A 222,798-nucleotide genomic window follows, 5' to 3' on the forward strand; every position below is an offset into this window, starting at 1 on the left:
TCGCAGTCACACAGCTCCAAGGGCCTGGAGGTTGCGGGTTCGATTCCCGCTCCGGGTGACTGTCTGTGAGGAGTTGGTGTGGTAGGTGGATTGGTGACTCAAAGTGTCCGTAGGTGTGAATGTGTGTGTGTGTGTGTGTTGCCCTGTGAAGGACTGGCGCCCCCTCCAGGGTGTATTCCTGCCTTGTGCCCAATGATTCCAGGTAGGCTCTGGACCCACCGCGACCCTGAATTGGATAAGCGCTTACAGATAATGAATGAATGAATGTTTGCGATGCATTTCAGGTGTTTACTAAGTTCAGCCTGGAACTGGAACGGTGGCATTATTGAAAACATTATAGGAAATGAATCATTTAATGTAATATAGATCTTATAGTGCCGTACTTTGCAAAGTTTAACAACGTACATTAACGTTCAGACTTAGTTTAATCTTAATTAGAGCACTTTAGTATTTAGTAGTATCTCCTATCCCCGTGTGAAATAAAAAGGTTGAATTTCAAGTGGCTTCTCATAATTCTAGCGTATTTTTTGAGTTCATATCTTCGCCTGTCATTGCGAGTCTCACCGTGTGCACTAGGTAGGGAACAGGGAAGTGTAAGTGGTTTTGGGACTTGGTGCTCGAGTCGTCACGGTTCCCACAGTGCTTTGCTGCTCTCCGACATCGAACATGGCGTCGAAGGCATCAGGTAATAAAGAACGTTATTGTTAAATGTTTTGGATATACCATGGTATGAGGAGTGTATGATTGTGGTGGTGTTGTTTGTGTGTGTGCTGTATATTCTCTCAGTCCATGTTCAGAATGTGTGTGTGTCCCGTTGTCTCTCTCCTTGGACATTAGCCCCGTGTCCTCTACGATCCGTCCCCTGTAGGAGCAGCGTCCCTGACGGACACGGAGCGTTTCAGATTCGTCAGTCGGTGGAGTTTATCCTGTAACATATGGGTTCACGAAATATTTGGGATTTACCGCAGTATAAGATTGAAATCCGATACTCATAACTGTATACTGCCTTATCAGTCTGTCCGAGCACCGCTCCACCATTAGAAGTGTGTTTATCAGTGTAGCCTGTGTAGTGTGGCAATGTGCAGTTTTGGACACAGCCGTCGTATTACAACGTTTCCCACTGAAAGTGACTTCCTCGGATCTCTGTCTTCTATCTGTCTGTCTTTCTAATTCTCAGTCTGATTATCATCAACTTTCTCTGTATCCTTTTCTGTTAAGTTCTCATTCTTTCTTCCCCCACACTAACCTTTTTTTCTCCAGATGTTTGTTTAACTTCTTCTGTTAATTAAAATGTACACATATTTGAGCCTGGCCATCTTGTTAGCAATTGTTTTGTATGCTTGTTTCAATCAAGCCTCCCAGTGAGGTACATCCTAAGTGTTGAGAAGTTACTATAGTGCAGGGTTGCTGTAAGAGCATGCTAACATTAATGCCAGTGTATTCTGCTGAAGGTCAGTTGCATCCTAGTATAAGTGAATGGCTAAAAGAAAAAAGTTAGGATGTCCCTTTTGCCCACATACTCTCTGTGACACATGGTTGATGTTCTAATAGGTTTTCTTCTTTTAGTTTTGCACTGGGGCATGCTTTACTGTATAGTTCTTATGTGTGCCACATTTTGCTCTCTATATGAAACATTATCTTTGCTTTCTTCTCCCAGCAGTGGCAAGCAGCAGGCTTTTTCTGGGCTTTAAGAAGTGGTACTACAATGCATGTGGATTTAACAAGCTTGGTCAGTAAAATTTACTTTTCTATAAAAACAAATAAGTAAATAAAAGTGTTAAGTTGTTTTTACATTCTGTCATATATAGATGAGGTTTTTAACCTTTGACCCCTGTCACATGATTCTAAACCGTACAGGTCTAATGCGAGATGACACTATCTATGAGAACATGGATGTGAAAGAGGCTATTCGTCGCCTTCCAGAGCCAGTCTACAATGATCGCATGTTTCGCGTCAAGCGAGCCCTTGACCTGTCCATGAAGCAACAGATTCTGCCAAAGGACCAATGGACAAAATTAGAGGAGGTAAGGATGCACTCAGTATCTCTAGAATAATTTTGTAAATTCATCCATTCATGGTTTGTAACCGGTTATTCGCTTCAGGGTCATGGTGGGTCCGGAGCCTACCCAGAGATGATTTGTAAATGATTTATTTTAATGTTCTGCTCTTTTTTTTTTGGTCCATGCTATTTATGACTACAGTGTTAGTGTGATTTCATTTTATTTTAAGGAATTGTGTGTAGCATATTCTCAAATGACATTTTTTCATATTTGCATAGACGACTTAGCCTGTGGAACAATATTGTCACATGACTGAAAATTGCTTCCCCCTTGTCCACCTTGTAGGATGTACCTTACCTTACACCCTACCTAAAGGAGGTTATCCGTGAAAGACAAGAGAGGGAAGAATGGCAGAAGAAATAGAATACACAGGAGGAGGAGAAAACCACCTGCTCTTTGGTGTAGTGTCTTGTATTTAAGATAATGTTTATGAATTGTGAAGCCCCTGTACTTATTAAATTTTTTCTTTCAAATACCTTTCTCTGTGTTTTTTTCTGTATAAGTTTTTAACATAAACATTAAAATAAATATTTTTTTAAATTAAATCTTTATTTCAGGGAGCTACACTTCACTAACACTTCATGTCAATGCTTTAAAGATATTAAAGATATATTTATATACAATTTACTTACAAACAAACAGTTGCTATCAAAAAATGTCCATTGTTTAATGCAATTCAGTTAAAGTAGTTTATATAAATGTCATAAAATGTAGCTTTTAAACATTTTTAGAAATCTAGAATAATTTTTATTAGTTGTGTTCACAATCATGATATAAGTCCATTTGAAACCTTAAAATTCAGTGCTATTTTGCAGTTAGAAATGTAACAGAAGCTTTGTATAGGCTTAATGGCAGTTCCTCTGTTTATATTATATTAAAATCACAAATGTGGCTTTTGGTTATTTTTTGAGACTTGTGAGCACTAGAAATAACACCATACAAATAGTACACCATGAAAATTATTGTTACTATTTTGTTTTTATAGGTTCACACATAAAATGTTAAAAGTTCCACACATTCACTGCTTCATATTTTCTTCTCTCCGTTCAGTGACATTTGTTACAGTCTCTATGAAGTTTCCTATGACATTATTAAAGGAGTGCAGCATGGAAACCCCAAGCTCGTTACTTGTCTCGTGGATGTCAGGATCATAGATGCCCAAAAGTGGTGTGCATACTTCAATATAGCTTTTGCCAGCTCTTTCCAGGATTCCTACCAGTTCTCTCCTGGCTTGGTGGAACTTCTCTTGATCATACTTCTGCAGTGTGGAATCATCCAGAGGGTATGTTGCATCTTCAGAATAACAGTCTCTGGGCACAGGCAGCTCTATATACCTGATAAGAGTAGTATGTTCTATGAAACAAATCATTTAATCATTTACATACTTCATATCAAATAATAGTTACTGTTTTCTTAATTAATAAGAAAAATAAGTAAATATAATGGATATGGACCTGTTTTGAAGGTAAAAAGCATAGAATACTGCCCCTTAAGAACAGACAGAGGTGGATTTACTAGCTGTATGTTTTACCTCAGTGCTAAGTAGCCTTGTGCCAGCATGTTGAAGAGGTGGCGGAGGGCAGGAGTTGTCAGTGGGTTCCCCAAGATCTTCAGCTCCTGTAGGCCATGGCATGGAGCTAGAGCATGAATCAGGAGATCCAGATTCTCATCAGCCAGGCCACACTCCTCCAAGCCCAGACTTGTGAGAGTGGCCGAACAGCGATGCAGCAGCTTGCAGAAGGTATTGGGAAAGAGCTCAGCCACCTCATGGCCACTCAGGTCCAGCTTTATTAGGAATTCACTGTGCAGGCTGTTAGCCAGGTAGGCCATGTCCACTGGGCTTAGGCAGCAATTAGCCAGTTCTATACACTGCAGTGGAGTGTTCAAAGGACTGGTACAATGGAAAGATAAGAGTTTCCTTAGGAAAATAATACATAATCAAGGCACATTAATTAATGGAATAAGAACATTTTATTTTTTCCTTGGTATGACCCTCAGACTAGTTCACAAGACCATGAGCTTTTCTTCCTTCTAAAAGCATTTTGAATGGTGTTTGCAAATCTCTTTCATATACAGGTGCATCTCAATAAATTAGAATATCATCAAAAAGTTAATTCATCTCAGTATTTCAGTTCAAAAAGTGAAACTCATAGATTCATTACAAACAGAAAATTAGAATATTATATAAGGCCAGTTTAGAAAATGATTTTTAATGCAGAAATGTTTGCCTACTGAAAAGAATGTACAGTATATGCACTCAATACTTGGTCAGGGATCCTTTTGTATGAATTACTGCATCAATGCGGTGTGGCGTGGGCGCGATCACTCTGTGACACTGCTGAGGTGTTATGTAGGCCCAGGTTGCTTTGATAGTGGCCTTCAGCTCGTCTGCATTGTTGGGTCTGGTGTCTCTCATCTTCTTGTTGACAATGCCCCATAGATTCTCTATGGAGTTTAGGTCAGGCGAGAGTGGTGGCCAATCAAACACAGTGATACTGTGGTTATTACTTTTGGCAGTGTGGACAGGTGCTAAGTCCTGTTGGAAATCCACATCTCCATAAAGCTTGTCATCAGAGGGTGCATGAAGTGCTCTACAATTTCCTCGTAGACAGCTGCATTGACTTTGGACTTGACAAAACACAGTGGACCAACACCAGCAGATGACATGGCTCCCCAAATCATCACTGATTGTAGAAACTTCACACTAGACTCCAGCAGCTTGGATTGTGTGCCTCTCCACTCTTCCTCCAGACTCTGGGACCTTGATTTCCAAATGAAATGCAAAATTTACTTTAATCTAAAATCAAGACTTTGGACACTGAGCATTAGTCCAGTCCTTTTTCTCCTTGGCCCAGGTAAGACACTTCTGGTGTTGTCTCTGGGTCATGAGTGGCTTGACACAAGGAATGTGACAGTAGGACTCCAGCAGTCCACTCCTTGTGAATCCCAGCAAAATTTTTGAATGACCTTTTCTTGACACTGCTTTCAAGGCTGTGGTTGTCCCTGTTGCTTGTGCACCTTTTTCTACCACACTTTTCCTTCCACTCACCTTTCCATTAATGTGCCTGGATACAGCAGGAGGGTGTCAATGACATCTGTCAAGTCAGCAGTATTCCCCATGATCGTGTAGCCTACTGAACCAGACTAAGGGACCATTTTAAAGGCTTAGGAAACATTTGCAGGTATTTTTCTGAGATAATGACTTTTGGGTGTAATTCATAATCATCAACATTAAAAGAAATAAACGCTTGAAATAGAACTTTCTGTTTGTAATATCTATATATGAGTTTCACTTTCTTAATTGAATTTCTGAAATTAACTTTTTTAAAGAAACTTTTTGATGATATTCTTATTTGTTGAGATGCACCTGTATATTTAACCATTTTCTGTTTCTTCACATGCTGTATTTTGACTGTTATTTTAAGAGGCAACTACTAAGCTGTTTGTACATAGACTTGGCCACCAGGGATGTGATCTGGCCTACTTGTAGCTTTGGCATGGAGCAGCTGTCACATTCTAGCAGCCAGGGAGAATAAACAGAATATTGTCCTATCCCAAATCAGTGATCAAGGTGACACGCCACATGCTATCTTTAAAAGTAGGAAAAAACTACACAGACTAATTCATTACTGACTGCATAAATAGTCTTGTTTACAGATGCCTCTACAGCTACAGTGTTAGCATTAAACTGGGCCTATGTCAAAGCCTGTTTCCAACGCACTTTTATTTCCCTTTGTGAAATGTCTAGTTTCCTGGACACTGTGATTTCACAGGCACTGTGTTTTCTTTTTGTCCTTTTGGAAATCACCCTATATTCCTAGGATCCTGTATATTCAGATTGAAATTCTGTTTTATTTCACTTGTTTTTGAAGGATGAACATGTGTATGTGTTCACAATGCTGGAAACTTGAAAAGAGGATTGTAACACTCTCCACTCACAACAGCTTTAACTGCAGAGTTAATACCATTAAATAAATACTAGATAACATATGATATGTTTACACCTGAATTTAGGGACTGAATTATTAAAGGATCACAGTGGAAATAATGCAACAGCCTTCACTATTGTGTGATGCTTCCACTGTTGGAGAAAACAAGACCCCCTGAATTGCAGCACACTTGCACCAGCACACACAATCAAGGGGTGAGGCTGCAAGTGTAAATAATGGGACACAATTTAAGTTCTCATGGCTCCATTGCTTAGCAAGACAAGTTCCTCAAGTTTCCAAAGGAACCGTAGGTACATTACACCTATGCATTCATGCATGTGCACTACTCCAAAGATTGTATAGGACACACTGCTAAAGTGCATTAACTATTTCATTAATTGAAGGACATTGGTACTCCGTACGTTTAAAAGACAGTGTCTCATTCCAGTTTAAAAGTTTGATTAACAATAATTATAGCCTTCATTTTTTCGTACCCACCTCAGAAGTTTGCGCAAGTGTCCTGTGAGTGTTGAGAAGCCTAGGTAGAGCTCCCTCAGCTCCTTCATCTTACTCATGAGCTCTCCCAGCAGCCCCAGTTGGCCCTGGTCTTGTGGGCCCAGCCTGCGAATGTCCAGTGCCTGTGCAGGCAGAGTGAGGGAGCGCAGCTGGGGGAACTGCAACTGTGAGAACATCACCTCCAGGTGTGGTGCCTCTAGCCGCACATTGTGCACAACCTCCAGCTTCTGCAAACCCTGGGGCTCAGCCAACCGCAGCAGGTAGAAGAGGTTCTTAAGGGGCAGAGAGTCCACACGCAGGCCCATGCAGCGCACTTTCAATGGACAGTGGTTTAACAGGAGGAGAGCTTGAGACACTGTTTCATAGTTGCGTCCAGTCACAAAAGCCTCAAGCCTGACATCCACCTGCAGCTCAAAAGCAGATGCTGCTGACTGACCAGCCTGCATGGCCACCAGGGTTTCATAACACATGCGAGTGAGTAGGTCAGTGCGTGCCCAGCGGCCCAGTGTGCGTCTGCAGGGGCAGACCTGGCACTGAACGTCCTGCAGGCCCGTCAGATCAACTACACGCAGGACTTTGGCATAGGTTGTGGGAGCATGGAGTATGTAGTCCCTCAGACCGGTCAGCACGGCTGTGAGACAGAGTCTGCAGGTGCTGGAGGTGAGGTCAGTCTCACAGTCCACTGTCTTACCCAGCAGTCTGCGCAGGCTGAGTTCTGTTAGAGGCCACACAGCAACCAGGTCATGGAGCACCACTGCTGCTTCCTGCAGGTAACAGGCTTTAAACAGGATAGGGTACAAGTCGTAAGACAGACAACTAAGGTTCTTACTGGCAGTTGGGCCACTTAGAACAAAGCCTTCAGCTGCTAAGAACTTCAAGCTCTTCATGCCTCTTCTCAAGCCACACAAATTCTTCTACCAAAGTTCTTCAGAAAGGTGTCGGCCCTTTGGTGAAGTTACTGAAAGTTGTTGTTTCAGCCTTCGTCGTGAAGGCACGCATGTGAGCATGGGATGTGTGGATCTGCGTGCTAGAGTCTGAGTGTGAGGAGGTGGTAGCTGAGAAGGGTTTATTTTTAGAAGCAGCTGTCTCGTGACCTCAGGCAGAACCTGGCTCTTTAGCAGTTCAGTTTAGACATTTGACTAGCAGTTAGACTTTTAGACAGGAAGCAACACCTCTAACATGTCTGGGCTTATAAAATGATAAACACATACAGAGCGATCTTAGTACGTACTGAAACGTGAAAGCATTACCAGAATTTAGGAAAACATGTCCCACAATGAGCAATTAATGATATACCTGTTAATATGAAAGCCCATAAAAGTTGGATGTTAGTTTGATATCTTGTAAAAATGCCTACACCTCTCCTACACTGCCATTTTTCTCTATATAAATACAGACAGTGTTTAAATAAAGATAAAAATACTGCTTTATTTAAGGTTTTGTTACACTAACGCTGGTTTGGATGTATTCTTAAGATTTGAATAACAGCTAGGTTAGCAGTAAAGACTGGTTAAAACCGCAGGAATATACATTCTTCATATACATTTGTAGAAAACATGAACTGATTTAACATTCATTGAAACCAGTGAGACTGCTGTATGTAACAATGTTGGTTGCTTACAAATTTCCCTTTTTATACATGATTTACAGTGATATATTGAGTTGAAATACTCTAGATCAGAATATCTGCTGTCAGTATTATATTTGTAATTACATCATAAAATTTATTCAAACGCAGATTCCTGGAAAAGCTCTGTGCAAAAGTTACACAAGTCAATGTTATATTTTTCTGTCACTGTAATGCACAAATACACATTTTCAATATACAATTCTCACATATATTGTAAAAAACGAGTGGTTATTTAATAGAAAATCCTGAGAAAATTGTAATCAGTCTTTTGGGCTTTTAAGTAAAGAGTATTGGACTTAAACAGCGGTAGCACAATGACTACATTTTCCTAATATTGGGATTAGAATAGCAACAGCAATAGATTAGAAAATGTACCATCCTGAAATATTCCATGTACAAGCACATGGTGGCAGTAAAAGTCCATGTTAAACAACTGTGGTTTCAGATTAGCATGTTATGAACAAAATCTTTTCATACATTAATATATTTAGGGCATGAACTGCTGCATTCATATTTAGATAGATCAGTAATATGTTAATAATTTTATACATTTATAATTCCTTCATATGACACAAGTACAATTCATTATTTTACAAGGAGGAAAAGCAGGTTCTGGGCTTTGGAGAAAGTTTCCACATTGTGCAGATCAGGCTCAAATCAAACCCAATTGATTTCTCTCTCTTAAAAAGAAAGCAGTCAAGATGAGTAATAGTGGTGGTGATGGTGGTGATGATGATGTTCATGAAGGTGATGATGCTCATGCCGCTGAGCTACAGGAACCAACCCTGCAGGAGAAGTGCTTGTTCCAGGCTGCAGATCCCAATCCGGGCTGGGATGGGGCATCGAGTGTGAGAGTACATCTCTGGGCCTGATACGGACTCGTTTATTGTGGCTGTGCTGGGAGGGTTGTTGCTGCAGAGGGGGGTTGCTCCAGCTCACAGGCTGAGGGCTATGCAGTTTGCTGGGTTTACCCGTGGCCCCACTGGCCCCCATGGACTTGCTGCGGCTCCGGAGAGACCTAAGGAAAGAGATTCCACGACCACTGGACTTTCCTGGACTCCAGCTGTCTGTCTGAGGACGGCGAAGATGGACCAAGTGAACCCCATGATTCAGGCTCTCTTGACACTGATCCTCATTAGACTGAAGGGTGTTATCTAAAATTGGTGGAGATGGGTGTGAAGAAGAAGAATCACTCAGAAAGTTACCTCACAAAATTTTTCTTCAATTGTTCCAATATATTCCCATATATACAGAACCATCAATAAGAAAGCCAGGTCATATATCTACAGGGTAATCAAGCAGAGCTTAACAAGTTAAGAATCAGGTATGTGGACTCTACTGCTATGCTAAGTAAGCATATCCTCACTGTTACAAAAAGGGTTGTATTCTAAAGATTTCTTTTCTAAATTATTGATCCATAAGTCAAGAACATGACATACAAAATAAAGGTATGGTAGTGGAGCCAACAGTAAGGTCATTCTGGTACCTGCTTCAAATTTGGAAGTGTAGTTCTCAATCCCAGCCAGGTCTAAATAGTGGTTCCTGCGCTCTGTGTTCTCATCCACACGATAGAGCTTCCTCTCTAAATTGCCTGCAGGATCAGAAGTCTGTCCTCTGTCAGGGTCAAAAACAAAAGAAGAGTTGACAAAGTGCTTTTTTCATCACGCTATTCATGTTCCTTGGGTTTATTTTACTTGACTGTAGTATGTTGTTCTGAACTAATCAACTTTATATTTAATAAAAAATTAAAGCATTTCACCTGATTTTTGATAAATCTGATCCTAACCTTTGCCATTTTATATATTTGTACTTAAAAACAGTGTATTTATCAATTTAATGTCTTGAAGAAAAATAAACATTTTCAGTTTTCTTCATGGTGTTAACCATAATGAGGCTTCATCATTTAAATAGCTTTCTCCTGCATTCTGACGAACCGTATACAGCATGCTCCATAAATACAGGTGGACTATACTATTTGTAAAACTACAAATGGCTCCTCTATGGTCAGTGGAGCAGAGAGGATGGACAGTGAGTGTAGAACTGGTGTATGCTCCATGCATTATATTTAAATAAACTACTTGGTTGAGAATAAACTGGTTAACAGATGCCGTTAGTTGGTTAAGCTCAATTAGAGAGTGTGCATGGTTTCATGACTTGTTACTTAAAGTATGCACTGACCTGAGGTGTGAGGGATGGTTCTCCTCCAGCTGCTCACGCTTTTTCAGTGAATGCCTAAGATCTCGATCTGCAGCAGATTTTATAACCAGGTCAATCATATATATATATAATATATATCATAAATATATTAATTATTTATGTAACACCTTTATGTCAATAGGAATAAAAAAATCATGCAGTGACCCTTTTTACTGTGATATATTTCCATATCCCCACTGTTTCAGGAGCTGAATGTTTTGAAATAAGTGATAGTTGGGACTGGGAGTATAAGGAGTGAGGTACATGAATTATATTGTTGCTTAATATTATTTTCTTGCTTGCTTCTGCAGTGATGTAAATAAATTCTTTGAGGCATAAGGAAGATTACATTTTAATAATAAATCTTGCTGAAAAGAATCAATAACAAACTAATAATACATAATATTCATTTCAAGTTCAATTTGATTATATGTGCTACACTGAAAAACCTATGTACACTGAGATACAAAATACAACCAATGAAAAAAGAGAAAGATAAGACAGAAAAGAATACAAAATCTGAATATGAGGTGACATTAATAATGAGATACACTTAAAGGCAATGTCTACAACTATGGGGAAATGCTGATCTATGTTTTTTTTTTTTTTTTTTTATACGTACAGACGTTCAGAATGGGAAAAAATTAACGTGGAACTGTGTGCTTGAGGCGTAAATATCTTCAGATATCTTGTCTGATATCTGAAGGTGGCTAAAGTTTAACTGGTCTGTACATTTTTATTCAATGTTTAAATTACCACAGAAACTCATTTGTTACTCGAGTTGTTTAGTTTTGTAGTACTTTCGTTCTGTTTGCTTTCGTGCATTAAGCGCTCTCCAAAAGTTTCCTCCACAGCAAAAATAGGTCAATATTACCCACCTATGGAGAAGAAATAGAGCAATATCCTCATCTTGGTTCATGCTTTTCAAAGTTTGCAGTTCTATTCGTTGTTTAAAAACCTCCAGATGCTGTTTCTCTTCTGTGAGCAGAGAGAGAAACCCTAGCATACCGGACAGAAACGCTTTGTTTGTTTATTTTATTTATTCATTTATTTTATATTTACAGACACTGGGGCTTCATAAACACATTAGACCTGCAAACCAAATAAAAAGCTTTTTTTTAATAAAATAGTGAACATCTACTTTAAATGGAGTTTATTATTTTTTATTGCATGTATTATGCATATCAAACATTTTATTTTTTTCCATGTAGATAATTACCCAACTTAGCTCTGTAGGAATTTTTAAAAATTAATTTCCCCTTAAGCAACAGGGAGATCACTATTTTGATTTGATACCTTTGTCATTCACATTTTAATCTTACAATAGATTTGTCCATAGCTCAGTATATTGTTCCATACAGAAAATGCAAGGTGGGAACACTTGAGATTAAACACACCTCTCCTGTTGCAACTGGTTGAGGGCGTGACAGTCAGTTTCACACGTAGAGTTTTGCCGTTACTGAGTGCAGAATTCTTGACTGATGCCTCCACCACCTCACAGATTGTATGCATGAGGCTAGACATATCCTGTTCATAAACACACACAGTCTGAGACACTGTGGATCTTATCAAATTTATGCAGAAAAAAGGCAATGTAGCCTTTACCTCTTTAGTCACTCTGCCACTATTGTCAAAGTCATATAATGTAAACACCCACTCTTGTCGATTTTCATCCATCACAGATGTGTTACATTGCATGTCCTATTACAAATATGACAAGAAAATAAAATACCAAACAATGGTTGCTGTTATTCATTTAATGATCAGTGGCATAAAATTCAGATTATAAACCTCTTGAAGTTATGCATTTACCTCACTTTTCCCACTCCTCCTTGGGGTACCTTCATTTTCTAATGAAAGAGTGTGCTTGTGACTTTGGTGATCAGTTGCTCTCTCTGGTGGCAGGATTACTGTAAGGTCAAAGAGGTTAAATGTATACCAATAACAACAACAACAACAAACAAACGTGTTCCAAAAGCCCAATTAATGCCTTAAGGTTTAAATCTACATTCACTCTTCCCTGTTACTCAGTGTTGAGGGAATACATCGTCATTCTCACTGTCACTCACACTGTTATATGTCAGCACAAGCCAGTGGAAAAGATCCCCAAATTTATCTTGCATAATTTCAGCATTGGAGGAAATACATCCTTCATGACTTTATCTTGTGCCAGTGTCTGGCAACACTACAAAACTTCCTTAGCTTACCCTCCAGAGGGCAGTCATGATCCAAGAAGTGGTCATCCTTTTGTTCTACATCATATGTATCCTGAAGAAAAAAGTGAGGCAACAGAAAGAGGAAGCAAATAAAAGAACAGGATGAGCAAAGCCTTGAAACTATTCAGGGAAAGCAAACGTCTTCGACACCAGCCAGCCTATGTGGCAGAGGTGTTTGGATGAGAAAAGTAAGTCTGAACATCTGTAAAAATATGTCAAAGTATAGGTCATTGGCTACAGTTCTAGCCAAAGTATGCCAAAATGCAAACTGAACATATCTCAAGAACAATGCACACAGAAAACACACATCTTTGCCAAACTTATTTACATAAGTTAACAGGTCATTTCTTGGCGGTGGAGAGAATGAAACAAGATAAAACTTGATGTTTAATGAGGTCTGGAACATACATGATAGACACAAAACACACGATTCTCTTAGCTTACAATCAGCTATGAAGAAGTGTGTGTGTGTGTGTGTGTTGGGGGGGTGGACTTCATTCTTTACACTCCTGTGGTCTTGAGCACAATTGTTTCCAGACGTTTTGCACTGTTGATTTTAGTTGGAGGAAGTCGAGCGGCCTACAGTGCAAAACAGCTTGCCATCTTTGCTAATCTCTATCATAATTCACTCCATGTGCTGTTTAACCAGCACACAAGGGGATTCAAATTCCCTTTGGTCATCTCAGGGCTGAAAGATGACTCTTGAAGTAGTGTTATACAACACTGAGTGTGTGGTCTAGATACATGAAAGAAGGGCTGACCTGTCCATTACTGAACACAAGGGCCACATCAAGTGTTTCTGGGTTGGCTTGGTTGTTGAGTTTGTGGTCATGTAATAAAAGGCATGAAAGAAATCATAATAAATTCCTCAAGCTGTTTAGGAAAGACATCAGTTTCTCTTGTCTTCTAGACTAAACTGGAATTTGCTTCTAAGTCTTAAAAAAATTGCTGGTAGTAAGCTATTTAATATCATTCTAAGTTTTAAAAACATGCAGTTTTCAATCCAAATTCATGGATTATAGTGACAAATTTATAAATTATACGTACAGTAAAACACACACACACACACACACACACACACACACACACACACACAATCCCAATCAGCTGTAAAGATCACCACAGGCAAAGTACACATTGTTATTCTACCATGAATACCTACATGTTTTTAATGAACTTATTTGCTGCTGTTCTAAACTATCAGTGCATGCTCATTTAAATTATGAGGCATTGCAGCAGATACAATTCATCAACTAATACAAAATATGTAAAGTCAAGTAATGTTTTAGTATGTCCAACATTCACTTTAAGAGGCCAGTAATAGGAATATAGACAAGGGACAGGGTGGGGGAAGGGTAGGGATGAAAGAGAGATTATAACACAGAACTAGTCTTGCCAGTCTTTGCATCAGACCACGCCATAAAACTACATTCATTAAGCCACATACACACCAGGAAACGGTAACAAAACTAGCAATCTCATTTAAACTGAAATGTGCATAACATATGTTCTACATACATACATACACACACACACACAACTGCTTTGGAAGCAACTTCTAAAAAGAGAAGTACCAATGACCTGTGAAAACATCTGTCAAACATCTGAACTGCATCCACGTTGCCTCCCTTTTAAAATAATTATATAAATAAATAAATGAATAAAATAATTTTTACTTTACAAGACACGTATAAAGACATCAAGAACATAAAGCATTCATTACTCCGACAAGCAAAAACATGGTTGCAGTAGCAGCAGCTTTAGCTTTTTAATGTTATAAATATTAACACAAAAAGACCTTTGTCTCCAGCAAAATCACCAAGTCAAAAATGTAATACTTTTAAGAAGATAATAAGAATGACTCTTTTTAAAAATATCATTCTGACTATTTTTCTGCCTGTTATACATTGACATTTTTATTGCAAGTGTAGGAACAATTAAATCACCAAGCTATTGATGCATCAGGGTAAAGAGTGTCTGAATATAAACGGAACAGGAGAACAAAGCCCTGGTGCGGATGAGTGTGATGAGTGACCGGCCTTTCTGTCAGTGATTTCTCCCATCATCACAGCCAAGCCTTGGCCACGCTCTGCCTGCTCCTGGGCCTTTCATGTGAGCTCATGTTACAAGAGCAAGGGGGGCCTTTTCCTGCCCTGAGCTAAGTGTCGCGGGGCTGGCTGCCCCCCACCCAGGACTGCTTCTCCCCCACCACCCACCCTCACGGCTCTCTCGCAGTCATGGGAACAGTGGCCTGCTTTGTTCCCTCTCACTTCCTGTCACCAAACACCTGGATTGGAGCCTTATTACATGACAAGAAAGAAGAAATAATAATAATAAAAAAAATCCTGCCATGTCATTGCATCACCACTAAGTCAGGCAGGTTATGCTACGGTCAGTGCCGGAGCTACTGTAGTTGCACTTATGCTGAGATTAGAATCACTTGATTTTATCTTCTATGGTCATGCACTAAACCACCACAACCCCAACAGTGCTCTGCTTGCCATGTTCAGGCAAGTACGAGAGATAAACACAAATTGCCTTAAGGTCCTCAGTATATCTATTTCCCTCAATCCACTACTCAAAAAAAGATTTGATTAGACAAAACCTTGAATTACAGTCAAAATTCAAACAAAAGTTAAAGCTTTTGAGACTCTTTGTAGTTCACTGCATATTAAGCCTAAGCATGACATTGTGGTTTATGCCAGCATTCTCCAGGTCTGTCAAAGCAAACAGGTTTGCTGATGAATGGAGTCTTTGTTATTGCATTTAGTGAGTGTCTGCACTTCAACTATGAGTCAGATTTCTTTATGAAAGTGTTGAGGGGTGGCTTCAGAGCCCTGCAGTCCTGTAGAGAAAACGAATTTGACACTAATCTTTTATCTTGTATGTGTGTATGTATTACAATTTTCCATAAACCAAACAACATATTCCATATTATAAAGATTTTAAATAGTAGTCTCTAGTGGTAAACACCTATTTACCTTTTATAAATATTTGTTTGTACTCAGAGATCAGTGGCCACCCCTGTGGCTCTTGATGTAAGGCAAACATGTGTTACATGATGGCAGTGATACTTTAAGCCTGTTGCTTATTATTATTTTTTTTTAACTGGTCAAATAAACATGTTATGGTCACCTCCAGGCTTTCTCCCAGGCAGACAGAGTCATGGCTGAGTGACCGCGGCACACGCTACCCTCCCCCTGGCCTTTGATGTGAGGCTGGTAGCAGAAAAAGGGTGAAAGAGGGGATTCTTCCAGTTTCTCAGAGCAAACACTAGATGCTTTGAGCCTAGTGGCCTGGCCCCTAATAGTGTCCAGGGCTTTATGATCCAAGCTACAGGATGCTGACACAAAAGGGCAGTGTTATAATTAGAACCAGAGCACACACTAACCATTTCTACTCATCTCATGTAGATCATGAGATGTAGATAATTTGCAGGAAAATGTGCTGTATATAGCAAAATTGGGATGAACGTGTACTTCTAGTATTTGGGTAATTTATTACAAAATTAACCTCACTGCACCGCTGCTAAAATTTGTGCTATTTAATAAAATTGTAATAAACTATGTATTAGGCTGTTAACTGATCCTTAAAAAAACATAAGCTTCAGAGTGAATTTCAAAGAGGAAGTAGTAGTACGTTTCAGCATGATATTTGCTGAGTTAATTTGTAGTGCAGTTTTATTGGGTGTAGTCCTACTCTGTTATTGCTGCTGTTTTAAACCTGTTTTCTTGTAGAACAGTCTTAGACATTAACTGGTTAAACTCAACTCTAAAATATGACATTGATACATATGTTCTACCACAGATATCACCTCAATCACAGATATTCAATTGCACTTCTTTTAACTTTTTTTTTATACACTGCTCTGCTGGTTTTGTCCTGTTTTCTCACATTCCTCATAGTTTAAATTCCAGTTGTATAATCTATACTTGTTACAGGAAGCACAACCTGTACTACTATCATAGGATGGTCATTGTATTCACTGTAAAATACTTTACCAACAGTCCGTTAAAGAATGCAGAATTATACATTTGCTTTGTGATGACAATGCTAAGATTTTAGGAAAACAAAAATGCCATCCTATGTTTTAACACCAAAGCATCTTCTTTGGTACCAGTATTGACAGGCAAAACTGTATACATCATTTTATCATATTCTATTTAATTCTTTCCTATTCTATTCGCATCAGCCATGGTTCAAGTGACTCAATACATGTAAAAATCACCAACAGCAAAACAACAAATTAGACATTTAATGAGATGAGTTGAGTCACAAAAAAAATCCTCACTAACCCCAGGCCTCTCATCCCATCTCCCCCAGTCCACCCATCTAGATTTCTTAAGTAGTCTCCCACAAACCTTCATCATGCCACTCCTCCCACTAACTACACCTCCTTCTTCCTCTTCCAACCACTTCCCCCCATTTTCCCAGGACAGCCCCTCTCTGTTTTCAAAAACAGTACCAGATGTGCGGTGGGGTTGTGCTCAAAGACCCTGCTCCTCTGGCTGTCAGCCATATGCATTTCACACTGTGATGAAGGTTCCAGGCTCTACTCAGAGAATGAGAGAGAAAGTGAGAGGAAAAAGCCCCTTCCCAAAGACCATTAAACATCTTAGCTTGTCTGCATATAGTTAAGTGCAGATGGTAATGAGTTTAGGCTGGGAAGCTGAAGTTGGACTGAAAACAGTATCTGATTCATTAGTGGAAATTTTCTAAGCTTCATGTAGTATTCAGTCTTAAAAAAGCAGTTAAACTTCTCCCAAAAAAAAAAAAAAAAAGACTCGAAAGGCTCATTCGTGTCTTATGGGACACATTGGGGAAATCTTGGAAGCTTAATTTGAGCAGAATGCTGCAAGACCACCCAATCACTTACTGTGGTAAACGAGGGCAACCAACAAAATGATAGCCTTTAAGAACAATTTCTTGTGTAACCCCAAGAAAATTGTACCAGTCTGTGGCCTTGGGTTCTACACACCATTCAGAAAGGAGACAGATTCAGTCAACTTACAAAAAAAAGCTTAAATACCAGAGCTCAATGATAAGAGTGGTACATACACACACACACATGCTAAACTCTACTTTGGACCTTGATTTGGATATATCACATTCCTGAAATCTTTCAATAGCTTGTGGAGCAGAGGAAAACTTTTTCATGAGTAAAATATATTGTGACATACTGAATATACCGCACATATACTGTGATGAGTGTGATGGAGTTACAGCTTTTGAGTAATTAAAAAAAAAAACAATAATATTTCTCTTAGGACAGGAAATGTTTAATTCCAGTTTAAGCTGTATCTGTCACCCCAGACGGACATCTAAGCTTTCATTCTTACATTTAGAACAAACAAACGCATGCTTGTGTATCTCTGAGTGTGGGTGTGTATGTGTAGCACAAGTTGCACTATGTGTAAAAAGTTTTCTGTGAATTATCGATGACCCTCACAAAGGCAAGAGCACAGAAGCAGGTGTATATTCATTTAATAAGGACATATTCCATAAAAACCTAAATACTGATCATCATAATACAGCAAAATACATCACGTGGGGCAGTGCCTACCTGCTTGTCTCTGATGGTGTCCAACTCTCTGCGGCAGATAAACGGACTCGTTGAAAATGTGCCACCTTAAAAAAATAATAAAATGTAAAAAACTGGAAAAACCACCTGAGCATCAAGGTACATCTACCACAAACTTAATGCACTTTACTGTAACTGTTTAACGTACCCTCTGGACTCTCCCTGCGTTTACAAGCTAAAAGACAAACAAAAAAATGAAAATGGTTTAATATAAGGAACATAAAACCTCTTCATAGTTCAAAAGTCATGTGTATGTTTTTCATATTCGACATATTCTCGGCACAACCACAAAAACACTTACCATGTTTCGACTGAAACGTTCCCATGTTACCACTTTTTAATCCAGGTATTTTGTTACTGAATTATCCTCTTAGGAAAAGCTGAGAGACTCTCTTTGCCTTGACTGGCAGAAGAGGACTGAAAGGACCACATTGCTTTTAAATTGATCCATGTGCTCCAGGAATATTGCAGAGTGAATTGTTGCTGAAGCCCTCGGCTAATCTTTATCTCTGAGGGAAAAAAACGAGAGCCGAAGGTTGCGCGTGCGCTTTATTTTCTTTTCATACCCGTATTCTGACAAGCCCCGCCTCCCTCCTCAGGCCTGGCCAATGCCCGCGCAACACAAGGAGACCTTACAAACTAATGTCAACCGTTTTTACAATCAGATAATCTATTAACGTCCTGACCACCTCCAATAAAGACATCCTCCAGTGGAAATAAAGATTTTTACACCGTTAACACGTCTCTGTGGTCTTTATTTTATTCTAGAAGACGTCACTGGCCAAATTAAAGTGCTGGAAAACTGTTGGTAATTTCCCTTTCAGTAAATTTACCCCCAAATCTACACAGTTCGACATGTATTGCTACTTAGAAAAACAAGAGAAAATGTACCCCTCCAGTGAAAATCAAGTTTGTAACCACGTTAACGTGCCCATTTTGTGTTGTATATACACTAGAAAAGCATTTTTGCTTTAAAATATTTGTGATGCCCCCTCCAGGGTGTTTTCCACCTTGCGTGCAGTGATTCCGGGTGGGCTCCGGACCCACCACGACCCTAAAACTGATAAGCGGTTACAGACAATGAATGAATGATCCTCCTTCACTTGCAAGGCAAGCTGAAGGCATTCTATGGACAAATTGAATATTCATAGAGCCATGCATATTTAATGAAGGCAAATTTGCAGAGTTTGCATCTAGGCCACATAAAATATGAGGGTTATTATCAATCTATCTACCTATCTATCAATTTATTTATAAATATCTTCTAAGTATACATACTGGAACACACTAATCCTAGTACAATAATCTTATCGCATACCTACAACAGGCACCTTAACATTATTAAATCACATGTTTCAAAATGCATACGTTATACAACTCTTAGTCAAGGCAGGTGGAATTATTAAATGATCCTGAAGATCTGACATTCTTACTACAAAACTAGAATACTCAAGAGTTTTATTACAAAACTGCTTTGCAACATTTTAGCAATTAATGAGACTTAATGAAACAATTTTCTCTTAAAAAATTAAATTATTAACAATATAGCAATACCTCTTAGAATGTGTGAAGCCCAATCTAACAATGGTTGTTTAAACCTGGAAAGAGTCAGTCTCTGCTATGACGATACCACTGGACAGAATTTATCAGTAAAATTTTAAACCATGATGTAGAGGCGTGGATAAGAATATGTCCATGATACACCATCACAGGGAGATCGTTGGAGCATGCTAATGCACAGTAAGCTGCAGTTCTTATAACTTGTGTAAGTACTGTGTACACATCAGTCGAATGGGCAGACTCTTGTGACACCAATAATGCAAATCAGTACTCTAAAATGTACGACTACTGAATTAAAAAAAAAAAAATTATTCCATACATGAGATCACTTCTTCGCAAAAAAAAAAAAAAAAATTAAAAAAAAAAAAAAACAACTGTGGTGCCACAAAGCCTGAAGAGCTTGTTGTCCCTTTCAGAACAAGACCAAATTTGAGTCTTTCCGCCAATCCAGTGAGGGAGGCGGCCTCACTCTACAGCCAATCAGGGAAAGCACCCTTTTTCCAACTTAAGGCCTTAAAGGGGAAGAGCACTGGGTTGGGTTTGTATCAGAATAAATCTAGGTGAGTCAGAATTTTTACCTGTTTAGTGAGGGTAAAAAGACATTTGGAGAGGTGCATGAGATTAGTCAAGGAAGGTAAAAAATTGTGATAAAATATTTTTGCCATATCGCCCACCCCTACCATGATGTGCATTTATTTTTAACAAAGTTATTGTTATGAAATACCTAGTGCTAACACCTGAATTTGTTATATTTTTTGTATTACAGCTATTTTCAGCATGGCTGCTCCCTGTGTATAACACCACCTCCCTGGATCCTTAAAACGTTAATTCTGGGAGTATTCCAGAATTATGCATTTTAATGTGTATGCACTGTTTTATGTTTGCACTAGCTTTGCACTAGTTGCACTTTAATGTTGTGTATTGTTTTATGTTTTATGTCTTTTGCACTTTAATGTGTGTGCACTGTTTTATGTTTGCACTAGTTGCACTTTAATGTGTATTGTTTTATGTAGCACCTTGGTCCTGGAGGAACGCTATTTCGTTTCACTGTGTATTGTAAACACTGTATACTGCTGAAATGACAATAAACTTCTTGAACTTGAACTATTCAAAGATTTTTTTCATGTAAGATGTATTTTATAGAACAAAACATAGAAAAAGATCACTTATATTAAAATCTGCTGTTCCTGTAAACCCAGGCATTAATTTTTTAACCTTATTAATGAAACGTAGTTACACAAGAATGTTCCTTTTGAGAAAAAAAAAAAAAACTAAATCCATAACAGTACAGAGGGTACAGTTACTACACCATAATTCTGTTAAATAGAACATTGGTAATGCAGGTCCAGGATTGAATTAAGGAAGCATGGAAGAATGGACAGACAGACAAGGGGGTGAAAAGATTGTGGAATAGATTAAAGAATTAAAGGTTGGAGTTATAGACGTACATGTGATAAGTATAATAATTGTGTAACAAGATCACTCATTTTGCTCTGTGGAATGCAGTCAGGGACAAAAGAAGGGTGAATAAAAATTGGAACATAATGAGGGATACAAGCATTTGAATGTGATCCTTAACTTCGGTCCTGCAGACCAATCAATGCTATGTTGTTTTGTATATTCCCCACACCAGTATCAAAGAGACATAAAACAAATAAGTGGACATTAAGTGCCATTCCCTCATTTCTCTGCTCTTGTTTTCACATGGGTCCCTTGTTTTTTCTGCTCTTGTTGTGTTTCACGGTTTAATCCCTTTCTTGTGCTTCTGCATAAAAGCATGTGAGCGGAGATAATCGTATAGAGGGGAGGTACAATTCACTTTCTGATATCAGGTGGCTGATTAAAACAGGACCAGATCAGAATAGTTGCTGAATGTCATGTTTACTGACCTAAATAGCGGAAGTCTTCAAAGCCAGGATTTTACAACGGGTGGCCGGTATGACACTATACCAGACAGGTGCATTAGCAGTTGTAGCTATAGTGTAATACCAGCTAGCCAGTTTACTATCAAAGTCTGGAACCTGCATTCAAGGTCTCTCTGCCCAAATGTATGTACACATATACTGAAAAATGTGTCCCCTTAAAGATCAAGGTGAACAGTAAAGTACACCATCAGGCAAATGGAAATATCAGGAGAATAACACCCATCTGCAATTGTACACAGATAGCCTAGCCAAGATAGGTGAAGCCTTGATATATGCCTCTTCCCAGCACAACTCGAATGTGATATTATACAGATGTATTGTGTATAAATGTATTACAGTTTCATTCCTTATCTTGATTGCATGTGCAAATATGATGGAAGTAGGTTCTTCAGGGATTAATATTTTAGAAGAACTGGTGGTATATCTTGGCAAATAAAAAATAAATAAATAAATTTTTGAGAAATACAACCAATTCTCTTAAACAAACAATTTATTGGTAAGAAATACAGACAACTCTCTATGGTGATTTTCATTTCCAAAATGCTTTACATACTTTACAAGATTTACAAATGTTAGTTTTAATCTTAAAATCCTTAGAAGTGCTGTGAGCCATGTTAAAAACAAGTATGATGTCGTTAAGAACACACTGATCTTCGTGGACTGCACTCTTTTGATAATAAGTGTTGTACCAAGAATCAGATCAATTATTTTATCATGCTTAGTGTACAGCACCTGACAATGAGGATTCCACAATGCTCCAGAACATGATGCTGTTATCTGCCTAGATGGGTGATAGTTTAATTTGGGTTTTTTCTGTCCTTTCAATTCAACATTTTTTAATCTTCGTCTTGAGTTATTAAAGTCAACTTAGTTAACTGCAGCTAACAGTTTCTTTAATTGTAACAGCAGGTGTAGGTCCAATATGGGTCCAAATATAGCCTTTCTCAGGACGAATGGGTATTGTTGGAAAAGGACAACTTCTTGACTTAAAATACTCTGATGGAGCATGGCAGACAAACTCAAGATATTCCATTTTTCTTGGCAAATCCTCTTCTGGACCTGGGCAGTTAAAAACATCTGTTAGTCATATTTAAGCATGTCCATTTTTATATAATAGCAAAAACTAAATATTAACTTACCAACTATGTAAGTACCAGGGTCAAATTGATCCCTTGGACTGGACTGGGTAGGAATTAGCCAGGTTAACGCAGCACTCTTTTCGCAGTACTGATCTTGAACAAATCCACGGATCTGTGCAAAATACGGTTTGCCATCCTCTTCATCTATTACCTTTATTACATCTCCTATTTGAAAATAAACACCCTGATGAAGATGAAAAATTATGTTAAGTCGAGTGGAACAAGAATGTCTCTTCTGAATTTTCATAATAAATGCAGACAAAGGCCAACCTTGTAGAAAATTGACTCTGAAGTGATGATTGTGGACACAGATTCCGGAGCTTTGATAGGCTGAAGAGTCAATAAAATACCATCAGCTAATATGGTTAAGACTGAAGGGCATTACATCTGTAAAAACACAAATTCATTCTATATGTAAATACATACATTTTTTAGTTTGAAAATGTGACGTCTTCCCTTTCCTTTAGTTGATACTTTCTTCTCAGATGCAGGCGCCTTGTACTTGGTACTTCTCAGTCGTGCGGACCGTCTGTGGATCTCTTGCTTAGACTATAAGCAAACATCAAAGATGTTACAATTTTTTTTTAGACATTTTTAGGGTTTGTGTCTTGTTCAATTTTCAGGTCAATACTCAGTTTGACTTTAGGCAGTTCTTGGGTTACGCAAACTGAGTTGTCAAAGAATTATGCAATATAAAATATTGCAAATCATTAATTAGAAAAAGGAGTATTTACAAGGAGTAAACTTTATACTGGACTATATGGTATCCTGAATACAGGTTCTATAATCAATAACTAGGCTTATTTTCTTTTTTGGAAACGGGTACATAATTCTTTATTCTAACAATGCAAATGAATTGCAAACAACACAAAGACAAAACATTACATTATACAATATGACAACATTTTAAATTTCCCAAATTTGCTAATCTTTTCACAAGCAGACAAGTGAAATATGAAGTCTGCCAGTAGATTAAGTTTAGCTAGCATATGGATGTTTAAACTAGCTATATATTTGACTAGCACACATATGCTACTAGCATGTAAACGGACCATATATATATATATATATATATATATATATATATATATATATATATATATATATATATATATATATATATATATGAGAGAGAGAGAGAGAGAGAGCGAGAATCTAATATGACAGTGTATTAAATGAAACATTACTTTTTAAAATTTTCGAATTTTAAATTGAGGTAGCAACCCTGCTAGGCCTAATCAGAAAATTGAACACTGGCATCATCTAGGGGCCAAAGGTCTTTCTCAAGTAGAATGAGAAAACAATATGGCGACATTGCATGGTAGGTGTGTTGTATTATTACGTATTAAATGGGTACAAATAGTGGTGTAGTTACCATTATTATTTATATTATTTTATACAGGTAATGTTAAATGCCGTGTAGTATCATGTTAACTGGTTATCAGTAATATATGGGAAATACATTTTATACTGCTAATATGCAATATAATGCTGTATAGGAATGCTATTAAAAGTGGCAGAGGGCTATACTATAAGGTTTTGTGTGCCTACGTTCTGGTGCTGCAAGTCTCTGACATGTTAACATTAATACCTTAATGCTATCCTGTATTAATATTGCATTTTAGCAAAATACACATTTAAAACACTTGATGGTCTGTTTCATGACATCCAGGCTCACCGTACTTGTCCATTCTGTAAAAAGTGTGATGAGTACACCCAGGACCACATCTCTAAAAAAACAACTCAAGTATTCTGTTTTTTTTAAAGATGCTAGCAATAGTAAGCAGTCTGTTTCTAATCTGAATTTCTATGTTAATAAAGGTATATTTATTTTGGTAAATGCAGAGGAAATACTAATGGTCAAAATGTTCCTTTGTGATCAGTGTGATTGTCTAATTATTGAGATTAAAAATTAAAAAATGATGTGCTGTTTATGATCTGTTGTTTTTGTAGACTTTTGATGACTTGTACAGCTAAACTAACTGTTCAGTAGTAATTACATAATGTTGAATTCTTTTTTCTGTCAGATCTTTTCACAGTGCCATGTTTTTGTGGACAAGTTAAAGACTTAAAATGATATACGGAAAACGAGTTTACACATATCCTGTTTACATCATGGTTACATCCAGTTACCGTTTACAGCACAAATACACTTTAAATTGCAGTGCCCCCCCCCGTCAAGACTGTTTGCACTGTCTTGTATTGTGTGGATATTGTTTTGTATTTTCTTAACCATGTCTTTTGCACTTTAATGTGTATGCACTGTTTTTTGTTTGCACTAGTTGCACTTTAATGCTGTGTATTGTTTTATGTAGCACCTTGGTCCTGGAGGAACGCTATTTTGTTTCACTGTGTATTGTAAACACTGTATACTGCTGAAATGACAATAAACTTCTTGAAATTGAACTTAAAAAGGAGTCGTTAAATAAACACATGGACTTTATGGTAAAGGAGAAAAAGGGAACTGGACTAATAAGTCTACTTTAATATATAATATTTATTACATACTGGTGTTGGTAAAATTGTACATGATGGTAGTCTGCAGTATATTACTGACACAGCTGCCCTCCCAAAATGAAAATTCAAGATAAAGCCAAGTTAATACCAAGTTGTAATGTTATACAGAAAATACCACATTACATTTTGTAAGGATCATTTCTATATGGGGTTTTATGCCACTCCCGATTCATAGATTCCCGTTCTTAATGGTACAATGTTATACAAATGTTTAAATAGCCTCAGACAAATTCCATGTATTGATAATTTAAAAGAACTTTAAAAAACAACACTAAATATTGCATTAGACTGACAAAAATATTTAGGGGAAATCTGGATTATATGTCAGTAGAATTGGATGTCAGCACATATTATGAGCCTTCATCAGAAAGTCATACCTTGTCTTGGTTGAAACGTCAGCTTTCAAGAATCTGACATGCAGTGTTGTACAATGCTATTAGAGCTTCACGCGCCATAAAGACTTAAATTTTAATTTATCTAGTAGTCCAGTAGTAATGTTGCTCGGCAGCATTGTGGTGTGTTGACGTCTTGAAAGTGGTGGTTTTGAGGAGCATCGTATACCCCTAACTGGGACGAATTTGTAGTTAAATTGTCCATGAACACAGTGACAGTGGACTGTGTGCGAATAAGGGATGCTATGTTTGTAGCATGTCACTTGTTTGGTCCGTTTACATGCTAGTAGCATACGTGTGCTAGTTAAATATATAGCTAGTTTAAACATCCATATGCTAGCTAAACTTAGTCTACTGGCAGTTGTTCAACAATGAAGTGGAGTATATGCCAGTGTCATAAAACGGATGTCAATGTCATCAGCATTTGCGCAAAACAGAGGCATATGCCACTGTCACCAAAAAAAATAAATAAATAGATGCCACTGTCACCCGTACGTAAGGTGCCGATGTCACTGGCATGTGCCAGTGTCACGCGAACGTAAGATACCGATGCCTTTCCATGTTAATACTGCCTCTCCTGACAACAATACATTGATCCAACTCTGATTTAGGCAGCCAATCAGCCATCTTGGTTCTGGGACTAGCCTGCTGATTGGCTCACAAGTACCAAAAAAGACTGCGGCTGAATCGCAAATACCTCCTTACTCACTAAGTAAAGCACTTAATGAATTAGAAGAGTTTGGTTTGCTCAAATAACTGTAGTACATGCTTAAACTTCAGACATGGCTGAATACAACTCATGCTAAGACTTTTGTACTACAGTATGTAAGGACACATTATGTGGTCTCAAATTGATATTTGGTACAGTCACTTTTTTTCTTGGCATCAGTTAGTTATTTCGAGTACTTCTTAAAAATGCACAGCACGGGTAGTTTTAAGCCCAGTCCGTTAAAAGCTTTTTGGAGTCGACGTGCTTTAATATCTACCTGTTTCCCGCCGCCGTTGTTATGCTGGGCAGTGGAGCAGGCCGACAGCCCCGAGCCCCCCGATAGGGTGCCTTTAGAAGTGCAGTTATTACACAGGATTTCGCCCTGGTTTCCCTTCTTCCACATAGACGAGGAGTTGGTCTTGCAGACAGCACAACACGGCTTTAACCCTAGCGGCATCTTCTCTCCACCCCAAAGCGCAGTGCTGCAATTATCCTCAGCGCTAAGAGTTTCGTTGTTACTGCAAAGGGCTGCTCCAGTCCAGCCTTTGGACGTCCGTTTACACCGCCGACAGAAACTGCACCCGCCGGAGACAAAACGTCGCCACACATCAATAGAACCTAAGTCTAAAGTGACCAAATAACCGATTTTAGTAAAAGCGAACAGTAACAATACACAAACCCGTCCTTCATATTCTACTACTAAACACACACACGCCTTTCTTTCTGTTTTCCGCTGTTTTCAAAATAAAAGCCTTATTTCTCCCTGTTTGACAGCAGATGCCAATGTAAATTTATTAAGCAGAAAAATCCACCGCTGTTGCAAAGCTATTAAAGGTCAAAATCTCAGTACGTCATATAGTATACACTAATCTAAAATTAATATGTCAAAAATGTCACAAGATTACAAAGTCAGACTTGATTAATTCACTTAAAGTCTTTTGATCGGTGTAAACATAAACTCTCATTTAAGGGTCGAAACCAGACAGCGAGCACATATCGGTCCACTGGCATAAAAAGGCTGGCACACCACTGACTGTAGACCACTGCTGGTCCACCATCGAACCACTCAGAGCACTGTGCTGTACAGGATATAGCTCATTTATAATCTCCTCAAACAGATTTTAAACTCACAGAGACTTTTATTCTGGAAAACAAACTAATACAAATATTACCAACAACTATGAGAGATATAATAATGAGTATAATCCTGATATAAAATGATTATGCTAAAAATGTTGACACTGTGCTGGATTAAAATTATTTACTAGTCTTACTTATAAAGGATATAAAAAAAAAACCTAATGAAGGAAAATATATAAATTGGACTGTGAAAGGAAAAGTGCTAAAATGTGGCATTTTATCCAAAATTCTGTTTAATCACCAGCGGTCCGCCCAGAAAACGCTGTGCAAAACATTAGTGGACCTCCAAATTTGCCCTCAGTGGAACAACAGTGTCTCCTTGCTATCAGGGAAACTAGAAATGTATCAAATGTAAATTAAAATTCATAGTTTATGTAATGCTTACTGTAAATATTTGTGGGGGAGAGAAAACAGCCTACTGACCTTAAGGGAATAAAGGTCTGGATAGTTTTTCCTGAATTTCTAATTTTTGTAATATTAATTTAGTATTTAAAAATGTATCTGTATCAGTTTGAAACGTGTGCTCCAAATGTAACATACAATTGCACCTTCAAATAATTTTAATATATCTTTTTATATATATATATATATTACTATTTTTAACAAGCTGCATAATTATTTCTACACTAATAACAAAAACACATTGTAACTTCTTGTTATAGTGTTTTATTACATCTCATGACTGGGTGTTTCTCTGTGTCTTATTTAATTTGCATAATAACCTGACGTGATATAAAAATATAAATAAAAAAAAAAAAATAATAAATGTTTTTTAATCAAAAAACTGTAATTTAGGCAGGATTTGCAATTTTGTCATTTCTGAAAGCAGATATTAAGACTGTATCTTACTTTAGAAGCACACATTTTTCTTCCACAATTTGTCAGATTTAACACTGGAATTAAACACATTAAGAGCAGGAGAGTACAAGAGAATAACTATCATCAACCATGGTCTATCATGGCATTCTCTTTAGAATGCAAACCAGGCATTCTGCCATCACATTAAACAAAGTACAGATACTACCAGAGCTACAAATTAAGTAAGCAACCTCAGATTTCACATAAGTCACACACTGAATTCAAGGGCATGTTCCAGTTTTCTCTTAGTCTGCAAATTAACATGGGATATTGATTTCTGAACAGACCACAGCTTGGGGACTACTCATTACAATCAAATTACACTGTGAGCAAACCTCTAAGTAAACATGTTAATAAAGGTTTTATGAATTATAAAAACAAGGGAAACAATGCATCATGACCATTCAAAGTAAATTGTCTGTAATTTGTTATATTTAATTTAACCTGGAGCACTGAAAATGATCACAACAGAAACATACAGATTGCAACTCTCACCTGCAAACCTATAACCCTGTATTACAGAGTAAACACTCCTATCTACATAGGAGCTAGTGTAAAAGATGTCCAAGCAATGACTGAGAATGTTGATAGAAAATGTCTTTGAAAATGCTTTGAATGCAAATGTGGTATTCTGAAAAAAACTAAATTGCAGTTTCTTGTATTTCATTTAATTAATGAATTCTGTATAATGAGAGATGATGTCTTAAAGCTTAAGAAAAGAAAAAAGAAAGAAAAAAACAAATCTGGCAACACACAAATATATAGGGGAAGGATATAAAAAGGCACACCGAATGATACAACTGAATAAGTATATACAGAAGAAAAGCAAGCTTTTCTCTCTCTCAAACCCCTGGCCAGCTTTTCTCATTGAGTTCTAGTGGCCTCTGGTGGAACATTTAGACATGAGTTTAACGCTATACACATTTTTGCATGTCTAGAATAGAGTAATAATGTTTAGCAGTCAACCATATCAGGGAGGATGAGCTTGCGTGTGTGTGTGTGTATGTACCTAGTTCTAGAAATGTAGGCACAAAGTCATCACTAGAACCCCTCCGAGGCACTGTATAGAATGTAGGTTCATATTGGTTGAGGCCAAATTGCCTTTAAACATACTGCCATGTGCTAAGTTAATGCATGAAGCAAAAGAATGATGGTGGGAGAATGAAGTAACTCATGGACTGAGATCATTGCCAGACTTGATTGTGCATCTTATAGTGACACCAGAAACAGATTTCAGTTCAAGTGGATGACAATTCATATTAATGTATGAGCAGATTTTTCTCCTTTTCAAAATAAATAAATAAATAAATAAATTGATGAACAAAGGAGGAGAAACACCATTCACTTTCTTCCATTAATACACTATTAAAGGGGTTATTTATTTATTTTTTTAGAAATGAACCTTTTTTTTGGTACCCACTGTATCTAAAGGGCAACCCTCAAATAAGCTATTTTTTTCTCAGAAGATAGTCTTGATGTATAGTTTCTCAGCATTCCTCATATCATTCTATTTATATTTTTTTCTCACTGCATTCTTAAAAGAATGTTTTTCAACTAAGGGACAGATTGTTTTTCACCCTGGCTGTCTAGAAGTTTAATAAATAAATGCCCATTAAAAATAATTATAATAATTAAAGGGGTGGTCACTATTCTTCTGCCTCATTGCTAATGCACAGCCATGCTGTGGCAGTCACAGCCTTTGGCGCTCTCTACATAGTTAAAAGGTTGCACTCATACAAAATCATCCAGTTTCAAAACAACTAGTATGTGCTCAGTGGAATTAAACAAGGATTTTAAAATTTCAAATATTTTAAAGTTCCACTCAACAAGAAACTCAAGTTCAGCTCATCCTTTCATCTGAAGAATATGTCAAAATTATTGTCCTTAACTGCTACTGAGATAATTTCATTTCTCAAAATGACTTATTATGTAGAATTAAACATTCAACTCTCTCAACACGTGACCATTGAATAGTCAATTATGGTGAGAGAAGCAGAGATAATGACATATATTTTGATAATTCTGACTCACTAAAAATCTTGAGAAAACAAAAATTTCTTAGAACTACTTAGTCACAATTTGAACCAGAAACACATGAATATTTTGAGCTTTCATTCAAAAAGCATGTGCCAAAACAAGATTTATATTTCCAGAGTAGTACGACAGATAAAATGTGCCTGTGCATAAAAGTTTATAGTTAAACTGGCCAAAGTGACAGTAAACCATTGATAAATACCACCCCTTTTAGTAAATCTGTCCCAAATGAGTCTCACACATTTGTATCAAACAATTTCAGCACATTTTTCTGTCCTTAGTACGAGAACAGAAAAGTGTTTACTTAAAGAGCACCCTCCAGTGAAAATCACGTTTTTAACTTTGTCAGCATTTCCATGTTTTTTTTGTTTTGTTTTTTTTTTAAATATTATCTAGAGGATATATTGTGAGTGCAGTAAGCAACCAAAACACCATGGCTGGGCATTTATACTTTGAAACTGCAGTGTTCTAATGACAGTCTCTACTGGGCAAATTCAGTCAACCAGGTTTATTTTTGACATAATCCTAATAAACCAATCCCCTCAAATTGTGGAACAGGGTTCCTGACCTGCAGCAAGCAGCACGACCTGTAACAGAGGCAGGAATTAATTTATATTCATAGGTCCATGTCTAATAAATTAAAGGAACACTAGGTAAAAATTTTTTTCTCCTGGGCCTCCTCATACTGTAATTTATTTGTACAGCACTGTACTGAAATCAATTGGGGGGGGGGGGGGTTTTCTTAAAGGTATATATTGTAGTTTCTGCAGTGCTGAACCTGAAGCAGCAATGACAGATGCTCTGTTCTCCCTATTACTAGTCAGTGTAGCATCACTATGATTTTGAAGCTGCAATTTTAAGGTGCAAGTATTATATAGCGTTCTTTTAAGATGAAGGTGTAGAGTTACAGCTAAGCCACTTTTAGGGCATTAGTGTTTTTTTTATTATTATTAAATATGTGATTTTGATTTACAGAGATAAGAATATTTAGGGACTTCATTGATAACTAGTTGTGGTGGTGGTGGTGGGGTTAAATAACAGAATCCAATGGGCAGGAGCTGAAGCAAGAGATGCAACTCAATAGAGAATAAGTCAAAAAAACTGGAGCATTCTTATAATCAAACACTCCTGGTCCACAGACATGCAATTTTACCGTATGGCACAAAATTCTCTCATATGTCTTTATCAGTAATTATATATATATATATATATATATATATATATATATATATATATATATATATATATATATATATATATATATATATGGCCAAATTAAGAGCATGTCAAGGGGCTGCATTTGCCTCCGTCCTCAAACCAGGTGTTCTTGTTCCTCCCACTCTGAGGAGAGCTCAGTAGGTTGTGGATGAGAATCACAGTCACTCTCATGAGGAGCAGTGCTACCAAGGTCTACACTGTAGTGCAATTCTTCCAAGTCTGTATCTGCCTTGGGCAAATCTGAACCCTCTACACACTCCAGCTCCAAAAGGCTGGGCCTCTCCAGCTCTTCATTATCTTTAATTAGAAAGTGGTAATTTTGTTCTGGCTTTTCAACCTCGGTTTCTTCCTCCTGTGGCTCTGGGGGAAGTTTCAATGCCTCGTCAGAAGCAGGCGCATCAGGGCCAGCGTCCGCAGTGGCTGATGGGATCAGTGCAATGTTCTGGGGGTTCATGTCATGGAACCAGGCCATTATGTTTCCAAGTAAGTTAGCATTGGCAGTAGGGTCTAAGCCTGGGCCATCAGTGTAGGAGTGCAGGTTACTGGGTGTGTATTGGGTGGTGATGTTGCCCAGCCTCATGAGGCTGTCCCCCAGCTCCAACAGCTCAGAGCTGCTAAGTGAAGCACGGGGTAGCTCCACAGGGTGGGGGACAGGCTCTAGTCTGGAAGGCAGAGAGGACCCAATGGCCCCTAGAGAGGCCTCTGCACTGAGCACATCCTGGGGCTCAGAGTCCAAGGCCAGCCCAGACTCCTGCAGGGACAGCTGGATAGCTAGAAGGATGTTTGGGTCATCTTCATCCAATGAGCCAAGAGCCTAATAATAAAAAAAAACAACCTTCTGTTACAACCATTGTAGGTGTTTGTCTTGAAAACAGAAAACTAAGATTATGGGATGGCAATAATTTTATGTATTATATTATATATGAGCTAAGAGTTTCCTTTTAATACCAGCAGAATGATTTTTGAGGGGCCTTGTTCATCAAAAATGCTATAACAATTGATTGATGGCACATGTTCAATATTTTAGGCCCAGTTCTGGCATCAACATGCATCCTGTGTGATCCAATTTTAAATGGCCAGCACAAAATATAGGTGCGCACGGGGTATTATGTGTCTCAAGAATGCATTGTAATCCACCCAAACCCTCCATAGTCAGAGGGTGTCACAGATGCATATGACCACATTATTTTTGTAGTGTCTCAATGCACCTCTGAGCAATATGCACCACCTGTCTTAACCGCATCTCTGCTCCAGCCAGTGTTTGTCAAATAAAAATGTGAAATGATATGTGTGTGTGTCTTGTGGTTGTGATTCTTTCACAAACATTCAATACTTATATTTAATTTAACCTGTATATATTTGAACATTAAAGTGAAAACTTTCTGATGGGTTTTATTATGTTTCTACGACAAAAGCTTGCTGAGTTCTTTAAGTGTTTTCTATTTCTGTTTTATTTCTGTTTAATCTTGCTTGAGGCAGCACCAATTCTGCCATGCCCAACCTCCAGTGGAAATGTGAGAAATCTGATTAAAAGCCATCACAGCAGATACATGGCAGGGGTGGACATCTATGCTTTTTGGCAGTCATTTGTAATCAGATCACTCAAAAAGGAATATTAATGCCATGTGTGAACTGGGCCATAGATATAGTATTTTTAATATTTACAGACATATAGATACATTTAATATTTCATGCATTCTTTTCATTAAAAGCTGTATTGTAATGGAATGGCAAGGGTGAAACTCACTGTGGTGACACCATATCTCCTTGAACCACTTCCTTCTTGAGGGTCTGTGAACATATAAACCAAACTTTCATTTACACACAGCAGAGCAAACCCCTCAACACTTGTTTCGACAATGATTAAAAGCATCTCAGGTGAGGGATAAGGTACCTAAAGTGCTGACGTTGGGATCACTGGGTTCAGGGGTATTGCTGCGGAGACTATGTAAACTGAGCAGGTCTCCTCTCCTCCGCTGCCTGTGCCTTCGTCTGTATTGAAAGTCTGAGTACTCCTAGACCAAGAGAAAACACACACACACACACACACGCACGCACAGAGGTCAGAATCTAAACCTGATTATTACCACTCAAAGAAAGAATTTTCAGTAGGCCACATCAGATCTAACACAGAACAAAATGTGTATAAAGTGGCTGAAGGATTAAATTTAAAAATCTACTAAATTTACATAACAAACCTAAGATTGAAAACATTGTACCGTTGAACAGTTTTAAGGCTATGGTGAAGTCCTTTGAGGCCAGATTACCAATGTGTAGATGTTATAAATAAGATGCATTTATCTCAATATGATTTTGTGTATATTCTTTGTTGCAGCTCTGTGTTTCTAGCCAGGTCTCCCTTGTAAAAGAGATCAGTGATCTCAATGGAGCTAATCTGGTTAAATAAAGGTTAAATATAAAAAAAAAAACAATAAATCCATATTCAGAGAAAAAAAATTACACAACTCTTCAGAATTATTTAATGCTTTTATCTATTTTTGTCCCAATATTCCTATTTTTACTCCTTCACATATTTTTTTTGACTTGCCGCTTGAAACAAGGTATAGTACTTAAAATCTTCCCCCCCTGAATTGTGAAAACATTTCAAGAGCCGGATAAATCAGTTTCTGGCATTACTATAGCAATATAATGCAATATCACAATCACGTCGGCCATTTATCTAAAGCATTAACACTTGAAGTTTGCTCGCAGCTTCAGTTTCACACAAAAATGAAAATAATTTTATGAAGAATTAAATTAATAAAGAACACAAATAAAAAGGACAATTGCTTTGTTACCAGGTTACTAGCCATGCTCTTTAAGCAGCTCTGCCAATCTACAGTGATATCAGAAGAGAGTACAGCAACCTCATTTCTAAATTTTAAGCTAGGTTATTTTAGGGAATCATTTTCCTCCAGAAAAATTCAACAATCATATACTATCACCCATTTCTAACTCTTCTGCGATATGAAGCTGAATTTAGTTCTTAATAATAACCTGATTACAAAAAAAGCCCACCCACAATCCAGTCTTTCCTTAAGGAAAATAAGGAATTTAATACATATTAAGAGCATACACCTGGAGAGTTAATTATAAGAATTTATGTCCACTTTTAAGGCATTATTAACTGGGTCATAACCAAAAGCTATGTAACAACAAATGTCCTTGTTTATTTTGAGGAGGTGACTGGCGAGTACATATCAGGTTCTAAAACTTTATCGTGGAAATACTGGAAATACTGCATATGCTGGATATATGTAATGTTATTTAAATGCATGGAAATAAAACATTTTGTTTTCTTTTTTTCACCAGACTGTAGATGTTTTCTGTGGTACCTGTGACTGGTCTCCTGTATTGTCAAAGTTCTCACTGTGTTCCCTCCCTCCCAGTATTGAGTGATCCCTCAGCATCTTTAGACACAGAATGAGACACAGTGACCTAGTGATGCTAGCAGCAGCACCAAGACGCCTCACACAAAGACACAAGGGTAGCAGTTGCATTTGGGCTGTTTGCATTCCAGTTAGCTTGTGTTAGGACAGCAACAACAGTTAAACAGCGGAAATGATCACAGAGACATAAGCAGTTCTCGCACCTCAGGGGAGGCAAATCCTAGATACTCCCAATCCCATGTTCCACCAGCAAAACTGAAAGAAAAAGGGGTAATATTTTCAGATGACCTATTTTATAAAATAAAATGGTAATTAACACAACTTCTGAATATTCTAATATTCCAGCAAACACTTTAAATAAATCTAAGAACATGACTTTATTGTTGACTATATAAATGTCCAAGAACATCTCTCCTATCTCTCACTTATTTTAAGAGAATGTCAGAAAAAGAATCTTTTAATGATTTCAACTAATGATGAAAAAGCAAAAGACACAGTAGGCAGTGCAAGACATACCTTCGTCTTGGTGCTTCAGGAGAGTCATTTGGTGCCACGCCCCGTGCCACAGAGGCCAGGAATTCTCGTCTCTTCTGCTGGATGAGACATGCAGCACTGATAATCTTATGGCGAGGGGTACGGAGGTAAGGCCTGTTTACCTTCTGGGCAAGATCCTCTGTCACCATCTCCAGGTCAGTCTGTAAACAAGAATTATGCACAATTCTGAAGATCATGGATCAAGTATCATCTAAGTGAAATAAAAATAAAATATTCTTTTTAAAAAACAAACATTAAATATGCTAATTTATGCTCATTTTAATGCACAATATCTGTTAATTATCTGAGTGTGTGTGAATGAGTGTATAACACCCAAACCAATTTACAATTTTGGTACAGTAATGCTTTAACCTCCACATAAACAGGAAAAAAATTAATATAAAATGTACCATAATTTGTGCACAAGCTATACATGTCATTCTGACGGATTAAGGCAAAAACTATACAAAAGAAACACAGACAACTGAAATCTTTTGAACGTATACCTGCATAAGTTCAAATATTTCTTTTTTTGTGCTTTTGGGTTCTAAAAAGAAACCGTAGGGATAAGAGCACTTAAGGATGCGTCGGGTCTTGAGAAGTTCTTGAATCCCATCTTCAATGAACATGGTGTCAGGTGGAGTGCCCTCTCCTGGAGAATAAAAGTATAAATAAACATGGTGTATCTTACAGAGAAGTAGACATAAATATTACAAAATGGGAATGTAAGTAGGTGTATGAGAGGGCCACAGTGCATAGTTGAATGCTATTTGAATCTGACTCACGGCACATGAAGGCTTTACTCAGCTGCTCCATTTTCTCTTTTGCTGTTTTCAGGAGACGCTGTTCCAGCTGGATTAGAAGAATTTGTGATTGACTCTTAATAGTTCCATTATTGACAACTACCTAAATCACACAAGTCTTACACGGCCTGAAATACTCACTTTGTAACTGTGTTCATGGTTCTTGTATCGAGTGTAATAGTGCATAAAGCGGTCGAGTTCTTGAAAGCTCTTATGCTTCTTCTCAGCCTGAGAAGATGGATGAAAACAGTAATGACAATAGTAAATCAGTTACTCTTTTTCTCAGGGTAAAATCTGTCTGTTCATTGTAAAGGTGGTAATTTAATTTTTACCAAGACTTTTTTTTATTGAGCTTACAGGTGCTGGTCATAAAATTAGAATATCATGAAAAAGTTTATTTATTTCAGTAATTCCATTCAGAAAGTTAAACTTGTATATTATACTCATTCATTACACACAGACTGATATATTTCAAGTGTTTATTTCTTTTAATTTGATGATTATAACTGACAACTAATGAAAACCCCAAATTCGGTTTCTCAGAAAATTAGAATATTGTGAAAATGAGCCACACTCTAATCAGCTAATTAACTCAAAACACCTGCAAAAGCCTTTACATGGTCTCTCAGTCTAGTTCCGTAGATCCCACAATCATGGGGCTGACTTGACAGTTGTCCAAAAGACGATCATTGACACCTTACACAAGCAGGGCAAGACACACTAATTTTATGACCAGCACCTGTAGCTTAGTTCCTTTGAAAAGAGCAAAACCAGCCGACAGTGTATTTGTACATAAACAAGTGCCCTCTTAGCAGCAGGCAGTTTGATAAACATTGCATATATAATACCTCCACTGTCATCTCCTTGGACTGCTCCTCCACCAGTTGGATGACCTCATAGCGGGTGCAGCGATAGTAGCCTCCAGTGGAGGAGCTGTGCTTTTTCCACTCCTCAAGACATATCCAGCAGAAGTCATACTTACACTAAAAAAACATTGAAAATTAGAGATAAGTTACTATATTTAGGGTTTAATGAGAACTTGTATTCTGTAGTCATGATAGGCACTGTGACATGGTTAATAATAAATAATACATTTTATTTACTGTGACTCGTGTGATATGCCAAGCCACTAAATGGGTATCAAGAAGAATTGACAAAGATATGTGAAGAACTGTTATTCTAATATTTATCAATTATTATGAAGTTACACGTTTTTAAGAAGCAACAGGGACTGTATTGACTGGACTAAATGATAAAATGACCAGGATGCGTCATCAGAGATTAAGTAAAAACATGCTGAGTTGAAGCACTGGCATCTTTGAGAGCAGTGCCAGAGCCAGTATGTTCCCCTTTGAGGAGGTCTGTTCTAAAAAGCCTCTGAATCCTTCAAATGGGCTCCATGGCCAGAGACTGGCTTTGTATTTCAAAGATGAAGACAGCTTAAAGCCCACAAATACTAATAAACAGCCACCGAAGTTTCTCCTGATCTAGTAAGCAAATCATTTCCAAAAAACTATAGAAGTGCAAACGCCATGGCTTTTGTTTTAAACAAAGAAAGTTAGGCATAACAGCATGATTAAAAGGTGTAAACACAGTGGTTAGTTTTTTTTAAACAAAGAAAACTAAGTATCATGTGTTTCTTCAGCCACTCATAATCATCACTCATAAGGTGGAACAGAAAATTCAAATAAGAAGCTGGCAAATAATGCCAATATTAGCATGTAAACTAACCCATTTAAAGTGAAACCCAATGTGAATAAGACTGTGAAAATAAGTGTGTACATTGTGAATAAGAAGCAAACATCTACCTTCTAAAATATAATGTGAAAGGGAAAAATCAGTAAGAAATATAATATATAATATATAAAATATATCTCACGTAGTAAAATATTTACGGTGGAAATGGAAAGACAAATATGAAGCTGGTAAATACATAAAACATGGGGGGAAGCTTATTCACTTTTTGACTTTCATTAGTGTATGTAAATATTTTAGTGAAAGGACGTACAGTTTCCTGAGTAGATATGTTGATTATATTCTTTGTGCTGAGAATGTGCAAAGTTCTTAAACTTGTCTTAGACTCACTGGCCACCTATATGAGCTTTGCATCTGAGGAGAAAGGGGGAAGGGGGCAGCAGACAAATCTAACCAGTGTTTTGAATTTGTACTGTGGTACATGCGTGATTGCATCTATAAATTTATAAAAATCAATCAGCACTAATCAGCAACTTACTCCATGGGGTATTCCACAAAGAAGGATTTCTCAGTTAGCCAGCTAACAAAAATCTAATGCAAGTTGAGGACTGTCCAATACAGTGGTGTGAAAAGGTTTGGGCACCCCTGGCAATTATCGTGATTTTCCTTTATAGATCATTGTTTTTTTTGGATCAGCAATTTCAGTTAAATATATCATATAGCATACAAACACAGTGATACTTGAGGAGTGAAATGAAGTTTACAGGATTTACACAAAGTATGCAATAATTATTTTAACAAAATTAGGCAGGCGCATCCTTGTCATACATTTAGCACTAATTATTGGAACACAAAATTTGTTTTGTACGCTCATTGACACTTGACCTACATACACAGGTGAATCCAATTACGAGAAAGTGTTAAAGTGGCCAACTGCAAGTTTTTCAACTCTTTGCATCTTCTCTGAAGAGTGGTAACATGGGAGCCTTAAAACAAATCTCAAATCACCTGAAAACAAAGATTGTTCAACATCATGGTTTAGGGGAATGATACAAAAAGCTATCTCAGAGATTTCAGCTGTCAGTTTCCACTGGGAGGAACATAGTGAGGAAATGGAAGACCACTTCTAATTAAGGCCCAAAGTGGCAGGCCAAGAAAAATCTCAGATAAGCAGAGGTGCAGGATGGTGAGAACAGTCATAGTCAACCCACAGATCAGCTCCAAAGACCTACAACAGGAGAGGCTGTATGGGAGAATAATGCAGAAGAAGCCTTTTCTGGTCACACGCCACAGAGTCGCTTGAGGTATGCTAAAGCACATTTGGACAAGCCAGCTTCGTTTAGAAATAAACTAAAATTGAGTTATTTGGACATAAAAAGGGGCGGTATGCATGGCAGAAAAAGAACACAGAATTCCAAGACAAACACTTGCTACCCACAGTAAAACTTGGTGGCAGTTCCATCATGCTGTGGGGCTGTGTGGCCAGTGCAGATACTAGGAATCTTGTTAAAGTTGGTAGTTGCATGGATTCCAGTCAATATCAGCAGATTCTTGAGCAATGTTCAAGTTGAATTGCGCAGGGGCTGGATACTTCAACAAGACAACGACCCTAAACACTGCTCAAAAACTACTAAGACATTCATGCAGAGGAACAAGTACAATGTTCTGAAATAACCATCTCAGTTCCCTGACCTTAATATTATTGAAAATCTGTGGTGTGATTTAAAGCGGGCTATCCATGCTTGGAAACCGTCAAACCCGACTAAACAGGAGATGTTTTGTAAAGAATAATGGTCCAAAATATGTTCAACCTGAATCCAGACTCTCGTTGGTATATAGGAATAGGAAGCTTTTGGAAGTGTTTAGAGGCTGTTATTTCCACAAAAAGAGGATCTACCAAATGTTGATGTAGTTTTCTGTTGGGGTGCCCGAATTTATGCACCTGCCTAATTTTGTTTAAACAATTATTGCACACTTTCTTTAAATCCTATAAACTTCAATTCACTTCTCAAATATCAATGTGTTCATCTGCTATAGGATATATTTAACTGAAATTGCTGATCCAAACCACCAATGATTTATAAAGGAAAATCCTGAAAATTATCAGGGGTGCCCAAAATTTTTTATAGCGCTGTAGGAATCTTCCTCAGCTCTGTTCATATTGAACAGGCTTGACTAAAGGCTTACGTTATCTGGCTAAACTGAGAAATCTTTGTGTAATACCCCCAGCTCTATTACTGCCTCCTAGTTGTAACATCATCAAATTGAATAAAATCATGCATTGTGTAATTATTTATATCCCAATTACTACTATCCCCACTAATACTAATATTACATAAAATTGTATCCTTTAAAAGAAAATAAATAAAAAATTAAATGTAAATCTCATGTTAAGTAAATTAAATAACAATGACGTAACCTGTATGTTTAATCTCTCAGAGGGTGCTTTTTTTTTTTTGTTTAATCATGGTATTCAGATAAATCTTTTACCATGCATCAACAATATACTTATATTTACATTCATTCCCACCAATATGCAGCATGTAATTTATTATCATGTATTTATTTAGCTTATGTTAAATTAGCTGCACAAAAGCTTTACAGCTAAAATTATTTTATAATTGAGGATGACATTAATATTAGTGCTTTGGAGAAAAAATGACCAGGTCATAAGCAGCTTGAGTCTTGATATTTTAAAAGCTGTTAAACAGTGCTAAGAGTGTTCTTGATTCACAGCTGAAAGCAGCAGCATGATCTTTCAAAGGATCTAATCAATGCACTTCACTATGAAATGTCTTCCTGTTTCCAAGCAACAAAAATGTTAGTTTCTCTGCAGGTATTGCAAAGTTACAGGCTTTGCAATATCCAGCAAGGCACAAGTGATCTTCTACTGCAGAGAACTGCTTTTCAAACTTATCCAAACTATATGTCTCAGGGCACCAGCACAACGCTCAGTTTGAAATTACTGGCTTTTACTATAGCATTGTAAAGAGATTCCTGAGTATCCCAAAGATGAGCCGAATTTTACCAAATTATATATTAGGTGCTACTCATATAGCATAGCAAAATAAGTTATAATATACAAATTCAAAAACAGCTGGAAAAACATCCAATTCCATTCAGCCATCATATGATGAAAGCAGCAGCACAGAATTCTCAGTGGACTTTGATATTAATAAGTGCTCTAAGCACATTTAGCTTTCATTTTGCAAGTATTTGCCATCTTTTTTCTCATCAGCAAGTGTGTCCTGTGAATAACTCTTCTCCTTCCCCCATCTCGTTGACTGTCATTCAAAGTCCGAGTCAAGCCATCATTAGGAAAATAACAGGGAGGCATAGGCTTCTACATAATCTTTTATTGAGACACCTGCCTCTGACGTCAAAACAGCTCTTTAGCATCCAACTGACACCGTGTGTAGATGAGATGCTGCCCAGACAATACACAAAAAATACCAGGCCCCAAATAAATAAAAAAAACGCACTGCATATTCTTTATAAGTATTCAAATAACTGGTCTCTGGCAACTGCCAAATGCTTCGGTAATTCAAAGGTATTTAGTTTTTATGGTAGGTGAGAGTGGGGAACAGGAATTCAGAACTTCTCTAATCATTTGAACATGTAATATCTATGAACAATTTAGATAGAATTGGTTGTTAATTCATTGTAAAATGTACTGGATGGTCTCCTTCATGGAGATTTTGGAAAGAGATGCAAAATTACTGATTACTGTAAATTAGTTTATTTGGATTCATTCTAATGTTACTACTCTTCTGGAAAAAAATGGTTTAGTTCTCAATTATATGTAAATACAATTTTCATGACAACAGTTTAATGGTTTCCATGCTGAGATAAAAACAGCAGATTATAGAAACAAAGGCTATATCTACAACAAAAGATTTTGTTAGCTCTCATGCATCTCAAAATGCATATAACAAAGTGATTCTGAGACCTAACTGGTTTACTTAGTTTTACAAAAATTATTCAGACCTTTAATCTCAGCTCTTTGTTTTATTTCATATCCCATGTGTGGGGGTATATATTTTTTAGGTATACTACTGTGGATATAGCTTCAGACATCCAAGTAAAGTAGCAGCAGTGTAGAAGATAAAATCTGAACATAATGACCAGAGTAATAATGTGTTCAAGAGATATCTGTTGACCACTGACCTTGGCACATTGCATGTGATTGCAGCCTTCATTTTTCTGAATAGGCGACTTGCAGTTGGCACAAGGTTTGGAGTTGGTGAGTAACCACAGGCAGTTAGCAGCATCTTCATAAGCTTCACTTACTCCAGCCACTATCCGGGAGGAATCAGATATTAGAAACATGTTTTCTTATATTTATCAACTATGCAGTTACATAAAGAGATGAATTTAAAAGTTACAACCCGTTTGGCTTGCCAGGGATCTATGGATGGTTAGTAAGTGGTAAAAACAGAAACAAGTACAGAAATAATAGTAGAAACAAGTAACAGGAAAACCAGTGCAAGCAAAACAGCTTCTTTTAAACAGGTACAGGAACAGCCAAACGGGTTGCCAAAATCGCCCTTGGCTTGCTCACCTAGGGATTTTCATATCTTTACATTCTTAAAATTTTTACATTTCATGTCAAAACTTTGTTTTACCGGAATTCTGTGAAGCTGCTTTGTGACAACATCAGTTGTAAAAAGCGCCATAAAAATAAATTTGATTTGATTTGACAAGTTACAGCTTGCATATATGGATATTGCATCTAGGATTATGATTGCTGGAGTTATCTGAATATGCTCATACACTCTTCTGGCTTCATCTCTGAGACTTTCTGCAGCCACATTTTCCATGTCTGGCAATCACATGGTTCATGGGCCTCACCAAGACACTCCCTGGAAAGAAAAAATAACAAATAAAAAAGTCATCAACACATTAGCAGAGTAGGTATTTTAAGACAAAGAAACAAAAAGACTGATGGCTAAAATAACTGGTGTGGCACACACCAGCAGAATAGGTGTCCTTTTCCACAGTCCACAGCAGGAGCAGAGAGCAGAGGGAAGCCAAGGGGGTCTGAGGCAGAAGTGCCAGGTCTGGAGAGACGAACTGCTCTCTCACACCTCGCAACTGGGCACCAGCGGATAGCTGGGTTGTTATCCACAAAGGCCTAAAAATACAAAAAAAATGTCCCATTTAAACCACCATAAAATATAATAGCAATACTATTGTTTTCAGATGGACATGAAAATATGTAGGCAAAACTATGAAAGATACAACATATTAATATGCAAAGAGTACCAGAATAAATAGAATGTTTACCAAACTCAAAATTAAACCTGAAAAATAACAGTAAATATATATGGGCAACAGGTAGCGAGTGTATTTTCCTTAAGCTGTAATTTAAGTCCTTTCCTGCAGACATAAATTGTACCTTAATGTCAAACTGCAGGTAGCGCTTATCCATCTCCTTGGAAACAACACTCTCTATGACTTCCACTGGGACCAACTGAAAACAATCATAGGCTGGACAAAAGATATTATGTGCTTCCCCTTCCTGGATTTTAACATTCAAAAACCTGAAACAAAACAGGAAAATCTCAAGCTGGTAATTCACAAACATGTTAAACCCCCTGCTTTGGTTAAATCTGAGAAAAAAAAGACTGCGGTGCTACCAATTTACAAACCTGAACACAGAGATTCTACATGTATGATTTAAACGTAGTAAAGCTTATTTATAAATAAAATGCTTCTGATTTTTAGACACTCACCCTTCCCAGCATGCTCGGCAGAACTCGTGCCCACATGGTATGTCCACAGGCTCTTCAAATACCGAAATAGAGCACATGCAAATTCCACACTAAAAGAGAATTAAAACAAAGAACTGCAATATATGACACATTTTTATTTTACTCTTTTATTACATAATACTTGCACTATATTGAACTACACATTCCTATGTATGCAAAAACAGCTTTGGGAGCATAATAAACAGACTATATCGTTAATGGATGTACAGCTTACTACCAATCCAGCACAAGCAGATGACTGTTAAATGCAAGTGCGCTTCTCTTCCTAGGTTGCAACAAGTGACTCACTGGGGCTAGTCCTTCGTCTGTAGGTGACAAGCTGATCTCATCTGGGGAAGTGAGAGTGGAGCGAGCCGTTCGGGGCGTCCTGGGGGACGGCAGTGTGTCCCAGGCATTATAGCCACTGGGTGGAGGAGTGGGCATCTGGACACCAGAGCGCTGACAGCAGTTCTCTGCATTAGACATCCAAGCTTCCAGAAGCTTCTCTCGGTCCCAATCTGCACATGACAGTGATAGATTGCATAATAAGTTAAAATCCCTAGTGAAAATAATGGAACGACTTCAAAAATGATGTTCAATAAGCTGTTATTTACTTCATAGATAGATAGATAGATATCTCAGATACAACACACAACAATATTTGTTTAATAACTGAATATTCCGGCTTCATAAAATATAACTCAAACAAATTCAACTAAATGAGTTACATGAAGGGCATATTAGTTAAAAAAAAATATGGAAACAAGGAATTAGCAATTTTTTTCTCCTCCTGGGACTCGAATTCTTGGAGAAACTGTCTACACTAATTAAAACATTCTAAAGTGTTGCTTCAAAGTTTGTGAATCCTTTAGAATTGTCCATATTTTTGCTAAATCTTCATCAGATTTTCACACCTAAAAGTCCTAAAAGTAGATAAAGAGAACCAAAATACACAAAACCTATTGAATGAACAAGCTTTTCAGAGGATGATGTTACACTGACCACTTATAAGAAATATCCTTTAAATTTATTTTGTTGGTAAGGCAACAAAGATCCTATAAAAAGCTAATACCATACCATGAGCCCTCAGAAGTGCTTCAGCTGTGAAGAGAGGAGCCTGAAGCATGTCAGCTGTCTCCACTATCAGCATGTCCTTCAGCCGCCGTAGGTCTTGAAGCTTAAGTCCCTCAAATGGCTGCAGAGAAAAGGAGTGAGACATACAGCAGAAAGACAGGGAGGCAATATGCTGAGTTTAATTATGCTTCTGTTTAAAAATGATTGTTTGTGTTCACTATGCTATCATTGGCCTCTAATTGGACGTTCGACTGCTATTTATATCTGTTAATGTGAACAATCTGAACGGAACAAACTTCATCCCCTTCACAGCAAGAGGGAGCAGAAATTAACCCGCATACACTTTCTTTAAAGAAGTGATATTGGCAGGTCACAGCTGCAGAGCAAGGGCAAAAAATAACGGTAAATACACACACACATAAATATTTGACTCTAATTGTAAGGATAGCTCTGCCAAGATATTAAGACATATAAATATTATACTATTACCTTTGGTCTGCCATAAACAGATGCATTTCTGAATGTACTGTATTATTTATTGAGAATAAAATCTGCTCAGTGTAAAAACATTCATTGTTCTGCTTACCTTATCTCTATTCACCACCAGTACCAGAGATTTTTTAAAAAGAAAACTAACTCCTGGGTGGTAAATATAAAAAATCAAAGCACACCTCTCGTCTGTCGAGGGCTGCATACTCTGCCTCTATCTCCTGAGCTCCAGGATCCTGAGAGAAGACCATCTGAGACTCCAGACTGAGGGCCAGCTCCTTATGATGCTGTTTCTCTGCACAGTCACATGGAGTCTGATGTTCTTCATTCTCTACAAACAGGTCTGCATCATTCTTCACCAAAAGCTAAGAAACACAGGGATAATGATCTATCAGTGTCACTTTTACTTTTTATGCGATACTGTACTATCTGGTAAACAAACATGGTCCCTATGCTACTGTTAAGCAGTGATTCCTTCTTTGTAAAATTTGGGGATACCAATGTTTTTAAAATGTCAAACATACATATCATGTTAATCATGGAATAGCCCATTTGCTAGTTTAGACCACACCCATGAAGTATGAAATGGGGATGTGAACGCAGATGACCTGACCCATTAGAAAGGAGAAAGGAGGATAAGATCTGGGAGCAGTATCTGTAAATTTTTGTGTGCTTTATCTTAAAAGGCGCTTTGCATATGTTTTTTTTTTAAATCAGACATATCTGATGCTCCTCAAAATTATTATAGTGTACTGTTATAGTGTAAGGCCACAACAATCTATAGAAAGATTTCTCATTTATACCTCCACACAGCTCTTCATGCCAGCTGCAGCAGCATAGTGCAAGCAAGTGCTCTTCTTATTGTCAGTGGCGTTGACATTGGCACGCTCATACTCGCCCTGGTCAAGCTTGGCCCCCGTCCACCTGAGCATCATCTGTAGGCACTCAGCACGGCGCTGTTCATCCTGCTGTGGGCAGCTGAGTCTTGGCTGCAGAGCACCTTCACCAAACAGGATGTGTGGCCCCATACACAGCGTGTGCAGAGCCGTCTCGTTCTGTACATTGCGCTTGTTGGGGTTGCCATCCTTACAGAACAAAAAGGACCTGAAAGAAAATATAACAAACGAGGAACAGACAGAGCCCCAACTTTTCAGATACCATATAACTAAATAATTGAGGACTTGCAAGAAATAATACAGAATAATACAGACAGCATCATGACATTATATTTCAAACAACTCAAGAACTAAACAAAAAAAATTACAAAAATAATTCCTGTAATCTCAGTTCCTCTAGAAGCTCAGTTGGTTGTGTGAACCTATTGCACGAACCAATATAGCAGCTAGTAGGGCCACTCAGAGAGGTCTCAGGTAAAATGCAAACTATTTAAGAGTAATCAGCAAGAATCCTAGAATGTGTTGCAATATATTCTATGCTTTTTAAACTTAAATAGTTGTAAAAGGATCAGAACTGAGATGTAAGTATTCATATAATTTACCAGTTCTATATAGTAACAATATCGGCTCCCAATTTCAACAATGTTATTCAGAGGAAAAGTTGGCAAGACCACAGATCAGCATTCAAAGAGTTAACCCTCTCAGGAAATGCAGGGCACATCACAGTTATTTTGAAAGGCAGACCAATGCCTCACAGCTCAATATTTCATTATGTGTGAGAGTACATTACGAAGACATAATAACCACATTAACAGAGAGCATGGCATGATGCTCTGGCTAGCTGGAAGTACACACTGCTTCGCAGCTTAAAAGACAGAAACAGATAATAAGCCAAGCTGATATCATTTTCAGGTAAATCGACTTTGGGAATTACGGTATGATTGATAACGGACTCAAATTGGACTCTTGATAGGACTAGGGGCAATTTACAATTTTTTCAGCAATAGGAATGAATGCAGTGCTTGGTTGACTGCAAGGCCGTTCTGTAGAAGTGACTCAGCATTTTGTTCCAGGAAGTCTGGGGTGTAGAGCTGGCACAGGAACTTTATTATTTAATGTAATGTAAAACAAAATGTTAATTCTCTGCATTCACTGCCACGCCTCAGCTCTGGCTACTGAAGCACAGATATTTAGCTAAAGGTAATGACATAAAGCTATACGCCAAATGCACACGTTGCTCATGTGTTTGTTTATGACACTGAGGATCAATTCATTTTAGTGATCACATTCACTAGGTATTTTCTTTATTACAAGTTTCACTTTATGTTAAGTTTTTTCTTATTAACAAGAAAAATAAAACAATTAAAATATGTTTGACTAAAAACTTTCTAAAAAAATGTTAAAACATCCTCTGCAATATAAAAATCACTGCTATAAAATCAACTATCCTTAATATTTAAAAAACTGATGTAGAAAGACACAGTTCTGAAAACATAAAGGACATGCAGGGGAGGAGTATATCCGCTCATGTGGTCAGCTAAAGTCCTCTTTAAGCACCTTGTAGCTCAAAAGGAAAGAGGAGGGACAATGAGTCATAAGTAGCCAGCTGTCTTGGAAGGTAATTACCATACCAGCAATTTTCTCAGGGGGATGTAACCAGCCATTGAACATTTTCCCCACTGAACTGGCTGTAGGCATTAGTTGTAGGCATTTGTTTTCACTGAAAATAAAATCTAAAACAGTGTTGTATTCAGTAGATCCACTACTTCTCTGCACTGCACAAGCATGTGATGGGTTTACTAAACCCTTTCTGTAGCTGTAGACTATGCCTGGTGGGGGTCAGCAGACACACTCAATGGTAATTCTGTCAGTGGAAGCAAATCTCCTTTTCTGTGCTGCTGTGTGTCAGTTAACTTCGTTAGGTTGTCATTTGTCAGCGGTTAACATTTATTCCTTTTCTATAGCTACAGGTAAAGGAAAGACATGATATGTCTGCTTATGTTTCCAATGCCGAATATGAATCTATAAGTTATAGCAGTAATGGTATTATAATAAAAAAATTTGATTTACATTAAGTGCAATCAATCAAATCCAATCGGAATATTCTGAATCAATAATAGTAATAATAATAATATATATATTAAACCACTAAGAAAAATGTATGTAAAATGCATCACTTGCTCTATGCTTGGTGCTACAGTGCTTTAGGGAATATCATCCTAGATTAGGAATGACTCAGCCCTGTTCAAGCACAGGAACTTACCTGATAAGGCGGCTCATGGCATGACGTGAGGCATAGTGCAGTGGCGTGTTGTGCTGGTAGGGTTCCCCATAAGAGGCATTGGGGTCCAGGGCCTCCTTAAACTGGGGATTGTTCTCATAAATATGGCAAGCTAGAGCCTCGTCCCCACTGATCAGTGCCTTGCGGAACTTGGTGGCAGTGTTCCCCATGGCCAGGCCGGTGTGGGACAACACAGAGCGTCCAGCGCCCACACTTGCCCCTCAGCAGTCAGTATAAGAGCACATGCACCACACACTACAGGTCCTGCAAAACCACAATCAGTAAAACTATATTAGTAAATACGTCCATGGTAGAAATGACTGAATCCAGACTAAGACATAAAATCCATCTATGCTATAAAAACCTATGCATTAGAAAGGCATGTACATCAGGACATAAAAGCAGAACTGCATAAACATTTCCGTTCTTCAGACTAATATCCATCCATCCATCCATTATCTGTAACCGCTTATCCAATTTAGGGTCGCGGGGGGTCCAGAGCCTACCTGGAATCATTGGGCGCAAGGCGGGAATACACCCTGGAGGGGACGCCAGTCCTTCACAGGGCAACACAGACACACACACATTCACTCACACACTCACACCTACGGACACTTTCGAGTCTCAGACTAATATGTATATATCAAATAGTCATACTAGGCTTATGAGACACAATCTAGGCAGTGGTCATTTTAGGAAAAAAATATTTGTAATCTGTATATGTGCCTGTTTTCTTGCTCTTTCGAGCTGATTAGGCTTCAAGGAACAAAATGAAAGCCAATGTGCATGCAGGAATTACTTCAATTCATTCAGCTGCAAAGCAACATCCAGATATGACTGTAACTCTTAAATGTTGCAGGAGCACTAGATACACTGGATTTTATTTTATTTTTTTTTTTTTTGGGGGGGGGGGGGGGGGAGAACCACTACAATCAACTGCATAAACATCAGCTGAAAAAAAAGGAACATGAATTTTTTTTTTTTTCTTGCTGAAGCCATTTTCTGCTCTAATAAATCTCCTTAAAAGGACCGTGGGAGACAGAGCAGGCAGAAGCAGCAGGTGCAGCGTCAGGGCTGCAGCATGCCGGGGGAAGCTACACCCTCTGGGTTGATTTTTAGGTCATTCTGTCTACCATGCTTCTGGCCTATCACACTGACATAATTTTCCTCTTGTATACTCAAGGAAAAATGTCTGCTAAGCAAACAGCAGAAAAATGCTAACATTTAAGTAAGATTGGGTGATTTGTATCTACCCTCAAGCTAAATATAACTGCCAATATCATCTGTGCTGATCAATACACAGATAAGGAATACTCATATTTCAGGTGAGCCTTAAGCCCATGCTGAACTAAATGAGCAGCAACGAATGAACAAACACACCATTCTTGTTTCACAACCTCCATTCGTACCATGTCGTTACAGCTACATAAATAATCCCAGACAAGTCCCTGGGTGGGACTTTATTTGCATTCATTTTACACAACAGTTTATGAAATATAACAATGCAGCCTTTGTGTTAAGGTTCACTTTCAAATGCTGTCTGTTTATTTATGTGGATTTTTATGAAATGACCTGGAGACTGTAGACCATTTCCTGGCATTCTGTACAGCTGTAATACACTATTACAACACTCACCAGATACACAAGCAGACAATGAAATATTGAAGAGCCCTTATAACAACACCACTAATACACATCAGTGCAGTTTCTTCAGATAAAATATTTTCTATTAAAAACAGACAAAAGGGACATAATAAATAAATAAATAAATAAATACATAGCATGGCAAGCACACTGCAGTTGCAATATACATCCACACAGACAAGGGAAAAAAGTTTATTACACCCAACACCAAATGGTATATCTCAGCAGAGATGCATGTTATTCCATGTTTTATCTAATTGATCCCATCAGCAAGGAAGAAAATGACAGCTATGCAGTCACCAATCCAGAAATTCCCTGGATCTTTCACAGGACTGCCCTGTAGCCACATAACAATGCATAAAAATAATCCTCATATTTTTTTCAATTAGGAGGAACAGACCACAGAAAAAAATAGCACTGATTTTCCTTTTTATAAAGCTAAGAATATAGTAATACACATTTAATTACATAAGACTTCCTTTATTATAGGTAAAAGGATTGGTTCCTTAGGTTGATGATGTAAGAAACCCTGGATCTCCGGATTTGTGCATTTGAGACTTTCTATAGAACACTGCAGTTCCAAAGCAGAATACAAGGTGTTGACTGCTTATGTCACTCATATCTTATAGTAGGATTTGTAAAAACACCACAGAGACATGTATATAAAAAATTAATAAATAAAATAAAAAATAAATAAAATAAAAACTTGGTTTTCACTGGAGGGCGTCTTAACTAAACTTGCCTTTCACCTTCATCCTTGACAAGATCCTGTTTGCGCTCCTTTACTTTGTAAATTGTTTTCAGTCACAATCCAGCTTCCTCATCACACACAACTGTCTAACCAGTGAGACAATAACACACTCTTTTGGGTATGGACAAAGAAAACTTTACTGGCTCCATTAGAGGAGAGAAGTTTAGCGACTTAACGCAAATAAGAGATTTGCACATAGTTCAACAACGTATTCATGTTTTTTTTCACATCAGAAAATAGCATTTTCCCTTCACTCTTCTAGATACCGTTAAAGCTTACCGAAACAAACGATGTGTCTGTAGACTAGCAGGGTTACTTCAGGTAAACACTAAACTTACCTGGTGCTTATCCCGTTATATATTCTACCCTCAACAGATATTACACCTTATCTAAGGGGAAAAGTAGACTGTGATGTAAGGCGAGGTTAATGTTAGCTCCCTGTTCTCCAGCTTGTTAATCGAATTGTCCATTCCACCTTAAATGTTGTAGCAGTTAACGCTGCGCTATGGCGCCTGTGGCTGTGGCTTTGGCTGGAGAGCAGAGGCTGACTTCAGATGCACCCGGGTATTACCGGCTCATTACCACGCGAAGACCTCCTAGTCTTTTTTTAATTAATCTGCATCGCAGATATCCAAACAACAGCACACACACACACGGGTAAATAGCCGGTGTGCTAGCTAGCCACATACCTCATCCTCGCTGATGTGGCTGGACATCGTGTGGACCACTCAGCTCAGAGCAAACAAAGCAGAAAAATCAGCGCTTCGCCAGAACTGCAGATTTCTTCTATACTGCCATTGTAGTTTACCTATTCTCGACAGATACTGTTCATGCTACCGGTGTGTTTTTTGAGCTAAGTGTATTTCACTGTGCTGTGGCGACGGGGGCAGCGTGTGTGTGTGTTGTGCTGTCTACATCAGGAGGCAGGCTCTGTTTTCATAGGCTTTCCTTTTTGCTTCTTCTTTAACGTTTCAGACACACTGAAAAAGTCTGGAAAGTATAATACTGCCGCCTCCGGACTGGACTGCTAGATATATTGTACCTGTAGTTATAGGTCATTCTATTGGAACAGGATAGTTAAAAAAAAAATATATATATATATATATATATATATATTACAAATGCAGTTTTTTTTCTAGATGAGAGTGTATAATTAACTTTAGGCCAAATACCAGGTTTAGAAAGCACCTTTTCCCTCAAACATGCCTGTTGCTGTTTATACTGGTTGTTAGATTGTGACATCAAAATGGACCCCACATTAGGTCCACATTAAGAGGAAATTTGTGGGCTCTGGAGTAGTGCAGTGGTGTATGTGTTGGCTCGATTCCAGGTGATAATTTAGTTGTCTAAGACTGGAAGGCTTTTCTTATTGGATGGATAGGTTGGTCAATTTAAGAGAAGTCAAAACGGGGCTGGCTAGCCCTGGCGTATGCCAGCTGATGTGATATATCTGGACAGTTTACATTCTCCTCTAAAGAACATGTAGCTCTACTGTGAGACTGCTAAGACCTAGAGAGCTGCCTAGTATGGCCTGAGACACACCAAAAAGGTGTGATGCTAAACTGAAAGTACCACATATGTCAGGAAGAACTATTCAATCTGCAGGAGGAGAAGAACATGCAGGGTTAGAGGAACAAGCAAGTACCTCAGGTTCTATAAACGGCTCACTCCAGCACCATCAGCACAACCACAGTGACACAAACAACAATGACAGCAGTGCAATGTCTCCAGCAATGTGGGCTACAGGACTGGATGCACAGATGGAGGAGAACCAAAATGGATAGTGGAGAAAGACGCACATGGAGGTTTGGCTTTTAAAAGTTAGAAGGAAGTCTATAGGGTGCCTAACAAAAGATGAGGTTTTGGGCTATGAGAGGCTGCAAATTGTCTAGAAAGTTTAGTGTTCAGTTGGTAGAGCTAAAAGAGCCTTGTCTTCCTCGCCTAAAATTAGAATCACTCACAGAAAACGTTATCACTGTATTTAAAGAAGATGGTGAGATGATGAATATTAAATACAATTTTCATTACGTATAAAGTTGTCAAAATAATCCCATCAACTTTAACATATTGGTATTAGTGATGTAGTATTAAATTATCAAATGTCTAATGTTTTTCAAAACACAAGCACAGCTCACTTAAATTTGTTACCATCAGCATAAAGGCCTCAGTCTCAAAGAACTTTAAAAAGATTAAGTTAATAGTTAATGTTTCATGATGATGCCTTGTGTCACAGTTGAATACAGGAAAGAAAACTATAGGAACTACCACTTGACCTCAAACAAAGCCATGTGACATGTTTCAGGAAGCTTTCTCTGCTTAGGCCCAGGTTTTGTCACAAAACTTGATCTATCCTTTGGCATTATTATCAGCGGCTATATAAAGCACATGCTTTTCTATTTCCTCCATCTTCTAATTTGATGTACATTACCAAGAATTTTCAACTGAGGATTTATTTCCTGGGAAGTTATTGTATGTTGATTCTACCGAATGTGAACTGATAACTGCTGTGAACTGGTTTTTATTTCTCCACTTATTCTAATAGACAACCAGAACTGACTAGTTCTCCTAAGGAAAAATATAAGGCATTTCCTTCTACACATTTTGTCATTACAAAGAATTTCTTGTCAGTCAACATGCAACTTGGAGGAATTGCAAGTGTGGTGTACTTAAGATATTTACTCAGAAAACCTGTCATTGGTGTGGTACCCCCAAGGTTCCCTTTAGTTAGTGAACATAACTGTACCACGTACTATTTCAACTGAAGATTTTTATATTTATTTTCATATGCCCAATTTTATTTCCAGGAATTGTGTTCTTTAAATGTACACAGTTCTACAATGAAAGCTTAAAATATTCACCTCTCCTTCTTTAGAAGTAATGTAGCTTAAAAAAAAAAAGAACCTTAAGTTCAACAGATGAATTCTTTAACAATTCAAAGTTTCTTCGCACATACACATCTCTTTAAAAAAAAAAAAAAGGTTCTTTCTGGAACCAAATTCGTGGAATGTAACCAAACACTGTGGAATGTAAATAATTTGAGTGTTTTTTATAATAAGTATTATTAATTTCTGTTCACTGACAGTACAGTAAATAAGTTGCATTCACTAGAAACAGAAGGGGAAATAACCGTGCATGACCATTGTTTTGCTGCGATTTGCATCATTTATTCCACATATTGGTGTCTTGGGAAAATATTGAAAAACTAACTGTCCCTCAGCACACTCAATCAAATAAACAGACAAAGTTGACAGAACACAATCATTTTGAAAAAGAGCACTAATGATAAAACATCAACCAATGACAAAATACAACTCAGGAGGACACAAACTTGGTAAAGTTCACTGTTACACCCAGAGTTTTAATCGGTTTCTGCTCACCAGCCACAGCCTGAGGCCGACACACCCCGAATTCACACAACATTCAAGCCTTGAGACATGTTACATACATGCCTTCAACTAACCAATTAAGTTAACTAATATTAATTAAACATGAAAAACAGGTGCAGGGGTAGATATGCCAGCAGGTTAGCTGTAGCCAAAGGACAGGACCTCAGGAGAAAAGGTCATACAATAAAGTAATACTGAGATAATGCAGTGAGAAGCATCTATAAGGAAAGCGTAAATAAGTAACATTCATGACTTTGCAGTCGGCAACCTCTTGACTAGTTCATTTTAAATTTAAATTGTTGTAAATAGTCAAAAGTACATAACAATTGACCTTGACTCAGACAAACCAAGTCCTTCCTTTTCCAATTCATATACTTAGTCATTGTTCCTAGTAGTTTTTGTTTTAAAGGCGCAAAAAACATGTATTGTACATTGCAGTAGCGATGCTCTTTAACCCTGTAACCCAGACCTTTCACCATTTTAAAATGCAGTAATGAGATTATGCAAAATATAAAACTAATCAAACTGGACACCCTCCAACCCTCTAAAGAAGAATTAAAAACACCACTTAAGCCACAATTAGAGATCTCTAAATACATGTTGATTAATGCTGCCTTAGTTCATAAAGATATATGAACGGTAAACCATCAATAATACAGAAGAATCACAGACACCAAAACATTTGAGTTTTCTATGGAAATCCCTGACTGTGGCTCTAATGCATTGACTTAACAATTGTGAAAAAGAAGAAATGTAGTGGCTAAGTTTGAGATATTCCCGTACATTGATTTTTCAGTTGGTGCCGCCTGGAGTGATGCATACTAACTATATGCAAAATTGAAACTTTTTTGACCGATTTACAATATTCTAAAATTCAGCTGGACATTTACTTTTTAATAGATATGGTATAAAATGATTTAACAATCTTAAAATGCTACGAGTTACTGCATCTGTAAACCAACTATAGGTAAAGAACACTAGGTAAGATTTGATCGTTTTGCTTCTGGGCTCCCACCTACAGATGCAGAGTGTATTTAATTTTTATAGCACTTTTTACACTCCTCAAAAATTCAGTTTCTGCAGTGCTGAGCCCAAAGTAGCAATGACAGAATCTCTGTTTTCCCTTTTACAGGTAAGTGGGGCATCACAGCAATTCTGAAGCTGTATCCTTAATGTAAAAACACTACCTAGTTTTCCTTTAATATACTTAAGTCTTAATAAATATGGCACAACTGTAAGCAGCTTTCCTACTTAAATGAGTTTCCTTGTATATAACATTAAAGACAACTGATTTTAAAGAAAAAAGCATAGTGGAAAAAACGTTCATTTATTTGATTTATTTCAACAGTGTAGTTAGCTTTCATTTCAGTTGTATCTATTCCAAAACAAAATATTTCATTGTAAGCAGGAGCACCCATGCCTGGAGGCAGCATGGCACTCCCCCTTCCTTTTCCTGCAAAAATGGACTGTAAGAGCAGCATGCAGAGCAGTGTGGCATGAGTCACTCCAGACGGCACCAGATACAAGCTCTGATGGACCTCCAGCACCATAGGTCTGTTAGAGCTGCACTGCAACACTGGGAAGTTTTTTGCTGTGTGCTAATGAGCAGTGTAGCAGAGTGATGAACATAATGCCTCTCATAAAGAAAGGCTGGGAGAAAGAGAGCAGAAGATGAAGCTTAGAAAAAAGAAAATCTACAAATGTTAAGATTTTAAAGTTATTGGGAACTTATGAAAAATCAGTAATTCTCCCAAATGTTGCTGGGTAAAACTGGTTGTGTGTTGAGCATTGAACACTGCGTAATGTACAATGCCACAGAATCTCAAATGACCATGTCCATGATGAGTAGAAACTTACAAAGGCATGAGACACCAATGTACGAATGCGTTGCATCTTCACAGTATGTACAGATAGATGCTCATGCCTCTGTGCATGAATGTGCGAGTGCATGTGTGTTTTTGTGTGAGTGGTAGATGTTCATGGCTGTTTCCTGTGGGAGAATGGCAAGTAAGAGGTGAGAGGTCGGTGTCTAAGGGTCACAGTGAGGTCAGATTCGGGGCAACTGTTTCTCAATGAATTCCTTCACAGCAGACATCTCCTGCAAAAAATGTCAGACATAGATCATCAACACCAGTTAGATTATATATAACATATAGATTAGTCTACTACAGAATGTCAGCAACAAAAATATTTAGTCTTTAATTAAAAATATACTGACTTTAAATGATAAAGAGAAAAAAATAGTGTCACCATACACAGGTTAAAACAGTAACAGACAAAGGAAAAAAAAGCTTTATAAAGAGGACTCCTGGAGTTAGTGTTTCAAAAAGAAATAAACTGATTATCTATAATACTGAGCAAAGACAGAATTAGATTTTATCCATGAGGGGGATTATAAAAAAAGATGAAACATCTTGCTTATTATTGGAGTTAAATAAATTGTAAAAAGGAAAGTGGGACTTGTAAAAACAATGTTAGAATATTAGAAAGCTCCAAAAAAGTAAGTACAATGGTCTGGCTACCCCAGCTCACATATAGCACTGTGCAGAAGTTAGGAACCTTAGATAATTATATATATTTAAACTAATGCCTTCTCAATAAGCGTGGTGCTTGTATAAAAATTATATATATATAAATCACAGTAAATACAAAACATGATGTAAAAAATAAATATAAGATTTTTTTTCCCATAAAGTAGTAGGTGTGAGTGAGTTTGAAGAACAATGTTTTGCTCAGATTCTTCTTGATTGCATGAATTTGTTAAATCAACAGCACACATTTAAAATCATTATTCATTAACCAGTAAAACTAGATATTGGATGATAACCTCAAATAATACGGACTGCTACAAAGAAAAAGTTAAACCAACACATTCTCACACACAATATCACACTCACTGGAATAATGTTATTTGGTTTCATTCTAATGTTGAGCATTATTTGTTTGTTTGTTTTTAGTAAATAAACACTTACTGCTCAGATAAATAGCTTTTTAAAGCTTACTCTCCGGTGCCTAAAACTTTTGCACAGTACTGTATATCAACATTATTTAATGTGTAATGTGTCTCAGAATTGTGCATAGTGACAGCACTTGAAATATAATAATATGAAATGTTGTCATTAGTGTTGGGAGGTATAATGGTAATAACGTTTACCGCTATATTTAAAAATGTGAAGGGCATCTCAAAATGAAGGCTCTATTTATGTGTTTTTGGTGGGTAAACAAGGCCAAAAAGTTCATTCATGTGCATTAAAGAGTCATAGGGAGTGTGTTTTGAGCCTCAGTTCACTGGAAAATCATCTGCTGTGCTAAACCACAAGTGGTTGTTAACTGGCCTTCTATGCTTCTAAACAGTGTAGAACCCAACTTGTTTTGCATATTTTTGAAACTTCCTCTAGCGGCTGAAATTTGTTCTTTTGTCATCAACACATTTCTCGGTGTGCATTGCCGGGCTGTGCTAAGCTGAAGCTGCATAGCATACGAAAACCCTTCACGCATGAGGCTCAACCTCACTTCTGTATATCGTGTTAATATTTTAAGATGGTATGAAAAAATGCAGATACCGCCCATCCCTGAATCTTCTATCAATTGAGGTAAGCTGTTTAAAGGGAAAGGTATTTTGAACAACCTGAAGAGACTTACCTGAGGGCAGGAGCTGTGCATGAGGCCTGGGTAGGTGCGGAAGGTGACTTTCTGTGGGTTCACTATGGTCTTAAGCTTTTCAGCTGTCATGGCCCCAAACTGTACTGGAATCATAGGGTCCATCTCTCCATGACACTGCAGAATGTTAATATCCTTGTTTGCACTGCTATTTGCAGCCTGGTGGAGCAGCAGGATAACAGATCACTTGGTCATATACAAAGGTACATTTACTCAAGTGAAAATTAGACTTAACAATATCACAAATATCAGGTCAAACATATGATATCTGCTTAGTCCTCAAACAAGATTTTGCATAGGTAATTTTGACTACCCATTAAATTAAGAATTAGGCAACTGGCAGCAAAGCTCTCATCAGTTTCTGTCCACTCATTTTTAATCTCATCAGATTCATCATGATTAACAGGTTAAGAGAAACACACAAAGACACAGACACAAGTACACAGAGACACCCAAATACCACACCTGTGGGAAGGTCTTGTGAAGGGGTAACCAACAGCTTAAAGCGACAACACCTGCTAGCTGCTGCTGACTGGTAAGAGCAGTGTAGAGGGAAAGAGCTCCACCCTGGAAATTAAACACAAAAAACAAATGTCTGTTATATAATAATGAGAAAAGCATACGCAATATGGTCTTGCGATGTAGGTAAATGTCCACACTAGACTGAAAGTCACAATGTACATTTTTAATATTTAATGGCAGACAAATACTTAATGGGTATCAACAGCTCACCTGAGAAAATCCACCAAGGAGGACGCGATTAGCTGGTATCCCATTTTTCGTCTCATGGTCAATAATGGCCTTGACTGCAGAAAATGCAAAATATGAGTGCTCTGACAAAATTCTGCTTATATCCATAATCCAATATGCTTAATTCCATAATGATATTTTATAAGAAGCTAATTCAGATAGTGTATTTTTACTTAATGCAAATATTGAGTCGTTAAAAATAAGGAAATATATATATATATTCCCATGTCTCATATATCCCTTATAATTTGAGAATTCAACTACATTTATAGTGTAATCAAACATTCAGGTGTTCACCATAGCTTGTATAATATGTTTATACAAATTAAATGCTCTAAGCAGCTCTATACATAAACTTAAGTTTATACTAAACGCCAATTGTGGGCTGTTGAGCTAAAAAGCCCCAAACACTGTGCTTCGTAGCAGTAGAGCTGTGGTCACTAGACTGATTATGATGCCAAACTTACCATTTAACATTAGTATCTGACCGCACTAATGTTCATGTTGCTGAATGCCATTAAGTGCATCTCAATTCAGGAGCTGCATCCTTCGAAGGATGCCTTTGTAGGCCAATTACATCACAGCGACGTGACTAGGCTGTCCCATTTCGGAGGCTGCTTCATATGCAGCCCACAAATGGGTCCTATTGCTGAGAATTGAAGGACGCAACAGGACTGTCCTTCACCAGCTGTAATATCCCAGGATTCATTGCTTGCCGTGGGGATTTCAGAATATGGAGGCATCAGTAGAGGAGGAGAGGAAGGAGAAGTTTATTAACTGCGAGGGAAATGTAGTGTTTATTTATGAATGATCCCTTTTATCTCTCGCTTATCTCCTGTGGTGTTAAACAACACTGGTCTGAGGTATGTACACTCAAGCAGAACACATTAGTTATTATTTCTGAAAAAAAAAATTAATGTTTATAGGAGAGTGCTGTTGACCTCTGTTCAACTCAGAAAGCTATCTTGGTTTCTTATGTAGCCTTTTCCATGATCACTGACTCAAATTATCACTTTATTTAAAAGATTATGTATGTGTATTTTGTGTTACAATTACCAATAAATATAGAAAAATAATTCATTTTAAATTTCTTGCTCAGCCTTTAAGGGCACAAGAGCACGCAGGAGTGAACAGGAGTGGCATTAAGTGACGTTAAGAACAGGAACAACAGCCAAACAGGAAATCCATCATAGAGTACAACATGTCCTTCGAAGGATGCAGCCCCTGAATTAGCATGCACCTATCAAATTCTTACAGAAATATTCCAGTATCTACCATTAAGCCCTCTTTGCACCTAGAAGTGGCTTGTTAATATAACAAAATGGCATAAATAACATATTAATAGCCTTAATGTGTGAAGAAAGTTTAGATAAACAAGTGTCCCGATACTTTGCCATTCATTCATTATCTGTAAGCGCTTATCCAGTTCAGGGTCGCGGTGGGTCCAGAGCCTACCTGGAATCATTGGGCGCAAGGCAGGAATACACCCTGGAGGGGGTGCCAGTCCTTCACGGGGCAACACACACACACACACTCACATCTACGGACACTTTTGAGTCGCCAATCCACCTACCAATGTGTGTTTTTGGACTGTGGGAGGAAACTGGTGCACCCGGAGATACTTTGCCATGTAATATTCAAAACAGTTTAAGTCTGTTGCAGTGCTCAAAGTCTGCAATGTAATGACAGGGATTTTTAATTTTGAATGTGATATTAAACTTAGAAACGTTTGGCTTACCATTCTCTGCCGCTCTCTTAATTCCTGCCTCATCCTCAGGAGAATCTGGGCTGAGACCCATTAAGTCAAACCTAAAAGAAAATGAATTACTTTCACTACTAACATTTAAGTACAGTAATGTACTTTATAAGTAAATATTATTCTAAAATCTTGAGAGAAAAATTAAATATATATAAATTAAAACTTTGAGATTTCTTACCATGAGGGCATGGTCATCTTCATATTGAGTGTTACAGGGATTCTTGGTCTGTAGGCATATGTCAATCAACAATCAATCATTAATCATTAATAAAATCAATGATAACATGACAAAAATAAAATTGGAACAAACGTCAAATAAACATAAAGCACATTTTATCCTTCAAACATGCGTGTTAAATCACTGTTATTCATCTATAGCACTTAATCTAACACACCCTGACAAATAAAATATTGTTCGCTGCTGATTTCTACTAACAATAGAGCTTACACCATCTAAGGCATAATGCACTAAGAATTTTCTTGGAAACAAATACATTTTTTTCTTAACTTCTTAACAGTTTTAAACAATTAACTTAGGATGAGCATGCATTGGAGTTTTAAAAAACAAAAGATTTTCTATGTCATATCTATATGCATAATACCTTTTTGGAACAACTTTATGTACGCATTATCTTATTCAAATAATTCTGTTACTTCTATTATGTATAATTCAGATACTTACGCATGTGGACAGATGTACTTGACATATGGCAGCCTAATAGATGTCATGGCATCAGCCCAACCATGTCTGAAAAAAGAAGCAGATGAATTTATGTGAAAGGTAATGGGACACAAAATTTACAGATTTGCACAAAAGGGACAAATGTGCCAGTGTAAATTTTACATGCTATGCAATAGCTTGAAGAATAGGATTCCACTGTTAGTGATTTTAAGTAAAAGAAGAAATAAGAATCACACACCATTACTGTTTACATATTTGGAACAGAAAACAGGAGTAAGGTTTAATCAGAAAGTAGTTTAAGATATAACAAGTAAATTGAATACATTTTAATATATTTTTCTATACTTCTGAGATATATTTCTAAATCTCAAATTGTGGATACCAAAATCATGAATACTGATTCTTTACTGACATTACAAACTTTTTACAATTATTTTTAAAAAACGTCCTTCTGATATTAAAAACACCTTAAAATATATGGTACAAAAACTCATGCCCAAATTTTGTTGTGAAAAAATGCATGTTCACAAAAAGTATACTGATATATGCTTTTATATGCTCTATATATAATATATAACCTAACATAACCAATCACCTATTTAAATTCTGGAAAACATGAAATTCAGAAAAATGAAAGTTTTCATAAATGGCAGAATTGAAGTGTGTCACTCCTGTACCACAAAAGTACTGAATTTAAATACTCAGCCCTATTAATCAGTACTAATTAATACATTTTTAGAAGTACATTAAACCAATACTACACCTGATTAAAGGGGCAGTAAACCCCATTTGTACACTTAAGCAACACAAGGTATTCAGAACTTACCCTGTGTCACCCAAACCATGAAGGAAGATGACCTATACAAGAAAAGCAAAGTAAACTGTTTATTTTTAGATTCTGTAATATCAAAAATACCTTCAACATTTTCTTGCCAGGCTGGCACAAGTATAGAACTTGTACTGATAGGTGCTGATAAGAAAATGACAATCTTGTTCTACATCCACAGACACAGAGGCATGAACAAATAATTATCTGAAGCAATTTTGCAGCAAATAATTCAGAACGACAGGACAAATACAACAATAAATATTTAACTACCCCACTGCAATGTGACAAAATACTTTTCACCAGTTTTATCATTTGAGAGGTATATTTTGTTCAGTAGCAAAAAGAACAGTGTGTTTTTTTTCTGTCTCTCACCGCAGCAGTCTCTTTCTCCGTTCCAGATACCGTCACAGCCTCGGCGAGCAGCGGCACAGACATGTTGTTGCCACACATACACTGTAAGGGGGATGCTGTCACCAGAGCAATAGAATAGTGTTACAATCTGTCCAGTACAACATCACCAACCGGAACATGCATATAACCTACCTGCAGTTCCACTCACTCAGCAGATCTGGTATTCATTAACCAAGACTAATAGGTCAGTTCCCTGTGTAATTTATGTTGCCATTATGATTCAAAGTAGCTTATCCAACATACAAGACTTTGTAAAGTGCTAATAGGTAAACGCTAATGTATAAACCCTGTAAGTGATCTATTAATTTCACAAGAAGAAGTGGGTCTCGTGGTGCATGTAAAGCCATCATTAACACGGGTTGGTTTATAGACTGGCCGTTCTGGTGGTTTAAGCCAGCACAAGCAGTGAAAGCCATGTTTTGTTTCCATTAGTGAAATATGAGTGTCTGAATTCTACCAATAAAAAGCCTGGGTCTGTTCTTTAATGGCTGAAATAAGAATCACGAGAGTTGCATTTCCTTGAACTCGGGATTCGCTTAACGAGCTAGAAATGACGGGGAAGCATGACATTCCTACATTGAATCTGAATTAAACTACAACTTCTGAAGACAGTAGCACAAACATGACCAGTGTGAAAACGAGCTTCCACTTGACTTCCAAATAACTCAACAGGGTAGAGGCTCTGCGTGTCCTCACTAGTGTTAACAGAGATGACAGCCAAAACAATAACGTGGTGCACAACGGCCGAGCTTTCATCAAAACACCTGTCCCACAGTGACTCTGAAACAGCCAACGAGTTAGTCATCAGTGAAAGTGAAAGACAGGCCACAGAGCTGCCCAATAGGGCAGGAGAACAATAAAACAACAAGACAAGCAGGACTGAGGGGGCGCGGGTTAATGGCTGCCTCGAACAGTGGAATATTTGAAAGGACAGTATGTATCCAGCTTAACGTCGTTGCCGTGTGGTTCGCAGAGAGCATGCGCCAACACCACCGCGACTTCACTAGTCTCCTCAGTACAGAGACACATCCCCGAACACTAGCTTACACACTACTGTCTCTCACCAGCGCTTCAGGGGACCGGCTGCTGTTATTAAAGCTGAACTGACCGTCTGTCTTCTGTGCTCTGAGCCTACTTTTCATTTGCTAACTGGTATTCAAACTGAGAGGAAGAGGGGGCGGACAAGGAAAACAATGGAGGGGGAGGGAGGAGAGAAGAGCCGCTTAGCTCGGTTTTAGCCGGCTAGTGCCATTCAGGATGAGACATTATCAAAGCCGGGGACTGACTCAGATCTCGAAGCGCTTCTTCATCTCACTGAACGACGTTGTTAATCCCGCTCTGTTGCACTGTCTCGCTCTCCTGTGGGAGGCCCTAGTTTGTCGGTTTTCGTGCGGCTAAAGCCCGCTCCCTCTTTAACCACCGCTGCATTAAGCGATGAGCTAACGTTACCTCGGGGCCTACTCTAACCTCCTCTCAGCAACAACCCCAACTCACATTCAGTACGGAAACCGCTCCACAGAACCGCCAAGTAATTGCTGTTTCTGACGGATTAAACTGTTCACTCCAAAACACTGGCCCAAAGCTTTAAATTTCACTCACTCACCGCTCGCTCTCGCAGGTCACAACGGAACTTCCGCTGCTTTCTGCCGGAGAGGGGCGGGCAGCGTGACGTCACAGCCGGAGCCCACCCTTCAAAAAGCAAACACAAATTAAAAAGCCGTACAAAAAATACGTTTCATAAAAGCTTACACACAACATGATGTTACAGACAGCAAGACTGAAATGTAAAGTTCAATAGCTTTACTATCTTTGCATGCATTATCAGATTTATGTGCCAAAATATAGAAAAGTCTATTTAGTAACACTATAAATACATATTGCGTTACATTTAAATACATTTAGTGTTCCATGTTCACTTTAAATCACTGTCTTTGTGGTTTTGTTTAGATCACTGTCACTGGTTTCCCCCCACAACCCAAAAACAACTATTGGCAGTACTGGCTATGCTAAACTGTCCACAGGTCTGTGAACGACTGGAAAAGGGTGTAATGCTCAGCAATGGACCTGTACCCTGTACAGAATGTTTCCCTGCTTAGTGCCTAGTGACTCCAGGTAGGCTCCAGACCCACTGTAAACCTTAAAAATTTGAAGCAATTGCAGATTACAAATGAAGATGGCAAATAAATTAAATATCCAAATTAACTCAGCTATTAAAAACAAGAAAACCTAGTCAGTAAGGAAACAATGACAAATATTTGCCGCACTCAAATACAGAATGTTTAAATTAACAAAGTCCCAAGATGGCTTAAAATATAATTTCAAAATATTATACAGGTAAAAAAAATATTAGAAACACAAGTAAGAGTTATTTCATAAATCATCACTAAAATACATACATAAATAAACGGACACACACTCTTCCATTGCTATTTATTTTTATTTAAAATGTTCCATATTTAATTGCAGGAAATTGTAAGGGTTTCATTCTTTTAAACCATCTTTAAGTCAAATCAATAGTTTTGTTTTCCCATCATAACTGAATGTTGTCAAAATTACAAAGACGCTTTAATTCAAGGAGAGAATAAACGTGTTAACCTCTGAATATTTATTGGCACACAAAGTTTCATTTGAACAACTCTACATGAACAATCGAGATTCCTTCTGAAATGTGTCTCAAGACATATTTTCCCCCAAAATAACCCTATTCATCATGATATGAACTGTGTCTGTGGAGTAATGGCTTCCACTTTATGATCTGCTGGATTTGCTGCAGCCTCATAATTACAGATTGTCACCTCGTGTCTGTAAGCCTGTGAGAGGAAAGTGGACAGAAAAATAGAATGGATTAGCAGATGGACAGCATGGTGGCACAAGTAATGTCACTGTCACACAGCACATGGGGTTGTGAGTTGGAGCCCCTCGTCATGTCACCTTGTGTGAGAAGTTTTGCATTTTTCTCTTCATATCAGTGTGGGTTTCCTCCAGATGCTTCAGGATTTTCCCACAACTTAAAAACACATGCTGGTGGGCGGATCAAATATTCCAAAGCGTTGATATGTGTAACTGTGTGTATGCTGACATTATACATATATATACACACACTCACAGACACAAAAATAACATACTAAACCGCTCACAGACACAAAGTGGGGCACAAACCCACTACCACAGATTTCATAAACTGGGTGACAGTCACACTACCACACCACCACGCCACCCAATGAAATAAGCACGAGAATGTGTCCACATTCCACAAAGAGGACTCTGCTAAATCAAAAAATAAATAACTTAATTAAAAAAATAAATGAATATCTATTTCACATCAGAAAGGGAAATTGTTTAAGAGTGAAACTTTTGAGTATATTGTAGAAACACTCAATCCAGTTAATAATTTGAACTCTAGAATTAGCAGTTTACAACATATTTGCTTTTTTAATATTTTCTTGGATAAAACAACCCAAAAGCTACCACAAGCTGAACTGATGCCATCCTTAAAACGTCCCGCATTTCTCATTCCTCACCTCAGTGTACTCTCCCCGTAGACCAATGTAGTAAACACGAGTTGAGTCAGCCCCAAAATTACGAGAAATATGAATAGATAAGTGCTGTACATTGGAAAAGCGAGCAATCCTGGAAAAAATGTAAAACACATTAGACTCACGTTTGTTATAATTGATATTATGTATACAGAACCGTTTAGTGTTCGGTTCAAAACACTTACTTAGTTGGATACTCAAGTTCAGCTAAAGAGTCCCTGTTCAGACGAAACGCTTGATCTGGCTCTTTGCTTGTATCATCAAAAGACATCTGTGGTATATTCTTGTACCTGCACATTAAAAGACAGATCAAAATACACACCATATGCAGTATCAATTCCCTACAAGGCAGGACATTTCATTAAAATATGCTTACAGTCGCATTTCAGCTGGGTGAGTCCAATCATCTTCCCCAGAAATGATTATCCCTTTCAACTTCACACTTCCAGTGAACCTGGCAAAGAGACCAAGAAACAACAACATTAATAAAAGAAAGCTAAGACATGATGTAGTGGAGTTGAACCATGTTAGCGCAGTACATATATTATACAGAGAAATGTTGCTGTCTTACGGTATGTTGAACAGAAGCTCTTCATCTGCATCACTCTCCACAAACTGAAAAAATAATACAGTAATGTTTATTACAGCAAATACAGTGAATTCATCTGTTTAACTGTTGCATTGGGTCATGTCAAAGGAGGGGTTGCACCTTAAGCACCGTGATTATAGGGAGGCTCTGGACCTGCAGTAACCCTGAAGTGAATAAGCAGTTACAGACAGATAGATGGATGTCATTATCTTAGACCTGCACTGAGTTGAATCCCTGTCGGGAAAATTACACTACATGTAAGCTAGACGTCTGTTTATTCAATGTTATTTAGAGGGATAAAAAAAAAACAGCTGTGCGGCCCTGGACATTTTATATCCCTTTAGATGACGCTTGGAATTTGACCATGTTGATAATGTTACTCCTCTGTTTGTTCCACAACGCAGGACCTCTCAGTTAGTGAGACAACCTAAGCCCAAAGTCAAGCCTGTGCAATAGAAAAAGCACTGATGGACGTTCCTCATCTTTGGGCTGAGGTTATTTAACTAAAATGATAATTATTTCAATAGTTGAAATGTGCACATTTGATTAAGTCTGATAGCTTGTTAACCCTCCCCAAACTCGCCAGTGCAGTGAATCCACAGCGGGACCTGGACACATGAACTCGAGTACCTTTTCCCGGTCTGTGCGTTGATCCCAGGGTTTAAACACGAGTTTACCGTCTCCATCTCTGCTCTCGTTCAGACACTGCAGCTTCTCCGTGTCGATGCGTCTGTACAGTCCGTACTCCAGGCCCCGTTCCGCGGGCTCGTGATCCTCCTCACAACACCCGCCGTGTCCGTGTCCGTGTCCGTGTCCAGACATGGCATGTGTTCTTCTCGAGACTGATCAACTAAACTCAGAATTTTACTAGATCCAACAAATTTACCACCACCACCACTAACAGAGACGGTTCACGAGGGAGTTCAAATCATACACAACAACACAACAAACCAAACTTCACCACACCAACATGACGCAGACCACCCGAAGAACACCGAAACATGGAGAATCCGCGCTTCGGATTGGACACTGTGTGAATCCAGACCAACCAATAGCGACCAGTGTTTTCAGTCCCTTAATTTATGCGTAATTATGGCTCCATCTCAAATGGACTATGTTCCCTACATAGTGTTCTGCGTAAGTAGTGGCAGTGCATTTAATGTACGACAAGAAGTCCCACAACAGAATACAAAGGTATTTCTAATTCGGATGCATTATTTACATGGCGCACTGTATTAATGAGACATTTGAATTTGAGATTTAGCTAATGATTTCCTAAAGTATCCTAATATTTAGTGATTCCTTGCACATAAGTAGCGCGCCATGTACTCAGCTGGAACAATCTTGCTGTTAAAAGTTTATTACCTCGCGTGATTTTAGCAGGATGTCGACCGATTTATTCTTTAATGTAATGGATATCATTTGTCTGATATGGTCTTGGCACAGATGCCTATGTAGAAAGTAAATAGCGAGCGCTTACTTGGTATTGAGACACATCCTGTCAGATCTCCTTGCTGAGATTTGTGTAATGCGCCTCCTAGCGACCATAAAATAACAGACCGAAGGCAACAGTAATAAATATATATATATATATATATATATATATATATTTTTTTTTTTAATTATTTTTATTTTTTAAAACCGGAAATGTTTTGTAATTTTTAGTGACAAAAGTTGAAAATCTTCTTTCTGGTGAAAATGTAAATGCTATTCTATTAAAAAATAATAATAATAATAAATTCCAGTTATTATTATTATAGTTGGTATGTAAACTTCTACCAATTTTACATGTTGAACTGAAAGCCTGATCAAAAATTGCAAATACATGTCGTCTTTGACATCAGGTGAACATCAGGTCATTAATAACAAATTCAACAAACAGAATGCAGGCAAATGTTCATTTTATTAAAAATGTCCATAAAACATTTATTAAAATCTATTAAAAGGACTACGTTTGATCCTCTTCCATTTAGGGCCAAGTTCAGGAAAACAAGGTCCACAGACTGAAAATAAATACAGTCAAGTGGAGGGGCAGGCTTTTGACCACTGACTGATTCCACCCCTCTTTCTCCTCTCGTGTAATTAAGTAAATCACTGCCATACACAATCATACAATTCCTTTCCATCGCTGTAGATTAAATAAAGCTGAGAAAAGTCAAATGCTTGCACTCTCACTATTATGGATAGTTTTTCAAGAGCAAAGTTTCAGAATGCTTTGCTGGCAAAGCAAATTAAATACTTATGGCATAATAACCAGTAATATCCAATGTCCCATCGTAGTGTAATGTACTGTACAGTGTGTGGTTGGTTTTAAAGTTAGAAAATTCCTACATGCCCTGACGAGACTGTTTAGTGTGTGTGTGTGTGTGTGTGTTTATATATATGTTTATCTTTCAGTTTTTCCAGTGATCTGCATGGACACAATTAAAGGCATAAAAACATAAGAGGAGAGGAGAAATTACATTAAAATAAGAAATAACTCTACACCCTTTCAGAACAGGAAAACAGTCTCTGATGTTACTTTATCGTCGAGAAAATCTGTTCTTGAAAGCTTTGATAGTTTTAGCCATCATAGGGGCAATTTCTGAAAACAAAAAGGATAAAAATCAGATAAAGAATACAATAATCACTTTTGATTCAATTTTACACAGTCACAGCCTCCATAATTTTACTGTATTATCATTTGAAAGATTTCAAAACAAACTGAATTAAAATACTGTAATACATGGCATCTTCAAATAAATGTCGGTATCTTTGTTTACTCACTTTTAACCTGTGGTTTGTCTCTGGTTCCCTGGCCAGCACTGCTGCTTGGAGCAGAAAAACGAGAGGATTCAGGAGGACTGCTCTGGGAAGACTGACCACCTTCACTTGACTGAGTGGAGGAGCAGTGAGGCATTGATTGTTTGATTCTGAAACAGATATTATGAAATGCACAAAGTAAAATCATTAAGCAGAGTGCACAGCAACCCATTATATGCTGATTTGTACATGATATTTTAAAACAGCAAAATTCAATTTTTTTCTTGAGCTTTTCTACTACTCCTGGAAATGACATGACAAACATTTTTTGTTGAATAAGCTGAACATTCTCAAACAAAATTATTATATATGGGAATAATTAATTAATTCATTCATTCATTCAATGTCTGTAACTGCTTATCCAGTTCATGGTCGCGGTGGGTCCAGAGCCTACCCAGAATCACTGGGCCCAAGGCAGGAACACACCCCAAAGGGGGTGCCAGTCCTTCACAGGGCAACACAGATACACCCCCATGGACACTTTTGAGTCCCCAATCCACCTACCAACATCTGTTTTTGGAACGTGGGAGGAAACTGATCCGTTATGCTGCAATTTTAAATACAGCTTACATTATGAACACTGGAGCAACATTTATCTTAGATATAACAGAATTATAACAATTAAAAGACATCAATCACTGTGTAGTGTACATGAATACAACCAAGACGTAATGACACGCTGACACTCTACAATAAGCGGTCAAAATTTAGATATTCTTGTTTATAAAAATGATGGACCTTAATCTAAAAGAAAATAATGGGTTGTTTTTTTTAAACATTTCCTCTAATGTGTTCTGGAGAGGCATTAAGTAATATAATGTAATTATCCCTTAAATAAGTTAATTTTGTTTAATGCATGCTTTACAAAGCCAAGTGAAACATCAGATATTCCAACATTTTTCATAGGCATTATCTGTAAAATTATATACACCAGTCACAACAATAACACAATCTCCTTGTTTCTACACTCACTGTCCATTCCCTCAGCTCCACTTTGTTGTTCTTCAATTACAAACTGGAGGCCAACTTTTGCTTATTTTGTCTTTTTCACCCTGCTTTTCATTGTTCATTGGTGGTGGACTGATCTCAGCACTGCAGTGACACCAATGTAGTAGTGGTGTGATGTTAGCATGTGCTGCACTGGTATAAGTGGAGAAGACATTGCAGTGTTGTGGGAAATTTTAAAAACTGTGTTAAAACTCTCTTACACATACCTTCAATGTATTATAGACGTATAGTCAGAGACAGTAGCTTATCTGTTGCTGCATTTTGTGTTGGCCATCCTCCAGTCCTTCAGCAGTGCTCACTGGATGCTGTTGGCTGGATGTTTTTGGTAGGTAGACTATTCTTAGTTTAGCAGTAACACTGAGGTGTTTCAAAACTGATTAACTCATACCAGCACAACACATATTAACACACCACCACATCAGTGTCACTACAGCATTGAGAATGATCCACCATCCAAATAATACCTGCTCTTTGTTCTCTTGGTTTTAGTTCTAATTGTAGAACTACAAAGTGAATGTGTATGTTCAGTGGAGCTGAGCGAATGGACAGTGAGCTTAGAAACAAGGAGACGGTGTTAATATTATGGCGGATCAGTTTATACTTCTACATTTACCGTAAGGAACTTGAAGCCAAAACTACATTCACTCACTTTACTGGAATCGGAGCAGCAGCCATAACACTGGTGCTGGTAGAGCCATTTTTAGTCCCAAACTTCTCCTGCCTCCTCCGGACATCACGAGGGGGCTTAGCAACTGAATTTACATATGCCATCTTTACCTGCCGGCCTGTCAGATTCACATCAGAAATCTCATTTTAACTCACTACAGAAAGTATATGTTCTAATGTCAATGTTTGTTTTATTTAAGTTAGTAAATACCCTTGGGCTTGTTGGCATGAGCAGAGCTGATGTTTTGAGTGAGCAGGCGAAGCCGCTCTTCCCGTTCATCATGTAGACGCAAGTAGAGCTCTCTCCAGGATTCATACTCTTGTGGAGTTTCACGTTTAAAGTCCCGCTGACAGTGCCGCATCCACAATTCATCTGACTCCTCAATGAAATGCTTGAGAGAGTAAAGACATATTTATTGTAACATAGCACAATTAATAAGATTAATGTCACAGTAATAACAAAGCAACTTCCAGGTAAACTTAACAGCCCAGAATATTTTAAATGTTAAGTTTTTGATGGTTGAGTGAGTTTTGTAGGTAAATTATACTCCCCTCAACCTGTCAGAACATCACAGGTAACTAAACCATACTGAAAAATATAGCATCAAACCCAATTATATTCTAAACGAAAGTAGATTTATTTTCCACTAGCTCAGTGATGCTGTGTTGGTTGCCAGACCTTCTCCACCTCTGTAACCACTAAACCAGCAATTAATCTCACCATGAAACCCTTTTCTTCACCTGACTATCTCTGTGAATTTGGCAGTTCACAACCACCTTTTTGTTACTTTACTTTTCTCAGGAGGACATAAGAAAAAAATGAATCTGTTTCCAGATTTCTATGTGGCATTATAGCTCCAACCTGAATAATTATTAAACCTTTTTGTGTTGAATGTTGTCAGATTATATTCAGAGGTAGTACAATTACAGGAAGATTCGGACAGAGGTCCTTCATCAGATGCACAAGCAAAGTGCATCTGAAGCTCTAAACTCTTAAAGCTTAAGATGCACTTGGTTTGCACAGCTGATTTTAATCTTGTTGCTGTTCTGTGCTTAATGATTGATACACTGAGTGAATGTTACTGCACTGTTACTGTGTGTAAGCTCACACCTGGTTAACCTGTTCAATGCGGTATAGCTGTTCTGGAGTACATCTGTCCAGAACCGGCTCCAAAATCTCAAAAGGCACACCACCAACTTCATCAATAGCTGAGGAAGGAACATGACATATTACTACACCAAGTTGTGTTGGGCTCATTTCTTAGAGTAATCATGGAAAATTTAAAGCACTAGACCTTGTTTGAAAATTCTGCTCATAAATGTGTATCTGTAGAAGACTGATAACTATGAAAAAGTTACTCATTCAAATGTCTTATATTTCAGAATGCAACTCACAATCAATATTGTTCTGCAGAACTCTAATACACTGTTCATATAGGGTCATCATCTTGGGCAGGTAAGAAGTCTTAGAGCCAGAGTACACCACCATTTTAGAGTTGAAACGCTGCCCTGTAAATCCAGCATTATGTTCCTCACATGATACAGGAACTGGAGAAACACAGAAGGAAAAGCTGATCAATTACTGAAAAAAAACAAAAACAAAGTAGATATGTTCTGTAGAGTTATTTAATGCTTTTTCTGATATGGGTAACGTCCACCTGTAATAAAAATGTTAAAGCTTTTAGTGACAAAATTCAAACCTTTACGTCTTTGTGGGGACAGTGGGGTAACCTCTATTGAAGGCAGTGGTCTGTAGTTGGGTTGGATGGCTGGCAAAGGGATATCAGGAAGAGTAGGCACCACATCGATGACCTGAGAAAAACAAGAGTGAAAGAAGAGAACCACAGACATTATCAGCCAATAGTAAATAGAAAAAACTATCCTATGTTAAAAGCATTATTCCTTTTCTTGTTTCTTTGGTTGCATTAAACATCTGTAAAGAGTTTAGAAATGAGAAGACTACAATTATTAACCAATTAACATATTATGAAAAGAAACAATAACAAAGCCTCCATAGAGCATTAGATTTATGATCACCAGTGACTAGAGTCTAAGCCATGAGTTATTTGTAGTAGTCCACTCACCTTCCTGCGTTTCTCTGGCATGGTATGTGTAGACACTGATGGAACAGCTGGTTCAGGACGTTTTTTGGTCTTACTGGCTTTCGAGACTGAAGAAGTAATAGTAGCAGCAGGGGCAACAGGATGAGGAGGTCGAGAAAGTTTCTTCTTCTTCTTCTTATTAGGGGAAGGCTCATCATAATTAAGAATAGATTCAAAAGACATAGTGGGAGTCTCATAGGCTTCGTCATCACTCAGTGTGGACTCTGACTTGTCCTTTCTTTCCCGTGGCCTACCTGGAAATACAGGGTTACAGCAGTCGACAACCTCTTTATTGAGAAGCACAGCAATCAGATATTTTCACTGTCTTGAGTATAGTCTAACATCACTGTAATCTATTTGGTGTACTATATTTTTATTAATTGTGTGTATGAACAGTCTTTTATATGCACTGTTCCTCACACTTAACATTAAATATACACTGTAAATCGTGATATTCACTGCATAATAATAAAATATCTAAATTGATTCACTTATGTTCACAACTGAAAACACACCTGAACACTTACCATCACTGATCCCTTTCTTTTCTCGTTTACTTTCATGTGGAACAGCGTGACGACTGTGCTTGGATGTGGTGTATGTAGCACCACCTTTCTGCTCACTTGCAGTATGAGCAGACTGCTTGTGTCTGTCCTGTTCCCTAGAAGAATGAGAACTGTGTTCCCTTGCTGCCTCTCTGTGAAGCTTGTTGTGTTTGATTTCTTTCCAGGGAGGACTAGGCTGCAGACCCTCTGCTGGGCTCTCATACTCCTCTGATTGATACCCCTGTTCTCTGCTGTCCTGGGGGCTGTAGTGCTGTTCAGGGGATTCGTTGTAGGCTTGCTGATATTCTTCTTCATTTTCCTCCTCTATCTCTACAGGTGGAGGCTCAACCGTTGAAGGATCCCTGACATGTTTGTAACTTCTGTTCTCCTCTGTTCGCGAGTGGGAAGAACCCTCTCTTGGGTTGCTCGATCTGCTGTTAATTACAACACATTAACTGTTTTAGCTTTTAAGATTGCAATACATTTACAGTCTGGACTGTAAAGATTTTGTGTTCTGCTGTACAGCCAGGGAACTGAGCTGTTCAAGAGGATGTCCAGTTATGTAAGATTGTAATAAGATTAGGGTGAGATCAGTTTTACCTCTAATCTTACATGTGTATAAGGCATAATACAACTAGAACCTAAAGCTTACAGTCATTTACTTCACACTTGTAGCAAAACTGGAATTGTCCATTTTTAAAGAATTACCACAAAAAATAGTGCAAGATCTCACCTATCTCCAGACTGGGGTACTAGCTTCTTCCACTTGGCCACAAGGCTTTTTGCAGCCTCCCCTGCAATGTCATGTTTACGCAGAGAATTTACAGTCTTCCCAACACCTGTTTCCTGGAAAGACACAAGGTATTTGTTTGTCATTTTGGACGCAAGGTAGAAATATAGACAACTTATAGTAGAGGATCCAATTACTGGAAAACAAAATTAAAGCAAGAGCATGGAGATTGCTTGAACATACCACAAGGATGTCCACGGTCATGGGCAGCTCCCTCAACCTCTTCAGCGTCTTCAGTAGCTGGACACAGGAATGACAAAATGATGACCAGGACAATGACAGATGACTACTACAAAACAGCTTAGCAGCCTTAACAGACTTAGCAATAAAGAGTAAAGATAAATAACATCTCTTAGTTTAATAGAAGTAAGTTCCTCTGTAATGTCGATAGTATGGACGACGACTGTCGTGAGCTAAGGAACATCCTACCCTGCACACGCACACACTCACGGCCTGTTTCTCTGTTATTATCATCTGCGATCATCAAACAAGTCTGTCATTCCACAGCGCTCGATCAAACGGCACAGGGTCAGTGTAGAGGGTTTAAATCGTGGGTAACTTAACAGGTCTACCGCTGAAGTACACAGGACTCTTTCAGTTTGGATCGAGCCCGTGATTCTCGATTGTAAATGAACAGTGAACGATCTCAAGACACTTTTCCGCATCGACTCGAGGATTTGTCCACAGCACAAGATTTAAACATGGACAGTGTTCCATTCTCCGTCCCTACTCTGTATTCTCTGGGGGTTACTGAGCGGCTCGTACCTTGCGAGGCTCCTGATTGTATGAGAGCCGCGACTGTAACTTCTCCACCGATTCCAGTAGATCCTCCGCCATCTTTCAGCTGCTACATAGCGCCGGAAACCGCAGCAAGTCAGCGCTCACTGTGGAACGCTTCACATGGACACGTCCGGAACACACGTCACAGAGCACGTCACTAAGCACGCTGCGAGCACACACACACACACACACAGAGTAAACACAATAAACACACAAAATAAAAACATACATACATTTAAACAGACTACCATTCATTTCGAGACTTACCCTAACCCTTAACGGTGGTCATACATTAACATTAGCCATGAGTATTACTAGCATAAACATTAACCTAATGGTACACTTTAACCATCCCTAGCTAAATCTAACACTTAACATTATATATAAATCTACTTAAATTTGACATTGCTTCTAAACATACTTCACTTTATTTAATATTCTTATTTAGTCTGTAACAAAATAGATAAATATGATGTTAAGCAATATATTCTTGTGACAAATTTTGGAAATGGATGGTTGGTAAATGTTCGTAAACCACTCACAATTGATGCTGATGTAGAAATCTGGCCTTTTTTTGATAGATAGGATGCAGCTGTTCAGTCTCCTTTGAATTATAATTTGTTTCAGGAGAACACAGAGAGAGTAGTTAAACTGAGTATTTGAAAAATGAAGAAACTGCATTTTTGTGCAATACAAAGGGTTCCGTCAGTGTCATATCTGTACTGAAACAAATACAACCCAGCAAACCACTTAAGTATACTCAGTAAGTGACCTACATTAAGAACATGTATATGACGTCAAAACAGGTTCTAAAGTTCTGAGAACCAAAGAACAGAATCCAATGTCATTTTATAATTGAGAAAACTGTCATTAATATTCAGGGTTATAAAAACAGGTTTGTAAACAGAATATTTCTGCATATAATCATCTAATTTAAGTGGACTATTCTTGAAGAATCCGTTCCACTTTTTATCAGTTGCGCTTCTCTCAGTCTCGCTTTCGCCTCCAGAAGTTTTTCGCTTTTGACTTTTGACGGGGGTCGGGATCTAGACAGTCATTGGCTACTTAAGTTAAGCCCCGCCCACCCAGCAGATTCTGTACACCCTAACCCTGACTGCAAAATGACTCTAAGTCTCTGTGAGGAACTGTGCATCATTAAAATACATAATCGTTAATAAATATTTGATATGGCTTAACTGTGTTTACCGGCGTTTTTTAAGATTGGCGCGCTCTCGCTGACGTAGCAGGGTGTGCAGGATCTGATGAGTGGCCGGGGCTTAACATACATATTACACATATAACAACATATTCTGTTTACAAACCTGTTTTTATAACTCTGAATATTATTGACAGTTTTACTCAATTACAACATGACATTTATTGGTTATGGATTCTGTTTTTTATTCCTCAGAAATTTAGAACCTATTTTGACGCCATGCGTGTAATACCATCTAATAACATGTAACACTACACAAACAAAAAAATCAGTTTTGTTGCTTTCATTCAAAACAACACATATTTCCAAAAAAGTTACTTTTTAGGAGAAGGAGAAACTGAAATCGACAATTTTTTTTTCTTAAAAAAAAAAAAATATATATCTATATCTACATATATATATATATATATATATATATATATATATATATATATATATATATATATATATATACACACACACACACACACATAAGGACAAACAGTCACAGCTGTGAGTGTATTCAGTTCAGCATCCTGTAAATACTCTCATGTTGGCATGGTTGTAAAAACTGTGTGGCTAGTCTCTTTTCCATTTCAAGTTTGGGGCAGGGATGCAGGCTGGATGCCGACTATGTTTGGTGGGGAGGGGTGGCTGGCTGTATAAGGAGATAGAGGTCCAGGTGGGGCTGAGGCCTTGGGAGTAATGTTACGGGGTCTTGGCTGGACCTTGCCTGTTTCAAACTCTGAAATCGTCAGTGCTCTGACAGACAGACAGAGGACAGAAGGGTAGAGTAACTCAGGAAAGGAACGGGATTTTGTAAAGAAGTGAAAGAAAGCTGAAAGAGAGAAAAAAGGAGAGAATAGAGTGATAAGACTGCGCGAAATAAGGTAAAGCATTTTCACATCTCCTTAATATATTTGCATGCTTGCTTGTCATTAGTGAGCCAGAGTGCAAGGATGAATAATAATTCATAATAATACATTAATCCTTTTTGGGACCTTGGATGGAACTGGTGTTCAGATAATGGAGAATTACAATTACAATTAGCACTTTTACAATACCACAGTACCTTATCAGCAGTCTAATTTTGCTACATATTTTTTGAAGACTTTCATGTCTTGGCTACAGCAGTTGCACATGAAGGCTTCAGGCCAGCATGCATTAGAGCATAAATCTATATCAAAATCATCTCTCGTAAGACTGGCTAAATTTAAATCTACATGGCATGGACCAAAAACACTGAATGACATGTAGAGGAAAGCTTGTCCCTCCTCCAGTTCTGGCAGCCCACCATGTTTCTCAGCTCTATAAATAACGAACAGAGATAGTGGCAGGAATGCTGTGGCTGAGGCAGGTGGGTCATGTACAGAAACAAAACATGCTCTCAGCTTTAAGATCAACCACTCACAAACACAACAGCTGCCTGAAATCATTCAAGTTACCATCAACTCAAATTTTCATCTCAACTTATCCTCATGCCTCAAGCTAGTTTTTTGCTCCATTTTCCACTCCCAAACCTTCACTGGCTGTCTGCTTAACTCCAACTTACTCCCTAAATATATATTTCATGTGTAGTGGCACTGCTGCCAGACAAGGGCAGGATTCTAACTTATCACATTTCACTAGCCCAACCCTTCATCTAGTAAAACCTCCATGCTGTCTGTACTTCTCATCATACTCCTTAACCCCCTTTCACCTGAGCTGTTTAAAACATTTATTCAATTGTCACACCCAGAGCAGCAAATACATTTTGCGAATATAAACCTTTGATTTATTCATATGTGATCAAATCTTCTGTGCAGTTCTCACCCCATGGTTTAGTCTTTGCTAATTCCATCTAGATATTACTCTTCCTATTACACAGTACTTCCAAGTTTTTCAAATTGCTATCAGTGTAACATCACTGCACAAGGCTGGAGTTAATTAGCTAACCTGATGCTAGATGACAGACATTTTTGTCAGCCAGCAATGATCTCTTGGATGGTACAAGCAGCTATCAATCTTGTAAACTACCACCTATGATTTTTTAATTTATTTTTTTTACATTCAGTGTAAGTTAATGAAACAAAATGTTATCCAGCATTGACCTTTGCCTTATTTATATATACATATTGGTTCCCATGTTTTGCTATAGTTGACTTTGCCATGCAAAATGTTATTCCAACCTTTAAAAATCAATCTTTACAATAGCACATTTATCGTACCAGTTTAGTCACTATATATGTTTAGTAAATAACATTTTTTAATCTTAATTTTATGCTGTGTAAGTATATTACAGCATCAAACACACATGGCCCTAGATTCACTGGAAGTGTGCCATAGACATATCTTTCTAAAATAGACAGTACTAAAGCATGTGTTTCATATATATACTCTTATTCATGCATCAGAGTTATCCAAAGACAAGAGTAATGTATCGTCCCTGTCAAAAGAAAAACTAAGCTAATATCTTCCACTGCTGACGATAAAACATTTTACTTTCAGTCAGAGATCAACATAAAAATATTTAGTTTCAAGTAATTTTTGGAGCATTTCAATTGGTCTACTTTATTTACATAATGTGAAGGATGGCTGCTATTTTTAAAATAATGTAGTAAACTTGACAAAAACTGAGATACATGTGTTTCTTTGGACAACAACAATATGATAATTTCTTAATAAGGAATTCTACACAGTATTACATTTTAGAGAATTGTTGATACAACTGTTGATTTAGTTTTCAGGAACTGATGTTGGATGATTACTTCTGGACCATGAACCTCACTTCACTGCTCCAAAGTCCAGTGCATTGGGGTTTATACAGCTCTAGCTCTTTTGTCATTGGTCCTGGTCACATTAGACTTATGTGTTGGTGCTCCAGAGCATCACATTCTATCGGCAATACTTTTCTAAGAAAACAAATAAAACTGTGTGTGTGTGTGTGTGTGTGTGTGTGTGTGTGCAAACTAAGGCCTATATGAGCAATTATCCCTAGACGCTTTTGGACACAAAGTTAATGTACCTCTTTGACTTTTAAAACTATGCATTCAAGTGTATTCCTTACACTTTATATGCAGACAAATCATTACCTTTTAATGCAGAAGTGATTACCTTAAATCACCTTAATATTTCCTTTGACAATCAATTTTTCTGATATTTTTTTTCAGTGATCTTTCAGAGATTTTTAGTGATGTAAAGGAAAATGGACACCCCCCTGTATCCATGGCAGCAGTTCTAAAGCATATCTGTATTTGTACGACAGATGGGTTTCCACAACAACGGAAGCCTGTGTGCACCTGAATCTGAGAACAGTGATAAAGCTTGGTGTGGAGAATAAGAGAGATGTTGAAAGTGGGGATTCACAGGGGAACATGGGGCAGATGGCGTTGGGAAGGTAATTTAAGCAGTGTGGCCCCAGCAATGCTCTCCTGTGGCTTCAGAATATTTTTAGGTGGTGACTTGATTGCACCTGTGCCTCATACTTTATTTGCGTGTAAGCCTATAGGTGTACACAAACAGTGTTTAGATATGCTTCAGCCCTGTGTGTTCTCCTGTCTTTTTACTTTTTAGTTGAGTTATAACGTGAATGATTTGTGAATGATTGAAAAGTTATTTTTAACACACATCTACATTATATTTAGCTCAAATATACTATAATTAATAATTGATTTTCAAAGTGTGAGTTTACTACATGTTTACAGTATGGAACCATTCACTCATTTCTGATGTAAAATAGTGTACACTTAAGTAACACACTCTCTCTCTGTTTTCTATTTACAATCCAAAATGAGTTTTTCATGTTTTCTGATGTTCCTAAATATAAGAACAAAATATATTTATGAAATGTGAAAAACTGAATGTTTTCAGGAACTGTTTTGCCTCACAGCAGTCTGAGTGTAATCTCTATGGCATGAGTTAAATAAAAAATGCATTTAAGTTAAAAACTAAAACAAACAAAACAAAAAAAAAAAAATCAGGAGTTAGGCAGCATATTATACCCCTTTTTTTGTAGGCCAGGTTTTGGTGACAAAGCCAAGATTTGTAAATATGGTCATCATCATAACAGCAGGAAGTTTCTCTGTAATGATGCACATTTTAGAATGGCATTTACAGATTTACAAAATAATTTACAGAAATTTTAGAAATCACATTTTCCAAATGTTTTGGATCGTAACAGACTCTGGCACTGTGTACCAATAATGTATACCAGTTACCTGTTGCCTGATTTTGAAACTGGAGAATGAAAGATCGAAAGAAGTTCAACTGATTTTAGCAAATAATTTTCAGCACAGATAACTGTAATCGGTCTCTTTTTTTATGTATTTTTAGGTGCTGTGTGCTGACCGCCCACTGACCACCTGGCTGTTTATCCACACCTGTCAGTTCTCCCCTCTCACAAAGCCTCAGTCAATTAATGAGTCATAATTCAGTCACACTGTCCATCTGTCCCTTTTGTCTGTCAGTCAGTCAGTGCTCAGATAACTAAGAAACTGCCAGAAAGAGTCTGTCCATGCAAACCTTAAAATTCTAAAATCTATAGTCTTTAAGCCTAAAAGAAGATCAGGTGATATTTCTACAACCATTAGCCAGTGATTTAGGGATCACTGTGAAGAATAAATAAGCTGATTTGACCACTGATTGTCATCATGGCCCCCAAGAAAAAGTCATCTCGGCCCAAGAAGGCGACCCCAGAGCCAGTGGCAGTAGAGAGTGGGGTGGTGGTTCCTGAGCCAGGAGTTAAGAAACTAGAATTACCTCTAAATGTTGAGCAGATGAATAGGCTCAATGGGATCCCCTTGCCACCCCCTGTGATCCGGCCTGGAGAGAGAGGTTTCGGTCTAGGTGGTGAGCTGACTCGACCCCTGCACGGATCGGCTCTTCTGGAAGAGCTGAGCCGCATGAGGCAGGAGCGATTCCTTACTGACCTGGAGCTGGCCTGCAAGACGAAGGCTTTTGACGTCCACAAGTTGGTCCTGTCCTCTGTCAGCCAGTACCTGCGTGAAGTTCTGGCCAAGGACCCAAGCCTCAAGCGTTTGGAGCTGCCCACCCTATCACCTCTAGGTAAAAGCTTCAGTGTTTCACAGTGCTCAACAATGCAGTCACATAATAACTTTTCCAATAAGTGTGCAATGCCAGTTTGTATAACAGAGTTGATAACACCACTGCTCTCCACACGGCATATTCCAGAGTTCTCAATGCAGAAAAGCACATTAGGGCTATGCAAATTAGAGTCACTGAGCACAGCACTACTAAAGCTACATTGGAATGTAACAACCAATCAGCTCAATACCTCCCTTTTTCTTGAATGGAGGAGGATAACATAACGTAACATAACATAACATAACATAACGTAACGTAAGAAGTAGAGGCCTGCACGTTTGAGATATGGTTGCTGCCTCTGAAAGAGCTACAGAATTGTTATACAATAATGTGCATCATTGCTGTCTCTGAGAAAGCAGATCATTTTTGTGTTTCATTCTGCAGGTTCTTCAGAAGCAGCAATCATAGATCAAGTGTGCAAAATGTGCTTAAGAATATGCTTCATAGGCAGTGAAATTTTATTGTATAACAATCTGCAGCTTCCTCTGAGGGAGTAGTTATAACACAAATGTGCTGGAAAGTACTTCAGATTCTGGCTCAGAGGGAGCAGAGCATTCTGCATCTTCCTCAGAGGCACAGAGTGATATTATCCTCAATAATGTACAAAATACTGACATTTTTTGCAACACTTCTAACAAATTATGAAACAGAGTGTCAAACTAAGTGTATAGAATACTGCAAATTTATTTCTTCCAAAAACATTTCTGGCTGTCAGAGCAGGCAAACCACAAGGGTCCAGCTTTACATTTATGTCATGGTGCTTCCGGTTTTTGGAGTGGTGTTTGAAAATCTCTGCCTAATGCATGTAAACTTGATACCAGCTGAGGGATTTTAAAAATGCCTTGAGGCTTGTTTTCAGTTTCAACAAGCTCTTGCCAACTTCACCTCACTATCAGATGGGCATTTCAACTTTATTACACAAGTGGTTACTCACAGCACATTGGATTATGTAATAGGACTCTAGACTAGGCTAGCCTCATTAAAATAAATATGTAGAATCTGAGCCCATAAAAATAAATCTGAAAAAAGCCAAATATGCTGTGGATATTATATATTTTCTGACAATACAATATTATAGACTTGAAGTGCCCATCTAGACTTACCTGAAAGCAAGTTCCAACACATTACTACCAACGGGTTCAACCTGAAATCTGCATAACAAACATGGTTATGGATGGAATGAATTCGGAATGATTCCTTGGGCTTAATATTCCACATACCTCAGTCAGTTCTCTTCTCTTTACAGGTCTAGCCAATGTGATCACGTTTGCTTATCTGGGCCGTGTACACATGTCCCTGTACACTATTGGCTGTACAGTATCTGCAGCCAGCACTCTGCAGATTCCCCACCTCCTGCAGATGTGCATGGACTTCCTGATGTCCGAGCTGAATGTACACACCTGTGTATATGTGTGGAATATTGGCACAGCCTATGGTCTGGGCCCTGTGCGGGACGCTGCCCGCCGATTTGTACTGGAAAACTTTGCCCAGTTCTCTGAGACGCCCCAGTTCACCCAGCTCACCCTGGAGCAGATCACTGCTTTCCTGCAGGATGACAACCTTCTCTTGCCCTCTGAGGTTACCACCTTCCAGGTCAGACCCCACTGTGCTCACAGGCTTCTGCTACCCCACATATATCTTACAATACTGGACTAAAAAACACCACATGAAAATTCAAAGTAGATTGTAGGAAAAAAGAGAGAAAATTTGAATACAAATGCTTTAAAAATGTAATCAACACTTATATATATTTTTGCTAATACAAATAACAGATATTAATAAGGCAACTAATTTCAGTTTTTGAACAGTAGTGTATGCAGTAGGAAAGTGTACATTAATAGAAAACTATGAGGGGTAGAGAGTGGGGGATTTACAGACCTTATGGAGACTCTATTTATGTACATGACCCAAGGCGGATAGTAGAGTCAATATAAATAGTTGCATACTGTAAATAGAAATAAAAGGGTGTGGGCAGAAAGGGGGTTGTGGGTTTAGAATGCAAAGCACATCAGATTCTCTATATCAAGTATATAAAGAATATAAAGTAGGGCAAATCCACTCTTAATATTAATAAATATATTTAATACTCTTTCACTTCCAGGTGGCTATGAAGTGGCTGGACTTTGACTCAAACAGACAGGCTCATGCTTCTGAGGTTCTGTCTCACATCCGCTTTGAGACCATCCCGGCCAGTGAGCTGGTCAGTGAGATCCAGCCCGTTGCTCGCATGATGCAGGACCCTCAGTGTCACCGCTTATTGGTGGATGCCATGAACTACCATTTGCTGCCATACCAGCAGAACACGGTCCAGTCCCGCCGCACCAAAGTACGGGGCAGTCAGACCACCCTGCTGACCATAGGGGGGCGCCCCTCCCTCACAGAGCGAGCCCTCAGTCGAGACGTAAATCTACACACATCTCTATCACCTGATGTTACATGTCTATTACAATAATAAAAATAAGTAGAATTATTACAAGGGTAATATAATAGAAGTAGAATAGAATAGAAAAGAGTTTGTGTCAAGCTTCCGTTGATTTTTCAAAATGATTTCTATTGGGCTTCCACAGAGCAAAACATTTAATGTATACGGTTTTGAGTATTTTATGTACTAAGTCGTTATATACCTGTTGATTATACTGTTAACTTCCGTTAAGTCATCTGTTCATCTGCTTGAAAACTAAACTACAATGAAAAGGAATGACACATACCATATTTGAATAAACTTAAAGCAATAAATTAGCCGTATGTTAAATTATAGTTCTGAATAGGTAAACACACAGATGAGTAGACCACGATCTTCTTTCATAACATAACATTCTGTCTACAGGTGCTTTGGAGAGACCCTCGTGAGGGAACCGCCACATGGCGCCATCTTTCCCAACTTCCTGCTAAGAGCTTTAACCAGTGTGTTGCGGTGATGGATGGTTTCCTGTATGTGGCAGGAGGAGAGGACCAGAATGATGCTAGAAACCAAGCAAAACATGCTGTCAGCACTCTCTGCAGGTATACCTCTACATACGGCATCACTACATACAGAAAAGTGGCTGCTAGTAAATCAAATTATGTAAAATCAAGCCGGGCATTGCAGAAGTGCAACAGGTAACGTGGCTGTCATACAGCTTCAGGGTGCTGACTCTAGGTCACAGACTTCAATGGGTTTGTGCAGGATTTGGTGTGTTCTCCCTGTGTCTGCAAGCTTTCCTCTCTCAATTCAAAAACACATTAGTCCGTGGACTAGCTATGCTTAAGAGTCCACAGTGTGCTCCTGCCTTGCACCCAGTGATTCTGAGCATGCTCTAGACACACTGTGATCCTAAACAGGATAAAGCAATTGCAGATTTGTTTTAATTAATGATGTAAATCATGTTTACTGCATTTCCTCTGTGAATAAATTGTGCAATTAAATGTACAAAAAAGATGCATTTTTTCTTTAGACAATTAGTAAGTGCCCAAAAATGTATCTTAAATTCAAGGAAAGCTTTTAGGCAAATTGTAAGTGTATACATTTACATTCATCCCACATGCATTGGCCTTGGGATGTTTTATGTCATAGATTATTGTGTTCCACTAAGGACACGAAGAGACATTATTTTTTTACGTTTACAGAGATACATATTGTGGAATACTGACATTTTTAAATTGTGATTCAAAATGAAAGAAAATTAATCATGCTACCCCCACAGATACGACCCTCGCTTCAACACCTGGCTGCACCTGAGCAGCATGCGCCAGCGCCGCACACACTTCAGCCTGGTGGCTACCGGAGGACGACTCTTCGCCATTGGTGGACGTAACACTGATGGACTACTGGCCACCATTGAGAGCTACTTTCCATCCTCCAACAGCTGGCAACTCCGTGCTCCCATGGAGATGCCACGCTGCTGCCATGCCAGTGCTGTGCTGCCGTCAGGTGACATCCTAGTAACTGGAGGCTACATCAGCTGTGCTTACTCACGCTCTGTGGCCTGCTACAGCCTGGAAAGTGACAGCTGGAGTGAACGGCCACAGCTGGAGACACCCCGAGGTTGGCACTGCTCTACTACACTGGGTGGGAAAGTGTATGTAGTTGGCGGTAGTCAGTTGGGCCCAGGTGGAGAGCGAGTGGATGTGCTGACCACTGAGGTTTTCTGTCCAGAGAGTGGCCAGTGGAGCAGGGCTGCCTCCCTGCCCCTGGGAGTGAGCACCGGTGGCCTATCCCCACTGGGTGACCACCTGTATTTACTGGGTGGCTGGAATGAAGCAGGAAAGCGCTACAAAGCAGCGGTCCAGCGCTATGATCCAGGCACCGACACCTGGTCAGCTGCTGAAGATCTGCCTGAGCCCACAGTTGGTGTGTCCTGCTGTGCCTTGGCCTTGCCCCCACGCCACACGTCACGCCGGCACCGCAACACCCCCAGTCACGAAGAACAAGGCAGCATGACTGCATGACAGAAAGAAGGAAGACAGCGAGGAAGAGAAAGAAGGGAATGATTACAAAGGAATAGATTGAGATATCTAGAGAGAGAGTTGACATTAGTGATAGTTAAAAGAAAAGAGAGGTACACACTGGGGCAGAACCAGGTTTAGCTCCTTTATTGCTACATTATCATTATGTATCAAGCTGCTGAAGGGAGTTTAGAGTTAAAGGGCCCACTTACAAACAATGTGAAAATGACAAGTATGCACTCAGTGCTGTGTGTGCTTCCAGTAAATGTATGAGAGGTGTCAGCAAGAGAGCAGGCTCAGCTGTGTTGTGTGTCTGTTTGAGTGTGTGTGGCTGAATGTTAGAATGATTGAGTTTTAGAAATTGAGCCATACAGTCCTTCGCAAAATATCACCTTGGCAGTTCCTAAGAATCAAGGGGTACAATACAAAAAGGTCATTAGTTTATCCCTATAACTTATTTATTAACCTACATATTTATTGTGTGCTATGTATATATTAAGGGATATTTCGCAAAGTAGTCCATCTCAATGACTAAAAAGAGATATGTATTAATATGTATTAACACTGAAACTGAGAGATTTATAATTTATGTACATGTAACACCAAAAGCACTGTTTAGTCAGAGGGAGAATGTCCACCAAACACACACAAGGAGAACATTGACAGTTCTGGCTCTTCCAATATTAAGACTTGAGGGGAAAAAATGCACCAAATGAATCGTAAATGAACCAAAGAAATTTCTAGAAATTGGAACAAATTTAAACACATTATGACAAATACAGTAATAAATATACTGTAAAGCACATGTACGAGGTTTTGCACTCTTTCTTGGTCATTTACACCAAACAGAAACACATTTCAGATGACCCTCTATTGGATTTCTTCAACAAATTGTTAGGCTGACTATGCAGCTAAATTAGACTTTTGGCCTCTGCTGTATGAGCATGATATTTTCTTATTAGAAAGGTCATAAAAATAAAGACCTCAGATATTTGATCATATTCAGCTGTTGACCTTTAGATTGATATCCGAGATCTCACTTTCCCCATCTCTCAGGATACATTCATCACACTGCCTACTCACCTGTGTCTGTGCAGTGGTCACTCTCTGCTGACTCTATGTGTTTGCTCAGGTGGAAGCATTCTCCCAAAGAAATTTCTGAAGAAAGCCAGTGAACATCCTAGAGAGAGAAAGCTGTTCCAGACAGAGAGGGCTATTTAAAATGTGAAATCTTTTAAGTGAAGACAAAAGTAAATGTAGCCATTAACAAGATTATTTGCTTCTTTTCAGTGAGATATTCCTTAATAAGGTGGCCACCAGCTCAAAGTAAAGCAATGTAAAGCAGGAATTGAACAGAGAGGTATTTGTAGGTGTTTCAAAATGGCAGATGATACAAAGGATACCATGTCTCTAGGATTTCACTGAATAAATTAACTGAACTGAAAATAAGTGTCTTCTTATCTTTACACGTCACAGGTGCATTTCTGTCAGTGTCTTTTACTAAATTAAAATACAGACAATAATTTCCCCCTTAAAACACTACTAAACATAGAATGATTAATTCATTCATTGTCTGTAACCACTTATCCAGTTCAGGGTTGCGGTGAGTCAACCCAGAATCACTGGGCGCAAGGCAGAAACACACCCTGGAGGGGGCGACAGTCCTTCACAGGGTGACACACACAAACACACTTTTGAGTCACCAATCCACCTACCAAACGTGTGTTTTTGGACTGTGGGAGGAATCCACATCACCCAGAGGAAACCCACAGAGGCGGGGAGAACTCATTAAACTCCTCACAGTCAGTCACCCCAAATGGGACTTGAACCCAAAACCTCCAGGTCCCTTGAGTTGTGTGACTGCAACACTACCTGCTGCACCACTGTGCCGCCCAGAACGATTCAAACTTTACATAAATCCAAAAGTGTGTACACACAGCTTTCATCCAATCTCCATATACAAGCAGTAATGATAATGTGCAATTATTTGTCATTGTACAAAATACAACGAAACGTGTCTTCTGCATTTAACCCATCTATGGCAATGAAAACACACACACACACACACTAGTACACTAGGGGCTGTCTGGAGCAGTTTCAAATGAGTGTAAGGTCAACATGCCTAATGCTAAGTGAAGGCTTGTGGGATTTAAAGACCCCCTGGATCCGTTGGAGAGGCATTTGTTATTTAAAATGCCTTTGAATGTCAATACTTGACCTCACCAACGTTTTTTTTTGGCAAAATTCAGTAAAACCTCCACATGTTACTGCAGTGAACATTATTGCAGCAAATGGGAAAGAAACGTTTATCTCAAAAGAAACATTGGATGAGCAGGGGTCTACACTAACTGTGGAAACGTCCATTTCAAGGGCATTTCTTCTTCAACATAAGCCAACATGATCTCTTCCATTATTTTGATATATTCAAACTGCCCATGCTGTGGGCCGCTCCGTCATTCTGGCTGTTAGAGCGCCCCTTGCGTCCATTTTGTCATCTTACAGGCAGACATCCTTGAGCACAAGTACAGCAGTACAAGCCTCCAACCTGTAGCTGCATGCCGTCTCATCAGAGAAAACGGTATGAATTATTTTCTCTTCCTCGACTCTCACTATTTGTTACTGGCTGCCCTTTGTAACATACACTCAATAATCTGCATCATAAATGACTGAGTTGATAGTTGTAACCTAGAAACCCAGCGTTATTTAGCCTCTTATTTCGCTCAATGGTCGGGCGCCTATAAAAGATCACTCACTGTTACAGGGGTTGGACAACGAAACTGAAACACCTGGTTTTAGACCACAATAATTAGTTAGTATGGTGTAGGGCCTCCTTTTGCTGCCAATACAGCATCAATTCGTCTTGGGAATGACATATACAAGTCCTGCACAGTGGTCAGAGGGGTTTTAAGCCATTCTTTTTGCAGGATAGTGGCCAGGTCACTACATGATGCTGGTGGAGGAAAACATTTCCTGACTCGCTCCTCCAAAACACCCCAAAGTGGCTCAATAATATTTAGATCTGGTGACTGTGCAGGCCATGGGAGATGTTCAACTTCACTTTCATGTTCATCAAACCAATCTTTCTCCAGTCTTGCTGTGTGTATTGGTGCATTGTCGTCCTGATACACGGCACCGCCTTCAGGACACAATGTTTGAACCATTGGATGCACATGGTCTTACTGGCGCAATGTGCAATTAATGAAGATTGGCCACCAGGCTGCTCCAATTTAGCCATGAAACCTCCCACACTAAAATGAGAGGTGTTTCAGTTTCATTGTCTAACCCGTTTATCCGTCAGTATCTCTCAACTACAACAGGTCCAAAGTCGACAGTTAATGTACCAAATTAAAGCTTAAAGTCATTTTCATCGATTTAATCATTTTATATATAATCCCACTCGATAAATAAGTATTTTTCTATGTTATTGGAAATTGTTATGAAATAGTATTAGTGACAGTACAGATTTTCAGATTTTTCACAGCCATATTTGAGTCAATGTGTACATATCATCCACCAGTCGAACGGGCAGACTCTCAGGATCATGAGGATATACACTAAAATGTAGGACTAAGGAATTAAAGCCGAAAAAATAAGATATTCCAAACTTCAGGTATCTTCCTTCACTAATGACAAAACCTCTTCTCGAATCCTGAAGAGCTCCCACGCAAAGTTAGCATCGCTTACCTTAGATCAAACCTGGGCATTGTACGGCCCCCGGGCCGCATACGGCCCTTTGATTGACTCTGACCGGCCCGTGTAACGTTAATTGGAAATTACAAAATAAACATATTTTCTTATTTTACCTGATGCATGGACTGAAGCTGCATTGCTTTTATTTTGAAGTTGTTTTTTATTTACGTACATGATGACGCAAAACGTATATTGAGGCATGGGCGTGATTTGATCGTTGTCACTAGCAAGTCACAAGACGACTTTAGCCCTCAGAAATGTCTGCTCATGCTAAAAAAGAAAGGTAGATGCCGAATGCAGGGTTTTCAACAAAAATTGGACTGCTAAGTATTTATTTACTGAAGTGAGAGGTAAAGCCGTGTGTTTAGTTTGCGGGGAGCAGATCGCCGTGTTTAAGGACTACAATTTGAGTCGGCATTACGAGACGAAACACGGGGAGAAATACAAGAACGTGACTGATGCTGAAAGGGCGCGGACATCGGAAGCTTTGCCAGCTAAACTGCAAAAGCAGCAAGGCTTTTTTACCAAGCTTCTTTTTTTATTTTTATTTGCATGTTTAGCGTGTTTTTATGATGCCGTTTTAGTGATTAATTGCCTTTCCCATTGTTTTGTGAAATTCGCTTGAATAAATTACATTTTTTGGAAGGCAACCTCATGTTTTCATTGCTTAATTATAACATATACTCTTACCAGCTTGTCAAAACAATGCTATTTACTGCTTTTTACAACGAAGTACAGTTAATATTATGCAGAATTGAGATCAGCCTTTTGGCCGGCCCTCCACAATATTTTCTGTTTCTCATGTGGCCCCATGGAAAAAATAATTGCCCACCCCTGCCTTAGATAGTCCCCTTCAAAACGAGACTAAATCTGAGTCTCTCCGTCAAACCGTTCGTGAGTAATGCTCTTGTTTGTGTCACCGGCCAAAAAAATAGTACACATTTTCAAAAAATGATTAAAATATGATCCCCGTGGAGTCATGTCACACCTACTGCAGCGTAGCGTAGGCGCTCAGCTTTCCACCGACATGTCAATCAAGTCTTTAGACCAATCAGGGGCACAGTTATAGCGATGCGCACCCAAGGAGGAGGGACAAACACACAGCAGAGCGCATATGTTTTCAGCGCCTAACAGACCCAGACACCGCGAGAGAGACTCGAACGGTTCTGTTTGGCAGCCACAAGCTCCACAAACAATAAACAAGTCAATAAACATGTTTCAAACCTTAGATGTCTTTTACTAGTTACATTTCCCCCACTGAGGACATTTAAATGCAGCAGGGGTGTGGGGGAGGTTGCCTTGCTCTACAGCCAATCAGAGTGCAGCTCTCGCCTTTTAACACGTCAGTCATTTAAAGGGACACTGTAGTCGGTGAGAAACAAGTGTAAACATCAGAAATAAACTCAGTAGATCAGAATAAAACACACCATAACTAAGGGTTTTTACTGACGGACAGGAGACTAGTTTCTCATAGAAAGTAAAGAAAAACACTAAGATGTTGACATTAGGTCTAGACAAGGTATATACACTGTATTTTTGCAGTAAAAGTAATTATTTTCCTTATGGAGAGCTTGGAAACTAAAGAGACACTTGGAGAGGCCATCTGTCCACTATCTGCTCCAGCTTCAATAACTTCAATTCAGTATGAGGTATCAACGGCAAATTTTACCTGATGACCCCTGGAGACACAAGTTTAAAAAGGAAAAAGTAATGAGACTCATGAACTCTTCAGTTTATAGCCACTCACATTTTTATTTTTTCAAAAATAAGACAAGCGCCTACATTTTTTTTGTGTGGTTTTCATAAGCTTTTGACCACTTCATATATATTTAAGGATCTCTAAATGGTTTCTTTTACAAATATGAAGGGTTTTCTGTAAAAATAAGTCATGATAATGCGTCTAGTTTATTCACTGCCTGAGGAATGGGAATATTGGCCATCGGCCACTACTGCTGTCTAAAAATCGGCATCGGCCATCAAAAAACCCATATCGGTCAATCACTACTTCAATGTACTGTGGCTTGAATTGAGTGTTTATGGGTCTTCTGACAAATTGTCAATTACACCTCATTGCAAACTGAAAACCACTGGGTGGAGTCGGATCACATCCAACTTTCTTTCTCGGGGGTTAGGGTTAGGTTGAATTGTGAATAACCAGGTTTAGTTTAATCCAATGAAAACACATTGAGGGAGGAGCAGGATCACATGCAGCTCCTCCCTATGGATTTCTGGTTCTGCAGCGCTGGCCTTTAGAACCATTAAGAACAAGCTTGCTCTAATCTGTTTATAGAATGTTGCACCACTTCTCTTTAGGCCAGTTAATGTGTTTGGCAAATTGTAAACTTTTCAACACATCTTGTTTTCAGCAATAGTCCTTTACAAGGGTTTCTTGCAAACAGATTGGGTTCATGTAGGCACCTTCTCATTGTTGTAATACTCATAACTGAAGATCATCTTTGACCTCCCTGGAGCTGATCATTGGATGCTGCTTTGCCATTCTTGTTATTCTATGATCTATGCAGATGGTACTATTTCTTTTTATAAAGTTTTGATTTTTTGTTTATTTATTGCCATTTTTAAGCTTTTGAGAACATTTTAGATGAGCAGCCAATTATTTTCTGCAACTCTTAATGTTTTCCCCTCTCCAATCAACTTCAGTCAAGTCATTTTACTCACTGAGAAAGCACTAAAACTAGAATATAACCAGAGAGCAACACTTGCCCTCTGTTAAATAAGTACCACAATTGACACCTGTTTCTTCACAGAATGAATGACCTCACTAATTGAATTCCATACCTCTATTAATTTGAACAAGCCCCTTTCATTAAATGAGTCAATTACACCCAGTTAGCAGCATGCATGTCATGACTTGATTCCGATGGTTACCCATTACTCGGCTAAAGTCATGTTGTATCATCTTTTCCACCAAAACCAGTAATAAAACAGTGATGTTCAATTGCTATTTTGCACATAACAGTATTTGGCCAGTGGAGTAGTCTAGAAACATTGAAAGAGTTTTTTTTACTCATCCCTTTATTCTTCAGATGGCTAGTTTCTACCCACTTTCTTATAATCTCATTTTTATTGATCTCAAGTAGGTTTCGATTTTTTCAAATATTCAAAACTGAATGACATTAGATTCCCATCTCACAAAAAAATAAAAAATAAATAAAAAAATAAAAAAAATAAAAAGATATTCGGTACCCTAAAAACATAAGGGCTGCAAATATAACTTGTGAGATTTTTCCCCATAGTAATCTCTCAAATATTTATGAGTAAAAGTAAATATGTACAAAATATGTGGATAGAAACCTCATGTTTCAGATTTTACGCACTGGATCCATAAATCACCAGTTACCCCAAGACAAAACCTGACCAATATCTAACCATCCACAAACATTCTTAGAAGCAGTGATAAAATTATTCATTTAAAAAAAAGATGAGACTAAACAAATAGGCTTTTTGTTTTTATTTGTTTTTATAAACAAAATCAATGTGGTCTTCTACTTGCCAGGGAGGATGATTCCATCATACTAAAAGACACAAAGAAAAACGTTATTAACACAACGAGAATAGCTTTACATCCCCCAACTGTATTGTGTTAGACCAAACCTGGGCATTGTACGGCCCTTTGATTGACTCTGACCGGCCCGTGTAACGTTAATTGGAAATTACAAAATAAACATATTTTCTTATTTTACCTGATGCATGGACTGAAGCTGCATTGCTTTTATTTTGAAGTTGATTTTTATTTACGTACATGATGACGCAAAACGTATATTGAGGCATGGGCGTGATTTGATCGTTGTCACTAAGTCACAAGACGACTTTAACCCTCAGAAATGTCTGCTCATGCTAAAAAAAGAAAGGTAGATGCCGAATGCAGAGTTTTCAACAAAAATTGGACTGCTAAGTATTTATTTACTGAAGTGAGAGGTAAAGCCGTGTGTTTAGTTTGCGGGGAGCAGATCGCCGTGTTTAAGGACTACAATTTGAGTCGGCATTACGAGACGAAACACGGGGAGAAATACAAGAACGTGACTGATGCTGAAAGGGCGCGGACATCGGAAGCTTTGCTAGCTAAACTGCAAAAGCAGCAAGGCTTTTTTACCAAGCTTCACACATCCAGGGATGCAGCAACCAAGACCAGCTTTGTGATTTTTAATTGTATTGTGGTTATTTTTATTGGCATGTTTAGCGTGTTTTTATGATGCTGTTTTAGTGATTAATTGCCTTTCCCATTGTTTTGTGAAATTGGCTTGAATAAATTACATTTTTTGGAAGGCAACCTCATGTTTTCATTGCTTAATTATAACATATACTCTTACCAGCTTGTCAAAACAATGCTATTTACTGCTTTTTACAAAGAAGTACAGTTAATATTATGCAGAATTGAGATCAGCTTTTTGGCCGGCCCTCCACAATATTTTCTGTTTCTCATGTGGCCCCATGGAAAAAATAATTGCCCACCCCTGTGTTAGACGATATATGCAGTAGTGTACAATTGTGTAATGACATGATCATGTTTCCTTGCATGACTACATGAATACAGACTCATACACACCTTCTGTTGGAACCAACGCATGGCCTCCTCTTTGCGGATGCGATGCTTGAAGCCAATGCGGCCTCTTTTCCTCTTCTTGTCAGCAATGCTGAAACCAGGTCTGCCCAGAACCTGCAATCAGTGAAGGAACAATGTCCATTAACACACGCTACAAGAGTCTAGCTGCACAATACCACAGCCTACCAGCCAACCCAGTACTGAACCATGAATATAAGCCCATAACACTGGTGTACAATACTGTTTTTTCAAAGACAAATCCTTGTGGTAAGCTCAAATATGAGAGACAGTATGCCACACAAATCTTAAGGTTACATGTGATCAGTTTTATGGTTAATACTGTCTAAAAGTCAAATACTTAATTGTGGTTTATGCCCTAAAAAACTTCCCCTCTAATATCCATTCCATTGTTCCACTGTTAAACACCACAGTACTAGGGCTGCACAATACTAAGAAACCTTCAATATCACACTAGGGAGCATAAGTGACAAAACTCATTTTATTTCATAACCTTTTGAAATGTGTCCATTTCTAAATGTTCCTTTTGTGTCAAACAGCAAAAAGCTGTAAATGTTGAAAACTTATTTAAATCTAAAGGCAAGTGTGGTCACAGCAGTTCAGCACTGCAGTGCTTCTAAAAAGCTTTGTGAATCTCTCTACACTCCTCTCAGCTTTGTGTATTTACTACACCCTTCCATCCCTCCAAAGCTCTGTTCTGAGGGCAGCAGTTGCCTAATGGTTAGAGAAGATTGCTAGTGCAAAACCTGGAGGCGTTGGAAGTGTAACAGCAGCACTGTCCCAAGCCTTGAGTAAGGTGCCTAACCCCTAAATGCTCCTGGGGCACTGAGAAAGGATTGCTGTCACTGCCATAAAGGAGTTAAATACAGATGTTGTACAATGACAAATAATTGCACATTAGTGGCTACAGAGATCTTTTTCTCCATTTCTCCGTAAGACAACATCCAAGTAAATGCAACGCTAGCACCATACATACTATACTCCACGTAAAAGCACAAGTTCTTTGATGTGACAATGTGCACATCACGATGATGATGCTAAAATAATATTGTGCAGCCCTACACAATACCAAGCAAATATACTCACCACGTAGAAGTCCAAGCCGTAGATGCCAATGCTGGGGTCGTACTTGATACCAAGATCGATGTGCTCCTGGATACCAAAGCCAAAGTTTCCACTGTCAGAGAAGTTGTTCTTCCTCAACTCGTATTCTCGCACCTGGATCCAGAAGATCATTAAGGAGCACAGATTAACAATGCCATACAAACATAAAAGACAGCAAAAAAATAAATAAATAAAATAAAACATGCTCTATCGAGAAGAATATATGTTCAAGTATGCCAGTACACAATTAGCAGGTGGAGCAGGTCTAAGTCTACCCTTGAACCAAAGAAGGCATTTTCCCAATATTTTACAAAACTGGACTTTAATTTATGGCATAAGTGTTCTTTTTTATAAGCGTAATATCTGCAAATGTATGTACACAGAATTAATAAAGCAAGTAACATGAACACCACTTAAGTTTATTACTCCAAAAAATGAAATTAAAACTTTCTCCACTTCAACCGCTAAAAACCTCCACTTTGTGGAGTCCAAATATTACATGCTACACAACATCATGTATTGCGTAATTTTGTGAATAACTTCTCAAATTACATTTTTATCTATGATTTTACTGACATTTGATCCATTTACTGTACCCATGTACAAAAATATTTTGTTTTTGGAAGTCTGGAAGTAAAGGTCAGAGTGCAGGAAGCACAAAATATTCTCACCAACAAAAGAGCGGACTGCCGTAAACTTTTGGGAACCGGTGACAGTAAATAAAGATTCCAATGTTTTAAAAGTGACGACAATTACACTGTAGGGTGCTGCTGGACAGTGTTAACCCATAAGCCAACATCTAGGCTTCTTAGTAACTGAAGGCATCCAACTTTACACATCAGTTAGAGAAAATTCTCAACACAGAACTGTCAACAATCTCACCTTCAGTCCCTTCTCGAGAATCTCCTCAGCCTTAGCACCTCGAACAGTGCAGTGGACTGCAATTTTTTCATTCCTACGAATGCCAAATGATCGAACAGTGTAGCGGGCTGAAAAAACAATGAAGATGATTCATTTAACATGTTTGATGCAGTTAAAAAGTGACATTTAATGAAATATCAACCACAACCCACAGTGTTGTGATGCAACACAAGAATGTTACCTTTGGAGAATACGGGAGTCTGGCCTGTGAGCTGTTCCAGCACTTTGGCGGCACGGGTCAACCTGTCACCACTCTCGCCCACGCAGATATTCAGGCACAGTTTGCGGATGCGCAACTCCCTCATGGGATTTTCCTTCTTCTCTCCTTGGTCCTGGAAAAAGAAATACCACCTTAATACGTGACTGAAAGAGCAGCCTATTGCATAAATGGTTTTCTTCATCAAACTAGAACATTGGAAGGTTTCTATATCCCAGTTCTTCACACACCTGTGTAATCCCCTTAAAACTGCATGAACATAGTGAAAGAAAATAATAATGTGCATAACAAGACCAACACTGTTCCTAATTAAAATTGGAAGTGTTGCTGTTTCAAAATAAGCATCTCACAATAGCATAGCCTTTTAGAAATACAACTCCAGCTTAACTCCATTATTCAGAGAGGACTGAAATTCTATCTGAAATTAGTGATTAGTGTGTAGTCCAGCTGTTTCTCTGTTGTGTATTGTTAAATGGTCAGGACCAACCACTGAGCAAATAATATCTGCGTAGTAGATACTTTTGGTTGGACTATTCTCAGTTCTGCGGTGACCCTCAAGTGTCCAAAAACTGAAGCAGCACTGCTGTGTCTGATCCAATCCTACCCATGCCACACTTCATTAGCACAATAGCAATGCTTTTAAAATGGCCCACCACACAAACCATACACACTTCTTGGTAGTCCTGACCACCGTAGAATAGGGTGGAAGTCGGCAAACAAAATAGACAGAAACAGAGTAGTTAAAGTCTGTAATTGCAGTGCTCAGTGAATTAAACGTGGTAACAATTTCATGGTTGATCAGTGTGTATACATACGCTCCCACTGGTTAGTCCAATATTACAGTAACTCTCACCTATAAGCGATGTATTACTAAGGCAGGTAGACTAGTTTACCACACAAACATTTACTTCAATGATTTCTTACAATTATGGGTTTTGGAAAAAAAATAAACCAGACAGCTGTTATCTTTTGTTATTAAACTATTGATGTAAGATCCGTGTCACCCGAATTTTTTTTTAAAAAGTAGGTAAGTGTGTAACATTGGTGCAGGCATATTTAGAGATCGCTGTAACAGAATTTAACATTAAGATTTTTGCTGGAGGACAACTTTGTAATAAATATTACAATCCGAGTAAAAGAAAGAGTCAGCGCGAGTCTCCGAGGCATGTCCGGACATTTCCCCTCGCTCCAAGAGCACCGCGCTACGAAAGCTTCTCTAAAGTTCAACATTTAGAGACCGAAGGCACACGTGGGGAAAACAACCGTATTCACTGAACGAAATCAACTTCACGCAGAGCTGCGCTATTTCAAAACCAGGTTACAACCGCGCTCCCTTCTTTCCGAGGTCAGAAACGCATCATTTCAAGACCAGGATTTTTACTCAATTATCTGCCATCATCAACCAGCATTCCTCACAAATATAAACACGACTCTTCACCTCACACAACGCGTTATCAACAGCCATCAATTCCTCACTTAATTCTCAGGCAGAAAAGCAGATGTTTAAAGATTTTTGTCGCCTATCATTCTGAACTCTGCAGCGTCGGCACTCACCGCCATGTTTGATCACTAGAAGAGGACGAGCCGCTTCCGGCGAACTCTATTTATATGTCTGTGTTCACTCCAAACAGAGACGGAGAGGAACCGCTCTTTGGCTTTGTCGTTCCAACATTTCAGCTGTGCAGGAGCTTTGTGAAATTCATTAAAAAATCTCTCGTTTTATGTACACTTGGTTTATGAAATGCCACATATTCTAGGTCAATGATTTCTATAAACTGTGCTTGATAGTCAAAGTATAAAAATGTGTGTAGTGTGCAGTCACCAGGAATGGGATTGGGAATTAATTGTAAAGTTTCATCCTAAATTTGTTCCTAAAATCCCACCTTCAGTGAAAATATATTTTTCCTTATTTACTGTGTTGTTGTTTTTTTATGCTAAATTACATAATGTATAAACTACAGCAACTTGGCTGCAATTGGTTTTGATACCACAGCATTCCAAGGAGTCTCAAATACAGGATTCAGACAGCCCTGGTTTTTGGCTTCATAAACCTAAAGAAGCAATCCTATCAGATTGGAAGGTGAGCTGCAAGTGGTCTGTAAAGGATCATTAGAAACAGCGTCAATTTCTAAAAAAATGTATTTATTTTTGCATATTGCATTCTGAAAAAAGGCAAATATTAGCATTTCTAAGACATATTTTACCCTTGAAAATAATTTTTAAATGCCATCCCTGGTGCACAAAGAGTGTTTGGGGGTTGAGTACCTTGTTCAAGAGCACTTCAGGTACACACCAAATACATAATCTGCTTGTTCTTGTTCATTAAGTCCTTGTTAGAACATTTAATTAAGAACATGTAGTATGACTGTGTCTCAATCTCCACTGCATTGATCACGCAATAGAATGAATTAGTAATTAATTAATTAATTCATTATCTATAACTGCTTATCCAGTTCAGGGTCATGGTGGGTCCAGAGCCTACCTGGAATCATTGGGTGCCAGTTCATCACAGGGCAACACACACACTCACACATTAACACCTACGGACACTTTTGAGTCACCAATCCACCTAACAATGTGTGTTTTTGGACTGTGGGAGGAAACCGGAGCACCCAGAGGAAACCCATGCGGACACGGGGAGAACACACCAACTCCTCACAGGCAGTCACCCGGAACGGGAATCGAACCCACAACCTCCAGGTCCCTGGAGCTGTGTGACTGCGACACTAGTATATAAATAGATAGATAGATAGATAGATAGATAGATAGATAGATAGATTAGTGTTGCAGTCACTCAGCTACTGGCACCTGGGGTTGAGGGTTTGAGCTCGCTACGTGAGACTGACTGAGAGAAGTTTGGTGTATTCTCCGTGTCCACATGGGTGCTCCAGTTTCCTCCAAAGGTTCAAAGACACACATTGGTAGGTAGATTGATAGATATGTGAGTGAATGTGTGAGTGTTTGTCACCCTGCAAAGGACTGGCACACCCTGTCAGGCAACATTTCTGATTTAATTCTGGGTTGTTGTTTTTTTGTGTGTGTGTGAATACATGTAGTGTGATTCTATTGTGATCACCACACACAGGAGCATGATCAGAAACACACTTCAAAAAAAATTCAGTATCAAAACATACTATCAAGAAATGTATTTTTGATGTCTGTAATTTTAAATACATGTTGCCCTGATTAAAGAACGTTTTTCATACCTAAAATAACACTCATTTGTGTTGTTAGGTAGACTTAATTAATGTCACATAAAGGTTATAATGGCACTTTATAAATAAAAATGGCTAAACAAATTGAGGTGGTGGGGAAAACAACAAATAAATGGTTATGGTTTAATATTGATTTTATTTAATAATGTTTAAAAGCAATTTTTCAAACATGTATTAGCTTTAAAAATAAAATAATAAAAAACATCATGTTTTTTAATCAAATGTTACATGTTTCATGGAATGAAAGCTTATTTATGTAAATTACTTAAAGAGTAGAGCAGGCAACAACTAGAAAATGTGGCAACAACAACAATAATAATAAGCAACCAAATGAATATACTGTTTGAAATTCACAAAAATTGTTTATAACCAGGGTGGCATGGTGCCGCAGCCGGTAGTGTCGCAGTCACACAGCTCCAGGGACCTGGAGGTTCCACTCTGGGTGACTGTCTGTGAGGAGTTGGTGTGTTCTCCCCGTGTCCGCGTGGGTTTCCTCCCACAGTCCAAAAACACACATTGGTAGGTGGATTGGCGACTCAAACTTGTCCGTAGGTGTGAGTGTGTGAGTGAATGTGTGTGTGTGTCTGTGTTGCCCTGTGAAGGACTGGCGCCCCCTCCAGGGTGTATTCCTGCCTTGCACCCAATTATTCCAGGTAGGCTTTGGACCCACCGCGACCCTGAACTGGATAAGTGGTTACTGAATAATGAATCAATGAATGAAAATGTTTATAACCAACAAAAATAAGTATTCCTATCAATTACTAGGAAAGTAATGTAGAGTAAATATGACTGTAAAATCTATGCATAAAGTACACATCCTATGGCCAAAAACACAAAAATGCATGTCAAGGTCAGATAAGTTTTGGTACAAGAGTTTGTTTGATCAGTGACACTTTTATGTTGTTGGGCAGCAAGAGCATCTGTGGAGATTTCTAACTCTGGAGGGGCAGGGGTATAGCAGAGTGCAGGGGCAGATCTTTGCACCTGTAGCAAAGGAAGACCATTTTCCCGCTGGTTCTGCAAGGCATTGGCCAGAAACTGGAGTGAGCGAGCGGGGAAGGCAGTTCGACTGAAGAGATTGTATTTGGGTACAAAGAAGTGTGGAAGTGAGCCAAGCCGTACAGCTTTCTCAAATTCTCCCAAAAGCTTAATAAAGCAGTCAGACAGCTGCCCAGGTGTCCAGAGAGTATCTTCACATCTGGCAGACAGGGTGTGGAAGAAGGCAGTTTTCCCATGGTAGGAACAGAGAGGTTCAAGTTCTTTGGGATAGGTCTTCTTCAAGCCCTCAAACAGACACTTGAGCAGCCGCAAACACAGTTTTCTAAAAATAAAATATGGACAAAATCACAATCAGGTATACAGGGGCATGGAATTGTTGGGGACTTTAATACAAATAATCCACCTTTAAACACTGTAAAAATCTTTTACCATTGCTATATTTAGACAAGAGCATTTTTGTAACTATTTGTCAAGCACAAATTGTTTATGCCAGTAAGGTCAGGAAAATTTCAACAATAACCTTCCTTTTGTAGCAGAACACTAGCAACACTATATATTTGATAAGTACAACAGAAATGTCATGTCACTCATCAGCAAAAAAACCTCAATCCTGACTCTGAGTTTGGAACAGCAAGTGAAATACTGACATCACACACAAACTCTGGTTGAAATGTGCACCTGTTTTCAGGATGAATGGGCTCGAATTTTTCCAGAAAGTCACAAGATTGCCAGAAAAATTGGGTCATAAGGAACTGAGGTAATAATAAGTTACATGACAAGATTGATGCTGTTATTAACCCTAAGATCAACAGAGGGATTTTTTTTTTCAATGTTTATTCTTACCTGCAACATTCGTTTTCTTTACTCTCACAGCACGTCTTCTTGTTTCCGTGGAACCTAATTATTTCTTTTTCAATATGAGAGAATGATATTCTCCAGCTTTCTGTGAAGAAGAATATACATATTTACATTTGCTACCCTACAGCTGTTGTGTTTTATGATGGGCTGATATTTCAGGCCTCAAAATCGACATAGGCTTACCTTTTTCAGCATCTTTGAGGTTCCTTGCTTTTGGTCTTTTTGGGACAAAATAAACAGGTTGGCTAACAAACCTGCGGCGAGCATTCTTCCCAAGCCATTTGTCCACTGGTGGTCCAGCTCGTGCAGCTTCTGGCCAGCCTTGTGGCACCTCTAGGGCAGGTACAATATCTACAGACAGTATTTCTGTCTTTTTGTCTTTGTCCATGAATGCCAAAGTCACAGCAGGAGAATTTATTTTCTTCCTGCACACCATCCAGCGACCTTCTCCAGCAGACACTAAAACAAAAACAAAGTGTCATTAATGCTAGGCACAATAGCACCCCGTGTGGAGCAGTCCCTAAATGTGAGTGAGTATGTAAGAAAGATTCCTATGCTTTAGTGAGTGAGTGAGTTACAAGTCAGTTCCATGAGGTGTGTCCCAGATAAGGTCTTGTCCACAACTTTGATTTTTCTATGCAGGAAAAACAGAGCTTTGGGCGTCAAGCATTAAGAGTATGCGCCATTGTCATTTGTCTGATGTCAGAGTGTACACCACTGGCACTTTTGTTTACATAAGTTAATTATGTGCATGGCAAATGCAACCAAAACAGTGCTAGGTTGTTTTAGGCTTCTGATTGGCTAACATGTCTATGGCTTGAAACATACCTTTCACTCTTCTGTCCCTATAATCTGCATGCTGATTCTAAAGTTATCAGTATTGCTTCAACCTGGACTGTTTCTTGCAATGTGTAAAATACTGGAAAGCCAATAACAATAGAGATGCAATTTGCATATGAAATACACAGTAATTTAAACATTAAATGTTCCTGGATGATTGTGAATGTAGAATAATGTATTAAAGGTCAAGATAGGACTGTTGTAAATATTTTAAATGGCATCAAAATCTACACATTGTTGCTGAACAAATGAAAAATAAATGCTAAATGGTGTCATGTTACAACATCATTGAGATTATATTCATACAAAATGCAAATGAAACCCAGATCATTGAAATGTGACCTTATTGGGGAAAAAAATAAAGTTTTTTCTTGCTGAGAGTGTTTAATGTGACATACACTCTGAGTTTTGCCTGATTTTATACACGTTGGAATAATAAACGTCTAAACAATAAAAGTAAAAAAAAGCAAACCTTGGTAGGTGCTGACAAATTTTTTAATTAATTGGTGTATCTCCTTCATTAATTTAGAGGCTGAGATGGTGAGTTCATCTTCTAAGAGGAAGTGACGTATCTCAGAGCGTGTAGGACGAAAGAGGGCAATAGTGTAGAAAAGCCCTTTGTGTTCCTCCAGTTCTGTCCACTTAATCCGTGGGATTTTAAGCTTCAGCATTATGTCAAACTCATTTGGTTTAGTGATCTGTTGGGAGGAAAAATATATATAGGTTTAGCTTTCCAAAGCAGGATCAAAGCTTATCTTAAAATAAAATCAACCCAGGAGTCATTTGTCACTGAAATTCAGTCCACATATAGGCCTAATCAGTGTCTGAAACTAGCATTCACAAAGTGATTATCACATTTTAATGCTGAATGCTTTAATTAACTGAAGCAGAACAGTGGGAATCTTTAGCTGTGACAGTTTTCATTGAAGCTGTTAGGCTTAGAATATAAACTTAATGCTAGAACATGTTTGATATTATTTGGCTGATGAATACTAAAGTTTCAACAATATTAATCTTGCTAATATTGAGGTTTACCTTCACCAATTCATAGTAGCTCCCTGTATTGAGCTGAGAGATGTCTCTAAAGAAAGGCTGGTCCGTGTTGTCCTTCATGAACTTCTGTAATTCCTTCACCAGATCATTAACCACCTTCACTGCAAGCTGTCGGTCAACCTGCCGCAGGCGTAAGTCTCTACCCTGCTGCCTGATCCACCGGTCAAGCTTAGGGGAGATGGGCAACTCCCCTACTGCGATTTGTTCAGCCCCACCATAATATTAAAAGAGAGAAAACTAAGTGAACACTTAAAATGAGGCAATACTGTGGCACTGGCAAACAAAATATTTGCTGCTATTGCCTTTCATCAAAATACAAACATCACTTCAGATAAAATATATATATATAAAAAAAAGACTTTCAACGATCTTTTATTAAAAGCAGTAAAAATATATCAATTTTTAATCTTATGAATTATATCAATGGTTGTTGAGTTTATTTATTTATTTTATTTATGTTTATAAATAGGGCGGCTCGGTGGCGCAGCAGGTAGTGTCACACAGCTCCAGGGGCCTGGAGGTTGTGGGTTCGATTCCCGCTCCGGGTGACTGTCTGTGAGGAGTTGGTGTGTTCTCCCCGTGTCCGTGTGGGTTTCCTCCGGGTGCTCTGGTTTCCTCCCACAGTCCAAAAACACACGTTGCAGGTGGATTGGCGACTCGAAAGTGTCCGTAGGTATGAGTGTGTGTGTCTGTGTTACCCTGTGAAGGACTGGCGTCCCCTCCAGGGTGTGTTCCCACCTTGCGCCCAATGATTCCAGGTAGGCTCTGGACCCCCCGCGACCCTAAATTGGATAAGCGGTTACAGATAATGGATGGATGGATGTTTATAAATATGCACTCATTTAAACTTGATACCTAAAACACCTCCCTTTAAATAAAGCTAAATAATCATTTGTGTACTAAGGACACATATTTGTTCACGTAATCAATATTTTATACTTTGTAGATTTGTATATTTTATTTTTAAAATATTATCCTTTATACTGGTAATAATCTGGATGGTCTATTTTTTCTCTGACTTGAAGAAAACCACGTCCATTTTCATAAACATTGTGAAAGTTTGTCTTGACAGACCATACTTACACAATACAGTCCTAACTTGCAATAATGGATGCAATGATTTTTACAGTGTTTATTTATAACTGTTATTCCGACATTTTTTGAGAGGGTGGGTTTCTGTCGTGTGTTGAGTTCTATACATTTGTTATGTGCCTTTGCTATTGGAAACATGTTACCACAACAAATATCTTGAGCACGTACCCTGGCCGTGAACCTTTAAAGCATAAAGGTGCGATGCTGAATTGTCCTTCACTAAAGACGTCACATAATGTTGGGACTGTTAAAAACAATCCGTTTTGCTTTTCATGAAACTTGCCAAAGTTTCATTAAAGAATCAGATCGCTGATCAGATACAATTTCACCACCAGCTCACCTTCACATCTGTTCTTCTCCGCGTCTCCATGTTCTGCCGGAGAGTCAGGAGCTTCAACGCTGTCGGCCTTTAATTTCTTCTCAGGCGAGTTTTTCATCCTCTTTGAGGTTCAATCACAGGTAGCAATGTCAAGACATAATTCAAAAACACACGTAAGAAAGGGAAATGCCTGGTTTCATACATTACCCATAATAATACCATACCAACCATGTATCTTCTCGGGTGCGTGCGTGTCCCTGTTGTAGTGTTTCCTTCGTAATGACCAGTAACCTGCACACAGATATTGACTCGTCTAGTTCCACCCTGCAGAGTTTTAATACGCCAAAAACGAAACCTTTCAGGCAGGAACACCGGAAATGATGACGCTTTCATCGATAATAAATCGTGTTGAAAGAACCGCTGTCTTGCATAACCATTTCTTAAAATGTTAAGTTTCAGTGGAAGCAGGTGACATCATTCACAAAATATACAACTGCTACAGCCATTGTGAGCCAGTGTGAATGAAGGTCTATTGTGTAGGTCTATAATGAAGGTCATTATACAAGGTCTATAATGATGGTGAGTTTAAATGAAAGATGTAAATATAAGTTTCATTATTTCACATTCGTTCATCTTCTTTACCCACTTCATGATCAGATTTACAGTGAGACCAGCACCTTCTTCTTAATCATTGGGTGTGTGGCTACCTACTGTGCTCGACCAGGTGTGTAGCATTGGCTGTAATGTTACTGTGCTGCTCACATATTTCACATCTTTCTTCTAATTCCAGCAAAACCTGTCCAGAGCTGTTTAAAACAAGATGTTATCCTGCCATGTAAAATGTAGGTTCAAGGAGTGTTACCAATCCTTTGGTTTTACATATAACCAAACTTTAAAGCAGCCTGAAGCAGTGTGCAATAAATGCATACATAATTTGATGAATCAAACCAGTACTTCCAGAAAAAAATAACAAACTTCCCAAATATCAGCCTCTTATACATGACATAGCAATAATAATTACTTCTTTATTCAGAAGAACAACTTATTTTCTTTTTCAGAATATATTACTGGCAGTCAGGAAAAATCACATTTAAATTTAAGAAAATATAGAGTTTTTTTGTTGACAAGTTTAAAAATCCTACAAAATATCACACCCTTAAATTAGACTTCACACTTTGAATAATATTAATTGATAATAATATATCAAGTCATATCTTACTAAAGAGGAAAATGGAAGCTTTAATTTAACAATAAAATTTTACAGGTTTACAATTTAAAATTCACCATTTCTTAAAAGAAATGGTTTAAAATGTGTATTTTATAAAACATGTATGTTTTGACGCTATGAAACAAACATAATCAGGGGTTTGGAAATAAGAAAGAAATACTAACAACCGTCATTTGTGGTTAATAATAATTTTTATTTTTGCAATTGTTTTCTCCTAATGTGCTTAGAAAAAGACAATTTCCTCCTTTCCTGCGGAAGCATTTACGATGCGTTTTGACAAGCATTAACCAGTCTTTAAGTAGTAAGTTCAGGCTCTGTGAAATTGCAGAACTGGATGCTGTGAGCATGCCTTGCTGTGTGCTTGATGGGGGGGTTCATTTGCCTTTGGCAGCCTTCTGAGCAGACTTAGTCACCTTGCCGCCAGAGGAGGCTTTCTTGTCAACAGCCTTAATGACACCGACAGCAACAGTCTGCCTCATGTCACGCACAGCAAAACGACCTGAAACAGAAACGGAAAAAAAAGATGTTAAGGCACTGGACACTTACTACACACTCGATAATTACAAAGTGAAAAAAGATTGTTTGGAAGTTTTGCAAAAGTTAAAAATTCTACAGAGGTTTTCACAGCCTTTAGAATGACACTCAAAATTGAGCTCAGGTGCATCCTGTTTCCGCTGATCATCCATAAGTTGTTTCTACAACTTTGACTGGAGTCCATCTGTGATAAATCCTGTTGATAGGACATGATTTGGAAAGGCACAAACCTGTTTATATAAGGTCCTAGTTGACAGTACATGTCAGAGCACAAACCATGCCATAAAGTCCAAGGAACTGTCAATAGACCTCAGAGACAGGATTGTATTAAGGCACAAATCTGAGGAAGGGTACAGAAACATTTCTGCAGCAGTGAAGATACTAATGAGCACAGTGGCATCCATCATCTGTGGAAGAATTTTGGAACTAGCAGGACTCTTCCTAGAGCTGGCCAATCTGAGTGACTGAGGTAGAGGGGCCTTAATCAAAGAGGTGACCAAGAACTCGAGGGTCACACTGGCAGAGCTTCAGGGTTACTCTGTGGAAAGAGGAGAACCTTCCAGAAGGACAATCATTTCTGCAGCACTCCATCAATCAGCCTTGTATGGTAGAGTGGCTAGATGGAAGCAACTCCTCACTAAAAGACACATGACAGCCCACTTTAAGTTTGCCAAAATGCAACTGAAGGAGTCTCAGATAATGAGAAACAAAACTCTGGCCTGATGAAAAAAGATTGAAGGCTTTGGTCTGAATGCAGTGTCATGTCTGGAGGAAACCAGGTACCACTCATCACCTGGCCAATATCATCCCTAGAGTGAAGGATGGTGGTGGCAGCATCATGCTGTGGGGATGTATTTTGGCAGCAGGAACTGGTAGACTAGTCAGGGTAGAGGGAATGATGAATGCAGCAATGTACAGAGACAACCTCTGAGAAAATCTTCTCCTGAACGCACTGGACTTCAGCCTGGGGCAAAGGTTCAACTTACAAGAAGACAACAACCCTAAGTACACAGCCAAGATGATACAGAGGAGTTGCTTTGGGACACCTTTGTGAATGTTCTTGAGTGACGCAGCCAGAGCCCAGACTCCAGATATCTCTGGAGAGATCTGAAAATGACCGTGAACCGATGTGAACCGATGTTCCCCATCCAACCATATTGAGCTTGAGAGGTTCTGCAAATAAGAATGGGAGAATCTGCCCAAAAATATGTGTGCCAAGCTTCATACACAAGAATAATTGAGGCTGTAATTGCTGCCCTACCAACAATTGAGCAAATGCTGTGAATACTTAGTGATATGTATATGTGGTATTTTTAATTTTTATATATTTTTTAATAAATTTGAAAAAATTTTAAAAAATTCCAAACAAACTTTTTTTCAATTTGTCATTATAGGTTATTGTGTGTAGAATTATGAGAGGAAAATTAATTTAATCCATTATGGAATAAGGCTGTAACATAAATTAAAATTCAAAAATAAATTCTGAATGCACTGTAGATATCTCATGGTTGACATGAAACATGGTTGGCGTTTTATGGAGTTTAAAACCTGTTCATTTAGGGACTTCAAAGCAGTTTGATTAATCATTGCATGTGATTTGCACTCTTCAAAAACTATAAAGGTGATAATGTATAAAAATTGTTAGTTATATACTGGTGGAACAAGTGAACCAGAGTGTTGAAAAGTAATAAAGATTGTGGCGCAGCAGGTAGTGTTGCAGTCACACAGATCCGGGATCGTAGGGTTGTTGGTTCATGTCCCGCTCCGGATGACTGTGTGTTCTCCCTGTGTCACTCTGGGTTTCCTCTGGGTGCTCTGGTTTCCTCCCATGGTCAAAAAACACATGTTCTTAGGTGGACTAACAACTCAAAAGTGTGTGTGTGTGTGTGTTGCCCTGTGAAGGACTGTGTAGGCTCTGGACCCACTGCATTCCCTTAACTGACACTGGTTACAGACAGTGACTGAATGTTTATAGTGAGATATGAGATATTGTGGCAGACCAGTTCAATCTGGTATACTCACCCAGAGGTGGGTACTGTGCAAAGCTCTCCACACACATGGGCTTCCCAGGGATCATAAGGATAATGGCAGCATCTCCAGACTTGAGGTTCTTGGGGTTGTCCTCAAGCTTCTTACCAGAACGACGGTCGATCTTCTCCTTGAGCTCAGCAAACTTGCAGGCAATGTGAGCTGTGTGGCAATCCAGCACAGGTGCATAGCCCTGAGAGATCTGGCCAGGGTGGTTCAGGATGATGACCTACAGAACAATGTAAAGCATATTCAGTGTTAATTTAAAACCCAGGAAAGTGAAAATATTTTGTCATTTTTACTCTTACAAAATTACCATTAGATTTGTCTGCATTTCTCATAAATTTGTGTCTGTTGCCACAAACAATATACACCAGCAGGTAATAGCTATTCATTCACTGGTCCAGAGCCTACCCGGAATCACTGGGTGCAAGGCAGGAACACACCCTGGAGGGGGTACAAGTCCAGTGCAGGGCAACACAGACTCAGACAGTCACACGTATAGACATTTGAGTAGCTAATTCACCAATCAATGTGTGTTAGACCATGGGAGGAAACCAGAGCACCCAGAGGAAAACAACGCAGACACTGAGAAAACAAGCTCTTCATAGCCAGTCACGCAGAGTGGGGCTCGAGCCCACAACCCCAGGACCTTGCAGCTGGGTGACAGCCACATTATATGTTGCTTCAACGTGCTGCCCAACTAAAGATATATAAATGTACATAAGTATCTCTATTTTATGTTGCCTTCTTTAAATGTCCTTTCCCCTCTTAAAGTCACATTTGTCTAAAATGAATATGATTGTGCACATTACTTTTAAAAAAAACCTGTGAACAATCTGACAATATAAAGAAATTCCCCTATGCCTTACCTGAGCAGTGAAGTTGCCAGCCTCCATTGGTGGGTCATTCTTGCTATCTCCAGCCACGTTACCACGGCGGATTTCCTTTACTGACACGTTCTTTATATTGAAGCCAACATTGTCACCGGGAACAGCTTCTGCAAGAGACTCGTGGTGCATCTCCACAGACTTGACCTCAGTGGTCACATTAACAGGGGCGAAGGTCACAACCATGCCAGGCTTGAGGACACCAGTCTCCACACGGCCCACGGGGACAGTTCCAATACCTGAGACACATACAAAAAAAAATCTGAAATGTAATGTTTGTCTTATTGCTAAATAAAAATGGAGCAATGTGTCAATTAATGGAAAATGAAGATTGAAAGCAAGATATTTTTACCTCCAATCTTGTAGACATCCTGAAGGGGCAGACGCAGGGGTTTATCAGTGGGGCGAGAAGGTGGAAGGATGGAGTCCAGGGCTTCCAAGAGAGTTGTACCAGTGCAGCCACCCTCCTTACGCTCAACCTTCCAGCCCTTGAACCAGCTCATCTATAAAGGGGGGAACATAGTTTTCATTCTGTAATGTTGCTGTACACATGCAATGACCCAAACCTCAATTCTGTATGCTTGTAACTACATAGTGTAAATATGATTAGCATATTACAAATTAGATATTACAATATCATAGTAAATGTTGTATAATAACTCTTAAAATAAATAACTGAGCTCTAAGCCTGTGGTTTAATTGACCAACTTGATTACGAAACAACTAGTATATAGTCAGGTTCTCACATTTGTGCTGGGCTCCAACATGTTGTCTCCGTGCCACCCTGAAATGGGCACAAAAGCAACAGTGGCAGGGTTGTAGCCAATCTTCTTGATGTAAGCACTGACTTCCTTTGTGATCTCCTCAAAACGCTTCTGGCTGTATGGGGGCTCTGTGGAATCCATCTTGTTGACTCCAACGATAAGCTGCTTCACTCCCAGGGTGAAAGCCAGGAGGGCGTGCTCACGGGTCTGTCCGTTCTTAGAGATACCAGCCTCAAACTCACCAACACCAGCAGCCACAATCAGTACAGCACAGTCAGCCTGTAAAGGAAGATCAATATAATTTAATAAAATTAAGTCAGCATTTTAGATCAAACCAGCAATCAAAATTTACCTGTGAAGTGCCAGTGATCATGTTCTTGATGAAGTCTCTGTGTCCAGGGGCATCAATGATGGTGATGTAGTACTTGCTGGTCTCAAATTTCCAGAGAGAAATGTCAATAGTGATACCACGCTCACGCTCAGCCTTCAGTTTGTCCAGCACCCAGGCATACTTGAAGGAGCCCTTGCCCATCTTGTTGCAGAGAAACACATTTAAATTAATTTGATGTAACCCTTATACATTCATAAAAACACAAGTATTACAAAATGTGAGAATGGCTTCTGAACGTCTCCACATAAGTATCCTAATGACAAGAAAATCCCTTAAAGGCAAAATGTCATTTTTCTTGACCAAAATAACTATAATTTTAGAACCCATATCATGGACAACTACATAGATGTATTTATATTCATAATAAAGAGTTTTTCAAATGAGCTACCAATACAATCTAATGAGAACATGGCTTTTTAATATATTTTAAGCTTTGTAGCAAATAGATACCGATAATTGATTAATTTTAATGTTATATTAGAGAGGTTGAAAAACTTCAATTTAATATGAACTGCAGTCATTTCTGTTATGTTAATACACACAAAACCTTGCGTGGGCCTCAGGAGGAAATACATTTCCAGAAATGTATAGGACATGGGATCCTTACACTACGTTGGACTAAACAGCAGGTGTCGCCCCAATTTCAGTGTAAGCGCATACGGGGAGCGAAAGTGTGGCGCTCAGTTAATTCCAGCAGCGTGCCTTTCACATGTTTCTGAGGTTATTAATAGCAGCAGAGTGTGTGAAGGCAACCATACCTCCGCTGCTTCTTTCTCAAACTTCTCAATGGTTCTCTTGTCGATGCCTCCACATTTATAGATCAGGTGTCCAGTGGTAGTGGATTTGCCGGAGTCGACATGGCCAATAACCACGATGTTGATGTGTGTTTTTTCCTTACCCATAGCGTCGATTTACTGTGGAGGAAACATTCATTGCGATTAAATACGTTATTGTACTGATGAGCATGGGTCATAACTAAAATTAAGTGATATAGAAGACAGCAGCTAATTTCAACCAGAAGGTTCTTAGTGAGTGTAGGCACTAAAATGCGGACCATGAGTCACTCGACTCCCCCTCGGCTTTCCATGATCACTCCCTCCCTCCATGATCACTCCGCGCTCTGGTGTAATTCAGACGTTGTGAGTCAACTACGAACACGATTCCAAGTGACTGGTGTCGATTCCACAAAATAATCTTAAATCTACAAGACAAACGAATTCGGCAGAAATACAAACACCAGTAAACATCACTGTTGTAAACAAAGACGTTAACGTCTAGGCGTTAACAACAAAATTAAAACATTGTTTCTTTGTGTTATCTTATATTTTATGCCATAATTCGTTTAAACTGCTGTTGTAGCTTCAAATTGATTCATAAAGCTCAACTTGTCAGGTTACATTTACACAATTGACCTTTATATAAAGTTAAATTAACCGTTTATAATGGGCCGTATACACTGCCCTCTCTTGCTAACTCATTCTGGCTGGTTCGCCAACTCTCCTAAGCCATTTCCTGTGACAAACTTTCCATTCTACTTTTTCCTGAAGTGATAAGTCGACTACCCGTGTTAGAATGACGCATTTCAGTGCCCACAGAACCTGTGAGAAAAGCTCCGTGGAGCTGAGTCGATTCCTCTGGATCCTCTCGTCGTCCATGTTAAGACACCGGAGCCGCTCACCGGCCATGTTGTTTCAGCGCTGCCAGCAACTTTGAGGTTTATTACCGTTTCGCAACGACAAGTGGACGGTAATACAAACTTGATATTAAATTTAAAAAAATTGGAAAGGAACACCACTTCTAAATATGAAAATGTCAATATTAGCGCCAAATTCTTGAGTAATATGCGTGCTTTAGTTGTCCACACCATGTTTAAAACTACCATTTATGGCTAGAGCAGTAAACCTGTTCTCTTGAAACTTACCAAAGAGCTCCAGAGGTCCCCCAGTGTAGCCAGAGAAAAGGAACGAGTCTTGCCCACCGTCCATATTTATAGAGATTCGAATAAAGGGGGTGGGCATGATTGCCCCCGGTGAAACCATAGAGGGGGACCATTGGTAGCTACATGGTGCACTACTGTTGTGATTGGATGATAAACCATCACCATCTGCCATTGATAAGACCACCCAGCCGTAAAGAACTTAACATGCAGCTGTTGAAACATTTGAGTCAGTAACCTTATGAACCTCATTTGCAAATTAAATGGACAATACACAAGGTTTGCAATTTTTAATACCTTTATTAGTTACTCAGCAGCTTCCTTCCAATTTATCTGTGGCAACAGGTGCAAGTTCTAAACCATTTAACTGAAATTAACAACTGAAATAGGCACTGTCAATGAAGCCACAACAGTTATCCAATACTGGATTTCCTTTCCTGCGAAAATTTTTCCGATGGGTTTTAATCAGCATTAACCAGTCCTTGAGAAGAGTGCCCAGGTTTAGAAAAATTCCAGGAGTCAGGGCAGAACACCCCACACCCTTTGGAACAGCCGGAATGAGGAGGATTCACTTGGTTTTGGCAGCCTTCTGTGCAGACTTTGTGACCTTGCCAGCACCAGCAGCCTTCTTCTCAACACTCTTGATGACACCAACAGCAACGGTCTGCCTCATGTCACGCACAGCAAACCGACCTGAAAAGGAAAAATTGTGTACAGGTTAAGTTATGGCTCATTTCTGCTCCATAAACCTTAAGTTGATTAAGCATACTCATGAGACTTACCAAGAGGAGGGTATGTTGAGAAGCTCTCCACACACATGGGCTTGCCAGGGATCATTTCAACAATGGCAGCATCTCCAGACTTGAGGTTCTTGGGGTTGTCCTCAAGCTTCTTACCAGAACGACGGTCGATCTTCTCCTTGAGCTCAGCAAACTTGCAGGCAATGTGAGCTGTGTGGCAATCCAGCACAGGTGCATAGCCCTGAGAGATCTGGCCAGGGTGGTTCAGGATGATGACCTACAAAACACAACAAGTTATTACCTGAATGTCTGGTTGTCTGGATTTGTTGATATAACCACTTTAAACAGGGTAGCTTAAGGTGTGACTGCCATTGTACCTGAGCATTGAAGCTGCCAGCCTCCATTGGTGGGTCATTCTTGCTGTCTCCAGCCACATTACCACGACGGATGTCCTTCACAGACACGTTCTTCACGTTGAAACCAACATTGTCACCAGGTGTAGCCTCTGGAAGAGACTCATGGTGCATCTCAACAGACTTGACCTCAGTGGTCACATTAACAGGGGCGAAGGTCACAACCATGCCAGGCTTGAGGACACCAGTCTCCACACGGCCAACAGGGACAGTTCCAATACCTGAGAGAGGGATGGATTAGTATTTGTATATTTTGCTCAATGATTAGCACTACTTTGTAAGCTTTAAAGAGCAACAACAGCATATGAATAGGAAACATACCTCCAATCTTGTAGACGTCCTGCAGGGGCAGACGGAGGGGCTTGTCAGTTGGTCGGGAAGGAGGCAGGATGGCATCCAGGGCTTCCAGAAGAGTAGTACCGCTAGCATTACCTTCCTTACGCTCAATCTTCCATCCCTTGAACCAGCCCATCTAGAATTTGGAGCAAAGATTAGCCAAGTACCAATGGAGCATGTAAGGATTTTGTTTCAAATAACAGCAAGCAATAAAACTTACGTTAGAGCTGGGCTCCAACATGTTGTCTCCGTGCCACCCAGAAATGGGCACAAAAGCAACAGTGGCAGGGTTGTAGCCAATCTTCTTGATGTAAGCACTGACTTCCTTTGTGATCTCCTCAAAACGAGCCTGGCTGTATGGGGGCTCGGTGGAATCCATCTTGTTGACTCCAACGATAAGCTGCTTCACTCCCAGGGTGAAAGCCAGGAGGGCGTGCTCACGGGTCTGTCCGTTCTTAGAGATACCAGCCTCAAACTCACCAACACCACCAGCAACAATCAGTACAGCACAGTCAGCCTGTAAAGAAGATCAATTAATAAAAGCAATACAAACCATATACATTTTAAAATCAAACCAGCAATCAAAGGTTTTACCTGTGAGGTACCAGTGATCATGTTCTTGATGAAGTCTCTGTGTCCAGGGGCATCAATGATGGTGATGTAGTACTTGCTGGTCTCAAATTTCCAGAGAGCAATGTCAATGGTGATACCACGCTCACGCTCAGCCTTCAGTTTGTCCAGCACCCAGGCATACTTGAAGGAGCCCTTGCCCATCTGAAGAGAGAACAGGGTTAGGCCAGAAGGAAGGGGGAAAGAAAACAAAAAAAATTTGAGTTGGAACCACACTGTATACATTTATCAGTAATCCCTTTGCATTTCAAAGCTACTAAAGGGTAATCCACCATGCTTGGCTTGTTAAAAAAGAAAATCCTTTCTGAAGATTACTGGTCTAGTTCGAACATTGCTTTAAACACATGGCTGAAAACTAGGGAAATTAAAACCAATAAGTAACTAAAATCCATAGTACAGATTCTTCACTGAAAACCTATGGTACAGGAATTCATTAAAAGCGCCATTAGCTTTGTGTGGGGGAGCCCCGCCCCCCCCCCTCCACACCCAGCTGCCGGTACAGGCCCTAAACGCGTGCCTCGGCCGCCATCTTGGCTCTAATGAGTCAGGAGTACGTTACGAATTTAGATAGTGAATTATAAAAGTTGCATAAAGCGCTCACCTCAGCGGCTTCCTTCTCGAACTTCTCGATGGTTCGCTTGTCGATTCCTCCGCATTTGTAGATCAGATGTCCGGTGGTCGTGGACTTCCCAGAGTCGACGTGGCCGATAACCACGATGTTAATGTGGGTCTTTTCCTTTCCCATGATTGCTTAAGTTTCTGTTCAAAACAGACATTTTAGATGTTAACCCAGCCAGTCAATGGTTATTTAACGTAAATATCCCGTTGTCTTCTCAGTAGCCAAGTTTTTTTTTTAACTTCTCGCCGGTTAGGCCTAGACCACGGGCCGGCTACCAGCCAAAGAAGCGACACGTGTTTTAGGGCCACGTAAGATTAAGTTACAGCAAATCGCCAAAGTGTCTGAAATGAATCCATCTCAAACCCAGACATCTGCTTGATGCAGCGTTAGGAGCAGTTGTTTAGAGGCTGAGGCTCTGAACATCTTTAGTCGGGCCCCACACACTTGGCGCCTTTGTTCTTTCTTAGCTCTCTGCTCTCCACATTAACAAGATACAACACCAAAGAAAAAAAACTTAAAGAAACTCAATCTTAAAATAAGCGCCATTTCAAACGTTATTTTATACAACAGAGCATGGTTTTTTTCGGTAGTTTCACCGAGGTATTTTAGTACAACCACACAATTCCAAAAATCACAAAATATGTAAAATTATTTTTTAAAACAACCTAAAAGACAGAATAGATATAAACGAAGGAAAGGGGGAAAGTCAATTGAAAAAACCGCTACTAACCAAATTTCAGAGATAACTCCGCAGCAGCTGCTCCCCTTTAGCCAGGTAACAGAAAGAGGAAGAAAAATGCCTGTGTTGCGGATTTTATATGCTGGGAGGTGGCGGCCTGGCTTCGCTTCAACCCCCCGCTTCCTGTTCTCCACTCCCCCTACTCACACAGCCGCAAATCACACTCAATTCACAGCAAAATCCCCGCCTCGTCACAATGACGTCATCTCTCTCTCTCTCTCTCTCTCTCTCTCTCTCTCTCTCTCTCTGTCTGTGTGTCTGTGTGTTAAGGAAAGTCAAGTTCTGAAACACATTTTACACGGTTAGGTCAGCATCACACTCAGCGGTGAATATGGGGCTAGAGGCCGAGTAAGCTGAGCATCAGAGTTTATGAAGACGATCAAAACATTTATGAGAACTACTGCCAGTTTCGTAATTCTCTTTGATTAAAGCGAGGAAAACTATCTACACCTGGACCGTCGTATGTTAGGCATTTATTATAAAATGTCTAATATCAGATTGTATCTCATGGTGACTCTGATCTTTAGTTTTATTCTTTAGCTTCCATCCCCCTATATAAGACACAGATATTTACGGCGCTCTTGCTTTATTTCAGAGCTTTATAGATGAACTGCCTCTGATCTTTAGTCTATCCACCTTATTTTCGGCGCTCTAAAGGTCTGTCCAAGAATTATTTTAATGTTATTTTCAAAAATATCCAGGATGATTTAGTAGTTCACAAAAAAACGATAAGAGGATTTAAAGACGAACTGATATATAAATAAATGCATCCCTTTAAGATACAAAAAACCTACTAGTGTACTGATAAACTATGCTTTTGCAAATGGTGCTTTGAAGAATCAGATTAATTTACTGTTGTGGGTATAAGAACCATGAGTAACAAACAGAAAACAAATGAACATATATTTGTAATCTTTCTTTCTGTTTTTGTGTGACTCTGGAGGTGTTGTGTTCTTATGAATAATGCCATAACTATTTTTGTGTCATTATGTTTCCAAAGAACAGTGGAATGTTTTTGGGCAATTTAACATGCACAAATCTAGATGCACTCATATATTTTTAAATATAAGCTTTACTAAGACGATATGGAGGCTGGTTGTATTTATTGAATTTATCTGTAAATGTACATTAAACTATTCCTGGAGGTTAGCATAAAGAAAAAATAATTGCAGTCCTTCTGTGAGTGGTTTGTCAGAAAAAGTGCTTTCAGACCCTTTTGTTCTCATTCACTGCATTTAAAAACTGAAGACAATTTACATTAGAAAACTTTGCAGATAGTAGGTGATGAAACACAGTTGTCATCAATAGATCCTCACCCAATTGTCAACCTATTCACATTCAGATTTAACTAGCAAAAAGGGCAGTGGGGGAGGTTGAACTTGATCAGGGAACTCAATTCAGTTAGTTTCTTTGTTTGTGGTTCAACACTCCACATTTAGTATTTTTGGTAGTAAGTAACAATATTAGATTAGGGAGCTTTGGGGCCTCCATCACTGATATAAGAGCCTATTTCAAGCAGCTGGCATCCCTCTTACTCCTCTCAACTCCCTTTTCCTCTCTCACTTCAGGTAACAGATGCTTGGCCAGCACCTGCTACTTTCAGTCAAACAGTAGTGAGTGGTGCAACACATGCAAGCGCTGTAGACTCAGATACAGACAGCAAATGTAGTTGCCTGCATATCCCTACATAAGCAGAGAGGAAAGGACATTGTCGTTGCTAGGCAATAAAAGATAATATATTATTATATAATTATTATTTTGGACAAAGATTTATATAATCACACCATGGTAGTATAATCTCTGAAGTTTACCAGCCTAAAATACATGCATGTAATAAATGCAGGATTTTAACATTGATGTCATTTCAAGTCTAAAATATTCTTTAACAAAAAATCCAATATACTTATTTTAGTAGCTAAAACATGTTTACAAAATCTTAAATATATTTCTTATAATAGGTAAATGTTGGTAAATAAATGAGGAAAGTGTTTTAGTACATTAAATATTATATTTAGTGAAATCTTCATTTGAATACTGTTAAAGGAGGTACTCGTCACCCAACCTGAAGAACCAGATCCTGAATGTATAATTAGGCATTCAGCACACAGCACAGCCCAAACCTGAATGGGAAAACCCAATTTTAAAAATGTATGTTAAACACCACTGTTCCCATAGTAATAACCCAAGTAATAACCCATTACCTTATAAAATCTATAGTATGAAAGACATTGATTTAGAGTTGTGGCATGTGTGAGTATGTTTGTATGTTTGTGTGTGTTTGAGACAGAGAGAGACACTTTGAGCAGTGAAAGAGCAATATGAACACAAAGCACATTAAGCATGGCTCCATATGGTTAAGGACAATATGCTCAATTATATAACAATCAAATATACAAAGTAAAATTAGTCATTTTTCACAAATATATTAGAAGTTTTATTTGTTTGATGTTAAGCGATTCAGAGTTTTATAGCACAATTATTTATATAGTAAAATTAACCAATTGACCAATTTAATCATATAATAAAATGAAATATTACACATGGTTTAAAGTTTAGTGAGATGTAGGAACAGAAAGTTTCCGGTTTGATTTCTCACAACTGGCAGGAAAATGTGAAGGAACAATACTGTTTGTTGCAAAGAGTGGTTGACTGGTGTGATGTGTGTGTGTTTGTTCATTGCTCCTAATAACCAGTGTTTGTTTGCGTGTGTGTTTGTTTACTGTCACGGATTAAATAAAATTTAATGCAACATTGTTCAATGACAATAAAAAGCACACATTTTACAAATAGAATTCTTGGCAAATAATCTGATTGAAATTTACTAAAGTTATGTTTAATGAGATTTGAACAAGTGATTTAAATGTCTAAAAAACTGAAAATGTAAAGTGAAAAAAATATGTTTTTTTATAATTGGAAAAGAGCAGGAATATTTAGATTCAATAATAATTTAGTAATGTTCCAAAAGAAAAGGAATATGTAAAGGATAATTCAACAGATTTTTCAAAGTTTCATTATAATAGTTTACAATGGTGTAAACTTGATAGATCTATATCCAGTGGTTTATATCATTGCTTTTAGATGAAATATAATGAACAGAAACATTTGCAATGAGGAGGCACATCCAGGGCACAGGCATGGTACTGTAAGCAATTTTATATAATTGAAAACTCAAAATACATATTAGTTTACTGGTCAATTTTCATAATTCATAATTGTTTTTAATAAATAATAAATAAGTGCATTACAGGCTTTGGAAATTACACAACATTTCTCTACAATACACATGATCTAAAAAAAAATGTGAAAAAAAAATCTAGTACTACTATTTCCCCCCTGTCCATATGTGAAACCTGTGTTTTGACCTGCAGCTGGAGTTGAAGGTTTATTTTGTTAGTTTACTTCATTAATAAAGTATGTAGGTCATCTATATACTAAAGTAGCCCTGCGGTCACCATGAGTGCCTCATACATAGTGTAAAAAAGTACACCTAAAAGATTTCACGGTATACAGTACCTTGGCATTCTGTAATTATTAGCAGGCACCAATACCATGGTCTCATGTAATATGTGGGGCAGTGAGTCAGGATAAGGAAAGAGTGAAAAAAGCAGGTAGTCATATGGCTGAGACTGATAAGAATATGCCAAAGCAAAGGAGGAGTCCGTGCTGAACTGTACTCTCTGCAAAGAGGTACTCTCTCTCTCTCTGTGTTTTTTTTTTTTCACAGAGCTGAAAGAGAAAGCCTCAAATGGATTTTCTTTTCTTAGATAATTTAGATAAACGAGCATGCAGATATCTACAGGGTTTCATCACATTCACAAACATGTGCTTTCACATTACTCAGCAGGCCCCACCTTTATCCATTGAAGCTGTTGTAACCTTTGTCCCCTACTAGATAGTTTTACCCACACTAAAAACTAGGCCTTCCAACATAGTTTTTGTTTTCTAAACTTGTAGCCTGGCCAAAGTCAAAATGTTAGCATAGGTTGCTTGTGAAATCAAATTAAAATTTCTTTTTGTTAGTTCTATCAGATTATCTTGTGCTTTTTACTTCAGATATTTGGCAGAGCTCGGGGAGGTGCCAGAGCTCTGGATGCATTTCAAGGGCTGGCAGACGTTCAATGTTGAGTCATGCAGTCATGAAAGGAAAAGCCTTATTTCTCTCTAGGTCTCATACAAAATGCATTAATTTATATAACGATATTTATTACAACTGTTCATTTTCCATTTATGAGTATTTATTTTCAAAAATACAAACAGACATTTTGTATTATGTAGAATTTTTTTTTATGTAACATACATTTTAGTTACCTCATTTATGTAAGATTATATTTATAGAATTTATACAATATACAGTCACTGTCCAAATAAAAACACCATTCTAATACAGTAATTTCATATAACAAAATTAAAGTCAGTAATGGAGATATATGTTTTTAATAGGATAGTGAAAATATGGAGGTCTGTCTGAGATATAAAAACTTTAAAATCTGATAAAACCGTAAAAACTATAGCAACCTTGATGATTTGACAGTTAATAAATGAGAGATATATCCTATGGAAAAAATACAAAATGTTAACCCCAAACCAACAAATAATAATAATAATAATAATGAAAATAATAATAATGTTAAAGGGCACAGCATAATCAGAGGTTTTCCCCAATCACATAGAAACCGGGTGTTTACACTTGCAAATTAAATCACACAATCAATTATGCAGTGAGGTGTGATGTTTGAGGGTCAGGGTTCCCGTCTGTCTGAGAATCTGAGAATGCAAAATGGATCTGATTCAAGTGGTAAAAAGGTATTCTTTACCCTTTGCTTTACAAATTCTCTTATGTAAAATAGTCTCTCACCTTCTAAAAATGCCAAACTATCCTAAATTCCAAATAATGACAAAATCAAGGATTGAAATGGATTAACTATTTCCATGATCAAAAATCTACTTAAATTCAATTGATAACAAATAATTGAACTTTACATAAAACCATCCATACAAAATATCGAAGGGAAAAATACACAAAAGTGTATTTTAACTCAGTAATACTGCATGGAGTGACCTGGCTAAAGAAGAAACATTTTAAAGTATTAAAGAAAAAAGCACAATTTAAACAACTTAAGTAATCCTACATTAATCAGTGGGCTGGGCATTTTATAAATAGATACATTTGTAATTGAAACTGACGTTTTTCGCATTTGTAAAAATAAATGTATGTGTATAAATGTGTTTTATAGACTGTCTTTATTTATTTATTTATTTATGTATGTATGTATGTCAGATGAAACACGTGCTTTTCCCGGTGAATTCATATCCGGGGCATTCCCGGTATGACGTGATCGCGTTGATGACGTCTGTAGTCTGACTCTGAGAGGCCGTGAAGGTTTATAAAAAAAATTAATTTATTTGTACAAAACATTTTAAATTACAGCGTAAGAACAGTGTGTACTGTCAAAACGACGAGGGGAGTAAACACGAATTAATCGGAACTGGTTTTGTGTATTGTGACGGCTCTAATTTTCAAGCGCCCTCTGCTGTATTCCCTCTGTCTCTTTCTTTACAACTAAAATGTGTTTGTGTGTGTGAAAAACTTTATTATAATCAGCATCATCTTCCTAATAATATGATAAATGATATATTATTTATTTTTATACATATGAAACCATTCTACATTAATAACAGTTCTGCTGTTTCTGGTCCGCTGGATCCTTCCAGACAAAATCCTCCAATATAGTAGCCTATGTAAACTATAGGGGAAAAAAACATGGGCTTATTTTACAGATACTCAAAGCCTTGTGTTTCTCTGAAATGTGTTTTTATAGTACACTTTACATCAATCATATATAAAAATGTTTTTCTTCTGTTGTTTATTATCTACAAAATAATTATTTTTATATGTCCATTCCTGCTTCCACTGAGCATTCTCACATATTAAAGACCATGTTCATTTTTAATCACAACTGAGAGGAAGAACATTTTTGTCCAAAGAATAAAAATATCCTCACTGCTTCTATAAGAAATAAACAAATATGAGAATAGCATAAATCCTTAATCAAGTTTATATCCTGAGAGATAATAACATACACTCAAATCTGATAAAACTTCTTGTGCTGTCTACTTGCACCATTTAGCAACAAGATGAAAACAACTGATGGCTGAGGTGAATAACTTCGATTACCCTGTTAAAATGGCACTCATCAAGGAGTGGTGTATATTAGACAGCAAGTAAACAGTCAACTCTTGGAGTTGATGATTTGGAAAGAGGAAATATGGTGATTTTAGCTTTAGGATCTGAGTATATTGTTTAAGTCAGAATATTTTAAAAATAGCAGATTTTGTGCAGTGGTTAGTACCTGTCAAAATGTTTGAAGGAAGGACATCCACTACACAATGGGATTGAATTAAAGGCAAACACATTTGGTTATATATTTTAAACAATTAAACATTTATTAATTTATATTTTTCACGAATTTCAATTTGTAAAGACCTATTTTAAAACAATTATCATCTGTTAACAAACTGCAAATTAACCCCCCCCCCCCAAAAATAAAAAAATAAAAATAAATAAAATAAAATAAAAAATAAAAAACTACAGAAACAGAGAAACATAAATTTTACATATAATTTACAGGCAAATTCACAAACGTAAACATTTGGCTTATGCTTCACAACATACAAATAAAAGACAGACTAAAACAGACTGGAGGAGCTATATGTCTGTAAGCTTGTTCAAATATGCCCTAGTACAAATTACAGGTAAAATCTTAAGTGAGCCCATGTGTGAGCCCATGTGTGAATAGAGCTGGTAATGTTCCAGAGAATCCTACTGTATCTTCTGAACGTTGCATGAGCACCACTCCACGTTTAAAATAAATTGAACATTTCCAACTGCGTGAATGTGTCTGATACCACTGTTCACTACATGTGCAAAAGGACAACACTGGAAAATGTCTGGACCTAATTCTGCAGTTATTTTAGAGTTCATATGTGAAAATGGATTCTGACAGTTTTTAAATCGGATCAAACTCAACTAAAAAATTTAGGCTACATGAATGAACTTAATCACAGCCCTTTTTTTGAGTAAGAATATTAACTGCATTTCTGTGATCACGGTAAAGGGCATAAAATGCTCATATATGGTCCCTTAATGAAGTAAGATCAATCATTTAATAAAAAGGAAACATATTTAATTTTTTGAAATGTAATTTAACAACTTTCTATAAACGCTTCTACAAGACTGAATTTACCTAAATATAATTAAAATTATGTTTTATCTACATTGCTCAAAAAAGAATTAAAGGAACACTTAATCATCACTGTTTCACAAGTCAATTAAACTCCAAGTATATAGAAGAGCATAAACCCAGCATCAGCACCTGGATGAGGAAGGCATTGATGCCACTGACTGGACCTCAAGTTCCCCAGACCAAATTAGAATCTCTGAGACACTGTCTCAGTACATTTGACGTTGCCAAGTAATGCCACAGACTATCCAAAAGTTAATGCCCTGATCCAGGTCTTAGAGGAGGTCTCAGATGTTGTTGGAAGCACAAACAGGCATATGGGGACCACACATACACTGAGTTCATTATGAGTTACCTTGCGGAAATTCATGTATGTCTTGGATCAACCTATGATTTCAGGGTTTTTTTACTTAGATTTTTTTGTGAGAAGTTGAATCAAGTCCTTATTAAGTTAATGATTTTGGTTTTCATTGACTGCTGGTACATCATATTGTTCTCAACAAAAACACAATTTATATCAGTAATGATTTTTAATATAAATCTTTTGATCATAAAGACAGTGTGATTTACTCGTTCGATTAGTTTGTTTGAGCAGTGTTTTTAAGAACTTCTATGTTTTTGCTGTCAGAACAAGACATATCTCCAAAATGGTAACTTTACAGTAGAAAAAAACGAAATCTTTAAGTTAGAGGGGTGTTTTTTATATTGGGAATGTCACTTTTTTTTTTTAGAATTTCATAACGGAGATATATAGGTTTTGTAGTAATCACCAGCAATTATACTTTAAAGGCTTGAAACTAAATATTAATAACATAACAGTTGGAAAAAGGCAACATAAATATAATAAGGTTCTTTGAAAGAGCTTGAGGAATTCCATTTTTTCACCTCCATATAAATCATATGAATGTATTTAGAATATATATGTTTTCTGATAAACAAGTAAAAGTGCAAAAGATTAAATCATTTACAATTTGTATTACTTTATAGTTTGTATTACTACAAAAAAAAGGCAATTTAATTTACATTACGCACTTAACAATAAAAATATAATTCATTTTTAAAAATGACTATAACAAAAGTATAAAATGTGTTTTGTTCCCATCACTATGGCCATCTCATGGCCAAAAGTCACATCAAGCCCTTTGTCACAGTTTCTGTGAAAAGACAAACCTTTTATTTCAACTTCAAAAAATTTAAATGCCACAATTATGTGGCACCATTATTTTGGTGCATTTATTTGTTAAAAACTCATATGAAAAGATAAAGTGTCTTTTATAACGGTATTAAAATGGACACAGAGCAGCATAAAAGCAGTATACAGTCCTGTGTATAACAAAGCATTTTGCTATTTCCAGCTTTAAATAGGCTATGTGAACAAAGGCCCACATAGTATCCTGAGTCTCTTCAGCTCACCAGCTTTACATTGCTGAATAGAGCCCTCCATCACAACATGTCTAGTGCCCCCTCTCTGTCTCTGTACCGTCCTCTGTTACTGCCCAGTGCTGGATTTTTCCTGTGCCAAACAGTGTGTATAAAAGGGCTCCAAAAGCACTCACCCCTGCAGACACACAGAATACATTCTTCCATCCCACTAGAGAGTGCTGTTATTGCAGAGAGAAAGCAGAGAGGCAAATAAATCCTTTTCGTTAACATATTTCCAAAATGTTGTGCTTAATGATGAAATTGCCATACAACTTATACAACAGTATCTTACATTTTTAGCAAGATAACCCACTGCAATTGGTGCTAGCACTCCTGGAATGGTCCCAAAAGTGTTGGTGATCCCAAGCAGCATGCCCGCATACCTGATCAAATGAGTTTGAGCAAAGGGGAGGACAATATATGGATAAAGTTTCTTTCAAAACTCAAAGTCATTGACAAATATGTCATTCATAGATAGGGAGGAATATGACTCCTTTTGGTTTTGTAAATCTGATAGCATTTAATAGGCACAACTCTGAATAAATACTGAATAAATATAGTGTGCTTATTAACAAGGGAAGTCTTTGTAGTTTATAGAAGAAAAGCAGTTAAATGTCAACGTCAAAATATATTTGACAGTTGTGAATTACATTCACTCAATTTTATTCTCTGATAGAGTGTATCAGGAGGGAAGGAGAGGGTTGAAAGGAATCTTAGTTTCTATACATCATGATATAAGAAGATTCCATTTTTAATAAAAAAGACATTCCACTTAAAAAAATTATAAAACACAGTTTAATGAAAGAAAGAAAACACAAAATAGATACTTTGGCTCATATTCATGAAACACCTTAGAGTAGGAATGCCAGTGTAGGATCTGTTCCAGTTGGTGAGATCAGGGCAAATAAAAAAGTATCTGATCCTGAAACACTACTACTACTACACTTTGGAGCTCTGTGAATAATGGTCTTTGAGGTACTATTTTAAAGTGAGTATTGATTCTCATAAGGAATTGTCAAGGTCAGAAACAATGATATTTAACAATTAATGTGTCCTTTATGTGAAATATGAAAAGCAGAAATATATTATTGGAATAATTGCATGCTTGTGTGGAGGGCAGCAGAAAGATAAAAGAAGACAGAGATAAGAGAAGAGGACAATATCTGTACCGTGGAGCAATGTCTATCTGGTTTATGAAGACTCCAGCTGAGCTGACTCCTCCAACAGTGGTGGACAGAGTGAGAAATGTTACAGCCAGAACCCCACTACAGCCAGAAAAACTCACAGCAACCAGGAACCCTGCTGGCAGCAGCAAACCTGCATGAACACACAGCCACACTTTCAGACATTCTATATTTACCATATTTTTTTGTGAACAACTGTTGTGTTTTTCTTTCACACCATATGAAAATGTTTGCACAAAATTACCAGCCAAAGATATACAACTCCTCATCCAGTCCTCTCCCTCTTCCTTCTCAAAACCCAACCCCATGTATATCATCACTGTCCAATGAAAACTATTTATCTTTAAAATAGTAAGTTTAAAGAAAAGAAAAAAAAAACATTATTAGCTTTCAATGGAATCAATGTAAAAATATTTTATTCCAAGTAATTTTAAAACATTTCTAATGGTCCATTCATAATGACATTTCACACAATTTGAAAGACAACAGTTTGTTGGGATCAAATGACACAGTAAACAAAATTCCCACAAAAATGGAGATAAACATTTTTCATTGGAGAGTGATGATATTCATTTTAGGATTAAATGAACCAGGCTCAGTTCCCCAATAGCATCTTAATGTTAACATCACCTGATCAACTGATAAAGTGAGTATTCAGTATTATGCTCGCTTTATGATTTCAGAAGCCCCATGATGCTTTGTGGAAACCGGTCCCTGATCACTTTGCAAGGACCACTGACCTACTACAGTAAAGATTTTGCGAACAGCGGTTACACCCAGTAGCTCCCTCTCTAGAAGACTGTCTGCTATAACACCCGAGAGCACCGAAGACAGCCAGGCTCCCATGTATGGCAGGGCTGACAGGAAGGAATTCTACACAGCACACACAAAGAAAACATAAGATTGCAGTAATTAACCTCACATACCAGTCATATTGTCTTTTTATGAGCAACTTAGTCCCATTCATTGTCTGATGCAAAACTTGAATTATATTTTAATATGAATTTAAAATTTAAATATGTTTTATCTAAAATTATTATAATTATAATATCTATAAATGTTGGAATTAGTTGTCAAAAGAAAAGATATAAATACCCAACAGACAAAAATCCTTGCTTCTCCAAACGTTTACACATATTCACTTTGACTGAAGTTTCTCTTTCACTTCAAAATATACATAATTTGTTCATATAATTTAAAAACTTTCTATATGTTCTATATGTAAGTATTTGTACATGTTTTATTTTTCATTTTTTAAAAAAGCTAATATATTTAGATATTTACTCTGTTCAGTCTTTTACATTTTCTAGGTTTATAATTACCTTTGTCTATCTGTAATTCAGTTAAGGGCTATATAAATACAATTTTGATTAAGATGTGATTTCCGTACTCAGTTGTTAAAATACAGCTAGTATATAACCTGGCGTATGTCAAAGTGCAGCACTGTGTCCATGTAGGTCGGTAGTGAGGTCAGCAAAGTGTAATAAGACCAGTTAGAACACATCTGTGTAATGATGATGGCCCAGAGAGGGACAGAGAGTAGCATGGGCAGCAGCGGTACTGACCAACCATGAGAACCCCCCTAAACAAAGAGAGAGAATAAAAAAAAAACATTTTTTTACAATACTTTTTTTTATACATACAAATTATACCAATGGCTGTAGAAATCATGGACAACAAAACATCTCTCAAAAGTGAAGCCAGCACAGGTCTAGTGCATCTGCTGACTTCTGGCAGTATGATGTGTAACTCTGCCAACTTTTCATTTCAACTTAATTAGGGCAGCAATAGCATTCAGATGTTGGCAGAACTTTCAGTTATACATTAAATGGTGGTTCATTTACATAATTGTGTCAATAGAACTTTCCTCTCTATATTAAATATAACAGAAATTACAATATGGCCCTAGTAGAATGATCTGTTCCACCTCAAATGGTTTTCTGTTGCTGCAATGCTTTTTAATCCCACTTTAAGTGAAGCAGGTATAACAATGTGGCCCTGGTAAATTATCCATTTGAAATTAAATGCTACACTGTTTATAGTGGAATATAAAATTCCCATAAACTGAGCAGATGCGATATGAGAAAAAAGTAGTGTAATGAGAATTGTTTTGCAGCTAATAAAAAAATCCAATGTATACAACCAATATGGCTGAGATCTGGGGGGTGGGATTACTTTACTCTACTCTACAGACTCTGTTATTTAATCTAATATGGCAGGCAATGTTGTCTATCAAATACTAAGAAAGAGATATTCTGCCCATGTTTTATACAGTCATTGAAATATACCATCGACAAATTTCATTTTCTAAATATTTTACACAGAATTAGAAATGCCACAGCAGCTGATAAATGTCAACAACAATGTTATTATCAATAATAATGATGATGGTGGCATTGATAATCAGGTGTGATGAATGATCAGAAAATCTCCTTCATATGACCCAACTAGATACACATTATTCCTGAAGGGTGAGGAGACTGAGTGTAAAAAAATGCATCACAGGCCAAAAACACGTTCAAATTTCATTAATAGGCTTTGTGCTATGAACTTATTTACTGAAGATCACTTTATACCTCTGAACCTATAGAGTTGATTATGTATTCTTTTTCTTGGGAACTTATTCTAGGATGCTTGCGAGGTTCATCAGACACCAGGATGAACCACAGTACTGCCCAAAGACACCCAGCGCCCCCTGTTGGGAAAAGGTGAGGACACAATCAGCTCCTTGTCCAGTGACGCTGAAAATGGATTTTAAATGTAGGTGAGCATAATGTAAAGAGTTTTCACTGCACTTCACAAATCTTTATTAAGTCTCAGTTCAGTGAAGAGAGTATGTCCTGTTTTTATCAAGACTTATTAAAGAAGTAATCTGTCAAATTTGCCACCAAAATTAGCAAATAACATTTGTGATGATTATTATTTACTATACTTTTTCTTATAAAGTGCAACTCACATGAGATGAAGAATTAAATTGGATATGATGTCTAGCCCCTTACCACAGCAGTAGAAAACTGCTGGCCAGCCCAAGCTGTGGCAGATGAAGCCGGTGAGAGGGAAAGCAATGAAAGCACCAAAATTGGCCCCAGCTCCAGACAGTGTCATCAGGCGGGCTCTCTCTAATGGAGGAGCCCAGCAAGCCCACATGGCCATCATTGCAGGGAACGTCACTCCCTAAACACAAAGAGTTCAGCCTTTATTTTCTATCCATAAAACTAATATAAAGCCCCTTGGAAACTAAATGTACGTTTTCTTTATAATTAATTTTATCTGGCTCTTCATGGACCACAGTGTAATTGTAAAAATGATTTCTTTTGAATATTTTACCAAGGTCTAATAAATGTCTGCTTTATTTCACCAGTATTGCTCTCCTCTCAATGTAGAATGCGTGGTCCGAAAATGGATAAAGCTCAAATATCATTTATCCTGACCAAGGCTAACATAGCTCCACCCTCTCTTAGAGTTAGAGCAGTCTCACCCTTGGGCCTACTCTTTCTGAGACTGTCATTATGTTGTATATTTATAAATGGGCTGGTAACTCGATCATAGAAAACCAAACCTCACTAAACACTACACATCTATGAAATCACAACCACAAATCAAAGTAAAAAGCTTCTCGGTTTCAAGACTCTGTTTATTACCAAGGTAACATTGACAACGTTTTTTGGAACATGGCTCTCAGTCACGTTTCTAAGAATATTAAGAACATGTCCATATAATTCTCAAAGAGGTCTGATGAGAGCATCTTGTTGAATATATTTTATCATATTTCTGCTTTGTATTTTCTAGTTAAAATTTGCTGAGTGCTCAACATTTTGTTTATATTTAATATACAACAACAAAACCAACAAAAAGAAATATCAGCATAGCAAAATAGTTCTCAGGATCTTAATAGAGGCAAACAAAAATGTGTAGAGTGTTCTGACCTCTCCAAATCCCTCTAAGGCCCGTAGAGCAAACAGCCACTTGGCTCCAAGCTGTGCTGAGAGAGGGGTGAGGAGGGTGAGGGCTGCTGTGCCCAGAACTCCACCTCCAAGGAAAATCTTCCCCCCAAAACGGCCAGCCAGGTAACCCCCAGGAATCTGGGTGAACAGATAACCGAAGAAGAATGCACCAAGCAGCATTCCTTGTGTCTCAGAATCCCATGGATATCTTGGCACCTGGAAATTGATGAATATTGTAATGTACTGGAGTCCTGCTCTGGGTAAATGTCTGTGAGGAGTTTGGTATGATCTCCCCGTGTCCACATGGGTTTCCTCCGGGTGCTCCGGTTTCCTCCCACAGTTCAAAAACACACGTTGGTAGGTGGACTGGCAACTCAAAAGTGTCCATGGGTGTGAGTGTGTAAGTGAATGTATTTGTTGGCCTGTGAAGGACTGGCGCCCCCTTCAGGGTGTATTCCTGCTTTGCGCCCAATGATTCCAGATAGGCTCTGTGGAAATCAGTCCAGAGTTACAGGGGTTGGACAATGAAACTGAAACATTTAGACCACAATCATTTATTAGTATGGTGTAGGGCCTCCTTTTGCGGCCAATACAGCGTCAATTCGTCTGGGGAATGACATATACAAGTCCTGCACATGATATTGGTGCAATGTCATCCTGATACATGGCACCGCCTTGAGGATACAATGTTTGAACCATTAGATGCACATGGTCTTACTGGTGCAATGTGCAATTAATGAAGATTGGCCACCAGTCTGGTCCAATTTAGCCATGAAACCTCCCACACTAAAATGTCAGGTGTTTCAGTTTCATTGTCCAACCCCTGTATGTTTTCTCCATACATTCCATATATCTTCAATAAAGTGTAAATCATTTCTCTTGTGAAGGCACAGAGCACAGCCACAGTAACAAAACAAGACTTTAAGAGACAAACACTCTTTTATAAATATCTGCAAAAATAGAGTGTTAAAATGTTAACAAAATCATTCAAAGTGGTTTAAAAACGTTTTAGAAGCATATATTCAGATATCTCTGGTGTGGTGAAAAGTGCCAGAAGTCAAAATGTCTGCAAGCAAAATAGGTTGTTTAATTTGACATATTTTAGAATCTTAGGGCAAATTTTTTCTAATTAGGCATCAAGTACATTCTTTTACAATATTTTTCAACTAAAATCAGGTAATATTTGAACAGATGTTTTGTTAGAGTCTATTGAGAAATCTTACCCAATCTGGTTGATCCACAGTTTCACTGCTGTTCGAGGTACCGGAGGACGCTGGGCATTCCTTTCCTGCACTATTGTTGGAATTTGACTGTTCACTAGTACCGTTAACCATGGCGACCATGGCAACACTGAGATTGACCCGGAGCCCATACACTACAGCGAAGCCAAAGAACATCAATATGGCCAGATTGCATCGCACAGAGCAGCATTTGGGAGGAACTGTAAAACATTCACATCACATCAACCTCAACATCACATTGTCAGTTTACTCTTGTCTAAGCTAGTGTAATCTTTGACATTCTTAATGAACACAGGACTAATTATATTTTAGCATAGCTATGGTGAATAATCTTTCAACAAATTATCTCCTGTACAAACTTGTCTGAATCAATGCTTTTTGTACAAGACCATGTTTCTGGCACTAGCTCCTTGATTATAGGAGTAGTTTACCAAAATCAAACTAAGATACTTGGGAACTTGGCAAAATGGCACTTTAAATATGGGATTATAAAGGTTGCATAAATCTGTTGTTACAATCCAAATATCTAGCTAATCTTGTGTTTTAAAATAACAGCTTTCTGAAACTCTAAGGCACATTATCTGGTGTTGCCACACAATAGCTTGAAACATGACACCTTGTGATCAGAAAGAAAGTGATTTAGAATATATGATTGGGAAACCCCACAGGGTCACAAGAGTAGGCTGTAGGTATACTGCTCCTGAAATGGGGAAATGAGTGGTGGACATTCCCAGTCAGATATGTAAAAATAATACTTCTGCCAGTAGAGTCTACTTTCCTAAGAACTCAGTTAGTCTTTAACAAACACATTTTAAAATTACAGTCCAATGGTTCTGTATAAGCAGTATGTACTGTCCATTCACAGGATCATGTACAAAAGTGAAATATTCCCTGAATATTCTCTGAACCATGAACATTTTAGCTAAAATACAACAAAATAAATGATCTAACATTTCATTCATACACCAGAATACAGCTCAGCTTACTTACATTTTACTAAACAAAGGCCAGTATAAGTTTAGAGTAAATATTCTATATAAAATTTGATTATACAAATTACAACTTAACTATTTTGATGTTGCAAGTTTTATTCAAGACTGGAGTACAGGGGAAAGCTTCATGATAAAATTAAAAGGAAATCGTGTATGCTGTTTTGGGTTTGATAAATGTCTTCAAATGTGGAAGTGGGATAATGGCCAAAACCAATACATGGTCAAGCAGCTGCTTACAAATGAACTTTGGTTTTTCTTTTTTTTTTTTTCATTCTCTCTCAAATGAAGCACTGTTATGACAGAAGAGCCTTCTTAACACAAACATATTGAAACATATAATAACATAAGCAGCTGGGCAGATTGTAAAGTACCTGATTTTCCAAATGTGTTTTTTCAGCCACTGCATCAAGCTGCTTACAATAATAAGGCTTGAGTACAGATCCATACAAGCAATGTATACTTTGCATCGTCAAGTTAAACTAATTATTAACTGATTTATAAAGTCAACTCAAATTTAGTTTGTCAACTAAATGATTTATTAATTTATTTATTAAATGTAAATTTATTAATGTAAATCTGCTCTATACTACTCTTGCATTGTATATCTGACAGATCTTTAGGATCAGCAAAAAGACATACCGGAGAGATGTTCTGCTTGTTTTTGCAGCAGTGGGGAACTTTCTTCATTCTTCTGGTCCTCCACAGTAGAGTTAATAGAGCAGCCATAATGCACGGCCATAGCAAACGGTCAAGTACACGGAGATAAGTCTGTCTCACCAAACCATCCTGTCCACAAAACCTGCATCAAAACAGTACAATTGACCTGTCTAGCAAGATGACTTCTACAGCAAAGAAAATCAGTTGCAAACTAAACAAACACTACTACATGAACAGACCCTTTAGCTACACTTCAACAATTCCATCTATGCTGTATTCATTTATAAAGCTTTCTTTTGTACACAGCCTATTTAGTTTGTAACTTACTGTATCAGAAAGAATCCAGGTTGATATTTCTTTTGGCTAGGGCTGAACGATACTTCTACTGAATCTCTTTCACTGTGTAAACTGCAAATCAGACAGTCATACTTCCTCCTGAGTAAGGGAAAGAAAACTTGTGGTTGATCTTATGACATAAGTAATCTATAACTAATCCTTACTGAGGTCATTTACACGCTGCACAAACACTGCCAAAGGTTTATAAGACAGTTGAAATATGTGATGACTAAGGCTATTCCAGTATAAATATTTCATACTTATTTATTATACAAAAATATTGCTAAAAATCAAAATATATGTAAACAAGTATCACATATACACCTCTCTGGCTCTTTCAGATCTGTAGATCTGAGACATTAAACAGCTCTGTAATACAGTGGAGCTATATTAATCAATAAGAAGTTGCAGTTTTTCATGAATTACAATGTTTAAAATAAGTTTCAATGCAATCTGTAAATAAAAACCTGCATGTATATGTTGGAGTGAAATAAACTTATCTACAAAAGGGGGGCACTTCAGAAAACCACTGATACAATAAATAAATAAATTATTAAAATATAAAATATCACAGATATTTTCACAGGGACTTTGACACTTTCATTGCGTTAATTTGGCCTCAGTCAAGATTCTGCTGCTTGCATTCTGATTGGTGAGCTGCCTCATTCTATACGTCATGAAAAATAGCAGACACATGATTGGTCCTTTTGCGTGTCAGTCAATTTTCTATTCCTCCTGTACTAGGCAGTTCTGGTAGTAGGCACAGCGAGATTACATTGGCAGTAATAAATTGAGCAACGTTTAAAACACGTCCAGTTCACCGCAGTAAGCAGTTATTGATTTAGGCCAAACGTTGTGAATTGGTCTGGCCCGAGATTACAGGATCTGTCAGATCTCCTCAATGTCGATATACGTACTTCTACCAACGTCTCAACAATCATAAAGTGAGGTTTTGAATGCCGAATACAAAAACGAGTCACCGGGCTCGTTTCACAAAATTGTCAGCTGAGTAGAATATAACACTGTTCTTACCAGAGAAATGTACCGTTTTCTGTAGAAAGCCGATAATATCGGATAAAAGAGGATATCCAGAGTGCTTAGCAGTTCGATCAGTTTTAAAACTGTCGCCAAACCGCACAGAGGTTTCTGTGTTTTTGTTGTTCAAACCGACCGGGTGTTCGTGGACAAATCACTGATTTCCAAGTCATTTGTAATTACAAGAGTATGTATTGATATGATTTGTAGATCGAAACGTTTGCGCAGCGTTGGACTGTCAAATGATGGAGACGCGGCGCGACAGCCTCGGATCTGATCTGTAAACCATTCGGATTTTTTGATGCGCATGTTTTAGAGAAATAACAAACAGATGTGGTTTGTAGCTCTGTGACGATTTACTGCCACTCTGCGGAACCCCGCGTTTGTTTCGGTTCTGTCATGTGACTGTAGCAGCTATTTTATTCAGTAAGTACGTACTGTTATTACATTTACTGCTTGTTATTATTACTATTATTGCTGTTGTCGGTGTTATTGTTATTATATTTACGCTGGTTGTGGATTTACTTACGACATTCACTAAATAACTAGTGTAATGAGTTCTGGTTTCATTTTGATGAAAAAAATACATGAAAGGACTAAGCAAATTCTTTACAGAGAAAGTGGATTTCTTTCATTTAGCTAACAAGATTTGAATTCCCTGTCATGAAACCATGTCACAAGCCATTCTCCTCTGATGAGTAGCAGGGAAGTATGTCTATTTTCTTTCCCTGTTCCTCAGTCCTGCTAAACTCTGTTTTGACCGCTTCCTCCTGTACTATCACATGATGGTTTCTGTTGCCTTCCTGGTGTAAGAGGTGTGGGCGCCCTCGCTGTGTTGTGTTAAATTCTGCAGTAACGCTGTCTGGACAAATCATGGACCCTCGCCTGCTTCTTGGGGTAGGAGCTTTGCTTTTGGCTTCAGGATCAGTTCGAGGCGCCAAAAATGACTCCACACCTCTGGTCCTCTGGCATGGAATGGGTATGTTAAGCCAGATTATTATTTTATTGTCATCGTTTCGTCAGGGGTGTAACGGTGTACGCATTCGCATGTTTGACACGGCATGAGATTTGAGGTCAAGATATGTCTTGATTTTTATGTTGTGTAAATTGTGTTCACGTAGATGTTGTTCTGTACTACACAGAGAAAAAGCTCTGCATTGTCTGCCACAGTTTCACATTTATAACAATCTCCAAAACTTTCATTCATTCATTCATTATCTGTAACCGCTTATCCAGTTCAGGGTCGCGGTGGGTCCAGAGCCTACCTGGAATCATTGGGCGCAAGGCAGGAATACACCCTGGAGGGGGTGCCAGTCCTTCACAGAGCAACACACACTCACACACACACTCATACCTACGGACAGTTTTGAGTCGCCAATCCACCTACCAACATGTGTTTTTGGACTGTGGGAGGAAACCCACACAGACACGGGGAGAACACACCAACTCCTCACAGACAGTCACCCGGAGCAGGACTCGAACCCACAACCTCCAGGTCCTTGGAGCTGTGTGACTGCGACACTACCTGCTGTGCCACCCTCTCCAAAACTTTCAAGCCCATAAACAACGCTGGAAAATGCTAAATCACTGAGTTAAATGTTCGTACCGAGAAGAATTTACAGTGTTTCTACCAAAGATATTCAGAAGGGACCTGGGGGCTTATCCATGATAGTCTTTATTTCAAATGTATATTTTGATATTTTGAATATTGTATTGGGAACTTAACACACTTATGGAATTCACCAATGTCTTCATCTGTTATTTATTTATTTATTTATTTGAAACTCATTTTCAGTATTTCTCTCTGAACAGGGGACAACTGCTGCAATCCTCTGAGCATGGGTGCAATAAAGAAAATGGTGGAAGCAGAAGTGCCTGGTATTTATGTGGTTTCTCTCATGATCGGCAAGACTATAACTCAGGTATAACTATAAGTACTCTAACTCATACTCTAAAGTCATGATTTGTTCTAGGTGTGTACTGCCCTACAACATCAATGCTGTTATAATGCACTTTCTGAAAGATTTTGTCTTATCTCTTGGTTTCAGGACACAGAAAGTGGCTTTTTCATGGACGTTAATGAGCAAGTAGCCTTGGCGTGTGATAAAATAGCTCAGGACCCCAAGCTGAAGATGGGTTACAATGCAATGGGCTTTTCACAGGGAGCACAGTTTCTGTGAGTTCTGGTTCACTGGATTACAAATACAGTGACCCATTCTGTCAAAAATAAGGTGTAAAAACATTGGATATGTATCCTCAGATGTACCACCGTTGTCTTAAATCCACTTTAAAAATGTTACATAATGTAAAATTTGTGTTTTTATTGTAACAGCATTAAATAGGGGAAAAAACACTTGATAAAGTGCGTATGTTATCAACACAAATTTAAAAGCTTGTATTGCAGTAGAGTGTGCTGCAGTTTTGTTCCTCTTTTTCTCCCCTGGTGGATTTGAACTGTTCTCTACCTTAGCAAACATGGTCTTTCCTAGCAACTGATTATCAAGCTCTTAACATGTCAGATAAATGGTTGGAAGCATGGGAAGCTGAAATTGTGCAGATCAATGAGTTCCCAGGACAGCGTCACTGTTATAGAAGGAGTAACATTATCAGCCTCCATCTTCATTTCTGTCTTCAGACGTGCTGTGGCTCAGAGATGCCCAAATCCTCCCATGAAGACCCTGATCTCAGTTGGGGGACAGCATCAAGGTTCTAAAGTTCAGCTTTTATGTTGATTTGTGTATTTAAAATATGTAATTGAAAGATGAGTGGACTACATATTTAACCATTAAAAAAAGAGTCATAATCAGTGATAGGTTTAGTTTATTGGTCACTTTGTGATGCGCGACAGGATGTATATTATTATCATAATAAGTCACATTATGTCATGATTTGTTTTCTGAGCTTATTAGAGGATTCTGTCAGTACTTGAAGAACACAGACTTTGTGGATTTAGTGGATTATCTTTTTAACTACTTGCTTATGTTTATACATTTTCTTCTTATATTCTTTGAATTGTCACATTTCATGTTATTATTTTCTTGATTTGTTTTTTTAAATTTTTTGTAGGAGTGTACGGTCTGCCTCGATGCCCTGGAGAGAGCTCTCATATTTGTGACTGGATCCGGAAAATGCTGAACTCTGGGGCCTACACAGATGCAGTTCAAAAACAGTGAGACAGAACTTTTCTTTGATAGTATAATTATTTTAAAGAGAAGAAATTTTTTTTTTGAAGTAGAAAATATAACGTTGTGTGATGCAATGGTGTGACATTTCTGGCTTAAAGGTCAAATTTAGTGAAATTGAAAATTATTTGTGTGGGTTTACTCCAGGTGCTAGGACTGTGCAAAAGGTGTGACTGTGTTTGTAAGGTGCTCTGTGATTGACTGCTTCCCTATCCAGGGTGTGTTTCTGCCTTGTACCTAGTGATTCTGTGTAGGCTGAGTGAAAGATTGAATGTCAGTTGTTGAGTCCTAAACCAGGAATTGCTGTCACTTGATCAGTAGTTAATAGAGCATAAGAGCAAATGAAACTCTGTCTGGATTTTCTGTCCAGTGTGATGTTTCATATATCAGTCTAATTGAGTTATGTGAATTACAATATATAATTGTCTATATTGTTACTGTTTTTTGGAGGCCAAACATTTGGTGCATCACTTATTATTGGTGAATATTATACACATTGTCTTTTAATCTTTCATTACTCCATCAGTTTGGTGCAGGCACAGTACTGGCACGATCCCCTCAATGATGACTTATACAAACAGCATAGTCTTTTCCTCGCTGATATTAATCAGGAGCGGGTAGGTGGTTTTTTTTCCCCAAACAAATTTTATGGAAATCAGTAAACGTGTCATAAAGCCTACATTTCCTAATCATCTTTAAAAACTCATTTTAAAGGTAGTGAATGAGACTTACAGGAAGAACCTCATGTCCCTGGAGAAGTTTGTCATGGTTAAGTTTCTGCAGGACAGTATCGTGGACCCTGTGGTTTCAGAGGTAATCAGTTCTGTTTTTTGATCTGCTGCATTAAAAGTTGCCTCCAGTAAATGTCTGCTTATGAAACATTCTCCTCTCCCAGTGGTTTGGCTTCTTCAAAACTGGCCAGGCTGAAGAAACTGAAACCTTACAGGAAAGTACTCTGTACAAAGAGGTAAGCAATGTTGATGTTACTTTTTCTAGAGTTTTTCTCATGATTTTTACCAAAATGTCCTACATGCTGTCATACGAAGAGGTTTGTGCAAGTGACATGTTTGTTGAACCTCTAACTGAATGTTAAAATATCCAGAAAACAAAATAAAAGCTTTTAGTTAATACCTTCTATATTTGCACATTTTGTTTTTCAATATATTTAGTTGATAGTATATTAAATGTTCACCAAAACGTGCAAAAGTGTGTTCTCGCTTTAGACAATGTGTTAACGGAAAAAAACAACAAATATCATTTTCCATACAAGGACTGTTCATATTTTCATATGACTGTATTCATCCAATCTACAATATAGACTTTCAAACAGGCAAAAACACAGTAGAATGCAACTAAGAGCTCGTATTTAAGCTTTGTGTTGTGGAAGGTGAATGTGAATCCTTCAGAGTGTGCTGTTTTGCAGGACCGTCTGGGATTGGCCGAAATGGATAAAGCTGGGAAACTGGTGTTTCTTGCCTCAGATGGAGATCACCTACAATTCAATCGCGAGTGGTTCAATGCCAATTTACTTCCCTTCATACGCTAAATGCTCAACATGAATAATGCAATTGGAAAATAGCAATATGCACACTCTCTGCTGCTGCTGCACATTTTTAAACATGTCTTTGAATCTAGTGACATTTACAAATTGATTATGTGCCAGTTCTCTTAGCTGTATTGCACTAGTCTAGTTTTGTTGTACATCCATTAAACAGATTTGGGTTTAAAAATTAACAGATTTTAATGTGATTATTAATAAATGACTAATAAATAAATAAATTAGTTTTTTTTAATAAACTAACATTTAGGAACCTTATTACTTGGTTTTAATTGTTCATTTGTGCCTGTAGGTTGTTGAGCGCCTTCATGGTAAATTATGTAGATATGACATTTTTATATGTATATATTTTTAGGAGGGTCATAGGGTCTCTGTGAAGATGTTATTGCCTCTTCTGTGCCAGTAAAATCAGAGAGAAGGTCATTTGTGGTGATTAAAAATTTGAAAATGTAAACAAATGCATGTCTTATGTAAACTATATTCTATCAGCACACATTAATTATCAAGGTCTATATCTTGCATGTTGTGTCTCAGCAGGTATGCTCTACTTCAGGATCCTATTTAAATTCAAAACCGAACTCAGTGTGTGTAATTAATCTGTCGACTATTTTATGTGGAATTTAGCAATTGTTCCTAATTAAGGAACCCAAACAGACATCACTACTGGTCAAAGGAGTTTATATATAGTAGAGTGGTGACAAAATGTTTGTGGGCACCTGCTCATTCAACAGTTCTTCAGAAATGAAGGATCTTAATTGGTAGTTTTTCCGTTTGGTGGCAGTAATAACTTCCCCTGAGAAAAAGAACTTGTACTAAAACATTTCTCTGAGGATTTGATTGTATTTTTCCACAAGAACATTAGAAGTATGGTCACATACTGATGTTTAGTGACTAGTTTTGGATAACTGCCACCACCCACAAAGTTATTTAATGGTGTTCCATAACTCCAGAGAACGCAATTACACTGCTTCATAGGTCAATCTTAGGGGGATTTGTACCCCTCTAGCCCACACTTTACATTGGGCTTGTTCACCTCCCCTAGTGTTCATAACATACTCATCCTATAGATATCACAAGTGTTGAGTTGAAATCATCTTAAAGCAGCAGGATTCACTAATTATAGTAGGTATCTAAAAACATGTTGAGGTATCATAAAACATTGTTCTTCAAACTCACTCACACTAATTCATAGGAAAAATCTTATTTGTTTTATATTATTTTTTGTATTTATTGTGATTATATATAACTTTAAACAAGCACCACGCTTAAATTGCTTGAAAAGCAATTCGTTTAAATATATATAATTATTTAGATGCCTAAGGCTTCTGCACAGTACTGTGTATGTATAATTTGTTATACTGAGTATTATAATAAAAGACTGACCTATACACATAGAACTACTAAATCTATTTTAAGATGCCTGTTGGGTTGCATTTTACCGGAGCAGGTTTTTCTAGGACACATTTAATCATTCAGTTGTAGCTGTTAATGCCAGCAGTATTTTTACAGCTGCTGCTATACACACACTGTTATGGGAACTTATTTCATGGTTCATCCAACCTGAATAACAAGCCCTTAATGAGTGTGGTCTCTGAGCACACAGTTTAGAACACTCACATTTACATGTACACGTGCTGTTTACAAATGCTGTATAAATAATGCATTCTGTGAAAAGTGCTGTTTCCTGAAAAACAAAGTCTCCCAGTTCATGTATTTTGTATTTAAAAAAAACCTACTACACACTACATAAAATCACTTGTCTCCAAGTTCACTAATTTAAAATAGATATGTTTCCCTACAAGGATTGATTTTTAATGCTTTCACTCAAACATTTATGTTCACAAATATAATCCTTATTCAGCTTAGAGTCCCTACAGCAATTATTACTACTTTAAAGAATGGTAATTACATCTGACCAACCAAAACTTCATGTCAGTCACAAAGACATGAAAAACAGTATCAATTATATTGTTGCTCTCTGCTTAAAAACAAATATCTCCCTTTTCATTAGGAGAGTGACAACATTCTCTTGTGAAATTAGTGGTTTAAAAACTATAAAATGGCTCAACCATCAACATGTGCTTTCTCAACCCCACAACTGCAAGTTAAAACTCAGCAGCATGGAGTCTCAGGACAATACTGCACAGACATAATTTAAATACAAACCTGCATTTTCAACATGGATCTTAAAATTAAAATCTGACTAGGTGTTTTGATTAATTCTCTGCTGTAAAATTCAAAGAGGACACAAACAATCATGGCAAAAATATGTATTGCAACAACTTTAATTATATCTTCCTCCAGTACGAATGAGAAGTATTTTAATTCTTGAAGGAAAAAAAAATACAATTGATTAAAAAAATGAAACTCAACATGGCCTGAGTGCTATGAGAGGAGAAAGCTTTACAGAGTCAGAATGACAGGTCAAAGCCTGTGGAATGGGGCTTATACAAGTTTAATTGTGTGGGGGGGAACAAACAAACAAAATAATAACCCCACCTACTAAATATATATTAACCATCACAGGAGAGACCTCCACAGTTACGCAACCGCTCAGTCTGGCTCCACAAATATAGACAGACCTTCAGCAGTAAGTCCATAACCATATCAACCAAAACATCCACTTAAGAATGAAATGACAAGGATATTTTAAGCATCCGTGTTCTTATGGTACCTTTTGTTCAAATAAATGGTGCTTTAAAAAAATAAAATAAAAAAGCAAAGCTACAGGGAATGTGCTGTGTGCTCTAGAATACAGTGCAAAGGGAAAAAAATTCTTACTCTAAAAATTAACATTATTTTTGCTTCTATGTTATGATTTAAAAAGACTGTGATCCTGCACAAATTCTCCTTTTTACTAGTTAGTCCTCTAATGTGGGAAGATGAGACAACTATTTTATAATACTCTACATTGTCCCCATCAATGGTTGGAGTGGTAGCATCATGGTTGTCTGAGGAAGGGGTTTACGTGTGCTTCAGGACTGAATTGCATATATAGAACCAAAACCACTAGGAATCACTGCCCCCAACCCCAACATCTGCCCCCTGACCATGAAAAGCAAACGAACACAATACATCCAGTCATTAAAAATCTGAAGGAATGAGACAATACAACTAAGGAGTCTTAAATCTTTGCATCTTTTTGGCCATTCACATTTTATTTTCCCAGAACAGGGTGGAATGCTTAGAAAAAAGTAGCAAAACAACTTGATTGTTGGCAATTAGTTTGGAAGTGCTATCTATCAACATCAAATGAAATGAGAAGTTGATCCCTTGCCCCAGGCTGAAGGTCTGTGCCACATAAAGCAAGCAGTCATTGTTGGCTGAAGGAAGGTACAGCCGCAGCTGTGATTTGCTGATAGGGAGTGTAGACAATGTTGGCATTTCAGTCTCTTATGGTTGGCTTGTTGGTCAGTCAGGCAGGTACTGGTTAAGGGGGTGGTTTCACCAATTAGGTGTCACTTTTATCCTGCAATCTCAGTGGCTGTGGTAACCAGCTTCTTACCATCCCACACCGTTTTAAATTGTTCAGGGACTGGGATCTCAGTCTGGGAAAGGAAAAAATTACAATGAATCTTCACATTGTACATTAATATTCATTATACATTTTCCATAATCTCTGTCCTCTCCATCACTTACATATTCGCCATCCTTTCCAGGAACCAGCACATTCATCTCTGAGCTCTTGGCACTGACAATCTCACATGACAGAGAGTCCTTACTCAGGTACACATGGCAGCCATCCGTCTTATTGATGGAGATTGTTGGTACCTTGCCCAAAACCTGCAAACACAGAAGAAATTATGGAAACTACAAAAGACAATGTGCCAGGAAAGCAGAGTGTGTGTGTGTGTGTGTGTGTGTGTGTGTGTGTGTGTGTAACATATCTTTGGAAAGAGCATACAGACCTGGATTTTAACATCCCTGCTGTTGATCACTTCAACAATCCCCACAACATCATCGAACACAAGGCCCAGTTTCTTGCAGTTGTCTGCAAATTAAGTGATCAGCTTCAAGTCAAACTTTTGCCAGATCAAACATAATAAAAGTTGCTTACATTTAACTCTTTCTAACAATAAAAAGAAACCTGAAAGTAGATGTGGCCGTACCTACAGTGATGGAATTGATTTTTCCCTTTACTTGCAGAGTGCTATTGTTGCATTTGAAGGCATAAACCACCTGTTTAAGCTCTGTGTCACTGATCACAAGACCCTGAGCTTTCTCATGATTCTCCTGTTGATTACAACAAACAAACAAAAGGGAATCAGAATAAAAGGAAAATATATAGATATAGTGATTGTTAAAATGAACAGTAGAAGTTCCTGCCTAAATGGCTTTCATACTCACCACTCTCCATTTTTTACCCTCGAGCTCCAACACTGGTGGTAGTGTGCGGGCAGGAGCAGAAGCAGAAGTAGAAGTGGCAGTTGGTCGAGGAGATGTGAAGGGTTTGGGGCCTTGGTGCACAGGACCTGCCCTCAAATTAGGGTTCTTATGGGTCTTCTGGTCATCGGACACATGCTTGAGCCCTTGTGACACAGTATGATTAATTCAGTACATAATTCAATACAGTAACAAAAATACCTTCAATGTTCAAAAAGAGCAACAATTTATTTTAAACTGAAAAATGTTTAAAAAGGTTTAAGAAATATTAACTTACACAACTTTTGCTCTTAATATGTTAAAAACAATTAAATCAAATAAGCTAGAAAATAAATCCAATCTCCAAATATCCAAAAGGATCTGTCTTACAGATGTTACCTTTAGTAATGTCTGCTCCTTTGTTGAGGGAAGCAAACAGAGCATTGCGGCTGTTGGCACCTGAATCTCCACCTGCAGACTGGCTGAGGTCAAGGGGAGGAGGTGGGGGGCCAGGGGGAGGAGGAGGTGCAGCCCCACCACTTGGGGCACTTGGAGCTCCTGAGGCTGAAGCAACAGGACCCTGCATCACAGAGTAATATCACTTTACCCATGCAAGACTTGGAAGGCATATAAATATACAAAGCCAACAGCTAAATAAAATCTTAGGCAGAGTCTAACTCACACTTTTGCTCCACACCAATCCAGTGGTGTGATGCTGCTTGATGTAGTTTTGCAGCTCAGTCCAGATGGACAGATAAGACTTGACCCAGTCCACATGTGTTTTGTCCCTGCACAACAGAAAGAAAACAGATTATAAACAGTTCACAGTCCAAACCATGAGGAAATGAGTAATTATTCATTCATTCATTGTCTATAACCGCTTATCCAGTTCAGGGTCACAGTGGGTCCGGAGCCTACCTGGAATCACTGGTTCAAGGTGAGAACACCAGTCCTTCACAGGGCAACACACTCACACCCATGGATAATTTTTGAGTCGCCAATCCACCTGGCAATGTGTGTTTTTGGACCGTGGGAAGAAACCCACGCGGACACAGGAGAACACACTCCTCACACACAGTTTCTCTGAGCTTTAACCCACAGCCTCAGGATCCTGGAGCTGTGTGACTGGGACACTACCTGCTGCGCCACCATGCCACCCCTGAGTAATCATATGTAATATTAAAAACATGCATTAAACTTACTTTTCCTTGTAATCCTTCAGCACACGATTTGTGTAGAACATTGCAGCATCCTGCATCTCTTTAACATATGGACCTGGCTTAGGGGACTAAAATGGACAGGAGACATTTCAAGTATTCCATTCAGCTTTGCCACCAGCACTACAATTTGAACATTCAGCACTCAATTGTAGAGATGTATAATAATATTAGAATCATATGTTAATTATAATTAAAAACAAAAAACGTAAACATCTGAATCAGCCCATGAATCCCAAATCATGGCATCCCATTTCATTTCCAGCACTGAAGAAAATCAGTGAGGTAAATTTTCTGTCTTATTTGTCATATTTTAACTACCCCCCCCCCCCCAAAAAAAAGTACCAAGCAAGGCAAACTTACCATGGCAACCCAGCCCAGAGCAGGCACACTCTCACTGACGGCTGAGAGATGATTGAATAGTGGAGAGGAGCGGTTCTTCTCCCGAAATGCCTGCACCTGCTCAATCACTTTAGATACTGGAGCCAGCAGAGAGCTCAGGGTGGCCTACACAAGAAGAATAAAAGGAGACTGATGACTGCGAATCAATGTTTTAGTCTGCTCTAATAAACAAGATCAGATGCTGTTAATGCTTTATTTTAAATGGCCAAAAAAATATAGAACACACACACATATATATATATATAAATAAATGAGCTCACATTTCTATACACTCACTGCCCATTCTCTCAGCTCCACTGACAAGACAGGACTTGTATTTAGCACTTTGTATTTCTACAATTAGGGTGTAGTCCATCTGTTGCTGTGAATAATTTTTGGGCACTTTTCACTCAGTTCTTCAATATTTAGAAGACCACCACAGAGCAGGTATGACTATTCTCAGTACTGCAGTGACTATACATATTCTATCTATCTATATAATATCATTACTTACATCAGAAGGCTTCTGGGAACAAGAGGCAGTCACAAGAAGCTGTCGTTGACAAGAAAATCCTTGCTTCACCATTTCAGCCTGAAAACAGAACCAGCATAAGAGTCATATTCCAGAGGAATTGGGGACGTGTGTGTGTAATTAATATATACAACATGGTAGTACATACATGTTTCTGGACATCACCACCTATCTTCTGACTCAGTGTGATGTATTCAGCCACAGAACCAGAGATCACAGCGTCAAAGGCCTCAACGTATGCCGACACAGCTGTAGCAGGAGAGCAGAATGTTAACTGAGTGAAGCGATAGTATACACATGCACTGCAGTCTTTTCTCTTTACAAACAAACTCCTGGACAACCTATGCAGTACAAGAACACTAAATTGGTTTGCAGTAATTAATTGCTAACGAATGAGACTGTACTGTTTTTGAGATACCTCCAGTGTCAGCTGGACCTCTGTCGCCTGACACAGCCTCAAGACGGCTCACAGCCACCTCCAACCGCTGCACCAAACTTGCCAGCTCTGCCATGCCTACATCACAGAGAAAGACACAAACAAAAATTGTTAAAAAGTTTTAGTTTACCAACATCACTAAAGAGAGTAATTCACATACATATAACTAAGAGAGATCAGGTTAAAACTAAGTTTGTAATACGACAAAAAGTTGTAAAGGAATTATGCTGCTACAGGATGCGATTACAACAAATCAAAAAGTATAACTGAACCCAAAATTAAACAAGTTTGATTTACAAACATTGGTTTACAAACAATTTTACCAACTATATAAATACTGCCTTGGAATTGCCATTAGTACATGTCTGCCTAACACATTAAAAAAAATAGCTGAATAAAATAAAATAATAATAATTTAAGAAGTTCACCTCAGTTTGCATCAAACATATGTTAAATCAGTTAAATACCTGATTAAAATCTAAGACTCAGGAGAGGGAAAAAGAACTAACAAACAACAAACAAAAAAGCAACAATAAACCTACATAAAACTTAGTGTCATCCTACATGGTAAAACATGCTGCTGTAGTTCGGAGAGTAGATGCATTATAACCTGCCCCTTGAAAAAAGTGCTTTGTCATGGTATCTTACTTACAGACTATATAAAAACCCTCGATGCTAATTTAGCACTACAAACAATATTTAACATTAATCTATGAACATCATTGATATGCACAATTCAGAAAACTAGTGACCTCACTAAATAGAATAAGGAGCTTCTGAGCTGTACTGAGCCCTCCAATATACAAAGCATACAAACCCTACAGACAGATTATGCAACAGAAACCTGATCCACCAATCCCAGTGGTTGACTCATAACCTCCACCTGAATGACTTTACATTGGGGAGGGAGGGGGGGAAAGAAGAAGAAGAAGGAAAAAAAAAAAAAAAAAAAAAAAAACACACACACACCCACACCCACACCCAGATGCCCCATTAAATCACTTGTTTCCAATTAGAACTCTTGCTATTCCGTGGGGGAAACTAATCCCCAATCACATTAATGCAACTATTATCTGATATTTTATTAACCCAGTACATTCTGAATGTGGCAGGCCTTTTGGAAAAGAGGATGTGCATTGAATAGCCTGTCTGACAGATCATACAGCAGTGGATAGACACAGAATATCGGAATGCCTTGTGCTGTTTTTGCTTACTCTTTTTGTTAGCCACTTACATATACTTAGGCAGAATACATGTAAAAGCCTAAAATGTATATTTTGTTATTGGAACATACATCTTATTTCCATTACACGTTTTCATTGCAAACATATGCATATTCAAATAAGAATAGGCAAACAAGCCCTGGTTACAACCAACAAACAAACTAGAGCACATATCCAGCTCTATCTGCAAGGAGCAGTATTGCAACATTTCACTAAACTTCCTTCTACTTGGGAGCAATGTCATGGCAACGAAAGTTAAAGAGTTGCACACCATTGGCAAATCAGGTGTTGCACTGCTGGTGTCGTTATCAGTGTCATATTTGACATCAAATACTAGTTTGGCCATAATATTTATTTATTTTTGCAGCATTCCTACATCTTAGACAAAGCCGTGGTTGAGGCATGTTAGTCTTTGTGATCCTAAAGCCTGCGTTAGCATACTCTTCTGAAGTAAAACAACCTTTACATGTGTTGGAACCCGGAGGAAACACATGCAGAGACGGAGAGAACACACCAAGCTCCTCACAATAGGTTCAGGAGCGGGACTTGAACCCACAGCCTCCAGGTCCCTGGAGCTGTCTGACTGCGACACTACCTGCTGCTCCACCCAATCTGGTGATCGAGATAACATATAAATAAAAAAACTCACCCGAAAAGTATGTCGGTAGCAGTAGCCTTCAATACTCAGGTCACACCTGAGAAACTAAACTCCGGGTCACACCCGAGAAACTGAGCTCAGGTGATCGTTTTAAAAAGATAGCTACAACTCTCAACCCATGAGAAACTATATGTGAAGTGACATACACACACCGGATAGCAGCTAAACACGAACAGCATCGGGGTGAAAAGGGATTTAAATCAGATATATGAGGAGTGAAGGCGCAGTGCGTTCTGGGCAAAAACAGGTCATTTCTGTTTTCAGCTTTGGGAAATGTAGGCCAGGCCGAATCTCACCCGTCCTTCCCTTCTCCCTCTCAGCAGAACGAACAGAAGGAGTAGAGATACTATCGATGCGTTTATAGGGAAGCTTTATCTAAACCAAGAAGCGTCGAAGCAGTAATTTGTCGAGTTCCCAAGCAGGCTGTTTGTAGACGGTAATAGGATTTAGGGCCATATGAACAATAAGGGAAGATGGCTGTAAACGGAACACTCTCCTCTAAAGATTAAATATAATATAGCTACATTTGCAACTCTAAACCACAGACACGGCCAAGCTGGCAGACAGTTCATTTACAACTCTGAAACTCGCTTCCTGTACGGCTTTCCGCTCTTAAATGGTGTACAGCTATGTAACTGCATTCGTTCCTGCGGCACCATTTAAGGTGGAACCTCAGCTCCGTGCAGGGCCGCTCCTGGTCGGTCTGCACACACAGCTAAATGCAATTTGCAGTCACTCCAACTTCTAGTCGGAAAACCTAAGGTATGCTATGAAGGTGGCGATTCGGTTGCGGGTAACCCGGGCTGGTGAGTGAAGGCCACCCCTTTCCTCTCACTAGCTCGGGTTTTTTCCTCCGCATCCTCGACATCGCGGAGGATTACCGCCATTAAACACACCACATATGAGAGGGAACGTACAGTTTAAGATACATTTACGTTGCATAGCTTACCTTCGCTTTGTGGAAACGCTAGTGCAGACCAACAGGAGCAGTTTTTCTTGCAGTGGGTGTGTTATGGACTGTCTGTTCCGCGTCTCTAATCTAGTCTTCCTGTGTGCCTGACCGCTTCCGCCCTCTCTCTGTCTGCACTCCGCTCCTTATAAGGGGAGAGAGAGAGGGAGCGGGGGAGAGAGAGAGATTGATTGTCTGCCTATTCATATAAAGCGCATGTTTTGATATTTAATACTAGTTTAATGTTGGTTGTAATAAGTTATTATTCACGCCAGTATACAACTCAGAGGAGTTTTTTCGCTGTTTAATATTTCTCTCTGTGTACGTCAGCACAGGGAGCTCCAGGGTGTGGTTTAAATCATTATGCACGGACATGCTATATTTGAGTCATTTTACTAAGCTTAAATACGCTTAATGCATTCAGTAATTGGAATATAACTTGTAATGAAAATGATAGGCATGTATTTAATATAAGTACATTAAATCATTGTTTACTTGTAGAGCCATTTAATGTACTGCTAAATGTTTTAAATTGTTGGGAAATATCGGAACAAACCTAAACATTTAAGATTGATAGAACATTTTTGAACTACATAGTTGCAACAGACTATTCCATACTAGCGCATACTCGTCCAGCACAAATACATAGCCTACATGTTCAGACATGCTCTGGTTCTCAGCATATCCCCTGAGAACAGCTGGAATATCAGAAGCCAAATACTGCAGAAGATTACACCGAATATCTGATGAACCCGATGAGTATATGGAGGCCTAATTGCAAAGTCCCAACCATGACACTAAAAACGACCTATGAAAAGTTATATATAAACCACTTCATGAAACAGGTATAGGTTTATAGGAATTCAAATAATAGCTTGAACATTTAATGGCTGTGCAGACGTCTCAGTTGCTAAAAGCATTCAAAAAAATCTTTCCCTCATGTCAAAAATAATTCTAAACCTAAACATCTAAAGTGTTTGGAAAAAGCTGTGACAGAAATAAAGAGACTACACAATAAGGTTTCTTGTTTTTCATTTAAAGATAATCCAGTTTCTTCTGATTCACACAACACAGGGAATCCTTCATTTAAAAACATTAATATTAAAAGTAGGGGAAAAAACATCCTAAACTTTTCTCTCTGCTCCCATCTGGGCCTGTATCACCATTCATGCATTTGTGACGAAGACATTCAAATTAATATACTTGGGTTAAAAAAAATCAAAACAAAAAAGCAAAACAGGGCTCATTTGGTGTTTCAGTGCTCGCCTTTAAACATCCTGACCTGCGAACCCTCACTTCAGTGAGTCTAGTAAATATTTACTCATTCATATGATGAAATATGAAAAAGGAGTGTCTATCAAATACAGATTACCACAAAAGCCTTTATCAAAGGCATTCAAAAACTGACTAATGAGCATCAGCATGATTCAGAGAACAACCAGCGAGAGCAGACGAGCATTGTTTGTGTAACAAAGTGCAAGAGATCTGTGACAAGCTAAAAAAAAAAATATTAAAATCAGGCAAGACATTAAGTGGTCATCAGAGGTTCAAGCAGTCCATTGAGATGAATGTCCTGTTCAGAATTATTGTTTTCTGTTGTGTCATTTTTGAAGCTGAGGGCCACAAGGGAAATGACGTCCAGTGTTTTTTTTCCAGTGTCAGACAAGCCATTGAAAACACAGTTTTTAAGCGTTAAAATGCTTCTCCTAACCTTCACAAACAAAGCTAAGCAGACTTGACTGTTGTTTGCTGGTGATTTGATTAGCAACATGATTGACAAAGTCTGACACAATTTCCAAAAGTGCCAGAAAAATAAACACTCATACGCAGCCTCATAATGCATGCATTATTTTAAATAAATTATGCACAACACAATCATACAACTTGGCAGATATAGGTGCAGCTATGAGGACAGCACTCTTTGTCTGCACTATTGCCACATGTGTAGGAAAGCTGTCTTGTTTGGAGGTGTACAAGGCAGTGCTTAGATGGGACAGACTACAAAATTGGTAATGTGACTGACTCAGTTATTCTCTAGTTTGTGACTTCTCATTCAGAGAAGAATTTTAATGCTCATATCTTCAATTTTTGCAGGTCAACCCCATTTCTCATATTCTATAACTCCTTCTATGGGAGCTAATACATTCGCATTGACTCTGGGGGTGGATATATCTATGTTACTTATATTGATTTCCTGACATGTTAAAAACAGCAGCTGAGGCATCTTTGCCTTATTCACTGAATCAAACCCATCTTCTGGCTCAGATTAGGCAAAGATTCAGTTTGGGCCAGCAGTAGGAGAGGCTAGCCTTCAGTCTTAAAATGTCTCCTCACAGACATAACTGCAAGTCTTCCCTTGTGTGACATGCCAGCGTGTAGGGTGCAAAATCCATGTGAAATAAAAGTGTCAGTTGCTATAGCAGCTCCTCTTTCTGTTTTTTGGCTCTGTGGGGTCCTTGGCCATTGCGCAGGGACCCATTTTGAGGCCTCAGTAGATGGCCCCGCTCTCTGTCAGTCCAAGGGACACCATCATGGCCATCATCACTGTCCAGGTCTGAGTCTGAGTGCATGAGAGCAGAGGAAGTAGGAGCTGGGACTGGTTTCAGCCGACCTAGGTAAGAGAGTAAACAAAGTCTCAAAAAAATTCTTATGATAGTCTTTTGAATGATGTGTGTATAACTTTAAAATAGTATTTACCTGCTCTAGGTGGATGCAATTCAATGCTATCCTGGTCATCTCCATCAAGCATTTTATAACGACTTTTGCGTCTAGCTTTACTTTTGCGTCTGCAAAAAGAGCAAACAAACAAATCTCAACCCCAGTTTAAAAACAAATTAATCAATAATGCTATATTAGATATTTACATATTCTATTTTCATATGCATTTTATATAAATAGAATTGTGTAAATAAATAATAAAAAAATGCCCTGAATACAGCAAAGAGAAAATAACAGCTTGCGTGTATTTGCCAGGTCAATGAACTGTAACTATGAGAAATATTTTGTAAATGTTTTGTAAAATCCAGAGAAAAGCAATGATGCCCACACGACATGCCAAAATAACAGACAAGTAAACCTTGAGAGTGGGAAAAGGCTTTGCATTCATTCAGTTAGCTTTTAAAAAATATAAAGCACAGGATGTTTGAAAAAGAGCCCCCTTCAGGGTGTACTCCTGCCTTGCGCCCAATGATTCCAAGTAGGCTCTGGACCCACCGCGACCCTGAACTGGATAAGCAGTTACAGATAATGAATGAATGAATGAATGTTTGAAAAAGAGCATATATAAGAGACCAGTGCTTGGTACCTTATATCCATGCCACGCTGTATAATTCAAATTATTCATTCATTCATAGTCTGTAACCGATTGTCTAGTTCAGGGTCGCGGTGGGTCCGGAGCCTACACGGAATCATTCACAGGGTGACATACATACACACATTCACACCTATGGACACTTTTGAGTTGCCAATCCACCTACCAACCTGTGGTTTTAGATACATGGGAGTAAACTGGAGCACCCGGTGGAAACCCATGCGGACACAGGGAGAACACACCTCACAGAACTCCTCACAGTCACCCACAACCTCCAGGTCGCTTGAGCTGTGTAACTGTGACATTAACTGCTGCGCCACCGTGCTGCCCTAATTCAAATTGGTATAACTGAAATTCAATTTTCATTTTGAGCTCAAAAATGACATTTTCCTTTTGCTACTGATATGTTTCATATTCACACTATCAATAGAGTTATGACTACACAGTTACTCCGTTGACATATACTCCTTTACCTTTTGCAACAACACACCAGTCCCCATACGATAGTTGCTATAGCAACCACAATCATGAATGACGCTATAGTCACATATAAAACACTCCATTCTGAAAAAGACAAGAAATCCAAACATAAACACCTCATTAACAAGGACTCATTAATTCATTATATTTATAAAAGGTTGCAGACACCTGATCCAAAGCAGTAAACACAATGCTCTATAAAGTATTACCCTCGTCATTTGTAAAACACACAATAATTCAGCTTTGATAGCACATGACTGTGCTTTATAAATGTGAAAAATTACACTGATCCACTGAAACCACTGTTTAAAAGACTAAACGCTGTCCAAGTCAACAGCTGGTGCTGGACCAGGTAACTTTCAGCTTATTTCTACTGCAAGTTGTTTTATGGAGATGATAAAAGCTGTGTGAACGCTACTTAACAGCAGTGTCTGTGATGGGTGCAACGAAAATAGTTAAATCCAGAAATTAAAGGGTGTGTCCAAAAACCTTTGGACATATATTGTGCTTAAGATCAGCTTGGTATTTATTTGCATTGCTGGTGCTTTAATCATTTGTGTGCTTTGCAATTTCTCACCACAGTTGCTCTCTGCATCCCCCAGCTGGGTTCTGATGAAGTTTTCCATCCAGAAAGGGTGACACACACAGCGCCGAGTAAAGGTGTCACACTCTCCATGACTGGAACAGTTCAGCTGGCAAACTGAACACACAGCACAAAGTTGCCATAAACCAAAATGTGGCACTGATATAATGCCTCTGAATATTATTAATGTTGCATATTAAAGGGTATCAGTACTCACTAACTGTGTCCACTCGTCGGGCTTTGAAGATGAGGAAGTCATTTTTTTGTTTGCGCAGTTTGTTTCGCAGGCTTGTGGCAACACTGTGACCAGACAGAGGCGGCCTCCCTGGCCCTCCTGACACAAGGAATACTAAACGAGTGCTGAAAAACACACACACAAATTCAGAATTGTATTTTGGGTCAAATGATTACCTGTAAAAATGTAATCTGTAAGCTAATAAAAAACATTACTATATTAATGTAACAAACTTGTCCTCCCTGCTTTCTGATTATGTAACAATTGCAAGTATTAGATTACTGCCCGGCTGTGATGTACAGAAATGCTAGAATATAGCCAAGAAATTCTCACCTAATTTACTAATTACTTGATATGCTGCACAATAAGGTAATTTTCCATGTATATAATTTTTCAACATTCATATCTGGCCATTGCTTAAAATAATGTGAGTTTTAAAAAAATATATATATATTTTAAAAATTGTAATGAAACAAAAACTTTTTTTTACAATTATGTAAGAGGCAGTCATGACTTACCTGTGCTCATTAAATGCGCTGATCTCTCGCACAGTGATGTCACTGTCCAGTATACCCAGCAGGACACCCACTTGTCTGAGGAGCATGTCCCTTTGTCTGTGGGACACCTGAGACACTGACACCTCCAGCACCAGCTCCACCAAGTCCCGTGCCCACATATCTGTCACCAAGCAGAGGAACAGTTAAACTGACTTCACACACATACACACACTTACACACACTTACACACACTTACCTGAGCGAACCTCCACAGTGCCTCTGTCAGTACTGATTTGGCCTTTACTGTCTGTCACGGAAAGAGTGAAGACGTACTTTCCTTCCACTAAGTTGCCGAGTAACAGCACTGCCTGGTGGTCAGAGTTATTCAGCACATCCTAACAAATAAAAACCATACAGAATATCCATTTACAAGCAGTAGAGGTACCTGATGTACACAGGTTTCAAAACATGTAAGAGACTGTACAGCAAAGTACACTACTTTTCTACTTTTTTCCTCCACCTCTGAAAGAAAATTCAGTTGACTGTAAACAATACTTCAGACCCAGGTTCAAGTTAAAAAAAGAATAAACGGAAAAGAAAATGCAATTTACTCCATGACTATATCTATTTATATATTTATATGCAAGAACCTGTCATACAGAGTGGTCAAACACGACATAAGTGTTTGAAGGTTCAGAAATTCACTGTTCACCACATCATGCTGAAATGGAAAACTACGAATCAAACTTTAGGTCTTAAGCCTATACTCAGAACTAACTAATTACATTTATAGTAAGGTATAAATATGTAACTATTTTTATCCAAACCATTTTAAATAAACTTGAAAGTATGACAGACCTTCAAAAAATGAAGCAGCCTTACTAGTTATACAGGTTTCATTTTCTGCCACGTTGCTTGTTGACCTTGTTTTCATGCCTTATTTCAACTAGTGTTGCCATTTTCTAATGATCAGAACCATGGCTGAATGTATAATTCCTGGCAGGGCCTTTAGCTTACCCCCGCTGCTGGGCTGCTACCATCTCTGACCCAGAGATAACTGATTCCCCCCTTATCATCAGAGGATCGGGAGCCATCTAAGACTGCTGTTCGGACAGGTAAAGTGACAGGAGGGCTGGACTGCACCTTTGCCACAGGTGGTTGGTCAAGCTCTGAAGTTAGGGAAAAAAAAAAAACATTTTATAACAATGTATGACATGGGGTGCGCACAAATTCCTACTGAGCCATATTATACACGGTCTACGTAGGCAGTTGTCTAAACACTCAGCATTCCAACAAATATCCAGCCATAAAAGAGAGGCTATTGGGACTCTCTATGAAGACAGTGATGATGTGCCTGCGGTTGGGAGTTTGGATATATCTGAAGATTTTGATACAGGTGTGCTGACAAGGATCTCTCCTTAGCCTTTAACTCTATTTTAATCACATTTGAACAGTGTGCTTGTGTAGTGTGTCCATATAGTAATATACAATGCTGTCTATGTAACGATCTCGCAATGAATTCTGACAAGTTAAGAAAATGCATGGATTGTTTGGAAGTGTGAGTCTAGTTAAAGACACAATGACAGTGAGGCATAGGGACAGTCGACCGTGTTGTTGGTTGACTTGAAATTATGTTTGGTACATACCTTCTCGGGCAGTCACAGTGACTGTATCAGAACTCTGTAGATCCCTCTCATCCGTCACGGTCAGCATGAACGTGTATGTTCCCACCTGCAGTCCCATCACCGTAGCAACAGCACTGTCTGCATTCTCTATTCTCACTCCCTCTGGGCCCCTGTATCACCATCACAGGGTAATAATGTCAGTACACAGTGGTGGTTGCTGGACACTGGGCAGGGTTGGGACACATGGGACTCATGGGGTGTGGCTCCATATCTTAATTGTTTTGGGGTTATTTTTGTGAAAATTTGTGTGGTTTGGGGCAGTTAGGGTTGGGTAGGTGGGGTAGAGGGGTAAAAGGTCGAATCCATAACCAAGAAAAAAAAAAAAAATAGAGAGAACTATTAAAAAAAAAATCCATATTCACTCTAATTCCTGTATTCGCATCAATCTAACTTTGTATTAGCATATTTTTCAGTTCCAAAATATTTTCGCTTTAATTTCTGCAGTCAGCAGTGTGTGCATTAGATGGTGGTGGCTCTGGTAAGCTGCAGGGGAAGGGAAAAGTAAAGTGTGTGTGTTTTCGGTGGTGTCTCTGCTGATCCTCACGGCAAGGGGAGAAAAGGGAGAGAACTACAGGGTGAGAAGCAAGCAATGTGCGTGTGTGTCTCTCAGAAGGTGACTGCAGGGCAAGTAGTATGTGTCGCAGACTCCTGCTGACAGTGGGGAATGTAGGATGTACTTGGCTTGTGCATGGATTGATTGATCACTGCCCATATATTACTTACTTGGTCTGTTCCCAGTGGTAGGTGGCTATTCTCTGATCATCAGTACTCTTGCTGCCATCCAGAGTGGTGTGGTCCACAGGAAGTGTCAGTTCTTTATCGGGTCCTGCGTCAGCTACAGGGGGCTTGTTATTCTCTGAGGAGACAAACCAAAGCATGGGCTTCACCATGAATAAATGGGTTCTTTTTTGCATTCTATGAGTGTGTTAACAAAACAGCCACATGATTAATATTTAGCACACTGTGTGGCTGTAGAAGCCATAGTTTAATTGTCTGTGCAGAGGACTAGATAGAGAATAAGGAGCCATTTGTGTAGTAAGGAGTAATGCACAGTGTAATTAGAGATGCTCACCTGGCTGCACAATGACAGTGACCTGAGCTGTGTCCTGCTGTCCAGATGAATCTGTGACAGTGAGCTGGAAAGTATAGTCTCCCTCTTGCATAGCAGACAGCTGCAAAGTAGGGGTCCGTACTCCCTAAATTATAGGCAAGTCTCAGTTTATTTACATGTAGAGAAATACCTTAGAGCAAAACACACCTAAGCCCCATTCAGACAGGATTAGTTTTACATGGGGAGCTGGGGTAATGTAATTTTTTGCACAAGACATCAGTAATATTTATAGTGGATTCGCACTATAAGTACTAATCCTTCACAGAGTTACTATAACCAATATTATAAACTGTTTAATGGTAATGACACACAACAAAGGCTACTAGTATGCACAGCTTGATGTGTCATTCAGCTGCGGAGCTTTTACTTAAACCATATATTTCATCACTAAATGCCTCTTTCAGCTACTCCTTTCTCGAGAAAACACGCAAAAAAGTCCTTTTCTCCTGAATATGACACAATATTACCCCACATTTCAATTTGGACGGGACTAAGTTAACCTGGGGTCATTTTTACTGCTCGTTTTACGGTAGGTAAAAAGCTCAGAAATTTTACAGAAACAGGGGCGTGCACTCCAGAAAAAATGACTGAAATGGTCTATTCTGACGGGTTTAAAACTACTGAGAAAATAATAACTCAGCTAATAATTACTTTAACCCACATCCACAGGTAAAACTAATCCCTTCTGAATAGGGCTTCAGACAGTGTTTTAAGGATTGTAGTTTTCTCACCTAAGTGTCCACAACAAAGATGTATGTTTTTGCCAGTTAATACAAATGTAAATAAATTAATTTGACTACTATTAATGATGTTATTAGTGCTGGTCACAAACGTGCCATATCTGTTGTGTCCTATTAAACATCACATAAATGAATGACATATTTTAAAAGGTGGCCTAAGAGGGTAGTGGTATGAGAGACATTTAAATGCTAAGTCACAAACAACAATAGTATAAGAAACATCTCTTTCTGTTTACCTGCATCTCCACCACCTTGCCCTTACTCTCTGGGCTGAGGGACCATTCATAAGCCAGAGGCTCATGGTCATCTGTGCTCTCGTTGCCATAGAGCGTGATCGAGTTGCGTGGCAGCGTGATGACCTGATTGGGTCCAGCATTGGCTACAGGCCTATAATCCTTTGCCTTGTTGACAGACAGCGTGGCTTGGGTTGAATTCTGAGCCCCATCTGAGTCAGTAACTGTAAGGCTACAATTACACAAGAACAGAACAGTGAAGCAAAGCATAACATTTCAAAGGAAAAAAACAAAAAAAAAGTGAAATATGGAAAAAAGGGGAGATAAGATACCCCTTTTCCACAAGTTAACATAGTTCCCTGACTGCGATATGCTATAGTCAACATTTAAGATAAAGCACCACAAGCACCAAATTCACCCTGTTTATCATGGGTTTGCCATTGTATATTTTCCTCATCATTTTTAGCAAAAATAGGCAACAACCTTTATTCAAACAGCGTATTATTAAGTACATAAGGATTATAACCAATGCTAAAAAGTCATCTGGCAAGATTATTATTTCTATTGGTTGCAAGGACTGATCATTTGATACTAAAATTATATAAGTTATACCCTAGAAAGTATATTTATGGTCACAATTTCTGTTGAAAGATTCCTTATGGACTGACAAACATACATTAGTTTAATGCAAATTATTTTATTTTGAATAATTATATCGGTTCAGTTATATAGGAAAGTGAAGAGGTATCAAAAAGCTGTTGTGTAAATTTCAGGCCTACATTGATGACACTGCAAAACAATTTAAGCACAAATATTAACAGTGGTTGTGCCAAACACAATAAGAGAATTTTAGTTCAGTTATAACTGAATTATATTTAATTTACAGAATTACACAAAAAATGTTTTGTCGGTTACATTCAACAGTTATTTTTAGATTCTTGGATGCCTATACATAATATTATGGTGCGTAAAGCAAAGGATGTGTGAAGTTCCATGCTTATTTATACCTAGAAACAGAAAACATAGGCTGGTGCATTCATATACTGAGTGAAGCATGACATGCAGTCTTCAGTTAACACTTTGGATCTAAAAAGTTTTTTTCACCATTTTTTCTTCTAGTGTTTGATTTTACAATTTGCAGTTACAAGTGTTTATACAGTCATGAAAACATTGTTCTGTACGACAATTTCTGCTAATGGATTCATTTAATACTTGCACATAAAAAAAGAAAAATCTGTGTTTAAATTCCACTAGCAAATGTCTGTTCTGTCTTCCTCCTTGAACAGAAAATGAAATAAGTGAGCTGAAGGGGTGGGTGCTGTGGTGAAGGATTACCTGAAGGTGTAATTGCCTGGGACAAGGCTTGTAAGGGTGAGAATGTCTGTGTCTGCTGAGACCTTTTCCTCTCTGAGTGGCCCCTTCACTTCTTCCCAGTGCCATGCTACTATTTTATCATCATCCGTGCTTTCTGGGAAACACGAAAAAATTTTCTGAGATACTGAATTTGGGGTTTTCATTAATTGTCAGTTATAATCATCAAACTAAAAGAAGTAAACAGTTGAAATATTTCAGTCTGTGTATAATGAATGTGTATAATATACAAGTTTCACCTATTGAATGGAATTACTGAAATAAATCAACTTTTTCATGATATTCTAAAAAGTAAACAGTGTTGTTACACAAAAGTGTCAGTTTCCTGTGAGAGCAGTTTATTGTGTGTGGTTGTATCCTGCAACACAACTCATAACTTCATTACTAATCTTCTGAATTAATTTTAGTTTTAAGACTTGCAACTTTACATCAATGACTGTTTACATGATTGGCATACATTAGAGAAAATTATTCTTTCTGTGTGACAATGACAGACACAAAGATTAGAAGCACTATGGATGCTTTTCTTTTAAAATAGCCATATAACAAATTAGGAGTTGAGAAAATATTTCTTCAACTTTATTCTAAAAACGTCCTTTAAAGCTTTGGTCCTAGCCTATATTATTACTTTGTTGCCTTTATTTTTGATCAAGACAAACAAGCCACAGCTAAAGCAGACAGTTGTGTGAACATAGTCTCAATACCTTGGTTAATCATCAAGCCTATTATCAAATACATGGTCACTTCAGAATATTAATATTACAATATCCTTGTTTCTACATTCATTTTCCTCACTATCCTCTCAGCTCCACTGACCATCCAGGAGCAATTTGGATTTCTACAACTACAATCTGTAGTTCATCTATTGCTCTGCATACTTTGTTCCTCCCTTTCACCATGTTCTTCAATGGCCAGGACCCCACAGACCCACCAGAGAAGGTATGATTTGGCCTTGGATCATTCTCAGTGCTTCAGTGACACTCCTGGTATTTATTCACTTGGACAAGGTGGAAAGTTAGTATGTTGCTGAAGTGCAAACACTTAAAAAGAGCGATATAAACATGTTTTTAGAATAAACTATGACATTTTAGCTTGATCATACCTGCTGCACACGCAGCACAACACTGGACTACCACACCCGTCTTTTAACTGAGACACCCATTGACTCTCCCTCCAATTCTTTCCTATCCACCCTTTAGGACCACTGGTTTCATAGCCCTACCACCTGAGCTTCTTATTTCAGTGCATGCGTTGTTTACTGTACACATATACACCCATGCACATATACTGAAACCATGCAGCAATAATTTACTTTCCTGTGAAAACATGAAGAACAACTTAAAACAAATATAAAATATATCTTAAGTTCTATTTGACAGAAACAACACAGGATCCACAACTTTTAAACCAAACACGTTGATATAAATGTCTGTAAAATGGATTCTGATCAAAGCAAACACTCAGCCTGCTTGCATATATTCAGCCAAGCAAAAACATCCAGCCAAAAACATAGTGTGGACAACTTTCCGGGTCCTGTCTGTGTCTTTCCAACAAAGAAGGTGTGTCTAATAGATTTGACAGTAAGTGGGCACAGTTTTTTAAAACTCCATAAGCAGTGCTGTGTCTGATCCAGTAATATCAATGCTACCCTAACACAGCACCAAGATGTCAGTGTCACTCCAGCACTGAGAATGATCCACCAGCAAAATGCTACCTGCTCTGTGGTGGTCCTGACCATAAAGAACAGAGTGAAAAGGTGCAAAAAAATGCAGAGCAACAGCTGTAAAACGTTCTCTAAATGTTAAATTTCAAAATGCTCCTGTAATGTCAGTGGAGCTGGAAGAATATACACTGTCTGTAGATATAAGGAGATAGTAATAATATTCTGACTCTACAAATTAAAAAGGTCCAGTATCAAGATAGCCTGTTTACTTCTAAGGAAAAAAGAGACTTATGGGCTAGATCTTTCAGCCAGGAAAACGCAGTAGATTACAAAATCACATTTGCAGATAAAACACAACAAATTTAAGCGCAAACAAAAAGCAATTAAAACAATGCATGAATAACAATTAATACTTACGACTGCCATCAATCACAGTGGAGCTGGTTGGCAACGAGATCTCCTGAAACTTTGGTGATACCACAGCAACAGGTGGCTTATTTACTCTTGGTGCTGGAAAGGTGTTTTAAAGAAAAGCCTTGATTAAAATTGACCTTAAGACAATCAAATCAGGAGGAGTGCAATATGCAAATTAACAAAATGTTTGTCAAAACAAACAAAAAATGTGTGTTATGTCTGGATGTCATATAAATATCAAAATCTGTCACTCCTGACAGCCAAACAATTACTACCTGGTTTGACTGTAACATTGACACTGCCTTCTCCGTGTGCACCATCACCATCAACTATTACTTCAAATTCATAGAAACCCACAGTCAGCTGAAAACAAAACAGAAAAAAATGCTAGTCATTTCTTAATTCTTAAGTATTTGGTTGTGTAATGAGAGAGAATGAGGCAGGAGCTAAATGTTTTAAACCTGGCTTAATTTGAGTGTCTTGCTATGTTGTCCTTCCATTTCTCCAACGTATTCTTTGTGATGGGTCTTCAAACGCCAGTCAAAAGCATAGTTAGTCCCTAAAAAAAAAATGTGTATATATATATATATATATATATATATATATATATATATATATATACACACTCAGCCAGTACAGATCTGTCTCCTAAGAAACAAGAGAATCATATTAGGTTAGATTAATGCTACCTGAAGGTGGTGCTGGCACTACAAATGCATTCAATTCTACTTCATTTCGTGGCAGAGTGACCTCCACGTTGTTGCCAGCAGACACCACTAGCTCCCGTATAACTGTGGAAAGAAAAACAGGTTTAACGTGTTTAATAAATCAAATGCTATAACATCAGAACAAATTTGTAGATTAAACATTTTTTTTTATATTTAACCTTGTTTAACCAGGCAAGTCATTAAGAACCACTTCTTATTTACAATGGCAGCCTGGCTAAAGGCAAAGCCTTTTAAGGCACATAACATAAACAGATCTGGGTATACTGGAAAGTCCAGAAATACCGACCGTCTAAAGAACTCCTCTGAATTGTGCCGTCTTTTAAAATGTGGTCATTCCAGTAAGAGCAGGAAATAAATTAGGTTCAATAGTTTAACCCCTTGTTTCCTACCAACTGGAGCTGCCGTTGAGGTGGAAGAATAAGATTGAGGTGCAACTGTTAGTGACTCAGTGCTGCTGTTGGAAGCTGAGTGATCCACAGTGTCTTCTTTTAATGTTGAGTTCTGCCAAGGAGCTGAGGGAGCCACCTCTTCTCTGCTGCCATTGGTGGGTCCATTCATTGTTTTGTTTGCTGTCACTGGCAGGACTACACCAGTGAAAGAAGTTGTCAGATTGGAGTATTGTGTTTTTTGCATATCCTGCAATAAAAATCTGGGTTTAATAATTTCAACAGCAGCAAATAATAGCAACAGCTATAAATTATATGGTATCATGATACAGTAGCAACAATGAAACTTATACTACGATTATTTAGTTCAGCTGTAACTACTGATTGAAAAAACTGTGTGCAGTTAGAATCTCATCCATAATGATAGTAAAGAATGAATCAATAATGAGTTTTATATATATATACACATATATATACACACACACACTACTCATTATATATATATTTATATACATTATAAATATATATATATATATATATATATATATATATATATATATATATATATATATATATATATATATATATATATTTTTTTTTTTTTAACAATTATTTTGCACAATGTTCCTTAAACCTCATAACAAATACCATATTCTCTAAATATTATTAAATAAGACTTTTAAGGAATATAAGGACATATGTACATGAAAATAATATTTATACCTGTGGGAAATGGTTATATTAAAGTCAGGTACTGATATATGTTGGTCTATTTTTAACTGCACTGCAAGGTTAATCTTCAAGCAATTGCTAATAATTTTCATGGCCAACCATTTATTTTTTACTATCCATATAATTGATTTGTTATTGTAGCCATAATGTAATTATGATTGTAAGGAACTGAAGTGTTCGTCCACATATAAAACCCAGTGCATTTGAAATCAAACACCTAAAAGAACTTGGTGTGATTTTTAAATTTCTAAAAAAAAAAAATAAATAAAAAAAAAATAAAATAATAATAATAATACAGCTTGTGGGGAAAATCTCTTTCAGACAGTTTTTAAAATATCCACATATAACACCACATACATGACTGTTGGGTTGTAGGTCTGCTGCCCTGTTTTCTCCAGCAGGTAACGTCTCGCGTCGGCTTCTTATCCTTTTTGCTGTGTTTTTGCTGAGGAGTTGCAGAAGGCCCAGAGACTGGACGTGGGGCTGTGGAAGTGATGTGATGGAACAGCCATCTGAACGGGCACACCTCAGGAGCACACAATACCCCCCCAGACTCCACACTGCACTGCAGGATGGTTCCAGGCAGCACGACTCCCAACACTGTGCCCCACCACGGTCCACAGCCAGCGGCCTCCAGCCCAGCCCAATAACTCCACCACATGATATTCCCAACACTCCACCGGACACTCTGCACAGACTCGCCTCCACACCTGAGAACACCAGAGCTTAATAAAGAAACGTTAATAATCCAAATGCACCTGTAAATTGTGAGAGTAATTTCCCGTTTTGCATTCCATTTGCTACACGGACCCTTGGTCATCCATGTTTGTAGAAAAGAGCAAAAAGTAATGTGTGATGGAAAGGGACTATTTTTCTTCATGGAAGATAAACAAATATTTTTCCACTGTCTTCTTAATCTTAAAAACTAATGATAAACACCATGCGGTCATGCCTTCAGACATTACATTTTCTCGCTATCAGACACTAAAGAGCAATCAGCTCTCTGAGGCCAAGAAAGTCACTTACACTTCTATAAAAGGTACAATATGATGCTGACAGATCTTTAATTGTTCATATTGTTCTACGATGTGAAACTAGACTGAAAACGTTGTCAATTTTGCCGCACACAGCACTACAAAAAGACGTTCTCTGTTAGACGGCAACTGCCGCTATGGGTGGCCAACAAGCTCAAAAGATTAGATGAAAAAAGCGTCTGTTCTCCATTGCATTTGATATGTAACGTATGTTTTCAGTAATTCTTTCAGTATTTTATTACTTTTATTTTTATTACTGATGCCAGACTTCACTGTTAAGCCTTCTGGATATGCTGTGGGCTTAATTCAGCGAAACACCAAGGAGAAGAGGTGATGATCTGATGATCCCTGTGAACAGCTAGTGATACAGTGGCTGGTTTGTGTACCCATGGGCTGTGCTTCAAGAGTTAATGTAGTTGCTGATTGGATCATAAACAGCTACAGCAACCTTAGTGTTGACGTGTAGGATTCAACAGGAATTTTGGTGGATGCAGTAGATAAGGTAGTAATAAATGAAATGATGATTTTAAAGTTCACCGCGACCCTGAAGTGGAGAAGCGGAAAAGAAAATGAATGAATGAATGATTTTAAAGTTATATTAACTGGTTTGAAGGGATCAGTAGAGAAGAATGAATGAATGAATGAATGAATATGGAATGACAAGGTTTGGTATGTTGGCAAAGGGAACAAGACAGTAAGGTCAAGATGATTGATCAACTAGATAGAAATCCATCCATCCATCCATTATCCACCGCTTATCCGGGTCCGGGTCGCGGGGGAAGCAGTCGGAGCAAAGAAACCCAGACCTCCCTCTCCCCAGCCACCGACGCCAGCTCCTCCGGGGGTATACCGAGGCGTTCCCAGGCCAGTCGAGACATATAGTCTCTCCAGCGTGTTCTTGGTCTGCCCCGGGGCCTCCTCCCCGTTGGACATGCCCGGAACACCTCTCCAGGAAGGCGTCCAGGAGGCATCCGAACCAGATGCCCGAACCACCTCAACTGGCTCCTCTCGACGTGGAGGAGCAGCGGCTCCACTCCGAGTCTCTCCCGGATGTCCGAGCTCCTAACCCTGTCTCTAAGGGAGAGTCCAGACATCCTGCGGAGAAAACTCATTTCAGCCGCTTGTACCCGCGATCTCGTTCTTTCGGTCACTACCCAAAGCTCGTGACCATAGGTGAGGGTTGGGACGTAGATTGAACGGTAAATCGAGAGCTTTGCTTTTCTGCTCAGCTCTTTCTTCACCACAACGGACCGGTACAGAGCCCGCATTACTGCTGACGCTGCACCAATCCGCCTGTCAATCTCACGCTCCATTTTTCCCTCACTCGTGAACAAGACCCCGAGGTATTTAAACTCCTCCACTTGAGGCAGGATCTCACTTCCAACCCGGAGAGAGCACTCCACCCTTTTCCGACTGAGTACCATGGACTCGGACTTGGAGGTACTGATCCTCATCCCTACCGCTTCAAACTCGGCTGCAAACTGGTCCAGCAAGAGCTGGAGGTCCCGGCTCGATGAAGCCAACAAGACCACATCATCTGCAAAAAGCAGACATGGGATCCTGAGACCACCAAACCGGACACCCTCCGCCACTTGGCTACGCCGAGAAATTCTGTCCATAAAAATTGTGAACAGAACCGGTGACAACGGGCAGCCCTGACGGAGTCCAACTCCGACTGGAAACCAGTCGGACTTACTGCCAGCCATACGAACCAGACTCCTGCTCTGTTTGTACAGGGACTGGATAGCTCGTAACAAAGAGCCCAGTACCCCATACTCCCTGAGCACCCCCCACAGAATACCCCGAGGGACACGGTCGAATGCCTTCTCCAGATCCACAAAACACATGTAGACTGGTTGAGCAAACTCCCATGCACCCTCCAGGATCCTAGCGAGGGTAAAGAGCTGGTCCTGTGTTCCACGACCGGGGCGGAATCCGCATTGTTCCTCCTGGATCCGAGGTTCAACTATCGGTCGGACTCTCTTCTCCAGTACCCCCGCATAGACCTTACCGGGGAGGCTGAGGAGTGTGATCCCCCTATAGTTGGAACACACCCTCCGATCCCCCTTTTTAAAAAGGGGAACCACCACCCCAGTCTGCCAGTCCAGAGGCACTGCCCCCGATGTCCACGCGATGTTGCAAAGACGTGTCAACCAGGACAGCCCCACAACATCCAGAGCCTTGAGGAACCCGGGGTGAACCTCATCCACCCCCGGGGCCCTACCGCCAAGGAGTTTCACTACCACCTTGGCCACTTCAGCCCCAGTGATAGACGAGCCCCCCCCGGGGTCCCCAAGCTCTGCTTCCTCTGCGGAAGACGTGCTGGTGGGATTGAGAAGATCCTCGAAGTATTCCTTCCACCGTCTGGTGACGTCCCCAGTCGAGGTCAACAGTTCCCCGCCCCCACCATATACAGTGTTGGTGGAAAACTGCTTTCCCCTCCTGAGTCGCCTGACGGTTTGCCAGAAACTTCTCGGAGCCGACCGAAAGTCGTTTTCCATGTTCTCACCGAACTCCTCCCACACCCGAGTTTTTGCCTTAGCGACCGCTGAGGCTGCGAGCCGCTTGGCTCCTCGGTACCTAGATAGAAATATAAATAGTTAAACTAATTAAGGGCTCTTATAAATTAAATGGAGGTTAGCCCACCCAGATGGAGTGAGGTACGAGATGTGGTGCATCAAGCAAAGGCAGGTTCTGCTCCAGGGCCTAATGGTGTGCCATATCGGGTGTACAAGTATACACCTGAGGTCTTGAAGTTTTTGTGGAGGTTACTGTAATATATGATATTGACATAAAGAAACTGACAGTAAAATTTTCTGATACTAAATGTGTTGACGTGGCTGCCCTTCCTGAATAACATAGTGGTAATTGTAGTCAGAAATTATGGATCTTTTGAAAACTACAGCCATTTAAAAGTAGTTATTGTAAAAAGGGGTACTGACATAATGACATGTTCAAAATGAAATTAAAAAAAGAAGCTGACTGTAAAATAATTTGATACTATGGATGTTGACATGACTGACCTTCATGAAAAACATGGTGATCATTTTATTCAGAAATTATGGATCTTTTCAAAGCTACAGTCATTTAAAAGGAGATCATGTAATCTAGAATCTAGCTATAATGACACATTTCAAAGTGAAATTAAAAAAGAAACGGACAGTAACATTTTCTGACACCAAGTGTGTTGATTTAGCTGAAACATCCTGAATAACATGGTGGTCACTGTAGTCAGAAATTATGGATCTTTTGAAAACTACAGCCATTTAAATGTGACTACTGTAATTTGTGTTATTGATATAATGAGAAAGTTTAAAGTGAATTTAAAAAAGAAAGACAGTAAAATGGTCTGACATGACATTCACAGGTGTGGGTTAAATTGCTGACCACAATTACATTATCACTGCCAGCCAATACTGTCTCATACAGCGGACTCCATTAAAACATACGCTTTGTAGAAGGAGAAGCACCCTGCCATTACCACCACTATCAAAGCTCCAACAAGCACCACCACCACTATCCCAGCTCCAACAACAGACACTATCCCAGCTCCAACAACCACCCCCACTATCCTAGTCAACAATTCCCACTACATCCCAGCTGGCGGATTTCATTGTGCAGTCACAAGGAGCTGAGCAACATTTGTTTGTACTCTAACATTTAGATTTTCTCATCAATACAGATTCAAACCTTTGTTAGGAATATCAACAAACATATCATTTTACTATGCAGCTCATTTATTGTATATTTATCTGTAATGTATGTATTTAATCTAACTGAAACCATCAATCCGCACATATAATTTATTTTTGTAACTTCATTTGGAGCGCTCAGTGGGAAGAAGTGGATTCCTCATAGGCCCTCTTCCCAGGTGCCTGTCTACCTTGAAATTGAAGAACAGCAGGACACCCTTTTTGTCACTACTTCATAGAACAACACACCCGAGCTTCAAGGATGAAGTGCACCTTTCCAGAGGTACGCCTAATCATGTAATGCATTTGTATTTAATCCTGCTCATGCACTACTCAATATAAACTGTATAATCTAGTGTGTTGCTACATTATTACAGACTTGTGTGTAATGGCTTGCTGTTCTATGTTCTGTTTTGCTATAATGATACATTTCAATATATATTGTTAAAAATGTTCCCTTTTCCTTTGGTAGGAAACCACATGTGCCCTGGCTATGATAAAAATGTCTCCTTGGAGCAGGCTGAACAGGTCTTCAGCTGTGGTCCTGTTCATCATCACAGGTATGAGTAGAGAACAAAAGTGTTTTTACATAAAGCCATAAAATATTTAATAAAGTATCACTGTTGATGACAACTTTAATTACAAAATAGCAATGTCAATTTATGAACCTTCTTTGAGTGTTTCTGTTAAAAGAGCAATGATGTGTCAAAGAATGATGTTATTTCAGTGAAGTAGAAGAATACAGGATTGATAGATTAAATAAAGAGTTGAAGAAGGAATGGATGCCACCCTATTGGTTTGTAATGCTGTAACCTACTTTACGGTGCATGTTTAATATTGAAATTTATAGGGCATAACATTTGGTTTTCATGCCTCTCTCTCTCTCTCTCTCTCTCTCTCTCTCTCTCTCTCTCTCTCTCGTTCTGAAATTTGATGTTCAGTATTTTAAAAATTATTTTTATTTTGAAAGTTCTGATATATATTTTATACTTTATTTGATTCATATCTGATTCATTTTTTGTGTCAAATATCTGCCTTTATTTTACACAATTACAAAACATGCTGCAACGCTTAGCAAAATTATTTTATTCCAGACAAAATCATATTTAGACTTTAAAACTAAACTAAGTGATTTGATAAAGTTGTGTGAGCGAAATAAGCCTTTGTTATAAACTATAAGAAATTTAGGTTAAATAAACTTTTAAAAATAAAATATAATTAGTTATATAGGGTTTTTGGGTTGACTAAGCTATAAAACTAAACTATAAGCAGTTATATAGCATATCGGGTGGAGCAGGCCTTTCAAACTAAATTATAGAATGTTACATAAAGTAGTATTTGGCGGAATATGCATTTAAACTGAGCAGATGCAGTTATATTTGGGTGGAATAAGCTTTTAAAACAGCTATATAGTTTGATAAAATAGTATTTGGGCGGAATAGGCATTTAAGCTATAAGCTTATTTTTTAATTTTTTTTATTTTAAGCTTATTTTTGCTACATTTTATTAAGTTAGGTCCATACTGCTAATGTTTGTACGGTCCGCCCAAATACTATCTCTACTAATACTAGAGACTAGCATACTGGACTGCTGGACTGTTTTTTTTATTTATTTATTTATTTTTTTCCCCCACTCTTTTACAGACACTGGGCCCCATAAACCCATCAGATTGGTTTCGAGCACTCAAACAGACTGGAGAGATAGCAAATGGTGAGAAAACATCTTCTGTTTTTTATCAAAAAAGTTTTTTTAATTACAGTCCTGAACGTGTCCTTTAAATCTTTAAATAGAAAATGATAGATTGAAAAAATGCTGGAAGACAAAAGCATAGGCATAGAACTGTGGAAGAGTTACAAAATAATACATAAACAAAAAAGACTGAATGTTTAATATAATATAAATTTTTATAGAAAATACAAAAAATATGATTCTCAATGTAGATGTTTATAGCACAATTTATATATTTATAAGAAGCTGTAGAGACTAGTTTGTAGTTATATTCTTTCATGAGCTTTGTCTTCAGCTATATTTGATATATATATATATATATATATATATATATATATATATATATATATAGCTGAAGACAAAGCTCATGAAAGAATATAACTACAAACTAGTCTCTACAGCTTCTTTATCATGCAGAAACAGAGTCTACAATTCCCCTTTCCCTAAAGACCGGATATGATGCATGGGAAAGCAGCCTTCCCTGTTAGCCTCCAAAAAACACTGCTCATGACTCATCCCCATAGCTACAAATGTGCAACACCATATTATAGGACGGTGTTAAAAGCCCTCCTGCAGAAACACTGTTGGTAGCATTAGGCCCCAAGGATTACATTTGGAGCACAGACACACTGCAAGTCTGTTTTGCAAGTCCCCTTCTGTGAGAAAGCCCCTTTCTGCTTCTTTTTTGAGTACAAAGCTCTCATTGTGCTTGCTGCATTGTACTCCTCAACACGCGCACCATCAGTCACCCTAACAGTACTGACCATTCATACATATGCTAGAGATAATAATATGTACTAAAGGAATAAACAACAAGCAGACTAGATACAAATATAACAAAACTATTAGGACAACCAAAAACTGTCAAAATAAGTAATTTAAAATTATTAAAAATCTAGATCATGTCACAGGCCAAACTATATATTAGCTAATTTAAAACTTCTGACATTAATTAAAACTTCATGTGTCTTATCAACACCACAAACTTCATGCTTGTGTAAATGTGCATAACTTACCAGTAGGAGGGCAGACGCAGAACAAATAGCCTAAGGACAGGAGGAGTAGCTGATGAGGCCCAGGCCAGAGAGGTAAAACCCAACAGTGTGCACTTTTTATTGCATAGGACATCTTCCCACTAATAGCAGGAGTCTAGATATATGAGGCAAAACAAAGAACACATTTGTAAACATTATAGTTCACTTTACATGAATACTGGGGAGATTAAAAAAACAACAACATTCAGTTGTTTACAGGAGGCAGTTGATGTGAATGTAAACATACAATGTGTATATTTGGGATTTTAAAAAAAGAAATAAGACCAGAGACGGACAGATAGATGTAATGTGCTCTATAGATTTGGGGCCATGATACTGAAGGACACGTCTGAATTTGTAGATGGAAAGAAGACCAGCATCAGTGTTTCACCTAAGTGTACAGGGAGGGCAGTAAAGGTGTAGGGTTTCTGCTGAATAAAGCATTGCCAGACCATGAAGCGATTCAAAAACTGTAAATTTAAAATGCATTTCCAGTGAAGTTTGTCCTCTTATCTCAGAAGCAGATGATTAGACCTGACAGACATTTATTTTTGGTTTTGCAATGACACTACGTGGCTTATGTAGCTACCAAATTTATATTCATCTATTGACACAGCTCTAATTGGTTTAAGTAGATTAAGCATATTGTTTGTATTGTGTATAAAATACGATTAAATATAAACAAAACACAGGCTTCAAAATGGCAGTCAAAATACAGTATATCATATGTTCACACATGAAACAGAAAATACTTTAGCAAGTGTGTTTGAGATTGCATGACTCATAACATTTTGGGACAAGCATACAGTCACCAAAAACTTTAAAAGAACTTTTAAAAATGTTTTTATGGCCGAGCATAACAATGCATGACTTATTGTGCTAAAAAGACAGTTGCTTTTTGGATAGCACTTTATTAGATTACTCCTGAGCCAATCTGGCAATAAATCAGTGAAGAGTACAAGCTTCTATTGCTTTTTAGCTACATCAGACTCATAGCATTAGTACAGAGCTTAAGAAGCAGACATATTGTGGTCAACTGTCTTACTGAATTATTCCTGCAACAGATTTTCAACAAAATCATAAACCACAGAAAGAGAAAACCTAAAGATAAACATACCTTTCTCTAAGCAGTTGGTGGAGGTAAAGACACAAGAAGTGGAGAATGGAGGAAGATGCTGGCAGAGAGGCGAAGAGACAGCCACACCACCAACTCCTGAGACCACAGCACCATTGCACTCCTATACTGTGAGATATCTTCTTAAACCAGAGCCAGAAATAAGAGGAACAAAAATAAATAAATAAATAAATAAACACTAGATTCATTACTTTATACATATTCAGAAAAACAGCAGTGCTTGGGTCTGGGGAGAAAACTAAAACAAAAACAAAATATAAGTTGGGTTAGAGTTAGGGACCTTACATTTTATAATGCAAAGATTGTTTATCTAATCTAACATGCCCACTGCCTTTAATTATACATTTAAGCTGAATGATTAAACTTTTCCTCCACATTCTTTGACACATAACAGAGATAAACTGAAAGAAAACACACAATTTTTATGTTTAAATGACATCAAAGTGCTTCTAGTGCAATTTACATTTCCTGGTCTCATGTGTGCAATAAGACATTAAATAAACATAAGGACTGAACAACAGCAACTGCTTGGAGAGTAAAAAAAGCACATCTGTTCAAAAGCTGCTTGTTCTTCTTAGGCATACCTCAGAATACATAAGAAACCCTCATTTAATTCATGAGAAAAATGCTAAAAAATTATCTCCCTGCAAAAGAAACTTAATTACTTGTTTCATCTACCCCCACTGAACTATATCCAATCTTGTGTGCATGGTGTTAATAAACAAAGGTGTGGTAATTAAATGTTCAACACAAATATTGGCGGATGAGCAACATTTTAATGTTTAAAAATCTTCCGGCTCTTAGTATATCAAGAAGGCAAGCCATTTTCGACTATTAAACATGACACATTCTGTAACATTCTGAAGTATTCAGACTGGGTTTCTCTATAAGTTGCCTGTCTGTAAGGAAGTTAACTCTCTCCATATATCACCAAGATTAACCTGACACTGTAAACATGAATCACACTTACCAAACAAATACAAGACAAGAACAGAGCATGACTATCTCAGCTTAGATACATCTTTGCAAATTATTTTATGTAACTCTTTTAAAAGACAAAATGTTAATTTGAGAATTCACATGTACTGTTCTATGTCGCAGATGAGAAATTGCAAGAACACCAGCAGTCTGAATCCCACGCTCACTTCTCAACTGCTGGTGTTCAGAAAATAAATCAGTGGGATCTCAAATCAGATTCCTCTATTATGACACTCATGATCACAAAAAGGATAACAGTCCTGCTCCTGAACACAGGCCACTGATCCGGGTTTATCCGGGTTGGCAACTCTCCCCAGGTCTAGTTTCAGTAAACATCTGAACATGCAAGTGGAAATCTCTGCTGAGTGAGGGTGGACGATATGGCAAAAATATAATATCTTCATAATTAAAGACAATTTAAAACAATATGAATCAGAATATTTATGCAGAAAAAAAAACACACCAGTACATTAAACTACATTATACTGCACTGCAAATAAAATGATCAAATTGGACTTATTGTCGTTTCTGTGCAACGAAGCAAACAGATGGTACATGACTGGTCATAATGGAGGTAAACCCTATTAACTACACGATAAACTGCTCAGAAAACCATATGGTTTATCACATTGACGATGATGTATCTTTCTGACGATGCCTGCAGTGAACTGTAGTGACAGGTTCATCTTGGAGCCAAACTCCTCGATTTCAAAGGCACTAGCTCTACAGCTCCTCATAGTCGGATACGTGTCTTATAAACACGATGTCACTTATTAGAGCCCCGGGAGTCAATACAGACACGAATCCCGGTGTCTCCCTCAGTAATCCTCAGGCGGTAAGTGGGCCAGCTCAGCTCGGAGCTAACAGCTGTTTAGTGTAAAACAGTCCTGAGCAGGTGACACACACAGTAAGCATTAACACACTCATTTACACACTGATAAATACACTCACCTTCTCTTCACAGTCGGTAAATTCACCAGGGAAAGTGCACAGACATTTCTACAGCAGCTGCCTAAACCCGAATGGATCGTATCGAGGTCAGGATTTACACTCTCTCTATCTCTCTCACATACACACACACATACTTACACTCGTACACACAACCTGCACCCTCACACGGAAACACACAGCACATCCACTTCCTCCGCTCATGTCCACCTGATACCACACACACTTCAGCTCCTTCACCTCCACATTACCCTCGCAGAGCTCGCCCCATGACCGTTTCAACAACCGGCTTCTTTCCGATACCCAAATTAACGGTCGAAATATATTTTAAAGGTTCACACGACCCCGTTTGCGTATTTTACCCAAACAAAAATGGCTGAACTGGTCAACAACCCACTATCAAACACTAATGCCTGTTAATAACGCCGGTTTTATTAACATGTTATCAGAATGTTAAACCTTTCTTTTTTATTAATTAATGGTTGACGTCCTGTTAACAATTATTTAATAATTTCTGTGTTAAACCCTTCGAGCGGTTAAATAGGCGACGTTCACGTTGTTACACGGTGTTTGGCGCCCTCTTTTGGCTCTGAAAACAAATGTACCAATGTTGAAAATGGAAGTTCTTCAATTCTCCAAAATCTAATCCTCTCTCTTTTCTATCTCTCTCCAGTTTAATACTTGACCATTTCGCTTACGTTTGTGAACAGTTCTAACTCATTTACACACTTTTTATGTGTGCTCTCTGTGTGCTCTCAGTTGTTTGTTTCTTGAGACCTGAGTTCATCATATGTATGTTTGCAAATGTCAAATAATTGTGAAATGATTAATTAACATTATAAACACGTAATTCAGGAGAAATGGTAACGAAACGTTAATGATTAAGGAAAAATGTTAAAGATTATACCACCTTTCTTTTATTTAGATTCCAATCAAAAGGGACATTAATATATATTAATTTTTCAGGAGGTAGTCCTAAGTTGGAGGAAATCCATCTTGTTCCAGACTCCTACTGTAAAAAGGCAATAAAATAATATGGGTGTGACTGCAAATAAGCTGTTGCAACAAGGAATAGACTAATTTATCCAAGTTTCTCTCTTGGGTGGTGTAGTGCCAAATTTTTTTTTTTTTCTTTCAAAAGCTATATATTACGTAATCATGTTAAAATATTTGGCAATATGAGACATTTTTAAAAGAAACACAATTCAAAAGAATTTCAGCACTAAAGAAAGAAATATTCATTCATTCATTGTCTGTAACCCCTTATTCAATTCAGGGTCACGGTTGTTCCGGAGCCTACCCGGAATCACTGGGCGCAGAGCGGGAACACACCCTGGAGGAGGCGCCTGAAACCAGAGCATTTGGAGGAAACCCACGTGGACTCAAGGGGGACAAACCAAACTCCTAACTGTTTTACCACCATGCCGCACAGGACAAAATATTAAACTTAGCACATTCTGTGATATGGTTTTCTGTTTCAGTCCAGATTTTTTTACCTAAGATTCATAATTATTTTTTTATAGATATCTGACCCACCAATTTCTGCTGATATCAACCTGATACAATCACCCACAGATAATGGTATTCCATCCTTACCCACTGCTGTTTTAACGGAAAAAATGTCAATGTACTGTATACAGACAAAAGTATGAATGAGAACTTGAGGGATATGTTTTACCTGGTGTCTATTTTTTAAAAACCATTTGCATTGTTTATATTGTGTTGTATGCATGACTGCAGTGCAAAATCAGATTAGTCTTTATACCATTCCATTTCTTTCAGCAGTATCACACAAATGACTGTTTTGAACAGAACGACTACCTGTTAATCAGTGATGAGCTTGTCTCAATAATAAGAGGCTATAAGGCTTAAATGCTATCTTTCTGGGAGTTGGAGTGCAGGCCACCTGCTGCTGTGGGTGTTATTGTGTGGTTATATTACTAGAGAAGAGGAAGAAATGAATTAAGGCATGTCCTCTAGCAGGGCAAGACACTCACTGACATGAGACTTAGCTCAAAAACTAGATGCTTCACATACAAGCAAGTTTAACAGGTTATTTATACTTATTAGAAATGAATAGCTTGACTCACGTCAGATCCAGACTGACAGACAAATCCAAAATGGAAAAAAATAAATAATAAAAAAATTTCAGGTCTGCAACATCAAATGGAATTTGTCTCATCTTTGCAGTACTTGCATGGCCAAGTCAGTTGGGTACCATAAGAAGTGCAAAAACCTCAAAATGTATTTATCTGTTAGTGTATTTATCAATTTTAAAACATTTTTAATGTAATATTATCTCAACAAAGCCTTAACGGAAGAAAATGTACTGAATAAGTTTACTATATAATGTTTCATAATGTGTTGAGTAATACATTATATTTTGGTTCATATGTCTTTTATATTTATTCATTGTAGGAGACAGTATATTTATCAATGGACATATCAACAGAAGATATCCATACTACCTTCTTGTGTATCACATTTATAGTTGACCTAGAACTATGGAACCTAGAATTGAGAGTCCATAATTTTAAAGTCCAAAGTTTTTTTAAATTCTCCACAGTCATACATAATTACATCTACATTAAAATTAAAGACAGGAGACTGTGACCTGAATACAATATTTGTTTTCGGGAAGACATTAAACAGCATCAAAGCACACATTTTTCTAGTATATGTTATCCATCAGCATTCTTTAAAGGCATGCAGTTCATGTGACTACTAATCATTGTAAAACTATGTAATTATCTTCATTAAAAACACCTTGGTTACATACCTGGAAGTTTTTGTCTAACTTGTATCTGTAAGCCATCTTCCACCTATGGTAATATTACAAAGCCATTTAAAATTATTGTATACTTTTTTCTAGAAGCATTTAGCAAGAGATGCTCTTTTCCCTGGCTACTGGGACACAACAAATATACGGTGTGTTTTGATCTGCTCTAGAACCTTAAAGCAAAATGAACATAGAACATGACACTTTTCAGGTTCAGACAGTGCCAGGGTCTTCCCTTCAGATTGCACCTGCACTCATCTGCTATCTTGCTGATGGCACACATTTATTTTTTGTAAAATATAAAAAAGTATTGAAAAAATTGTTTTTCATTTGGTAATTGACCTGAAGATTTATTTAACAGACAGCACAAGGATTAGATTTCCAATGTTTTCACAGGACAACTTGATTGTATTTCATTTGCTCAACCATAGTCTGTAATTGCTTATCCAGATCAGGGTCGCAATGGGTCCAGAACCTATCCAGAATAATAGGGCACAAGGTAGGAACACACCCTGGAAAGGGTGACAGTCTTGGTATTTTGTAAATATAAGCCCATTTTGAAATTGATGTCTACATCACACTCCAAAAATTTTGGGACATAGCCATGATTGCCACTGAGTTACATCACCTTTCCTTTTAATTACAATGTTTAATCACCTGGGAACAAAGGATACTGACTGTTTAAAATTTTGCAAATGTAATTTTTGGCCATTTGGATCTGACACAAGACATGAGCTGCTCAACAATCTGTGCTATATGAGACATATCTGGGCTGCAGGCAGAACCGGGAAGGACATGTATTCTGTACATACAAAGCCATGTTCTTATGCAGAAACAGACTTGGTCTTGCTAAAATATCCCTGGACTTCTCGGTATAAGACAATTTTGAGTTTGACATAAAGTAATAAGAAACTTTTTTTTTGGTTTTCTTGCAAACACTGAGGCTTTAGTGATAGCTCCCTTATACATTTTATATTCACCTGTTTAAAGTGAATAAAACAGTGTGACATTTTCTGCAAACTTTCCACTATTCACAATTTCAGTATTTTGCCCCTGTTCCAGCTTCTAGGGTGTGTTGCTGGCATCAAATCGAAAATTTGTTCATATTTACAAAATACAATCAAGTGTGTCAGTGAAAACATTGGAATTATTTCCTTTACATTTTTCAGTTTAATAAGGTTTCAAGAGAATTTACAAATGAAAGATTCTTGTTATTACATTTTACAAAATGTGCCAAAATTTCTCTTTCAGTTTCATTGTTTATTCTATGGCGAAGCAGGTAGTGTCACAGTCACACAGCTCCAGGTTCCTGGAGGTTGTGGGTTCGGTTCCCGCTCTGGGTGATTGTCTGTGAGGAGTTGGTGTGTTCTCCCTGTGTCCGCGCGGGTTTCCTCCAGGTGCTCCGGTTACCTCCCACAGTCCAAAACAAAACGCTGGTAGGTGGATTGGTGACTCAAAAGTGTCCGTAGGTGTGAGTGTGTGAGTGAATGTGTGAGTGTGTGTGTTGCCCTGTGAAGGACTGGCGCCCCCTCCAGGGTGTATTCCTGCCTTGTGCCCAATGACTCCAGGTAGGCTCTGGACCCACCGTGGATAAAGTCCAGAACTGGATAAGCGGTTACAGATAATGAATGAATGAATGTATGGTTATTAATGTGCTGTGTGTTTACATGTTTATCTCATTTGAGTTAATTTATCTACCTTCCTAATACATTTTATACATTCCAATATTGTACTAATTATTTGATGTTGCAAACCACCAATATATAAGTGTAATTTCATATTGTCTTTAATGTGTCATATTATTGAAAACCCTGATTACAAACTTGTGATTACAATGTAAATATGTACCAAACCATTGCAAAAGCTTAGTGTAAATTTCCTGGGCAGATAGCAAGCCTGGTCTTGTGGTGCATCTTCATTTAAGGGGAGAATATTCATTCAGAATGCAGGACTAGACAGGGATGAATGTGCATTTGCAATGCAAACAGTCATTAAAAAAAACTAAAGACAGCTGCCACATATTGGGAAATCTTACATGAAACTAAATATGTCACAAGTTTACAAATATAGCATTATATATATAATATATAATATATCAAAATCCTCAAACTGCACAATTACTTAGAATCACATTGCACTTAAAGACTTAGATTGATGGAATGCTACATCTATTTGTGATAAAAAAAAACCAGAAAAATTAAATAAAATAAAATAAAGCAGGCTCTTTGCATTAATGTAAAGAATGTCTGTCCAACAACAGACCATGTGCCACATGATACACAGGTGTAATATTTCAGCCGGAAGAGAAATGTGGGTGGGACAACTAAGTGAAGTCTGTGACAAAGGGTAAATAAGCTAGCCTTTACACCCAGTTCAGAGTTCAAAACTTATCCAATGATAATGCAACGTTTTAACAATGCACAGCTGCACTAACTATTGACTTACAATATAAATTGTTAAATGCCTATCCTTGTTTCAAGGTTGTTTATGTTGAAGTGCATATGCTGTTTGAACAAACAAGGATAGGAACATACAGGGCTGCTGCTATTAAGGTGAATAAACTTCCTCTTCCTTTCAATTGTAGCATAACACAAGCCCAAAACACACTCACACATGTTCTATTATGCAAGGGATATTTCCTCAGGGTGAGTTAAATGTTCCAGTTATCAAGTCTAAACCAATTCTAATCAATGTTACAATGAATCACAAGCTCAAGGGGCTGTATATTAATATGTGGATGCATGTTTTATAAATGTGTAGCTACCTTGGCAAATGGGCATCCTGGGTGCATAATATACACCAAACTCTGCATTTGTAAGAATGTATTTTGTCTAATGGGTTTGTGACATGGCAATAACTATGAGTGTAAATATGAGTGTGCACTGCATTTATGGTGTCACCTTGAGTAAATAGAAAAAGCGTGTGTGTGTGTGTGTGTGTGTGTGTGTGTGTGAGGCGAGAATGAGTGAGTGTTGGGTGTGGTTACTCCTTCAGTCATATTAGCACATTCTTTCAAAAGCCGCACCCTTCTTAACCCCGTCCCTTACCTGAGATCTTGCTTAGCAAAACACAAACACAAATTGCATGCCATCTTTTAAATAAAACATATTATTCAGTTACTAAAAGTATAAAGAATGTATAGTGTTTATTTTCAGTAGTGTGTAGTATGTGGAGGACATGATAATGATGATAACGCTCTAATGATATTCTGGAGAAGTGTGTGTCTAAATACCTTCTCTTAATCCACCCGTGTAGTACGGTATATTTACATGATAATCAGCATCGTGTTTATCACATTACTATATTTGAGAGAGAGAGAGAGAGAGAGATTACAGTTGAATGAATGATAATAAAATTCGCTTCTAATCCTGATATAAAATATATGCTTTCGTTCAAAAATAAGATTAAAACAAATCCATTCATTCTAAGACGGTAGATACATTTTAAATTAGTTTGACGTTAAGTTGTTGCTACGTTGCTGTTCTCGACAAAATATTTTCAGCAGTAAACCGGCAGTTAGAACTGTCTTCCCACCGCCATGCCGCCATCCTGCTACACAGAGGAAGCGGTGATGCGGGGGCATCTGGGATATGGAGTACTTTCCTTGGCCACAACATTGAGCGCTGTGCCTAGAACGGGCGCTTTGAGAGCAAAGTTCCAAACTAAGCCTACTGGAAAAAATTAAACACAACTTTCCGTGGCTTATAGCTTTTGGTTTGGCTTGGTGTTCAATGCTGAATTTGTCCTGGCCACTGAGAGTCGCTGAGCGAAAGTTGGGAGGAGTTAAATAATTTCAAAGACGGGAAGAGCAGCTCGTTTCGTACTGAGCCGTGTTATCTTTGCGAGGCATAAACGGGCAGACGGGCTTGAGCCGAGCTCGAACAGGTTTAGCCGGGGCTGGTTTTCGCCTCACAGCTCAATGAGTGCAGGGTGGGGTCTCTTTCAGCAGCAGGAATGTAACACAGCGCGGATACATTAGGCGGACAGGGGGAAGAGGAGTCTTTCCGAAGGGGAGAGAAAGTTGGTCAAAGCGCCCGGTTGAAGTCTCGGAGGTAAGAAGAAAGCTAACAGTTTTACCACCCGCACACCTTCAAGTTCTTCATCCGTAAGCGAAGGCGAATTCATGGTTGACGTTGCAGACTTCTGGTGTACAGTGATCTGAACAGGACTCTAAGCATTTTAAATAATTTATGACACTTTTGTTCTAGTATCATACAATTACAAAGTGTAATTAAAACAGACTAAAACACTTATCTGCCATCGTGGAAAAAAGACTTGGGCGTGTTTTACAGATTAGCAAAGGTAAGATTCATCATTTCTTTGACCAAGCACGAACAGTTCACCTATTGTTCTGGAAGGTAAATCAGATAAGTTCATCATAACAATTCATGTACAAATAAAATATAGTCTGGTAGATACGCCCTCTGTATTTACATCTTGTGTCGATCATTTGAAAATCGTGCAGTGCTTTTGTAAGTTTAAACGAAGGTTACAGATTCGTTTTCTGAGCTTTTAAATAATAACACTGTCAACTTTATATTGATTGATTTATATGCTGAACACAGCAATACTGAATGTTAAACCAAAGCCCTGAAACCCTATCTGTAGGACTTTGACTGATCTTCATTCTTATAAGCGTCCTTAGTTGTAATGGATTTCATAATAACAACAGACTATAGCAGTGATCAGTGTCTGAGCTGAGGTTCACTCTTGTGGATAATGTATAAGTGAAGAATTTCACATTGTATTGAACATTTTTCCACACTGGGCCTCTCTCAGTATTTGCCCATTGCTGAGCAGTCATACTTTAAGACTAACATGGTATGATTTGTTAACATTATGGGTCCTTTTTTTCTTATTAAAACAAATCTCACAAACTCTGTTATGCCATCTATTTGCATTTAATATAAGCCAGGCTTTCAACTCTCTGAAGGCCAAAAAAAAATCCGGGGCAAAGTTAATAGAGGCATAGATCAGGGAGAAGGTTTGGAAATGAGAGGCCTTGGTTTAGCTTTAGACTAAGCAGTCTCACGTCCAGCCTGCCAAAATATGGAAGTCTATAAGAGAAACGTGGAAAGTAAGGAGACTGCTTAAGGGCTCTAAAGTGTAAAATTTAGTCATTTGTCTTTGCTGTCAATTTTGCTGGTTAATTTTTTGTTTACATCCTTGAAACACAGCAGCTGTGTGAAATTTCAGTTTTATTTGGAATACAAAAATATTACATTTACTGCATTTAAAAGATATAAATTTGGTACCAAGTGTGGTAACAAGCTAAGTTGCTAAAGGAAATGGCCTAATTGTTTCTGGTTAGAGTCAGAGGAAAGAATGTCTGCTTCATCTTAGGAACTTTATATGTTTCAGAGGCTTGTCATGTAACAAAGCTGAACATTTTTAAAGATCACAAAATGTTGCCTATAGGTAGTTACGTAATGACAGGGCCATATATACACACACGCGCACACACATAAACATACATAAAGGGCAGCACTGTGGCATAGCAGGTAATGTCACTGTCACGCGGCTCCAGGGTCCTGGGGTTGTGGGTTCAAGCTCTGCTCTAGGTGACTCTGGTGTGTTCTTCCCGTGTCTGTATGGGTTTTGTCCAGGTGCTCCTGTTGCCTCCAAAAACACAAATTGATAGGGGGATTGGCTACTCAAAATTGTCCCTAGGTGTGAGTATTTGTGGGTTGGTGTGTATTCATTTTGAATTCCAATCAATTTTAAGCATATTCAGTAAATATACCGTTCATTATCAGATTTTGTGCCATAAAATCATTTTGTTATGTAAGAGCAGATATTTGCTGGACATGTTTATTTATCAGAAGAAAACAAAATGTAAGCAATGTTGGACTACTATGATAGAATATCTGGATTTATATTTTCATGAATTTTTAGTTCATAAAAATAAATGTTATTGTCTCTATATTTCTTTCCAAGATATATATATAATCCCTTATTCATATTTTATCAGGCCCAGCATCAGCATGAGCAGAAAGTTACATAAAAGTGATAGGATACTGTCATGAGCCAGTTATTCCCATATAAATATGTAATAAATATTTAAAACGTTAAAGAGCATTTAGAGTTAAGAAGAAAAAAATTAATAAATTAAAGAAAAATAATAAATCAGTTAAAGGGGACATATTATAAACTTTTTTTTCCACAAGTTTATGCAGTTCTCTGATGTCACCATTAAATGCCAGTAGCATGTTTTGGATAGAATTCCACAAGGATCAAACAACACAGCCCTTTTCTTACACTGTCTAACAGCCCTATCAGTGTTTGAGGATTATCTTGTAATTACTTCAAATGCAAGGTACAGAAGAGCGAGGGAGAAGCAGCAGAATTGCTGGTTTTTAGTGTTTCACTTTTATTTCTTCTCTTTTCTCATTTTCACCATATTTAATCAGTTCTCTTTTTTCTTTGTATGGGTTGTATTTGTTTTGCTCTGTTTAACCTTGTTGTTGAGCTCTCACATAAACACGACGTGAAAGGAGAAATTCAGACTAGGAGGGTTGCAAATCTTAAGTGCCCAATATCTACATAAGACAAAGCACCAAATCAAAACAACTTGTTTTATCCCATGTTTTCACAGTTTCAGTCAAATCACATGCACACACAAGCCTGGCTGTTTTATTTTTACTTCACTGTTTATGGATTGGTAGGAGCTCCAGAATCCCAAACAAATATGCTACTGCATTTTAAGAGGAACCAACTTCATGCCAACACATGATGGCATTAAGCAAAAAAGAAAAACTCTGTATCAAGTTAGATAAACAGTGGGTGCAGCCTACAAAATACTTGCCAAATATTTTTCCTTTTTTTGATTTTGAAGCACTAGTGCTGTTTCAACTAATCTTCCTTTCCAAATGAAGACAACACGGATAATCAATGTGTTCCTGAAGTAATTTTTATTTATTTGTTGAAAATAAAAATAATAACAGTGTAACTTAATATTATTTTGTATTCATGGCATGTATAATATGAAATTATATCTTATATTGTGAGAATGCTGCTGGGTAATATATCAGACAAACCCTTGGGACACAAGCAATAAGCAATGACTCAGTGTTTCTCAACTCCCTGTGCTGTAAAATGTAACAACTCATGTCATGAAAAATAAAGTCGTAATTAATTTGTATATTTAGTTAAATCATTTATGACCACTTACAGTGGTCACACTTAATTAATTAATTAATTAATTAAATAGCCTTTCTGACTCACAGAAATATATCTTCCAAATAAAAAACAGCAGTTCAGGAAAGGTGCTAAGTACTGAAAACACATTGTTGTAAAGTCGGTTCATTTTTAAACTTATGATCACGATGATTATAACAGACCACAATAATATTCCACAGCTGAAACAAAAACAGAATAATGAATATTTATAAGTTGAACTGAGACAACATCTATTAATAAAAAACAAAAAAGACCAGTTTAAAAACATCATGGGTCTTAGGAAAAAAATAATTATTCAACAGAATTTCTGAGTTCATGGGAGTATCCAAAATATAAAAAACATGTCAGTCAACATTTTTAGCTCTGACAGCAAGGATGCACAGAGCCTAATTAGGTAATTTGATGATCACAAAATAAAGTTTAAACTTTAAAATCTGCATGAAATGAACTAGAAATATATAGAATGGCTAATTATTATACAGTAATTACTTTCATTATGACATACACTCAGTAATTCTGAACCTCTACCTTGTTTCTACACTCATTGTCAATTTAATCAGCTCTACTGAACATACATTAGCACTTGTTTAGTCGACCTGTATCTCTGCATATCTTCTTATCCTCATTTCACCCTATGATGATATACAGTCTGAATCTAAACACTGGAAATTTTTTAACAGTATATCTGTGATGGAATGTCCAGGCTGAGTTCCTACTTTGCTCTTAGTAATTACAGGTGGGCACATCAGGATGAAATGGTAACAGAAAATAGAAAACAGAAACCAGCAGGATTGAATTTTTGTCAAAACTTTTCCAGTAAAGGTCTTTGTACTTTTCACAGAGTCAAAATATTTTTATTATTTATAGTTGTAGTATATAAAAGAGTTGTAGTATAATTGCAATTTGCAGTTTATTTTAATTTTTTTTGCAATTTGCAAATTGCAGTCTGCATTGTGACATATTACCACAACCTCAGTGTAAGGAGTAATACACTTACATTCCTTCTTTAGCATACCTAAACTATGCTACTTTCAACCAGCATTGCTGAAACTAAAGGATACATGTTTCATGCCCAGGCTTGTGCATCCTTGTTGAGAAACACCTTTTCCAGAGTCACTACAGAGAACAGTAGCCACTAGGTTCAACTATCTTGTTATAGATGCCTATTTAATTATGTATTTCATAAAGCAACTTTTCCATGTTTCATATTAATAAAAGTATCATTCAGCAGGATGAGGCATTGCTTTTACACTGTGTTTTTGTTTTTTGTTTTTTTTTGGATTTATTTAAAAAAAATATGATTCATGCAATACCGGCTTGGGATTGGAAAACTATGACACAGTAAACAAAACTGACCTTGTTGAACCTGACAATGGTGTAAGTGTCAACACTCTTTGTTGTCACAGTTAAAGTTACCTTTATTCCATAGCATTGCTAGGAAGTTTTCAAGTTTACAAGTATTTTAAATGAAAATAATTTGTAGTTCTTTTGATTTTTCTATTATTTTTTCTTAACTTCCTCATTCTTTGTCCCTTCATGACTCTACTTTTGCCCACAGTGAGTCACTCTAAACCCTTAAACCATGTTTCCATGGTGATATTCACTGCAAACACTCACACACAGGCTTCCTATACTGATACATGAACCTTATTAAAGACCAACATCTGGCAAGTCTTACAACCAAAAGAAATTTCATGTTCTCACAAAGGAACTACATACACACAATTGTATATCCATACACTGTCAGAAAATTTGTCGCTGTGGTGGTACCCTTGGCTATCTCTGTGGTGGTACCCTCAAGGGTACATATATTCTACCTTAAATTAGGAAACATAATTGTACCTTATTCTATTATAATTGTAGATTTTAAAATTGTGTTTATTTCATACACTCCATTTAAAGTCCAGGACATAGAGTTCTATAATGAAAACGTACAAATATTCACATCTCCTTCTGGAGAAAATGTAATGAGCCATTAGGGAACACAACTGGACATTGAAACGCTGTTGTACCTTTGAAGGTACATTTCCACTGTTTGTATCTTCAATGACCAATAATGTACCTCTACTGTACCTTTTTTTTCTTAGAGTGTACAATCAAGCCAAGCTAGCTTTTGATGTTTAGCTCTGTTATGTATAATGGTTATAATTTTGGTTAGATCACTCCTAATTGTAGTTTTATATGAGCTGTATTATGTTTCTCCTCAGACCTATTGCTTCATCATGGCTCATCGTTCTCAGTGTTCTTCAGTGGGAGACAACCCCCTGGATCCCAATTACCTGCCTCCACATTATAGAGAAGAGTACAGACTGGCTATAGATGCTCTTCTGGAAAGGGACATTGAGGGATACTATAACTTCCTGCAAAGTGCTAATGTGGTTGAGTTCCTGTCAAGAACAGAAATTGAACATATTAAAAATACTGTGCAGTTGCCACAGAGTGTTGCATCTGTACCAGAGCTGACTTACCATGAAATTGATCAGGAAGGATCATCAGATACTTACTGGCCACTCCACTCTGACTTAGATGCACCTGTATTGGATCTAGGATGGCCAATGCAGCAACACAGTTTTGTAGGGCCAACTGAAGTCACAACACTGGTAAACCCGTCAGACCCTGAAATGCCCAGCATTAAAGAGCAGGCTCGACGGCTCATTATAAATGCCAAGCAGGTTAGTAACATACAATAATAAGATTTTAAAACATTCATACACAATAATCAGGAGAATTAAGAACTCGTAATTAATATTTCAAATTAGACTTGATCTTGAGTAATATGATAAAATTGTGATATGACCTATTTCATATGACTGGCCCCAGTCATTATTTTTTTTTTTGCATAAAAGAATTTACAGATTGTGCTGATAACATCTAACTGAATTATAATTATCTCTGCTCAACAGGTTATTGCAGTTGTAATGGATATGTTTACAGATGTTGATATATTTGCTGATCTGCTTGATGCTGCAGCACGTCATGTGCCTGTGTATATTCTTCTGGATGAACAAAATTCCCATCACTTTTCTGCCATGGTGACCAGCTGCAAAGTTAACCTGGATATGATCCATGTAAGACTGTGTGCCATTAAGTAGCGTAATTTAAGATTTAAACTAAATGAAATGCTGGGATTTTACATTACCTTGCATTGCTATGTATTTAAATGTGTTACAGATGATGCGTGTGAGGACTGTGGCTGGAATCACATATTTTTGTCGCACAGGGAAATCATTTAAAGGACAGGTGATGGACCGTTTCCTTCTAACTGACTGCAGAGCTGTGCTCAGTGGGAACTACAGGTAGGAACCAGAGGTCAAAAACGTTATCTGATCTTACTCTAATAATCTGATAATTGTGACTGCACTTATTTCTATATTTCTTTCTTTAGTTTCATGTGGTCTTTTGAGAAGATACACCGCTGTATAGCACATCTGTTTCTTGGAGAACTTGTGGCCACTTTTGATGAGGAATTTCGTATTCTCTTTGCTCAGTCACAGCCCCTTGTTGTTGAAAATGCTATAGTACCAATGCCAACAGACAGTGCAAGTAGTTACTTAAGCAGTCAGTTTGGGTTAAAAAGAACACAGTCATTAAGGAATCCCAGAGGATTTCTTCGACACTCTGAGCTCTCATCATACTCATTTGGAGACCGCACAGACACTGCATTGCCATTCCGAAGGGATGACCCATTACGTCACACAATTGAACCTGGAGGTGGTGCTTTGCAGGTCAGCAAATATGCTTCGCAACAGCTCAGAATTCAACAGTCTTTCTTGGAGCAGGGCCGGCCAATGCTTGCTACACGGCAACTAGAGATGAATGCCTTTAAAAGGCACAGTTATGCTGAAGGCACTCGAGAGAGCTACTCTTCTTCGAGACAGTATATGAAACATCGTGTCATGAACAACTTGGAAGAAATGGAAGTCCAATACCAGAGAGATCAGCACCTCTATCAAGGTGAGGGTACAGGACCAGAAACCAGGCGTTATGATCCCATTCGAGGCTATGGTCTCCATCAGTTGGATCAATACTCTGACAGTATGTATCTACCTGAAATTGAAGCACCAGGAAGTCAAAATGTATTATCCTCTGAAGATCTCAGACATGATCCAGAAAATAAACATCAAGTTGTGCCTCACTATGGACTACCAAATCAGAAAAGGCCCACATTAAGCCAAGCATATGCCTGTCAGAGCTCACCAACTCAGCTGCATCCTCCAGATCATAAGCAGATGTTCCCAGCTGGAGAGCATGAAAGACAATCCCAAGACCACAGTGTGAAGCAGGGATTAAGGAGCTGGAGAATTTGTTCATATCTTAGTGCTTATGAAGATGCTGGGGAAGAGGGCTTACAACAACCAATGGGTACAGATGCATTTGATGAGCCACAACAACAACCTGAAAGCAGACAATACCTCCCAGATGCATCAGGACTTATCTTGAGCACACAAGAATCGGTTAAAATTAAACCTAAACTTGATTTTCAGCCCCGCTTTGGTAAACCCATTTTGCCAGAGAGGGACAAACAAGGATATGTTAGCACTGAGATGGGTTTAACAGGAATAGATTCTCAGATGAAATCAGCAATTTCATCTACGTCACTGACATCTGCAGGAACAGACAGTGAAAAAGATATAGATATAAAGGAGCCAAAGGAAATTAGTATCACTAAGCATGAGTCATTCAGAAGTCGTATCAACCCAATGTTGCAAAGGAGCTCACGACTTCGCTCCTCCCTCATTTTCAGTTCCTCTAAGCTAGAGCAACATAGCTCCACACTGGCCACGCCTGGGGGGAAGTTACAAGAGGAAGAGGAGAACAACTCGATCAGAACTTCTTCCATTGTAGCAGAGATTTTGGAAAAGAGAAGGTCACTCTCTAGAGAACCTTTTGACTGGGGCAAGCATAAAAAGAGTGATGAAAAAGAGAGTAAAGTCTTGGTGCCAAGCGAGGTGACTTCCAAACCTCAGGAGTCTACCATAGACACTAAAGACAATATCACAACAGCCATTAAAGATGAATCTAAAGATCCTGGAACTGGAAAGCAAGACATTACTTTAAAAACAAAGCCATTTGTGTCAAATGTCACAACCTCCACTCTAAATATGAATGATCCAGCAAGTCGGCTTCAATACTTTAAAGACCTTGCTGCTCAGAGAAAAGATTCTAAAATAGGTCAGGCATCTGACATCAAAAGTCAAGAGCCACTGGCAAAAAAGCCTGACTTGCCTGATATTCCACCAAGTACAGCATCCAGTGTTCCAGCTATTTCTGTTATCCCAGCAGAATCCACCACAAAGTCACCTATGATGCAGATAAATGCTGCTGCAAAGCCTCCTGTCGTAACAACAAAATTTAAGCCATCTGAGGCCAGTGTTGACAAGATATTAAAGGATAGCTCAGTGATGAAAGATGATTCCACAGAAGCATCAAAGAAAGAGACAGCAAAGGAACCAAAGTTGCTAAAGCCTTTACCTTCACCTAAATTTTTTAAAAGAGATTCACTGAAACCGTTCAAAGGTTCTCATTCACGTCGCACCTCCTGTGGTGAAGACATTCTCACTGATGCAACTGATGCTGAAAAAAGTGAGCTTAAGAAATCTCGGAGTCTGAGCTCATCTAGCATGGCGCACACAGACTCCAAGGAAGGTCATAGTTTAAATCGACATAGCTCCAATACATCCCTCAACCTTGTAGGCTCTGAGGGGAAAGACACTAAGGCTCTTGATTTCCTCAAGAAACAAACACAGAGACTTAAAGGTATCCTCGGCCCCAAGGGAGAGAAAAAGAATCCAGTAGTGACGAACACTGTAGAGGACAAGCAAATGAAGACTGTTCGTGAAGTGGCGGAGGAAACTTCCCCCAAAGGGAATGAAACAAAGCCTGACCTGATGTCAGAATCAACAGCTGACAATCCTAAATCCATAAATAAACCTACTCCGTCTCGCTATCAGTCCTCTACCTCCACTGTGCTATTTAGCAGCAACCTCAGGGACGACACCAAGGTAATCCTTGAGCAGATCTCTGCGAACAGCCAGAAGAACAGACAGGAACTGGCCAAGCAAGCTGAAGAGACTGGAAGTGGAGAAGGGGAAAATGGAGGACATGTTTCCAACCTTAATCCTGACCCATCTCAGCGATCCCAGAGCCGGAGTCGGTTTGGCCGAACTCCAGCCAATCCTCAAGAGAGAGACAGCCTGCTGAAAAGAATAGAGAATATGCGAAAGGAGAAGAAAGTCTACAGTCGATTTGAGGTAATCTATCATAGTCCTGAACAGTACAACAGGGAGTAGTGAGGAGAATATAAGGAAAACAAGGACTAAACATAGCCTCAAGAAAAAAAAAATGTTCTTAGCACTGTAGTTCAGTTCTAAAGTGCAATTTTGATATGGAATATGTAGCATATGTAGTAAAGAAACTATAGTTTGGTTGATATTCTGTTAATAAATATTTTATTCAAAACACAACCAAAACAAATAAGCCACTCCTCATATAGGTATGTTTTGTAAGAACAGTCATTTCTCTATTTTAATTTTCTCAATTCTACCCCTTCATTCAAACAAACAAACAAAATCTGTAAGGTAGCTACAGAATTTCACTTTGTGGGAATGGGATTATGGTTGATGAGTTTGATTTTGTTCCAATCATATGTCTGTCCTACCTCCTAACAGATGGGGAATAACCTTGGATAACAGAACATGACAGAGGGCTATACAGTCTTCGAAAAGATCAGAAACTTCACAAAACTCACAGAGGTGCCTGTCACTGATGTGAAAAATGCACAAAAGTCATAAACAGACCACGGAAACTGCACAGCCTCAAATATGAGTAGTCTCACTGAAGCAGGAGGAATATTCCTTCAGACTGTGCCAATTTGAGCCCACAGTTAACACAGTCTGGCCTTATAAGGCATCAACACACTTTGACTTTTAATAGAAATCAAACATGATCTCCGCTGAATAGACCACCACACAACAACAGGCCAAATATGTGTTTGAAATTTTAAGAGACCTTTCTCTATTTACTGGACCAATACTTTGTTAGAGATGTATGTTTAAATGACATGTGCATGTATTAGAGCTCAGTGTTAGTAATTCATCAATATTGCACCATTCTCAAGTGTGGTAAAGTATACTGACATGCCCAGGCAGACGTTTAGCATGGCATGCAAAAAAAAAAAAAAAAAGAAAATTATACACTCCCCAAAACACGTCACATTGGAACCACACCTGTGGTTTGGCTGTGCCAATGAAATACAGCCATTAAAGGGACAGTGCTGTTTAAAGAAATATGTATAGTTCAGAATAAAAAACTGAAGATGAGGGATACATAACTCTAGAATGTAGCATTGGATGGTATGAGAGAGGTAGAAGAATCTAAGTGTGAGTGGACAATTTCAAGATATTGATAGAATGAGAAACATGAAAATGTGTAGAAAGTTGGTTTAAGAGTTTTTGAACTATGAAGGTCACTATTAAGTTGTTAAGATTAAATAAAGTCAATGGGGTGATATTGTAAAAAATATCACCTAAAAATATGAGAATACTAACAGTTGGCGAATTGATGACATACAATGCACTCCAAGTACTTGGACAGTAAAGTCAGAATGTTTATTTTGCTATATACTTGATCTCACTGGATAAATGATGAGGAACTATGAGACTTAAGTGAGCAATACCTTGTTTCATATGTAAAGATGTTGTTCATTTGGAGTATCTATTAATGATTTATTTAAGGATTATAGCACTTTGGCTTTACTGCTTTACTGTCTGAATACTGGTTGTATAGGATGGTATGAATGTATGACTAGAAACTGACATTTCAGAGTTAACCATGTCATTACGAAGAGATATTTTGAAAAAAATAATCACTTGGAATGTACACTCAGGACTGGGCTTAGGCTCTATTTTATTGGTGCAAAATTACAATATAAAGTACCAGGCTGATGACTGGTATTGTAGAAGACCAAAAATTCCCAAAGCACCCATCAAGGTGCATGCTGTAATACACTTGTAATAGGTATGATCAAATTTGATTACTGATAATATTTGGATTTTACTGAGAAAGGAGAGAATATTGTCTTCGCTTGAATTTTTGAGACATTCAGTACAACATTTAGACAATTTTGTATTATACCAACAAATAAAACACTTTTGAAGTTATTTTGTACAATATATTTTAATTTATTTATTGTCAACTAAAACCTTTAATATTAAAAAAAAAAAAAAAATCTAAGACACTCCTGCAGTGCAAGTTTAGTCAACACAAATGCTTCACTGAACAAAGGCAGATACACATTTCTGAGAGGGTGGATTTTTGATGACTGATTTTAAGATTGGGGCACTAACCGGACATGCCCGAACAACCAGGAACATTCTGATGTCTGCAGTCATTTTACAATGTGCAGGAAAATAACTAACCAAACGAACTAAATGGAAATAGACACTGAATTAACTTTTACAAACTCAGACAGGTATGATGTGTGTGTTTTTCGGATTTGTCTAACTCACAGTACTCTGGCCTTAAATTCTATATTGTATAAATGATTGATCATGCATAAGTGTCACAGCATCCCTGCTCTGCAATTTACTCAGCTCCTCTTGTAACTGTGATACCTGCTCCAGCTTCTGGTGTTCTATAAGAAAAATACACAGAGAGTATGAAAATATAATCCCCATATTAAAAGATGTGGGCCTGTAATCTGTTATATTATGTTACATAAAATTACCTTCCAGCCTTCAGTAACTGCTTTCCAGTGTATTCAGCAGTTTGTGCTTCAGTGGGTAGTGTCTCTGAAGTCTGATAAATACAAGAGAATACATTTTTGGGGATGGGGGATTCAAAGCATATGCATATGCAATTAACACTTTGTTTGGCATTTAAGAAAAATGTAAGTACACAGTAAGACATTCATACATTTTTGACAATATCTGTCTTATTTTAGAAGCCACTTACAAATATGGTGCACAAACTCTTGTGCTGTAAAATCAGCTGCTGCAGGTGATTTTCAAACTTCATCCTAGCAAGAGTGTTGATTATTTCAGTACTAGACAACTATATATTTTCTCTTTTATAACAGTATTATTAAACGGATACTAATACATTTATAGGAGATAAGCTGAGCCCTTGCATCAGAAAATTGTATTATTTGCGTAATCTAAAGAGACTCAGCTTTCAACCTTCTTTGTTTAGTAGTGCAAGCAACTGCAGTGCAAGTACATGCATGTAGAGTGATGGAGCAGATAGGTAGGTAAGCCATCCAATCATTTGTTTATTTCAAATTAAATTATTGGACAGAACTTTTACAGTAATGTTGCCTATATTTAAAAGGACTTTTATATGTCATCAGAGGACATTATTTACTGATATTATTGAGATGTCAGAGATATATTTTAAGACAAGTTTAAGACAAATCTTCTACTCCATCATTAATCAAATAAGGGCAAATGTGCCCTATCAGACCTGTCAATAAAATGACTTTCTTGTTTCTATCCATGGGTTGCAGTCACATACATTTTTGGGTGCCATATTGGGTACTGATACTAATTCTGTAAAGCTGCTTTGTGAAAGTGTCAGTGGTAAAAAGCACTATATAAATAAATTTTGATTTGATACTGATTTCTTTTTTCAGAATGTAAAAAGTAAACCCATAGGAAAATAGACAGATTTACATCATACTCAGCTCCTCTCCCAGTACCGGAAAGAGTCTCACAATACTTGAGAAGTCACTTGAGAAGAGAAACAGAAGTCCCAACACCTCTTTGCCTCATGTGGGTAAAGGATCCCACTGTCTTCCATAATGAGAAAAATATCATTATCTATTGTTAGCCACATTAATATTTTCACCATAAAATCTCATGGAAAACTGTTACCTCATCAGACTTCCAAGTATTTCTCAGCTCTTGTGACTGAATCAAATTTATTCATACATGGATCACATACACGTTTCAGTAATCATGTTTTTTCACTCATGTTTTGATTTAGTGTGTAAGAGACTACAGACAGAAGCCACATATTCTTTTGCCCCTGTCTTTTCCCTGTTTATAAGGTAATTAGCTTATCCCACAGTCCAGATTCTTGGAGCGTAATGTATTATAGTGACTATTTGCCCAAATTATTTCTCTGAAATATATTAAAAAGTAGTTCTGATATTACAGAGACATCAGGTGGCATTTGACCATGGTCAAATTACTGTATTACAACACAATGTTTCATTTCATTGTAACATTTAATGTTACAATGAAATTAGGACATTTATTTTAACGAAATTATATCACTTAGGAGAGTTGTTAAACATAACCATTTTTGAGATAACAGGCTCTATTAACTCAAACTAGCAAGATCCTTGCTAACAGTTCTCTTAACTTAAGCTATTAAATACTAAACAATACACCTTAACAGGATTACACAATGCAAAGTCCAATATCTCTCCTAAGATACTCAAACTTTTGCTTTGCTAATGACTTGGTCAAGATATCTGTCTTCGTGTCATTGAGGTCACTGAGCTCCTTGAGGCGTAGCATCCATTCCAAGATCACTCGGTAGTCGTGTAAGCCAGGTACATTACTGTGCAGTTTGGCTAAGAGCAATGTATTCAGCTGCAGCTGTTGGCAGTGCAACCGTTGACTGTTTCTTGCTGAGCTAACTCACTACTCCACCACCCAGTAAAAAGATCTTTTGTAGAGTGACGGTCATCTTGACCTCCTGCCCAGTCAGCATCTGAGAACCCAACTAAAGTTCCAGACTCTGACTGCTCATACTTGAGAGTGAGTGTCACGGTGCCCTTCATGTAACAAAGAATAAATTTCACAGCACTCTGATGTGCAGTATTTAGTCATCAACTTACTCAGCTAGTATTTCTAGTTCCTGTCAAGATCTCACAAACACAGAGGGGTCTGATGTGCTCTTTTAAAACTCAATATCATTCATGAACTCTGTGAAAGTCTTACTCCAGCAGAGAGGGGACTACTTATGCCCATGCTGACTTCTTCAGTTTACACGCTAAGTGTTCCTGGTCTGGTTTGACATACCCCTCTGGTTTCTCCATGTAGTTTTCCTCCTCCAGATGTGCATTTAGGAATGCAGTTACAACATCCATCTGAAGAACATGTAGGAAATTCTTAACAGCAAAAGACATCAATGTAAGACTTGAACTGAATCATACTACGGGTGAAAAAATTTAATCATAGTCACTGCCAAACTTCTGCGCTTAGTCACAAGCCTGCACTTGTATTTCTCCACCTGTTAGTCACTATGATGCTTGAGCACCCATCTCAATCATGTGGCCTCTCTGTATGTTGGTGAATCCACTAAGTCACAGGTTTCAATTTCAAGCATTGATCCCATACTCCAGGTCAGCTGCATACTCTTTTTTTTCCCTCATCAAACAGGTGGTAGCCCTTAGAGTTGTTTGCATATCCGATGAAATGATGCTTCATAGCTTTTTGTCTGGCTTTCTTCTCTATATGTCTGGGATATGTGCATAGGCTACACAGCCAAATACTCTCATGTGACTTACATTAGGCTTTTTGCCACACCATATCTGGTAGGGGGTCACTTGCTGCAGAACAGGTGTTGGTAGCCTATTCTTTATGGAAGCTGCTGTTGCCATATCCTCTGCTCAATAGGGCTTTTGTAACTTTGCATGAAACAACATAATCCTAGCTGCTTCAACTAAAGTCCTAATTTTCCTTTCTGCTACACCAATTTTCTGAGGTGCATGGGGTACAGACATTTCATAGTGGATGCCTTGAGCTGTCAAGTATGCTTGAAATTCTCTAGACGTGTATTCCAGACCATTGTCTGTTCTCAGTCTTGTGACCTTTTGTCCACACTTACTGGAGAATGTGTTTTCAAATACTTTGAAATTGCTAATCACTTCACTTTTCTATTTTATTAAGTATACCTTGCAGCATCTTGAGTAGTTATCTATAAATGTCACAAAGTATTTTGATCCACCTATGGATTCAGTCTGCATGTGACCACAGACATCACTATGGATCAGCTGCAACTCACGTCTGGAACAGATTTCTCCCACTGGCTTGAAAGGCTTTCTAGACAGCTTGCCCTCCACTCATGCTTCACAAAAAGAAACCTCTTTCTCTGCAGAAAAGTCCACTCTGCTTACCAGAGTTTTAAGCTCCTTCAACTTGGTGGTCTGTCCCAGTTGCTGATGCCATAGCCTTGCTGCTACTGATGCATTTACTGCACCAAAACAGGCGGGCAAACCTCCCTCTTCATTCAGCTGATACAATACATGTAGCACTGAGACTTCTTGAACTGCACTGTATTTTCTTTTCTGGCAGCAGCTCCCACTGAGAGGGAACATGTAGCACATCATACATGGAGACATCATTGATTTTGAAGTTCATTTTTAGATTGATATTACCAATTTCTTGGGCATCAATGACTCTGCCGTCACCCAGTTTCACTGACTGTGATTTGGAGAATTACTGGTAGTCTTGAAGTTTCTTCATGACAGGTCATATGCTTTGATGCTCCAGAGTCAAACAGTCACTCGACCTGTTGCGGCATCTCATTCTGATTAGCCTCTTTAGCGACAAAGGCACTCTCAGACAAGTCTCCATCATCCTTGTACATTGTGCTTTTGGCCTTGTGAGTTTGATTTTCATTTTTTATCCTTGGACAATTACACTTTAAATGTCCTTACTTCTCACTTATAGCAGTTCCTTTTAGATCTGTAAGCTCCATTGCCCTAGAATTAGCCTGCGTATCTCCACAAACTTGTGTTGACATAGCTGATGCACCACCCGATGCAGCGCTACCAACATTACCGTTAGCACACTCACTTTTGCTCTTCATTTATTAATGCTTGCTGCACAAACTGCAGTGTGAAATTGTCCATCTTTTTCTCTAGCGCATTGACAATTGTTGTATAGCCTGTTGGCAGGCTACCTAGCAGTGTTACAATCTGGTCTTCATCTTCAATTACAGCACCTATAGCTGCTAGCTTGTCAGTTAGATCCTTCATTCATTTTAAATGCTCAGTTATGGTTTCTCCTTCTTTCATTTCACACCTTAAGTACTTTATTCTTTAGAAACAGCTTTATTTTGTAGAGCATTTCTCTCAAGGTCCTTGGTGTGCCTCATGCTTCTTTAGGAGTCTGACAGCATCTGCTGCTAAATCGTCTCCATTACCATCACCCAAGGTCCTTTAGCTTTCAGTAGATTCACCATTTAAAACGTCCATGAACAACACTGTTTATATCACACAAATTCCGTATTAAAAAAAAAAAAAAAAAAAAAAGTTTTAAGCTACATGACTGGGCCCATATTCTGTTGAAATTTCAAGTGTTTATTGAAAAAGAAATTTTACACAGAGACTCTAGGTGGCAGCACCTCATATCCTTGACCTCCACTGTCAAATTAACATTTTACAACAGTCTTGGTGCAGTATCTTAAGTTTTATTATCTATGATATACACTGTGTAGGGAGCACAGAGCTACTTGGGATGCAGCCTGAGCCCCTCTACTGACTGGCACAAAGATCTCTTTACAAACATGACTTGTTTAAATGGGTCAAGTATTGATTCTTATATTTCTTTACTTTTAATGTTTATATGAGTGCTAAAAGTGTTGAAAAAAAAAAAAACAATAAAACAATTTAAAATGTAAGTACCCAATATTGTGTCTACTATATACCGTGACATAACCTGCAACCCATGGATACGAGCCATTCAATCAGCACCATTCCAACATTTAGGTGGAATTAATAGTTCTATAATTACAGACAATGGTCTATCTGATGCTGTGCATACATTTTTAGCCCATTTTCACCCTGTACTTCAATTGTCAAGACCACAACATAGCTGATATTATTTGGGTGGTGAATGTTTCTCAGCATTACACATAGAATAGACCTCCAATTGTGGAAAAGCATGATGAGGACACTGCTCTATTCCTGCTCCATAGGTAAGTAATAATTCACTTATTTTAGCAGTAGATGGAACTGACTCTAAGTTCGAGGGATGCTAACTACAAGAAAGTAAACAGACCAAAAGTGCCACAAAGTTAAACAATTTGTGTAACAATTTTTTTTCGGTGGCAATTCTAACAATTAATGAAGACTTACAGATAAGTTCAACTTCAGCCACATACAAACAATGGTATTTCTGTTCCCCCCTCAAACATACCATACCACCTTTAAAGATAAAGCAATTCTAAAAGTAAACAAACAAGAAAGCAGTGTATCCCCACAATTGTAGCCTTTAAACACCACATCAGTGTCAAACAGTGCTGAGAAAGAGTCACTACTCAAATATTACCTGCTCTGTGGGAAGCCTTTTATGGTACAGACCACTGAAGAATAAGGTGAATGTGGGCTAACAATGTAAACAGTGTAACCGATAGATTACAATTTGTAATTATAGAAATACATGTTCTCCTAAATGGAAAGTATAACTGATAACATGAAAAATGAGTTTACAATCAAGTTCATTTAAATTTTATGGATACTCTTTGTACGTTTGATTTCCCACTGGATGGGTTTTACTTGCATCATTGAAATTTCTATAATTAATAAAGAATAATACCGAATTTTTCTGTGTCTCAGTTTGGTTTCCTGTATCTGGAAGCTGTACTGCTCAACAAGTTCTTCTTTTTGTTGCTTCAGTTCAAACTGCCTGCATAAACACATTTAATCTATTATATATCAAAAAGCTGACATACGCTTTGTACATATTTCAGTACACAGTATTAATAGTATAGAAGTTTAAACCTTATTATGAGTTTGACACTATACTGTCAGAAAAATTGTCACTGTGGTGGTACCTTTTGCTGTCACTGTGCTGGTATCCTCTATTGTACGCATTTTGTACCATTAGTTAGGGAAAATAATAGTATCGTATTCAATTATAATTGTAGATTTTAAAATTGTGTTGATTTCATAAGCCCCCTTTTCATCTTCAGCACTTACATTCCTTTATTTTACATAGTTCTATAATGATATTCACCTCTCCTTCTGGAGAGGAAAGTGTAATGTACCTTTAGTAACAATAATGTACGTATTTTTCGGAGACTGTAGGTGTCAGAATTGTTGAAGACTTAAGGACAGTAGGTGGACTGAGGTGCATTAATTTATTTATGCCTATATCTAAGGCAGCAATTAATGATTACTTTTATAATCTATTTACATGCCCATTATAGTTTCATAATTGTAAATATTTGATAAACACATAATATATTATCTAAAAAGGTCTTTTACCCAAGTACTGGCCAGGCTCAAATCTGCTTAGCTTCAGTGAATATGCATGTGTTGATGTTTAAGTGCTATGGCAACTAGCTTAAATGACATTTAAGAATGGGGCTCTTCTCCAGAAATGTTCAGCTGTCCCAAGCTGTTTTATAAGTACCTTGACATCTTAAAAAGGTGTACTCACGTTTGTGACTCCTTTACAGTGTCCTCACATTTTAGCTGTAGAGCTCTATATGTCTCTATTAATATATGGACATAAAACTGAATTACAGACACAAAAAGCCACAAAAACCTGTTTTAAGCTAAATTGAAAATTTCTGTGGTAATATTAACGTTTTCCCTCTAAGTAAAACAGTGGAGTACAATATTTTTCAAACAGTACACTGTACCTTCTTTTTCATATAGAGATTCCTGAAGCTTTGAAACCTCATTGCTCACTGTGACAACAAAATATGGAATGACCTGAGATATTTATTTATATCTTTTTGTAGAAAAAAAATTCAGATGGATATTAGACTGTACTCCAATCCAACTTTTGTACACTGCATCATCCATTATTATCACTAGCTGAGTCTAACAATTCAAAATACAACATGAGTTTGCATGCTAGTTCTATTAGGCACAAGTTTATGGTAATATACTTACAGGCATACTCTTCATTGTGCAAAGTACTTTGGAAAAAAACGGCCTCCTTCACTTCCTCTTCAAGAACCAGCTTGGCTGCCAAAGAAACAAACAGAAGAGGCGTAACCAAATACATCTGTAGATACTAAAAACAAATGACAATTATATGACTTCTGCCTTTTCCCAAAATCTGATATACGCCATATTTATTGTGGTCCAGAGGTCATGACATGTAATGAAAAGTAATGGGGGCAAGCTCACCTTGCTGCAATGTTTTGAGTTCGTTTAGCAATGTCTTGATCTTTGGCTCCTTATCTTTGACTGTGAAAAATACCATTTTTCATTATTCCAGTCTACAAATTTCTGTAACAAATGGCTGTAGTTGACGTCATATTTTTACAAAATTAGACAATACTTAGCACTTAAAATTCTCTTGACATTTTTCAGAACTTGTCTATATTTAAATATGAAGCACAGTGTATTGATTAAAAAAGGCTTACCAGAGGAGTTTGGTAATCTCAGGACATCTTCAACATTAAAAGACAAGTCTGAAAACCAAATGAAAATCACCAACGGTCAATGATTGAAACAAGTTATGGTACCTACTATGAGAGCTGTTTATTTTTACTGGGGTCATAAAGAAAATATCTCAGGTTGGCTCAAATGGCCAGTGCCTAACCCACTAGCTGGTTCTGCAATATTTAGATTGTATAAGGAATTATATTTATAATATATGTATAATTTCTAAGTATAATGTATAATACCTTAGTGTGCCAGTTTTAAATGTTTGATGTTCTGCCTTCATTTGTTTTACTTTTATTGGGGGCATTGGTTTATGTTCATGTGCATTCAGAGGGAGAGGGTAGCTATATAGTAATAGCTAGCTATGATACTAGCATTTTGAGGACTAACTTAATTCCCCTTGGTATATGTTTTTATCACTTTTAATCAAAATGCAGAATGCATTTTTTTAAAGTCTATTCCTTTCTAAATGTTTCCTGCCCTTTAATTTGACAATATTATAAATCTAGCTAGCCTTAACGCATTTCCGTCTGCTGACAAAGCTAGTTCCTAGATTATATTTGAGTTCTTGTCTGAACCTACCGACTTTTGAGCTCATTCTCCGTTTTAAAGTTAAATACAAGTTGTATGTTAAGTTCAGTAAATCTCCAAGTAGTGTTTAGATCAACAGTGTAACTGTGTCGAGTTTCTCCTCTCGACGTCGGTTACTTTAGAGGGGCACGTTCGGGGCGGTTAACCGCCGTCAGGACACGTTCCACACAGGTTGTAGTATGTCGTCCTGACTGGGTTTTTAAAAATTTGTTTAAAAACAAACGTAGAATTAAAATAACAACGCATCTTTTATGCGTGTCTTTTAAGACACGTCCCCTAAACAGGTAAGCCATAATGCATTTCTCTCATTTCAAAGAAAGGTTAAAACCACTGACATTTTTAGTTTTTTGTAACGGCTGTACAGCCCATTGGTTTTCCTTATCCCCGAGGGCACAGTCCTCCATAGACTCAAATTACATCTCCCTCGTTAAACCCTTTTATTTACATCACAACGGCAATTCAGCTTTCAAATGTGGGAATCAGACTCTTCGTATTCACTTATTTTACAGTCTCTTAGCGCCATCTTCTGGTGAGTATTCTGTATTTTTATACATTTAAAAAAACACAATGTACAACATTCATACTAAAAAAAGACTGGAACGTTAAGTCTGTTTGATACACATTTTTATGTCAATACATAAATAATAATCATGGTAAAATTGGAGACAGGTGTCCTGAGAATTTGTGCAACCTATCGCATTCGTTTTGGTAACACTACTGTAATGGTACATGAAATGGGATTAATTAATGCACTATTTTATGAGTAAGTAAACATTAATACCTGCAGGTAATACCTCATGAGTCATCATGAATATGCATGAAGTAAGCATGTGTCTTGCATGCCTTAATGCAGGAGCAATCTATTAATTAATGTAGTAATTAAGGTACAAATATAATCATTTTACATGAGTTATTCATGATTCAAGAGTTATGTCTTCGTGGCAGTCGTCAGATAAATGGTGGTGAACATTTACTGGCCAGCCAACACCTAATAGAGCAAAACTGTTAAGAATTACATCATGCCTTCATGTGTTCATGATGTTTGTGGCTCTCAAAGTGAACTGGTGAAATACTCATGGTATAGTATGTGTACTCAAAGCAAGCTCATGAGATGGCCACAGCATGTGGACAAGCCTTGTCATGTTGGAAAAGCACATCAGAATGTGTGTTCAGAAAAGATATGGGCCATGAGCAACTGGATGACAATATACAGTCACAGGTACAGGGATGAAGCTCATCCTTGATTATGTCACATGTCCAATGATATCAAACCTACTCACCAAGTTTATTTTTTCCCAATAGTTTAAATTTAGTAAATAAATAAAAGCTGTATTCCAATATTAACAGAACAGAGATCCTTTCATAACATTTTACTGTAGGGCACTGTTTTGAAGGCTACGTGACACCTTCATGACAGCTGAGACAAACATAAATAAACATTTATAAATGCTTATTCCAAAATGCATCAATAGTCCTAAGAAGCCCATTTGACAACATTGATATCAATTTGACAAATATGCAAAAAAACCAACACATTCTGTGGCTGAACTTAATTTAAACATGGTATGTCCACACAAACATAATTGCCTTCTTTAAACTTAAGGTTGTTTTGTTCATCCAGTGTAATTTACTTCAGTGGTATAAGCCTAATATGTCAAAATTTCCACTTAAGTGATTAATGTTATTTGAACTTGATTTAATAGTGTTAATGTTAAAATTTATTTTACTTATGTTAGTTAAATCTGATCTAAAGTTAAAGTGTCAAGTTGGTTTAGCTCCTTTTAATTATGCTGGTCCAACTTATTTCAACTTTTTTGGGTCTAAAGGGCATTTTCTAGATTTTTGCATATTTCTGAAATTTGTATTTAAAAGCACTTGCATATAATACACACAAGTTTAATTTCAAAATGTTCAGAACAATCTCAGCTCTATCTATAAATAAGGCCTAAATGTGACCTTTAACACTGTGCAAAAAGATCATCTAAATTGAATTGAATACACTTTATTTATCTCCAAGCGAGCAATTCATAGTGTTAACACAGACATTACAAAACAACAGACAAGTGACAAAAGGGCAAATATTTAAATCATTAGAAATAAAACCAATCCAAACAACTAATGAATCTGGCACAAACCCTGAAAATTTTTATTCAAATTTTAGAAATTCTTCATACTTCTTGCAAAAAAAAAAAAAAAAAAAAATCCAAATGGTTTTTGTAATTGAAATGGATTTAAGTATAAAGAAATAAAGTATAAATGCTTGTCTGAGACCTTTTTTTCTGTTAATATGTACATCTTCACCAGGGTCACTAAGATAAAGACTCCAGAAGACAAGGCGGGTGCCCTTTTTTCTGTTAGGCCCTTTTTTCTGCTAGGACTTTTCGGTCCTCCAGGACAGCATAACTGGTTGTGCACCATAGCATGATGTGCTGGTGGCTGTGAGGTTGTTGCTTGTGACTCGGTTGAAGGGCTTCTTTGCTGGTAGTGGCCTTGATGGAAGCATTTCTCCTGGTGAGGACTGAGGTATGGTAACATCCAAAGAAAAAATGGTGGCAGCTGGGAACAGTAAAGTTGTATCACACCCTCAAGGAGGTGGTACATGGGTTGCTAGTGGCTATGGGGAAGTTGCTTGTGCCCAGGGTACAACTAATTCAATTGAAAGAGGTTCTCACTCCCTTTCTCCTACACACTTAAAAATGCACACACACCTGAAAGACAGGGTGGTGACACTCTGTCTGTTATGCATCTGAATTCCACATATTCATCATGTCACTTGCTATATTCACAGGGCCATGACAAAGATTTCACAATGACATTTCTTCATATTCAGGATATCAATAGTCTGTTATATTGTATCTTTAGTGAGCCTTTCAGATTTTTGAGACACTTTGAAAATAAAGAGATTATATTTGCGGAAGGAAGCTACACGTGTAGTTTTTCCACGGTATGGAAGTTGTGACAGAATGCAACTACTGCAGCATTTAAGGTGAAAGGGAAAATCCAAATTAATCATTTGTATCCCGGATGTGTACTCTGAATTTTTTAACTCGTATTTTGGCATCTGAATTTGGCCTATCAAATTTGAGCAACTTCAAAATATATATTGTTTGAATTATTTAAGCTTGAATATTTTATCTGAATTTATTAACCTTGAATAATAACAGTGAAAACGTGTTCCTGAAAATTCACGAGTTCAATTCAAGAGCAATTATATTCAGATGCATAAATGCGAAGCAAAATATTCAGAGGTAATCTGAAGACTTAAATTCAAAAGCACAAAATTCAGATGCATAATTTCATTGCAAAAAAAAAAATAGAAAACAAAGTTTTTGTGTAAAATACATTTACCCATTTTCAGACGGATACACGCACGGTGGTGCAGCAGGTAGTGTCGCAGTCACACGGCTTCAGGGGTCTGGAGGTTGTGGGTTAGATTCCCGCTCCGGGTGACTGTCTGTGAGGAGTTGGTGTGTTCTCCCCGTGTCTGCGTGGGTTTCCTCCCACAGTCCAAAAACACAGGTGGTAGGTGGATTGGCGACTCAAAATTGTCCGTAGGTGTGAATGTGTGTGTCTGTGTTGCCCTGTGAAGGACTGGTGTATTTCTGTCCCTGAACTGGATAAGCGGTTACAGATAATGAATATACCAACATATTTGACTGAATAAAACATGGAGTGTAACTGACTGGATGGGTAAGGCGTATCTTGAGTTTTGGTCAGTTTCAAATAAAAACATGGACGGACAGACAAAATCACCAATTACAGAAGACGAACAAGCCACGTTAGACACGGCGAGAGGCAGAGGAGGCCGTAATCACAGGCTCGTGTCACAGGCGCGCGTTCACATCGCATGCATCTCGCGATATCACAGAAATACCAAGAGCCTTGGATAAATTTAATTGATCTTCTTTCATTTGGGTTTCATTTTCTTTCATTTTATAAATTGATTAAATCAATTTATAACAACTTAATTTATTTTCTTAAAACAAATTAATTTCAATTCTTAATTGTTTAAGGAATTGTTAAAGAAAATGACATAGAACATGACAATTGATTTTGAGGCTCTTTGTCTTTTTTTTTTGTTTGTTGTGACAAATTGACACGCGTTCACTGACCCTTAAGTAAAGTGAGTTCCATTTTGCTCTTTATTTAAATGAGAACCCATAAAATATTATAAAGAATAAAATGGAATTCTACTTAAGTGCCTGTGTATACAAACATAAATGTGGCATTACAGTGTCATGGTTCTTGTAAAACCAGGGAGTGAACTAAGTATCTCTTTGTGTATTATGAGGTTAGTGGACCTTTAAGAGCTGCGTCCCGAAGGAGTGACGTCAGCGAAGCAGGAAATGAAAAAAGCCAGGCGCGAGATTTTGAGAAATGTGCTCCATCCTGAGTGATCCTTGATTTAGATTTAGATTTAGAGTACAAGGTTTATAATCATAGAAGAATTAATATGCCCCATATGAATCCATTTTAAAATACATTACTGAAATTTAAAATCTAGTCTAACCAATAACCAGTGAAGTGATTGGTGTTCAGGTGTAAAGTGATCCATTGTTGTCAATCTAGTCAGAACCTTGACAGCAGCTTAATTGATTTGCTTCAGTAGCATAATAGAGCTCATTGGGAGCTCATAAATCATTAATGTGATCTGGTTGTAATGAATGGGTGGACAAGTTTGACACACAATATTATGACATTAAATGAATGATGCTTGCGTGTCCTGTACTATCATTATGAAGTGAACATGGTGTGTTCCTTTTAATATCACTCTAAGCGTATAGGGTGAATATAACTGAAATGTGATTGATTACAGTAGTACTATTCTGAATGGCACATCAGAATGACTTCATATTACGTGAGTGACGTATTCAGGTGGTGTACTTTCATTCTGCAGTGAAATTGTTCAGTGCAAACTGAAGCATTCCTTTTAATAATTATCTAAATTTGGAATTAAAGTTATAGAGATAGGACAACCCAAAGGGCCTTTATTTTGAAATGGCACAACAGAATGACTTCATATTAGGTAAGTGACATATTCAGGTGGTGTACTATCATAAAGTGAAAGTGGTGTGTGCAAACTGGAGGATAAAATGACAATACAAATATAGAATAAAAAAATAGAATAAAAATGACAGAAATATGATAATGTAAAGGTCTTCTATGTTAAAGTGGTCCTGATATCTTCATTACATCCACTAAATATTATATATTTATATATAATATATATATATATATATATATATATATATATATATATTAGTATAAATACTGCATTCAAGACAACTAATTAAGCCAATTTTATGGCAGAAATATATATTTGTTAATAAATATATACATTCTTTTATTTATACCCATACATTTGTATGAGGTTTGTAATGTGAATGTAGTCAGAGCCCCTAGCACTGATTGTGCTGATGAAATTTGATTTGTCTAAAAAATAAACAAATACATATTGATGCAAATTGTCTATAATTACCTTTTTATTGTAATAAAAGTATTAAGAATTGAAATCTAACAGAGCATTTGCAATCAGAAAGTATTTTATTTAACCATAAGGTGGTCAACATACAATAGCACAGAGTACTATGTGAATGTGGACAAAGAAGAGGATTTCACAGAGAGTTTATATAGGTAGTTTTTACATCATAGCCATAAGGTAATCACTCAATGTTTCTGCAAGCTTAGATTCCTTTGAGACATCTCAGTTGATATATTATCTCTTCCACACATACCAGGAGCTCTCAGTCCCTGGCACCTCCTGTTTTGCAGGCCTATAGACAAGATGAGGAACAGAACATTTGTGCTGATAAAACACTGGCCTTGAATTTAGTTTGTGGTTTCTGTTGACGATTAGAAATGAATATACAGACAAAACATGCAGGCAAGGCCTTTCAACAGAAAAAAATTCCATTAAGCCACAAATGCTGAATTTTACTGCCTTATCTACATAGGAATCAGCTTATAGCTAGCTAATATTTTGTGTATGGGGTTGGCTTTGACTCACTAAATATGTCCCACCACTATCAAACTCACTCCTACGCCCTTGCTGTCAACATAGCTTCTCTAATCAGACTGTATGAAATAAATAAAGTATAAATGCTTGTCTGGGACCTTTTTTTCTGTTAATATGTACATCCTTACCAGGGTTACTAAGATAAAGACTCTTCCTGTGGTTCCCAAGGATCTCAGATGCTGTACGTATTTCCCCTACTTTCCTCTAGTTTGGTCAGAGGAGAATGAGGACTGGGCGTCTGAGGACTGTTTTGAGAAGCTGTAATCCAGGCATGTTAATCAGGCATGTCTCTCAAGGCCACAGCTGTGTGAACATCAGTGTTTTTCTTTCAACTGATCCTCCCTTTAAAACTAATGATGTGTGTCCTCGGTTCTGCACAACACAGACACAATTCACCCTAGCTGAATTGTAAAAAACAGTGGTACTATGATTTTTTACATTTGTAATGTATCTTAATATTTGCAAATTTGATCAAACAACCTTTGGCACTTAAATCATATTTGAAAATGGGTTAAATTAGATAAGAATGTACCTATTATTTTTTATTGTTATTTGCATTCAACCCCTGCATATTTAAGTGATTCTTCAATCAGCTATTACACAAACTCTTACTGGCTTGGATATAACAGAGATTCTGTTATTGTTCCAAATTTGGCTGCTCCAGTTAGAGGTAACCATAGCACATCAAATGATCTGCACAGTCCTGACAAAACCCTCCAATTCCACATATGCAAGGGCCCAGCATTACGAGAGCACTAAACAGCATAACACAAAGTAGCTGGTTAATGTACATGAGGAGAACACACTAAACTCCAAATCTAAACCAAAACTACATTATCAATATACAAGATATATATCCTTCTACAGTGAACATATTTTGCTTCACAACAAGGATATTTTGTTCATTATAACTTCTCTCTACACATTATTAAGGTGTATGATATCAGCAAAAAAAAAAAAAAGTGTGTGTATATATATATATATATATATATATACACACATACATATATATATATACATACACATACATACACACACACGGTCACATGCCTGTAGCCTGCTGAAAGGTTGTTGAGGGAAATTATATTTGATACTGCAACACCCTAAGTCAGAATGATTATGTCAATACATTTATAATTATTAAAGAAACAAGAAATCATATAGGATAGATATTGATGAGCTGTTTCAAATTCTCTAATATAGTTTTTTATTTTTTAAAACAAGGGAAAACGGACTGTTACAATTGTTCAGTAAATATTAGCATAAAACATTTAACACAGCTTTTGTATGATGGCTGAGATATAGAGCTCATGTTCATATTCTGTCAAGACTATACAGGGCCACATTAAATACATAGAAAGAACTTTAGGATCTCTTGTGAACAGAATATGAATAACTGACAATGTCCTGTTAAAAATCCAGCAGCAGATGTTCTCTTCCAATGCATCAGAAAGACAAGCTACAGTCTCAAAAGAAAAATTCTTTAAAGAATCTAAATAAAAAAATAATCCTGTAGAATGTTTATTTTCTAAAAACACTTAAGTATGCTTTCACTTTTAGTGCACGGACAAGATGCATTACAGGGAATACAACGGCGTGCAAAAGTTAAACCACTGAAATATGAAAAAAGTGAATTTTGCAAGACCAAACTTAGCCACTATTTGATCAAATTGATTTCAGTTATAGTGGTCTGAAAAAGCTGTTATATGATGTGCATTCCTGCTTCCAGCTCTGGCTCACATATGAGGCAGGATATGATGTGTATGCATAAATAGCTGTGTTATAAGCCTCTGTATTTCTTGTGGACGTATGCATGGGCAAATTCATCATCTCATAATTCCTGTCCCCAAACATCAGTCCTGTCATTTCTGACTCAACAAACATGGGATTATTTGTAGGCCAGTAATTCACATGTGTGACTCTATTTTCTTCTGTAAACCAGTCACATATATTGTTTATGACTGGTTGACTCTCCATCCTCAGTCGATCTGTTGGCCAGTTCCTAGAAGTGTTTGAACCAGAGGCCTCCTCCAAAAACAAAATGTTGTCCACATGTCCATGAGAGTTCTCAGAATCTTGATTTCTGTTCAAACTGCCTGTAAGACTTTGTTCTGAGTACATCACAGTGTCTGGAATGTGACTTTGATACGTATAGCCATATGTGCTTGGACCCATTTCTGCATCTGTATATCCAAGTGATTGTGTGTTGTCCTTGGAGTACAAATGTTCAGTAGGGTACAGGTCCATGTTCAGGAATGTTTCAGGGTCCTGATGTATGTGCTGATTTTCTGGGGTGCTGTATTCCTCTGAAAATGTTTCATTGTCTCTGTACAAGGCCTCAGGGGTCTGTTTTTCTATTTCAGGAGCCACTGATGTTGTCACAAGGGACATTCTATCCACAACTACAGGTCCTGCTTTGAGTGACAGATTAACCTTAAATACAGGGCTCTTGTGCTGGGTTTTCTTGCAACTGACTTTGGTCTTCCTTGACCTCTGTTGGCCAAGAAAAGGCTTTACAGCTGGGTCACCCACAGCTTCATTTGGCCTTTTGAGTATAACGCTGCGTCCTTTAAAGAGAAGAGAATCTGTCAGTGAAACAATGATTCACATGTGATGAAGTCTAATGTAGAAATTTTAATCACCTGAACACATTCTGTTCCCTTGCAAAGAAATGTTTGGTTTTAGTTCATCAGCAGACCCACAGTTTAACATCTTTATACCTTGAGAGAGGGAGGGAGAGAGAAAACGAATGAAAAAACTGAGTGAGGAGTGGAGGAATGTCAATGAAATTCTCTGGAGATTTTTCTGGACCCATGAATTAAAATCCAATCTCTCTTAGTGTGCTATACTTACACCAATGATAATCTCTGTCCATTACCTCACTGAAGAGACATGCTGATAACCTCATCACCTAAAGAACAATATGTCATTAACACATCAGAAATGTTTCATAAATAATACTGGTGGAAGGTTTCATTCTGTTTTATCCTAAGTCATAATATTAGATTATTAAATTGTATAAATGTGTTTGTTTACTCTTGCTAAGATACACATATGTCAATACCATGTATTAATAAAAACATTTACTAGGCATAGGCTCAATTATTCAAAGCCAGAATATGACAGCAAGTAAAATGAATATTTGGCTTCAAAATCAGTAGCTGGGGTTTCAAGGGCATAGAGGACATAGCAGTCCTCTTGACCTGCATTCAGTGCCCCTGTATGGTTCCTCAAGAAAATATCTGTACCAAAAATGCTTCTAAACCCATGTCTTAAAGTACAAAGAATCAAATACTCTTTTTTTTCGTCTTTCAGGTGTTCCCGTCCGGGGTCGCCACAGTGGATCAACCGCGATCCGCACCATTGATCTGGCACAGTTTTTACCCCAGATGCCCTTCCTGATGCAACCCTCCCTATTTATCCAGGCTTTGGGACCGGTACTACAATGCAATGGATTCCAGTGGCTAGTTACACACACTCACACCTATGGACAATCTTCCAAGTAGCCAATCCACCTACCAACGTGTGTTTTTGGACTGTGGGAGGAAACCGGAGCACCCGGAGGAAACCTACGTAGACACTAGAACACACAAAACTCCTCAGTCACTAGATTCTTGTGCTGCTTAAAACTATTAAATCTTAATGAATTGCATCTTTAAATTATATTAACTTGAACTTTTTCAGCCTCAGCTATTGGAATTAAGATAAATATTCACTTTAATATTTAAATATTTAATAATATTTGCATTATTTAACATTTATTGTACACTGGCTTAAAAAGACGTATACCTAGGCTTCCTAGACTAGCCCAGTACTTTACATACACCTAAACATTTACTGTATCATGCATCTCATAACATGTAACATTAACAAGAACACACACTGGCACCTTTATTTGTCCTCTCCCTTCTGTTTGTTCCAGCTGCATGGCTATAACATGCAGATCTTTGGTTATGTCCATGTCCAACAAGAGGTGAGGATGATGGAAACTCTACAAACACAAACAATCCATTCTTCAATTATGTTGAACGATTCATTTTCCTCCAACATTTAATACATACTCCTGTTCCAATTATACATTATACACTTCTCTTTGTTTCACTTACAGGTGAACACTGAACGTATTAGTGAAGACAAGCTCATGAGGAATATTCTATTGTGTGTGCATTCTACTGTGTTCTCATTGACATTGAAAATCACTCACAATGTAGCTGAGCTGGTGCTGAGGGCTGGTCAGGTGGTAGATAATTTCATGCTGCATTATCTTCAGAGAACATGTACAGCACAGGTAACAAAAGCAAGGTGGATCTCCATCTACACTCTGACACTTAATGACAGCCTGAAGACCTGGCACAAGCAGCAACACAATCACAAATGTTTTCTGATGTATATTTACCAAAGCAACCAAAGAATTATTTCTTTACAAGACAAAAATGCAGCAGAACAATCAGGTTTGCATTTTAAAGATGCAGACCAATGCCCCAAGACATGCATCATTTTCATATTTTGGTTTAAATTTGGAGTTCCAGAATCCTAAACACTATGAATACAACATATTTTCTGTTGATTTCTTGCTATGATCCTGTCTAGTTTTGAATGCAGTGGTTAGAGAAATCATGTGGCAAATTGTCTAAACTAATAGTGTGCTAAAACCAAATAATTGAAAATAAATGCAAGTCTTTGTTTCCTGTCTTTGCCTACCAGATTAGCTTTATTGTTGTGAAATGACAGAGACAGACAACGCTAATGACTGATTTGCCGTTTGACAATACAAGTTTGAAAAAAGGTAAATGTTTAAAAAATAATGTTTGCAGCAATTTGTTGTTTAAAATGCATGCAAAACCATGTTATTGGCCTTTGCGTTATTTTGTAATGAGAAAGAAAACATGACACAACACAATGCTTAATCAATATTATTAAATCACATACTGTAAAAATAATTACAAAACTAATCATGCAAAGGAGGGTCCTTACCAATGAAACTTACCAATCAATGGCATTTTCCCACTGTACATTTCTGGGGTCTCTGCAGAAAGTTTTGATGAGTGGTCAGTACCAATTTGTGAAATGCTTTGAATTTCTTCATACTGACTCAGTGTAGCAGGGTATCTGCTTTCAAACCCAAAAGAAGTTTGTTCAGCTGTGATTTGCTTCTGTTGTGATCTTTCTAGTTTTAATACAAAATACAAAGGAAGTAAATATGATCAATAAATTAGGGTATACATGTTCACATATGTATTACATAACAACATTACAACCTTAGCTACTGTTTCACAGCCAACCTGCATTCCTGAATAGTTCCTGTATACAGATGTCATCTTGGCGTATGTCCTGATGCAGAGGGACAGCTGGTGTCATATTTATTGCTACACTCTGAGTTCTCATGAGCTCTAATGTATTATTTATCTCTTGTCTACTCTCCAGAAAGTTGTGTTCTTCATTTGTTTGTAGGTTAATAGTCATAGTCTGTGAACTTTTTTGAAAGTTGGCCACACGCTGGCGTTTTGTGGTTTGTTCGGTGTTCTGTGACAACTGTTCAGTTCCAAAACATCTGCTTGGCCCTGTGGCTTTATTCCTATTTATTGCTATATTTCCTTGCAAAAAATCATTTTGCCCTGGGTCTCTGATAGAACTCCACCTTTTAGATGCCCTTGGAGAAATGCCTGTGCTGAAGTCTCTGAGTGGGCTCTTTGGGCTGGTGAGACCTGGGAATACAGAAGGAATTGTTTTGGATTGGATTATGGTTCTAAACGAACTCTGTACTGCAGTGTCTCTGTTTAGATGGAGAATTTCTGCTTGCAGCTGACACTTCAGTGGACTCTGTATTTCTTTTTTGGGTAATGTTCTGCTGGTTTGTGATAGGGCCTGTCTGGGGTGGTCATTCCTTGAACCTCTTGATGAAGAACTTGAACTGAGACCTGCGCTGGGACTCTTTTCAGCTGGACTCAAAGCATGAATATTATCACCTTTATTACAGAAAAAATAAAATAGTGATTTGTGGATTAGCACATGTGCATATGATCTCGCAAATAATGAAAATAAAAATAAATAATGCTGTCCATACATTGTGCATGTTTGTGGCAAAAATTTGATTGGAGCTCACTGCTGTATCTCTGTATCAGCTCTTTCACCTGAGCAATAACTGAGAACAAGTTAAATAAAATGTAAAGAAAAAGCAAAATGAGTAAAAAGCAGAGAAGTAGTGAGAAACAATGCTTGGGGGTGGGGGGGCAAAGTTCCAACAGTAACAAAACAGATAAATAGACACCATCCATAACAGGCCTTGATATGATCTCCTTGTAGATGATTTCATCCAGCTGTAGCACCTTAACAGAACAAAACAGAAGTACAGGGGACACCTCATTATGAAAGAACGTCACATGGTATCCTATGCTCCAAAATACATTTTTATATTCCAACTGCACATTCATTATGTACCTGTACGTTTCCTGTTCCCTCCTTCTTTTCAACAGCTTTTGCCAGCTCCATCAGATGCCAAGCCTTGGAAGTCAGATCTGCCTCAGCCTTCAGTCTGTACACATGATGTGATTTCTGTCCCTCAACAGAAATGGGAAAATGTTTTTGGAAGACCTTTAAACATACTACGACAATGCTGAATAATACCAACTGGTTAATATTCACAGGTGGTTACTGTGGGATTTATTTTATTTTTCTTTATTTTTGTTGTTTTCGTTCTGTGCTCTATGTCTTATTGTTTTGTGTTTTACATTTACATTTATGCATTTGGCAGACGCTTTTATCCAAAGCGACTTACAAAAGAGGATCTAACATTCAAACTACAGCACAATTTATACAAAGTACCTTACATAGAGTGCAATATGCCAGGAAGTAATAAGTGCATTAAAGAAAGACTTTCAGTGCAAGAGATACTCTCGGAAGAGCTGGGTCTTCAAGGATTTCTTGAATGCGGAGAGGGTTTCTGTTGCTCTGATAGTGCTTGGAAGCTCGTTCCACCAGTGTGGTACCAGAGAAGAGAATAGCCTCGACTGACCTGTACGGGGTGTTGGCCGTGTTAGTTGGCGCTCCTTTGAGGAATGGAGAGGGCGGGCGCTAACATATGGTTTTAAGAGTCTATTGAGGTAGATGGGAGCAGAGCCAGTGAATATTCTGAAGGCCATCATTAGTGATTTAAATTTGATGCGAGCAGCTTAGGGTAGCCAATACAGCTCAACTAATAGGGGTGTGACATGTGCTCTTTTAGGCTGGTTGAAAACCAGGCATGCTGCAGCATTCTGGAGAAGATGGAGAAGATTAAAGGAGAGGTATGTCTTGCTGCTATGCAAACTATATAAATATAGTTGGTATCAGTCTACTCCAATCTCAGTCCCAATCAGTTACAGCAAAGTGGCCATTTATATTTTGTGCTGTGTTATGGTACACTTCCCTTTAGGCTATGCTGGAACCAAGCAACCCTCTTGGACATTGTTGTAAATTACCTTTAGAAGCTAAAAGCAGTCTTGTGACATGACATTTGCTATTTGGAATCAATTTATTTAAACACAAGAACACAGAGTAATGTGTTCACAGAGTAATATCATCCTGACTTTAATGCATTGTTTCCTACCGAGTTAACAGCCAATGAGTCATACCAAGGAAAATTTCAGAATGTACCCCACCCCCCCACCCACTTCACCCCTGTTTATAATGGCTTACAATGTAGTTGTATCTGTGAAGGCTGCCCATGATATGGGTTTTAATGTCCGTCTTGTTGATTATGAGAGTACAGACCTCACAGAGGTACACTGGAGGTTTACCATCTGTACACAACTCAATAACAGACCCGAGGCCTGAAATATAAGCACAACAAAAACAAACATTTAAGTAAAACCTTACAGAATAAATGCAGTTAATAATTCCATGTAAAAGCATGGGAAGCACAGGGACTCATTACCTATAATAGGTTGTACTCTGCTATGGTTGCATAAGTATGATTGCATGGAGTTAAAGAGGTGACTGTGGCCATCTAAAAATCACAAAAACAGACACATCAGAATGAACCACAGAATGAAAACAATTAAAAATTTGCCTGTAATTAAGAATGGAATGGTAACTGTGTATGTTGTTTTTCATTAATTCGTGTTTCAGAAAGAAAAAAATGGCTTACACACTGGAATTCTGCCAGACTGCATGGTTAAGACGTTAACTGAGGGAAACATAAAATAATAAAATTACTGATCAGAAACAGCGGGGGGTTGTTTTCATCAACTAGTATCCTTTTAACTGTAACATACTGGGTTGACTCTGAAAGTTAAATTAAACACAGTTAGGAATGCACAATACATTTGGTATTGCTCTTTTCAGTAAGTAAATTCAAATTCAAAGCACAGTTTTAAAACATAAAACAGTTTGTTCACAAATACAGATTAAAATGGAAGAAAAACATGTTTCATCTCTGGTATGACAGTATTCCATCTGTCCATCCTAAGGAAATAAATCAAACTGTTTTTTTCTGCGTAACTCAAAAATTTCTAATAGTTTCAGGCTTGCTGCTCCACCCTCTTCCTTGGAGTCTGGAATCTGAAATATAGTGTAGGTGCCTGTGTCCTTTTAACAGGCCTTCTCCAAAAAGAATAAAAAAAAAAATAAAAATAAAAATAAAAAAAAAAATATATATATATATATATATATATATATATATATATATATATATATATATATATATATATATATATATATATATTTTATACGAACATAAACCTAGGACACTAAAACCTGACTTCCAATATTTATTCAAACTGTATAAGGTCCAGACAGTCTGTGCTTTCCTTATCTATTTTGTTGCCATTAATGGATCACATAGTTATGACCCAAGGCTTTTTATACCCATGTCTGTGAAAAATGACACATTGTATTCTGTCATAGACATAATGGCAAACTTAATGGTTGTGTGGTCTATATAGGTCAATGTTTAGAGGAGTGAGGTACAATCCAACCAAATAAAGGCATTACTTTTTCAAAAAAATGACTGAAGACTTAACACAAAATCGCATAATGTTCAAACAGGCAACATATTGATACAGGACCCTGTATGTGAATGAAACCATACACACAATTTTTTGCATGGTTCTCAGCTCTTCATTTTCATAGCCAGGACGGTTGTATGTGCACTGTGGAAACTCTGGCCCGGGCCAATTTTTGTTTTGCTGTCCCCATCTTGCATACACAGCTTTGTGTATGCAACATGGCAGAATGCAGCAGAAAGTGATTGTCCAAAAAAAAAAAAGAAAAAAGAAAAAAAAAAAAAATCAACACTTACCAAATCAAAAAAAAAAAAAAAAAAAAAGGATGGAGGACACAACATTGTTTTCACACCTGAAAGCCCAGAATAGGTTCCAAACCAAAGTTTGCGTTTTTTGTAACATTATATACATTTGATTTGGTAAGTGTTGATGTTGCACTGCAATTTAGTGATTGAACCTTTGTTGTTAAATGTGTTTATTTACCAGCTTCATATTTGCATATTCAGTTCCACCTTAAATTCCTGAACTTGATGTACTGTGTCACACCAAATCACACCTGCCTGAAGTTTACTTTTTATACCAGTGTCTATATCAGTGCCTTTCTCTGAAAAAAATTTTTTTTACTAGTGTTGTCAATGAATTTAAATATGTAATCATGTTAATCACAATTATATTCTCTGATTAATCATGATTAATCCCAAGTTAAAATATCAGTATTTTTTTGTTTTTCTGTGTAGTTTCAATGATATTAGAATTAGAATCTCTTAATTTGCTGCGTAAATGTTTGGGGACAGAGGTTACAGCAAACACAATTAAAACTCAGACCTAAGCTTTAATTGAGAAAACTGCAGCATGCAGCTCACAGCTCACACAATAAACATCTCCATGTTTCAGCTTCAAAAACTTTAGAAAAGATAAAATGTGGATTAAGCCAGGCACGAGGGGGGAGGGGAGAAAAGGGCCAAACTTCTCGCAGGAACTGTTTGTACACGTGTCTGAGAGCGAGAGATAGTAAGAGTGAGAGTTATTTGGGATTTATTCCATATTTTAGCATAAAAATATTATAATCTTCATTCTGAACTCAACAGTAGCAATGTTGTGTTTACATCACTGGGCTCTGTTAAACACAAGTGAATTTATACATTTAGTTATAAATTTAGTAAAAAAAAGAAATGAATGTATTAAAGTTTGCAGATTAATCACATGCAGTCTGTAAATCGCCTGGTTACATCCATCTCTGCCAAACTATACATGTGTTTTCACACTGCACCGAATAAAAAAAAAAAACATGGTTCAGTTTGATCCAGACTGTGACCATCTTCTTTTTGTTTGGTCTGGGGCATCTTTCACACCTGAAATTTTAGCATGTTTTGTCATTGTTGAGCACCAGTGTTCTCCTTTGCTCAATCGGAGAGGGCATGGCAGAATATAAATTGCATGGTTTCGCCTAAGAAGGTTTTGGTTTTCTAGTATGACATCTACTGTCATAATATCTTATATAGCACCGTTATGTTATCTGGCTATAACTCGTGAATCCTGCTTTGTGGAAGAATCATTTATTCCCAATACTGTAGAAAAATCTGAGATGTTATTGTCTTGTAAAATTTATTTTTTATTTATTATTATTATTATTTTTTTTTTTTAAACAATGGCATTTATCACATCTGTTTATCTTCAGTACTGTGTTGACTTCACAGTAGCAGAATTTACAAAAATAGGAAAAATAATATTTATCTTCACATATACCTGGACGACTTCTTATGGGCCATATGGGCCATCACTTCCAAAAGAGGTGAAGATGTGGCCAATCTGTAGTGCACTCTGTAGCTATGTACAATTCAGCTGCTAATATATCCCTCATCCAAAACACCAGAAACCGACTGAAAATGCACAATGTTTAAAATCATTGTATCAGCAGATTTAACCATTTTAACCTTTAACCTAATTCGCGAACCTACATGAAAATAAATGGTATATTAAGCGCGGACAAACCATAAAACGTGTAAACTTAAATGAGTCAGTTAGCTAGGTACATATCAAACTGATCAGAGTACCTTGTAAAAGTGAAAATAAGCACCAAAACTTTACCAGTAATTTCTGACCAATGACGACACTGACTAGAAACGAATCATGAACTGCTGAAAAAATTGGAGAGAATCCATACAGAGATTTAATTACCTGTTGTTCACGCGCTGATGAGGTTTAATCCTGTGTTTGTGTGCAGGATAGGTCTGTGTGAATCTTCACGTAGAAGGCACGCACACACGCACACGCACACGCGCGTCAAATGACGGAGGTAAAAGAGCTTGTGGAATGTCAGCATTATTAATACAATATCCTCAATATTCAGCATAGAATCGAAGCAGACATAACTTTATTGACGATAATCTGTTTTTATAGCTTCCTTAACCCTGATACACTTTTGAAATTTGAAATTTAAAAAAATTGAAAGCCCGAGATAATTATTTTGTAAAACTTGGCTGGAAAATTACAAAAAAAAAAAAAAACATTGTTAATGAAATAACAAATAATGACTATTCAGCAACCTAAAAAAATAATGTCGTCTGGAAATAATGATTAAGGGGTGTAACGTATTTGGGAGGACAAGGAGAAGCAAGGTTTTAGTCAAGAGATTGTCAAAGGCTGTGAGGAAACATAATGGAAAGAAAAATGAGTTTGGGAAAGAGTAAAATGACAATGAGAATAGATAAGAACCTTTTCTAAAACGCACACTTACTTTCTTTTGAACTTAATAGTGTCCAGTAAACAATGTCTGACCAGGAAGCTAACCGGAAGTGGAAGTGCTTATATGTACATGGGGAATAGGGTACCTTTTGGTTGTAGTGGGATCCATCTTAGCCTATGGAGTGTGTGAAAAAGACGGGGAAATATTCTTATCACCCCTAAAAACTGTATAAAAATGAGAGCTTTACAAATGCTTTTTTTGTATGGCTTCCTAGTGAGGTATATTTTATACATATGGTATAAATGTGCAGCATTAAGAGAGGTTCACTGTTCTGAGTTTATACGTATGTTCTGTGTCTGTGCTCCAAAGAGGGAAATGTTTATGATAAGCTGCCAGTAAGGACAGGATACTATAATTCTTTTTTTTCTCTCTCAGTCCCTTGAATGTGCAAATGTAAACCAAACTTCATATTCACTATATTTGGAAGGGTAAAGAATCATATATATTGGAGTGCTAGCCAAAAGCCGGGGAGAGGGAACAGCGCACAGAATCGAACACCTCTCTCACGGGATCCTTAAGAACCCGTAAGATACTGTTTCTGTAAATAAAAATGTATTTACACCTTTAAACATGTTTGCAGAGATTATTTTCCATCACCTGTTTTCACAATACAGTAAATAAACAACACTAGACCTACCCAGATTAATGTGTCTATATCTGAACCTGCTTTCATGAATACTTTTGGTATCACTTTCTAGAATTACCTGGGTTGATGTAGCTATACTTTAACCTGTTTAAAAAAAGAATAAAACCTGTTCTTTTTTAACCTGAAACCTGTGTCTGTGAACTCTTTTTAAAATGTTTTTTTTTTTTAATTAGATAAATAAGTCAGTAGTTTAAGGCACATGGCCTTTTCGACAGGACATCACTCATGTCACACAGACCCCCCACATATTTGTTTTTTTACAATTTGGTTGTCTCAAGCCTAGTGGATTTTCTATTGTAGTTTATTTCTTAGCAATGATGTGTAGAAAATGATGAAGAAAAATGTCTTGAGTGATAATTTATATTTTATTACACAAAAGAACAGCATCTAACAAGCTTCCTATAGAGCTTGTGGAATGTACTGTGCATGAAAATGTGCCACGGTGTACATATGTTGTTGGGGGTGTGCAGCACCTAAGAATGCCTAACTGTTTTAGGTCTCCACATATAGTTTCTGAGTGCTTGGAAATGGAAGGTTAAGTACAATATATCTTTCTGGAGGTCAGATATAAGGTCCCCCAGCTCTTTCTCTCCACCTACAGATGGATCTCTTACCTACAGATATGTTATTTTAAACAAGAGGCCCATGCTTTAACCTTGTTTGGACTGAGAGCAGCCTATATAAGTGGGTAGTTTGAACAAAGAGAGAGACACGATTTGGCATACTCTCTCTACAGGTTCTTTTGAGCTTGTAAAGACGCTGTTCGTTTGTGTAATAAGTAAAAATGTATTTGCAACACAAGACATGTCTGCGGAAAATCTTTGCCTTTAAAACACCACTCCAGAAGAAATACACAACACTTGGAGAGAGTTGGCCAATTCTTTCTCTCTCCTCTGACACGCAGACCCACACTTATATACTTTTTAAAGTCCCTGTTATGTCAATTGTCACCAGGAAGGAAGGCTGAGTTGCAAAATTATTCTCAGTCCAGAGGAGAAATCAGTGTAATAAAAGCACAGAGTCAAGTATTCACTTCAATATCTTGTTTATTTAGACATTCACAGCAGTATTTATACGGCACTTGTCATGTACACTTTTCCTGTTACCATTACATCATTGCCTAAACCCTGACATTCCCTAACCGGCACATTATGCCATGCGTATTTCTGTTATCTTATTTTTCCTTGTCAGCATAATGTTTGCAGACAGCTAGGTCAAGTTTTCCATTAGGATGTTGTTCAACATATATATTAGACTTCTCTAATCTATCTAGAGATCTTACTTCTCTAATTTAACTACTGAAGTGCAATCTTAAGCACTTTCCTTCCCCACTCCAGGGTCATGTCATGAGTACATCGTGTAATAAGCACTTTAAGCACACCTCTTTACCTTAGTGAAGGTGACAGAATGCTTAATAGTTTCGCTGCTGTAACTACCACGAGACAATTTGGCAACATAGGAAAATATGCAAAGGGAATACACGGTCCATCTAAGGCCTGTCATACTCTGTTTTGAAAACACAGCCAGCTTTACGTCAAGCAATGCGCTCAGCATCAGAGTACTGAAAAGCGAGTTCAATGAGAGAGACGGGTTGGGCGTTTGGAACACAGGCATTCTGTACGAGAGAAAATAATGGGTCATTTTGAGCGGCAGGCTTGGCTGCTGCATCTGTGAGGGCATTGCTCCTAGCAACCTCTGAAATATCTTTAAGGGTGAGCCTGACACTTAATCACAGCAACAGCTTTGGGCAAATGAATTGCTTTCAATCAAACCACCAGTAAAATGTGACCAATGTGTTTACCTGTAAGTGTAAGAACTTCCTGTATTACCAAATCATTCCAAAAATCAAAAACACAGGTATAAGCCTATTTGGAATCTGTCCAAATATTTAGTCTTACCCTCAGCCAGTTTACATGCCTTTTGATAGAGCCACCAATTCAGCTGCTTGAGCTGAGAGCAAACCTGACAACCAGCCAGAACACAAACACTGATGCAGAGACACAACAGCAAAACCAACTTGGTTCTTTCCACAACTGTTATAGGATGCTGACCCATCCACAAACAAATTAAGATCAGCTTTAGGATTTGGAATTTTTGGTCTTAGGGAGCAGACCTGAGAGTTGGCTGACAAAAATTCATGGGGCTCTCCATCATCCTGTGTAAGGAGCATGCTTTAGAAATGTGCAAAAAGGAATAGTAACGTTTGGCAGGTCATTGCATTCAAACAATAAGACATGATATTGTAACCAGCGTGCAGCTGACAAATGTGTTCTGTTCTAACAAAATCATTGACACCTCATGTGGAACCACCAACATCAAAAGTTTTTAACACACTATATCAAATATCAAATCATACACTTCTGGAACTAATTAACTAGTTCATTTTATTTCCATGTACCATAAATACATGGCACATATCTATATACAATACACTTCACTATTTTTGAAACTTTCTTAGTACTGTGATGTGGCTTGCTTTGAGCACTTTGCTGGATATCTCATAGTAGACTGTCAGTGAATGATTTTGCAACACATCGGTTTAAACTTATTTTATGTAATATACAGTTTAGTGATATTCTCTAATCTCTAATTGAATTTTAGTGAAGATTAAGCCAATATGCAGAAAATGTGACATTAAAATCCATAATTAATGGAGTGGATAGAGAGTAAACATAATATAACTAAGATTAGCAATGTTAATGAGTGAGCCAACCTTGTTAAACTCACATCATAATATTTTTTTGAGCAATAGAGAAGTCACAAAGAGTGCAGTAAGCAACACTGTTATTGTATTTCCTCCTTCACGGTCAGAACATTTGTCACTGTGGTGGTAACCTCAAGGGTACATTATTATTCTTATTCTATTATAATTGAAAGTTTTAATATGTTGATTTCATATACCATATTTCATCTCCAGGACTTATGTTCTTTTATTTTACACAGTACATTTCTTTATCTGGTATAAAAATGAAGAGAGACCAGTCTGGATGTAATGGGAGTTTATAGAGTGCTTGAGTTTCAGAAATGTGTTGAACAATCTCAGATTAGGTTCCTGAACCATATCGTTTAAGCACCTCATTGGTGGAAAATATCTATAGGAGGCAGATACCAAAATACCCCATTTTATGACCTAACAGAAGGATTGACCCTTATCTGCTAGAACAGAGACAGGATCTGAAATAAGCCGAGTTGTCGTAAAACAGGACATGCTGACCATAAACATCATCTGAGCTTCTAGGGCACTGTCGTAAAATATAGGAATGTTCAAGCCATAAACAACCTCTGAGTTTATCAGATAAGGTCTGGTTAGGGAGTGTATAACCCCACAAAATGTGTTAAAGGAATTTGCATAATTCAACTTGAGAAAAACAATGTACAGCATAATGAATTATATTTACATGGGAAAGTGCCATGCATGAAATGTACTGAGTGTGCATCACATATGAATGCCTTGCTTCTAAGTGCTCTTAATTTGTTTCAGATGTAGGAGCTTAAATGGTATCTGGGCTTCTACAATATATATCTTGTCTGGGTTCATGGGAAAGGAACATTTAGGTTAAAATATATATCAGGAGGTCAGAGGTTCCCAATTCTCTCTCTCCATTTCAGACACTTTATCATATTTAGAAGGGAACCAATCCAATATAAAGGAGACAGACATGGGATGAGGGAGAGTTTAAGATTGGCAGACTCTCCCAAGCTCCTTTAAGCTTGTTAAAACCCTGTTATTTTGTGAATAGAGAATGGAGAAGGGAGACTTCTTCATTGTCTTCATCACAGCATTAAAAATGAACACACACTTTAATGCAGTCAATGGTGAAATGTTTTATAATTTCTGGAAATGGAAATGACAACTATTTCCATGCTGCTATATATTTTAACAAAGCTGCATGAAATTTTGTCATGGAATGCCATCTGAGGGCTCAGTGGTCACACATTTATACTATACAAATGCCTCTTTAACGCAAGGTGCGATTTTATTTGTAACTTTCAAAGAAATTATTATTATTATGAAAATTTTATTTAATAGTTTTTGAAGATCTTTGATGAAAAGCAATGGTGATAAATCACACTGGTTACTGAACTTTGTAAGAGATGAAGAAAAATTGAGGAGCTTGGAGTAGTTTATTCAGCAGATTAGCGGTTTGGATGGTTTACTCGACAGGTTAGTGATA

At 37.9% G+C, this 222,798-nt stretch overlaps 20 protein-coding genes and 1 long non-coding RNA gene across 37 annotated transcripts; 4 read left to right on the plus strand and 17 right to left on the minus strand.

The window, feature by feature from the left end:
* The first annotated feature begins 536 nt into the window (after nt 1-536).
* Nucleotides 537-2,528, plus strand: uqcrb (ubiquinol-cytochrome c reductase binding protein). Of its 4 annotated transcripts, none has more exons than XM_066675116.1 (4): nt 537-685; nt 1,658-1,729; nt 1,858-2,024; nt 2,346-2,528. In XM_066675116.1, exons 1-4 carry the CDS (start codon nt 667-669, stop codon nt 2,421-2,423), a joined length of 336 nt encoding a protein of 111 aa, XP_066531213.1. In that variant the 5' UTR covers nt 537-666; the 3' UTR covers nt 2,424-2,528. The 4 variants fall into 4 exon arrangements, with proteins under 4 accessions (XP_066531213.1, XP_066531212.1, XP_066531214.1 ...); XM_066675115.1 differs by lacking the exon at nt 537-685 and adding an exon at nt 728-906; XM_066675117.1 differs by lacking the exon at nt 537-685 and adding an exon at nt 790-928.
* Nucleotides 2,529-3,078: 550 nt separating this feature from the next.
* lrrc14b (leucine rich repeat containing 14B) lies at nt 3,079-7,392 on the minus strand. The gene is made up of 3 exons (XM_066673590.1): nt 6,488-7,392; nt 3,592-3,951; nt 3,079-3,394 (listed from the first exon to the last, which is right to left on the minus strand). Exons 1-3 carry the CDS (start codon nt 7,390-7,392, stop codon nt 3,079-3,081), a joined length of 1,581 nt encoding a protein of 526 aa, XP_066529687.1.
* Nucleotides 7,393-7,944: 552 nt separating this feature from the next.
* On the minus strand, nt 7,945-18,627 carry LOC136700091 (protein naked cuticle homolog 2-like). The gene is made up of 10 exons (XM_066675307.1): nt 18,430-18,627; nt 18,277-18,303; nt 18,111-18,175; nt 12,539-12,599; nt 12,144-12,241; nt 11,937-12,032; nt 11,729-11,858; nt 10,314-10,380; nt 9,622-9,749; nt 7,945-9,289 (listed from the first exon to the last, which is right to left on the minus strand). The coding sequence occupies exons 1-10, from the start codon at nt 18,452-18,454 to the stop codon at nt 8,832-8,834; spliced, it is 1,155 nt and encodes a 384-aa protein (XP_066531404.1). The 5' UTR covers nt 18,455-18,627; the 3' UTR covers nt 7,945-8,831.
* A 3,474-nt stretch (nt 18,628-22,101) lies between these two features.
* gatad1 (GATA zinc finger domain containing 1) lies at nt 22,102-27,110 on the minus strand. Its single transcript, XM_066675306.1, has 5 exons — nt 26,648-27,110; nt 23,179-23,301; nt 23,023-23,082; nt 22,753-22,936; nt 22,102-22,672 (listed from the first exon to the last, which is right to left on the minus strand). The coding sequence occupies exons 1-5, from the start codon at nt 26,825-26,827 to the stop codon at nt 22,485-22,487; spliced, it is 735 nt and encodes a 244-aa protein (XP_066531403.1). The 5' UTR covers nt 26,828-27,110; the 3' UTR covers nt 22,102-22,484.
* A 4,566-nt stretch (nt 27,111-31,676) lies between these two features.
* ankib1a (ankyrin repeat and IBR domain containing 1a) lies at nt 31,677-51,796 on the minus strand. Its single transcript, XM_066674892.1, has 21 exons — nt 51,619-51,796; nt 48,517-48,798; nt 46,161-46,461; nt 45,540-45,722; nt 44,872-44,989; nt 44,104-44,312; nt 43,777-43,865; nt 43,440-43,584; nt 43,015-43,175; nt 42,815-42,903; nt 42,209-42,339; nt 37,195-37,329; nt 36,488-36,574; nt 36,329-36,395; nt 36,050-36,195; nt 35,526-35,704; nt 35,213-35,264; nt 34,956-35,030; nt 33,515-33,635; nt 33,368-33,411; nt 31,677-32,434 (listed from the first exon to the last, which is right to left on the minus strand). The coding sequence occupies exons 2-21, from the start codon at nt 48,702-48,704 to the stop codon at nt 31,715-31,717; spliced, it is 3,240 nt and encodes a 1,079-aa protein (XP_066530989.1). The 5' UTR covers nt 48,705-48,798; nt 51,619-51,796; the 3' UTR covers nt 31,677-31,714.
* Nucleotides 51,797-54,647: 2,851 nt separating this feature from the next.
* On the minus strand, nt 54,648-64,131 carry lypla2 (lysophospholipase 2). 2 transcript variants are annotated; one of them, XM_066674788.1, is made up of 10 exons: nt 64,010-64,131; nt 62,368-62,462; nt 61,993-62,024; nt 61,167-61,232; nt 60,663-60,710; nt 60,464-60,534; nt 58,708-58,781; nt 58,441-58,542; nt 57,958-58,134; nt 54,648-56,413 (listed from the first exon to the last, which is right to left on the minus strand). In XM_066674788.1, the coding sequence occupies exons 2-10, from the start codon at nt 62,443-62,445 to the stop codon at nt 56,363-56,365; spliced, it is 699 nt and encodes a 232-aa protein (XP_066530885.1). In that variant the 5' UTR covers nt 62,446-62,462; nt 64,010-64,131; the 3' UTR covers nt 54,648-56,362. The 2 variants fall into 2 exon arrangements, with proteins under 2 accessions (XP_066530885.1, XP_066530884.1); XM_066674787.1 differs by having other exon boundaries at nt 63,901-64,037.
* A 694-nt stretch (nt 64,132-64,825) lies between these two features.
* Nucleotides 64,826-67,599, minus strand: pithd1 (PITH (C-terminal proteasome-interacting domain of thioredoxin-like) domain containing 1). Its single transcript, XM_066675141.1, has 6 exons — nt 67,162-67,599; nt 66,514-66,557; nt 66,319-66,396; nt 66,128-66,232; nt 65,928-66,036; nt 64,826-65,216 (listed from the first exon to the last, which is right to left on the minus strand). The coding sequence occupies exons 1-6, from the start codon at nt 67,351-67,353 to the stop codon at nt 65,115-65,117; spliced, it is 630 nt and encodes a 209-aa protein (XP_066531238.1). The 5' UTR covers nt 67,354-67,599; the 3' UTR covers nt 64,826-65,114.
* Nucleotides 67,600-68,423: 824 nt separating this feature from the next.
* On the minus strand, nt 68,424-75,867 carry eloa (elongin A). 2 transcript variants are annotated; one of them, XM_066674602.1, is made up of 13 exons: nt 75,767-75,867; nt 75,210-75,390; nt 74,628-74,684; nt 74,388-74,500; nt 73,637-74,085; nt 73,092-73,363; nt 72,708-72,819; nt 72,403-72,555; nt 72,119-72,216; nt 71,219-71,399; nt 70,991-71,126; nt 69,298-69,443; nt 68,424-69,115 (listed from the first exon to the last, which is right to left on the minus strand). In XM_066674602.1, exons 2-13 carry the CDS (start codon nt 75,279-75,281, stop codon nt 69,054-69,056), a joined length of 1,851 nt encoding a protein of 616 aa, XP_066530699.1. In that variant the 5' UTR covers nt 75,282-75,390; nt 75,767-75,867; the 3' UTR covers nt 68,424-69,053. The 2 variants fall into 2 exon arrangements, with proteins under 2 accessions (XP_066530699.1, XP_066530698.1); XM_066674601.1 differs by having other exon boundaries at nt 73,637-74,088; nt 75,767-75,865.
* Nucleotides 75,868-81,047: 5,180 nt separating this feature from the next.
* klhl43 (kelch-like family member 43) lies at nt 81,048-85,929 on the plus strand. Its single transcript, XM_066675160.1, has 5 exons — nt 81,048-81,462; nt 82,748-83,094; nt 83,603-83,902; nt 84,329-84,504; nt 85,185-85,929. Exons 1-5 carry the CDS (start codon nt 81,048-81,050, stop codon nt 85,927-85,929), a joined length of 1,983 nt encoding a protein of 660 aa, XP_066531257.1.
* On the minus strand, nt 84,977-90,096 carry LOC136700034 (uncharacterized). Its single transcript, XR_010803701.1, has 3 exons — nt 89,611-90,096; nt 87,010-87,120; nt 84,977-85,921 (listed from the first exon to the last, which is right to left on the minus strand). It is a non-coding gene; the product is annotated as an uncharacterized lncRNA (long non-coding RNA).
* A 2,974-nt stretch (nt 90,097-93,070) lies between these two features.
* rpl11 (ribosomal protein L11) lies at nt 93,071-97,917 on the minus strand. Its single transcript, XM_066674961.1, has 6 exons — nt 97,876-97,917; nt 96,402-96,552; nt 96,182-96,288; nt 95,282-95,413; nt 94,181-94,291; nt 93,071-93,149 (listed from the first exon to the last, which is right to left on the minus strand). Exons 1-6 carry the CDS (start codon nt 97,900-97,902, stop codon nt 93,120-93,122), a joined length of 558 nt encoding a protein of 185 aa, XP_066531058.1. The 5' UTR covers nt 97,903-97,917; the 3' UTR covers nt 93,071-93,119.
* A 1,949-nt stretch (nt 97,918-99,866) lies between these two features.
* LOC136699902 (cyclic GMP-AMP synthase) lies at nt 99,867-105,097 on the minus strand. Of its 2 annotated transcripts, none has more exons than XM_066674960.1 (7): nt 105,042-105,097; nt 104,835-104,934; nt 103,385-103,593; nt 102,822-103,047; nt 101,693-101,968; nt 101,495-101,594; nt 99,867-100,973 (listed from the first exon to the last, which is right to left on the minus strand). In XM_066674960.1, exons 1-7 carry the CDS (start codon nt 105,042-105,044, stop codon nt 100,451-100,453), a joined length of 1,437 nt encoding a protein of 478 aa, XP_066531057.1. In that variant the 5' UTR covers nt 105,045-105,097; the 3' UTR covers nt 99,867-100,450. The 2 variants fall into 2 exon arrangements, with proteins under 2 accessions (XP_066531057.1, XP_066531056.1); XM_066674959.1 differs by having other exon boundaries at nt 103,385-103,596.
* Nucleotides 105,098-106,153: 1,056 nt separating this feature from the next.
* eef1a1l2 (eukaryotic translation elongation factor 1 alpha 1, like 2) lies at nt 106,154-112,640 on the minus strand. 2 transcript variants are annotated; one of them, XM_066675114.1, is made up of 8 exons: nt 111,703-111,800; nt 111,407-111,562; nt 110,610-110,789; nt 110,240-110,536; nt 109,846-109,996; nt 109,476-109,732; nt 108,598-108,832; nt 106,154-106,540 (listed from the first exon to the last, which is right to left on the minus strand). In XM_066675114.1, the coding sequence occupies exons 2-8, from the start codon at nt 111,548-111,550 to the stop codon at nt 106,416-106,418; spliced, it is 1,389 nt and encodes a 462-aa protein (XP_066531211.1). In that variant the 5' UTR covers nt 111,551-111,562; nt 111,703-111,800; the 3' UTR covers nt 106,154-106,415. The 2 variants fall into 2 exon arrangements, with proteins under 2 accessions (XP_066531211.1, XP_066531210.1); XM_066675113.1 differs by lacking the exon at nt 111,703-111,800 and adding an exon at nt 112,570-112,640 and having other exon boundaries at nt 106,155-106,540.
* A 224-nt stretch (nt 112,641-112,864) lies between these two features.
* Nucleotides 112,865-116,196, minus strand: LOC136699651 (elongation factor 1-alpha). Its single transcript, XM_066674548.1, has 8 exons — nt 116,053-116,196; nt 115,305-115,462; nt 114,668-114,847; nt 114,294-114,590; nt 114,059-114,209; nt 113,702-113,958; nt 113,367-113,601; nt 112,865-113,277 (listed from the first exon to the last, which is right to left on the minus strand). The coding sequence occupies exons 2-8, from the start codon at nt 115,446-115,448 to the stop codon at nt 113,153-113,155; spliced, it is 1,389 nt and encodes a 462-aa protein (XP_066530645.1). The 5' UTR covers nt 115,449-115,462; nt 116,053-116,196; the 3' UTR covers nt 112,865-113,152.
* A 6,403-nt stretch (nt 116,197-122,599) lies between these two features.
* On the minus strand, nt 122,600-134,249 carry si:ch1073-513e17.1 (sialin). 2 transcript variants are annotated; one of them, XM_066674279.1, is made up of 12 exons: nt 134,111-134,249; nt 133,070-133,177; nt 132,725-132,884; nt 131,076-131,293; nt 129,835-130,068; nt 128,908-129,082; nt 128,485-128,603; nt 127,329-127,490; nt 126,649-126,781; nt 125,894-126,041; nt 125,017-125,107; nt 122,600-124,903 (listed from the first exon to the last, which is right to left on the minus strand). In XM_066674279.1, the coding sequence occupies exons 3-12, from the start codon at nt 132,822-132,824 to the stop codon at nt 124,757-124,759; spliced, it is 1,527 nt and encodes a 508-aa protein (XP_066530376.1). In that variant the 5' UTR covers nt 132,825-132,884; nt 133,070-133,177; nt 134,111-134,249; the 3' UTR covers nt 122,600-124,756. The 2 variants fall into 2 exon arrangements, with proteins under 2 accessions (XP_066530376.1, XP_066530377.1); XM_066674280.1 differs by lacking the exon at nt 133,070-133,177 and having other exon boundaries at nt 134,111-134,205.
* Nucleotides 134,250-134,422: 173 nt separating this feature from the next.
* ppt1 (palmitoyl-protein thioesterase 1 (ceroid-lipofuscinosis, neuronal 1, infantile)) lies at nt 134,423-140,115 on the plus strand. 5 transcript variants are annotated; one of them, XM_066674361.1, is made up of 10 exons: nt 134,423-134,539; nt 134,967-135,092; nt 135,926-136,035; nt 136,162-136,289; nt 136,749-136,819; nt 137,180-137,282; nt 137,822-137,912; nt 138,010-138,108; nt 138,191-138,262; nt 138,719-140,114. In XM_066674361.1, exons 2-10 carry the CDS (start codon nt 134,987-134,989, stop codon nt 138,839-138,841), a joined length of 903 nt encoding a protein of 300 aa, XP_066530458.1. In that variant the 5' UTR covers nt 134,423-134,539; nt 134,967-134,986; the 3' UTR covers nt 138,842-140,114. The 5 variants fall into 5 exon arrangements, with proteins under 5 accessions (XP_066530458.1, XP_066530459.1, XP_066530456.1 ...); XM_066674362.1 differs by having other exon boundaries at nt 134,514-134,543; XM_066674359.1 differs by having other exon boundaries at nt 134,519-134,539; nt 134,929-135,092.
* Nucleotides 140,116-141,119: 1,004 nt separating this feature from the next.
* Nucleotides 141,120-148,736, minus strand: cap1 (CAP, adenylate cyclase-associated protein 1 (yeast)). Its single transcript, XM_066675710.1, has 13 exons — nt 148,612-148,736; nt 145,764-145,859; nt 145,494-145,594; nt 145,328-145,405; nt 144,796-144,939; nt 144,418-144,503; nt 143,898-144,003; nt 143,615-143,795; nt 143,201-143,382; nt 142,963-143,086; nt 142,762-142,844; nt 142,493-142,636; nt 141,120-142,401 (listed from the first exon to the last, which is right to left on the minus strand). The coding sequence occupies exons 2-13, from the start codon at nt 145,855-145,857 to the stop codon at nt 142,318-142,320; spliced, it is 1,407 nt and encodes a 468-aa protein (XP_066531807.1). The 5' UTR covers nt 145,858-145,859; nt 148,612-148,736; the 3' UTR covers nt 141,120-142,317.
* An 899-nt stretch (nt 148,737-149,635) lies between these two features.
* On the minus strand, nt 149,636-173,740 carry kiaa0319l (KIAA0319-like ortholog). 2 transcript variants are annotated; one of them, XM_066674659.1, is made up of 22 exons: nt 173,332-173,740; nt 171,385-171,521; nt 170,250-170,382; nt 163,137-163,489; nt 162,051-162,297; nt 161,623-161,724; nt 161,395-161,492; nt 161,209-161,296; nt 160,937-161,029; nt 158,821-158,953; nt 157,489-157,717; nt 156,474-156,597; nt 156,125-156,257; nt 155,363-155,511; nt 154,734-154,885; nt 153,973-154,111; nt 153,738-153,897; nt 153,202-153,344; nt 152,979-153,101; nt 152,395-152,485; nt 151,309-151,397; nt 149,636-151,222 (listed from the first exon to the last, which is right to left on the minus strand). In XM_066674659.1, exons 3-22 carry the CDS (start codon nt 170,359-170,361, stop codon nt 151,026-151,028), a joined length of 2,955 nt encoding a protein of 984 aa, XP_066530756.1. In that variant the 5' UTR covers nt 170,362-170,382; nt 171,385-171,521; nt 173,332-173,740; the 3' UTR covers nt 149,636-151,025. The 2 variants fall into 2 exon arrangements, with proteins under 2 accessions (XP_066530756.1, XP_066530757.1); XM_066674660.1 differs by having other exon boundaries at nt 171,385-171,524.
* Nucleotides 173,741-179,880: 6,140 nt separating this feature from the next.
* On the plus strand, nt 179,881-191,013 carry fam83hb (family with sequence similarity 83 member Hb). Its single transcript, XM_066674685.1, has 6 exons — nt 179,881-180,159; nt 185,494-185,958; nt 186,190-186,354; nt 186,458-186,582; nt 186,672-189,537; nt 189,955-191,013. The coding sequence occupies exons 2-6, from the start codon at nt 185,509-185,511 to the stop codon at nt 189,973-189,975; spliced, it is 3,627 nt and encodes a 1,208-aa protein (XP_066530782.1). The 5' UTR covers nt 179,881-180,159; nt 185,494-185,508; the 3' UTR covers nt 189,976-191,013.
* An 8-nt stretch (nt 191,014-191,021) lies between these two features.
* On the minus strand, nt 191,022-204,075 carry si:ch211-199g17.9 (uncharacterized protein LOC108180085 homolog). Of its 4 annotated transcripts, none has more exons than XM_066674686.1 (10): nt 200,226-200,543; nt 199,622-199,669; nt 199,383-199,442; nt 199,143-199,217; nt 198,887-198,934; nt 198,682-198,736; nt 197,836-197,925; nt 192,239-192,302; nt 192,012-192,082; nt 191,022-191,918 (listed from the first exon to the last, which is right to left on the minus strand). In XM_066674686.1, the coding sequence occupies exons 1-10, from the start codon at nt 200,239-200,241 to the stop codon at nt 191,870-191,872; spliced, it is 576 nt and encodes a 191-aa protein (XP_066530783.1). In that variant the 5' UTR covers nt 200,242-200,543; the 3' UTR covers nt 191,022-191,869. The 4 variants fall into 4 exon arrangements, with proteins under 4 accessions (XP_066530783.1, XP_066530784.1, XP_066530785.1 ...); XM_066674687.1 differs by lacking the exon at nt 200,226-200,543 and adding an exon at nt 203,583-204,075 and having other exon boundaries at nt 191,023-191,918; XM_066674688.1 differs by lacking the exon at nt 197,836-197,925 and having other exon boundaries at nt 191,319-191,918; nt 200,226-200,548.
* Nucleotides 204,076-207,425: 3,350 nt separating this feature from the next.
* LOC136699211 (uncharacterized) lies at nt 207,426-218,007 on the minus strand. Its single transcript, XM_066673732.1, has 13 exons — nt 217,969-218,007; nt 214,376-214,414; nt 214,163-214,234; nt 213,925-214,058; nt 212,689-212,808; nt 212,315-212,576; nt 211,533-212,216; nt 211,238-211,417; nt 210,455-210,597; nt 210,140-210,241; nt 209,104-209,161; nt 208,893-208,970; nt 207,426-208,817 (listed from the first exon to the last, which is right to left on the minus strand). The coding sequence occupies exons 2-13, from the start codon at nt 214,398-214,400 to the stop codon at nt 207,931-207,933; spliced, it is 2,745 nt and encodes a 914-aa protein (XP_066529829.1). The 5' UTR covers nt 214,401-214,414; nt 217,969-218,007; the 3' UTR covers nt 207,426-207,930.
* Nucleotides 218,008-222,798: the final 4,791 nt, after the last annotated feature.

Source organism: Hoplias malabaricus, chromosome 6, assembly GCF_029633855.1.
Source record: "Hoplias malabaricus isolate fHopMal1 chromosome 6, fHopMal1.hap1, whole genome shotgun sequence".
Taxonomy (NCBI): domain Eukaryota; kingdom Metazoa; phylum Chordata; class Actinopteri; order Characiformes; family Erythrinidae; genus Hoplias; species Hoplias malabaricus.

Bases quoted from the DNA above. Each gene is read 5' to 3' on its own strand.
- uqcrb (XM_066675115.1), top strand. From the start codon at position 741: ATGATTGTGGTGGTGTTGTTTGTGTGTGTGCTGTATATTCTCTCAGTC. The intron at 1,730-1,857 runs GTCAGTAAAATT...TAAACCGTACAG, and splicing joins ATGTGGATTTAACAAGCTTG to GTCTAATGCGAGATGACACT. The intron at 2,025-2,345 runs GTAAGGATGCAC...TCCACCTTGTAG, and splicing joins AATGGACAAAATTAGAGGAG to GATGTACCTTACCTTACACC.
- lrrc14b (XM_066673590.1), bottom strand. From the start codon at position 7,392: ATGAAGAGCTTGAAGTTCTTAGCAGCTGAAGGCTTTGTTCTAAGTGGC. The intron at 3,952-6,487 runs GTGGGTACGAAA...CCATTGTACCAG, and splicing joins CACTTGCGCAAACTTCTGAG to TCCTTTGAACACTCCACTGC. The intron at 3,395-3,591 runs GTAAAACATACA...TACTCTTATCAG, and splicing joins CAAGGCTACTTAGCACTGAG to GTATATAGAGCTGCCTGTGC.
- LOC136700091 (XM_066675307.1), bottom strand. From the start codon at position 18,454: ATGGGAACGTTTCAGTCGAAACATG. The intron at 12,242-12,538 runs GTAAGCTAAGGA...TTGACCTTACAG, and splicing joins TCATGACTGCCCTCTGGAGG to TAATCCTGCCACCAGAGAGA. The intron at 9,290-9,621 runs GTACCAGAATGA...CACCAATTTTAG, and splicing joins CACTTCCAAATTTGAAGCAG to ATAACACCCTTCAGTCTAAT.
- gatad1 (XM_066675306.1), bottom strand. From the start codon at position 26,827: ATGCCGCTAGGGTTAAAGCCGTGTTGTGCTGTCTGCAAGACCAACTCC. The intron at 23,083-23,178 runs GTATGTATTTAC...TTGACTCTTCAG, and splicing joins ACATTTTCAAACTAAAAAAT to CCTATCAAAGCTCCGGAATC. The intron at 22,673-22,752 runs GTAAGTTAATAT...TTAACTGCCCAG, and splicing joins CCCTGGTACTTACATAGTTG to GTCCAGAAGAGGATTTGCCA.
- ankib1a (XM_066674892.1), bottom strand. From the start codon at position 48,704: ATGGGGAACACTGCCACCAAGTTCCGCAAGGCACTGATCAGTGGGGAC. The intron at 36,575-37,194 runs GTATTATATATG...CCATCTTCTCAG, and splicing joins CCAAGGAGATGACAGTGGAG to GCTGAGAAGAAGCATAAGAG. The intron at 36,396-36,487 runs GTGAGTATTTCA...CTTCTAATCCAG, and splicing joins ACCATGAACACAGTTACAAA to CTGGAACAGCGTCTCCTGAA.
- lypla2 (XM_066674788.1), bottom strand. From the start codon at position 62,445: ATGTGTGGCAACAACATGTCTGTGCCGCTGCTCGCCGAGGCTGTGACG. The intron at 62,025-62,367 runs GTGAGAGACAGA...TTTCTTGTATAG, and splicing joins CGGAGAAAGAGACTGCTGCG to GTCATCTTCCTTCATGGTTT. The intron at 61,233-61,992 runs GTAAGTTCTGAA...TTCTTTTTTCAG, and splicing joins CATGGTTTGGGTGACACAGG to ACATGGTTGGGCTGATGCCA.
- pithd1 (XM_066675141.1), bottom strand. From the start codon at position 67,353: ATGTCTGGACACGGACACGGACACGGACACGGCGGGTGTTGTGAGGAG. The intron at 66,233-66,318 runs GTAAGCATATTT...TTTAATGTGCAG, and splicing joins CACCCAGCTGAAATGCGACT to GTACAAGAATATACCACAGA. The intron at 65,217-65,927 runs GTGAGGAATGAG...TTCCTCTCACAG, and splicing joins TACGGGGAGAGTACACTGAG to GCTTACAGACACGAGGTGAC.
- eloa (XM_066674601.1), bottom strand. From the start codon at position 75,281: ATGGCGGAGGATCTACTGGAATCGGTGGAGAAGTTACAGTCGCGGCTC. The intron at 73,364-73,636 runs GTAAGTGTTCAG...CTGTATTTCCAG, and splicing joins AAAGAAAGGGATCAGTGATG to GTAGGCCACGGGAAAGAAAG. The intron at 69,444-70,990 runs GTGAGTGAATGT...TATCTGTTTCAG, and splicing joins GCTGCTCCGATTCCAGTAAA to AATCAAACAATCAATGCCTC.
- klhl43 (XM_066675160.1), top strand. From the start codon at position 81,048: ATGGCCCCCAAGAAAAAGTCATCTCGGCCCAAGAAGGCGACCCCAGAG. The intron at 81,463-82,747 runs GTAAAAGCTTCA...TTCTCTTTACAG, and splicing joins GCCCACCCTATCACCTCTAG to GTCTAGCCAATGTGATCACG. The intron at 84,505-85,184 runs GTATACCTCTAC...CTACCCCCACAG, and splicing joins GCTGTCAGCACTCTCTGCAG to ATACGACCCTCGCTTCAACA.
- rpl11 (XM_066674961.1), bottom strand. From the start codon at position 97,902: ATGGCTGTTGATAACGCGTTGTGTGAG. The intron at 95,414-96,181 runs GTGAGATTGTTG...TTCTGGATCCAG, and splicing joins TTCTCGAGAAGGGACTGAAG to GTGCGAGAATACGAGTTGAG. The intron at 93,150-94,180 runs GTGTGTATGAGT...TGTGTCTTTTAG, and splicing joins TGCGTTGGTTCCAACAGAAG to TATGATGGAATCATCCTCCC.
- LOC136699902 (XM_066674959.1), bottom strand. The intron at 103,048-103,384 runs GTAAACCTCAAT...TCCTCCCAACAG, and splicing joins GCTACTATGAATTGGTGAAG to ATCACTAAACCAAATGAGTT. The intron at 100,974-101,494 runs GTAAGAATAAAC...TTTTATTTTTAG, and splicing joins AAAGAAAACGAATGTTGCAG to AAAACTGTGTTTGCGGCTGC.
- eef1a1l2 (XM_066675114.1), bottom strand. From the start codon at position 111,550: ATGGGTAAGGAAAAAACACACATCAACATCGTGGTTATTGGCCATGTC. The intron at 109,733-109,845 runs GTAAAAATATCT...TATGTGTCTCAG, and splicing joins GGATGTCTACAAGATTGGAG to GTATTGGAACTGTCCCCGTG. The intron at 106,541-108,597 runs GTGAGTATACCA...TTTCTGTTTCAG, and splicing joins TGCACAGTACCCACCTCTGG to GTCGTTTTGCTGTGCGTGAC.
- LOC136699651 (XM_066674548.1), bottom strand. From the start codon at position 115,448: ATGGGAAAGGAAAAGACCCACATTAACATCGTGGTTATCGGCCACGTC. The intron at 113,602-113,701 runs GTACAATGGCAG...TGTGTTTTGTAG, and splicing joins CTGGCAGCTTCAATGCTCAG to GTCATCATCCTGAACCACCC. The intron at 113,278-113,366 runs GTAAGTCTCATG...TTTCCTTTTCAG, and splicing joins CTCAACATACCCTCCTCTTG to GTCGGTTTGCTGTGCGTGAC.
- si:ch1073-513e17.1 (XM_066674279.1), bottom strand. From the start codon at position 132,824: ATGGCCGTGCATTATGGCTGCTCTATTAACTCTACTGTGGAGGACCAG. The intron at 128,604-128,907 runs GTAAGGGGCTAG...TTTTCCCAACAG, and splicing joins AGCAGTTTTCTACTGCTGTG to GGGGCGCTGGGTGTCTTTGG. The intron at 126,782-127,328 runs GTTATATACTAG...TGTGCTGTGTAG, and splicing joins TGCACTTTGACATACGCCAG to AATTCCTTCCTGTCAGCCCT.
- ppt1 (XM_066674357.1), top strand. The intron at 136,036-136,161 runs GTATAACTATAA...TCTTGGTTTCAG, and splicing joins TCGGCAAGACTATAACTCAG to GACACAGAAAGTGGCTTTTT. The intron at 136,290-136,748 runs GTGAGTTCTGGT...TTCTGTCTTCAG, and splicing joins TCACAGGGAGCACAGTTTCT to ACGTGCTGTGGCTCAGAGAT.
- cap1 (XM_066675710.1), bottom strand. From the start codon at position 145,857: ATGGCAGAGCTGGCAAGTTTGGTGCAGCGGTTGGAGGTGGCTGTGAGC. The intron at 145,406-145,493 runs GTATGTACTACC...TTCTGTTTTCAG, and splicing joins GTGGTGATGTCCAGAAACAT to GCTGAAATGGTGAAGCAAGG. The intron at 143,087-143,200 runs GTGAGTATGAAA...TGTAATCAACAG, and splicing joins AGGGTAAAAAATGGAGAGTG to GAGAATCATGAGAAAGCTCA.
- kiaa0319l (XM_066674659.1), bottom strand. From the start codon at position 170,361: ATGTCCTATGCAATAAAAAGTGCACACTGTTGGGTTTTACCTCTCTGG. The intron at 163,490-170,249 runs GTAAGTTATGCA...TGGTGTTCTCAG, and splicing joins CTGCGTCTGCCCTCCTACTG to GTGTGGAGGCGAGTCTGTGC. The intron at 161,725-162,050 runs GTAGGAAACAAG...TTCTTTCCACAG, and splicing joins CTCAACGGCAGCTCCAGTTG to TTATACGGGAGCTAGTGGTG.
- fam83hb (XM_066674685.1), top strand. From the start codon at position 185,509: ATGGCTCATCGTTCTCAGTGTTCTTCAGTGGGAGACAACCCCCTGGAT. The intron at 186,355-186,457 runs GTAAGACTGTGT...AATGTGTTACAG, and splicing joins TTAACCTGGATATGATCCAT to ATGATGCGTGTGAGGACTGT. The intron at 189,538-189,954 runs GTAATCTATCAT...ACCTCCTAACAG, and splicing joins AAGTCTACAGTCGATTTGAG to ATGGGGAATAACCTTGGATA.
- si:ch211-199g17.9 (XM_066674686.1), bottom strand. The intron at 199,443-199,621 runs GTAAGCCTTTTT...TATTTTTCACAG, and splicing joins GAGATTACCAAACTCCTCTG to TCAAAGATAAGGAGCCAAAG. The intron at 198,935-199,142 runs GTAAGTATATTA...TTGTTGTCACAG, and splicing joins GCACAATGAAGAGTATGCCT to TGAGCAATGAGGTTTCAAAG.
- LOC136699211 (XM_066673732.1), bottom strand. From the start codon at position 214,400: ATGCAGTCTGGCAGAATTCCAGTGT. The intron at 212,809-213,924 runs GTAAGCCATTAT...ATTTCTGTTGAG, and splicing joins TTCACAGATACAACTACATT to GGACAGAAATCACATCATGT. The intron at 210,242-210,454 runs GTGAGTGATTTT...TTGTGTTTGTAG, and splicing joins AGCACCAGCTCAGCTACATT to AGTTTCCATCATCCTCACCT.